This window comes from Microcaecilia unicolor, chromosome 7 (assembly GCF_901765095.1).
Source record: "Microcaecilia unicolor chromosome 7, aMicUni1.1, whole genome shotgun sequence".
In the NCBI taxonomy this organism is placed as follows: Eukaryota; Metazoa; Chordata; class Amphibia; order Gymnophiona; family Siphonopidae; genus Microcaecilia; species Microcaecilia unicolor.
The window spans coordinates 76,862,555-77,150,912 of record NC_044037.1 but is presented as its reverse complement, the minus strand read 5'-3'; positions in this window follow the sequence as shown (position 1 = coordinate 77,150,912).

The window sequence follows — 288,358 nt, the reverse complement described above, 5'->3', positions numbered from 1 at the left end:
AATCGCATGCCCCCTAGTCCTAGTATTTTTGGAAAGCGTGAACAGACGCTTCACATCCACCTGTTCCACTCCACTCATTATTTTATATACCTCTATCATGTCTCCCCTCAGCCGTCTCTTCTCCAAGCTGAATAGCCCTAGCCTCCTTAGTCTTTCTTCATAGGGAAGTCGTCCCATCCCCGCTGTCATTTTAGTCGCCCTTCGCTGCACCTTTTCTAATTCTACTATATCTTTCTTGAGATGTGGTGACCAGAATTGAACACAATACTCAAGGTGCGGTCGCACCATGGAGCGATACAACGGCATTATAACATCCTCACACCTGTTTTCCATACCTTTCCTAATAATACCCAACATTCTATTCGCTTTCCTAGCCGCAGCAGCACACTGAGCAGAAGGTTTCAGCGTGTTATCGATGACGACACCCAGATCCCTTTCTTGGTCCGTAACTCCTAACGTGGAACCTTGCATGACGTAGCTATAATTCGGGTTCTTTTTTCCCACATGCATCACCTTGCACTTGCTCACATTAAACGTCATCTGCCATTTAGCTGCCCAGTCTCCCAGTCTCGTAAGGTCCTCTTGTAATTTTTCACAATCCTGTCGTGAGTTAACGACTTTGAATAACTTTGTATCATCAGCAAATTTAATTACCTCGCTAGTTACTCCCATCTCTAAATCATTTATAAATATATTAAAAAGCAGCGGTCCTAGCACAGACCCCTGAGGAACCCCACTAACTACCCTTCTCCATTGTGAATACTGCCCATTTAACCCCACTCTCTGTTTCCTATCCTTCAACCAGTTTTTAATCCACAATAGGACATTTCCTCCTATCCCATGACCCTCCAATTTCCTCTGTAGCCTTTCATGAGGTACCTTGTCAAACACCTTTTGAAAATCCAGATACACAATATCAACTGGCTCCCCTTTGTCCAAATGTTTGTTTACTCCTTCAAAGAATTGAAGTAAATTGGTCAGGCAAGATTTCCCCACACAAAAGCCATGCTGACTTGGTCTCAGTAATCCATGTACTTGAATGTGCTCTGTAATTTTGTTTTTAATAATAGCCTCTACCATTTTCCCCGGCACCGACGTCAGACTCACCAGTCTATAATTTCCCGGATCTCCCCTGGAGCCTTTTTTAAAAATGGGCGTTACATTGGCCACCCTCCAATCTTCCGGTACCACGCTCGATTTTAAGTATAAGTTGCATATCACTAGCAGTATCTCCGCAAGCTCATTTTTCAATTCTATCAGTACTCTAGGATGAATACCATCCGGTCCAGGAGATTTGCTACTCTTCAGTTTGCCGAACTGCCCCATTATGTCCTCCAGGTTTACCGTGAAGTCAATAAGTTTCTCCGACTCGTCCACTTGAAATACCATTTCCGACACAGGTATCCCACCCAAATCTTCCTCGGTGAAGACCGAAGCAAAGAATTCATTCAGTCTCTCCGCTATGTCTTTGTCTTCCTTGATCGCCCCTTTTACCCCTCGGTCATCCAGCGGCCCAGCCGATTCTTTTGTCGGCTTCCTGCTTTTAATATACAGAAAAAAAATTTACTATGTTTTTTTGCCTCTAATGCTATCTTTTTTTCGTAATCCCTCTTGGCCTTCTTTATCTGCGCCTTGCATTTGCTTTGACACTCCTTATGCTGCTTCTTGTTATTTTCAGACGGTTCCTTCTTCCATTTTCTGAAGGCGTTTCTTTTAGCCCTAATAGCTTCCTTCACCTCACTTTTCAACCATGCCGGCTGTCTTTTGGAGTTCCGTCTTTCTTTTCTAATTCGCGGAATATGTATGGCCTGGGCCTCCAGGATGGTATTTTTGAACAGCGTCCACGCCTGTTGTACAGTTTTTACTCTCTCAGTTGACCCCCTAAGTTTTTTTTTACCGTTCTTCTCATTGTATCATAGTCTCCTTTTTTAAAGTTAAACGCTAATGTATTTGACTTTTTGTGTACAGTTACTTCAAGGTCGATATCAAATCTGATCATATTATGGTCACTGTTATCAAACGGCCCCAGTACCATAATGTCCCTCACCAGATCATGCGCTCCACTAAGGACCAAGTCTAGAATTTTTCCTTCTCTCGTCGGCTCCTGCACCAGTTGCTCCATAAAGCTGTCCTTGATTTCATCAAGGAATTGTATCTCTGTAGCGTGTCCCGATGTTACATTTACCCAGTCTATATTTGGATAATTGAAGTCACCCATTATTATCACAAGTGTGCATCAAGACTAAATTCTAGCATTTACACGTCTAACTGCCTAGAGTTTGGCACAATCATTTATGCCAGCCACTGTAGCATAAGAGCTCTTGCCTAAAGTTAGATGTGCAAAGTTACATTTAGACTAGTATTCTTTAATGGCATTGGGCACACGCAATGCTTAGAGCACATGATCCAAGCACCTAACTTTAGGCAACCTTTTCAGAACTACACACTATGGAATAGATTCTATATATCACTCCTAAAAAAGCAGGACCAAAATAAAATTTGCCTATGAGTATTCTATAAAGTATGTCTTAATTTAGGCATACTTTATAGAATAAGCCTAAATTTCTGTGCAGTATATAGAACACACTGAGCGGTGCTCCATGCGACTAAATTTAGTCATGAGCAGTTATGCCAAGATAAACTTGGTGTAAATCCTGATTCCTAAGTTAAGCATGGAGCGGGTGCATTCTATAATAACACATATAGGTTTTAGAAAAGCCTATAACCTGCCAATTCCATGTCCAAGGCCATGCCCACTTTTCAACTATATGACTTAGGGCCCTGTTTACAAAGGTGCGCTAGCGTTTTTAGCGTGTGCACAAAATTAGCATGCACTAACTGTGTAGGCACCCATAGGAATATTGTGGATACCTACACAGCACGCGTTAATGGTTAGTGCACTAAAAGCACTAACGCGCCTCTAGCGCAGGTTAGTAAACAGGGCCCTAAGAATTTACGCACACCATATTACAGAATACGGTTTGACATTTCTGCATGTAAATTCTAATTAGTGCCAATTAGTGCTGATAATTTATTGCTAGCATCTAATTATCAACACTCTGATTAGCTTATTAACCAGTTTATGCACATCGTTAAGGAATTTGCTTCAAGTTTTGTGAAGAAATCTCAACTCGATATATAGAATCCTGGGGTAAGTGCTGAATGTCCCAGCCCCAATCGGGAGTCAGGGATCTGCAGGGCAGTTTGAAAGGTTATAATAGTGAATTTCACGGTTAAGAATCAAAAGCATTCTGGAATAAGAAAGATTTTAATTTGGTTTGCATTGAATGTTCTGCATGGATGTGCAACAGTAAAGTATCCCAAAGAGAGGGTCTAGTAACATTGAAAATCCTAGATATTACATAAGTGCATAAGTACAGTAGTACTTCTGTTTTTGTTGACTTCGGTTATCGTCGGTTTCGATTTTCGTTGATTTTTTCCGCAAAAACTTTGTCTCAGATTTCGTCGGTTGTCTAAGATTTCGCCGGCTTGCCCACATGACCTCGCTGCTAATTTTGCGAAAACAAAGGGCAGCCCACACGTTCTACTGCTCAGTGTGCCGTTGTTTCTCATTGTGTGAGCATCACCCCGCGCATCTAGCCAAACAAATCCATATGTAAATAATTGCCTCGGTTTTCATCACTTTTGGATTTCACTGATTGTTTTCGGACAGATTATTGACGAAAACCGAGATATCACTGTATTGCCATACTGGGACAGACCAAAGGTCCATCAAGCCCAGCATCCTGTTTCCAACAGTGGCCAATCCAGGTCACAAATACCTGACAAGATCCCAAAAAAGGTACAAACATTTTATGCTGCTTATCACAGAAATAATTTCCCCATGTCCAATTTAATAATGGTCTATGGACTTTTCCTTTAGGAAGCCGTCCAAACCTTTTAAAAACTCCGCTAAGCTAACCGCCTTTTCCACATTTTCTGGCAACACATTCCACAGTTGAATTACACGTTGCGTGAAGAAACAATTTCTCCGATTCATTTTAAATTTACTACTTTGTAGCTTTATTGCATGCCCCCTAGTCCAAGTATTTTTGGAAAGCATAAACAGACGCTTCATGTCTACCCATTCCACTCCACTCATTATTTTATAGACCTCTATCATATCTCCCCTCAGTCGTCTTTTCTCCAAGCTGAAAAGCCCCAGCCGCTTTAGCTTTTCCTCATAGAGAAGTTGACATTTCCGTTGCCCTTCTCTACACCTTTTCTAATTCCACTGTATCTTTTTTGAGATGCGGCAACCAGAATTGAACACAATATTCGAGGTGCAGTCGCACCATGGAGTGATGCAAAGGCATTATAACGTCCTCATTTTTATTTTCCATTCCTTTCCTAATATTAATAATACCTAACATTCTATTTGCTTTCTTAGCCACCGCAGCACACTGAGCAGAAGGTTTCAACGTATCATCAACGACGACACCTAGATCCCTTTCTTGGTCGGTGGATCCTAACGTGGATCCTTGCATGGTGTAACTATAATTCAGGTTCCTCTTTCCCGCATGCATCACTTTGCACTTGATCACATTGAACGTCATCTGCCATTTAGACGCCCAATCTCCCAGTCTCGTAAGGTCCTCCTGCATAGTAACATATTAAATGGCGGTAGATAAAGACCTGAACAGTCCATCCAGTGTGCCCAACAAGATAAACTCATTTTACATACTACTACTACTACTTGACATTTCTAAAGCGCTACTAGGGTTACGCAGCGCTGTACAATTTAACATAGAAGGACAGTCCCTGCTCAAAGGAGCTTACAATCTAAAGGACAAATGTACGGTCAGTCTTTCTCAGGACACAGACCGCAAAAATCTGCCCAGCACTGTTCCTGTACTAAAAGTTCTGAAGCTAACATCGAAGCCCCTTAAAATTTACACTCCAGCCCCTCCATATCTACTCAGTCATGATCAGGGCACAGACCATAGAAGTCTACCTTGCGTCGGTTTTATTCTCCAAATACCGGCATCGCCACCCAATCTCCGCTAAGATTCCATAGATCCATTCCTTCTAAACAGGATTCCTTTGTGTTTATCCCACACATGTTTGAATTCCATTACCATTTTCATCTCCATCTCCTCCTGCGGGAGGGCATTCCACGTATCTACCACCCTCTCCATGAAAAAATACTTACTGACATTACTCTTGAGTCTGCCTCCATTCAACCTCAATTCATGTCCTCTAGTTCTACCACCTTCCCATCTCCAGAAAAGGTTTGTTTGCGGATTAATACCTTTCAAATATTTGAACGTCTGTACCATGTCACCCCTGTTTCTCCTTTCCTCCAAGGTATATATGTTCAGGTCGGCAAGTCTGTCCTTGTATGGTTTTGGAACACAAACCCCATACCATTTTCGTAGGTTTTTTTTTGCACTGCTTCCTGTCTTTTTACATCTTTAGCAAGATACAGCCTCCAAAACTGAACACAATACTCCAAGTGGGGCCTCACCAACGACTTATAGAGCGGCATCAACACCTCCTTTCTTCTGCTGGTTATACCCCTCTCTATGCAGCCTAGCATCCTTCTGGCCACGGCCATCGCCTTGTCACATTGCTTCTTCACCAACAACACCAACACTCCTGTGCTGCTCCTATTCACTGCTGAGTCGAAAATGGCTGGTAATGGCAGTTACCAGCCATTTTCGACTCAGCAGTCTGGACACAAGAGTGGAACCTCTGACGCAGCTTCGGTGAAATTGGAACTCCCTGTTGGGTTATGTGGATCTGATGTGGTGGTGAATAGGAGCAGCACAACGCTGGAGGAATTGGAGACACTCCAGATAAGTGCTTAGGGCCCTGCCCCACCGGAATACTACTATCGAGACATAGTGCACAGTTAGGATTTCTGCCATTTATGGTGCACGGGTCTGTCATTTGCAGTGCACAGTAAGGTTTGTCTGCATTCTGTGTCCTTTCCTGTGCATGGTTTGTCACTTGGACTTTTCAGCGTACGCTCAAGCACAAATAAACTGTGGAGTTTTTTTCAGGCAAGATGATGGTGTACCGGACCCACGCCTTATAGCTGAATATATTGGCTGGCTGGCTGGGTGGTACTACTGAGGCCTTTTTTCTCCATGAGTAGATGGCTGGGTGACGCTTGAGAGTTTGAGTTACATCTGGTGCATAAGTAGAAGTAAAATGTACGAACAGTGGATCCAAAAAAAGGGGTCCTCTCACAAATGGTGTTTCCCAAACAAGGTCTTTATTAGAATCAATAAAATGACCCGACACAAGTCGTTTTCGGCCACAAGAAACATAAACAATCAAAACCACACATATCATAAAAATAAAAATAAATGTAACAAATATGTGGATGCATACTGATTAAATAAATACTAAATAATAATCAGAACATATAAAATAATTAAAATATTAACAAATATATATAAAAATATATATAGTAATTGGCACATACTGAAAGGAACGTACCTATGCATAAGTAGAAGTGTACCTGCAGCCGGTGAGCTGCAGGATTGTATTTTCGTATAAAAATTGGAAGCTTGTGTATACCTTGGTCATTAAATATTAACTGCCAGACCCTTGACTATTCTTCTAACTTTTGGAGATCCCTTCTCATTGTTTCTTCTTCCTCCAGGGTATCCACTCTATTGGCTATCTTCATGTCATCCGCAAAAAGGCAAACCTTTCCTTCCAAACCTTCAGCAATATCTCTCACAAATATATTAAATAAAATGGGCCCCAGCACCAACCCCTGAGGAACCCCACTGCTCACCATCCTTTCTTCCGAGTGGATTCCATTTTCCACCACCCTCTGCCACCTGTCGGTTAACCAGTTTTCTATCCAGTTCACCACTTTTGGTCCTAAGTTCAGCCCCTTCAGCTTATTCACGAGTCTTCTGTGGGGGACCGTATCAAAGGCTTTGCTGAAATCCAAGTAGATTATATCTAGTGTACGGCTTTCATCCATTTCTTTTGTCACCCAGTCAAAGAAATTCATTTGGCAGGATTTTCTTTTGGTAAAGCCATGTTGCCGCAGGTCCTGTAATCCATTGTCTTCTAGAATTTAACTAATTTGAATAACTTTGTGTCGTGAGTAAACTTAATTACCTCACTAGTTACCCCCATCTCTAGGTCATTTATAAATATGTTAAAAAGCAGCGGTCCCAGCACAGACCCCTGGGGAACCCCACTAACTACCCTTCTCCATTAAGAATACTGACCATTTAACCCTACTCTCTGTTTTCTATCTTTTAACCAGTTTTTAATCCACAATAGGACTAATCCACTACCTCCTATCCCATGAATCTCCAATTTCCTTTAGAGTCTTTCATGAGGTACTTTATCAAACGCCTTCTGAAAATCCAGATACACAATCCACCTTATAATTGAAAGAGAAAAACGCCTAGATTTCGACCCAAATCGGGAGATAGACGTTTATCTCACAAAAACAAATAAATCGGTATAATGGAAAGCCGATTTTGGACGTTTTCAACTGCACTCCATCGTGGAAGCATACAAACTTGATGGGGGCGTGTCAGAGGCGTGGCAAAGGTGGAACTGGGGCGTGGTTTATCGGCTGAGGAGAGATGGGCGCCTTTCGCCGATAATGGAAAAAAGTATGCGTTTGTAGGTAGAATTTAGGGCACTTTTCCTGGACCCTGTTTTTTCACGAATAAGGCCCCAAAAAGTGCCCTAAATGACCAGATTACCACCAGAGGGAATCGGGGATGACCTCCCCTGACTCCCCCAGTGGTCACTAACCCCCTCCCACCACAAAAAAATGATGTTTCACAACTTTTTATTTTCACCCTTAAATGTCATACCCACCTCCCTGGCAGCAGTATGTAGGTCCCTGGAGCAGTTGTTAGGGGGTGCAGTGGACTTCAGGCAGGTGGACCCAGGCCCATCCCCCCCCCACCTGTTACAATTGTGCTGCTTAATGCTTAGTCGTCCAACCCCCCCCAAACCCACTGTATCCACATGTAGGTGCCCCCCTTCATCCCTTAGGGCTATAGTAATGGTGTAGACTTGTGGGCAGTGGGTTTTGAGGGGGATTTGGGGGGCTCAACACACAAGGGAAGGGTGCTATGCACCTGGGAGCTCTTTTACCTTTTTTTTTGTTTTTGTAAAAGTGCCCCCTAGGGTGCCCGGTTGGTGTCCTGGCATGTGAGGGGGACCAGTGCACTACGACTCCTGGCCCCTCCCATGAACAAATGCCTTGGATTTATTCGTTTTTGAGCTGGGCGCTTTCATTTTCCATTATCACTGACAAACAAAAACGCCCAGCTCACAAATTGTCGAATAAAACATGGACGTCTATTTTTGTTCGAAAATACGGTTCGGTCCGCCCCTTCACGGACCCGTTCTCGGAGATAAACGCCCATGGAGATAGACGTTTTCGTTCAATTATGCCCCTCAATATCAACCGGCTCACCTTTATCTACATGTTCTGCTGATCTTAAAACTCTGGGTAGAACATAGAGAATGAGTAATCTGGACAAGCAGAGTGGTATACTAGCATGATGTGTCTCTATAAAGTAGACCTTGAATGTTATTCTACTACTACTAAACATTTCTATAGTGCAACTAGATGTACGAAGCGCAGTACACATTATATATGCATGTACTCTATCCCTAGAGCACTAGTTCCCAAACCTGGTCCTGCAGGCACTCCAGCCAGTATGGTTTTCAGGATATCCATAATGAATATTTATGATTGAGATCTACATGCAATGAAGGAAGTGCATGAAAATCTCTCTCATGAATATGCATTGTGGGTATCCTGAAAACCTGATTGGCTGGGGTGCCTTCAGGACTAGGTTTAGGAACCACATGCCCTATAGGATTCACAGTCTAATTTTTTTTTGTACTTGGGGCACTGAAGGGTTAGGTGACTTGCCCAAGGAGCTGCAGTGAGAATCAAACCCAGGGTGCCAGGAACAAAGCCCGCTGCACTAACCATTAAGTCACTCTTCCATGACTAATTGCTAACCAATATTCTTCTCGTAGAAGACAAGTTACATGTTTATATTATTTGGGATTTTAGATTTTATTTGAATTTTGAATTTGATAGCAAGCAGATTTAAGTACTCTGTAAATCAAATATACAAATCACATAGGCACTTCTGCCATCACCTACTCTTAATTTAACTCTCACACCTTCACCAATTACTTTACAAAAATAAGTAGTGGCAAAATTAGATGCAGCTGTATTAATAGCAATTTCAACATCAATATAACATCACAATGTAACTCCCTCGCAATTGTCTTGCAAATAAGACAGGATGGTGTCATCCTAGTCTCAGCAGATCATTAGCAATTAAACCCAGAAAACCTAGTCTGTAATGATACAAGGTGGCACAATATCCAAATTAAATAGTCTTTTTAAAATACCTTCCCAGTCTCTACATGGCAGTATTGCCCATGTTTGCCCTCTTCATTCCAGCCTACCAATCTGTGCATAAATAATCAATTTTATCAATTTTCCTTCTTTCACTGCCATCAAAAGTCAGAGCTGCTACTAGCATGTCACCACTGAGGAAAAGGACATAGGTGTGTCATCATGGACAATACATTGAAATCTTCTGTTCATTGTGCAATGGCTGTCAAAAAAGCAAATAGAATGTTAGGAATTATTAGGAAAGGAATAGAGGATAAAATAAGAGTATTTCATAATGCCTCTGTGTCGATCCATGGTAAGACTGCACATTGAATATTCTGCCAGATTCTATATGTCACATCTAGTGTTCCATGCCTAAATCTCAGCATATTCTGTAACGTGTGTAACTTAATCGGCTTAACAACGCAATCAGTGTTGTTAACATCACTTAACAAACAATAATGAGCACTAATTGGCAATGATTAGAATTCACACACATAACTTGCTAAGCATATGCTGTAATAAACTGTGCCTACATTCCAAAGTGTGCAGTTCAAAAAGGGCATGGCTATGGGCAGGGAAATGGGCATTTCATGGATGTTCCCAAATTTAGACGTGTTGTTATAGAATATGGCCCAGTCCTTGTAAATCCAGATAGGGATTTATACCACATTTTCATTTCGATAAATGGATGAGCTTGGTTTTAGATACTGAGATATCAATGAAGCATATTCTGTATACCACGCCAAAATCTTATAGAATACACTTAGACGAAAATGATTTCCACGCGGATTTCCAGGTGCCATATATGAACTCTCCCCATTGTGTGCAATTCTTATCATTCCATCTCAAAAAAAGATATAATGGAATTAGAAAAGGTTCAAAGACGGGTGATCAACATGATTAAAAGGATATGAGGAAAGGCTTATGAGGTTAGGGCTCTTCAACTTGGAAAAGAGACTTCTGAAGGGGGATATGATAGAGGTCTACAAAATGCTGAGTGAAGTAGAACAGGTAAAAGTGAATCGATTGCTTAATTTTTCAGAAGGTCCAGGGACATTTCATTAAGTTACGTGTAAAACAAATAGGAGAACACCTTTTTCACTCAACATGTAGGACCCTGTTTTCAAAGATGTGCAAGTGTTTTTAGTGCACGCTAAAAATTAACATGCACTAACTGTGTAGATGCCCATAGGAATATTATGGGCATCTTAATGGTTAGCGGATGCTAATTTTTAGCGTGCACTAAACACGCTATTGCGTCTTTGTAAACAGGACCCATAGTTAAGCAAGTGGTAAAAGCAGCTAATATAGCTGGGCTTAAGCAAAGTTTGGAAAAATTCCTGGAGGAAAAGTCAATAAACCATTATTAAGGTAGACCCGGGGAAAGCCATATCGTATCCCTGAGGTTAAGTAGCATGGGATCTTGATACTTTCTGGGATTTTTCCAGGTATTTTTGACCTAGACTGATCTCCTTTGAAAAAGGATTCTAGGCTAGCTGGACCCTTGATCTGACCCAATATGGCAATTTTTATGTTCTAATGTTCTCCACCAACTCACTGTGTCCTTAAAGCTTTTGTACTACCTTCCAAAACATCCTGAATTGTACTTAGAAATATATCTTGCCCAGAAACAGGAAGATGTCTGCCATCAAATCTACATAAGGGTAAGGGTGATGGGATTTAATATACTGCCTTTCTGTGGTACAATCAAATCAGTTTACTTTTATTATATGCAGGTACTTCTCTGCCCCTAGTGGGTTCACAATCTAAGTTACATAGTAGGGTTGTCCACCAAGATAGTCCACAGAATTCAAATCATGCTGTAAACACAAACTTCCCATAAGAATTCCAAATGCTGAAACGTTAACATTAGCTCACTTTCTAAGCTTTTTAAATGCCTTGGGATTGATAGGATCCTTCCACACTTTCCTATGCATAATTTGTGGCCATATAATCAATGTATCTGCCAAAACAAACCACAAAAACAACAAATTATCATTGAATCTCTTTTCATCGGTCATACCAATACTATCCCTTTAATATAACACTAATCATTCTCTTCCAAATTAATCAAAATACATCACTTGGCTTCAAAAATTAATAGTAATAATTCCAACACATGCTTCTCATTCCCAGCTATTGCACTCGATCCCATCAGTTGTAAAATGGTCCTAACCGTGTGCACAGGGCAAGTCTCCAATCCAGAACTCTCTGCAAGAACCTCCAATCCAGAACTCTCCTTCTATTCACTCCATCTAAAAAAAATAACATCACTATGCAATAAACCAGTGGACCCCAAAGACATTCTTGCTGCAGCTACCAATTCACTTATATGTAAAGCTGAAAAAAAGGCAAATGACAAAGCTACTTTAAACAATGCCACTTGATAAGGAGAAAAACCTGCAGCAACACTCTAAATAATTGTAATAAGGTGTCATGTATTATTGGATACTGTGGAGGCTTCATCACTCCTTTACAACCTCCTTAGAAAAACATTTCACCAGGTAATGAATTAAAGAGGATGAAATAGGTTCCTGATATCTTTTCATCTTCACCACAAAAACTATACTGGCCAGATATATTTGCAATCCAGTTGTGAATATTCTCCTCAATTTAGCATAAACTATAAAGTGTAACACATCTCTAAGACTAATAGGCTTCCTTAATCAAGGTTCACCATCCTTAAACACTTGCACAAAACAAGATCTTCGCAACTAATAAGCCTTCCGGGTGTTAGTAGACAATGACTGACTCAGTAATCCTTTAAGTCAGTAATTCTCAACCCCAGCCCTTGGTGCACACCTTGTCAGTCAGATTTTCAGGATATCCTCAATGATTGCACTGCCTTGTTATATACAAGTCTATCTCATGCCTATTCATTGTGGATATCCTGAAAACCAGACTGGCTAGGTGTGCCCAAGGTCTGGATTGAGAGCCCCTGCTTTAAGTTGTCTGGCAACACACTCTGTACATTATTCAGTGCAATCGTTGGTATCTCGTTTGCCTCTGGTACCCATACTCGAAACTGGCTCCACTGAAATCAAGACAAAGAATCTGTAATGGTATTATTCATCAGACATGTTTAAATGTAATATTAAGTAATATTCAGCTTTAACCATTTCAAAACTAGTCTAATATGATTTCAATAATAACAGCTAAGCCACTGACTGTTTATTGATTGCCTGAAAAACTGCATATTATCAGAGTGCAGCATAACTCTCTTGTGAGCTATCCTACCACTCAAAAGGGTTCTGCTGCATTCTGATAACATACAGCTGTGCAGGCAATCAATAAACAGTCGGTGACTTAACTGTTATTATTGAAATTATATTAGTCTGTATTTTTGAAATGTGTAAATCAACATTCCCATAACTTTTTAACTTTAGTTTATGCACTAAGGGCTAGATCCTATAAATGGTGCCTAAAAAATTGGGGCAAAAAAAGCACTTAGCACTATTCTATAAACCACATAGTGAGGGTATCAGGGTTGGACTCCGTAGCTTCCTCCAGGGCTCTGGGCTCTCTCATGATATGGCAGGCCACCTGTACTGCTACCTCCAGTTCACGTGCGCACAGAGAGCCAGAATTTAAAGGGCCAGGGGCGGGAAAATCTTCAGGATGACCAACGATGACACCATAAGCTGGGGCCCTTATAAGGGATCTTGGAACTCCTCTGCACTGCCTTTGCAACGGATCTCCTAGCTTTCACTTGGTGTCAGTTGCTGCTGTGTCTGATCCTGTCTGCTGTTCCTGGTCCTATATGCTGGTCCCGCCCAAGCCTAGGGCTATCCTATTAGTTAGGTAGCATATGAAGGTTCAGGGTGTTTTAATTTGTTAATTTGTTACATGTTCATTCAATATGTGTTTATATTGTATGATGGTTATTCACGCTGTAATTGTTCATGCCAAAGCTGCGGCCTTATTAATAAATTATTTCTTTTTGGAAGAAATAACGGAGTGGTCCTTTAAAGGGAAACAGTGGAAGAGGCAGGTGGCAGAGGGCTCAAGAAAGAAAAGGGGATAGGAAGAGAGCAGTGGGTGGGGGGGAGGAAGGAAGAGCAAAGAAGAGATGACTTGTCATGAGGCTCCCTTTTTGTGTTTGATACTGCACTGAATTCATAATGGCCATGTACAAATTAAGAGCTTGTTTACTAAGCACGCTGTACGCACATTAGCATTTTTAGCGTGCATTAAAAATTTGCACGCTCTGACGTTAGAAGCACCCATATATTCCTATAGGTGTCTCTAGCATTAGCTTGCTATAATGATTAGCTCACACTAAAAATGCTAGAGCACCTTAGTAAACAGAGCCCTAAATTAAGAAAAACTTCATTGTCTTGAAAGCCTATTTAAAATAGGGCATTTATACAATATTATCTGTAAATAATTGCATAAATTTATTTCCTAGAGCTTCTTCTACCCAGAATCAATGTCAGTGTTGTTACCTGGGTATCTTCCAATTAAGGTTTTGTTCTGTGGTCTCAACTTATTTTAACAGTCTGATATGTAATCTAAAAGTTTCTGGACAGTAGAGGAAATATGAGCAGATTGGTGTACTTATGCTGCATATACCATGTATATCTTCATAATTAGTTGTGGGATTTCTTATATACTATAGAATAATACATTCCAAAGAACATATGCAGGATAGGGTATGCACACTTTAAGATTAAAAGTTGTGTTTGCTACCAATGATATGGTCTAAATGCTTTCTTGATGTGAGATATACAGCAATAGTAAATGCAAAATCTATTTCCATCTTTTTTTTAATACTTGGTCTATGCTTCCAAAGTCTCAGATGGCTTATGGAACATTTCATAGTAATATAATCTTCCCAAATGGAGCATAATCAATTCATAACCAATAACTGTACCACCATATAACACGCAGTTTCAGATTCTCTCTGTCCCATAATGGGTTTTACAATCTCTCCCATGGCTGTAAATTAAAAGAAACATGCTTGGAATAAATACATTTCATGAATATGAGGTTTTTCTTTTCACTCCAGCAGTATATGAAATTAAGAACATAAGAATTTTTATACTTTGTCAGACTGAAAGTCCATCTAGACAAGTATTCTGCTTCCAACAGTGGCCAATCCAGGTCACAAGTACCTGGCAGAATCCCATTGTAAAATCAAAAGCAAGGGGGGGAACGAGCTTGGTGCTGATGAGTTTTACAATAAGATCAGTTCTTGTGTGCACACGCCAGGCAAACTGAAAGTGAAGCAAATATTAGCGACTGTTTCTATGCCTTTAAATATAAGCGTTTCCATTTTTTTTTAAACTTGGAAGGCTTATATTTAAGCGCAGAAAACAGGCATCAATGTGCGCTTTCAATTTTGGGTTTGCTCTGACTCCCACACATTCATCTCTCACTACCAGCACTTAGGGGCTGCATGGACTTCCTTCTGCTTCCAAATTAAATGTAAACGGACAGATTTCAAAGAAAGAATTGTGAGAAATCCTCTCTTCAAATGCCTTAATGCCTGGTCCGAGCTGGCATAAGGTTTTCAGTAGTAAGGGTAGCTTTGTTTTGTGCTCTGTTCTCTGACCATTGGGAGGGAATAGGAAATGACCTCATTAACATCTGCTTGACTACATTTGCATGTTTGCGCTAATCTTTGGTGTGCATATTGTCTCCTATGTTAGAGCCCTCTGAGCATTCTGTACTCACTAACTCTGGAGCTAGTCCAGTGCTAATTGCTTCCAGTGCTGGCATTGTTTTTCATTTATCATTTAATAAACGTATTTATTTATTTTTTTATTTTTTTATTAGGATTTATTTACCGCCTTTTTGAAGGAATTCACTCAAGGCGGTGTACAGTGAGAATAGATCAAGCATAAGCAATAGACAATTACACCAGTAAAAATATTCAAAAACAATACAAAATATAGCATGGTATACTATTTACAATGTCAACACAATATGTAATAGAACATTATAGGTGATAGCGAAGGGAAAAGCAAAGATGTAACATATAGAAGGGTAAGAAAGTAGGAAGAGTTAGAAAGTAAGGTGATTGATTTAAAGAAAATTGCACATGAGGTCAGAGAAATGGTTAAATGTTATCTCAGCTAGAGTAGAAGTGAATAAACATGTCCTACTGCAGTATATGCAGTCTGAGTACTCCTTGTGTTTGTGAATGAGACTAGCGAGTTAGTTACTTCTTCCAGTAAAGGCCTGGTTGAAGAGCCAAGCTTTCACCTGCTTCCTCAAGTAGAGATAGTCTTGTGTTAAGCACAGCCTTTCAGGCAGTGCATTCCAGAGTGTGGGGGTTACTCCGGAGAAGGCTCGCTTGCGGGTATCACATTGTGTAATGTCTTTTGGAGAGGGTGTGGTTAGTGAAAGTCCTTGAGAGGACCTTAGTGTCCTTGGTGGTGTGAGGAGGATCATCCTATTTTTCAGGTATTCAAGGCCATTTCCTTTCAGGGCCTTGAAGATCAGACATAGAATTTTCAATTTAGCCCTGTATTGTACTGGTAGCCAATAAAGTTTTTGCAAAAATGGTGTGATATGGTCACGTCGCTTGCAACTTTCTATGAGTCTTGCTGCTACATTCTGAATCAACTGGAGCTGGTGCATGCCCTTTGTAGTCAGACCATTGTATAGTGCATTGCAGTAATCCAGTCTTGATGTTATCATGGCATGTACAATTGGGATAAGATTTAACTTCTCGATGTAAGGAGAGAGACAGCGTAGCTGTCACAAATAGTAGAAGCAGCTCTTGAAGGTTGCTTGGATTTGGGGAATCAGAGTAAGTGTTGAATCTAACTGTATTCCAAGGTTTCTGACTTATGATTTGAGGGGGAGTTCTTACTTCCCAAAAGGGATTTTGATGTCAGGTATGTATTCACTTGTGTTCGGGACCCAGAGAAGCTCGGTTTTACTTGGGTTCAGGCAAAGTTTATTGTGTTTAGCCCATTCTTGAATTGATGTTAGACAGGTAATCAGTTTATTCAAGGCTATAGCTCAGTCAGGTTCAATGGGTATGAGTAGCTGCACATCATCCGCATAGATGTAAAACTGAGTGTCCATTGATCGAATCAGCTCAGCTAGTGGTTTGCGGTATAGCTATTTGCATGCAACTAAGCTATACTGCTTAGTTGCATGCAAATTAAGAACATAAGAACATTAAAGTAACCCCCCCCCACACCCAACCAGGGCCTTGCCTGATGGTCTAGTGCCCCCAGACCCCCTGTACCTTAAAAGAGGAGGAGGGTAGCATGCACTCCCTCCCTCCTCCTGCAAGTGCCACCTCAAAATGGCAGCACCCAGCCATGTCTGCTACATCTTTGGATGCACAGGTTGAGGCTTCACCACCACATACGTAAGAAACTGGTGGGGGGATTTTTTTGGGGGGTAGGGGGGTCTAGAGGTCCACCAGACCTCCAGCTCCTTGTGTTCGGGGGTTAGGGGGGACTGGAGGTCACCGCACCTCCAGGCCCCTTGTGTTTGGGGGGTAGGATGAGGCCTGGAAGCATGCAAATACATGCTGGATAGGGTCTCCCCATTCCTCCCCAATGTTGTAGCAAACCCTAATGCCAGCTCTGAGCTGGCGTAGGGTTTGCAGCGGGAGCAGCACCCTTGTTTGGCACACTGCCTGCTGAGCATTGGGGAGGAATATTAATTCCCCTGTTTAGCATTCATTTGCATACAATTAGCATTCAGAACTGGCGAGCTCACTATTACATGCACTGATGGGCTCTGCTCATCTAGCACTAATGGCCTCTAGCACCTGTGTTTGCCTTTGATCATCGGCCTTATAGTAAACTAGTAAAAAAGGCCAGTTTCTGTTTTAAAGGAAACGGGCGCTAGCAAGGTTTTCCTGGGAGTGTGTATGTTTGAGTGAGTGTGTGTGAGAGTGACTGTGTGAGAGAGAGTGAATGTGCGAGTGTGTGTGTGTGACAGAGAGAGAGTGAGACTGGGTGCAAGTGTGTGTGTAAGAATGAGAGTATGTGCCAGGGTCCACCCTCCCTCCCAGTTCCAGGGTCATCATCCCCCCCCAGGTCTGTCTCCCAGTTGGAGGGTCCCCCTGCCTCCCAGTTGCAGGGGGTCCCCCCTCCCTTTTTCCCAGTTGCAGGGTCCCCCCTCCATCCCTCCCTCCCTCCCTTCCTTCCTTCCTCCCTGTTTCCCCGTTGCAGGGTCCTCCCTGTTTCCCCCTGCCCCCTCCCTCCCCCTCCCTCCCCCTCCACTCCCTCTCTCCTCCTCCCTTCCCCCTCCCCCTCCCTCCCAGTTGCAGGGTCTGTCTGTCTCCCCCCTCCTTTTGTCCTTGACGTTTTAAGGCACTGTCTATCAACAATTTTAAAACGACAATGTGCAGCAGTAGCTCCTAGGTTTGCTTGTTTTTGAGTGTATGCCAATGAGGGCTGCGTAGGGGAGTGGAAACACAGATTAAGCAATGGGCTTCCTTGCTTACCGTAGACTTGCTGTGCTCTCTTCCACTCCTGTCTATTAAACGTCCTGCAGCATCTCATAGGTTTGCTTGCTTTGTTGTGAGTGAACGGGGATGACGGATGCGCTGGAGTCGGACCCGCTGGTCTTTCCCTCCCCCCTCTTCTGAGTGGACCCCAACCCCCGCTCTGATCCCTCACCCGCCTCCTCCACATTGGACAGTCGGCGCAGCCTCTCGCTTGCCGTCTCGCTGCCCTCCCTCTTTGTCCTCTTCGACAGTCCGAATCCGGACTTGGAGAGGAGAGGGAGGGCAGCGGCGGTTTTTTGAGGGCTGTTAGTGTGTGCATGTGGTTCGGGAGGTTGGCAGCCAGTCTGGTGCGATTCCTAGGCAGGGGGAGGAGTAGGGAAACATGCTCCACGTGTTTCCCTACTCCTCCACCTAGCTGCTACTCCTCCCCCTGCCTGGGTCGCTGTTTGCTGCTGACGTCACTTTGATCTACTCCATGAAGCAGACCACCTCCAGCGGAAGCCATGGTCCCAGGCAGCCTCAGAACATTGGAGGTGAGAATTATTACATAGGATAGGGTCCTTAGGGGGTTATTTACTAATGGTTAGCATATGGAACTAAATTCTATAAATGGCAGCTAAAAAATCAGCACTAAGAAAATCTGCAAGAAAATTAGCACTTTGTGCTATTTTGTAAACATAGGTTAAAATTAGGCATCATTTATAGAATAGCGTTTAGTGCCAGGAACTTGTGACTACATTATGGAGAGACCATTTATACCAATAAATCCTTGATGTAAATCCCTATTCCTATATTAGGTGTGAATCCCCTTTATTCTATAACAATGCATGCAAATGAAGGAATGTCCCCAATCTGCCCATGGCCATGCCCCCTTTTTGGACCCACATGTAATTTTTACGGTGGATCTCGGCACCAAAAATTGCATGCATAATTTCTAACTGAAGCCAATTAGCACTGGTAATTGATTGTTAGGGCCCAATTAGTGACGCTAATTGACCCATTCAATTAAATTACATGTGAAAATTGGGCACATGTCCAAATTTGCATGCATAATTTTGGGGATGATATGTGCCACAGGGCCCATAATATTAAAATGGGCCCTTCAATAGACAGAGCTCTCTTGTGCCATTAGTATTCACTAACCATTTATATTCTTATGGACCCTGTAGCAAATAGCACATAATAGCCATTAGTTAATGCTTCCTGAATGTAATACACGCTGAGAGCAGGGACTGGCTTAAAATTTAACTTCTCCAAGATGATCAGTGCCTCTCAGTTGCCTCTTGGTTGCCTTTCTCAAATGTAGCATGTGAATTTGTTATTCATGTCACATGCTAACAGCCTTATGTTGGAAATATTTTTAAGTGGGGGTGAATTGGGCTCTAAGAGGCTTTAACTTGAGTCGAACTGAAGAACATCATATGTTGTAAATCTAGTTAACAAAATTAGATTTGTGTCCATAAGCTATCCTATATGGTGGATCAAATAATAAAATTCAAATATCTCTAGTGTCTGTCATAGAAACATGAAAGTAACCCATGACCTGCTACTGAACTCACAAGACAGCCGTTCTCCAGTCACTTTTATCATCTGGCATTTTATTGCTTTTTTTTTTTTTTACATTTGCTGAACCATTCTGTGAGCTCTATCCATCCCCACTTCTTCTTCTTAGCTCTCCCCCAAGCCAGCTTCCTGCCTCTGCCCAATTATCTATTAATCAATACATTTTTAAATTAAATAAAATGTCCTTAATTGTTAATGCATTATGCACAGTCATTCCTTTTTGCAAGGATGCAAGCAGCACATTGACATCTCAAATATATTTATAATCTGAGTCTTGCATATCTGTAAGTGAACTGGAATCTTTTCTTGAAAGGAAATATTGATTTGGGTCTTTAGAATTGCTGAATTGTCTTTTGTAACTTATTTTTTTTCTACCTAGACTGATATGGATTTGTTTCCTCTCTGTAATTCAGTTCTTCTTTGTTACTGCTAGATGGAAGGTCTCAAGCAACTTCCCTTCTTCCTGCTTTTATTTCATAGCATCTTATCAGTACACATGGTAAACTCTGTGTGTGTGTGTGGGGGGGGGGGGGGTATTCAGACCACAGGAGTTAGCTGGGCTGACTCCCGCAGTTAGCACTGTCCAAATATTCAATACCAGGCTGTTACCGGTGACTGGCATTGAATATCTGGTTTATTTTGGGCTGGTTTCATATGTGGAAAGGCTACAGAGGTTAGGGCTCTTCAGCTTGGAAAAGAAATGGTTAAGGGGGGATCTGATTGAGGTCTACAAAACCCTGAATGGTGAAGAATAGGTAGAAGTGAATTCATTTTTTTTACACATTCCAAAAGTACAAAGACTAGGGGACACTCAAGGAAGTTACATGGGAATAATTTTAAAACAAACAGGAGGAAATATTTTTTCACTCAAGCTATGGAACTCTTTGCCAGAGGATGTAGTAACAGCTGTTAGCGTATTTGGGTTTAAAAAAGGTTTGGACAAGTTCTTGGTAAAAAAAAGTCTATAGTCTGCCATTGAGATAGACAGAGGGGATGCCACTGTTTGCCCTGGGATCAGAAGCATGAAATGTTGCCACTATTTGGGTTTCTGCCAGGTTCTTGTAACCTGGCTTAGTCACTGTTGGAAACAGAATACTGGGCTAGATGGACCATTGGTCTGACCTATTATGGCTATTCTTAAGTTCTTATGTAATATCATGGCTAGTGCCAAACACAAACCTGGCTTTCCTGTGGGGGCATTTTGGGGACAGAGTCAGCACTTGACCACTTAAGTTCTAGTATTCAGTCTTTAAGTGGCCAGTGTTAGTGCATAAATGGGACTGCATAGTATTTCTATTTTTATATGCTACCCTTTGGCTGCTTAAGTGATGAATATCGACTTACATATCTATGTGCTAGCTGGCTTTAAAATAACTGGATATTCAAAACTGAAGTCCACACAGGTCCTGGCTTTGAATACCTGGGAATAATGCCATCGGTGGGAGCAAAATACTCATTGTCAATGGCTGAATATTGACCCCAAAATTGCTTACTGGTGACTGAAAAAAGAGGGAATATTTATTATGGGTCAGTTGTCAAAGAAAGAGTTTACCAGTGGCCAGTAAGCATATAAATTCCTTATCCATAGATTTTAAGCCACTATACAAATAGTAGAAGACTAATCCCTCAACCACTATCAATATAGTGGAGGGGTAGAAAGAGAGTGCAATGAGTGCAAAATCAAGAAATTATCTGTATAGTGGCAATATTAGCCACTAAGGGCTAGATTCTATATATGGTGCCTGAAAATTCCACACAGAAAAAATATGCCTAGATGTATTTGTTAAAACATGCCTATATTTCATTGAATAGTCTTAAATTTCCATGTGGTATATAGAATATATACAGTATAAAGAATACATGCGTATACAGAAATTCCATGTGGTATATAGAAATATATCTTTTGTGAACGCCTCTGACCTGCCCATGCCTCTCCCATGGCCACACCCCTTTTTGAGTAGCACGCAATCCAGTTTAGGCATCCATTGTTACAGAATAGTGTGTAGCCAGATTGGCATTCAAATCATAAGCACTCAATTGTGGAATGCACTCCCAAAAGCCGTGAAAACCACGTATGACCACCTACACTTCCGGAGAACACTAAAAACTTATTTGTTCAAAAAGGCATATCCTACCAACCCAACATAAATGCCTGACCGCTACAACACAACAAAACCAAAATATGGTATAGACACAACACAACTCTTCCATTTATGACACCCCTATGTGGCTATACCACATGAACTTTACCTTATCTCACGTGGCAATAACACATGAACTTGTCTACACCGGAGTCTGCAATCGCATCTCCGGCACTATGTAAGACACATTGAGCCTGCAAATAGGTGGGAAAATGTGGGATACAAATAAATAAATAAATACACCCAGTGCCTCTCCAAGTGACCAAATTTCATCATGGGCATTTACACCATATTTTACTTGGCATAAATCCCAACTCCTAAATTAGGAGTAGAGTACGTGTATTCCATAACAAAGTGCATAGATTTTAGAAACACCCACACCCCACCCATGGCCACACCCCCTTTTCAAATTATGCGACTTAGAATTTAAGCGCTCCACATTACAGAATACACTTAGCAAGTTGTGTGTGCAAATCTTAATCTTAATTAGTGCTGATAATTGTTGCTAGCATCCAACTGATAGCACTGATTAGCTAGTTAACCAATTAAGTTATGTGTACTGTTATAGAATACGCTTCAATTTCTGTGCAGAAATTAAGGCGTGATATGTAGAAACCCAAGGTAATAGGGCAATTCCATAACAGGGAACCGAACCTACCACTTGAGTGCATAAATATATAGAATACTGCTATTTACTCGTAGGCTGTTTCTTCTTACAACAATACTCTATCCTCTGCCTTAGACACTCTTGCACCTTTGATGACCCGCCCTGTAAGGCGTACAAAACCCCAACCTTGGCTGACTTCTAATATCCGCTACCTATGTTCCTTTACCCGCTCCGCCGAACGCCTCTGGCGGAAATCTCGGGCCCTTGCTGATTTCTTACACTTTAAGTTCATGCTGACCTCCTTCCAATCTGCTCTTTTACGTGCCAAACAGGATTATTATATCCAACAGACCAACTCTCTTGGCTCTAATCCTCGACTTCTCTTCACCACATTGAACTCTCTCCTCAAGGTGCCCCTCCCCCAACTCCCCCTTCATTATCTCCTCAGACCCTTGCTGAATTCTTTCACAACAAGGTTCAAAAGATAAACCTTGCTTTCTCTACCTCACCACCTCTCCCTCCACTAGTCCGTTCCCCTCTCTCTCCTTCCCCTCATTCCCTTTCCTCCTTTCCTGAAGTTACTATTGAGGAAACTACACTTCTCCTTTCTTCCTCAAAATGTACCACCTGTTCCTCTGATCCCATTCCCACCCACCTTCTTAATGCCATCTCTCCTACTCTTATTCCTTTTATCTGTCACATTCTCAACCTCTCACTTTCCACTGCGACTGTCCCTGCTGGCTTTAAACATGCTGTGGTCACACCTCTCCTTAAGAAGCCTTCACTTGACCCTACTTGTCCCTCTAATTACCGACCCATCTCCCTCCTTCCTTTTCTCTCCAAATTACTTGAGCATGCTGTTCACTGCCGCTGCCTTGATTTTCTCTCCTCACATGCTATTCTTGACCCATTACAATCTGGTTTTCGCCCTCTCCACTCAACCGAAACTGCGCTTACTAAAGTCTCCAATGACCTATTACTGGCTAAATCCAGAGGTCAATATTCCATCCTCATTCTTCTTGATCTTTCCGCTGCTTTTGACACTGTCGATCACAGCATACTTCTCGATACCCTGTCCTCACTTGGATTCCAGGGCTCTGTCCTTTCCTGGTTCTCTTCCTACCTCTCCCTCCGCACCTTTAGTGTTCACTCTGGTGGATCCTCTTCTACTTCTATCCCTCTGCCTGTCGGCGTACCTCAGGGTTCTGTTCTTGGTCCCCTCCTCTTTTCTATCTACACTTCTTCCCTTGGTTCATTAATCTCATCCCATGGCTTTTCCTACCATCTCTATGCTGATGACTCCCAAATCTACCTTTCTACCCCTGATATCTCACCTTGCATCCAAACCAAAGTTTCAGCGTGCTTGTCTGACATTGCTGCCTGGATGTCTCAATGCCACCTGAAATTAAATATGACCAAAACCGAGCTTCTCATTTCCCCCCCCAAACCCACCTCCCCGCTCCCCCCATTTTCTATTTCTGTTGATGGCTCTCTCATTCTCCCTGTCTCCTCAGCTCGAAACCTTGGGGTCATCTTTGACTCTTATCTCTCCTTCTCTGTCCAGCAGACAGCCAAGACCTTTCTTTCCGAGCACTCTACCAAAACCCTCATCCACACCCTTGTCACCTCTCGTTTAGACTACTGCAATCTGCTTCTTGCTGGCCTCCCACTTAGTCACCTCTCCCCTCTCCAGTCGGTTCAAAACTCTGCTGCCCGTCTCATCTTCCGCCAGGGTCGCTTTACTCATACTACCCCTCTCCTCAAGACCCTTCACTGGCTCCCTATCCGTTTTCGCATCCTGTTCAAACTTCTTCTACTAACCTATAAATGTATTCACTCTGCTGCTCCCCAGTATCTCTCCACACTCGTCCTTCCCTACACCCCTTCCCGTGCACTCCGCTCCATGGATAAATCCTTCTTATCTGTTCCCTTCTCCACTACTGCCAACTCCAGACTTCGCGCCTTCTGTCTCGCTGCACCCTATGCCTGGAATAAACTTCCTGAGCCCCTACGTCTTGCCCCATCCTTGGCCACCTTTAAATCTAGACTGAAAGCCCACCTCTTTAACATTGCTTTTGACTCATAACCACTTGTAACCAATCGCCTCCACCTACCCTCCTCTCTTCCTTCCCGTTCACATTAATTGATTTGATTTGCTTACTTTATTTATTTTTTGTCTATTAGATTGTAAGCTCTTTGAGCAGGGACTGTCTTTCTTCTATGTTTGTGCAGCACTGCGTATGCCTTGTAGCGCTATAGAAATGCTAAATAGTAGTAGTAGTAATAAACATAAACTTACCCATAAAAGTGACAAGTACCTAACTGCTATTGTGTAACAGCATGTGTGCTGTAAGTGGCAAAGCATGTACATTCAAGAGGGCTTATACATGGGCAGAGCATGGGTAGCAACATGCAATGGAGAGAGGCCGTGTTTCACTGTAAACCAACGCCTGACTCAGGGGTCAATGAGGACACCTAGAAATTGTTTCAAAAAACAGTTATTTGGCACGATTTCTAGACATCTTGCTTTGTACTAAGAATTGCTGTTTGAAACAGATTTCCATTGTGCTGAACCACTACATTGTAAGCAACAACTTTAGCATTTAGCGTTGATTGGCTGATTGACCCCTGAGGCAGGCAGTTTATGCCGAAACACAGCCCATGTCAGGTCATTAATAAAGTGTATTGGTTCCATTCTTGTGAGTCCTTTGTGCTTTTTTTCTGGATTATTTTTGCTGTGTACTTTGTATCTGAGCACCCACTTATAGGATTGTAAATAGATAACTTATGCACTTAGTTTAGGCCTGAATATAGGTAATCATATAAACAGCAGTGTTTACATTATTACAGTGGGTACCATGACTGAAAATTCAACTCTAATTACAAGGAGCAAATAGAAAAGGGTTGAAAAGAGCTTTTTTTTTTTTTTTTAATGGAAACAGAAATGGAAGGACTACAGAGCTGGGAATATCCCATTGTCTTTGAGACTCCAGTTTTGAACACAGGGATCACTTTGTATAAGTGAGAAAAGTTTACCATGTTAATTGATAAGATACTATGAAGTAAAAGCAGGAAGAAGGAAGGTGCTTGAGACTTTCCAGCTAGCAATAACAAAGAACCATATCACAGAGAGGAAACAACTCCATATCAGCCTAGGTAGATAAAATGAGTTTCAAAAGACAATTCAGCAATTCTAAAGACCTAAATCAATATCTCCTTTCAAGAAAAGATTCCAGTTCGCTTACAAATATACAAGACTCAGAATATAAATACATTTGAGATGTTAATGTGTTGTTTGCATCCCTGCAAAAAAATAGAATGACTGTATACAGCTCAGCACAATGCTGGAACTCGTTACCTCCTGCACTGAGACTGACCTCTAGTCATCTGCAATTTCATAAGTTGTTAAAAACACATGTGTTTTACTTAAATGTGGAATATAATGATTGAGGCACTTAATTTGGGGTATTAGATATCTGTTTAAAGTGATGTTTTCCCAGAGTTGGCCTAGATTCTTGTATACCTTGTAATCCGCACAGATCCAGAATGTGGAATATAATTTTTTATTGTATTGTATTGTACTAGAAATGATAAATAATAGAGCTGGTAGTGGAGTGTAATAACTGTGAGGCAGCAGTCCTCAAAAACACCATCTACAGACACTGATTTTTTTCTGTCTCTGCTTCTCTCGTTAGATCATACGGTTCCCTTCAATTTCTTTCCCTTCTGTGCTGTTTGCATTGGTTTAATGTTATTTCATTATCTATGCATTTATGCACACAAGTTGTTTACTGTGGGGTCTATTTTCAAAATATTTGCTCAGCTAAAATTAGAGTATATCCATGTAAATCTGCATTTAAAAAAATCTGACTCTTCAAATTTGCTAAATGTACAAATCAGTCACATTTATCTGAATAATAAATGGGTAGAATTGGGGTATATCAGGAGTAAATATAAGAATGTATCCAGTTGGCGCAGTATTAGTGCTAATTGGATAAATTTAATCAGAAAATACTAACCATTTCAAAAATAGACAAATATGTCTGGTTAAACTCCTCCAAGATCTTGTTAAATAATTAAGCATCCCTTCCTCTACCCAACTCATAAATAGCAATCCTCCATTCTTTATTCTCAACACAACTGTCCAGAAATTCAAACAGTCAGACCCCAGCAAGTGGGCAGGAGAACTTAACAATGGCTACCATATATTTGGCTTTCTGTGTTGACCTGAAATTGGTGACATTTTCAGAGCAACACTAAAATTTGAATGGACAAGAGGCAAGAGTAAGAGCTGTTGCCCTCTCACCAGGGCATGACCAGGGGGTATTGAAGGTAAAGATGGGAAGGCATAGGTTTATTATTATTATTATTATTATTATTGGAAGGGGGTCATTAATTGGAAGTGGAGTAGGGATGCATCATCATTTAAACGCATGCAAGAAAGAAGAATACATCAACACTCAGGTGGGAAGCCAGGGGGCATTCCATTTTATAAATTGAATGGATGTAAGAAATGAGGGAGTAAGGGATCTCCTGGTCTTTTGTTATTTTTTTTATGAACCTAACCAGTTAGTCCTGATTAGGGGAACCTAACTGGTTATGAGAATCTAGACATATTAAAGTTTACTGGTCAAAACTTAGGGAAATTTACAGCTGAAAATCTAGCCAGTTAGATTCAACAGAAAAATTTCCTAAGCATAACTGACTGAAACTTACTAGTTATCTTGGCTGTTGAGTGACTGTTTGAAAATTGATCTCTATGCCAACAAAGATCAAAACTGGAACTCCTAATTCCTGTGATAAGGAAAAGGGTCTGCTTCTTTAAATTGGACTATTATAATACCCTGAAATATCACAAGGAAACATGCAGTGTATGCATTATATCTGTGCATTATCCCCCAAATGTTATATTTTGTGCCTTAATTTCCATGTGGAAAGCAAAGTGTATTCTATAACAATGCTTGTAACATAATTGCTTAACTAGATAATCAATGCTGTCAATTAGATGTTAACAATTATTAGCATTAATTGGCATTAATTATGATTTACAGACACAACTTGATAAGTGTATTCTGTAACGTGGTGCACTTAAATTCCAAGTTGAATCGTTGAAAAGAGGGCATGGTTATGGGCATGGGATGGGCAGGTCATGGGTGTTTCTAAAATCTATGTGCATTACTATAGAATACACCAGTTCTTCTCCGGATTCTATATAGTGTGCCTAGATTTACGCACGTTCCACATATAAATCTAGGTTTAGATTAATTGTTTTAACAAGCTAAGTGTTGTTAACAACTCTTAACAAGCAATAATGAGCACTAATTGGTAAAAAATAGAATTTACGCATGTACTTTGCTAAGCGCATTCTGTAATGTGCTGCACATAAATTCTAATGTGCATAGGCAAAAAGGGGCATGGTTAAGGGCATGGAAATGAGCGTTTCAAAATCTACATGTATTGTTATAAAATATGGGCTGGTGCGTATAAATCTACGTGCGGGAATTTACACCAGCTTTTCATTGGCGTAGATGGATGCACACATAAACTATTCCTACATGTATTCTAAATACCACACATAGATGTATGTGCGGTATTTAGAATAAATTTAGGCATAATTGTCTAGTGTGTGTTAATTTTAGGCACCATATATAGAATTGGGACCTCTGCGCCTAATGCAGGCATTGGGATTTACACATCCAAATTTGGTTGCATGGAGAGCCGCACGGTGTATTATATATACCATGCATAAATTTAAGCCTATTCTATAAAATGTAGGCATACCTTGGAGAATACGCCTATGTATATGTTTTTTCCGTATGGAATTTTCAGACACCATATATAGAATCTAGCCCTATAGTGGTAATTCTATAAGGAGAGCACCAACAGGTGCCTGGGGAAAGGTTGGGTATCTGGGACTGTGAGGCAGCTGCAAAGATGGCACCTGCACAGATTGTGCTATCTTATGTTTCTTGATTCTTATGCTATTTTATGAGTTTTGCATTGTGATGAAGGCATTAATTTTAGTATTTACGGGGGTCGATATTCAACATGGTTTGAGTGGGCAGGAGAGGCTCCTTCCCACTTTAACCACACTGAGCTTGCTAGCCATTAATATTCAGCAGTGTTTCACCAGGCAGTGCTGCTGCATATCGGCACTGATTGTCATGACACTGTCCAGTTAGAACAGGGGTGGTCTGGGGGCACAGTCAGAGACAGGCACTGGCCGTATTCACAGCTCTTTGCAGTTTTTCCTCCTGTAAGGCCAACCTTGAAGGAACATAAAGGTCTGCCTTCAACATTTTTGCACCCCTTGTGTGAAATATAAGCTCACCTTTCCTTTTTACCCCCTATATAGTCATTTGCTGCTTGAACTCTTTTGGTAAATGAAAAGCAAAACCAGGCATCAATTAAGACAATAAAAGACTTAATTGTAGATATGCATGGCTGCAGTACAGAAACCCTTATACAAGTTGCCTTATAACCTTGAACAAGAAATAAACATACTAACAAAACTTCTATAAATGAACTAGCTAATTTAGGTACATCTTTCACAAAGGACATAGCTCATGTGCACTCACCCTTTGAAGTTGCTGGGGATTAAACCATAAACATAGCAATTCTATAACCTAGGCACTGAAAAATATATAAACATTTAAAATTCTAGCATTAATTATTTTACAGAGTAGAAGTTGGCATCACTAAAGCTGATCTGGATGAAATCGCAGGTGCTTAGAGTCCAAAAAGGATTTTAATTGCTCAGGATCAAAGAAAATTATATTTGATCAAATTCAATTTTATAACACACTTGCAAGGATAATTTAACCAGAAAAGTGCTCCCAACTGTTGAATCTGCAGCCGCAAAACAGAAATGGACTCAAAAATTAACCAGGCACTACCAATATTCAGTGCCATGCCTGGATAACTATGTAAGCACATTGGTCCAGGCAAACAGCAGTCATAACTTGCCCGAATAGTTATCCAGATATTGATACTGAATATTGGCTGGCACCCAGAAAATTTCTGTCAGCTGGGCTAGTGTATAGCTTCATCTGTTAGCAGTGGAAATAAGTGATGGAAAAATCTGCCTGGTGCCTTTCACTCTGTACGTGCTCTTAGGTCTGATAGCACCATGGTCCCCTCCTTGTGCATGGGCTTCCTGAGAAGCTATAATCTGCTCAAGGAAGACAGGGTAGGAAGAAAGGGGTGAGAGTGGTACTATATGTTAAAGATAATATTAAAGTAACAGAATTGCAGGACTTATGGGGTAAGGAAGAGACAATCTGAAAACCAGGAATGGAAAGTCTACTTCCAGCAGTTGGTATTAGAAACCGCTTTTCAATGCTTCTCTAGAGTTGGGTGTGGTCCCAGAGAACTAGAGAAGGGTGGATGTGATCCCTGTCCACAAAAGCGGAAGTAAGGATGGTGTTGGGAAGTAGAGGCAGATTTCTGTAGTACATCAATTAATGAAAGTGCTTCTAAAAAATAGAATAGTGAGGTTTCTAGGGCTACCATGTGTGTAGCATGCACCAAGTTAACACTACTGCCCAGTTAGTGCGCCCACCTGGTGGTAATTTCAAAGTTGGCACACACTGTTTCCTGCGGTAGAAAATATTTTTCTATATTCTACCATGGGGGGTGTTCCTGGCAGTAATCGGCAATATGGCCACATTGGCATGCCCTGCATGAGCACTGTACATATAGCAAGTGAGCCCTTACTGCTAGGTCAATGGGTGGTGGCAGGAGCTTAGGCAGTAAATAGCCGTGCACTACTTTTCATTCTAGAGCACAACCATTTACTGTCCCCAGATTAGAAAGTCTTTTTTTTCCCATCCACAGTAAAAAAAAAAAAAAATGGACCAGCGCACACCAAAAACACATGCCCACAGGTCACTTTTTACCGTGACTTAGTAAAAGGATCTCTTAGAATATTGTGTACAATTCTGGAGCTCGCACCTATATGAAGAGATAACCAGAATGGAGCCGGCCCAGAGGGTGGCCATTAAAATGGTCTGTGGTCTCTGCAATAAAGCACATGTGGACAGACGTAAAGAGCTCAATATGTACACTTTACAATGTAAAACAGGGCAATATTTTCTTATATTAGTCAAAACCTTCAGTTATGTTATTCACATGACTAATTCCCCCAATACATTTACATTACAAATTTTATTAACTCTCATTTCACAAATATAATACAATAGTCATATTAAATGCTGCTTACTTAAAAGCGTCAACTTTATTTCACACTATAATCCCACATAATGTAACCTCTTAAAAACTGCAAAGACTACCTAAAGCAGTTATATTCGTACAGATTGTCCATATTGCAAAAAACTCTTCATTGGTACTTTTTCAGGAAACCGTATTACAACAATAAAAAAATGAAACAAGGCCTGTGTTGAGACCAAAAATGCTTTTATACAGAGTATGGTGTGAATGATGAGATTTTGTGGTGTTTGATGACCCGGAAGCAGTGGGAAGCTCTTCTAAGCATATTATCTGACTGAAATTTTAAGGCTGGGCAGAATTTGACTGCAATGACTGTTTAGTAAAGACAGATTGGCGAAACTTGTAACTTGGAATGATTTCACAGAATTTTCTACCATGGAAGAGAACATTTTGAATAAGAACATGCTTGTAATATGGACAATCTGTACAAATATAACTGCTTTAGGGAGTCTTTGTCATTTTTTAAGAGGTTACATTATGTGGGATTATAGTGTGAAATAAAGTTGATGCTTTTAAGTAAGTGGCATTTAATATGACTATTGTATTATATTTGTGAAATGAGTGTTAATAAAATTTGCAATGTAAATGTATTGGGGAAATTAGTCATGTGAATAATATAATATGTATACTTTGGGATAAAGGCAGGAGAGGGGACGTATGAATCATGATAGAGATGTTTAAATACATCCATGGCATACATGTGTAGGAGACAATTTTCTTTCAATTGAAAGGAAGTTCTGGAATGCTGGACTTTGGATGAAGGTGAAAGGGAACATATTCAGAAGTAACCTAAGGAAGTCCTTCTTCACAGAAAGGGTTCTGAATGGAATGTCTCTGAATTCATGAAAGCTTGGGATAAGTACCAGGCTGTTCTCTGTTTCTACATCAACCTGGGTTGGAGATAAAGAGGGATAGTGCCTAGAAAATGGCCTAAGAACACAAAAGTTGTTATCCTTTTACGCAAGTGGCCATAAAGAAAAGTGGGGCTTCTGGACTGGTTCCAAGTGAAAGACCCAGCCACCCATTCACTTGCACTCTCTACTCCTAAGAAATGAACCTTTTCAAAATGTTTAGTTATAAGCCTGGAATTTGAACTTATGTCATTGATTTTATATATATATATATATATATATATACATCTCACCTTTGTGTTATGTAAAAATGATGTCTATGTAATAGAGAAGCTAATATTTTAAACCTTGCAATCAGTTATGTGCATTTTAACAAACCTGTTAGGAAATAAGCTTTCAAATTAGCATTCATCTTCACCCTTCATTTTTATCAAGTGTGCTGTACTAAATCAACTGAAGAATAATTGTGCTGAAGACTCTGTCAAATGAGTGAACATGCAGTTTAACTATCCCCTAATGCAATGTGAACTGATGAACTTTCTGCAATGCACATGAGATTAATGATGGTGAAGTGTAATTCCTAATTCCTTTAGATTGCTCAGTATTAGAGACATTTCTGAATCTCAGTTTTGTTCAATGCATTTGCCTATTTGAGAGCTGTGAAAAATGTTGGAAAGAAATTCATTACATTAGCATTACAAGGATTTGAGTTACAAATGAATAGCAAACATTACAAATGGTTACAGTTTTATCACATATTGATTTATGTCTCTGAATTAAAAAATACAACTTAAAACAGCATATATATATATATATATATGCTGTGTCATCCATCAATAAAAGCTGCTGCATGATAGAAATTTCACAAGTGGTTATGCAACAAAGATTTAAGCTATTTTAACACTCTGTGTATGCATGAGGTTAAATCTTTTTTTAAAAATTCTTTATCATTTTTCATTCATTTACAAGCATTACTACTTGAATAGAAAAAAAACAGTCAGAAATTTTTAAGTAGAGAAAAAAATACATCATGGTTATATATATGACTTATATTAGACCACCAAAATGAGGGGCTAAGAGCCATTAACTTAGGAGATAAGATTCTTACATATTATCTAAAGAAAAGCATAGCAGTTTATCCACATTTAATTTTCCTTATTACCCATTCGGGGTCTGTTCAGACTGCGTGACACAAACTAGTATTATAATACTTTTTTCTGTTCTATAAATTGTTTTAAATGCTCAGGAAGAAAAAAAACATATTTTACACCCAGATATTTTATATTACATTTGCATGGATAATTTAAATTAAAGGTTGCTCCCAACGCTATCGTGGCAGTTCTTAATGAGAGAAAATCTTTCCTTCTGGCCTGAGTTTGTTTTGTTACATCTGGGAAAACCCAGATTTTTCCTCCATAAAATGGAGTTTGTAAATGTTTTAAGGCCAGTTTCCTCACCAAATCCAAATCTTGCTGAAATATAAACGAAACCAATAATGTTTGTCTCTCCATTGTAGATGATAATGAAGATTCTAATAAAGCTGATACATTTAAATCTCCTTGTGGTTGTATTTCATTATTCTTTTTTGTAGGTAAGTAATGCATTTTATTCAACGGTGGTATATTCTCTGAAGAAAATTTTAAATGTTCTATCAAATATCTCTTAAATATCTCCAAAGGAGTATAGACTGGAGTACAAGGAAAGTTTAATAAACGAAGATTCAGTCTCCTGTTATAGTTTTCAAAATATTCCAGTTTGTTATATATCATAGAAGTATCCTTTATCAACTTTAATGACATTTCCATGGCTTAACATTTTCTGCATTTAAATAGTTGATCTTTTCAGTTATCTCAGTTTTCATCGATGTAAAAGATACAGTTAATTCTTGAACATTACTCACAAGACCTTCAATTTTACCAGTCGATGCCATTACAGTCTGCAGTGTCTCCCAAATTGCCTCAAGCATGACCGCCGCAGAAGAACCCTTCCCTGGATTCTTTGAAGCTGAACTGAGAGTCCCTGTTGGACAGAGGGCCTCGGCAGATACCTCGACTGCAGGCCCCACTTATGCGGTCCTATCCTTGTTCTCACGATCTCTTGTTCTGCCCACGCTATCGGGTTCTGCTGGCTGCGGCGGAGGGCAATGCGACGGAGGGGACAATGGAACGTCCTGTCCCAAGAGTACGGACTCTCCCTGGTCCGATATCTCAACGGGAACTCCTATCGCTGATAATGTGGATTGCACGAGGTACTTCTCCATGGTTTGCTGGTTCGGTGTTGATGTTAAAGCCGGTTGGGTCATGGCTCTAACTAAACCTTTTATCTTTGTGTGTGGCATTATTAGGTTTAATGCTTTAAGGAAAGAAAATGTTTCAAGAGGAAAAATACTCAAAGAGAGGGTTTTAAACCTAGCAATCACATGGAGTTACTCATGGAGCGATGTCGACGACGCCATCTTGCTCCGCCCCCCCCCCCCCCCCCACGAGATTAAATCTTAATATATGCAGTTTATAAGCATGGAGCTGGATTCAGTAAATGGCACACAATGGTATTCTATGAAGGATGCTTCAGGAAGAGTGCTTTTTACAGAATTGCCCAATTCCACACAGGTGTAAATACTGCTGATCAAGTTGGGCGCACGTCTGCAGTATTCTATCATATTGTGTGCTATTTTCCAGAATGCCCCCTGACCTGCCCATTCCCCTCCCAAGGGAATGCCCCCTTTCAGTTGCATGTGGATACACTTAAATGTTATCCTAAAACTGGTTGCCTAATGGGCTCATTTTCGAAAGAGAAGGATGCCCATCTTTCGACACAAATCGGAATATGGACGTCTTTCTAACTGGTTGTGTTTTTCTTACGACCAAGGCACAAAAAGGTGCCCGAACTGACCAGATGACCACCGGAGAGAATCGAGGATCACCTCCCCTTACTCCCCCAGTGGTCACTAACCCTCTCCCACCCTCAAAAAATGTCTTTAAAAATATTGATTGCCAGCCTCAGATGTCATACTCAAGTCCATCACAGCAGTATGCAGGTCCCTGGCGCAGTTTTAGTGGGTGCAGTGCACTTCAGGCAGGTGGACCGAGCCCCATCCGCCCCCTAACTGTTACGTTTGTGGAGGAAACAGCGAGCCCTCCAAAACCCACCACAAACCCACTGTACCCACATGTAGGTGCCCCCCTTTACCCGTAAGGCTTTGGTAGTGGTGTACAGTTGGGGGTAGTGGTTTTTTTTTGGGGAGGTTGGGGGGGTTGGGGGGCTCAGTGCACACTGTAAGGGAGCTATGTACCTGGGAGCAATTTATGAAGTCCACTGCAGTGCCCTCTAGGGTGCCCAGTTGGTGTCCTGGCATGTCAGGTGGCCCAGTGCACTAGAAATGCTGGCTCCTCCCACGACCAAATGACTTTAATTTGGTCGTTTCTGAGATGGACGTCCTTGGTTTTGATTATCGCTGAAAATCAGAAACGACCAAGTCTAGGGACGACCAAATCTAGGGATGACCAAATTTAAGGATTTGGACATCCCTGACTGCATTATCGAAACAAAAGATCGACGTCCATTTTGTTTCAAAAATAAGGGTTTCCCCGCCCCTGGATCGGGATGTTCTGCGAGGACGTCCAAATTGAAACGGGGATGGCCCTTTCAATTATGCCTCTCCAAGTGTATTTACTACTAATCATTTCTATAGCACTACTAGATGCACACAGTGCTGTACACATTATGGGCCTTATTCTATAAAGGTTACGTTCCTAAATTTAAGCTGCTAATTTATTTATTCATTTATCAAAGTATTTATACCCCACATTACCCCCACAAATTTAGGGCCTATTATGGTCATAGATTTAGCATACATTTAGGAACATAAATTACGCTCCTAAATTTATGAGTGTAAATTTAGGAGCATAAATTAGGCTCATAAATTTAGAGTGTAAATTTAGGAGCATAAACTTTATAGAATAAGACCCTATATGTAGGTACTTTCTCTGTCCCTAGAGAACTGGAGGGCTAAATGAATTGCCCAGGGTCACAAGCAGCTACAGTGGGAGTCAAACATAGCTTGCCAGAACCTCAGTCTGCTGCACTAACCATTAGGCTACTCCTCCAATTATCCAATTATCAGCACTGATTAGCTTGTTAACTAATTCAGTTATGTGTATTGTTATGGAATACTCTTCGAGTTCCGAACAGAAATCTTAGTGTGATATATAAAATCCAAGGGTTAGTGCCTAACTTTAGGCGCCATTTATAGCATTCCCCAGACATTGTCCAGTTATAGATTTTATTAAGTACTGATTAGACCCCTTCCTATATCTAATAAAATGATCATTATTTGGTTCCATCCTTAATAAGAGGTAAATATTTAGTGAGACGAGGAACACATAAATATATGTAGAAAATGTATCCATTTATATATTTGTCAATTTTTGCCCAATTATGGATTTAAGTTTGAATACTGAAAATAGTGGTATGACTTTGTGAGGTCAATATTCAAAGTGATTTAACCTGCCAAAAATGGCTCCTGGCTGGTTAAATCACCTGGTTGGGGTTAACAGCTCATTTTCAGTAGTGCTGCGGAAAATAACCGGTAAGTGCTGAACTGAAATGTATTATTTTTGGAACATTCCAGAGGCACTTGGCCAGTTAAGTGCCGATATTCAGCACTTATCCAGCCAGGTTAACCACATAAGTAGTACTGCAAAAAAAGTTAGTCCTATCTTTAGTGGTAACCTATAGCCAGTTAAGTGCTGAATATCGCACCGAGGGGTCCTTTTACTAAGCTGCGGGAAATAGGGCCCTGAGGTAGTGGTGGAGGCTGTTTTTCCCACTTGCCAGGGCCCTTTTTACTGCAGCAGGTAAAAAGCCACCTCCCAAAAATGACTATGCAGCAATATAACCAGGGGCGTAGCCACGGGTGGGCCTGGGTGGGCCTAGGCCCGCCCAGTTTGGGTTCAGGCCCACCCAGCAGTGGAGGCAGCGGAGCGGAGGGAGCAGGCTGAGCGCCGATCCAGCAGCACTTCCCAGATGCTGCCTTCTGCCGCCACGATCGCAGGATCTACCTCCTCCTCCCTCTGTCTCAGCAGCAGTGGTAGCGATTCATACACGCTGCCTCCTGCGTCTAACCTGGAAGCGTCTCCTCTGCAAAGGCTTGATGGACAAGTTTTGTAGCCAGTCTTTAGTTATTTTGTATGCATGATTTTGTATGCATGATCTGTATAAGTGCATTTCTGTATGACAAAAATTGATTGTCTAATTGTCTGTCCTGAATGCAGCTGAAAGTATGTAGGTAGTTTCATATTTCAAAGAGGCATTCCTGAGGAACCAGAGCATGGAATAACACAACATGCTTACATTGAATTTTCAAAAATATGTGTGTTTTAGTCCCAAAGATGCACCCATTTTAAAAACAGTAGGTTTCCTTTTGAGCCAGCAAATAGGTGGGAAAATGTAGGGTACAAATGCAACAAACAAATAAATAAATAAAATGAGCTTGCAAACTGCCAGTGACTGCTAGTTTTGCAAAGAGTTTGTATTGTCCTCCTAGGCTATAAGGATGAAAGTGGGGCTTAGGAAGAAGACTTGCGCCATAAACTCAAGCATCCATGAGCACAACTGGGAAAATTCCAGCACATGAAATAGCTCTACTTATGCAAAGTACTAGTATACTTCCAGTGGGTTAGAACAATACACTCCTTATCTCAGGGTGAGATTTCAGTTAATGGAAGTTCTCCTCTGCATTTAGATTGTTTAGTTGAGCTCTGTAATCATTTGGAGTTATAGTTCAGCTCCATGCAATGGCAATTAGAAATTATTTAAAGCAGAAAAGTAAAGTGACTAAAAACTATGCAAATATCACGCTGCTCCTTATACGGATCATATACTGCACCTTAAATGCAGCCTTCACAAATTTCTTTTCAACTATATTTTACCTAGTCAACATCTAGCATTCATTTTTGTAAGGTTACCTTACATAGACTATTGTATTACAGATTTTAAGAAAGTACAAATGGCATTCATTTTGTTTAAACAATTAACAATTATGAGGAGAGCAAAACATCCAATATCCAAATCTTTTTAACTGTCTTGCAAAATCTGGTCACTTGGAGAGGACTCTATTTGAGCAAGTGAAAAATTTAATTAACAATTACATCCTCAACTGCCCAGGGTGGATTAAACTTAACCTGAAGTTCCCCCAAATAGGCTACTATCACTGGTTTCATAAATTTCAGGAAAAAAGAAACAGCAGAAAACAACTCTGAATAATGGAATGAACAGTGCAACAGTCCCCCCTAATGCAGCCATCACAAAACAAGGAGGCCATTACCTTGTGCAGGGTTGTATTGAGTGCCAGCAAATGGAAAGTTTGTTCATCGATTGACTATCAGTTGAACACGTGTGAAGAGTGTGCTTGGATCCAGCATGAAGGTTTCTTTCAGTTACAGTAAGTTTTCTTTTTTTGCCATGCATGGTTTCTTGATGAAGCACTCATGTTCTGTTCATTATAATCTTATAAACAGTGGATTCATGGAAGTGGATCTCTATTTTTGCAAATTTGTGAATTATTAGCTATAGTTGTTTTGAGACAGCAGTTCTTTCTTCATTATTAGTTTAAACTGCCTCTGGGCAGTTGAGGTTTTAATTGTTAATTAAATTTTTCTCTTCATTTTTCACTTCCTCAAAGTCCCCTCCAAATGACCAGTTTTTTGTAAGACAATTAGAGAGATTTGAATATTCATTTTATTTATCCATATTTTTTCTTATTTCTAAAATAATAATTGACTCATGACTCATAATCTCTTTTGTGATGAAGATCATTACCCTCTTGTGTCCTGAAGCATCTTGGTAGAGATTTTACTGAAAAAATAACAGTAAAAACAGATTAAAGTCTCCCAAATAAAGGGAAGAAACACTTCTACAATTAATAGGCCCAAATATAATCCTCTAATGCCCTCCATTTAAACTACATTTTTGTGCTCAGGAAACAGATTAACTTCTCTATTCTTTGTGCTGAAAACTATCAATAGAAATCAAACAAAATAGAACATGGAAAAGAAAATAAGATGATACCTTTTTTATTGGACATAACTTAATACATTTCTTGATTAGCTTTCGAAGGTTGCCCTTCTTCCTCAGATCAGAAACAAGCAAATGCGGTAGCAGATAGTATATATAAGAGAAACATCAAAGCATTACTTCAACAGTCTGACAGAGTGGGAGGGTGGGAGTATGCATGGGGACATCAAAGCATTTCATTGATATTCTAACAGGATGGTGTGGGAAGGTGAGAGGAGGGTGATAAACAGAGAAATAAACAGAGACATACAACTTTATGGTTTATAATGGGCTAGAAAACCCAGATCCTTATTAAGTCCTGTCTGTTGGGTGTCAAAATATTCAATCATTCTGACTTCAAAGGTCTTCGTTCTTGTATTGTTTTAAAGTTAACTTTCAGGATTCTTACTGTGAAATCAGTGGTGCAGTGTTCTGGTCTTGTAAAGTGTTGACCCACAGGGGTGGGGGCCTGACTGGCACTGGCTATTTTCATGTGATGTTTGTGCAGATTGAATCTTGTCTTAAGCATCTGGCCTGTTTCTCCAATATAGCATCCTTCGTTACATTTTTTACACTGAATGATATATACCACATTGGAAAATGAGCATGTGAAAGATTCCTTTATGTTGAATATTTTTCCTTTGTGAATGACTGTGGGGTCCTGTGAATTATTTTGGCATAGCTTGCAGCTGGATGTATTGCAGGGAAATGTGCCCTTCTCTTCACTTTCAGTCTATGTTGGGATTTTACTCCTGATCAGCTTGTGTTTTAAGTTTGGTGGCTGTCGGAAGGCCAGTACTGGCGGGGATGGGAATACAGTATCTCTTTCAGTAATTCATCCTCCTGGAGTAGGGGCTGTAGGTCCCTTATGATTTTCCTTAGTTTCTCCAGCTCTGGGTTGTATGTCACTAAAAGGGGAATTCTGTCTGTGGCTTTTTTTTCTTTGTACTGTAGCAGATTTTCTCTGGGTGTTTTGAGGGCAGAGGCAATATTCTTGGAGATTATTTTGGGGTTGTAGCCTTTCTGTTTGAAGGATACAGTCAGGGTTTCAAGGTGTCTGTCTCTATCCCCTGGGTCCGAGCAGATACGGTAGTATCTTGTGGCTTGGCTGTAAATAATGGATCTTTTTGTATGTGAAGGGTGGAAGCTGGAGTTGTGGAGGTAGCTGCATCTGTTTGTGAGTTTCTTGTATATAGATAGTTGTATACAGCCATCACTGATTGAGACTGTGGTGTCCAAAAAATTGACTTTTACTGGGGAGTAGTCAATTTTGAATCTGATTGTAGGATGGTATGTATTGAAGGAATAGTAAAATTGTTTTAGAATTTCTTCCCCCTCCATCCAAATCATAAAAATGTCATTGATGTACCGGTAGTATTTTAGAGGTTTGGTCTGGTATGTATTCAGAAATGTCTCTTCCAGCTCAGCCATAAAAAGGTTGGCATATTGGGGTGCTGTCCTGGTGCCCATCGCAGTGCCCATTATTTGTAGAGAGATATCATTGTTAAAGCGAAAGCAGTTGTGAGTTAAAATAAATTTGATTAATTTTGTAACAGTTTCTGGTGAGTATTGATGGTCCAGTGCGGATCTTTTTAGGAGTCTCCCACATGCAGCTATGACATCCGCATGTGGAATGTTGCTGTATAGTGATTCTACATCCATCGTGACCAGAAGGGTGTTTGGTGGTAATTGCTTGATATTTTTCAATTTATTCAGAAAATCTGTGGTGTCTTGTATGAAGCTGTTAGTTTTGTGTACGAGAGGTTTCAGAATTCCCTCTATGAATCCAGATATTTCCTCCTTGAGTGTGCCAATACCTGATATGATTGGTCTGCCAGGGTTTCCAGGATTATGGATTTTGGGTAGCATGTAGAATGTGCCCACAGAGGGCTGGTTTGGTATGAGTTTCTTCAGATGAGGCAGCACTTGTGTAGGAAATGTTTTGATAAGGTCTTTTAGCTATTTTGTATAATCCTGTGTGGGGTCCTCACTTAGTTTCCTGTAGTATTTATTGTCTGAGAGCTGTCTGTGCCCCTCTTCAATGTATTTTTGTGTGTCCATAATTACCACTGCACCTCCTTTGTCTGCGGGTTTGATGATAATGTGTTCGTTAGTTTGTAGAGTTCTTATGGTCGCTCTTTCTGGTGGGGTAAGATTGTATAGAATTCTCTTTTGTTTGTTGGAAAGTTGTGATTTCACCCTATGTCTGAAACTTTCTATGTAATTATCCAGCTTGTAGTTTTGTCCCTCCTGTGGGGTGAAATAAGTGTTATTTTGTTTAAGACTGTATTCTGGTCTGTTTGGTGTCCCTCTATTGTGGAAATGTGCTTTAAGTCACATTTTTCTAAAGAATTCTTCTAGGTCTGAATATAGTTGGATTTCATCCAGTTTGCTGGATGGGCATAAAGAAAGTCCTTTGGATAGTGCAGAGACTTCATGCTGTGATAATTGAAGGCTCCAGAGGTTTATTATCCCCATCTGATCTGCATCTGTAAAGGTGTGATCAGTATTCCCAGGTTTGTTTGGGCTCTGATTTTCACATGCCACAGATGTATATCCAAGTGTCTCCAAGGTGCCTGGGGACTTTGGTTCTGCAGAGCTGTAGTTATTCAAGGATAAGCTGTTTTTCCCTCTCTGATTCTGCAGGACTGAAGACAGCTTTATTTCGTTTTTGCGGATAGCAATGCATTGTTTTTTTTCTTTGGATGTTATGCAGGTCCTCTTTAAGTTGGTTCATAAGGTGTGGATGTAGTTCCTCCATGTTCCTCATGATTTCATCCCTTTGGGTTTGTATTATTCTCTTTTTCTTAGTTTCTGACTAGTGCGTTTGAGGAGTTTTTCTGCATAGTCAGAATTGTAAGTAGAAGCCAAAGGATTTTTGATCCTCAGTCCTTTGGGAATGGTGTCATTCTTCTTGCAGATTGTCAGAAAGTAAAGATGACTGTTCACTTTTGTTTCTTTTTCCAAAAGTTTGTTCACTTGCTTTTTCATGCGGCTGTATGCGGTATCTTCCATCTTAAGTAGAGAGATGTGGTAGCCGTGTTAGTCCACTCTTAAAGGTTATCAATAGAAATCAAACAAAATAAAACATGGAAAAGAAAATAAGATGATACCTTTTTTATTGGACTGTCAAAGTAATGCTTTGATGTTTCTCTTATATATACTATCTGCTACCACATTTGCTTATTTCCGATCTGACGAAGAAGGGCAACCTTCGAAAGCTAATCAAGAAATGTATTAAGTTATGTCCAATAAAAAAGGTATCATCTTATTTTCTTTTCCATATTTTATTTTGTTTGATTTCTATTGATAACCTTTAAGAGTGGACTAACATGGCTACCACACCTCTCTGTTGAAAACTAAAAATTGAACTCCTGATCAAACTATAAAAATGAATTCAACAGAAATATATGCTTGACATTTGTACAGCAAGGTTCTAAATTCTGATAATCGTTGAAACCCAATCCTGCTTATAATCGAACGAGAAAAACGCCCAAGTTCCGACCTAAATCGGGAGATGGGCGTTTTTCTCACAAAAACAAATAAAGCGGTATAATCGAAAGCCGAACTTTGGACGCTTTCAACTGCACTCCGTCGCGGATGCGGACAAAGTTGACGGGGGCGTGTCGGAGGCGTGGTGAAGGCGGAACTGGGGCGTGGTTATCACCCGAACAGAGATGGGCGCCTTTCGCCGATAATGGATACGTTTGTAGCTAGAATTTAGGGCACTTTTCCTGGACCCTGTTTTTTCACGAATAAGGCCCCAAAAAGTGCCCTAAATGACCAGATGACCCCCAGAGGGAGTCGGGGATGACCTCCCCTGACTCCCCCAGTGGTCACTAACCCCCTCCCACCACAAAAAAATGATGTTTCACAACTTTTTACTTTCACCCTCAAATGTCATGTCCTCCTCCCAAGCAGCAGTATGCAGGTCCCTGGAGCAGTTGTTAGGGGGTGCAGTGGACGTCAGGCAGGTGGACCCAGGCCCATCCCCCCCCTACCTGTTACAATTGTGCTGCTTAATGCTTAGTCGTCCAACCCCCCCAAACTCACTGTACCCACATGTAGGTGCCCCCCTTCACCTCTTAGGGCTATAGTAATGGTGTAGACTTGTGGGCAGTAGGTTTTGAGGGGGATTTGGGGGGCTCAACACCCAAGGGAAGGGTGCTATGCACCTGGGAGCTCTTTTACCTTTTTTTTTGTTTTTGTAAAAGTGCCCCCTAGGGTGCCCGGTTGGTGTCCTGGCATGTGAGGGGGACCAGTGCACTATGAATCCTGGCCCCTCCCACGAACAAATGCCTTGGATTTATTCGTTTTTGAGCTGGGCGATTTCATTTTCCATTATCGCTGAAAAGCAAAAACGCCCAGCTCACACCTTGGCGAATAACACATGGGCGTCTATTTTTTTTGAAAATACGGTTCACTCCGCCCCTTCACGGACCGGTTCTCGGAGATAAACGCCCATGGAGATAGGCGTTTCTGGTCGATTATGCCCCTCAATGGCTGCTAGTAAGTTAAAAGTAGTTCTCATCTACCAAAATTTGGGTGAATCATTGAATTAGGCTACATTATACTTTGGCAGTCATTTTAGAAGGGCTATTTGCATTTGAGATTTATATAAACCAGCATGTCTCAAACACAAATATGTGCAAATGGCAAGGAGGCATGTTTGGGTCATGTTTTAGCTGGGACAAGAAGGGTTTGGCAAGTTAATAGACGTTTATGCCCCCTTTCAGAAGGTCCAAGAAAACAGCAAGGCAGACGATCCGCAAACTCCAAGAAGGAAAATAACAGAGCAGATCAGTAGAGAATCAACATGAATTTTTTAATAAAACATTAAAAAGCCTGACACCGGCCATGTTTTGCCCAATAGGGCTGTGTCAGGGGCTACTCAAAGATCTTTATTGCCAATATTGGAAACTGTGTAACCCAGTTGTCATAAATGTATGGGAGACAACGATTGTATCCTTTGAATTGCAAGGCAAAAAACAGCTGATGGCCCCACATGCAGGAGCCGACATCAGTGATTGAGCAGCACTCTCCTGGAGGAATTAGGAGAGGTTGCCCCCTTAATCCTTGACTGGTTTTTGTCCCCATCCTCCAAAAAAAAAGCCAAATTGGGAAGGAATACTGGTGTCTGTTGCATGTTACCGGCACATATATATTTATAGGGTCCTTTTACTAAGGTGCGCTGAAAAATGGCCTGTGCTGTTGTAGATGCGTGTATTGGACACGCACAGGTCCATTTTTCAGCGTGCCCACAAAAAATAGCCTTTTTTTGGCCGGAAATGGTTGTGCGGCAAAATAAAAATTGGCACGTGTCCATTTTGGGCCTGAGACCTTACCACCACCCATTAACTTAATGGTAAGGTCTTGCACATTAACCGGGCAGTAATCATCAGCACAAGTACAATGCCAATTACTGCCCGGTTAGCACCATGCACCACAAAGTTTCTGGCATACAGACCATACGATACCCAGGCAAAAGTTCTGATTTGGCACACGTTGGGGGCGCATAGGCACCTATGTGGCTTAGTAAAAGGGCCCCTATATTTCCAAAATGTGTGTGTGCTAGCAGCATGGAATGTGGAAATGTTTGACATTATCAGGTGAATTTTCAAAAGAGAAGGGCGTCCATCTTCTGACACAAATCGGGAGATAGGCGTCCTTCTCGCAAGGTCACCCAAATCGGAATAATCAAAAGCCGATTTTGGGCGCCCTCAACTGCTTTCCGTCGTGGGGATGACCAAAGTACATGGGGGCGTGTCAGCAGTGTAGCGAAGGCGGGACTAGGGCGTGCTTAGGAGATGGGCGTCTTTACTTGTGGAGGAGTAGCCTAGTGGTTAGTGCAGTGGACTTTGATCCTGGGGAATTGAGTTCAATTCCCACTGCAGCTCCTTGTGACTCTGGGCAAGTCACTTAACCCTCCATTGCCCCTGGTACAAAATAAGTACCTGGATATATGTAAACCGCTTTGAATGTAGTTGCAAAAACCTCAGAGAGGTGGTATATCAAGTCCCATTTCCCTTTCCCCCCCTTTACTAAACCTACTGACAGAAATATTTTGCTTCATTTCTCCAGTATGCATCTTTATCATTTATGAAGCAGAATTTCTTTTTCACAATTTTTATATTATCATCTGCTCTGAGGCACTTTCAAGTACCTGATGCATGAGTAGCTGTAAATCCAGATGTGTCTGGTCCCTGCAATGCCAGTGCCATGCACCCCACACCTAGTCAAACATATTTCGACCCCAATACCAGCTTCTCCAGTCCTCCTTACATCACACCCAAGACCTCCTAACATTACAACTGTTCTCCATGACATCACACCTGACTCTTCCCACCTAACATCATACGCAACCCTCCCTGATATCATACCCAAGATTGCTGACATCACAACTGCTACCCTCCATCAGCAAAGACACTACTCCAGAGGCCCCACGTGTAGGTCCAACATGTGACAGTTTCCCCCCAGACTCATACCCCCTGGACCCAAGGCTCTTAAAAATGGCCCTTGGGCCACATGTCGCCCCATCCTCTACCCTCTCACTCAGTCTCCAGGGATCCTGGTGTCTAGTGGGGTAGGTGTGATGCCCACTCACTCCCACCTTGTGGCGTCTGGGTCTTAATGATAGCCACAAAGGCATCTAGAAGTAATATTTATTTATTTAATACATTTATACCCCACATTTTCCCGCTAGTTGCAGGCTCAATGTGGCTTACACAAAACTATATGAAGGCTACAGTAAAGAAAAGTATAATCAAACAGTATTAAAGTAAAATAATGAACATATAGATAACATTTAAACAGCACTATGTAGATGATGATAAAGAATAATTAGTGTCTATGAGTCTTGTTAAATCAGGAGATGAACAGATTATGTTGAACCTGGAGAATAAGCCTTCTTGAACAGGATGGACTTCAATAATTTTCTAAAATTCAGGTAGTTCTGAGTGGATTTAACTGATTTGGGTAAAGCATTCCACAGTTGTGTGCCCATGAAGGTAAAGTTGGTGGCATAAGTAGATTTGTACTTAAGACCACTACAGTCTGTGTAGTGTAAATTTAAATAGGATCGTGAGAGACTGAATCTGTTTCTGAGTGGTAAGTCAACCAATTCAAGCATGTAATCTGGAACTTCCCCATAACTGATCCTGTGAATCAAGGTGCATACCTTGAAGGCATCTCGTTCTCTAATGGGAAGCCAATGCAGTTTTTCGCGAAGGGACTTGGCAGATTCAAATTTAGATTTTCCAAAGATCAGTCTTGCCGCAGTGTTCTGAGCAGTCTAAAGTTTCTTGAGTAATTGTTCTTTGCAGCCTGCATAAATGCCGTTACAATAGTCCAATTGGCTTAATACCATTGATTGTATCATATTGCGAAAAACATCACGGGGAAAGTACGGTTTTATTCATTTGAGTCTCCACATAGAGTAAAAAATTTTCTTTGTGGTTTCCAGGGTTAAGTGCCGATCAATTGTGACCCCTAGAAGATTTAAACTGTCCGAGTTTGTCCGAGATCTGTAAAGGGATCGAAATCCAGTTTGTGATATTACAGTACTATCACTAGGAATCAGGCTTCCATGTATGGGCAAGTCAGGATTGGATATGATGTCAAGGGGTCAGGTGCTGTGATGGGGGTCAGGTGCAATTTCAGAGATGGTCTCAGGTTTGATTTTAGGGGGTCTCAGGCATGATGACAGGAGGATTAGGAAAGCCCACATCAGGGGGGGGGGGGATATGATCAGGGAGGGAGGGGCCAATGCTGGGATCAGGGATCAATGGGAATAGAACATAGTTCTTTCCACCACATTTATTAGAGATGGACATTGTGAAAAACAAAGCCCATGGCAACAATTTTGATTATGCATGTATCTTGCTAGGTGCTGTTCTATAAAGATGTGTGTGACTGAAAAGGGGGCATGGCTATGGGAAGAACATGGATAGATCAGAGACGTTCACTAAAGATACAGAATTCAGAGCCTAATTTATGCGTGAGGATTTACACAACGTTTCAGTTGGCATATATCCTTGCCCATGAAGATGGGCGCGGATCCTGGTGTTATCCACTATTCTATAAATGGCACCAAACTCAGAGACAGAAAGACTATAAAGGCACAATGACTTCTCTGGATAACGTGTAGAATACTTCTATCTTCTATTTTGCTAAATGTAAACAACAAGTGGAAATTGACCTGGGAGAATCACTTAGAGATGAGTTGTGGTCAGAAATACATTTCAAGAGGAGATAGGTATCAATACAAGCCACCACAGGATGCTTCAGAGGCAATAATGTGGCTAAAAGTGTTGAATACAGCATATTTGAGAGAGTGTATAGTTAATGTACTCATATCATAGATTATAAAGCATATATAATTTTGAGCACCAAAGAACAATAATTTATATTTGAATCAAGTTCTAATCTTTATAACGAATCTCTCTTTATTTTGAAAGACTGTAAGAGAGACTCGAAGGATAGAATCTATATAATGGAATTTGGTTATACTGCACACCAAAATGTCATAGAACTGTACAAAGTTTACTGTAACACAGTAACATAGTAAATGACAGCAGATAAAGACCTGTATGGTCCATCCAGTCTGCCCAACAAGATAACTCATCACATAAAGTATAATGTGAACTACATATGTAAACTTGATCATGATTTGTCCTTGTCATTTTCAGGGCATAGACCATAGACATCTACCCAGCACTGACCTTATTCTCTAGATACTGAAGCTCAATCTGTCCAGCCACAATCAAGGCACAGACCGTAGGAGTCTGTCCAGCACTGGCTTTGATTCTCACTTACTGCTGTTGCATCTAATCACCAATAGGTTTGTTTGATTCCATGCCTTCTATAAAGGATTCCTTTCTGTTTATCTCATGCATTTTTTGAATTCTGTTACTGATTTTGTCTCCACCACCTCCTATGGGAAGGCATTCCAGGTATCTACCATCCTCTCCATAAAAAAGTACTTCCTGACATTATTTCTGAGTCGGCCCCCCTGCAACCTCAGTTCATGTCCTCTAGTTCTACCACCTTCCTGTCTTTGGAAAAAGGTTTGTTTGTAGATTTATACCATTCAAATATTTGAATGTGTATATCATAGAAAAGAAGACCCTAAACAGAAGGCTTACAACTTATTTTAGAAAGCTATATTAATTTTTATACAGTTACACAGAAATGTTATACTTGTATAGAATATATGGGAATATAGAACATATACAGTACTTCTACCTCTTTACCAATTTTCTATGTGATTTCTATAAAATGTTAATTATTTTACCTATGGAAATTGTTAATTAGCATAAGATTTCATGTGTTCCTGACTAAATGATACTCCAGGACCAACAGGCAGTGTCCCTAACCAATTACTATTCCCGAAAATTCAGTGCAACGAGCAGGACATTTATATTGCATAAGTGAAGAAGCAGAAAAAGAGGAAACTTTTTTAAAATTTTATATATTTATCTATGGAGGTTCATGATGCCACCCAAATCAAGGAGTAGGGTAGACAGGCTCATCCAAAAACCACAAGGAAGAGCTAGTTCTTTGTATGAAATTTTATTGAAAAGTGCCAAATGATTCAATACAGCAGCCATGTTTCAGCACCAGTGCGCCTGCTTCAAGAGTCTAAAAAACATATGAATAACTTGTATAAACATATAAAACATTATTTAGATTGTTTAGATAAAAATTAATCATAAAAAATGAAATGCAAAGAAAAATCACAAATAATATCACTACAGGACACAGCATAAAAAAACATGCAATATAATTCTAAACTAAGCCATTCCAGTTGTAACCATAAACAGTATAAGATTTCATAGATCAAAAGAGATTAGATAATTCAAATCTATATTTTAAAAAAGATAAATTGCAGGATATAGACAAAATAACCCAAAAGACTGTCACAATATAAAACTCCCATATAAATATTTGTTATTAACAAAAGAAACAGTGTTTCAGTTTATAATTTACAGTATAATAAAATGAAATAAAATTTACAGTATTGAAGTGATATTATTTGTGATTTTCCTTTGCATTTTACTTTTCATGATTTTTTGTGATTATTTTTTATCTAAACAATCTAAATAGTATTTTTTATGTTTATACAAGTTATTCATATGTTTTTTAGACTCCTGAAGCAGGCACACTGGTGCTGAAACACGGCTGCTGTGTCGAGTCTTTTGACATTTTTCAATAAAATTTCATACACAGAACTAGCATCTTCCTGTCAACTCTGCTCCTTGATTTGTGTGGTCGACATTCGTAGGGATCAAGCATTCCTCCACTTTTGGTGGTTGTTTTATGGTTCATGATGCCACTCATGTTCTTCATGAGTAAGACAGAAATATGGACTAACCCCAGGGACAAGTCACATGAATAAAGTAGGATTTAAAAGAGACCGGGAATAAAAAGATTAGTGTGCATAAAACAGAGTCAAAAAAGGAAATGACTCAAGCAGCTTGCTTTTGCAGAAGCCAAATCTTCATTAATGGGTCCATCTTCATGGGTTTAAAACACAACAAGAAAAATCACAAAAAACCTAATCATGATATAGTAAAATATTATTATTTAAATAAAGAGATCATTATTTTCGTTCAGAGTACTTATTTCTTAATCTAGCTTCTAATATACTTTTTCATTATATTATTTTTATATCAATTTTTAATCACTGTGATCATTTATTTGTATAGTCCTAGAGTTTGAAAATTAACATATTTGGCACCAGACTGTGCAATAGCAAGAAAAGACAATGGCAAATTTAATCATATCACATTAACTACCTAGAGAGTAGTTTTCAAATACATTTCCACGGGAAAGCTATGCTTTGCTTGCAGAGATGGGATTTTCTATAATTGCCTGCCCCCTCTCCCCCTAATTCTATAAAAGTCAGCAAACATTTTGGCACATGCCCTATTTTTGCAGGTAATTTAATTGAATAATGAGGTAATTAGCACCAATAATTGGCTTTATATTAGATTTAATTCAAATTTATGCATGCAAATTTAGGCTCGATATCCAAGCCTACATTTTACACGTGAGTATAGAAAAGGGGCACAGAAATTGGAGGGTCGTGGGTGGACTGGGGGTGTTCCTGGTATTTATGTGGCCATTTACACCACATTTAGTTGGTGCAAATTGCCATGCCTAAGGTTAGGTGTGATTCCCGAGCATAAGCATTATTCTATAAACCACTCCTAACTTTAAGCATGGCTTGTAGAATAACGTGTTTTTGTGCCATATATAGAATCTAGTACTCTGTATATAACATGTATGCCTGTAACTGCAGGTGGAGGAGGCAGCTCAAGGGGTGGGGTTGGGGCGTGGTTTGCAATTGGACACATACTGTTAGATTTGAAAATTTGTATGTATACTAAATAGCAGATATAAATGTGTATGCATAGTTTTCCTTGAGTATTTTTCCAAGAATAAAAATATGCCTCTTTCTTTTATTTGTCAGATAAATGATGGAAGTGTTCAAAACTAGATATGAAGGTAAAATGATGAAAAATGAGTCAGAGGCAATATTCATAAATAGGTGTTCTTCAAGAAAGGGATTGGGAACTTTTTTTTATACCACTTTTATATGTCATAATTAGTTCTCTACCTGACCAAGGAAATCTGCTCACTGACCAGGGATGCCAACTGTTGGTGAACCTCATTGAGGAGTCTTTATTAGTGGTGAGAACAGCTAGACATATCTTGCCATACAGAGACCACAAGTAAGTATATCTTACACACCTCTGCTCTGTCCCCTATCCCCTTATACTGTGCTCTTACTCCTATCATAGCAGTTCTGCATACATAGCTCAGATGTTATATATTGCTGTCTGATATCACACACAGGGATTTTCCTGTGACAGGTGACATCCCTTTCCACATGTGTGAGCAGCTGTTGAGATGTCTCCTGAGATCTCTGCATATGCAGTCTTTCCCACTGGCACAATGTTGTTTGCTGCTACACAGCAGATGGCTTCTGTGAAGACAAGTGTGTTACCAGCTGCACAGGTTGGCTTGGTGTGCACACCCTCACATTTCCAAAGCCTTCCAAACTGCATTCTATAACCATACAGAGTACAAATCAACAGCTTAGATGAGGGTGCATTTCTAACACTGGCTAGTGTATGTGACTTCAATGTTAGCACGCACCCTTTCTTTGGAACTTCCTTCCTACCTACCTCCATCTGTTTAGAGCACTCCTACCCTAAATTCAAGAAAAGAATAACGTAGTCAAGGTTCTAGCTGTGTAGTTTCTGCAGTATCCTCAATAGGTCAATAACCGTTGAATCACAAAAGACGTCCGATCGGCAATGGTATATCGTGTAAAAGATGCAAACTATCTTTTGTGACTCAATGGTTATTGACCTATTGAGGATACTGCAGAAACTCTACAGCTAGAACCTTGATTACGTTATTCTTTTTGAAAATGCGTACTAAAATTCTGCATTAATGAGTTGCTGCAATTCAATGCATTTGCTTGACATGATATTTCATTTCATTTTTAGTCTTAAATGACAGGAAAAAACTAAATTTTAGGTTGTTTCCCTGTGTCATCAATAGAACACATTCCTCGTGAACTCGATAGAACAAATAACCATTCAATATTCAGCCATTGCAGTCAGTCTTTTTTTTTTTGCAGGCTGCTGCAATCAAAAACATATCTGGATATTTAGTTCCATTATCCAGATAGTGGCTAGTGTTGAATATTTGGATCAAGTAATCTGCACTGAAGCTTATCCAGATAGTACAAGATTCAGTCCATTATCTGGTAAACTTGTCTGGATAACTTAGGGCAGTCTTTTATCGGCCCTACATTGTCCAGATAAGTTAATCAAATAGCAGATTAAATATTGTCTCTATTAAGATAAGTTCCAGGACTTTCTTGGCTCTGCCCCATCACTATCCACGTAGGGAAAAATTCTATATATGACACTGAACATTAGGTGCTACTTCTGCTCAAATTTTAGGCATAAAAAAGCATTCTAACAGATGCAAGGCACCAATATGGGGCAAAAATAGCAGATCAACACAAAAACACACTTACACGCCCATTTATAGAATAACACTAAGTGTTTCTGCGTGGATATGCAAAAAGGTGTGACCACAGGAGGGGCATGGGCAGGCCAGGGATGTTCCTTTAAAATGTGTGCAGTGTTACAGAATTCAGGGGATCCACGCCCAACTTGCATGCTGGGATTTACACCTGGTTTAAGTTGGTGTAACTCCTCACACCCAAAATTGAGCATGAATCCCATCACTACATGCTATAGTATAAAGGGTGCTGATCCTAGAACTTCTGTTATAGAATACTGTTAAACACCACATTTTTTTGGTGCTGAATTCTGAGTGCCATTTACAGAATTTGCTCCATAATACAGAGGCGGTCTTGAAGCATATTTAGAAGCAATATTCAGATAGTAAATCCAGATGGTGCCTCTGAATATCCTTTTCAGCAAACGTTATGCAAATTGCAGGTGCAATTATCCAGATAAATGCTTTTCAGTGTTGACCAGTACGAATTTTGGGGGCCAACTTTCAGTGGAGTATATACAGTTAAAGATATCTCAATGTATTTAATTGGATATTCTGCAAGATAACTGGTTATCCCAGTTCTGCGAAATATCGCAGGTTAAAGATATGTGGATAATGTTATCATGCTATCTTAAACCCACTGTTTCTGTGACTGAAATATCTTCTGACAACAGTTTAGTGATTTGTGAAGCCAAGTTTTCAAAATCAACAGTTTGTCAGGCTAACTCCTGAAGTAACCCAGGCAAACCATTTTGAATATTCGTCTCTTCAAATTTCAAATTAATGTTAACCAAAATGAGTTTTCATTTTTTGGATACTAGAAAAATCCAAAATAAGATAGCTTTTCAAAAGAAACACTTTCTTAAATTTCTAATCGACACCATAGAGTCCCACAAAAGCTTTATGCACGCATCAATTATTACAATTCTGGCATCTCTGTTCAACTACCTATGTAAACAAAGACAGGCACACCTAATATAAAGTTTGTTTCCTAGCAACAGTTTTCCAAAAAAGTTAATCTAGAAAGCAGATCAGAAAGCTTCTGTTTGACCTACATTTTCTGTCCATACATCCAAGGAAAGAAAAAAAAAAAACCCACCCCAATGTACAGTAATATTCTCCTATTTATCAGTTCATGTTAAAAGTACACAAAAAATCAAAACAAAAAGAAACCAATGCTTAACATGTTCTTTTCACAAAGGAGTTGCTCTATTATTAAGCAAAGTGTGGCAGTCACCTCAAATAACAAATTTTTGGAGACAGCAAGTATCTGACCATGATAAGAATATTTTATCTCCTCCTCTGCTGAGCAGGAAGCAAGGGTAGCACAACGGAGGAGGGGGGGGGGGAGGTTGCACAGGACAAACAATCAGACATGTAGCTAACATTGATCAAACCTAGTAAAATATTCAGTCCACCTACTGCTGGGGAGTGCCTGCAGTTGAACCCACCCCCCTACAAGTCCAGCATCTTTCCCTATCTCTGACCCCCCTCCCCCCGTATGGGTTCAGCATCTCTCTAGTTCCCTCCCTCTATAGTCCTCCAAACATGTGGTGGGTCACTGACAGAGGCAGCAATGAAAACAAGCTGAATCCACTAGGGCCTTTCCTATGTGGTGCTCCACCTCTCTGATGCAATTTTGTATGGGACACCACAGAAGAAAGGTCTTGGTAGGGCTGGCTGAATGAAGCCTGTTTTCAGTGCTGCCTCTGCCAGCAACCCGCCACGTGTTTGAAGGAAAGAGAGGTGATATGCTAGATCTGGGGGGTAAGCAGAGAGAGATAGAGAGAGAGAGTCTTGAAGCAAACGGGAGGGGGAAGAGAGGAGGAGATGCTGGACCGGGGAGCAGAGGGAAGAGAGAGAGAGAGAGAGAGAGAGAGAGAGAGAGACTGGATCATGGGAGAATGGGGAGACACACTGCACCAACAGAGGTGAGGAGAGAGATGCTGGACCATGGGGAGGGGGTTATGGTGTAGTATAGGAGGAAGGGAAGGGAGTCAGAAATAAGTGACAATGAGGAAGGACAGGGACAAAAAGATGAAATGCTGGGCATGGAGGGAGCATAGGGACAGGGATGTAGAGGCTTGAGGCTGCATATTGAGGGAGGATAGGGAGACAGAGGGCAGATGCTGGACAGGATAGATAGGGATGCAGAGGAAAGATGGATGGTGGACACAGAGAGAGAGAAGAATGTCAAAAGGACAGGAGACCCTGGAGAGTTAAAAACAAAAGAAATACTGGTACCAAATCAATGCTCAGACAACAAAGGTAGAAAGGGTATTTTTTTCTGAATTTATTAATTCTAATATGTGAGCTTTAGGAAATGTGCATCTCTGATATCTTGCATTTCAGTTTCAACTTCTATTACTATGATAGGTTTTCTATATAGGTCTGTAATATGTTTGCTTTATCCAGGTTTGTTTACTGGAGCCCTGAAAGGATTCCTCCTCCTCCCCTCCCCCCTCCCTACACTCCCCACTACCATGGGAGAGATGGTGTAATAGGAGGCCCATCTTAATTTTTCTGCCTGGACTCCATTCAGCTATACAAGGAATAATGGAGTCAAGGGTGCCAAAAGTGTTCCCCATCCATTGTCTCCTATTCTTGGACATGGTGCAATGGATGGGGTGGAGAAGTCCAGAGGGAGTGTTGCACAGAGAAAATCCCAACAGCCTTAAAAAAATAATAGGGTAAATTGTATATTCTGTGACATCACCTATGCTTGGTAGTCTCAAGTAGGAGGGTCTTCAGTGAGCAGTATTCAAATTAAGGAAGAGGCTTATGCAGGAGAAAACTTTTGAAAGTTATAAATCCAGAAGCAGAATTCAGATCCTGGTCTTTAGTTTCAGCCTCCCAGTCTAGACCCATGTGTGAGGAAGGACCCTCATGCATGATACCCTAACTAGTTAGACTCAGCGTTTACAATTAGCTGTGCCCTGCTAGTCCAGTGAGCACAATAAAAGCTAAAGGAGTATGCAGAACTCAGCCAAGAGCAAGAAGCCACAGAGACCTCTGCCCTGCTCTGGGTGTTTGGGGATCAGAGAGCCCCTTCACTCCTCGCACCATAGATTAAGGTAGGCTTGGTGCGGGGGAGGAGGGCTTCAGGAGGGTAGAGGGAAGGATTACTGCCTTGAGTGGGGGGGGGGGGGGGAGCAGCCAGGGGAAGAGGACATTTTCTGGTGGGAAGGTTGACCATCATGGAAGCTCTTCAGTTTGGGGGGGGGGGGTCTAGATGGAGCTCCACAAAGGGGGATCCATGATTTATGGGGAGCCCAAGAGGGATTTTCAGTGTATGGAGGGTATCCTGGTCACTGCTATTGAGAAAGGGGGCTAGCTGCTTTAATATGAGGCATAGGAGCATCGGGCTGTGGCTTGGTGACCCAATACTCCTGAGTGGTACAAAATTATTCCTTGCAAAATGGCTTGCAAGCAGCACTTTTCTTTTACCATGGGAGTTAGTAGCCTGTGGTAGTCAGATACCACAGATTTTAAGTACAATAAAAATATATACCTGTTTATTGTACTATATTTGTGTTATGATATTGTCAATTAAATGCAAGGTGTATTTTAAAACTGCTGAATAACAATTTATTTTATATTTGCTCACACCTTTTTTTCAGTACTCATTTTAAGTCATTTCAGCCGCTATGCCCTGCTTAATTAGCTATATTCAAACAGTCAAAAAAGTCTTTAGCTAAACATATGCAGATAAGAGGCTATGATATACCTAATTAAGTTCACAGTAGAAGCTAACGTGGTTCAAAATACTATGCAATGAAAGTCTTTATCCTCAGCTCAACAATGTTCTACTATGCAAGATGATAAACAAAAAGATAATAAACAGATTAACAAATTGTATACCCTTTTTAAATAAAGGTAAATAAGACTAATTATTTAGGGAAAGGTATGCTCTATTGTGCTGTGATTTCAAATTGATTCTCTTTGACACTGGCTTTCTCTGGTCTTAGAAAAGCCTTTTTAATGTATTTATAAATGACCTAGAGATGGGAATAACTAGTGAGGTAATTAAATTCGCCGATGACACAAAATTATTCAGGGTCGTCAAGTCGCAGGAGGAATGTGAACGATTACAGGAGGACCTTGCGAGACTGGGAGAATGGGCGTGCAAGTGGCAGATGAAGTTCAATGTTGACAAGTGCAAAGTGATGCATGTGGGTAAGAGGAACCCGAATTATAGCTACGTCTTGCAAGGTTCCGCGTTAGGAGTTACGGATCAAGAAAGGGATCTGGGTGTCGTCGTCGATGATACGCTGAAACCTTCTGCTCAGTGTGCTGCTGCGGCTAGGAAAGTGAATAGAATGTTGGGTGTTATTAGGAAGGGTATGGAGTCCAGGTGTGCGGATGTTATAATGCCGTTGTATCGCTCCATGGTGCGACCGCACCTGGAGTATTGTGTTCAGTACTGGTCTCCGTATCTCAAAAAGATATAGTAGAATTGGAAAAGGTACAGCGAAGGGCGACGAAAATGATAGTGGGGATGGGACGACTTTCCTACGAAGAGAGGCTGAGAAGGCTAGGGCTTTTCAGCTTGGAGAAGAGACGGCTGAGGGGAGATATGATAGAAGTGTATAAAATAATGAGTGGAATGGATCGGGTGGATGTGAAGCGACTGTTCACGCTATCCAAAAATACTAGGACTAGAGGGCATGAGTTGAAGCTACAGTGTGGTAAATTTAAAACGAATCGGAGAAAATTTTTCTTCACCCAACGTGTAATTAGACTCTGGAATTCGTTGCCGGAGAACGTGGTACGGGCGGTTAGCTTGACGGAGTTTAAAAAGGGGTTAGATAGATTCCTAAAGGACAAGTCCATAGACCGCTATTAAATGGACTTGGAAAAATTCCGCATTTTTAGGTATAACTTGTCTGGAATGTTTTTACGTTTGGGGAGCGTGCCAGGTGCCCTTGACCTGGATTGGCCACTGTCGGTGACAGGATGCTGGGCTAGATGGACCTTTGGTCTTTCCCAGTATGGCACTACTTATGTACTTATGTACTTATGTACTTTTGCTTCAGATTACATAGTAACATGGTAACATAGTAGATGACGGCAGAAAAAGACCTGCATGGTCCATCTAGTCTGCCCAAGATAAACTCATATCTTGAATTTGTACCTGTCTTTTTCAGGGCACAGACCGTATAAGTCTGCCCAGCAGTATTTCCCGCCTCCCAACCACCAGTCCCGTCTCCCATCACCGGCTCTGGTACAGACCGTATAAGTCTGCCCTCTCCTATCCTAGCCTCCCAACCACCAACCCCTCTTCCCCCCACCTGCTCCACCACCCAATTTCAGCTAAGCTCAAATACATATTCAAGTTGACCATGGTATATCTAGAATTTTTGAAAGATTTCAAACTGAAATGTTGTGAAAGTCGTTCATTTTGCTATAGATCATATCTAATTTGGACAAAAGAAAAATAATGATCTTACATCAATTCCCAGCTTCTAATGATGGAATTTCATCTTGTAATGAGTCCCCTGGAGGACACCTGTTCAAGGGTGATCTCTGGGACTACAAAGCTCAGTAAGTTGATGGGTCCTGTATGGGAGAAGACGTCCGCCATTCTTTATAGCTTTCCTGACCTTTAGTTACAACTCTGTTTTCCCACCTCGGAGAGGTGTAAATGTAAATGAGTCCAATCCATATATGAGCAAATAACAAATTTCAGTATAACAGTAACCCAACAGAGCAGACTTCAGGAACAGATATCAAACTAGATATACGTTCTTTAATTTTCCTGTACTAGGGGATTTCTCTCAGGATACTCCTTGAAGAATTTGTCTCAATATATATTTTTCAAAAGCTTTGGCAGGTATCTCTATTCACTTCCATGTTGTGCATTAGATTCATAGGTAGGTAAGTATAACTCATGTCAAAGTTTTTTCTTATGTATTTTCTGACCAGATATTCAGTTCCTGCCCATGTGGATCACTTTTTATGACCAAAACGACATGAAGCACACCATGAAAAATTTCAGAAATAATCAGTGTTCAAGAGGTCTTCTCTCTCCCATATAGATTCTCTACAAGTTTCAGGTTTATTAAAGCTTGATAAAATACTCTAGAGGAGAACTTTCAGAGTGGTTTACAGTAGAGATACATGATTAGTAGGAATAGAACAGTAAAAAGGAATTGCATCAAAAAATAGGACAGATTGAGATACAGTTTTACAACCATGTTGTCTACTCTCTCTGCTGTCACTGGATTGTGATCCAGCATACCCACTGATGATGGACTCATAGCAACTATCAGTGGTTAACTGAAGATACTCCTGAATTGCCTTGATTTCATAGATTTCCAGCAGTGATCTTGATATGTGACAGGTGGGGTGGGCCTTGGAGATCAGGGTTCTCTCTGTGGGGGTTCTCCTGACTACATGCTTCTTAGGCCACTATCAGCTCCAACATCAACAGTGAGGTAGAGGAAAACCACCCAACCTTGGTGACAACTATGGCCCTTCCTGCATCCAAGAACTTTTGGTGTCTCCCCATGCATAGCTTAGGTTTAACCCTTCAGCGGTTGCTTATGTTAACTGTCAAATGGGTGTGTTAAGTGTCTGGCTGTATTACTTCTTTAATTTCCGTGCTTTTTCCTGGTTATTTTTTGAGTTTATATATTTAGTCCACCAGTGAGCTATTTGAATTGATTGAATCAATTTGTATCTCAACATGCCACACAAAATGGGGCTTTAAATCTTATTTGCCAAGTTTTTGCTCATTTGTAAATCTAGTCCTGCTTGTAAAACTAGAGAATCCTATAGCATATTAGGACCTGATTTACTGCATTTCATTCTGATAAAGAAAGAAATGTAGAAAGGGAATCAGATCTTTAGTATAAATTAGTCTACAAATGTCACAAAAATTTTAATATTTTCTATTCCTTGTTAAAGATCAGATAAAAATATGAAGTAGCAGTAATCCAAACATAGATTTCTATAGGGCATCATATGCTATTTTACGACATCCGGGATTATAACCAATGTTCCTTCTAAATTGTGTGGGAGTCCTCAAACTGCATTTCTGCCAGTGTGTGTGTGTGGGGGGGGGGGGGGGTGCTGCTTTAATATCATCTTTTCAATTATTAGAGGCAGGCAGGTTCTCTGGAATCCTGCAGAACTCGATTATCCCTTGGTAATGAAAATGTGATAGTGATGCAAACCCCCCCCCCCCCCCCCCCCACTAGCAGGAATGGAGGACTCCCAAACAGCTTAGAGGAAATATTGATTATAACCCCCTTATAATTTATTATCATTTATTTTTTATTAAAATTTCACATACCACCTGGCTTTGCCAAATCTGTAAGCTCCTACCCATTTATAAAGCGACACTCAATGATTTTTTTAAATGATGGCTGAATATCCAGGGTTCTAACAGCCACCAGAAGTTCTTCAGGTACTGCCAATATTCAGGGCAGGTACGGATAGCTATCCAGGCATTTTAGGACAGCTGTTAGCCTGATCTAACTTGCCTGGATATTTATCCAGATACTGTCACTGAATATCAGCAATAGCCAGACAGGGCTAGATTCTATATATCAAGCCTACAAAATCGGCGTGGAAAAAAATATGCCTAGACATATTCTTTAAACTGTGCCTAAATATAAGTGTGCTTTATGGAATATACCCAAATCTAGGCATAGTTTATAGAATACGCCCAACACCCATTTTCTGCGACTAAATTTAGTTGCGGCCATTTATGCCAATGAAAACCTGATGTAAATGCCGAAGCCTAAATTATACACAGAACAGGCATATTTTATAACATTGCGTGTAAATTGACCCACCCATGCCCCTCCCCTGCCCGTGCCCTATTTTCAGATCTGTGTCTTAGAATTTAGGTGCATTACGATATTGAATATGCTTAGACATTTGATCACGTAAGTACTAATTAAGGCCAATTAGTGTCAATAATTGCTTGTTTAGTGTAATTATCAGTGCTGAGTGGTTTGTTAATCTAATAAATTGCACATGCGACTCCAGAATATGACCGGATTTGTACATGCAACTGAATTCACACTATATAAAATCCGGTGAATAAAGTCTAGCTCGACCTTAGCACTACCCTCTTAGCACCCCAGCACTATCCGGATAATGCTGTGGATTATTCAGTGGCATTAGACAACCAATGCCTTAAATATCATTGTCTGGGCCCGTTGATCACTAGTTATCAGTTAGCTTTAAATATTGATCCCAAAGTTTTTTTGTGATTTAGAAAAAACAGTATTTAATGTTTTACCATATCAAACGCTTTGGCAAAATTCATAAAGATGACATCAGTCTTTCCAAAATATCCAAGAAGGCTGTGCAAGATATAGAAAGATGTATTGCTCAGAACACTGAAAGACATGTATTCGTTCTTTTTTTTTTTTAATACATTCACAGAATTTTTGTTGTCCTGTTGTTGTTTTTTTTTCTTTTGAACTGATAATAATACAAACCCCAGAATGCTTTTGTTGGATTTTTTTTTTAATACAATCAGGTGAAAAATGGTAGACATTCAAGATGTCATCTAGTTTTCCTGTCTCAGACCAAATTCCTTGTTCCATATGAATTCATTTACTATATATGGTAACTTGAGCTTATATTACTTACCTATAAATGGAAGAAAAGAAAATTGTATTTTATGTTCTCTCATGTGAACATTTTCCTAAAGACTATGAACTCAACTATTGCCCTTCACTTTTCAAATTTTATCCAGTTTTACACCTACCACTAAACACATCTGAGAAATGCAAAGCAGGGTAGTAAGAATGCACATTCATTAGTGTGCATTAAAAAAATAGTGCACACAAAATTGATTAAACACACATTAACCTATGAAAGAATGTGTTTTGAGGTCATTTGCATCAATTAAAGCTTTCTAACACACATTAAAGTTATCAATAGAAATCAAACAAAATAAAACATGGAAAAGAAAATAAGATGATACCTTTTTTATTGAACATAACTTAATATATTTCTTGATTAGCTTTCGAAGGTCGCCCTTCTTCCTCAGATCGGAAATAAAAGAAATGAAAGAAGGGTGACCTTCGAAAGCTAATCAAGAAATGTATTAAGTTATGTCCAATAAAAAAGGTATCATCTTATTTTCTTTTCCATGTTTTATTTTGTTTGATTTCTATTGATAACCTTAAGAGTGGACTAACACGGCTACCACACTCCTCTACTTAACACACATTAAAAACTTGGGGTCTCTTTTACTAAACCATTGTCACGACTGTGACTTTATTCCATGCCTATACTCACCTTGCCTCCGGGTGACTGGGTCCTGTGGTTGCTGTGGACTGTTTTTTCCTGTTTCCCAGATGTCTTCCAGGTTCCATTCCAGTCCAGATGTTCCAGCTTTCCAGACTTGCCCCGGTGGTTCTGCTGTCAAGCCTCACCGGTGAAATCATCTGTAATTGCCTTATTAAGCACCTGGGAACTTTCAGGCTTTGCCTTTGCAACAGAGGTCTTCAGATGTGCTTTTGTCTGAGAGTGTTTGTTGCTGACCTAGCTCTGCTAGTATCTGCTTTGTGTTTCCTTAGCTTTAGTTTCTTCTGTTTGTTCTTGCCTTGGGTGTCTTTAACTTTAGTTCCTTGCTGCTGTATCTGCTCTGCCTAGCTTCAGTTCCTTACTGTTGGTTGCTGATTTGCTCATTATCAGTTCTAGTTTCCCTCCTGCTGTTTCAGCCCTGTGTGTATTTAACTTTAGTTCCTTGCTGCTGTATCTGCTCTGCCTAGCTTCAGTTCCTTACTGTTTGTTGATGTTTTGCTCATTGTCAGTTCTAGTTTCCCTCCTGCTGTTTCAGTCCTGTGTGTCTTTAACTTTAGTTCCCTGCTGCTGTATCTGCTCTGCCTAGCTCCAGTTCCTTATTGTTTCCCTGATCTGTCTGTCTTCTGCTATAGTTCCCTGCCTGCTTGTTCCATCCTGGTTGTCCTTAGCTTTAGCCCTTCCCCGTTCATGTCTGCCTTGCCTGAGTACTTCAATCTGGTTCCCAGTCCAGCCAAGCCAAGTCCGCTCCAGCTTGTGGTTCCAGTCCAGCCAAGCCAAGTCCACTTCAGCTCGTGGTTCCAGTCCAGTCAAGACAACTCCGCTCCAGCTTTTGGTTCCAGTCCAGCCTGTTGGTGTTTGTCCGTGCTTCCTGTTGGGTGGTCTTCCTGCTGTTGCCGGTCTCTGGCAGCAGCACAAGGGCTCACTACTCCAGATCGCTTGCAGCGATGTGACAACCATGTTAAATGTCAAAGCATGCTTAATGTGGGGAAATGGCTTACTGCAAAACATGCTAAAGTGTTTTGTGGTAATCTGCCTGTTAGTGAATGCTAAGTGCATGCTATTTATTGTTTTAAAATTTTGTTCCAGACAGGGTCTGTCATGGATGGGGAATGGATGTGGAAGTGTTAACCAAGTAGCACATTCACATTAGCATTCATTAACTGGCTAACTCATTAACCAGCTTATTTTCGAAAGAGATCGCTGGCCATTTTCCAACATAAAACGGGGAATGGCCGGTATTCTCCTGAACCCGGCCAAATCGGTATAATCGAAAACTGATTTTGGCCGGCGCCAACTGCTTTCCATCGCGGAGCCAGCAAAACTTCAAGGCAGGGTACAGAAGGCGGGACAGGGCGGGGTGGGGCGGGGCTACGAGATAGCTGGCTTCACCTGATAATGGAAAAAAGATGGCCGACTCGAACGAGCATTTCGCCGGCTGCACTTGGTCCATTTATTTTTAGGACCAAGTGGCAAAAAAGTGCCCCAATTGACCAGATGACCACCGGAGGGAATCGGGGATGACCTCCCCTTACTCCCCCAGTGGTCATCAACCCCTTCCCACCCAAAAAAAATTAAAAATAAATTTGTTGCCAGCCTCTATGCCAGCCTGAAATGTCATACCCAGCTCCCTGACAGCAGTATGCAGGTCCCTTGAGCACTTTTAGTGGGTGCAGTGCACTTCAGGCAGGTGGACCCAGGCCCATCCCCCCTACCTGTTACACTTGTGGTGGTATATGTTGAGCCCTCCAAACCCCCCCCAAAACCCACTGTACCTACATGTAGGTGCCCCCCTTCACTCCTTAGTGGTGTGGGGGGTTGGGGGGATTTGGGGGGGCTCAGCACACAAGGAAAGGGAGGTATGAACCTGGGAGCAATTTTTGAAGTCCACTGCAGTGCCCCCTAGGGTGCCCGGTTGGTGTCCTGGCATGTCAGGTGGGCCAGTGCACTACAAATGCTGGCTCCTCCTACGACCAAAAGGCTTGCATTTCGCCGGGTTTGAGATGGCCGGGCCCGGTTTCCATTATGGCCAAAAACTGAACCCGGCCATCTCTAAACCTGGCGTACTCAACATTCGACCTAAATGTTGAGATTTAGCCGGCGCCAACCGTATTATCGAAGGAAAAGATGGGCGGCCATCTTTTTTCAAAAATACAGTTGGCTCCGCCCATTTACGGAGCAGGCCACAGAGATGGCCGGCACCGTTCGATTATGCCCCTCTAAGGCCCCAATGCTCAAAGGTAAAATGGGTGATAGAGGCTATTTGCACCATACTAGCACCCTCAATTACCTGCACTCCATGTTCAGAGGCCCAAAGCACAGGGACAAATGAACACGCAGATAAACAGCACAAGTGGCATACTAATATAGTCGAGCTCATGTAAATGAGGTCATTTTGTATTCCTCCCCTGTGCTCAGAAAAGAGCACCCAAAACAAGCTGCCTTACCACTGCAAAAAATAACACCAGGTCAGAGCAGGCATTAGTGTGCTGGAAGAGAGGATCTCTCATGATTCCTTTTTCAAAATCTGCTGGTTTTGATTACTTTTGGAGGCAGAAGGAAGCCCATGCAGGCCCTTAAACGCTGGTCATGAGAAATGAATATGCGCGATTTACAGCAGACCCAAAAGTGAAAACGCACATTGGTATCTGTTTTCTGCATTCAAATATAAGCATCCAAGTTAAAAAAAATGTAAAATTCTTATATTTAGGCCACAGAAAACAGATGCCAATATGTGCTTCATGTCTGGATTTTGCCAGGCACATGCACACAAGAGCTGAGCTTCCCACAGATCTTCTCTGCACAAGCACCAAGCATAAACCTCCTGCCGAACTCCCTAATGCTAAATGCTATGAGCGGGGACAACCAAAGTTCACGGGGGCGTGTTGGAAGCATAGCGAAGGTGGGACTGGGCGTGCCTAACACATAGGCATCCTCGAGCAATAATGGAAAAAAACCTCAAAAAGGTGCCCGAACTGACCAGATGACCACCAGAAGGAATCAGGGATGACCTCCCCCTACTCTCCCAGTGGTCACTAACCCCCTCCCACCCTTAAAACAATATATATATTTTTCCAGCCTCTATGCCAGCCTCAAATATCATGCCCAGCTCCATGACAGCAGTATGCAGGTCCCTGGAGCAGTTTTAGTGGGTACTGCAGTGCACTTCAGGCAAGCGGACCCAGGCCCATTCCCCCTACCTGTTACACTTGTGGTGGTAAATGTGAGCCCTCCAAAACCTACCAGAAACCCACTGTACCCACATCTAGGTGCCCCCCTTCATCCCTAAGGGCTATGGTAGTGGTGTACAGTTATGGGGAGTGGGGTTTGGGGGGTTCAACACACAAGTTAAGGGAGCTATGCACCTGGGAGCTTTTTCTGAAGTCCACTGTGGTGCCCCCTAGGGTGCCCGGTTGGTGTCCTGCATGTCAGGGGGACAAGTGCACTACAAATGCTGGCTCCTCCTATGACCAAATGGCTTGGATTTGGTCGTTTCTGAGATGGGCGTCCTTGGTTTCCATTATCGCCGAAAATCGGGGACGACCATCTATAAGGACGACCATCTCTAAGGTTGACCTAAATGTTGAGATTTGGGCGTCCCTGACCATATTATCGAAACGAAAGATGAACGCCCATCTTGTTTCGATAATACGGGTTTCCCCACCCCTTCACGGATGGGGAAACCCAAGCACGTCCTCAGGAAAACTTGGGCGTCCCGTTCGATTATGCTCCTCCTAGTCACCCAGACCAGAACAGTCTATTATTCAGAGTCCAAGAGTGTCTACAGTGATTGTGAGTGAGTCACTAAAAATATTACTGTATCTGGACAGAAAGAGCAGGTACTTCTTGATTCCACTTCCAGAGCTCAGGAATGAGGGGAGAAGTACGCTTATTAAGTAGTTACATCTGGAGAACCTTCGAACTCTGCTCCTGGAGACACCAACCGAAGCTGAAGGAAGATGAGCTAAAGAGATCCTCTGGAAGTTCTCTGTCCCCTGGGAACAAATGTCCCCTGGGCAAAGTAACATCAGCAGCCCTGATAGAGTCTCAGGAAGCCTAGATTACAAGGTGGGAAGTCATCAACATGGGCAACGATTAAGTTGGGTTATTTTATTACAAGTTGTGTTATTTTAGCACAGGGTCTCATTGCATAAATGAGACCCTGTGCTAAGATAGCACAACTTGAGGTAAAATAACTCATCTTAATGATAGCCCACACTGATATCTCCCTCCCCCCAGATGTTAATTCTTTTCATATCTACTGAATACAAAGTGGAACAGTGTTAAAAAATGCCTGCCTACTTTCTCATAATGACTCAAGAGAGATAGAAAGGAGAGACATTGTAAATAAATAGTTTCCTTGCCACTGCTAATGTCTCATTACCTTGCAACAAGATGTTAAGTAAAAACATTTGGTTCAGAGCATATCTATCAGCAGGGCCGGTCTTAGCAAGTGCGGGGCCCTGTGCAGACCAATTTAGTGGGGCCCATCCTAGCCCCACCCTAGCCCCGCCCTAGCCCTGCCCCAGCTCTACCCCATTGATACGATTATTCAATTTTTAGAATTGATTTTATTTATGAAATTTCAAATAAAGACAAATGAATCTAAACTTGTACAGAAAAACTGATTGAAATAAGCACAATGCTATCATGAACCCCCCCCCCCCCTCCCCAGAAATTATTCAGTTCAAGTCCACTACAATTAGTAGTTCCAATTCTCATAACCCCGGGGGGTCAGAGGTGTGGACACACAATCTCTCCGCTGCAAAACACTATAAACAAACTTGTGCAAAAACACACTCATAACCTTACCAAACCATAACAGCACTAATCCCAAGGACAGGACGAGCTCCAACCTTACAGAACTCAGTTATAAATGTGTAAGCAGAAATCATTCAAAAAAAGGAGGAAAAACGCCTCAAGAGAAAGCTCCTCCCATATATATATAGAAATGGGATAAGAGCTACTATTTCATCATCATAGGCGATACAAAAACCCCTCCTAATTATTTTAAAATGTTTTAAATATTTTTCTTTTACTAAACAAAAAATTGCTCTGCCCAATAGGCTAAAAAGTTTTACTTAGCTTAGGCAGGCTCAAAGCTTTCTTCTCTCAGACCGTAATTTAACAGAAAAATATTTAAAACATTTAAAAATAATTAGGAGGGTTTTTGTATCGCCTATGATGATGAAATAGTAGCTCTTATCCCATCTACTATAATAAAACTCACCCTCAACGTTCTGAAGACAACATTCTGAAGTCACTCAGTCAGTCACTGAAGCGTTCATGGATTCATGGTGGTGAAGCCTCAACACTGACCATGTCTCACTGCCCCGCCCTCACATGACGGACCAATCAGAAAAAACACCCTCAACATTCTGAAACACAAAGGACCATCACAACACCGTTCCCAGGCAACACTAGGCAACGTAAGATGGACCAATCAGAGGAAACTACGTGACAATAAGGGAGGAGCATTCCCCAGCAGAATGGCTCATTATCTGTGCAGCACGGAGAGCACAGAACCACCGCTGGAACGAGAGAAGAATATTCCTGCTGTGGGTATGTGCAAAAATTTACATTTACATTTCACCAACAGAAAGACCCCCCTCCACAAACCTCCTTGACAGACAAAACCACACACACACAATACAACAGAAACACACCCTCAAAGCCACACACCAATCCAACCCACTTTGCCAGCACAGCACAGCACAGCACATCCCCCAACCCCCAAGCAAAAAACAAAACAAAACAAAAAAAGAAACACATCAACAACCTGCACACACACCGCACCCTCACACACACACACACACACACACAAAATAACTCTGTGGCACACACACACATACAAAAAAAAAACCACATGCTAGCGCCCGTTTCATTGGTTTTGGAAACGGGCCTTTTTTTACTAGTTTCTATATATATGGGAGGAGCTTTCTCTTGAGGCGTTTTTCTTCCTTTTTTTGAATGATTTCTGCTTACACATTTATAACTGAGTTCTGTAATTATATAAGAGAAAATATCACAGATGCACATTTCCAAAAGCTGACATATTCCAATTAATAAATAAATTCTGAATAAAATACTTTTTTCTACCTTTGTTGTCTGATCATTTAGTTTTTCTATTCGCTTTGGTCCTAGTGTCTTCTGTTTTATGCAGTGTCTTCTTTCCATTTGATATTTTTTCTCTCACCATGTCCACCATCCTCCTGTGTCCTTATGTGTCCTGTCTACCATCTGTAGCCCTGTCCCTATCCTTTCTCCAGTTTCAGCATCTGCCTTCAAAGTGTTCCGATCCAGCCCTTAAATTCAGCTATTTCCCCCCATCCATATCCAGCATTTCTCTTCACTCCCCTCCATCCATGTACATCTACTTTCCTCCCCTCCCCTATATCCATGTCCAGCATTTCTCCTCTCTCCCTTCCCCTCCATCCATGTGCATCTCCTTCCTTTGTCTTTCCTTCCCTCCATTCCTGCCCAACATTTCTCATCTCTCCCCTGCCCTCCCCTCCATGTCCAGCAATTTCTCCTCTCTCCCTGGGCCATGATCTCCCATCCATATCCATCCTTGTCCATCGATGCTCCTCTCTCCCCTTCCCTCCTCTATCCATCCATATCCAGCAATTCTCCTCTCTCCCCTGCCCTCCCCTCCATGTCCAGCAATTTCTCCTTTCTCCCTGGGCCCTGCTCTCCCATCCATGTCTATCGATCAATGCTCCTCTCTCCCCATACCTCCCACTCCCATGTCCACTTGCCTGCCTCTCCTCTTCTCAATCTAGTATTTAAATTTACCTCCATTTCAGCAGCTGCGCAGCGTCAGTGAAAGCGCAGTCTGACGTTTCGCCGCCAGCCTTCCCTTTGCGCGTTCATTCCCTCAGTGCCCCACCTTCTTCTGACATCATTTCCTCGAGGGCGGGACACAGAGGGAACGAATGAGCGAAGGGAATGTTAGAGACGTCGGGCAGCACTTTCACTGATGCTGCACAACTGCTGCGACGTCGGAGCAAGGTAAATTTACTGGAGCACCGGGATGGAGCGAAGGAGGCTGGCTGAGGCGCGCTGCGCGGGGTCCTCTTAAGTGCGAGGCCCTATGCGGCCGCCTCGGCCTAAGACTGGCCCTGTCTATCAGAATGGTCTGCTTTATTGAAGGAGTGAGGAGTGTGTGTGTGTGTGTGTAGTGCTGTCCGATTCAGCCAAAAGGTTTTCAATTTGATTCTATTTGCTCATATGAATTGATTTTGAATTTGATTCAATTTGATTTAATTCTTTATGGCTACTATGGAAATGAGTAGATTAGGTGCATTATTTGTATGTGAAGTCAATAGTTTTATTAACAAATTTCACCTTATAGTTTGTCAACAGCAATTGAACAAGGACTAACTGTACCTGTAATATGAACAACTTTTATTGTGAGCATGTAGTCTTGCATAATGTCAAAAGCAAAGGTAGGTTGGGTCCTGCATTTTCCAGTTTTTATTGAGCATTGGCTTGTCACTTGGGAGGGCTCTGTGGGTTTCAGTCAGTGGTTGGCATGTGCACCATTGAAAAAGAGTGTATGCCCTGCATATGCAAGTGAATGGATGGGGTGTGCATGTGCATTTGAGTGAATCTGTGTGAAACTGAGTGGGTTGAGCGTCTGTGAGTGACTTCTGGGCTGTGTGCTTGAGTGAGTGAATGTGAATGAGTGGCAGGGTGTGCATGGACCATTCTTTCCTCCTTGCAATGCCCACTTTCCGAAAATCTCTATCCATTCATATCCATGATACTTTTTCCTCCTTCATCTCTCCCTTTCTGCTCCTTTGCTTTTCTCCTCCACATCTCCACTTTTTCCTGCAGTACTTCCTCCTCTGTTGTGGTTGACACAGCCCTGCCTCTATTCTAGCTGTGCTGCAATGGTCTCTAGTGTCACTTCAAATTTGGTCATGGTAAGTGCAGGGTGTGGATGCACAGGCCACACCAATAAGGCCTGTGTACAAACCATTGCTTTTATTAATGCTGAGATTACTGTCATGCACGATAGTTGAAATAATAACTTTTTTGTGAGAAATGTGGCTGCATTCTTGAGAGAAATATTACAGGTTAATCAAGTGAAATAATCTGCGCAGAGCAAAAGCGTGGTCATTGGCAAGAAGGTTTTGCTAGGACCTTTTTAAAATGTTGATCTTCTCCAGCAGCAAACAGAAGCAACCAATGAGTACACTGCTCCCACGGACCCCACAGCCTTCCCTATGGAGTATTCTCACCTTTGTAGAAACAGGAAATCGCATCACTGGGAAGCCTATGTGGTCAACACGAGTGGTGTTGCTAGCTGCCTGTGCTTGCGGCCATCAAAGAACAACAGTTTTAAAAGGTACATGGGGAGAATCAAACTATCTGATTGATTGCCGAATCGGCAATTGATTCGAATCACAAATTGTTCTGGCCTCCTGAAGCAATCCAGACCTGAACCTTGGTCCTGAAACATTACATTTATCATGTGCTGGGGAAAAGCTCTCATACTAGGCATCTGCAAGACTAAAAACACTGGCTTACAGAATATAAAAACTGCATAAGCTTTTAACAGAACATTGCTGAAAGTCAGCTCATTGTTATCATGGTTTTTATCATATGCAATAATATTTCATCTTATTTTTTACACTTGAGATGAAAACTTTGCTTTTTAGCTTTTAGATGGATTGCTATCAATAGACCTCTTGGCCCTCAGCCTCACGTTTTGACCCAGGCACACTGAAATATGTTTCTGGATCAACTTAAAGCATTTTCAAAGATATAATCCTTTGCTATTGATTTCTGACTACTCCTTTTACATAAAAGTTAATTGTTTTGACCTCGGTCTATTACAGAATCAACAAAGTTAATAACCCTTCTCTTCATCCTTTTTATTTGTTTATTTGATGTAGTACTTGGCTAATCTCCATAGTTCAAGGCAAGGTACAATAAACATATATAATAATGATTTACAGGGAAACATGAGATACAAAATTACAATATTAACTTTGTGGTCCAGCGTATATAGTTTTAGACAGGACACACAAATCAAGGTAAGTTTAGCATCTTAACATTGTAAAACTATAAATTATATGCCTGTGTAAACAAATGGGTCATTAAGATCTTTTATTCTAAAGAAATTAAAATGATAGAGCCCTTCATTTAGGAAACTAGCTGATTGTCAGTTCAAATTTGACCATCAAAATAGATAATGGTTTTCACAAATTGCCGTAAATTTGGATAAACAGAAAAACTTTAAATTGAAACTTCACTACTGTTAAATTCATTCTCTTTGCTTTTGAACATTAATGTTCTGGGGAGCTGAGGAATTCACTAGGGATCGGCAATTGTTGCAAATGATTGTTGTTCACTATTAATAGTGCACCCTATGCACAGTACCCTCCTCATTCTATAAAAATGTAGACATACGCTTGATTTGTGCATGTAATTTAATAGAACAATGAGCCAAATCATGCCAATAATTGGCTTTTTAACATGCATTTATTGCCAATAATTAGATTCACACCTATATTTTACATATGGCCTGACTAAGGGGGCAAAGAAATGGGAGGGACATAGGCATTTTGGGGTGGAAAGAATATTGGTGCTCCGCATGTAAATTTGGGCACAGACATTTTCACCACATTTTTGTTGGTGCAAATGGCAGCATCTAAATTTATGTGCAACTTCTCCGCTTTAGCATTATTCTATAAACTGCACCAAATTTTAGGCGCGGTGTATAGAATGCAACTTAAGCAGGGGGGTTTGCACCAATTTTTTTAGGCACCATGTATAGAATTCACCCCATTATAAGAACAATTCTATAAATTGGTGCCTAAAAATACACATCAATTGTGTTCATCCATTATCCTATCTAATAAAACGCACCTCCAAAGTTCTGAAGCTGACTCTGTGGCTGAAGCATTCCTGCTCTCTGTAAGGCTCCACCTACTGAACCGACGTCACGTACTTCCGGGTACGTCAGCCGCAGCACTGACCAACAGCACAAAACCAGCATGAGGCCCCGCCCCTGCTGCCCTCGCCGCAACACCACGCCCCCCCAGGTCGCCACCCTCAGGCTTGCACGTTCGGCCCTTCTTTCTCTGTTAGCTCTGGTCCTGCCCTCATTTCCTGTTTCTGCAATGAGGGCGGGACCAGAGCTAACACAGAGAGAAGGGCCAAGGCTGCACGCTTTTTAACGCAGCTTTCATGTGAAGATGATTTTTACAATTTGGAGCGAGTGTGCCTGGAACTGGAAGGGAGGGAGGGAGGGAGGGAGGGAGGAAGGAAGGGACAACGACCCTAGAACTTGAAGGGAGGGGAACCCTGAAACTCGGAGGGAGGGGGACCCTGGAACTCAGAGGGAGGGAGGGGGGCACCCTGGAACTCGGAGGGGTGACCCTGGAACTTGGGGGGAGGGGGCGATCCTGGAAATCGAAGGGAGGGAGACCCTAGAAATTGGAGGAAGGGAGAGGGGGGCGACCCTGGAACTCAGAGGGAGCGAGAGGGGGGACGACCCTGGAACTCGGAGGGAGGGAGGGAGGTGACCTGGGAACTCAGAGGGAGGGAGGGGGATGACCCTGGAACTTGGAGGGAAGGAGGGAGGGGACGCCGACCCTGGAACTCAGAGGGAGGGAGGGAGGGGGGACCACCCTGGAACTCAGAGGGAGGGAGGGGGAACCACCCTGGAACTCGGAGGGAGGGGGCCCATGGCACACACTCTCATTCTCACACACACACACACACACACTCTCTCTCTCACATACACACTCACACCCAGTCTCACTCTCTCTCTGTCACACACACACACACTCGCACATTCTCTCTCTCTCTCTCTCTCTCTCTCTCTCACAGTCAGTCTCACACACACTCTCTCAAACATACACACTCTGAGGACAACCTTGCTAGCGCCCGTTTCATTTGTGTCAGAAATGGGCCTGATTTACTAATAGAATAATAGCAGTTATCACGTGATTGGTGCCATTAATTGTTAATTATGCACATAACTGCTAGGCACTATTCTGTAACATATATATCCATATCGCTTATAGCACAAATGTTGACATGTATGTTACAGGTATGGAACAGGTAGATAAGATATCTAGGGACGAAGAAGGGATAGTTAATGGCATGGATGAGTAGACTGATAGGCCATATGGTCTTTATCTGCCTTTATTAGGGCATAAACATGGGAGACATGTAGGCAGATCATGGGCCTCTCTCTGGAATATACACACAACTTTATACACACTTCAGGGAACAATTATGTGATAACAGTTATAACTGCCATTACCTTGGCATAACTGTTGGTGCCCAACTTTAGGCATGCCAATTCAGAATTATGCTAATATTCTATAACAGTATCTTGGTGCTAATAAGTCAATATAGAATTGGCAGTAAGTACATGGGATTGGGGTGCCTAACTCTTGGTGCCAATTTATAGAGTTGCCACCTGTGCACACACTTTTCTTAAAGGGTATGGGCTATTTGTACATAGTGGAGCTAATTCTATATATGTCACCTAAAAAATCAGCATTGAAGGAAAACATGCTTAGGCATATTCTGTAAACCACACCTAAAGTTAGGTGCAGTTTACAGTATGTGCCTAAATCCATCCACGCAACTAGAATTTAGGCGCAGCCATTTACTCTAATGAAAACCTGGTGTATATGCCTATGCCTAATTTTACAAGTACAATACTTAATAAATGGCCGATTCAGTTAATAGTCAGACTGGTCAAAAAATATATCTCAGCACTTAGTTAGGCCAGTCCCCAGTATATATATATTTTTCTTTATTTTTCTTTAAATGTTGTTCACAGCCTTATTCACAGTCAATGTTATCCTATAATATTACTATATTTGTTTTTAGAATGCCTCAGTGATGTGTGTCGTCCACCACCCTTGCAGGCTTTATGTGGCGACCAATATTAACATCAACCTCTTCATTAGCCCTATTTTAGGCTACTTAAACAATACTTTATATTTTATATTGACTCTTTGAGCACTTATCTTATCTGCCGGACTCGGGGGTATCACTGTCCGACACGCATGTTTCGCTTGCAACGGCAAGCTGTCTCAAGGACCTACCCCTACGAAAGAAAAATATTAAATCAAACTCTATCTCTCCTAGATGAATATCCTCACTTCACACCCAAAAGAGACATATTACCCTATAATTTTCGTAACTGCTTACCCAGTAATCTTAGCGCCAGCTCCACCATAGTATTACTTAGTAAAGATGGCGGCGGCGTGTTTCAGACTTTTATTTCAACTCTTACTCAATGACGTCAATAGCCCCGCCCCCTCAGAGTCTCCTCGGCTTCCCTTTATTAAATCAAAGACCTCCAATCTAACTCTGCATTTAGGCCTTTAGGTGTAACTGTTTGGAGCCAAAATATAAACCACTGTTCTCTAAAATTTAATATTTTTGTTATAGACCCTCCTTCCCTCCTTTTTTCTATATTTTCCACAATCCTCCATCTCAGATCTTCTATTTTATGCTGTTTCTGCAGCCAATGATCCACCAGAGGGGCTTGCATATTTTGTGTTGTTATTCTAGATTTATGTTCGTTCAATCTAATTTTGATAGGTCTTGTGCTCCTACCTATATATATAAGCTCACACGGACACATGATCGCATATACAACCCCACTACTATCACAATCTGTCATTCTATCATTTTTTAAAATCTTATCTTTTGCAGGTGGCATCCATACTTCACCTGTCACTGCCAAATCACACCATTGGCAATGACCACACTTTTTTTGACCTCCTTTAAATGATACCTCTGGGAGAAAGCTCTTAAATTTGTTTATACTTAAACGTTCTCCTATAGATTTTCCTTTTGTATAAGATATCACAGGGAATTCCCCAAAACACGGGTATAGTTGAAGAACATGCCAATGGTTCTTTATGAACTGTACCGTTCTCTGACTCATCTGATTAAAAGGCAAGACACACGTCAAGCCTACTTCATCCTTCTCATTCCCCTCCTGTAGTAGTAATGGGCGTTGAGCAAACCGTGCTCTGGTGTAAGCTTTCTTCACAGAGGATTTTGGATATCCTCTAGCTAAAAATCTAGATTTTAATGCTTTAGCTTGTTGTTTAAACTCAGATAGCGTGGAGCAAACTCTTCTGACTCTTAGAAATTGGCTTACAGGCAAATTGTATTTCAGATGGTAAGGATGGAAACTACCAAATTGTAGAAAAGTGTTCTTACTTACAGGTTTTCTATAGAGAGTGGAATATAATTTATCCCTCTCTCTATAGATCCAGAGATCTAAAAATTCTATCGCCTGTTTACTTGCACCCATAGTGAATGTGATGTTCAAGTCTAAAGTATTCAACCAGCTAAGAAATTCATCAAGAGCCGATTTAGAACCAGTCCAAATGAAAAAAACATCATCTAAAAAGCGTTTCCATAATTGTACAGATGTGAAGAATCTCGAGGAGTATATTTTAGCTTCAAGTCTAGCAACATATAGAGTAGCTACTGAGGGAGCTAAAGTTGCTCCCATAGCTACACCTTGTGTCTGAAGGTAAAACTTGTCATTAAACCAAAAATAATTTTTGCAAATCACTAATTCAGCTAATGATAGAATAAACTGGGAAGAGATCCGTTGAGCTGCTGTCCGGGATTCTAATGTCTCCTTAACCACTTGCAAAGCCCCCTCCTGAGGAATCTTCGTGTAGAGTGACATAATGTCAAGGGTAACCAGCCACACGTCCTCAGTCACTAAGTCCACAGATTCCAAATATCTTAAAAAATGAGAAGAATCTTTTATATATGAGGGCATCTGTAGAACTGATTGTTTCAAAAATGTGTCCACGAAAATGGATAACGGTTCCAATATTGATGATCTCGTGGAGACTATAGGTCGTCCCGGTGGAGCAGTCAAACGCTTGTGTATCAAACGCTAATTTTAGGCATGGAGCAGGTTATTCTGTAATACTATATGTATTTTTTTGGAATGCCCATGCTCCTCCCATAGCCATATCCCCTTTTGGGATCTGCGGAGTAGAATTTACGCAGACTACATTACAGAATATGCTTAGCAAATAGGGCACGTAAATTCTAATTATTTCCAATTAGTGCTGATATTTGCTTGTTAGCATCTAATCATTGGCACTGATTTGGCTCGTTATCAAATTAAGTTGCACTCAAAAATCAGAATACACACAGCCATATATAGAATCCAGGAAGTATGCACGCTTCCATTTCAAGCACGCACATAGAATTGAGAAAGAATATTCACTATGTGCAAATAGCCTGCACTTTTTAAGAAAAGTGTGCACTAGATGCACATGGTGTGTGTTCTTAACAACATTCATTTTTGCCTGAACAAACAAACAAAACATATAAACAAAAATTCTGGGTTCCCATCCCTAGAATTCACAATAAGATGTCTCCAAGTATGGAAGACGAGTTAGAGACGGCAGCAAAGAATGAGCTGGATGTTACGTTTTTCTTTTCTTAAATAATTGGGCAGGTACATCCTCGAGATATAAATGTAGAATTCTTCAAAGTTACTTCTGTCCACTCAACAGCAGGACCGGTGCAAGAGCATTGGTTTCCTTAGGTAACCCTTTATCTTTATTCCCCCTTTCTCCGCTCAATTATCTTTCAGACCCCTATTCTACCAACCCAAGATATTATTGGTGCAATTCTATAAACACAACGGGGTACGCTTAGCACTAATTTGTAATGGTGCCAGGGCATGCCTAAAGCTGTTAAGAATATCACAGTGCTATTAGGTGAGCTGAAATACAGGTGTGTCAACATATGACAGGTCAATGGCTGGTATAAGTTAGCATGCCTAAGTGCTCCATGCAATGTGCCCAAATTATAGGATTCTATAGGTTGCACATGCCATTTGGTGACACTCCATGGTCAGCCCATGTGAACGCCTCCTAGCAGTTATAAACTAGGTGACTTTGACAGATATGTTATTGAATAGTGCCAAGCATTTATGTGTTACAAGAAATTCTACCCACATTCTCCACAAATTAATATGTTACAAGAAATTCTACCCACTTCTCCAGCAATTAATATGTTGGAAGAAATGAGTTATTTTGGGGAAAATAGCTCGAGAGCAACTCGCTGTATTTATAAGTTTTAGGATATTAATTTCTCCACCAATCACCAAAGGTGATAATTGCAATAAATTAAATAGATTAAGTATATATAGCTTCAATATACTCAGAACACAAAGAGACCGTATTTTAGATTCAAAAAAGATTGATTTAATATACAATTTCACACGAGAGGTAGGTTTTTAAGAGGAATCTTTACAGGTAATCTGTGCATAAAATAGAACAAAGTAGCAGCTAGATCAACTTACAAGTCCTTGTTACAAGCATGCTGTGGTCCAGCTGATTGATGAGCACATGTTTCAGGAGCAAGGCATCAGCAGATCCCAAGAGAGCAGCAGGTTCCAAGAGGAGGAGGCAGGTTTCCAAGAGGAGCAGGTTCCAAGAGAGGCAGGTTTCAAGAGGAGCAGGTTCCAAGAGCGGCAGGTCCCAAGAGAGCGAGCTGGGCTGTTTCCAGGCCTTTTATAATGTTAGCAGAGAAGCATGGTGTGTGCATGTCTTGGATATTTTGCAAGGCATTATGGTTAATGTAGTCTCATGTCTGCACACGACCCCTGAGTTGGTCTCATGTGTTATGACATCACGAGACTTACAGTCTGGACTTTGGTGGCAAATGTCTTTTGATGTCCTGTTCAGTCTCTGGGGCAGATACACATTACAAGTCCTTCCTTTCTGCACATGTCTGGAAGCTGATGGGAGGGGCAGGTATACCTTTGACAAGCAAATGTCCTGTTTATGCTTCCTCTGAGTATTCAGGTGTCCACCTTAGTCCATCTTTTGTTAGGTGGGAGGGCAGAGGAAGCTCTTTTGTGTTTGTTAAGTGTTTGTAGTTAACTTATTCCTGCTCTCAGAAGCTCCCAGAAAAAGGAATGGAGAGAGGCTTGAAATAAAACTATTCTCTCTGCTGCTGTGTCAAATATATATTTTTAAAAAATACACAAATATATTGCTGTATATATATCCAGCAAACATGCTACATATTTCAGTAATAAACTGATACCATTACATATGCATGGGGCTGAGACAAAAGTGGCAGCTGTGGGGCTTCCTGGTGATGAGGCCATGGATAGGGGGATGGCATGTTCAATCTGTGGAGGCAGCCATGATGAGGGTGAGGTTTGGTGGAGCAAGGCTATGGTGACACATTAACAAGATCAATATGATAGCTTGAAACCCTTCCAAAGTATTCCCAGATGAGACCAAGGTATACCAATCGGAAGGTGTAAAGGATTTTAAAAATTGCTTTTCAACTCTGTTTGAGTGACCAACAGTGCACTCTCAGTGACAATTCGGTTCATGTAAAAATGATTTGAAATGTGTAAGAAAAGACACAGCTATGTGCAGGGGGACGTGGAACATGTTTCGAGTTCAGGCTGGCCACCTAGACAGTGAAACATGTGACCACATTCCCACATTATGGCTTGTTTACCTAAACAGAGAAATTCTCAAGCATTCTGTAATTTTCCATATCTCTGAAAATGAGTTCTAAGCCTATAAAAAGGGGAATCTTTGCCAGTGAGATTGGGGAGCTCGTCTGTGAGTAAACGTACGTACTGTACAGAGAAATATATTTCCTGGTCAACAGACTCCTGGCTATCGCTGTAAATGGGTCCCCTCCCAGCTGATGACAAGAGCCTGGATGTAGTGATTAATGACCAGTGATGTAGGTATATAATGTTTGTATCTTTACTATTGCTTCTTGCCTGGTCAACAGACTCCTAACCTCACTGATAAGGAAGCCTGGATATAGTGATGCATGACCAGTGATGTAATAATTGTTTCTTTTTTACTATAAGGGGGAAAGGGGGATGGGACTTGATATACCACCTTTCTGAGGTTTTTGCAACTACATTCAAAGCAGTTTACATATATTCAGGTACTTATTTTGCACCGGGGGCAATGGAGGGTTAAGTGACTTGCCCAGAGTCACAAGGAGCTGCAGTGGGAATCGAATTCAGTTCCCCAGGATCAAAGTCCACTGCACTAGCCATAGCTTAATTATTGTGTATCTTAGACAATAATGACTTATACACTCTCCACTTAAAGTGAACTTCTAATAAAAGTCTCATTTACCTAAAATGAATCCAAAAGAATCCACAGTAATTATTGAGTAGTCTGTGTCAGTGAGGCAGACTGTAAAACCAGGTCAATACAGAGGGAACTGGGTTGGATAGAGTGGTCATAAGGTTAGCTTGGAGGAGTTCCTAAGGATCACAAATAAAGCTGTACATGATGGTATCATTACAAAAAGAGACAAACGGTTTTTGACCTGCTCTAGTCCCATAGTACCAGCAATGTATTTTTTTTTACCAAAAATACATAAAAGACTTCCTCCAGGCAGACCGATTTTGTCTGGTAAACAGTCTGTTCTAGAACCTCTGTCTACATTTGTTGATGCTTTCCTGAAACCTGAGGTCCCCAAAAGCCCTTCTTACATTAGAGACAGCACACACTTTTTACTCAAATTAAAAAAATGTACAGTTTCACCACAGCAAATTCCTAACGGTAACTCTTGACATATGCTCGTTATACACATCCATTCCACAGGATGATGCTATGCAAACCATCAGAAATACACTCGAATCTCAGGCCAGACTACATCTTGTACCCACTGATTTTTTACTAACTTTGGCAAGAATGTTCAGCGGCACATTCTAATTGCAAATCAGTGGTGTTTTAAGATGGGAGCGACATTAGCTCCATCCATTGCAAATTTGTATATGACACAATATGAAGCAGAATGGATTGCTCAGTCTCCTTTCAGTGATTTCATAGCCCATTGGTGGAGATTCATTGACGACATCTTCATGCTTTGGAGAGGCACAATAACAGAGCTGTCAGAATTTATGGTTTGGCTCAACAGTTGCAATTCCGATATACAGTTTACTGAACAACATTCATTTACAGTTATTCATTATCTTGATGTTGAGGTGTCTATACACAATAATCTATTTGAAACTAAGGTTTTCAAAAAAGACACCGACAGGAACATTTTTCTGCACAACTCCAGTTGTCACCCGTCGCAGCTTAAGAGCAGCCTTCCATTTTCACAAATGCTCAGATTACGGAGGATATGCACAGATCAATTGACTTTTAGGAAACAATTGACTTTTAAGAGGTTACTCAAAACAAGTTCTCAAAAAAGGCATACAGGAGAGCAAATTTCAATGACCGAGATCTTCTTTTATTCAGCTCCAACACTAGAGAAGATGATGATAATACCCTTACCATGGTGATGCGATATACTGAAGCAAGTCCTAATATAGCACGCATCATCAGAAATCGCTGAGATACCATACAGTCCCTACCAATTTTTCAGAACAAAGGTCTGCATGTTGCGTTCTCAAGAGGAAACAACATTAAGGACATTTTAGGTCCTGCTGATGTGGCCATAAGAGGGAAAAGGAATGACAAAAAGATCATTGGTCATTACAAATGTGGGTTTGTCAAATTTACAAGATCACTAAACAAACAAACAAAAATTTAAATGTAACTACCCACAAGACATGAATTACAGCACTTTACAAATTGCCTCTCTGACCACGTAGTGTACTCCATCAGGTGCCCTTGCCAGAAAACATACATAGGGATGACAACTCGACCCCTGAAAATTAGAATCCAAAAGAATTCACAGTAATTATTGAGTAGTCTGTGTCAGTGAGGCAGACTGTAAAACCAGGTCAGTACAGAAGGAACTGGGTTGGATAGAGTTGTCATAAGGTTAGCTGGGAGGTGTTCCCAAGGTGTGCTGTGATTTTGGTGCCTCTCAACCTTACAGAGTTCATGATTTAGTCTAGGGGCTTAGGTCACGGAGTGGTATCTTCTTGCTGTCATCAGTCTGTGTTGTTGACTTCACAGGATGGGTTAGTGTCATCCTGCATATCTGTCAGGTAATGTGGGTCAATGACTTGGGCTGTTAGAACTTTGCCTCTTGATCAAGGAGGTGCAGCACAGAAAAACATAGAAAAATGAAGGCAGATAAAGACTATACTACTACTACTACTAATAATAATAATAGCATTTATATAGCGCTACCAGACGCACGCAGCGCTGTACATTTGACATAGAGAGACAGTCCCTGCTCAAAGAGCTTACAATCTAGGTAACACAAGATATTACAGGCAAGGAAATTACAGGGTAAAGATGAACTATATGGCCTATCCAGTCTGCCCATCCATGTCATCTACTATTCCCTCTCTTTTAGAGATCATTTGTATTTGTCCCAAGCTTTCTTGAATTCTGATACAGCTTTCATCTCCACCACCTCCACCAGTAGGCCATTCAATGAATTCACTACCCTTTCCATGAAGAAATATTTTCTCTGGTTACTTCGGAGTCTCTCCCCTTTCATCTTCATCCTATGCCCCCTCATTCCATAGCTTCCTTTCAAATGAAAGAGACTCACGTCCTGTGCATTAATGCCATATAGGTATTTAAATGTCTCTATCACATCTCCCCATTCCCGCCTTTATTTCAAAGTATATATGTTGAGATCATTAAGACTGTCCCCATTTGCAGAACAGCAGGTTATGTGATGAAGTATGAAATAGAGGCAGACCATAATCCAGGAGCACTGACAAAGTGAGATTAACATCCCAAGAAAGGCAGGTTGGGCAGGTTCCTATAGGCGAAGAGGACAAGTAGGGCAAGTTCAGAAAGAAGAGGAAGAGGAGTGAGCACAGGGCAGTTCAAGGTCATCATCTCTCAGCTCTAATGATTATTCTTCATGGAGTGATTTTTTGTAATGGTTGTGCAGGGTGGAGGTAGGGGAGTGGGGTGCAATCATCTTAGTTTCCCTGACTAAGCTGTAGAAGATAGTTTCCAGAATATTGAAGAAATAAATTAGAGAGGAGGAAGAGGAAGTAACATTCTAAGAAGAAAAAAAGGAGGAAGCTATGAGTAAGGACATAGTGGCTAGGAATAAAGTGAACTGGACCCATACTCAGCTGTCTAACATTTTGGAAAGGTATTTCTTCAATATGGTTTATAAGCTTGTTTGGATTTGATCTTGGACACATACCAGACCCTTCAAAGTCGGGCCAGATTGAATTATGACAAAGTTCATGGATAAAATGGAGGAAAATGGGTATTTTATTTTATTTCACTTGTATCCCACATTTTCCCACCTATTTGCAGGCTCAATGTGGCTTACAAAGACCTGTTGTGGCATCGCCATACAGGATGAAGTATGCATTTGGTGTTACAAAGAAGTCAAGGAAGACAAAAGGATTTGTTCAAGTAGTTGTAAAGAGATACATTATTGTTTATTATTATTGTTTGTATTTGTATCCCACATTTTCCCACCTCTTTGCGGGCTCAGTGTGGCTTACAATAAGATATGAATAATGAGAATACAGTTGTTACAAATTGGTTATGGGTTACATTGTACAAGTTATGCGAGATAATCGAATTATCATTAGGAATATCACAATGGGACATCAACAGGGAGAGTTTGGGAGGAGACAATGGGAAGCTTAAGGGCAGTGTTAAGACACATAGGCACATGGTGTACATATTCCTGTAAGTATATGTATGAGTAATGTGGAATTAGAGGGATGAGAGATCATAAGTGGATGTGTGATGCATTTATGTAAGTGAGTGTGGGCTCTATGTGTTTTGGTTTTTTCCGTAAATTGTCTCAAGTTGGAAGGGTGTTATGTTATGGTTAGTTATGGGTTCTCGTGGTAGGCTTTGTCAAAGAGGTAAGTCTTCAGAGATTTGCGGAAGTTAGTTAATTCGTTGATCGTTCTCAGGTGGGTTGGAAGTGTGCTCCATAGCTGTGTGCTCATATAAGAAAAGCTAGTCGCGTGAGTTAGTTTGTATTTTAGTCCCTTACAACTGGGGAAGTGTAGGTTGAGAAAGGTGCAGGAAGATTTTTCTGCGTTTCTGAGTGGTAGATCCACTAGGTCTAGCATGTAGGTCAGGGCATCTCCATAAATAATTTTATGAACAATCGTGCAGATCTTGAACGTTCTTTAAGTGGAAGCCAGTGCAATTTCTTTCTTAAGGGTTTTGCACGTTCGTATTTTGTTTTCTCAAATATGAAATACCTGTCATTTATTTTTATTTTATTTATTTAGATTTTGCTCACACCTTTTTCAGTAGCAGCTCAAAGTGAGTTACATTCAGGTACACTGGATATTTCTATGTCCCAGGAGGGCTCACAATCTAAGTTTGTACCTGAGACAATGGAGGGTTAAGTGACTTGCCCAAGATCACAAGGAGGAGCAGTGGGATTTGAACCAGCCACCTCTGGATTTCAAGACCGGTGCTCTAACCACTAGGCCACTCTTCCAAAGGGCAGATGACAGCAATACAGGGGTTAGCATGAATTTAGGTGGTGTGAGGATTGTTAGACTAAGACATTTTGTTCACCAGGACAGACAATGAGCCAAGGGATCAGATATCTGCTGCAGGCTCATTTGTTTGGTCTGCAGTTTTATGGACTGTAAATTTAGACATGCATATTTCACTTGTACAGTGGCCCACTCTACAAGAAGGGCACAGCTATGACAGTGGGCCAGGCAAATTATATTATGACAACCAGGGCTCCCTTGATTGTGCAGGTTCAGGCAATAAAACTTTGATTAGTTCAATATAGCCATAAAGTAGAAACTGCACTGCATTTGGAAGGTTTTGAAGTTAATTTTAATATTCTCTTTCAGGAGGTGATTAGCAGTAATTGGGAAGCCAGGTTAATGGAAATGATGGAGCAGAAGATTCGGGCTGAATTGGTTTTAGTTAGATGCTGACCCTTTTGAGGATCAACCTTTCTCAGTTATGTTTTTGTCTCTTTTAGTGCTAGTGCCTAAAAAATGAACTAGGAAATTGTGACTGATTCATTATTTATCTTAGAAGAGAAAGAGGACAAGAACAAAAACATTCCAGACAGAACAGCAAAGTTAGCCAGGGGGCTAATGATGTCACTGGAGCCACACTCCAGTCAACAATAGAATCAATAACTAGAGTGTGGCTCCAGTGACAACATTTGACCCCAGCCCTCTCCACTGTTTGCTGTTATTTATACTAACCAGAAAGAACAATAATGAATGTTTTTTTATTTTTTTTTATCTTATTTTATTTTGCCACGGGAATGTTGTAGGGTGCAGCACATAACTTTTGACAGTGAAATGGCCTTGGTACAAAGATATGTGCTGCTTCTTGGTTAACGAAGTTGAATATTGAATCAGTCTGCAGGTTGCTGCAGATGGATCCTTTGTCCTTCCTGCTATTGTCTTTTCAATTCCTGAGAGTAAATTAAGATTTATAGGTTGTTCTGTTTCATATCTAAACTTTAAAATATTTAGGGGCCCTTTTATGAAAGGGTTGCCATGTGGCAACCCAGAATACCACCGGCCCAACATGGCCGCTGATAATAGTTCTGGCTCAAGCATGTGCCATTTCCGATGAAGTCTTGCGAGGCCACCGTTGGAAGTCTCGGTAGCCATTTTAAAGAAGATGCAGCAGCAAGAGGGTCAGCAGCAGCGGGCAAGAAAGACTGGGGATCTTTCCTGCCATGAAGAATGCAGTAGACCACCAGGGTGGCTTGAAGTTTGTGCTGGGAGGGCACCACCCTGCAGCTTGGGGGATGAGGTTTGACATATATGTGGGGGGGTGGGAGGAGGTCTGGAATATATGGAAGGGAGGGAGGGTAATATATATATAAACAGGCCCGTTTCTGACACAAATGAAACGGGCGCTAGCAAGGTTGTCCTCAGAGTGTGTATGTGTGAGATTGACTGTGTGTGTGTGAGAGAGAGAGAGAGTGAACGTGCTCGTGTGTGTGTGACAGAGAGAGAGAGTGAAACTGCTGGGTGCGAGTGTGTCTCCTCTGTCCCCTGCTCCCCTGCTCCCCCTCCAGCCACCCAGCGACTGTCCTGTCTCCCCTGCCCCCCCTTCCAGCCACCCAGCGATTCTCCTTCCCTTTACAGCACCACACCGCCCAAATCTCTGCCCCTCCGCCAACCGCCCAACCTCCGCTGCCGCGCACAGCTCAGCGTGCACGCCCACTGAACGATAGAGCCAATCGCCGCTGTGCACCCTCCCTCCCACCTGTGGTTGGTCTGTGCTGAATGTGACGTACCCAGAAGTACGCTGACATCACTTCAGGAGATGGATACAGCTTTAGAAGGAGCACGAATGCTTCAAAGCTTCACTTTCTCAGCTTCAGAACGTTGGACGTGCATTTTATTATATAGGAGATAACCTTTATATATATATATATATATATATATATATATATATATATATATATATATATATATATATAAAGGTTATCTGTTTCCCATTCCTCATGAAGCCAGATCACTGTGCACTCAAAACAAAGCAAGCAAACCTATGAGCTGCTGCATCCACATTGTCTTTCTTTATTGTTGGTAGAATTTTTATTTAATCTCATTTAGATTTTCAAACATGCTGGCTTGTGCATACAGATTGTATAAAGAGAAAGTATAATAACAGAATAACTTTTTATAGCTAGAGTAGTAATTTGTTATAAACCGTATTACTACTATTTCACAGAGAAGGTATTGAATAATGAGGGAAGGGTGTGCCAACATTGTCCAGTTCAGCACACTATTAGCCGCCAAGTTCATACAACATTAATTATGTTCAGTGAAAAATAAATCTGTTGGCTCAGGCTGTTTGCTATGTGAATATTCAATCACTGTTTCATTATTGCTACCAACTATTACGTATTAAGGCAATTTATTTTAATTCATTTTTCCAGTTCATACTTGCACATGGTTTTGCTTTTTAAACCCAAAGGTTTTCTATGATAGCATTGTGCTTATTTGAATTACTTTTTCTGTACAAGTTTTGCTTGATTTGTCTTTATTTGAAATACAAAATTTTAAAACACATCTTGTCAACCAGGGGCAGGGCTAGGTGGGGTGAGTCTAGGTAGGGGAGGCCCCACTGTCTACACAGGGCCCTGCAATTGCTAAGACAGGCCCTGTAGGGACATTTTTGTAGGTAGGATCCCTTTGGCCCAGAAGAAGATAGAAGGGCCCATATTGATACTTGCATTCATGGTTATTGAATTAGATATGGCAGCCATGATGTCTTGACTGACTGCTATCAAAATGCAAAAACTGTAATGACTGGTGCCGGAGGTGCAGAAGATGACACTGATGCAAATGCAGTCTTTGGTAAGCAGTTTGAATTTCACATATTGGGTCATTCCAGTGAGCAAGATGTTAGTAAGGCACTCAAGGGTTTTCACCAGCCCTGCTGTATAAATCATCATTTCATTCCAGTCACCTTTTGTATTATAGCCAATCTGTGGGGATGGGACTCTTACAGCAAATTTTAATATTGTATTGATTTGGCAAGCAGATGCAGTATTAATTAGGGACAGACTCATTTTGGATGCAGCAGGGGGAGTAGGTTTTGGGTTGTTTTCTCATGGTGCTTGATGTGCTATCCATTGGCCTTAGTCCTAGGAATGGGGCAGGGGTAACCAAGTATAACGTATTCTTGAAGCTTCTTCCAATTGAGGTGGCTTTGGTGATTTTGCCTCATAAACCATGAGACAGATATATGATGTTCTGTTGTGACAACAAAGGGGTGGTTGAGGTGATAGGTAGACTGCAAAATGTTTAATGCTCACCTCTCTGAGACAGTTTGTACTGTTTTGCCTATAGTATAGCATCATGTTATATTCTTTTATGTGCCTGAGAAGTTCTGAGAGAAGAGAACATTTCTCTGGTAAGTGAACGCTACTTTGCTTTGTGCTTTGGGAACTTAAAGATTGGGGTTTAAAGGAGGAATTGTAGGTTAGTGTTAGGCAAAATAAAAATATAAAAAGCAAATTTTAACAACTAATCTCCATAGTCTTTTCCACTTAGTTTTAAAAGCTTTGTACCACAGCATTAACAGATAGAATCTAACAGGCACTGCAGGATCTAGTTTAGTCTTCCCACCCACCCCTAGGACAACTCTTCAATTATAGTCAGTTATTGTAATTAGGATAACAAGGAGTGCTCTTACAGAGTTTTAAATACATTTCATTACCATCTAAGGAGGAAACACTAAATAAATCATACAATATACTATCCTGCTTATAATCGAAAGAGAAAAACGCCCAAGAGCCGACCTAAATCGGGAGATGGACGTTAATCTCACAAAAACGAGTAAATCCATATAATCGAAAGCAATGTTTCAGTGCGTCCGTGTCGCTCGTACGTGGACGTAAAAACGCCCAAATAAGAGGCGTGTCGGGGGCGTGTTAGGGGCGGTGATACGACGTGGACGGGTACAACGTATAACGAATAGCGAAATGGCTCTGGTTGAGCGGGAAGATGGGCGTAATATGATGGACCCGAAATAAAAGCGACCAGAGCAAGGGGGAAAGCGTCTTTAGACTCATTAGCGATTGTGTGTAGTTGGAGAGTGGCGATATTGTTGGTGGAAGAGCTGAAGTGGTGGTTGCAGAGAGAAAGCCGAGCGTGTTCAGTACCTGTGACGGTCGTCTGTGTGCCCTGCCTCTTTTTGTGTCTTACCCTTTCACCGTTCCTTACTCCTACTCCTTTGCTCTATCGCCCCTTCCCCTCCCCCTCCCCCTCCCCCTCCCCATTCACTCTTCCCACGTGTATACTGTATTCCCTGACCTCCGTTTGTCTCTGTGTGCCTGTACTGTTTGGCGAGTGAGTGGCCAGAGGGGCGTGGTGGCTGGAAGTGACAGATCTGTGTGTGTTGCTTTTTGACTACTAGTCCTAATACTTGCACTGGTGGTGGGGATATGGATGCACTTAATGCACTTGTGGCATTCATGCTACACGAAGAGGCCACCCACCGCAGGAGGTATTCACGGCCCCGAGTGTTTAGGCCCCGCACCACCTTCCTACAACTCACTGACCAGCAGTGTCTAACAAGGTTCAGGTTTGATAGGGCCACCATTCGTCAGCTGTGTGAGCAGCTGAAACCCCTCCTTCAGCCCCAGACACGTAGGAATAACCCCATCCCTGCCCACCTCAAAATCACTTCCGCTCTCTCTGTCCTGGCCACTGGCAGTTTTCAATCCGTATTAGCTGCTAACACAGGCCTCACCCAGGCTTCTATTTCACACTGTCTCACCCAGTTCCTGGATGCCTTCATAACTCACACCTCACACTACATCACTTTCCCCACCACCCCCCAGGCTCTGCACAACAACATGGCCGCCTTCTATGCTGTTGCTAGATTCCCCTCGGTCATCGGTGTGATAGACTGCACACACATAGCCCTCAGACCCCCCCGGGCACACGAAGCCACCTACAGAAATAGGAAGGCATTTCATTCTATGAACATGCAAGTTGTATGTGATGCCCAGGGGGAGATATTAGACGTGTGTGCCAGGTACCCCGGCTCCAGCCACGATGCCTACATCCTACAGCACTCGGGCATCTTCCGCAGGTTCGAGCAAGGGGAGTTCACTGGTGGATGGCTACTAGGTAAGTGCAACATGCATGTACCACCCATACTAGACCTCCTCCACTGGGCAACCCTCCGCCCTGGCTTCCTCCACCACAACCCACTATCCAAATCCCCCCCCCCCCCCCCTGTACCTGCTCCAAGCGATACACACTCATCTATCTCATTCTGCTTTTCTGCAAAGGTGACCGAGGCTACCCGCAGAGGACATGGCTTATGACCCCCCTGATCCACCCACAACCAGGGCCAGAAGAAACCTACAACAGGAAACATCGCAGCACCCGGGGGATCATTGAGCGCACCTTTGGTTTATTGAAAAAACCGCTTCCGCTGTCTGGACCGGTCTGGAGGAGAGCTGCTCTACAGTCCAGAAAAGGTGGCCAAGATCTTTGTGGCGTGCTGTATGTTACACAATTTGGCCCAGCGCAGAGGACAGCCTCTCCCAGAGGAGCCACAGCCACCACCAGAAGAGGCCCCAGATGAGCTGGAAGAGGAGCCCCCTCCACCCCCAGCCCACAGAGCAGAGCTCAATGCCTACCAGCTTGGTGTAAGAGCAAGACAAAGACTCATTGAAACAAGTTTTAGGTGAATGTAAGTGAGCATTTATTATTACATACAGTGCATATGTGTTTGGTCAACCCCACCACCACCACCACCACCCCCCTCCCTCCCACACCCACCCCCCTCCCACCAACCCTCACCCTACAGCATGTCCCATCATTTTCCCCTTCCCTTCCCCCGTCCCCTCCTACCCCTCCCACGCCCTTCCTTTGCAGCTGGTGCTGCACGGGAAGTCTCTTCCCCCTCTTCGGAGCTGCTGCTCCCAGTGTCCTCCTCCCTATCCCCACGGCAGCCTGCGGCTTCGGCTGCACCGTGGAAATCGGGCCACCTTCTTGGTTGTAGTGGTCTGGCCACAGGACCCAGAATGGGAGCAGCAGGAGTGGGTGCAGAGGCTGAGGAGCGCAATGCCCACCTCTTAGCTGGTGGTGGTTGCTGGTGGTCAGTGGAGGAGGAGGTTGATGGCAGGGGCTGCTCCAGCAGCACGGGGGCTGGAGTAGGCGCGGTGCCCTGAGGGTGCAGGTGTTGGATGCTCTGCTCCAGCCGTCTCAGTTGCTGGAGCACCTCCTGGTGGCCTTCACGTTGCGCCTGGAGGAGTTCTTGGTGTGCTCGCTGCTGTGCCTCCAGTGCTTGGCGCTGCAGCTCCAGTTTCTGCTGGCGGTACTCCTCCAAGCGCACGTTGTGGCGGAGTAGTTCCGTGGCCAGCCGCAGGAGTTGCCTCCTTTGGGCGGATGGCCTCTGGCGGGGAGCTGGGCCCTCCTCCTCCTCACCAAAGTCCTCCGGTGCTGGAGGTGCGGCCTCTGCTGGTGCAGGTGGTGGTGGTGGTGGTGGCAGAGCCTGGACAGCTGGTGCAGGTGGTGGTGGTGGTGGTGGTGGCAGAGGCTGGACAGCCGGTGCAGGTGGTGGTGGTGGTGCTGGCAGAGGCTGGACAGCCGGTGCAGGTGGTGGTGGTGCTGGCAGAGGCTGGACAGCCGGTGCAGGTGGTGGTGGTGGTGCTGGCAGAGGCTGGACAGCTGGTGGTGGTAGAGGCTGGACAGCTGGTGCAGGTGGTGGTGGACGCGGAGGATGCACAGCTGGTGCAGGTGGTGGCGGCTGGACTGCTGGTGCTGCAGGCTGTGGAGGTTGAGGCTGGACAGATGGTGTAGGGCGTTGGCCTTGCAGGCCACTAGGGCCAGCCTCCTCTGAGTCTTCACCTGTATAGCACAAGAGTGAGGAATAGTGTTGGTGCAAATAACCCACTTTTGTCTTTCAGCATTCATATACATTGGTATGTCCCCCAACCTGATGACCCAGCAAAGAGATGGTGAGGAGAAATGGAATTGACACGGGTACGAAAGAGAGAGGCCCGCAGGCAGCTGGGTAGAGGTGGTGGATGAGCAGCCAAGAGAAGGACACCACTCACAACGTTGTGCACAAGCTGTTAGTTGTATAATTGTTAAATTGAACAACATTGCAGCATGTGTTGTGTTACTACTGACTTGCTAAACTGCATAGAACTGCTTTATGACCCCCATTACAGGCTCCTTCAGTTGAATGCATGTGGCCCACACTCAGTAGAGCACAGAGGTCACAGGAGGAACTAGGCACAGTTTGGTAATGGGAAAATAGGAGGGAGTAGTAGGGAAGGACGGCCCCCAGAGTTCTGCCACAGTAGTAACCTACACACACCCATAGGAGCCAACTGGAAAGTAGTATTGGGGGTGCTAAGCCCAGTGACCAACACTCCTCCCTGCACAGCTACATGATCTTTCCTCAATATTGGGGGTGCTCTCACACACACACAGCACCCACCCTGTCTGCTTGCTCCTATAACACACATGACCACTACCACTACTCAAATAGAGCTTACAATTAATTCTATAAATATGGGCACACAGGACAAGTAAGAGGAAACCCAATGACAACGGTAGGGATAGGGAGTAAGGGTAGAGAGCTAGTGAGTAGGGGTTACCAGGTCACAACAGCATCATAAAGGTGGCCTGTTAATATACAGAAAGACAGCCAGAGATACTCCCCCCCCATCCCCACCCACACCCACACCCACCTCCCTCCTCCTGCCCCCCACTCCTCACCTCCCTCCCCCTGACCCCAACTTCTATAACACAAGTGTACTGCAGCACAACAGATACCCCAACTGCATAATGAAACACCTACCTGAGTCCTCAGCCTGGCCCGAGGTGTCCATGGAGCCAATCCCGTGGATGCCCTCCTGGGGTAGGAGGGAGTACACCATCAGCTCCATTGGTGTAAGATTGGCAGTGTCATTGCCTGGGGGATTGGCCCCTGCCTTCCTGCGAACATCCCTCCTCAGCTTCCGCCACTTCCTCTTGCAGTCCTCCACGTCTCTCCCAGCATGGAAGACAGCATTCAGGCTGTCCCGTACTGCCTCCCATTCCCGCTGCTTTACTGTTGCTGCCAGCCTCTGCCCTGTGGGAGCAAACAGACTCCGGTGCCGCTGTACAATTTCTTGTACCAGGAGCTCCACCTCTGCCTCGAGAAAATTACCCTTCCGGGTCGGCGGCATGCGTGGTGGCATTGTACCAATGGTGTTTTCGAAAATACGGAGTGGGCGTTTATATAGGCGCCAAGAACGCCCATTGAGACGGGGGAATAGGCGTTTCTGATTTGGGCGCTACTTTTTCAATTATACACATAATTCCTAAGCGTGCCCAGCTCAGATAGCGATTAGGAACACATGCTTTCGATTATGAGTAGATAAGTATGGGCGTCTCCACCTGCCTTCCCTTTCTTCATTGCCATTTTACCTGCCATTTCCTGCACTGAGACCTTGCCGGTTGTTCGTAATAATCATTTACAGGGTTTTACCCTCACTTAGCATGCTTGGGTACACCTGTGTATTTAGGGGGGGGGGGGGGGAATAATTGTTGGCCCTCAGCCACCACGCCTTCCGTTTCCTGTCTTCCACATCGCCTGATGCTCCCTTCCTTTCTCCCATTCTCTCTGCCTGGTTGTAGCAGGCAGTGTGTGGGGGCCACGAATTTGCTACACTCACCCCAAATCAAGCACCCCTCGGTAAGGGTCATTTCAATCAGGGAGATGTGCAGCTAATGTTCCAGAAGATAAAAGGCGCACTACACAGTCTTGAAACAGACGTTCATGGTAAGCTCTCGTTTGTCTGCCACCTCTTCTCTTTGTGCTCATAGTCAAGGAGTGTGCATTCACTGTATGTATGTAGTCTGGAGTCAGATGTTAGGTAGCTCTGTTTTCACCAGGTTCCTGTGCACTGTACTGTGGGGTTGGCAGGTCCTCAGTGGTGTGGGCCAGCTGTTGGAGGTGCTGTATTGGTTCCCGGTAGCTTCCATCTTCCTTGTTTATGTGGTGTACCCCAGTCCCCATTTATGAAGTGGCCACCCATTCTCAAGGTCCATAGGCGGGGGAGGGGAGAATGATTAATGCAATGGATGTGTATAGCACTTTATGCAACACCTTCCTAAATTGCTCCATAGGTAGTAGGGTAGGGAACATGCACATTACATTGTTTTTAATCGGTAGCCTGGACAAAATGATCGAGGTGGCTACAGGTAGTGCCACTGAGGCCTATGACGTGGTGGTGAGGGAAAGGGGTGTGTGTACAGGTACCAACCCAAAGTAACTGGTGGTGGATAAAGCCTGGTGGCTGCTGTGGCCTAGTGGTTAGAGCACCAGCCTTATAATCATAAGGTTGCTGGTTCAAATCCCACCTAAGGCAAGTCACTTCAGAGACAAAGTTGGACACAAACCCAGAATACTTGAATGTAACACACCTTGGTTCACTACTGGAGAAAGTGTGATCACACCTGCAAATAATGAGCACCATTGTTATTTGTGCCCTTCCCTAACACAAGTATTACATTGCAACTGTGATGAAGTAACCATCCATCTATTGGGTTTCCCATTGTTTCCCTTTTGCTCCTCAGCATTATATACCATAGCTGATGTATTCAATGTGAAAATATGAGCCAGCTGTTTGTAGGTCCTTCTTGGGCCCCCCCCCCCCCCCACCCCACCAATGTGGCTTGTGGGTAAAGATATGTGTCCATCAGACAGCAAACACTGTGTATGTGGTACCTGGAGTTATGTGGAAGTGTGTACCTGGCAGATCACACGTGGTACACTATTAATCTCTTATTGATGGCACTCTGTAATGTGGGTCAGTATGGTGGAGGGGAGGGAGGGAGGAAGGGAGAGAGAGATGCTGGCTGGCCATTTTTATTAATGAACACAAATATCCATCCAGCCTCCCCGGCCCAACCCCCCTGCACATATGGGCCATGCAGGTTGGAATGAACAGGTGGCGTTCTGTCTGGCCAACATTCTCAGACATACATCACCTTCTCATTCACACAGCACATTTAATGCTATGCATATTGCTGCCTCCTTCCTCTCAACTCAACAGCACCATTTGGTGATATGTAATGCACAAGGGAGACAAACACACACACACACACACCCTGATAGTTATATTATAACAAAAATTTATTTGCCCCCCCATCCCCACCCCCACCCCTACAAAATAACCCCAACAATGCCCTCCTCCCCCCCACAACTCCCCACACACCCCAACAATTCCCTCCCCCACCCCCCACAGAACCCCCAACATTTCCCTCCCCCCACACACACAACCCCAACAATTCCCTCCCTCCCTCCCCCCACACACACAACACCAACAGGCCCCCCTATTTAAATTAAGGGCGGCCACGCCCTCTTAGTAAGGCCCTCTGTAGCAGGGCAATGAGCAGCCCCAGCAGTACCCTTAGTGGGCCCTGGAGCTGCTCATTGCCCTGCCGTAGGGCTGTCACCTCCTGCAGCAGCTGGTGCTGGCCAACTATAATCTGCTGCTGGCCATCTACCAGCTGCTGCAGGAGGCGCACTACAGTCGCTGGCCCAAAGGCTGGAGGTGGGCCAGGGGACATGGATGATGGCCCAGGGGATGGAGGTGGGCCAGGGGACACAGAAGCTGGCCCAGGGGATGGAGGTGGGCCAGGGGACACAGAAGCTGGCCCAGGGGATGGAGGTGGGCCAGGGGACACAGAAGCTGGCCCAGGGGATGGAGGTGGGCCAGGCGATGGTACTGCAGGTGGGGAGGGGTCCTCATGCAGGTCTATAATGAGGACTCCCTCCTCCGAGTCCTCCTCCTCCTCTTCTTGCTGGTGGCCCGCCTCCTGGCCTGGCTCCTGCTCCTCCTCTTCCTCCATGTGCCCCTCCTCCTGCTCTTCCTGCTCCTCCTCCTCCTCCTGCTCCTCCTCCTCCTCCTCCTCCTCCTGGAGGTGGTGGCCCTCCTCATCTTCCCGCTCGGCTTCCTGCTGGTGGAGCCCTGTGTATGTAAAAGGAGTGTGATTGAGATCAGTGCATACAACATGGCTTGCATAGTGCAGTAGCTGGGTGGCGTGAGGCAGGGGATGGGGCAGGGTGTGGTAAGGCGTAGCCTATGCCCATGGGGAATGAGCTGCATCAGATGACATGACACAGAACCCTGGACCCTCCTCTGATACACACCACGCAGGACATGTTGCCATACCAAATTCATTGCTGACCAGCATGTTTGCATTGTGAGATGCAACGAGGGGTTGATGGGCAGTTGTTGTAGGAGTTATTGGGGGGGGGGGGGGCAGTGGGAAGGGTGTTGAGCACAATTCTTTTATGTGAGTTAGGCCATAACATGCAGTAAAAGTAGGGCCTCAGGCAACTGTACCAGGACACACTAATCAGCCACCACAGTAAGGGGAATAGTAAAGTGTGGCATATCATCTCATTCATCTCGGGGGGGATGGTCGGACGTTGCAAGCACGCTCATGGGAGAACCCCTGCAACCTGCATCCTTGATCTGGGACAGATATGGTATTACTAGGTGGCTATTAGGCACATGGGAAGTGATATTGTACAACACATTTGCTTTATTCATGAAATGTATGTAGTAATCTGTACAGGTGTCCTGTTTTTGAATACTTACGGCGAGCCCTGAGGTGCCTTCGCACCGCCCGAATGACGTCGGGCCTCTCCCGCCTCACCCTGCGGAACCGCCTCCGCAGGGACTCGAGGTCCCGGTGGACTCCAAAGCGTCTGTAAGATATAAGTTTGGAGAGCAGGGGTCAGGGGTGTTGGTCCTTTTTGTCCCCTGCACACATTCATTTGCTATTCACATACCAGAGAGAGAGGGTCTACAGTGTTGGGGGGGGGGGGGGCACCTCCATTGGTAGTGAATCATAGGAGCCACCTTTTTTCCATTTTGGGGGGTGGAACCCCCAGTGGAGATGACCCCTCCCTCCATACATATTTGATATTGGGGGGTGGGGTGGTGAAGCACCCACAGCAGCCACCGAGTTGGTTCCTATGCAGATGATGCCAGAGAGGTGGCCATGAGGCCAGACAGTACCGTTTGTATACATTATAATGTATGCTTGTTAAACTACTTTATATGTGTTATCATGACCATGTTATAAAGTATGGTATAGGTTTCATTGGTCTCATGCTTCCACTATTCAGAGGCTCCAAAGAGGGGTTGGAAAATGTGGCCTTCACATAACTAACGAAATTGTCACATAACACTAATAGAATAGTCACATACCTAACCTAACGAAATACATTCTTGTAGGGATGTGGGAATGGTGGTCGTTTCAATAACATACAAATTATTGGTGATTGTGCATGTTCCTATATTACTCATGATCCTTGCATGGACACTCCAGTTACTGCTGGTAACATTGATGACGGAGCTGTTATATGTGTAGGTACAGGAGGGGAGGGGGGTTGGGCCATAACCTTACCTCTCTAATCTTTCCCGGATGCGGGACCAGGCTCGCATGGCCTGCAGCCTGGGGGGCAGGTGATGGTGCTGAATGAAGAGCCTGTGCCGGTGCCTTACACACAGCCGCACCAGCATCAGGCTCTCCTCCTGCCCGAAGTTGGGTTCCCTTCGTTGTGCCATTTTTCCACGTGTTGGAAAAGAAGTGCCTTATATAGACGACCTTGCGTGAGGGACGTCGTTTCACGCACAGCTCCATATATGGATGACCATTCCATATATGGCCCCTATCAGCACGTGGACGCCCTCGTAAGCATAGACGTCTTTGACGTGCACATGCCTGCAGGAGTGTGAAACGTGCCTTCTATAGATGAGTATGACGCACCCCACCCGACCCTTTTCACATATACACAATATACATTTACTGCATGTTCAGTAGGTGTACAGTGCATGCAGATCCGCACATTTAGATGGGCACATATGATGAATGTATGGGTGGAGCAGCATGATATGTCTGTAGTTGACACATATATGCGTTCGTCATATATTTCCGTACCTGGATGGCCTGAACAACATGTACTGTACTTGCGATACACCTATGTACATTATTTTACACACCACGTGATTTGGTCGTTTGCACCTGCAATAGTCGACCGTGTTAGGGCGCCCAATTTAGTCACGCTTATGCGCTCGTCATTTGATTGTTTTCTTACAGGGATAATCGATTGTCGAAAAACGCCCACACTATTTTTCCATTATACAGGTCTATTTTTGGACGTTATCGTAAGAACGCCCTAATTCGTACTTGGACGATCTTTCCATTTTGCCCCTCTATATAAACTAAAAAAACATTTTTTATTAGGCTAATATCCTTAATACTGTAGCAAATTTTAAATTATTGAAAAACTCAAAAACACTAAGATGGAGTCAGCAGTCCATCAGCGAGAGGGGTGCTATCCAGTCTTTTGCATTGAGTGTCACATGTATGATTATCTCCCACTTAGTGAGATGTCATATGTGTGTGCCCGATGCAAAGAGCTCCTAGCTCTTAGAGAACGTGTCTGTTCTCTTGAGGCTAGAGTAGCAGACTTGATGGAGCTGAGGGAGACAGAGAGGTACATAGAGGAGATCTACAGGGATGTTGTAGAGAAGTCCCACCTCCAGTCTGGTAGCCCTTGTGCTACCTTGGAGGAGGGAGGTCTCCTAGAAGGAGAGCATCACCCTGGTGAAGTAGGAAGTACTCCTATAGCCAGGACCTGCCCACCAGGGGATGTACTATCCTCTCGCACCAAGGATATGTCTCCAATTGCTGCCCTGGAGGGAAAGGTTAGGACAGCTGTTGTAGTTGGTGATTCGATCATTAGGCATATAGATAGCTGGGTGGCTGGTGGACGTGAGGATCGCCTGGTGACTTGCCTGCCTGGTGCGAAGGTGGTGGACCTCACGCGTCACTTAGATAGGATTTTAGATAGTGCTGGGGAAGAGTCGGCTGTCTTGGTAAATGTGGGTACCAATGACATAGGAAAATATGGGAGAGAGGTTCTGGAAGCCAAATTTAGGCTCTTAGGTAGAAAGCTCAAATCCAGATCCTCTAGGGTAGCATTTTCTGAAATGCTACCTGTTCCACGCGCAGGGCCAAAGAGACAGGCAGAGCTCCGGAGTCTCAATGCGTGGATGAGACGATGGTGCAGGGAGGATGGTTTTAGATTTGTTAGGAACTGGGCAACATTCTGTGGAAGGGGGAGCCTATTCCGAAAGGATGGGCTCCACCTTAACCAGGGTGGGACCAGGCTGCTGGCATTGGCATTTAAAAAGGAGATAGAGCAGCTTTTAAACTAGAAATGGGGGGAAGGCCGACATTCGCTCAAAAGCGCATGGTTCGGGATAAGGTATCTTGCAAGGATACCTCACAAACAGGGAAGATAGGGTTTCTGGATAGTGAGGTTGCACAACAGGCCATGGTAGGCCAGGTGCCCTTAAATACAACTAAAGATCAGACAAAAGATAGCAAATCAATAGTGTCAAGTACTAAGCATCATGCAAACAAGAACAACAAACACACTCTGAAATGTCTATATGCAAATCCTAGGAGTCTAAGAAATAAGATGGGAGAGTTGGAATATATTGCACTAAATGAAAAATTGGATATAATAGGCATTACTGAGATCTGGTGGAAGGAGGATAACCAGTGGTGGGACACTGTCATACCGGGATACAAAGTATATCGTAGTGATAGGGTGGACTGTACTGGTGGAGGGGTAGCATTGTATATTAACGAGAGCCTTGACTCAGATAGATTACAAATTCAGCAGGACAAAAATCACACCTTTGAATCATTGTGGGTTGAAATTCCATATATAAAAGGGCAAAGGACGGTGATAGGAGTGTACTACCGTCCACCTCGCCAGGATGAGCAGGTAGACGCAGAAATGATAAAAGAAATCAGAGACGCAAACAAAATGGGCAATGTGATAATAATGGGTGACTTCAATTATCCAAATATAGACTGGGTAAATGTAACATCGGGACACGCTAGAGAGGTACAATTCCTTGATGAAATCAAGGACAGCTTTATGGAGCAGCGGGTGCAGGAGCTGACGAGAGAAGGAAAAATTCTAGACTTGGTCCTTAGTGGAGTGCATGTTCTGGTGAGGGACATTATGGTACTGGAGCCTCTTGATAACAGTGATCATAATATGATCAGTTTTGATATCAACCTTGAAGTAACTAAACACAGGAAGTCAAATATATTAGCGTTTAACTTTAAAAAAGGAGACTATGATAAAATGAGAAGACTGGTTAAAATAAAACTTAGGGGGGCAACTGAGAGGGTAAAAACTGTACAACAGGCATGGACGCTGTTCAAAAATGCCATCCTGGAGGCCCAGGCCAAACATATTCTGCAAATTAGAAAAGAAAGACGGAAGTCCAAAAGACAGCCGGCATGGTTGAAAAGTGAGGTGAAGGAAGCTATTAGGGCTAAAAGAAACGCCTTCAGAAAACAGAAGAAGGAACCGTCTGAAAATAACAAGAAGCAGCATAAGGAATGTCAAAGCAAATGCAAGGCGCAGATAAAGAAGGCCAAGAGGGATTACGAAAAAAAGATAGCATTAGAAGCAAAAAAAACATAGCAAAAAAATGTTTTGGTATATTAAAAGTAAGAAGCTGGCAAAAGAATTGGTTGGGCCGCTGGATGACCGAGGGGTAAAAGGGGTGATCGAGGAAGATAAAGATATAGAGGAGAGATTGAATTAATTCTTTGCTTCGGTCTTCACCGAGGAAGATTTGGGTGGGATACCGGTGTCGGAAATGGTATTTCAAGTGGACAAGTCGGAGAAACTTACTGACTTCACGGTAAACCTGGACGACGTAATGGGGCAGTTCAGCAAACTGAAGAGTAGCAAATCTCCTGGACCGGATGGTATTCATCCTAGAGTACTGATAGAACTGAAAAATGAGCTTTCGGAGCTAATCTTAGTGATATGCAATTTATCCTTAAAATCGAGCGTGGTACCAGAAGATTGGAAGGTGGCCAATGTAACGCCGATTTTTAAAAAAGGTTCCAGGGGAGATCTGGGAAATTATAGATCGGTGAGTCTGACGTCGGTGCCGGGGAAAATGGTAGAGGCTATTATAAAAAACCAAATTACAGAGCACATCCAAGTACATGGATTACTGAGACCAAGTCAGCATGGTTTTTGTGTGGGGAAATCTTGCCTGACCAATTTACTTCAATTCTTTGAAGGAGTAAACAAACGTGTGGACAAAGGGGAGCTGGTTGATATTGTATATCTGGATTTTCAAAAGGCGTTTGACAAGGTACCTCATGAAAGGCTACAGAGGAAATTGAAGGGTCATGGGATAGGAGGAAAAGTCCTATTGTGGATTAAAAACTGGTTGAAGGATAGGAAACAGAGAGTGGGGTTAAATGGGCAGTATTCACAATGGAGAAGGGTAGTTAGTGGGGTTCCTCAGGGGTCTGTGCTAGGACCGCTGCTTTTTAATATATTTATAAATGATTTAGAGATGGGAGTAACTAGCGAGGTAATTAAATTTGCTGATGACACAAAGTTATTCAAAGTCGTTAACTTGCGACAGGATTGTGAAAAATTACAGAAGGACCTTACGAGACTGGGCAGCTAGATGGCAGATGACGTTTAATGTGAGCAAGTGCAAGGTGATGCATGTGGGAAAAAAGAACCCGAATTATAGCTACGTCATGCAAGGTTCTACGTTAGGAGTTACGGACCAAGAAAGGGATCTGGGTGTCGTCATCGATAATACACTGAAACCTTCTGCTCAGTGTGCTGCTGCAGCTCAGAAAGCGAATAGAATGTTGGATATTATTAGGAAAGGTATGGAAAACAGGTGTGAGGATGTTATAATGCCATTATATCGCTCCATGGTGCGACCGCACCTTGAGTACTGTGTTCAATTCTGGTCGCCGCATCTCAATAAAGATATAGTGGAATTGGAAAAGGTGCAGCGAAGGGCGACTAAAATGATAGCGGGGATGGGACAACTTCCCTATGAAGAAAGACTAAGGAGGCTAGGGCTTTTCAGCTTTGAGAAGAGATGGCTGAGGGAAGACAAGATAGAGGTATATAAAATAACGAGTGGAGTGGAACAGATGGATGTGAAGCGTCTGCTCACGCTTTCCAAAAATACTAGGACTAGGGTGCATGCGATGAAACTACAGTGTAGTAAATTTAAAACAAATTGGAAAATATCTTTCTTCACCCAACACGTAACTAAACTCTGGAATTCGTTGCCAGAGAACGTGGTGAAGGCAGTTAGCTTAGCAGAGTTTAAAAAGGGGTTAGACGGTTTCCTAAAGGACAAGTCCATAAACCACTACTAAATGGACTTGGGAAAAATTCACAATTCCAGGAATAACATGTATAGAATGTTTGTACATTTGGGAAGCTTGCCAGGTGCCCTTGGCCTGGATTGGCCGCTGTCGTGGACAGGATGCTGGGCTCGATGGACCCTTGGTCTTTTTCCAGTGTGGCATTACTTATGTGCTTATGTAGCTTGTGATAGCTGGTTTTCTCTCATTTTTAAGTAGTTGGTCTTCAGGACTCTGGACCCTTTGGTGGATGAGAAGGAAACAGAGATTCCTTGTTTTCTATGGAGCTTGGGCATCCATCACAAGGTTTCAGGGATGGCAGTGGGGAGCAGTAGTTCACAGATTGATGGCAGGGTATATAGCTTTTGCAAAAGGCTCAAGTTTATTCTTAGGCTGCTGGGTTTGCACTTTTATGGTAAGGTATTTGGCTAAGACAATCCAGTAGAGAGTTTCCTAGTTAAAAGGTTGTTAAAGGGTTGGGACGGGAATGGATTGGTGAATTACTGAGATCCATACACATGGTGAGCATTAATTACCAGAGATTTGTAGTTTTAGGTTCTAGGTAGACCTCCTTAGAACATTTGTCCACTTGTTTTTTTTTAGTTTCTGGCATTATGGGAAAGAGAGTTTTAAAAGGGGCAGAGAATTGCTGATGCAGCATGTTCATTTAATCCAGGATTATATGGGAAGGTTTTATCTCACTGCCACCTGTAGAGGATTAACTGAAGCAACTGTCATGGGTCAAGATAAATTGGGAGATTAAGGAATAGCACTAGCCCAGCTAGTGGCCCAGCTAGCAATGCAGGGTGACAGATGATGGAATCACCACTTGGGTATGATGAGGCAGCCAGAAATGGGAAGGGCTCTTGCTAGTAGATTGGCAGAATTAGCTTGGTGGCAGGGTTTTTCTGCCAACTGTGAGCTAGAGGCTGTCATTTTATGTTTTATGATATTGATGTATCAGGTACTTTGTGAGATGCTTCCCACTGGTTTGTAATAAAGCTATGTCCTAGTTTGATCCAAGTTATTGTGTCTGCGGGATGGAACACAGGAAGCATTAAAACCTGCTGTCCAGTTATTAACCCATGATCTCCCTTTTATGAATTGGTCTGATCATGATTAACAAGGACTAGTATTCTCTAACTGTATTTACAATATTTTTGCTATTATCTTAATAATAGCAAAATTAATTAATTAATAGCAGCATTAATTAAAGATATAGATGAGTAGAAGTTCATGGCTTCTTCACCATGTCTATGTATCACAAATATTACTGCACCATCTGTTAATGTGCCCTTGGAGCAGATGAGCAATCTCAGTTAAATAATTATCATCAAATGGGGCCAGTTATAGTGAGATGGGGCTCATTTTCAAAGCACTTAGACTTATAAAGTTCCACAGGTTAATAAAGAACTTTGTAAATCCAAGTGCTTTGAAAATATGCCTCGCTGTTTAAAAAAGTCCAAGTGTAGGCCATCAGGCTCTGGTCTCTTTTAGGTGGGTTGATAATTTAGATATTACCTTAAGGACCATAGAAATCTCACATTTTAGCAGATACTAAAGGAGGATCCAATCACTGTTAAAAAAAAAAAGACAAAGAAAAAAAAAAGGAGCAGGGTTACCCTTGATTGATTCTGAAGAAAGAACTTCCAATGCTGAAAAATGATTGAAAAATAGGGAATGTTTCTCTGCAAGTAGATATTTCATATTACTACAATTATCTCTAATACCACAGGTCAAGGAATTTGATTTTTTTTTTTCTTTAATGGGTTCTGCCTAAAGCAAGCCTGGCATTCCTGTCCTCATAGCACTTCTGCTTAGTAAATCAAAGAGATTTTTCAATTTGAGTTGTCTGAACAGTTCTAAGCTCATCTCATACTAATGTCATTACTCTAAGAGTTTTATTAGAGCAATATCTTTCTCATGTTTAATTTCTAGCTCTTTAGTCTAATTTAATAGATATTGTTGTTTATCAGTTCTTAATTTATTAATATGATTTGAATAGGCTAATCTGGTGGTAGCTGTTGTGACCCACAAGGTAGGTCAATGTGTAAGAACAGAAAAGGGGTTATCTTCCAGAGAGCCCCTACAGATCCCCATTATTATGAGATTTAAAAAAGATAAAAGTATTCTTACCCAGAATTTTCACACTTGTACTCCTGGAAGAGAAAGGGTAATGTGAGGAAGCAGGGTCTATGAGGGAGGAGACAGAGGATGGGAGTATGTGTAAGCAAGCAGCACAGGAAAGGGGAAATGGACACTGGGAACAGTAGTGCAAAGCCCTTGTTTCCTGCAGGTGAGCCAGAGAACTAGATAGCTCCTCTAGTAATTGCAGATTAGGGCTGCAAAACTACTGAATAATGCTGATGTATATTAGCCTAAGTCAGAGAAGAGAGGGTGAAAGAAAGGAAGCAAATGCCCTGTGTCTTAAACCTGCCCTGCCTCAGAGCTAGAGGGAGGAACCTCAGCTCTTAAGAACATAAGAATCCATGTGCAACTTTCTTTAAATTAATCACCTTATTTTCTAACTCTTTTACTCTCTAACCTATCCATATGTTCCATTTTTGCTTATACCTTACACTGTCAATTACAATGTTCTATTACATAGGACATTTTAAATAGTATGCTATTATATCTGTTACTTGAATATTTGTACTGCTGAAATTGTCTATTGCTTATGTTTGATTAATTCTTCCTGTACACTGCCTTGAGTGAACTCTTTCAAAAAGGTGGTAAATAAATCCTAATAAATAAATAAATAAATAAATACTGGGTCAGACTAATGGTCAATCTAGCCCAATTTCCTTTTTCCAACAGTGGCAAAGCCATGTCACAAGTACCTGGCAGAAACCCAAATCATGGCAACATTCAGTGTTTACCCATGTCTGTCTCAATAGCAGTCTATGGACTTTTCCTCAGGAACTTGTCCAAACCTTTTTTAAACCCAGATACACTAGCCGCTGTTACCACATCCTCTGGCAAAAAGTTTCAGAGCTTAATTATTCATTGAGTGAAAAAATATGTCCTCCTGTTTGTTTTAAAAGTATTTCCATGTAACTTCCTTGACTGTCCCCTAGTCTTTGGTGTAGATTGAGTAGAAGTAAATCAATTTTGTATTTGTTCCAAAAGTACACTCAGGATTTTGTAGACTTCAATCATATCTCCCCTCATTCGTCTCTTGTATGGAAATTTCTCTGAGAGGAGAGGTAAGGGGAAGAGTTTTAGTAGTCATGAAGGATCTATAGGAAAGTAGGTGTTTTGTTTTTGTGCCTATTGAAATAGCAAAGAGGAGGAAGTTCATGTAGAATAGAACTAACCTTAAGGAAAGGCTGTTTTGTAGATTATTGCTCTATCTGAAAGAGTATTATCTTGAGGACAGCTGTCTAAGGAACACAACCATTTGCCATTAAGGACTCCCTAATGATTACTATAGTAGGGGGAAGGAAGCCCCCCCCCTAAGACAGGGGGAATGGAAACCCCAGCCATTAACCTGGTGTCTGAAGTAAGATAGGACAAAGGAGGCATACATTGAGGCTCCCCTCTGCTCTTGATATGATAGACTAATGAATTCTAAAATTAGGAATGTCATGCCTAAATGTAGATAGAATGTATTTGGATACAGGCAGCAGATGATGTTTTGTATATTCCTGAGAATCTAGCATGTGATGTTTTTGTTCTTTCCTGAGAAAGTAGCAGAATAGCAGGTGATGTTTGTACATTCCTGAGCAGGTTCACGAGCTGTTCATGTAGAGTTGTTCTTGTAAGCAATGCATGATCATGGTTGTGTAAGCAAAATGTAACCAATAGTAATGATAATACATGTAATATCCATGAATATTCATAGAGTATATAAGAAGGGGATTGACTCCCAAATAAAGAGTTTTTTGCCCAGACACACGAGAGGAGAGTTATTTTGCAACATCTGGTGATCCCCGACGTGATCGGTGAAAACGTGACGTACTTACTACGACTGGAACAGTCAGCGCGCCATTCCTTCTACGGAACACTGTAAGTATGGGGGGAAATTTAACATCATCACATAAACAACATGCACAGGAGCTATATACTATAACGCAAAGATATGGTTCCTCCCGAAATCCAATAACTCTTAAAGATATAGAGCGTTTAATTGAGGAAATAGTTTGTCAATGTCCCTGGTATCCAGAGAAGGGATCATTCGATCCTCAAACATGGGAAAAGATAGGGCAGCAGTTTCGTTTAGAGCCTAGAGTTTCGACTCCTATATTATTGACTTGGAGAGAGATATATTCTACTATAGTAATTCTCTCTTCTGGATTGACAGGCATTACTAACGAAAATATATCCAACAAATTGCCAGGCAAGACCTGGTCTCTTTTACCTCCCGCGACTCTTGGACCTACACCTTCTCCTCCTTCTTGTCGGCTGGCCACCGATATGGGAAGGGAAGAGCAAAACAAAACTCCTGACTTTACTACTACTACCCCTAATAAACCAATTGAAAATATCCAAAACAACAACGCTAATGATAGCGTTATTATTACCAAAACACCAAAGAGCGTAGAACGACCTAGTTTAATTCAATTAGGTATACAGCAAGCACGAAAAAATGGTGAATTCATTTGGAACGATGATCTATGGGATAATTCGGAACCTAATCCTAATTTATACCCAGTTACTAGAACTACAACAATAGAGGCAGGGAACGAAACACATCATGCAGAATGGACTGCTCTACCTTATCAAGTTTTGAGAGAATTACGTAGAGCTATCGTAGAATCAGGTTTAAAAAGTTCATTTGTTCAAGGCATGATAGAAGGGATTAGTAACGGTTACTTAATGACTCCAAAAGATTGGAAAGACCTTTTCCGTATGCTGTTAACTCCTGCGCAATATGTAGTGTGGGATAATGAATATAAGCAAGCAGCACAACTTATCACTGGGACTAATTTGGTGCCTGATCAAATTTATGGATCGGGACCATTTTCAACCCTTGATATGCAAATTCAACAAAACGATACCTGTTTTCAAGCCATAGGCACTTGTATCTTGCGAGCATTTAAAAGAACACCAGAAGGGAATAAACCAACAAAATCTTTTGCATCAATTAAACAGGGTGCAACCGAATCTTACCTTCAATTTGTTAATCGATTGCAGGAAGCTGTAACTAGGCAAATTGATAATCTTGATGCGCAAACAGAGTTATTGATTAAATTAGCCCAAGAAAATGCAAATTCAGATTGCAAAAAGGCATTGCAGACTGTAGCTCATCGCCCAGGAATTACTTTAGCAGATTTATTGAGCGCATGTGCAGATGTGGGGACTCATGGTTATTCTATGAATTTGTTAGCAGGAGCTATACAAAAAGGTAATAAGCCACAGGGGACGTGTTTTAATTGTAAGAAACCAGGACATTTTCGAGCTCAGTGTAGAGCCCCAGGAGGGGGTGCCAACTTTGCAAAAGGACCTTCTCGACCTTCTCGAAAATGTCCTCGATGTCAAAAAGGATATCATTGGGCCAATCAATGTCGCTCTAATCCAATTAATTCCACACCGCCACCCCCAAAAAACTTTGCTCCGGTTAACTCCTAACCTCGGTCCAAAGGGAGTGCAAGGGTCTTTTGCTCATAGTACTACTGCTACACAAGGTAGTGCAGGAATTGACCTTATTGCAGCGGAATGTAAAACTGCCATCTTACCTCATGAAGTTTTGGTATATAATACTACCTTTAAAGGACCCATTCCAGCGGCTACTGTAGGTTTAGTATTACCTCGCTCCTCTGCATCGAAGGCAGGTATTCATGTTATCCCTGGAGTTATTGATGCTGATTACACAGGCATTGTTAAAATTCAAGTATGGTCCTCATCACCTTTAACAATTTCTCCCGGGGACTCGTGGGCACAATTAATTATTTTACCATATTTTACAGCACCTATTCCTTCTACTGTCTCTCGTACAGGGGGCTTTGGATCTACGCGACAGGTAAGTGCAGTTTTAAAACCGGTTTCTAATGCACGACCCACTGCTCAATTTTTATTGCAACAAAAGCCCTTTGTTGGTATATTAGATACCGGGGCGGATGTTTCTGTCATAGCTTATAAACAATGGCCTGTGGAATGGCCCATTGAAGATACTTCACATGTGACAGGAATAGGGGGAACTCAGTCAGCCTCCCAAAGTTCTCAATGGTTATCTATTACATATCCTAACGATACCAAGGTTCTAGGACATATTAAGCCCTGTATTTTACAAGTACCCTTTAATTTATGGGGTCGTGACCTTTTGGAACAATTAGATGCATCATTGATCCTACCTGATTAACAGTTCATAAATATGTCTTTTTCTCTTCCTTTGGAATGGAAAACTGACAAACCTGTTTGGGTAGAGCAGTGGCCGATTACCAGAGAAAAACTGTTGATTTTACATCAATTGGTGGAAGAACAATTACAATTAAATCACATTGAGCCTACCAATTCTCCATATAATACTCCGGTATTTGTGATCAAGAAAAAATCCGGAAAATGGAGATTTTTACATGACCTACGAGCTATTAATGCGATTTTAGAACCAAGGGGCCCGTTACAATGTGGTATTCCAAATCCTAATTTGATTCCTTATGATTATCAATTAGCTATTATAGATCTGAAGGATTGTTTTTTTTTCAATTCCTCTCCAGGAAAAAGATTATAAATACTTTGCTTTTACTGTACCTGTTTACAATAATGCACACCCTACTACTAGGTATTGTTGGAAAGTTTTGCCCCAGGGAATGTTAAATTCACCCACTATTTGTCAATACTATGTTCATCAAGCCTTGCAACCATTTCGTGCCTATTTCCCTCAACTTTTGGTATATCATTATATGGATGATATACTAATTGCAGGGATAACTCTTCCCCCTTCTTGGAAATCTACTTTAATTTCTATCTTGGCCTCCTCAGGATTAACAATTGCCTCAGAGAAGGTTCAAGAAAAGGAACCCTATTTATATCTAGGTTTCCGTATGACTAAAGCTGCAGCCCAACCTGTCGCTCCTCATCTCAATTTACAGTCTCCCACGACATTACATCAATTACAAGAGATTTTAGGAAATCTCAATTGGTTACGTCCCTACTTGAAACTTCCTACAGAATTTTTACAACCCCTGTTTCTCGCATTAAAAGGTCATAAAACACCTGCTGAATTAATTACACTCACTGCATCGCAACAAACAATTCTGTCACAATTGGATCAAATCTTACAAACAAAATGGACAGATAGACGAGATGCATTTGCCCTTTTTTGTTTTTGCGTTCTCAAAGACCCCACCCACCGACAACCGTTTGGTGTCTTATATCAAGATACAACTCCTCCGAAATTGATAGAATGGGTCTATTTACAGAATACTCTCCATTCTACTATTACACAATGGCCCCAGCAACTAGCCTTGCTGATTACTAAAGCTCGAGAGCGAGCAACATTCATGACTGGTTTCGACATTCTTAAACTCATCATTCCTCATTCTTTGTGGCAGTGGGAAAAAATGATTCAGTTCTCCGACGACTTGCAATTTATTTTAGCCACTTATGTTGGTATTATAGATTGCCACTATCCTAAAGACCCTCGCATACAGGGCACATCCATTTTGCCAATCACTCTTCATGATCCCATTTCTTTACGTCCACTCCCTACTGCTCTCACCGTCTTTACAGATGGTAGTCCCACTCGTGGGGTGGTTACTTGGTACAATCTGAACAAATGGCACGTCAAATTTACCTCTCCACAAACCTCTGCTCAACGTTCAGAGCTTGCTGCCATCATCCTGGCTCTTTCTTTATTTTCAGATCAACCACTGAATCTTATTGTTGACAGTCAATATTGTGCTAATCTTGTCCGTCGCATGCCCGACAGTTATGTATCATTCAAAATGGATGCCTCTTTTTATGCTTTACTGTTAACCCTCCAAGGTTACTTGGAGAATCGCCTTTCTTCTCTCTTTATAGGTCATATCCGCAGTCATCAACCTTTTCCTGGTGGTCTGTCTGAAGGGAATGCTCGAGCGGATCGCCATCTTCATTTTTTCTCCACAGCACACTGCAGTCATGAACTTCATCATCAAAATGCACCTAGCCTAGCTCGCCAGTTTCAAATTTCTTTAGAAGAAGCTAGAGCTATTATCAAAAATTGTCCACAATGTTCCTTTTCAGCTCCTACTACCTTTTTTCCTGGAGTTAATCCTCGTGGTCTGGAAGTTAATAGCCTCTGGCAAATGGACGTTACTCACTTTCCCCCTTTTGGTCAATGGTCTAAGCTTCATGTGGTTGTTGATACTCATTCTGGATTTTTGTGGGTCACTGCACAAAAAGGGGAAACTACATCTCATGTCCGCTCTCATCTTCTCCAAGCTTTTGCGGTCATGGGTGTTCCTAAAACTCTCAAGACAGACAATGCCCCTGCTTATACTTCCACCTCCTTACAGGAGTTCCTGACCCTCTGGCATATTGAGCACCTTTTTGGTATCCCCTATAACTCCACTGGTCAAGCTATTGTTGAACGTGCTAATCGCACACTGAAAACTGCTTTAAGTAATCTGACTACAAAAAAAGACGGTATTCTCCGTCATAGAGTAAGCATTGATGAATGCTTAGCACAAATCCTTTACACACTGAATCATCTCAATCTCATCAATAATCCTGCTACAAAAACTTTTTCTTCCAGATTTGAACAACATTTTCGTACTCCTGCCCCACCTTTATCTCGTCCTTTGGTCATATACCGACAACTACCTTCTGATCAGTGGAGTTCCCCTGTGCCTCTCCTTACCTGGGGTCGTGGTTACGCTGCTGTTCAAACAGATTCTGGCCCGGTGTGGATTCCAGCAAAGTGGGTGAAACCTCATGTCGTGGCATCAAGGTCTTCACAACCCAATTCCCAATTTCACACTCACCCTTCAAGGACCGCAGATGCAAACACGCAAACGGTCAGTGACTCGTCAACCTAATGCTCCTGTTACTTGGGGACAAATTAAAGCCTTGAGTCAACAAGCTACAGAGACTTTAGAAAAAGCTCATATTGAAAAGACTGATGATAACTTCGTAGTGGCTATTATTGCAGCGCTTAATGCTAATTCCATTACATTGCTTCTACTGTGTTGTTGTTTGTACATACCTTGTGGACAGTCACAATTACTTCCCACAAAAAATATTTGGGAAGCGTTTGCAATTTCACTGAACCAAACTGATTTCTGTCTTTCTCATCAAAAGGCAGTTGGAGAAGTTTTGGCAACTTGCCTGATTCCAGTATGTCATGATCCTAAAGATATGCAAAATGATACTTGGTTTTATTCACAGCTTCCTGTTAATTCATCCTATCGAAATGCTTCTTATGAATACCATAATTGGGGAACACAAACCCTGTTGCCGCCTACTTTGGCAATGCATGTGAGAACCAATCAAATAGCTAGTATCAATATGACATGTGCTCGTATGGTTAATTGTACCCGATCAAATTGTGTTAATTTTGGACCAACTTTGTTAAATTGTAGCTCCTACGAAAATGTTTCATATATTTATAAATTTACTCATTTACCCCCTGGCTGGTTTTGGTCATGTGGAATGTATACCTTTAATTATATTCCAGCTAATATATCTGATGGTACTACATGCTGTCTAAGTCGACTCACTATGGTACTTCCCAGTAAACATATTTTATTTTCTAACTCCTCACATATGCGATCCAAGCGTATGACCCTTGCTGCCAATTGCAATGATAATGTTAAATTTCTGAGTCAAACTGAATATCTGGCACTTGCATTTTCATTAATAGGTGTCCCTGCATTGGCAGCGGCAAATGCAAAAAATATTCGTGAATTAGCCTGTTGGGCAATTAAATCAATCAATGCAACCTCCACTGCTATTAGTTTACTTAATGCTGAGCAACAGCAATTACGTCATGGAGTTTTACAAAATCGAGCAGCCATTGATTATCTTTTATTACTTAACCATCATGGTTGCGAAGAGTTTCAGGACATGTGCTGTTTTAATTTATCTGACAATTCAAAGGCCATTGACAAACAATTAGCTTTCCTACGGAATTTAACTACTCATATTACTATTCATAATAACCTACTCTCTGATGTATGGGATCAATTGTGGCAATGGATCCCTTGGACCTGGCTCCGCCCTATTATCCAGTATTTAGTCATTGGTATTTTTGTTTTCACTATTTTTTGCTGTTGTATACAATGCATTCCTAACCTTTTTTCTTTATGTTTTCCTCGTCCATTCGCTCCAACACGTCACTCTGCTCAATATGTTTATAAGCTATTACAAACATCTCCACCTCCATCTCCAGCTGGCACACCACGGAGATTTCATTAAAAAAAAAAAAAAAAAAAAAGGTGGAGATGTAGATAGAATGTATTTGGATACAGGCAGCAGATGATGTTTTGTATATTCCTGAGAATCTAGCATGTGATGTTTTTGTTCTTTCCTGAGAAAGTAGCAGAATAGCAGGTGATGTTTGTACATTCCTGAGCAGGTTCACGAGCTGTTCATGTAGAGTTGTTCTTGTAAGCAATGCATGATCATGGTTGTGTAAGCAAAATGTAACCAATAGTAATGATAATACATGTAATATCCATGAATATTCATAGAGTATATAAGAAGGGGATTGACTCCCAAATAAAGAGTTTTTTGCCCAGACACACGAGAGGAGAGTTATTTTGCAACACCTAAAGAAGGGGACTAGAAACTGTAATACCTTTTCAAATTCTTAGGAGCTTGAGTAAGGCTGCCAACTGGATCCAGATTCTTAGGATAGGGTTAAATGGCAATTTTTCTCAAAGGAGGAGGGTGAATAGTGCAGTGCTGCAGGGATCTGTCCTAGGACAGGTGCTATTTAACATATTTATAAATGATCTGGAAATTGATATGCTGAGTGAGGTTATTAAATTTGCATATGACATAAAACTATTCAAAGTTGTCAAAACACATGCAGATTGTGAAAAATTGCAGGAAGGCCTTAGGACACTGGAAGACTGGGCATCCAAATGGCAGATGAAATATAATGTGGACAAATGTAAAGTGATACACATTGGGAAGAATAATCCAAATCATATTTATCTGATGCTAGGATCCACCTTAAGAGTCAGCACTCAAGAAAAAGGTCTAGGTGTCATTGTAGACAATACACTGAAATCTTTTGCCCAGTATTCAGTGGTGGCCAAAAAAGCAAACAGGATGCTAGGAATTATTAGCAAAGGGATGCAAAATAAGACCAAGAATGTTATAATGGCTCTGCATCACTCCATGGTGTGACCTCACCTTGAGTATTGCGTTCAATTCTGGTCACCATATCTCAAAAAGGATATAGTGGAATTATAAAAAGCTCAAAGAAAAGCAACCAAAATAATAAAAGGGATGGAAGTCCTCGCATATGAAAAAAGGCTAAAGAGGTTAGGGCTCTTCAGCTTGGAAAAAAAGACAGCTGAGTGGAGATGTTACTGAGGTCTACAAAATCCTAAGTGGTATAGAACAGGTAAAAGTGAGTCAATTTTTCACTCTTTCAAAATGTACAAAGACCAAGGGAAACTCAATGAAATTACTTGGAAATACTTTAAAAACAAATAGTAGAACATTTTTTTCACTCAAAGAATAGTTAAGCTCTGGAACTCGCTGCCGGAGGATGTAGTAATACCAGTAAGTGTATCTAAGTTTAAAACAAAAGATTTGGACAAGTTCTTGGAGGAAAAATCCATGGTCTGTTATTGAGTTGGACATGGAGGAAGCCATTGCTTGCCCTTGGGTTTCTGCGAGGTACTTGTGACTGAATTGGTCACTGTTGGAAGCAGAATACTGGACTATATGGACCATTGGTCTAACCTAGTATTGTTATTCTTATGTTCTTATGTAAATCAGAACCACAAGTCCCTGCATGCAAGAAGACAAACCCAGGACTGGATCAATCCTGTCCTGCAAATTTGATCCAGTTAGCAGCCTTAAGCTTGAGACTTTTTCTTGTTCATTTCCATATTGTGAAACTGTAACCCCGGGAGAGAAGTTGGATAACTTTTTGTGCAGTCTGGATATAAACTTTAAATGTTGGGAAATGTATTGTTTGGGAATGAAAACCTTGAAGGTTGGAGTGATTCTTTTGTTTTTTTCAATAAATATATTATATGTTAGATCCTCTAGCTGGTGTAGAGCACTACTTTTTGGGACAGTAGATTTGTCTGTCCTCCTCAGTATTTTGAGAGGAGGAGGAGGATGAGAAGTACCAAAGAAATTTTGGGGGGGTCCTTTTACTAAGGTGTGTTGAAAATGGCCTGCGATAGTGTAGATGTGTGTTTTGGGTGCGCGCAGAGTTATTTTTAGCTCACCTACAAACAATGCCTTTTTTTTAATTTTTGCCGAAAATGGACGTGTGGTAAAATGAAAATTGCTGCATGTCCATTTTGGGTCTGAGACCATACTGCAAGCCATTGACCTAGCGGTAAGGTCTCACGTGTTAACTGGGTGGTAATGGTCTACACACGTCAAATTCCACTTGACGCATGTAGCTGCCGCATGTCAGAAAATAAAAAATATTTTTCAGACGCATGTAGCAGATGCGCCAAAATTGAAATCACCACAAGGGCCATGCGGTAACTGGGCGGTAACTACAACTTGGCGCGCATAGACGCCTATGCAGCTTAGTAAAAGGGCCCCTTTCTTTGTAAGGGTAGAGATATATTTGAAGGAGGGAGCAACAACGGGCTAGCTAATTTCTGAGGATAGCAAAAGACTCCCTCCCAGAGGTCAGCTGATCTAGTGAAAACTGTTTAAAGGTAGGGCATTTTTTCAGTTGAGAGATGTCACTTATCAGACGATTGCCCTGTTACAACGTAGGATATATCACATTCTTGAATTATTATTAGAGGAGGACAAAGAAATTTATTGTATGAGTGATGTATAGTCTTGACTATTACGATATATTCTCCACTCTTTCCATATCTGAGATTCTAAGTCCTGTCTGGTGGGTATCAAAATATTTAATCATTTTGACTTCAAAGGTCTTACGTTCCTGTATTGTTTTAAAGTTACCTTTCAGGATTCTTACTATGAAATCACTGGTACAGTGTTCTGGTTTTGTAAAGTGCTGCCCCACAGGAGTGGAGTCCTGGCTGGCACTAGCATTTTTCATGTGATGTCTATGTAAATTAAATCTTGTCTTTAGCATCTGACTTGATTCTCCAATATAGCATCCTTTGTTACATTTTTTACACTGAATGATGTATACCACATTAGAAGATGAGCATGTAAAGGATTCCTTTGTGTTGAATATTTTTCCTTTGTGAATGACTGTGGGGTCCTGTGAAATGTTTTGGCATAGCTTGCAGCTGGATATATTGCAAGGATGTGTGCCATTCTCTTCTTTTTGAGTCTGTGTTGTGAGCTTACTTCTGATTAGCTTGTGTTTTAAGTTTGGTGGCTGTCGGAAAACCAGCACTGGTGAGGATGGGAATATCTCTTTCAGTAATTCATCCTTCTAGAGTAGAGGCTGAAGATCTTTTATGATTTTTCTTAATTTTTCCAGCTCTGGGTTGTATGTCACTATAAGGGGGATTCTGTCTGTGGCTTTTTTTTCTTTGTACTGTAGCAGATTTTTCTTGGGTATTTTGAGGGAGGAGGCAATATTCTTGGAGATTATTTTGGGGTTGTAGCCTTTCTGTTCGAAGGATGCAGTCAGGATTTCAAGGTGTCTGTCTCTGTCCCTTGGGTCAGAGCAAATACGGTTGTATCTTGTGGCTTGGCTGTAAATAATGGATCTCTTTGTATGTGAAGGGTGGAAGCTGGAGTTGTGGAGGTAGCTGCATCTGTCTGTGGGTTTCTTGTATATAGATGTTTGTATATAGCCATCGCTGATTGATGCCATGGTGTCCAGAAAAAATTGACTTTTTCTGGGGAGTAGTCAATTTTGAATCTGATTGTAGGATGGTATGTATTCAAGGAATTTTAAAATTGTTTCAGAGTTTCTTCCCCCTCAGTCCAAATCATAAAAATGTCATCGATGTACCGGTAGTATTTTAGGGGTTTGGTCTGGTATGTATTCAGAAATGTCTCTTCCAGCTCAGGTTGGCTTATTGGGGTGCTGTCCTGGTGCCCATCACAGTGCTCATTATTTGTAGATAGATGTCATTGTTAAAGCAGAAGTAGTTGTGAGTTAAAAGAAATTTGATTAATTTTGTAATAGTTTCTGGTGAGTATTGATGGTCCAGTGTGAATGTGGACCATCAATACTCACCAGAAGCTATTACAAAATTAATCAAATGTATTTTAACTCACAACTGCTTCCACTCTAACAATGACATCTATCTACAAATAATGGGCACTGCGATGGGCACCAGGACAGCACCCCAATATGCCAATCTTTTATGGCTGAGCTGGAAGAGACATACACAAATCTAGAACCAAGAAGATAAACACAAGCACAAAGGACTAAGGTTTGTGGCCTAGGCCTACCTAAGTATAAAATGATGTACAGTGGTCCTTGGGCAGCATTACTATCGTATCACATGCTGGCGATGTAGGGACTTTATAAATTTATAAACCCAATTTAATGCTAAACTAATAGCTCAAACAAATTCTGCCTTTCAGAGGATAACTTATGATGTTACATATCAAAATGACTGTGCTCCATGTTCTAATTTATTTTTGATTGAAAAGGCAGTATATAAATCTTGAAATTAAATTAAACTATCATAGCCAATAATTATAGACTTTTTATTACTGCTTTTAACAGTTAATTCACAAACTAATGTTCCTCTTTGGCTAGTCCTCCTTGATTAATAAGACTTTTTAGTGATGTAATGATGAGCTGGTTATGACTAGCCATGAGATCTGTTTGGATCATAATGTCTTTTAATGTAATGGGCCTTTCAAAACTAGAATGGTGAACTGGCTCTCAATGGCCCCTAGATTTGCTTTGTTTAATACATTTAATAATTATTTTTTTTAGGTTTTTGTTTACATTAGGTGATAACACCTATTATCGAGGGTCATTCCTTCTGGTTACCACTTCATCTGTTCATCCATACACATAGCTCAATGTGGAATGAGGAGATAACGAGCCACATGAAACGAAGCAAAAAGGAGTGATGAAGAGTCAAGGTCTTGTTGCTCAGACATGGTTGAGAAGAGCAACCTTAGACTGTTCCTGGGTATGAAACAAACTCTCTCCCTGAGTGGATCAGAAGAAACCTGCAGCATTTTATCTTTATGTATTGGTGGAGGTTCCCATGACATTTTAATCTCCTGTACTGGTAGAAGTCAGAAGGAACCTATGCAGCTTCAGCTTCCTGTGCCAGCTGAGGTTCCCACCATTCTGCCAGTGAAGATCAGAAGGGACATGCATGTCTGGGTCTTCATCTGGTTCGTATGCTGCAACATGTAGCAAGTGAGGGGTAGGGGAGGAGGAGAGAAGATGTGAGAAGGGAAAAGGACGGAGAAAGGTGTGATGAGAAGATGGTAGAGAAGAAGGAAAGGAAAGGAGAAGGGGAAAGGGAGGGGCTGACTTAAAAACTCCAAACACAGAACTATCGCTACAGCAATTTCAAATCACTTTCTCTAGAGCCTCTTTTATTTTATTTTCTTTTTTATTTGCATTTAAAATTTAGATACATCTATTACATAAATGTAAGATATGGAAACAAAATTAGATCACAATTCTAACATAGGAAAAATAACCCATTATTTAGACCACTATATATGAGCAAGATACAAGGAATAATATACTACAAAAAGGAAAAAAAGAACAAATATTAAGCAGGGACATGCGGATATCAGCAGCCGGAGTACATCAGCGTATTTTCACTCTATTGGGAGTTCTGGGAAAGTCCTTGACTACTTTCTTTGGCAATTAAGAAATCTTTCATTTTTGGGGGTTCCGTAAACATATAATTCACAGTATTCAAGGACAAAATACAACGACAAGGAAAAATTAACTTAAAGACTCCCCCTATTGCAAGAACTCTTGGCTTTAAACTCAAGAATTCTCGCCGACGGGCCTGAGTGTCCTTGTTCAAATCAGGATAAATTCTAACTGTACCCCCAAGAAATTTATCATTCAAATGCTTAAAATATAGTTTGAAAATATTCATCTTATCCATTTCAAGTGCAAAGGAAACTATAAGGGTAGTCCTTTCCGACACTAAGTCCATAGAATTTTCCAGAAATTCTGTCAAATTCATCTCAGGTTGTTGTTGAGGGCTCAGAGGGTTTAATTTTCTCCCAGTTATATACAGGGTTCGTACAATAGTGGGGAACCCCTCTATTGGAACTCCTAAAATTTCTTTGAAATATTTACGAAGCATATCCAGAGCTGGGATCAATGGTGATTTAGGAAAGTTAGTAAATCGTAGATTATTCTTTCTCCCCTGATTATCGAGGAACTCTAGCCTTCTTACCAGAATTTCTCTATCCTTAACGACAACCCCAGCAAAATTCTGAAGATTAGAAAGTTCAGTCCTTAAAGACTCCATTTGAACTTCTTGACTCTGAGTTTTCTCAGTCAGTTATTTTTGAGACTGTTTCAATTTAAACAAATCTTCAGTAAAGGAATTAGTTACCTTTGAGAGTAGAGAATTCATTCCCTGAATAACATCCCATAGATTCTCTAAAGTTACCACAGTCGGTCTTCTCACATCCAACATCACCAGGATAGAGCCCATTGGGGTGGGGGTGGATTACTCATACCCCTCTATTGTTCCGTTTCACTCACCGCTGGGGAGAACGCTGTGGCATGGCCTCCTTGGGGTTGGGGGATTCTTTCCACTTCAGGCGTTCCCTCAACACCCCTCGCCAACTGCATACTATTTCCGGGTTGTGGAGGCGCTGTGGTTGCCGGCGGGCTCAAAGAGATCGCCTCTACGCTGTGTCCCGCCGATGAAATAGCGGAACAATCCAAAGCTGGTAACCGCATGGCCAGTGGCTGAAGCCCGAAATGCTCCAGAACCGTCTGCCGAGTAGCAGGAACATTCCCAGGGGCCAAGGAGGCCGGCACACTGGTTTTTCCTTTCCGTTTCCCCATAATCACTCAGGGGTGGGAATCTGCAACACCGCCAAACGATCTGGTAAGTGCGGAGCACTTTCAGACACGTCTGCTCTCGTCGGCCATCTTGCTCTCTCCTCTCTAGAGCCTCTTTTAGATTCTCCTGCACTCCTTCTGCCCCTTTCCATTCATAATTTTATTATCCACTCATTTACTTGACTACCCTGCCACTTAACTTTTATCCACTCACACACAACTCCCATTTGTTATCAGTCATTCGGTCCTGCCACCCCCCCCTCCCCCTGTTATCACCATACACTCACTCATATAGCTCCCCAGCCACTCATAACTCCATCTATTCATTCTCCCACCACCATTTATACCTCAAGAACTCATTGAGTCACCCTGTCATGCTTCCCCGGCGATAGCCGACTGTGACCCCTGAAGACGCTCTGAGGAGCGAAACATGTACGTGTGGGTCTTGGTGAAAAAGAAAAAGAAAATGCAGTGTCAAATTTAAACCAGTGATGTCTTCATATTTTCAACCACGAGGGAGAGTGCAAGCAGTTACGTGCCAGTAGCTGATTGAATTAAGATGGTGAAAATTACGAAGAATTTTAGAAGATATATGGTTTTGGAGTAAATTATTTTATGGACAATTTTGCTTATTAAGTGGAGTAACAGTGGATTCTTCTTTTTTCACAATGAAAAGTTGTTGATATCAGAATGATACAAGGTTTTGGATAACTTTGAAGTTTTTGGAAGAACTTGAAAAACTTTTAAGCACTGGATTTGTGAACTATTATATCGAGTGCATTATCAGTTGGTAAGGTTTACCACTGTTGGACTTAATTGGCAAATTTGCGAAAATATATGTGTGTATTATAGTATTTGAATAGTTTAAAAAAATGTGATGATATATGTATAAGTTATGTATGTATGAATGAAGAATGAATGGTTAGTTGTGGGTTTTAATAAATAATGAACAATAATAAGAATTTGTAATAATATGTAATAATGAAATAAAGATTTATAAATAGTAATAGTTGTATTCGAATCTGCTTGTATGCTTTGTTACAACTATTTTAAGTTATGATACCTTAGATAGATTTTTGTTTATATATATATATATATATATATATATATATATATATATATTTCATCAATGCAAAAATAAACCTCTGTGTAATGCTCAGAGCATGCATTCTGTCAACTTATTTTTTGTATTTGTCTCTGTCAATTTAATTTTATTTTCTTACTAGTAAAAAAGGCCCGTTTCTGTCAGAAATGAGACGGGCGCTAGCAAGGTTTTCCTCGGAGTGTATGTTTGAGATAGAGTGTGTGTGAGAGGTGGAGTGTGTGTGTCAGAGAGAGAATGAGAGTGAGAGAGACAGAGTGTGTGTGTGTTTGTGTGAGAGAGAGAGTATGTGAGAGACAGAGTGTCTGTGTGTGTGAGACTGTGTGTGTGTGACAGATAGAGTGTGATAGACAGAGAGTGTGTCAGAGAGAGTGTATGTGAGAGACAGAGAGAGAGAGAGTGAGTGTGTGCCCACCACCCCCTCTCTCAGGACCCTCCTCTCCCCTCCTTATGGTCTGAGACCCCCTTCCACCCCCACCTCTCTGGTCTCAGGACCCCCCCACCTACTCCCTCTCCCCCTCCCTCTCCCCTGCCCCCCTGCAGCCACCCATGTCACAGTGACCCTCCTCTCCCCCTGCCCCCCTGCAGCCACCCATGTCCAGCGACCCTCCTCTCCCCCTTTTCTCCTACAAACCCATCTCCTCCTCCGCCGCTCCCTGCAACTTTCTCCGCGAGCTTCCCTACTCCTCCCCCTGCCTGCCCATTACCTGTGCTGTGCTTCTGCCGGTCGCCGAGTTGTGTATGGAGGGAGAGCAGGGCGGGCGGTCTCCGACAGTCCGCTGAAGCCTTTCTTCTAGCTCAGCGGGGAAGGGCTGCCAAAATGCTTGTCCTGCTCTCTGGGTCTCTGTTTTGTAGCGCACAAAGCTCTTTCAGTTTGGGTGTGGGACAGCTGAGGGGTGCACGCTGTATGTCTGTTCACTGACAGCTTTTTTCCTTCACACCCACCTCCTCCTTCTCCTCCGCCGCTCCTGCCACTTGCTCCGCGAGTTTCCCTACTCCTCCCCCTCCCTGCCCGTTACTTGTGCTGTGCTTCAGCCGGTTGCCGAGTTGTGAACGGAGGGAGAGCAGGCGGGCGGTCTCCGACAGTGCACTGAATACGGTTCTCCGTTTTGTAGCGCGTGCAGCTCTGACAGGGAGCACGACAGCTGATGGGTGCAAGGCTGGTTTTTTTTTTTTTTGTTTTGTTTTGTTTTTCCTGTGTTGTTTGATGCCAGATTTGCAAGTGGCAGTGTGTGTATGTGTGTGTGTGTGGGGGGGGGGGGGGGGGGGGGGATCAGCTATGACGCAGGGGTGTGCTGGTAAATTGTTAACAGGGGGCTCTCTCTCGCCAGCAAAGTAAAAGAGAATTCAGGAGGGGGCCCAAGCCCACATTTTGGGATCCATTTTTTAAAGTAGCCATGGAGAACCGGCTCCCAAAATTCTTAAAAACTTAACAAACGGCTCTCGAGAGCCTGTGAGAGCCTGCTCCAGCACACCACTGGCTATGAGTGACGTCAGTCTGACTACAGAGCCTAGCTCAGCAACGCCGAAGGAGCCACGGACACAGGCAAGACATTAGAACGTTGGTGGTGAGAATTATTATATAGGATAATAATTTACATCACTCTGAGTTCTCAGAAAGCTTGAGCAAAGTGTAAAATTAAGTAAGTACTTCTTGCTACTGTAGACTATTGAGATTATAGTTGTCCCTATTTAGAGTTGTTGGCAGCTGTGGTACATTTTCATTCATACAGTATGAATATAGTAAATCAGTGGTTTGCATGTTATGTAATATAAGTCAAAAGCGCAGACATATCAACAGTTTAACAGAAAGGGCAGGTTTTATATCTGTTACCTTTTCTTTCCTTAGAGCACATTAATTAGAAAAAGTATATTTAATGAAGTGGCTTTAAAAGGGGAAGATGAATACACAACTGAAAGAAGAGAATAAAAAAGTAGTCTGCTAAGTGAGTGGTAGTAGATTGGCTTGGGTAAAAAAAAGCATCTTTTTTGAGTCAGATTGTTAAGGGAAAATTAGATTTTGTTGACATATAATAGCTGCTCTGAGAGCAGAAAACTTAATTTCAGAAATTTGATAAGGCTTGGTGTTAAAAAATGAAAGGGAAAGGTTGGCAGAACTGGTATAATGTAATATAAGTTGATAATTTTGGAAATTAAGTATTTATTTATTAATTTAAAGAAAGAATGTTGGCATTGAGCCTCAGTGCATCCTGTCTTGTGTTGTGAGTTCAGTGGTTTCTATCTTCTGTCATAAATCCACTGTGACAATGCTCTTTTTTTTGTCCACTAATTTTCCTATCTTAGGGGCCCTTTTATGAAAGTGCGGTAGCCTACTGCAGGCTTGCAATGCGGCAATTTGGCTCTACCGCCGGGCTCCCAGGGAGCCCAACAGTAGTTCTGACCCCAACATGCACCACTCCTGGTGCTACAAAATACTTTTGTATTTTCTAGTTGGGGGGGGGGGTGCCCGTCAGGAATTGGGCAGTGCCACATGCTGTCCAGTTACCGCCAGGCTACCGAAAGATGTGCTCCTACAAAGATGTGTAAATTCTAGTGTATGTTTCCAAAAAAGCCATAGGAGGGGCATGAGCGGGTCGGGGGATTCTTATAATTTATGCATGTAGTTACAGAATTAGCAGAATCCATGCCTAATTTACACATGGGGATTTACACCAGGTTTCATTGGTGTAAATAGTCATGCCTAAATGTACTTGTGGTTTCTGGAGCTATGCAATATTCTATAAACTGTGACTAACTTTAAGCTTGGTTTATAGAATAGTGCTAAATGATACTTTTTGGCACCAATATTTTAGGCATCATTTATAGAATCTAGTCCAAATTATCTTTTAGATAAATGCAGTTAGTCAGAATAATAAATTGTTGCAATGTGGTGCCATGTTGCAATCTTATTGGTACTAGTTTCTGCATGAAATTTCATTTGTCAGATGTTGCTAGTTATGGAATGGATACAGTCTCACATTGCCTCCTTCAGAGTATTTTATAGGAAATGAGCAGTACTAAATTATTTTATGTAATAGCCATGTAGTGGTTTATACTCTTTTATGTATGTTTTCTATAATTTGACTTAAGTTTTACGTTTCTTTTCTTGTATCCTGGAATAAACTGTCATATACTGTGGAGATGAAACGTGGGGGCATAATCGAATGGGGGAGGACCATCTCTAAGGGCGCCCATCTCTAAGGACGGCACCATGAAGGGGCGGGGAAACCCGTATTATCGAAACAAGATGGGCAAACATCTTTCATTTCGATAATACGGTCGGGGACGGCCAAATCTCAACATTTGGATCGACCTTAGAGATGGCCACCCTAAGAGATGGCCGCCATTGGTTTTTCCCGATAATGGAATCCAAAGATGCCCATCTCAAAAACGACCAAATCCAAGCCATTTGGTCCATGGGAGGTGCCAGCATTTGTAGTGCACTGGTCCCCCTCACATGCCAGGACACCAACCGGGCACCCTAGGGGGCACTGCAGTGTTCCGAGGTGCATAGCTCCCTTACCTTGGGTGCTGAGCCCCACCACCCCCCCCCCCCCAGGTCCACCCTGCCTTAAGTACACTGCACCCACTACAACTGCTCCAGGGACCTGTATACTGCTGCGATGGACCTGAGTATGGCATATGAGGCTGGTTAAAAGTATTTTAACCTGTGTTTTTATGGTGGGAGGGGGTTAGTGACCACTGGGGGGAGTAAGGGGAGGTCATCCTCGAGATTCTCTTCGGTGGTCATCTGCTCAGTTCAGGCCCTTTCATGGCTTGGTCATGAAAAAAATGGACCAAGTAAAGTCGACCAAGTGCTCGTCAGGGCTGCCCTTCTTTTTTCCAATATCAGCCGAGGACGCCCATCTACTAATCACGCCCCAGTCCTGCCCCAAGTCCCACCTTCGCTACCCTGCCGACATGCCCCCGTGAACTTTGGTTATCCTCGCGACGGAAAGCCGTCGAGGGTGTCAAAAAATCAGCTTTCAATTATGCCGATTTGGACGGCCTTGCGAGAAGGGTGCCCATCTCCCGATTTGTGTCAAAAATTGGGTGCCCTTCTCTTTCGAAAATGAGCTAGCTAATTAGCTAATGCTCAGACTGGACCAGACCTTCCACTGTAGCCATATATCAGCATTGAGTACACTGTTCTTTCTTTTCTTTCCCATTGGGGTTATCACCGTGATCCATACAAATTCCACTAGATCTGATGAGCCAACAGCTGAACCTTCATTTATTTTAAATTTAATTTAATGTAAGCATGTTTATTCTGGAATTCATTGCCAGAGAATGTGGTAAAGGTGGTTAGCTTAGCAGAGTTTAAAAAAAGGTCTAATGGAGAAGTCCATAGACCATTATTAAAATTGGACTTGGGGAAAATCCACTGCTTATTTCTGGGATAAGCAGGCATAAAATTGTTTTGTACTTTTTTTTGGATCTTGCCAAGTATTTGTGACCCGGCTTGGCCACTGTTGGAAACAGGATGCTGGCTTGATGGACCTTTGATCTGTCCCAGTTTGGCAATACTTATGTAATATTAAAAAGAGGCAGCTATGTCATAGAATGGAAAAGGGTATATCAGAAGCTCTATCCCAGAAACCTGCCCGATAATATCAGCAAGACATATATAATGTAAAACCTGTTTTCCATGTATCCGTATAAGCCAAAGCATAGCTACAAGGTGGGGTACTCAAGCACAACAGGTGGGTGGACTTGTGAGCAAGGAGCTCCACAACACTAACAAGAATAAACATATTTATTTGACTCCTGGTATGATGTTGATCAATGGTTGGCCATTAAATATGACAACACCAAAAGCCTGGTAAAATCAAGGTAGAATTTGCTTTGAGCTCCAGAGTAAAACATGGGAAACAAGATCCACCCTCACCCGGGGAACAACCAGCAGACAAGCATAGTGAATGCCAATGCAGTGATTACAAAGCAGTAACCAGAATATTATGAAGATACTTATGGAGAATACTGCAGTAACTAAAGATATAAATGTGGCATGTTCATGGAGTGAAAGGATTTCTATTTCTATAGGTCTATTTGGTTTGCCCAAGGGGGTCTGAGTGTGAAGTTATGCAGTCAATGATGCCTACAACTGAGAGGAATTAGTCTATGGAGTGGAACTGAGTCATTTTGTTTGTAGAGGGGAAGGCAATACATTGTGAGGTGTGATCAGGAAGACATGGAGGAACTGGGGGAAGGACAATTGGAGATGGCAGCTGGGTGAGGCCTGCATTGACTGGCTAGCACTGGACTGAAATGTGCCAGTGGCAAGAAAGGCCAAGAAGACTGTGACCTTAAGGTGGACTGGAACTGGATTATTCCTGCATGTCCTGGCTTGGAGGAGGGTTGTAGCTGCTGACACTGGTGCTATACGGCACCTTATCAAAGTGGTACCTGGTAAGGCACTCCTGGTCAGTGAGATCTAGGACCTGATTCCTAGGCCTAAAGTCTCTCTGATAGGAGTATCTCCTTCTATCACTCCCCTCCAGACGCCCTTTCAGCCCACCCTCCACATTCAGCAAAGCATCATCCACAATAGCATTCAGCACTTCTATGGTTAATGTGCAGATATCTAAACACCACAAGTGCAACCCATTAACCCCACTGATATCACTAGTGCACACCTCCACCTATTCCACCTAGTGAGGACACTGAACCACCATCAGCACCAGCATACAGTATCACTCACTCTCGACCCACCAGCACTAGCACCAGCACACAGCACTCACTCTGTCACCCACCAAAATATAGCACTCACAAACTGCAGCAGCACACTGAGAGGACTGACTGAAAATAACTTGATAAAACTAGCACATGCATTTGTCAACAAGTAGGCTTGATTACTGTAATCCCTTTTGACTGGATTGAGTAAACCCTGTCTCAGCATTTGTAAGTAGTGCAAAATACAGATTGCACACTTAATAACAGGGTCTAAGAGATCTGACCATATTACTCCTTCCTGGAGAACTCTGGTGACTCACTCCCTCCCTCCTGATTGTTGGAAGAGCCTGTCTTGTCTATAGAAGAGAAGCTTGGTATAAAAAGCTCCTTGCTATTATTAGAGTAGGGATTCTTTGTGTAATTTACCACAACAACGGAATTCTTTCTTCTCTGTGTTCCATGAACTTGCTTTTAGTTGTAGTTGACTGCATTGTTCCCTCAAGATAGCTGGAGTCCTCCACCTACAATCCTAACGCAGTGGGGAGTACTGTTTCACTATCAGATTTTCAATAGTGAGGGACAGGCATGCTCTGCAGGATTCCCAGGGAACCTGCCTGCCCCTAGCAATTGAAAACACAATATTGAAGCATTACCCTCCATTGGCAGCAATGCAGTTGGAGGACTCTTGCTCACCTCCCCATTCCCCCGTTTTCTATTTCTGTTGATGGCCTCTCTCTCATTCTCCCTGTCTCCTCAGCTCGAAACCTTGGGGTCATCTTTGACTTTTCTCTCTCCTTCTCTGCTCATATCCAGCAGATCGCCAAGACCTGTCGTTTCTTTCTTTACAACATCCGTAAAATCACGCCCCCCTTCTTTCTGAGCACTCTATCAAACACCCTCATCCACACCCTTGTCACCTCTCGTTTGGACTACTGCAATCGCTTCTTGCTGGCCTCCCACTTAGTCACCTCTCCCCTCTCCAGTCGGTTCAAACTCTGCTGCCGTCTCATCTTCCGCCAGGGTCGCTTTACTCATACTACCACTCTCCTCAAGTCGCTTCACTGGCTCCCTATCCGTTTTAGCATCCTGTTCAAACTTCTTCTACTAACCTATAATGTTCTCACTTCTAGCTGCCCCCAGTATCTCTCCACACATCGTCCTTCCCTACATCCCTTCCCGTGCACTCCGCTCCATGGATAAATCCTTCTTATCTGTTCCCTTCTCCACTACTGCCAACTCCAGACTTCGCGCACTTCTGTCTCGCTGCACCCTACGCCTGGAATAAACTTCCTGAGCCCCTACGTCTTGCCCCATTCTTGACCACCTTTAAATCTAGACTGAAAGCCCACCTCTTTAACATTGCTTTTGACTCGTAACCACTTGTAACCACTCGCCTCCACCTACCCTCCTCTCCTCCTTCCTGTACACATTAATTGATTTGATTTGCTTACTTTATTTTTTGTCTATTAGATTGTAAGCTCTTTGAGCAGGGACTGTCTTTCTTCTATATTGTGCAGCACTGCGTATGCCTTGTAGCGCTATAGAAATGCTAAATAGTAGTTGTAGTAGTAGTAGAGGGAACAGTGGTTGTTCGTTAGACTTACTGTAAGTCATTGGATGAAAGTAGCATCAAGTATCCTGTCTCTATCCATCTGAACATATTCACACTTCTGTGGTCACAGGCTTTAAGGTACAAAAGCCCCAAATATCTGTCAAGCTATATAGTCTGGAACTAGATTTGACTGAAGACAATTTATTCAGTGCCATTGCTAATAAGAGTAAGGATTTTCACTATTAATGTACAACTCAGTAGGGAAGGAAGCAGTAACAAGGGAGGATTACAAGGGATGAAATAGTTCTAAATACATGTGACTTAAAATTAGTCAAGTCTTTATCTGTAAATTAAGCTTTGAAAGTGCATCTCAGTTGTCAGCAATTTTGTCTTAGGGTAATTTGGTCAGCTGTATGGATCTCCTGAAATGTGTGTCAGTAGTCTCCTTTAATAGGTCAATGCAAGCTGTTTTCAACTGAAATTATGTGGTTTGTAGGTTATGGTTTTTTGACACTTGATATAACATCAATTCTAAAAACAGGCCCAGGCAGTTTACATACATATTATATACTAAATGGAAAAGAACTACATAATATAATCGGAAAATCTAACCACAGTCAACCCAAGACAATGAAAATAACACAGTTTCAACCAGTCTACCAGACATACAGGTGGCCAACCCAGTCAGTGAATCTCCATGAATTAATCTCCAAATTATTTTGTGAAAAAAAATGTGTTTTCAGTATGGGCTTAAAACCTCAGCTTGAAAGAATATAGGCAAAACATTTCCAACTCACTTGAGCCAGCCCCAAAAAATGCACTGCCCAGCGTGGACTCCAAATGACCCATGACTGTAGGAGAAACACTAGACTATAGCCATAAAATGAATACCAACACACTATCTAACAGAGATTTCTGTAAAAGCAAAGACCTCTTATTGCTCGTTGGCAGTATTTCTCATGCTACAGTGTCCTTGGGGCTCCCCTCAGTTTGTTTTGGCCACCAACATCATTCAGTTTGAATTCATTTTACTTCAGCCCTGCATAGATTAACATAACAGATCTTTGTAAGCACATTGAGCCTGCAAATAGGCGGGGAAAATGTGGGATACAAGTGCAATAAATAATAAATAAATAATCTAAGGCATCAGCCTGAGACATAAGGAGTAATAGAGACAAATACTGTTAGGTCTTCCTATACAAAGACATGAGGAATTTAGGGTGCAGTATCTTATACTCCACCCTAAATTCCACCGGTAGCCAATGGTAGCAAATAAATGGCAGAGTCACATGTAATAATGCCTAAACCCTACCGAATAACCATATTGCTGAATTCTGAATCATCTGCAAATGCTTCAACAGAGACTTGCCCACATCAGTTTACTCTTATGTACCACACACAGAGTATACAATGCCAGACAAGATAAACGGTTTGGTGACATTCATCACGCAAACCTCATTACATGAAAGTTCATCACCGAGCCATATAAACATCCAATAATTTGTTACTTGATCATTCATCACTTGACAGTTTATTATCGAGCCAGATAAACACCTGAAAAATCAAAATTGAGCACAGATATGTACATTTAAAATAGAACATGACAGACAATCACATATCAAGTAGCACATGCTGCACAATGAAAATTGAATTATTTTGAACTAATTATTCTCTATTTTCATTCTGTTTAGGTCACATAAAACAAAATCCAGCAGAGATTTACACTTAAATAGGATAAGTCTAATCTGACAATGAAATAAATTTGAAAATAATAATGTCAAACATGGAACATATAAGCCGAATTGTTCTATGGTTCATTTCAAAAAGTTTGTAAGTAGTGGAATAGTTTCAGTAATAATTCATTTTGAATGGCTCAACAATGGTATCTTTCTCACAAATGTCTACGGGGTAAAACCATTGTCAAACCCAAATCAGAATAAACTGCCTTCAAAAAAAAAAAAAAAAAAAGCAAAAGAACAGTGACAAAAAAACAGACTAGCCTAAAGGCACAGTTTTAAACATAAAGGAGGAAAATACCTCACCAGTCTATGACATTCTGAACTGTTGCCACCACTTTATTATATGTTGTTGACCATAATTCGTACCACTGACATTTAATTTCATTTGTTGGTCAAAAACCTCCTTTAAATGAATTTAAAACAAGCAATGTTCTGTGTTCAAACCAAATTCTGGTCAAAGTTAAAAGATTGATTCTTAGATACCAATCCAGACCAAATTCTGCTAGATTTTGAATGTGCTACAATGAATGCCTTATCCGCAGTGCTTTCCCCTAACTCAAAAGTAATAGACTGCACAAATTTGGAATGAAAAGTAATTACGAAAACAAATGATGAAATTTGTTCAGCAGTCCATTGTTTACCAGAACTAACAATGGTACCTGAAAATGATATACGAGAAGCATTTGAAATTTTGGCTGATAGTGTGCCCCATCCTGAGAACATGCATGATGCTGATGGATTGAATGCACAGCAAATGTTGAAGAGGGGTGGTATTTCAGGTAATACTATCATCCGAAGGGGGTAGAGAAAGACCTACACATAGAGAAAACTCACTTCCTACAAGGTTAGTGGTGGTGTTGATCCTGTTGCTCCCTAAGAAATCCAGAGATCTAAAACAAAGTGTTCTGAATGTTGCATGTCTGTATAATATGGTACGGTTTAATTTATTTTCACAGTATTGCATATCTCTCACATGCTAAGCCTTTTTACTTGAAACACATTAAAAGTTGGATTATCTTCTAAATAAAATTGTTGTTAACTACAGTATTTTGTTTTGATGACATTTCATTATGCAAGACTTCTTCACACAACAGTTCGTTATCAGCAGTTCATCACATAGCCACGTAAACTATACCTCTCACACTGCTAAGTCTTTTTACTTGAAAAAAAATTAAAAGGTTGATTACCTTCTAAGTGGGTCCCTTTACTAAGGGGCAGATGCAACTAAAGCTAAATGAGCCTTTAATGACTCTCCAACGAGGAAAATTTGATCCGTTGCATGCATCAAAGGGCTTTTACCGAGGAAGCCAGCAGCTAACGAAAACGGAATGGAGATGAGCAATTAGTGTGAAAATCCCATTGAAACGACATGCACTAACCTTTTCCGATTGCCTTTACGCAGGAAAAAGGCAGGAAAACTAACGACAGGTCTGGACCACTCGTTAGGACAGCTCTGTGCCAGGAAAAATCATTAAGAGAAAAATAAACAAACTTTGAGCCAATCCCAGCGCATTAGCAGAGCTAAAAGCGCTGTGATTGGTCCAAAGGACGTCAGAAAAACATAAATAACTAAAAATTTTAAAAAAGGGTCGGGAGGGGGCAAGGGCGCTCATCAGGAGCGTCCTGTACGGACGGCCTTGCCCCCCCCCCCCCCGCTGCTCCCCACTTTCCGCCGCTCCCCCACCCCGAAAAGCAAATTCAAGCAGCCCTGCTCCCCACTTTCCGCCGCTCCCCCCACCCCGAAAAAGCAAAATTCAGCAGCCCTGCTCCCCACTTTCCGCCGCTCCCCCACCCCGAAAAAGCAAAATTCGAGCAGCCCCTGCCCCCTCCCTTTCCTCACTACTCTCTCACCTCAGCTCCGCCTCCCGACATCCTCCGTCCTGTGCCCCGCCCCCTTTTGGGGTCGTCGCCGCCATTCCCTCCTCCATCGGGCCCCCCTCCCTCTTACCGGGCCCGTGCAGCGCCTCTCTCCTCTGTCCGAAGGCGCTGCACGGGCAAGAAGACAGCTGATGCCTGCCTTCGCCCAGCTTCGATGGCGCGTCTTTCTCCTGCGGGCCCAGCAGGAGAAAGACGCGCCATCGAAGCTGGGCGAAGGCAGGCATCAGCTGTCTTCTTGCCCGTGCAGCGCCTTCGGACAGAGGAGAGAGAGGCGCTGCAAGGGCCCGGTAAGACGGAGGGGGGCCCGATGGAGGAGGGGAATGGCGGCGACGACCGCAAAAGGGGGCGGGGCACAGGACGGAGGATGTCGGGAGGCGGAGCTGAGGTGAGAGAGTAGTGAGGAAGGGAGGGGGGCAGGGGCTGCTCGAATTTTGCTTTTTCGGGGTGGGGGAGCAGCGGAAAGTGGGGAGCAGGGCTGCTTGAATTTTGCTTTTTTCGGGGTGGGGGAGCGGCGGGAAAGTGGGGAGCAGGGCTGCTTGAATTTTGCTTTTTCGGGGTGGGGGAGCGGCGGAAAGTGGGGAGCAGCGGGGGGGGGGGGGCAAGGCCGTCCGTACAGGACGCTCCTGATGAGCGCCCCTTGCCCCCTCCCGACCCTTTTTTTTTCTTTTTGTTTTGATTTGGGAGCCATGTGCTTGTGATTTGACTGTGTTTGACTGTTTGTGGCATGCGCAGAGCAGCTAACATAACGCTTGGCTGCTCTGCGCATGATTTGGGGGCCGATTAACGATGTGTATTGTGATTCTTTGATACATTGTACGTTTCTATACCGATCTGAGCATGTGTGACTTTTTTTTTTGGTGCATTCTTCGTTTTTAAAAATCGTTAGGGCCTTTAACGATTTTGATTTTTTTACGTTTGCTTGATGCATCTACCCCTAAGTGAAGGAAAAGGGGCCTGCGGTAGCTGTTTTTCCCACATGCCAGGGCCCTTTTTATACCTCAGTGGGTAAAATCTCCCCCCCCAAATGGCCACATTATAGATAACCCTTACCGCATGACCATGCAGCAAGGAGCACTTAGGGATCCCGCGGTAACCCAGCGATTACTGGACAGCACGCGGCGATGCCTAATTACCGCCAGGTTAGGCACCATGCTACAGAAAAAAAACATTTCTGGAGCATTGGAAATGGCATACTCCAACTGTAACTTCCGCTGGTGGCTGCATTTGGCCGGTAGTAGTTCACATTGGGCCTTACTGCCGCTTTGTAAAAGACCCCCTTCTGTCTTACTTGTTGTTGCTGAATTCTTGGTCAGTTTAGCTGTGAATGCTTGTTTTAGCACTATTAGTCTTGCATAATATATAAGGCTCATAACTTCATAGCATTGTTAAATGTCAGTGATGAACTGTTGCATAATGAAGTGCAGTGTGATGAAATATCCACGGTGGTGAACTTTTGTGTGCTGAACTGTTGGGTGTTTAATTGGCTCAGGAGTCCATTTACCAAGCTTCGAGAAAAAGGGCCCTGTGGTGGTGGCTTGGCTATTCTCCTGCTCGCCAGAGCCCTTTTTACCGCAGCAGGTAAAAAATCCTTTAAAAATGGTCATGCAGTAAGATTACTCTTATTGCATAGCCAGGCGGAAGGAGCACTTACCTCCACCCACTGAGGTAGGGGTAAGGGCTCCCACAGTAACCCGGCGATAACCAGGCAGCACAAAGTGATGCCCAATTACAGCCGGGTTAGCGCCATGCTATAAAATAAAAAAAAATTCCAGTGCACTAGAAAAGTCATGTGCTCATGGCAGAACTACCACCGGCTGCCGCGTTGGGTCAGTGGTAGTTCCAGGTTAGCGTGTGGTAAGCCCACATTGGGCCTACCGCCACTTTGTAAAAGGGCCCCTCAGTGATGAACTGTTGTGGTAATGAATGGTCAAGTGAAAAAATTTTCAAATATTGATGTGGCTTAGGGCCTCTTTTACTAAACTGTGCTAGCAATTCCCGCACAGCAAATGCAACCCAACCCACTGGGCTGCAGCATATATGCCACACTGGGAATCACTAGTGTGATTTAATAAAACAGACAGATCAAAAGAAATTCCAAGAATTATAAGGTGAACAAGCAAGTTGTGCGTGATACCGTTTTGGGCTAACTTAATATATCTGTGATTAGCTTTTGAGAGTTATCCTTTTAGGTCATTGAGGCCCTCATGATCAAAAGCAAATTCCAGCGCTAGAGGCTGTTAACGCCATACTAGCGCCGGGGTTTGCTGCTGACCCATGATCAGAGCCTTCGAGCGCCTGAAACAACGCACTTGAGGGCTCTTAGCGCAAGTAGCATGCAAATGCATGCTAAACAGGGCTTCTAGCGCAATTAGCGATTCCCTTACATGGTCTGTAGCCCCGCCCATTGCATCCCAAGATGCATTGGGCAGTGCTGGGCGTTGCCATTTTGCATCGGCGTGGACTGGAAGAGGAGGGAGGCAGGCATGATGCGTCCCTCCTCCAACGAAAGGTAGGGGGGCCTGGAGGGGGCCAAGAGGGGGTGTGGTCACCATGGACCACCAGGTATTCAAAGTAGAACGCTGGGGGGAGGAGTTGGGGTGGGCTGGAGGTCCACCAGACCTCCAGCCCCCAACCCCCCAGTCGATGGATGGGAGGGTGGGAGAACCTTTGGCCGGAGGCGGCCACTTCTCGATTTCTGGGGGTTTGGGGGGGGCTGGAGACCCACCGGATCTCCAGCCTTCCCTGAACATGGAGGGGGTGGGATCATCGGGGGAACCGGAGGTCCACCGGACCTCCAGCCCCCCCCCCCCCATCGCTGGGTGGGAGGGTGGGAGAGGGTTTGACCACGACATTTTCTGGGGTTTTGGGGGGGGGGGGGCTGGAGACACACCGGAGCTCCAGCCCTCGTTGTTCGGGCCTCGGCAGGCTGTTTGACAGGTTTGGGCTTTTGACAGCCCAGACCTGTCAAACAAGTGCAGGAGGATTGTGCTGAGCGCATGCTCAGGCGCAATTCTCCCGCACTCAAACATGATAATCAAAGATAATAGCGCTGCTTAGATTTGTATGCATTATCTTTGATCATCGATGCAGAAAAGCCCTGCGCTGTCCCAGCTTTATTTTTAGGGCGCTGTTTGGAACAGCGTGGGGCTTTTGATCATGAGGGCCTGAGGAAACAGCTCACTTACACTATTTTTTTTTTTACACTGGTTTTAAATAGCGCTGAATCATTTCTGTCTTAGGCTGTTGAGTGATAACACAGAAAACTTTGCAGCTGAAAGGACCTGAATCCGATACTAATTGAGAAAGCTATTGCCTCTATTAAGTCCTTTTATATTAGTTATCCTTATTTTCAAATGTTTTTCTTTCTTGTGCACTCCTGCAGTTTCCTTTAGGGTATCCTAAGGCTGCTAAGGGAGTGATCTTTTTGAACAAATGCTCATCCACTGAGATGTCATTAAACTATAAGAGTACTTTCTACAGGTACTGAAAGAAACAAAGGCTTTTTTTATCCATGGTAGGAGAGGGTGTTCCGACGAGCAAAGTACACTTGGATATTTGAGTTACAAATATCTTCACATCCTGTTGCCTGCAGGCCCAAACCACATAAATACTATGTGTAAGGTCCACAGATACTTTTATACTTATGGGCTTTGCAGGTCTGCTTTTCAAAGGGAAACTTCCCAGCGAGAGTTTTTCTTTGAGCTCACAGGTCTATGGGTACAAAGTACCAGCAGGTTCTGTGTGGATTTTGAAACTTGTTCCCTCTTTATGTCTTTTTTTCACTCTCTCTCTCTCTGTCTCTGGTGCCATGCTGATTCTGTTCCAGAACAGTTTTTGTTTCTCGTTTGCACTGTGGATGACTGTTTCTGAACTCCATTTTCAGCATTATACCCTTAGGAAGCTTAACACAGTAAACTGTCGAGAATTACATTTTCTATATCACCAGGTTTCTACACATCCATCATTCAAGTGAACTTGTGTTTCTATACAAGTGAGATTATATTAAACCTGCAGGTTGTGTCCTTCTTTGCTTCCTCTGAACTGAGTGTTCAGTAATCTGATGTTGAATGTCCAGTAGCTGGAACCTTGCATCAGATGGGACCAGAATTGATGGGCTGCAAGCATTTCTACTGCAAGCAGATGCTTCCACAAGCGTTCTCTATTTTTTTTATTAGTAATTTATATCAGGGCATAGCCAGACACCCAATTTTGGGTGGGCCTGGGCCAAGATGGGTGGGCAGAAGTACTCCGCAAGTGATTTGGTCTCTCCCTCTCTCACCTGCATGCCATATGGTCTCTCAAACATCATCCCCTCCACCGCATACCTTTTAAATAGCAGATTTTCACCAACAGCGAGCAGCAACTAATACTGCTGGCCCCACACCCTTCCCTCTGATGTAACTTCCAGTTCCGCATAGGCGGGAATACATCAGAGGGAAGGCTGTGGGGCTGGTGCGAGCAGTATGTATCAGTCACTGCTCACTGCAGTCATCTGGTATTCACAAGGTATGAGGGATAGTTGTTTGGGAGTTTTCGGCTGGTGGGGCTTGGGGAATCCCTGCCAGCCACATCATAGATGTGCTGCTACTCGGGTGGTCCTGAGCCCAAAATGGGTGGGCCTGTCCACCCCGAGCCCACCCTTGGCTACGCCACTGATTTATATATTGTACAAATCAGAACAATATTCAAGAACATGCAGGAAAGAAATTCCAGGCCAAAAAAAAAAAAAAATACAAATTCCTTATCAATAGCAACATGCCCACATAACAGAAATGCCCATTATACAATCCAACAAGCAAAAAAAAAAAAAGACTTTAATTAACTAAGCTAATCGAGAAGAAAAGAATCCAATTTAACTATCCTCACCTGAGTATCAGACAAAAAAAAAAATTACTCACACTTTATTTTTAGGAAAAATTTTCAAAAATGAAGGGTTCAAAAAAGTAAATTGATTTTCTTTATATGTGACAAGGCATTTAAAAGGAAATTGAAGACAAAAAGTGGCACCCACAGTCAAAACTTTAGGCTTCAGCTGTAGGAATGCCTTCCTATGTAATTGCGTAGCTCTTGCCACATCAGGAAACAGCTGTATTCTTTGTCCACTAAACAATATATATTTTTTAGGGAAATTAAGCCTTTAAAACAGCCTTTTTCTATTCCTTTGTCTGAAATGATACTAACAAAGCAGTCCTTTTAGTTATCAAATCCTGTGAAGATTCGAAAATTTAGATAAATCTGCGCTATCAGAAGTAATAGTGTCATGACCTCCTTCGTGAATTACTTTGCTATTCCTGAACAGGTAAGTATCATTCACTACACCTATAGAATCTGGATGATGAATGAGAGTCCTCTTTCAAATACATCTTTAACAATTCCCAGGGGAGCAAAGTAAGTGGGTTACAGGAATATTCAACATTCTTAAATTTCTAGCCCGTGACTATCTCCATTATTTCCAATCTGGTGTGCACAGACAAACTATCCTTCACAGTCGAGATAATAACTGACTGCATCTGTGCTAATTAAGAGTGAGTCTTAATAGCTCTTTGCTCCAACAAGTTACTTTTCTGGTCATGCTCAGGAAACTTTGCAGAGGATCCTCTGTGTATTTGCAGAATTGATTCAAAGTACTTGCAACGAAGTTTCAGTTCTATTCGAAGCAGTCAATACATCTTCCAGAGTTGTGGGCATACCAGATTGAAACAAAATGGTCCAGTTACAGGCTATACAACTAGGGCTGGAAGCGCAACTAATAAAACAGGACTCGAAGAAGAAATAGAGGAGGTCCACCAGAGAGAGCTTACCACTCCAGCAGATAAAGCTCTTACCTGACTGGCAGAACTAACTTCTCAGTCATAGCTCTAGGCTGAGGGGGGCGGAGTTCATTCGCCCAACACAGGGACTCTATAGCCGGAGAGCCACTGTATCCTGGCCCACAGCAACAGTAGAACACATATGCTCGTCCATTGGTCTTTCCTTGTAATGGGGCCATCCTTTTCACAGGTCCCTTGATCTTCTGTTTAAACATGAAGAAAAAATACCAAGATCTCTGGCTCTTGGCTCCTCAATAGGCTATGAAGGGGTTCGAAAGGGGTAGAACCTGCCCCTTTTGTCATGCTCCTTTGGACACAAGCCCACGGCCACTTGCCTGTGGCAGCATGCAATAGTAGGGTGTCCTCTAATTAGCAGCTGGTCCTGAGAACAGCATGATGGAAAGGTTCATTCAAGTGCCTGCACTCTCCCACAGCACTTGCTCAGATGACAGTGAGCTTCCCCTTCCACTTGCGTTCTTGATGCCCAAGAACAAATCAAGGTGCTATTTTTTGTAAAACCTCTGCTGCCTCAGGCCTGTATTGATGGCTGTACCATTTACTATTGATTGTAGCTTCTTCATCTGCTTACCTCAAGCTATCAAACAATCCCAAGTAACAGAGTACATTAAACTAACCACATTCTCTTAGTTTAAAAGAAGGAGATGGAAGAAAACTAAAGGATAGTGAGCCAAGAACCAGGCAGATGTTACAGTGTTAAATGTGAGTTTATTACTAAGAAGTCTGGGATTTTTATATTAAATTGATAATTTCTTTGAACAATTTCACTTTCAATTCTTCACAATAAATACTTGTTCTTTTACAGATGCAACTAATTGTTCCTGACAGCAATTAAACAGTGAACCAGGATATCAGATAAGTGTTACTATTCATATAATTTCTCTTACACTGTTAACTTTCTCTAAAGGAAAAGATTTTCTAGAAAATGACTCTTTGTGTCCAATTTTTGTCTTTCAGACCTTCTAGGGACTTGAACCTTCTCCATCAAGTAAGTATAGCTTTAATGACTTTCCCATCCAGAACTCCCATACCCTATAGTACTCAATAAAGATGTAGTCCCATTATATCCATGTGATGAAGTTTCACTTAGCTGAGATCTATCTTGAGAGAGGTTTTGGTTTTTCTTGCAAGGTGGGACCCTTCTCCGACATCCAGCGCAGGTCTCTGCCAGTCTATAGCTACTATCCTGTGCTTTAACAACCCAATGAAGGGAAACCTTAGCTTCCTATTCCTTTCATTAGCATGCTCACTTACTGTGACATGATATACTGTACAGGGGCTTTACTAATATAAATAAAATAAATAAATAAATTAGGTCTCACTGTCTTCCAGGCTTATTCTCATTACTTTTCCCTGTTCTCTGGAAGAGCATTTCTTTGCTGAGCTTCTTCACTCAAACAGAACCACATCCAACCTTCACATTCACTATAGTCAGATTTCACCTTGTTTTTACCAGGATCTGAATAAAATAAGCGGAACTTAGATCTTATTCACTCCCTGTCACTACCAGAGTTACTCACATATGTACTTAAATAGCAGACAATTTCATAGCAACCTCTCAGCATACCCAAAACTGGTGCACACATGTTCTCACACTTTTTCTTTAGAACTGCCACTCACAATTGACTCTGACCCCTGAGCAGACACTACTTATTCATTCAGAATTAAATTAAAACCAGTCTGCAGTATTACAATACTGTCACACTTCTGTCCTCTCTGGAATCTTCAGCCCTTCTGACCATAGCCAGAGCAGTTGTTGCTAAGGTTAACTGTGACTCTGAGTCACCTCCAATAGCCAATCAAACCACAGCACACAAAACTTTCAAAGGCATGGAACCTAACAGAAAAATCCATGGTCTCCATTTTGAGCCCATAGAACATAATAAGAAAAGCACATTTTTTGCCAAAATTATCACAAAAATTTGTAAAATATTTATCCAAAATATCCTGTAATTCTTGATCCTATCAAACTACACATACCATATTTTTCTCCAATGTTTTGCTCCGCATTTACAAACATCTACACATTTTTGCCAAAACAAATACCCCCATAACGCTAAAGAACCTGGGACATCCACTCTAGAAATATTCAGCATCGCTCCCACCCACCCCCACCCCTGAGAGATGCCTATTTGAAAAAACAAATTTAAAACTCAGAACTGGCCCAAACTAAAACCTTCACATTTTACTAGAAAAATATTTTTACAACAATTTGAAAGCACAAATCCACCTAAAGAGGTTCTCAGTAACCCATAACTACCACTAGTTTGCACCAAAAATTAACCCCTTAAACTCTGGCCAATGGGACCAAAAAACACATTTAAAAATAAACTGTTTCATGGGACACCAGACTCCTTACCTGGTCCCCCACAGGGAAAAGATATGACGTTCTTCTCCAATCCATACCTGGAGGACCCTTTGTGGTATCATGAAAACACTGCGATTTAGTGCGGTGCCTCGCTGGGGTACCTTGCAAATCTAGACCCCTGTTTCAATAAGGCCTACTACTGGCTTGGGAGAGCTACCACGCACGTGTGAAAAATCACGCATGCTCAGAGCTTCCCTTCACAGGCAAAAGCTGGCCATTTTCTTGTGCCTGGCTGGGAAACAGCACAACTCAACCAGACAGTATTGCCTGGAGACCCCTGAAATGCCTCCAGACTTCAAATGGCCCTTCCTGCTGGCCATCAATGAAGCAGATGGGCCACCAGAATAGTCCAAAGACCCCAACCCAGGTTAAAAAAAAACAGCAATCATCTAACCCATTGGTTACATTTTATAAAACTTTAAGATATTTAATTGACTCTGACATTAGGGAAGAATTATACAAAAGGAGCTGAACTTCTGTCCGTTGTGGGGGAAATAAATTTGGGATAGGAAAAAACAGTGAATAAATAGAATTTAAAATGAGCTGTGGAGGGGCATAATCAAATGGGCGCCCAAGTTTTCCTGAGGGCATCCTCGCAGAACGTCCTACGAAGGGGCGGGGAAACTCGTATTATTGAAACAAGATGGGCGGCCATCATTTGTTTCGATAATACAGTCGGGGATGCCCAAATCTCAACATTTAGGTCGACCTTAGAGATGGTCGTCCTCGATTTTCGGCGATAATGGAAACCGAGGACGCCCATCTCAGAAATGATCAAATCCAAGCCATTTGGTCGAGGGAGGAGCCAGCATTCGTAGTGCACTGGTCCCCCTAACATGCCAGGACACCAACCGGGCACCCTAGGGGGCACTGCAGTGGACTTCAGAAAAAGCTCCCAGGTGTATAGCTCCCTTACCTTGTGTGCTGAGCCCCCCAACCCCCCCCAAACCCACCCCCCACAACTGTACACCATTACCATAGCCCTTAGGGATGAAGGGGGCACCTAGATGTGGGTACAGTGGGTTTGTGGTGGGTTTTGGAGGGCTCACATTTACCACCACAAGTTTAACAGGTGGGGGGGATGGGCCTGGGTCTGCCTACCTGAAGTGCACTGCAGTACCCATTAAATTGCTCCACGGACCTGCATACTGCTGTCATGGAGCTGGGCATGATATTTGAGGCTGCATAGAGGCTGGAAAAATATATATTGTTTTAAGGGTGGGAGGGGGTTAGTGACCACTGGGAGAGTAGGGGGAGGTCATCCCTGATTCCTTCTGGTGGTCATCTGGTTATTTAGGGCACCTTTTTGTGGCTTGGTCGTAAAAAAAAAAAGGACCAAGTAAAGTCGGCCAAGTGTTCGTCAGGGATGCCCTTCTTTTTTCCATTATCAGCCAAGGAAGCCCATGTGTTAAGCACGCCCAGTCCCGCCTTCGCTATGCTTCCGACACGCCCCCGTGAACTTTGGTCATCCTCGCGACAGAAAGCAGTTGATGGCACGCAAAATCGGCTTTCAATTATGCCGATTTGGGCGACCCTGGGAGAAGGACGCTCATCTCCCGATTTATGTCAAAAGATGGGCGCCCTTCTCTTTTGAAAATAAGCCTGATAGTGAACCAGGGGTTCTGGGGAAATAGCCCCCCCCCCCACACACACACACACACACATACACAAAAAATGAATCACTCTATGGGAGACACAGTTCCAGCATCTGCAGCATATAAATTTGCATATAGTGAAATAGCAGTTATGGAATACCTCCCCTATTGTTTACCCTTCCCACACCCTGAACTGCCCCACCCTCCAACACTACATCCCAAAAAATGCCCCTACCTCTAAAACTAACTCCACAACTGTCCTCTTACTCCAAAACTACTGCACCACTGTTTACCACCACCTCAACTGTCATTCATGTAAATGTCCATCTACCCCTAAACTGTCTCCACCCATCGCAACTACTACCTATGCAACTGTCCACTATCTCAAAACTTCCCCACCCCAAAACTACCCCTAGGCTTCTACCCTCCCTAAATTGTCCCATCCCTTAATCTACTCCCTTTAACTGCCCTAGAACCAAAACTACCCTAACAAGTATCCCACCACCCCCAAACTTTCTTGCTGCTACTTCTCCATTCCCCAACATTATCACCATAACTAATCAACCACCCCTCCAAAACGTCCCCCTTCAACAGCCCTGCATCCCCTAAATTACACCTTATAACTGGCCCTAAACTACACCACCACAAAAAGTACCCTTGAAACGTCCCGTCAACTCCCCAAATTGCCCTCACCCCCAACTACCCAGTACAACTGCCCAAACCCCCAGTACCCCAGCTCTCTATCATAACTCTTCCCCACACAAACAGCTGTTCCACCACCTCCTAAGCTGCCCCAGCCCTATGAACTATCCTATCTCTATCAACATCCAAACTGCCCCATACCCCAAATTACCCTTGCAACTATCCCACCATTCCCCAAACTACTCGTATCCTCCAAAACTTAATTTGCAACTACTCTACTAAGTCTCAGACTGACTCGCATCTATAGCTACCAATCCAAAGACACAATACATGTGCAGCACAAACACAACACACTCTGATTTATATTTAATTTTCTCTCTTTTTTTTTTTAATTCTACTGAAAAAACTACTGACCAAGTCATATGATTTTCTTATTGGTTGCTATGTGTGCTGCCAACAAATATCTGCTGCCATGGACAAGGTCTGATTAAAGTATTGACAAACTACACACATTTTGGGTCAAATGTTTAGGGCCCTTCTGAGATGTGCTCAGGATTCAGGAATCTAGGATTGACAACTGTTTGCCTTTTCTCAGTATTCAGCAGATTTTTGCTTTAATGTCCAGAAGTTGGAAGGATGGCAAATGTGTCTAGTCATTTGTCAGAGTTTAAAACCTCTATTTGCAGTTCTCCAATACTTTCCCCTCTGTGAGAGAGCATACACTGCACAGACTGTGGCTAAGATCCAGTCAATGGCAAGGGACATGAGACAGAGCACAGGAAGGCTGCTCTAGTCACAAAAAGAGAGGAAATGAGCTACAAGAAGTTCTTGTGCTATACAGGTGAATTTTCTGCATGTGGTGGTGGTGGTGGTGGGGTTAAAGAGAAATGGAACCCCCTAAAAAAAAAATTTCCCAATGCGTTTCTATGGGAGAAACAGTTCCAAACAGCTGTAAAGTGCCCTTCCTTCTCATTCCTTCTCCCAATCACGGATACACTGAGAATCAACACAGATACATATGTGCATACACACATGCCCCTGTACATACAGATACATATACACACATATCAATGCACAGACATATAGAAAAGCACATCAGCACACCTGCCAGGTCACATACACACAAGAGAGCTAAACCTGCAACACACACACACACACATAATCAAAACTGACATATATAGGGGCAGAGCAGATACAGACACAGATGTATATGTATATGCGTGCACAAACACACAGACATAGAGGGAATTCCATGAGTCATGCTCTGCATGCTTTCTCTATTTGTTGTCATCTTCAAGTACTTCTACTGAACAGAATATGCTTTCATTGTCACAGGAGCTAGTAGTGTCAGCAGAGCAGGGCTGCCTTAAGGGAAGAGCCAATGAGGCATTGGCTCAGGGCACCCAGGTTAAAGGCACCAAAAGCCTGCCTGTCTCCCCCCCTTTCCAGAAACAGAGGCTTGTGCTTCTTGATCCTGCTGTTCCGCATATTTTCATTCAGATCTGCTGGCACTACATGAGAACAGGCACTTCCTGTTTCTCATGAGGAAAAAGAATAGCCCATTCTAGTGTTTTGAATCCTCCTAAAATGCAGGCAGAGCTGGACGAAGACATTCAGAGTGGCAGGAGAAAAAGCACAAGCTTCTGCTGCCAGAAAAGGAATGGAATTTCTCTAACAGGTTTACTAGTCCTAGCAATGAATGAGGGCTGAAGATTGATGGAGGGAGGATGATGTTGATGGAGGGATTAAGTTAATGATGAGGGGGTCTGAGGCTGATGCTGGGGGTCTAAGGCTAAAGGGGAGAGGCTGAAACTAATGCTAGAGGACTGATGTGGAGGTTGACACATACTGAAAAGTTGATGTGGGGGGGGGGCTCACACTGATTCTGAGGGCCTCATAATGAGAGAGGAGGCTGAAACTATGCTAGAAGGCTGATTCGGATGCTTGGGGGCTGATGCTGATGCTAGTGTTGGGGGCTGAGAAAAGAGGAGATTAAACTGGGGCTGACAGAAGGAGGGATAAAGCTGGAGCTGAAAGAATGGGATGATACTGGCAGATGCTGGGGGGAGGCTAAAAGGAGTTTATGTTGAAGAATTGGTATCTAGCCAGGTAAAATGGCTTGATTTAAAACTTCCCATTTTAAATATAACTAAAAGTATGTGTGGGTTATATAATGCATATAGGGGTATATTTGCTAAAGTACAGTAAATATATGAAGTTACTATACATTAGTTGTAAAAATTAATGTACAGAAACTGCAAAGCCTGTGTAGCAACTGTAGGGGGAATGACACAGGGCAGACATTTATCACACATTAAGGTCTGGATTCACTATATGGCGCTGAAAAATAGGCACCAGGAAAAATCAACACTCACTGTTATTCTATAAAGGACACTACAGGATGAGCGCACTTTATAGAATACCATCTAGTGAGGATTCCTACACCCAACTTTAGGGGCGAGGATTTATGCCGGCTGAAACCTGGTGTAAATCCTGGTGTGCAAGTTAGGTATGGATCCCTGGAATTCTATTACACTATGCACATCTATTAAGACCTTGACCCATCCATGCCCCTTCCATGGCCATGCCCCCTTTTAGGTTGTACTATGGTATTTGGGTTACGATGGCATCAGTATTCTCCTTCTGTTTCATTTGCTAATTTTAAAAATACTGCCCGTTCCTATAAAAATGTGATTCTTCAGGCTAAAAGGGCCTACTTCTCAGCAAAGATTACTAAAGTCCCAAATACCACAGTCCTTCACCACTTTCCATTCACTTTCTACAACCATTGTCTTCTCTTCCAGCTCAGACTATAGCCAACCAATTCTACCACAAGACCATGACATTATTATTTATTTATTTATTTGTATCCCACATTTTGCCACTGGGTTGCAAGAATCTGGAGTTGATTGGTTACAGTTTGTATAGAACAAGGTTACAATTATATAGAACAGTATGATTTAACAGATGCCTTGACTATGACAGGCTTTATGTGTTTATATTTGTCTCAGGCAAGCACGTTAAGTGTTTGGGATAATTGGGTCAGATAAGCATGTTAGGTCAAGACTAGGCCCAGTAATTCATTCTCCTAAAGTCATAACTGACATTGACACCTTATTCCCTTCAATTCCTCCACTTAGTAGTCAATTTGTTAGATTCAACATTCCAACACAGACAGAGTTAGGCACTATTGTTAAACATGAACATCACTACAGCTCCTCTTGATCCTCTTCCAACCACATTTATCAAGAGGTTTCTGGGGTTTTTTCTTCCATACATTCATGTAATGATTCATCACACTCTAACTTAAGGGAATTTTCCACAAACATGGAAAACAGCATCTATTTACCCTAAATGCAAAGATCAATCCATTCCTCCAACTGACCCCCTCTAAATACCATCCCATTCCTTTCAAAATTGCTAAAGCCACTGTCTATTTGCAACTCATTGATTTCATTACTAAGATAAATTTTCTCCACCCAAAACAGACAGTTTTCACCATTTTCATAGCACAGAAACAGCTCTAATAGGCATTACTACTTTCATATACACTCATCTTGATCATTCTCAAAATGTTCTACTCCTATCTCTAGACCTTACTGATGCTTTTGACCTTATCGTTTACACATTCTTACACAACATCGGTATTTCAGACACGACCCTTAAATGGTTTCAGTCATACCTAGAGGACCGAAGTTGCATTGTACATTTTGTCAACACAATCTCTGGTCTGTATTCCCCAGACTCTTATACCCAACACTACTTAATATCTTCCTAGCACCATTACTTGCACTTGCACAAATCCCTCAGTCTTACAATGTTAATCTGTGCAGATGACATACAAATATTCTATCCACTCAATAAATTAGCCTCACAGGAAATTTCTATTATTAATGATAAATTACAGCAAATAACTGATTGGCTTGGTAATAGTTGTCTTGTGCTAAATTCTACAAAATCAAAGGCACTACTTTTCACTTATCAGCCATATATGTATATTAGCTCCCAGATCTGCCTAAGTAATAATCCAGTCCCATAAGTTTCTACAACCCGTATTCTAAGGGTTATACTAGATACCAATCTTGCATTTCAGCCACAAATAAGGCAGGTGATATGCCGCTCCTTTTACAGACTTTGCCTCATTCATTCTGTTTGCTCCCTATTATAACTTTCTGCTGTAAATATTCTTGTTCATTCATTAGTAATCTCAATTGGACTACTGCAACTCGTCATATACAGGTATCCAGGTTAGAGATTTGTGATGGCTTCAGATAGTACAAAACACTGCAATCCATATTATTCATAAAACCATTAAATATGACCATGTCACACCCCTGCTTAAATTGCCCATTGGCTTCCCATTTCTCACAGAACAACTATAAATTGTTACTTCTGATATTTAAAATATTATCCTCCAGCAAATCACCCTATCTATCTCAACACCTAATCCATTATTCTCTATTTTGTCTTCTTCAGTCCCTTGACCAAAATCAGCTCATTTTACCTTCTCATAAAGAAATGATTCATGAACATATCAGGGCATTTATTTTTACTGTCCAAGGCCCACAGTTATGGAATTCCTTACCAACATATCTACAACTACAGTCATCTCTGACCCAAGTTAATACTGACCTAAAAAACATCCCTATATAATGATGCATTTGGCTAATTCCCCTCTCATGAGTCAGAGGTTACCCGGAGTTTCCTCTGGAAGACAGATTTTACATACTGTATGTACCTCCCCTTTTTCTTTCCCATCTATAATGGAGTTCTTCCCCCATTCCCTCACTAGTCTCCCAGTCTTGTTGTTTTTGTTGTTATGATCACATTTTAATTAGATTGTAAGCCACCTAGATGGCTACCCTGTAGGCAGGATAGTAAATATTAATAAAACTTAGAAAAACTTGGGTGCCCAGACTTGCTCTACCAGATGTGCACGCAACCCCTAATTGGTGCCAAATAACATCAATAATTGATTGTTAGCATGGGCAGTTTCTCTTGTTACAACTGTCCACATGATTTGAAATTGGAGAGGTTTCATTTAGAATTGCCCCAAAAATTAATGATTCAGTTGCACTGCCAAACCCCAATCCTAAACAAATGAACAGACTGTTGCATGATTATAGGATTAATGGATTTTTTAAAGTCAAAATAAGCAAACTATGGTTTTCTCAGCTATGGGAAAGCATATTCCATTTAGAAGGTGATTCTCAATGGCATTTACCTGCTTCAAGCAGATTGACTGGAAACTGTTCTGAGTATATTTTGATCACTATTCCCCCACCACCACCACTACCACCACCTCCCTCACAAAAAGAAGATGCAAATTATCTGGACACTTTTAATGGATATACCTCATCCTAGCTGATTTCCAAATAATAACATCCCTTCAAAATTAGTTGCAAAGTAAGCACACGGTAGCTGGGCGGTAATGCTGATTTGGTGTGCACTGGACACTTATAGGACCTTATGTGCCTTTGTAAAAGGGCCCCAATAATTGGTGTTAACAAGCACTTAATGAGTAGTAATTAGGAATTACATGCATTAAGCTAGTATTCTGTAAAGGTTGTTCTGTGCAGGGTGCCCTTTGCAGAATACTATCTTTGCATGCATCATTTCGACACCTATCTTTGGGCACCATGTATAGAATCTAGCCCTTAGTGTGTACTACGAAAGAGGTGTACTCATAAGTAGGGCATAGGTGGATCAGGAACATGTCACCAAGCACTGTGCCCAACTTATATGATACAATCAGTTGCACACATTGCATGGCATATTCAGGAGCATCAATCTTCACCAGTCGTTGGCCCGGCATGTGGCCACACCTACATTTTGATGCACCAAAGCAGATTTGTGCTAATATTCTGTCATGACTTTGACATGCCAAGAAGTTGTTATAGCCCCATTGTAGTGCCCTATATTTTGGCTCCAATGTATAGAATTGCTGTCTTGATCTTCTCCTCCCTATTTTCTGCTGCTGTTAACTGCCATTCTGCTTCTTGTTCTCTTTGCTTTATTCTGCATTCACCCCAGTATCCTCCTCTTCCTTTTAACACCTTTTCTATTCACAGACTTGCACAAATGACTAGAATATTGGCATTTACATATGTGAATAGGATATATGTAAATTTAAAGTGACTCTGCAGCAGATATGCATTTATATAATTGCTTTTACCCACTATTCTTATTAATTTTGGGACGCTATTTTATGAAGACATATAGGCATCTATGATGTCTTTCTAAAATATACCAAAAAATTGACATCTACTTGACCTTCAGAGAGTAGTGGGTAGAGCAAGAAGCACTCCTGGGTACTGAAAGACACAGATTGAAATCCCACAGCAGCTTTTTGGGCAAGTCATTTAACCCTCTATTGACTTGGGTTTTATGTTCTGGCAGCAATACCAGTCTGGATCATGCCTCCCCTAAGTTGGGCAGCAGTGACATAGTGATGCCTCACACTGTGTAGGAGAAAATAGTGGTAAACAACTCCCTCATCATATGGTTGCCAGGAGTTGGTTCAACTTGAGGGCACATCTGGACTTGGATCTAGACTTGGCCGTCACATATAAGTAAGTAATTATAAAATCACCTCCACACTTTATAACAAAAGTAAGAGAGAAACCAAGACTCAAATTTAGTCAAAGATTAGTCTACTACCTGGAGGAAGCCTAAGGAAATTTGAAGCAAAAAAAAGTAACAAACAAATTTTAATAGATTTATAAAGGAATATCATTGATGATTTATACATCAACCATTCTTAACCAGCACATGTCATGACTTAACAATTGAGCTGACATTCTACTAATCATTTGGCATTTAAGTAAAATCTGAATATCAGTTTCTCGCCCAGTCAGTACTACTTAACTGGTAGAAGCCTTTCTTACCCAGTTATTAGTGCTGATTGTCAACTGCTTCATGGACCCTTTAGCTTAGGCCAAGTCAAAGCCCTGATCTAAACCTTGTTGAAATATTGTGCAAGACCTGACAGAAGCTGTTCTTATGAAGAAACTCTCAAATGTCACAGAGCTGATATAGAAGCCTAAGCTGAAAGCTAAGCAACAGAGCCACATGCCCATGTCTGAGCACACAGTGGCTTCAACTACGAAATTAACAAAAAAATATACCATGGTGATGAGGTAATTAATAAGCATACATATTACTCCTGTGTTAAAATCATGGCAGTCATCTTTAGCACATTGCTAAAATGTCCACCTTCCTGACAAAGCATGAGTAGTGAATTGCATGCTCTGACAGGAAGGGGCATTTTAAAAAGTCATTGGGTCTGCATCCTCCCCCCAACAGCCTGCATCTCTAGTAGTCTAGCAGTTCCCGTCCCTCCTCCCAAACTGACCTAACCTCCTTGCCCTCAATTTAAAAATAAATTCACTTGTAGTTTAGCAGCCCCCCTTCTTCCTTCCTGACCCCTGCCCCTATCATTCAAAAAAAATTCCTGTTAATCTAGTGGCCCCTTTCCTCCTCTGACCCCCCTCCCCCCCCCCAATTACTCCTGCCACCAACATTAACACAACAGCTCTGGTATTCTAGTGAGCTTCCTTCTCTTCCTTCCCTGAACTCTCCAGACCTCCCCCTTGGTTTATTGTCAACAGACAGGAGTGATGCTCACTCACTCCTTCCTCCATCCCACCATTTTGGAAAATAATGGTGCCTGGCCCAACGCGGTGCATCCTGAAACACTCTATGCGAGGTCAGACTGCCAAATATGGGAATTTTTCCTTTATTTGGCAGACTAACCCCACACAATGCATCCGATGATAACCCTCATGAGATCAGGTAGTTTCATTTTCCAAGTTGGCAGCACAGATGCATGAGTGAGTGACCATTGCTCCTGCTTTTTGAATTTACACTAGCTGGAGGGTTGGGGGGGGGGGGGTTGTGAAAGGGAGGAGAGGGAGTATTAGGACTGTTTTTCCTGTCATAGGCAAGAGTGTTGAGAGATGGGGACCACTAGATTACCAGGGAACTGTTTTTTAATGTTGGGGGCAGAAGGGTCAGGTCTGGTGGAAGGAGGGTGCCATTAGACTACCAGAAGTATTAGTTTGAGGTTTAGGGTGGGAGTGCCATTAGGCACCAGGGCTATTTGGGAGGGTATTATGAGGTCAGAGTATATGTGGAGGACCAGGGATTATTTGGAGAGGGGGATTGGAAGTCTGAGGGTCTTTTAGCTTTCCTGTCCTGATGCTAACCATTCTATTCTGCCTCAGACCTGGAGGTAAATTTCTCACGATGTACTCCCTTAAAAATGTCAATGCATTGGGGCAGAATAGCTAATTGCATTCTTACCATTTATTTTAATATGCTGTGCTCCAATGTCTACTGACTGAGCTAACTCCCATACTGAACCTGCATCATTTTTGCATTGTTCAGCCACTAATGTATGTGCATTCCTCTCATTAATGTCATGCCTCTGCCTGTGGTAGCTTTTCTGTTTCAGTTCTGTATGGAAAAAAAGGGCAATACAACAGGAGTAATTGATCAACAGTTACAGGAGACATTTAGTTGAAATTATTGTTGCTCACTGTGTTTCTAAATAAAGAGGTGTTCTGTCCTCTGACAGACTTTCCCTGATTGTAATGTGGCTCTGGTGTGGGCATGACACTTTTTCTGTCATTCTCACTGCAGAGTCACATGAGCATTGCATTGTGGGGGTGTAGTTATCAGACAAGGTGACTTCACTAGCCTGTCTGCATAGAACTGTTATATGATTGGTTATGCTGTTACAAGTTTTCAGGGTCTATTCCCATTGGTGGTTTTCCCCTGCTTTCTAGGTCAGAGTGTGCCCTTTTTCTGTTCCCTTTAGTCTGAGGTAGGCTCCATTTGTTAGGCAATACAGAACCCTTTACTGTGTTACCCTCTGTTAGAGTACTTAGTTTTAACTTGAATATATCTTACTAAAAAAGATATTGTACTCCATTCAACCAGCTCTGAGCTAATGGTGTTTTCAGAATCACGGAGACTCTTTGCCATTGGGGCAGAACCTCTGATCTACAGTTGACTGTGAGTAAACATTGTGTTATTCAAATAAAGGACTTTCAGAGAGATAGAGTCTTCAGGTGTGAACTGGTGTACCGAGGTTATACATCAGGATATAAGACTTAGAAGCTACAAGTCTTGGAGGCCTGAACAAGAGGTCACATACTTTTTCACACAAGAGACTCACATGTTCTAATCTGCAAAAATATTTGTTGGTTAGCATTCATTTTTGCAAAATGAAGCTGAGGAAGGCAAATGAGGTCCTGGATTATTTGAATCCACAACTGAATTTTGGAAGGAATTTTTTGCACGTTGCCATGATCATGAACTTCACTTCCCTGCCATGGCAACTTGTGAAAAACTAAAATTTAAATTAAAACCCTTGGTATAATCTGTTGGCTTAAAATTGAAGGGCCTGCAGGTCCAATCAGAGCCCCCCCCCCCCCCTCCCTCAGTCTTTCCATGGAGGGCCTCTGATCGCTTACATCTCCAAGTCAGGGCATAAATGTTAAGATTAACACCTCCATTGAAGCATGCTGAAAATGAGCTTGCGGAGCTACTGCTAGTGATATGCAATTTATCCTTAAAATCAAGTGTGGTACCGGAAGATTGGAGGGTGGCCAATTTAATGCCCATTTTTTTAAAAGGTTCCAGGGGAGATCTGGGAAATTATAGACCAGTGAGTCTGACGTCGGTGCCAGGGAAAATGGTAGAGGCTATTATTAAAAACAAAATTACAGAGCACATCCGAGGACATGGATTACTTAGACCGAGTCAGCACGGCTTTTGTGGGGGGAAATCTTGCCTGACCAATTTACTTCAATTCTTTGAAGGAGTAAACAAACATGTGGACAAAGGGGAGCCGGTTGATATTGTATATCTGGATTTTCAAAAGGCGTTTGACAAGGTACCTCATGAAAGGCTACAGAGGAAATTGGAGGGTCATGGGATAGGAGAAAAAGTCCTATTGTGGATTAAAAACTGGTTGAAGGATAGGAAACAAAGAGTGGCGTTAAATGTGCAGTATTCACAATGGAGAAGGGTAGTTAGTGGGGTTCCTCAGGGGTCTGTGCTATGACAGCTGCTATTTAATATATTTATAAATGATTTAGAGATTCGAGTAACTAGCGAGGTATTTAAATTTGCTGATGACACAAAGTTATTCAAAGTCGTTAACTTGCGACAGGATTGTGAAAAATTACAGAAGGACCTTACGAGACTGGGAGACTGGGCAGCTAGATGACAGATGACATTTAATGTGAGCAAGTGCAAGGTGATGCATTTGGGAAAAAAGAGCCCAAATTATAGCTACGTCATGCAAGGTTCCACGTTAGGAGTTACGGACCAACAAAGGGATCTGGGTGTCGTCATCGATAATACACTGAAACCTTCTGCTCAGTGTGCTGCTGCGGCTCAGAAAACGAATAGAATGTTGGGTATTATTAGGAAAGGTATGGAAAACAGGTGTGAGGATGTTATAATGCCGTTATATCGCTCCATGGTGCGACCGCACTTTGAGTATTGTGTTCAATTCTGGTCGCCGCATCTCAAGAAAGATATAGTGGAATTGGAAAAGGTGCAGCGAAGGGCGACTAAAATGATAGTGGGGATAGGACGACTTCCCTATGAAGAAAGACTAAGGAGGCTAGCCAGCTTATAATTGAAAAAGAAAAACGCCTATATTGCGACCCAAATCGGGAGATAGACGTTTATCTCACAAAAACGAATAAAGCGGTATAATCGAAAGCCAAATTTGGACATTTTCAACTGCACTCCGTCGCGGATGCGGACAAAGTTGATGGGGGAGTGTCAAAGGCATGGTGAAGGCGGAACTGGGGCGTGGTTATCGGCCGATCAGAGATAGGCGCCTTTCGCCGATAATGGAAAAAAATATGCATTTTTAGCGAGAATTTAGGGCACTTTTCCTGGACCCTGTTTTTCCACGCATAGGGCCCCAAAAAGTGCCCTAAATGACCAGATGACCACTGGAGGGAGTCGGGGATGACCTCCCCTGACTCCCCCAGTGGTCACAAACCCCCTCCCACCACAAAAATATGCCGTTTCACAACTTTTTATGTTCACCCTCAAATGTCATACCCACCTCCCTGGCAGCAGTATGCAGGTCACTGGAGCAGTTATTAGGGGGTGCAGTGGACGTCAGGCAGGTAGACCCAGGCCCATTCCCCCCCCCCCCACACCTGTTACACTTGTGCTGGTAAATGGGAGCCCTCCACACCGCCCCCCAAACCCACTGTACCCACATGTAGGTGCCCCCCTTCACCCCTTAGGGCTATAGTAATGGTGTAGACTTGTGGGTGGTGGGTTTTGAGGGGGATTTGGGGGGCTCAACACCCAAGGGAAGGGTGCTATGCACCTGGGAGCTCTTTTACCTTTTTTTTTTTTTGTAAAAGTGCCCCCTAGGGTGCCCGGTTGGTGTCCTGGCATGTGAGGGGGATCAGTGCACTATGACTCCTGGCCCCTCCCACGAACAAATGCCTTGGATTTATTCGTTTTTGAGCTGGGCGCTTTCATTTTCCATTATCGCTGAAAAACAAAAACGCCCAGCTCACAAATTGTCGAATAAAACATGAACGTCTATTTTTTCCCAAAATACGGTTCGGTCCGCCCCTTCACGGACCTGTTCTCGGAGATAAACGCCCATGGAGATAGACGTTTTCTTTCGATTATGCCCCTCTAGGGCTTTTCAGCTTGGAGAAGAGACGGCTGACGGGAGACATGATAGAGATATATAAAATAATGAGTGGAGTGGAACAGGTGGATGTGAAGCGTCTGGTCACGCTTTCCAAAAATACTAGGACTAGGGGGCATGCAATGAAACTACAGAGTAGTAAATTTAAAACAAATTGGAGAAAATCTTTCTTCACCCAACGCGTAATTAAACTCTGGAATTCGTTGCCAGAGAACGTGGTGAAGGCAGTTAGCTTAGCAGAGTTTTAAAAGGGTTTAGACGGTTTCCTAAAGGACAAGTCCATAAACCACTACTAAATGGACTTGGGGAAAAATCCACAATTCCAGGAATAATATGTATAGAATGTTTGTACGTTTGGGAAGCTTGCCAGGTGCCCTTGGCCTGGATTGGCTGCTGTCGTGGACAGGATGCTGGGCTCGATGGACCCTTGGTCTTTTCCCAGTGTGGCATTACTTATGTACTTATGCTCCATCTTCCTCCCGGGACTCACCTGAGGGGTCCAGGGGACAATAAGGAAAGAATAGTGCCCACTCACTCCTGCTTCAGTGGCTACTGCTGTTAAAATGACACCTTCTGACACACTAGTAATAATTTCATGGTATAAGGAGTAGATGGGGATTTGCTCCTGCCATCATCTCCCCCTGATCACTAAAATGAGTGAGGGTGGAAAGGATGGAGGCAGGCCAGCTGTCACTATTTCTGATTTCCTAGTCTTAAGAGGGTGCCAATGGTGGTGTCAAGCTTAACAGATATATACTGTAGTATGAAGAAACAATGTGTTTTAAGCCTGTAAAATGTATTATATATTTTCCTGTCTTAAATATGTCTGAAGTGTATTTCTCCTGTTTGATCAGCAGATGGTTCATGCGTATGCTTAAAGCTGTTACAGAGGACTGACGTCTCTTTCTTTTATTTGGCACATAGATAATAGCAAACACCTGTAGTGATGTAACCAGTTTTTATTTAAAACTTGACTGTTCTGGGTTCGGATTGGCCTGGAGTTTAAAATTACCCAGCAGATGCTAGCTGTTGCTTCAGTTCAGCCCGGGAGAAGAGCAGAGCTCTTTGCTGAAGCTCTGTGAATAGATATATGCCCTGATCTCTCCAGGTACTTTCTAGGAAGTATGCGTATGTTTAGTTAGTTTTCTAATTGATCCATTTTTCAGTTACTTGTTACTGTTTGCTATTTGCACATTTTTTTGTCCACTGTTCCAAGTTCTGAGAATAAACATATTTGTTTGTTTGTTCTGCCGGTCTGGTGGTTTGTGTGTTGGCTCTATGAGTGTTTTCTGTGAACTGTGGGAACTCTTGGAGTGTGGCTCCAGTAACCTAGAAATCACTGGGGATAATTGGAGAGTGGGAGAATCGCCCAGAGGAGGTTGTGACCCAGTCGGTGGGAGGAGGGTGCTAGTGTAGAGCACAAGCAGTAGGTGTAAGTGGATCTGAGCTGTTCTGGGGATAGACCCTCTAAGTGGGCATGGGATAACCCCAGGTGGGTGGCTAGGCGTTTTGTGACAGATAGATAAATAGAAACATGGAGCTACAGAACTGAAAGCTTTTTTTCCTTTGTTTGTTTGTTGTTGATGTTGTTATTGTTTTGTTTTGTGAAAGTGGGTCCACAAAACCATATTTTCATGTACAACTTGGGTGAATCTCTTCATAAAGATGGGTAATAAATCCCAATAAATAAATAAATATATGTTTTTGCACAGCCCCTCATTAATATGCAGCTTTGCATGCATTTGCATTACAGGAGTTCATTAATAATACATTTAAATAAACTTTTGCAAAATTTACTTTGCATGAAAATTTACTACAGGACTGGTCGCTGTTGCACAATGTTTACACCAAAAAGGTTTCCCATATTAAATACTACAAAAACAGCAGCATTAATAGTGTTTTTTCTGACAATTATTTTGCAATATTTACTGCATGATACCCCTTTAAAAAAAAGTCACAATTTAGTACATGACCCCTAAGGATACTTACTGCTGAATCATTTTGTTGAATAAAGTTGAAAAGGGTAAGGGGTCATGGATTTGATATGCCATATTTGTCGAGTTTATTTAGTAAGTGGGATTATGTTTTTCTTTTATTAGGGTTGATGTTAAGATCTAGATATATTTTAAATATAAATTGTGCTAAAGAATAGGGGGTTCTCAAACTTCTTTTCTTAGCATTGTCAATATGGGTTAATAATATCTTTGAGGCTACTCTTTGTTCAAAATAGGGATGGGCAGCCCAAATATTTTTGTTTTGTTTGTTTCCCATGTAATTTGCAGCATTATTTGATTTTATTTGTTTAGGTTAGTCTTTATTATTGTTAGGGGCTGCGTTGTTAAAAGTGCACCCTCTTTCCAAATAGTACACATATGCATGATGATTAAAACATGCACAATAGTTCGTATATGCATGCCCTAGTGGGGAAAAGTGTTTAAAATTTCTAACATGTTGAAAACATTCTTTTGAAACAGACAGAATAATATCCAAAAATCTGGTGAAAATGTCAAAATATTCAAAAATGAACAGAAAATATTTGCACTGTACACATCCCTACTGGGTACTGTGGCAAATTTATGCAAATGTTTATCTTATGAGAAGGAGAAGAAGAAACTTCCTATCAGTGACTTTTTGCTTGGATTGTAAGACAATGATTTCTTTTTTCTAGTGGCTATTCTGGTAAAGTTGATGCTGTTTTCTACTCAGAACCTAATAAATTCACATCACATTCATTCCATTAGGTTTAAGTTGTTTTGTAACGATGTCACATGGTATAACTTGTAAAAGAGCTTTTGCCACCAATGTAAGTTTCAATTTTTTATTTAATGCTGAAATACCGAGTTCTATAAAATATGCATAAACTTGTTAGCATATAAGTTACTGCTTAGCCTAGGGCGGAAGAAACTTCACACATTCTGTTTTAGCAAAATGCTTAAATATTTAATTGATCATGCACATTTTAAGCCCTGAAAATAAGAGTTGCCTCTCTTGTTCAACTGGAATCATGCTGTTTTGAGCAGTGTGACCTTCTAGTTGGTATCTTAGGGTCTCTCTCTACCTAAGGAAAAAACAAATCACAATAAAACATTGTGAAGAAAACACAATGTATCCTGGGTGTTTTCATTTAAGAAATGCTACAGTGAATACAGTATAGCTAATATTGAATTGGATGCATGCAGCTGAAAACTACAATCTTGCATTAGATCACTGTTCATAAAGTATTTCACTTCCCAGTGAGGTGTCAAAGATAATAGGAGCTGGGCAAGCTGACAGTGGAAGATAACATTAAAAATATAAGGCTTTATTTTGCTTATTTTTAGTCTGATTTAGTGTCATTCTTGGGGCAATTTTCAAAACCTCCCACATTGATGCATAGTCTACTGCTACTTTTAACAGCAGGCTATGCACCAGTTTTAAAAGGCGGGGTGGGGGGGTTCTATGATCAGGACTGGAGTCTGAGTAAAGGGGTCTGTATGGTGTGATCAGGGATCAGGGTCTGAGTGGAGAGGGTGCTGGATGGAGTGATTGGAGGGGGTCAGAGTCTGAGTGGAGGGGTCCAGGGTAGCACTGCCTTGTGTAGCTGTCATAAGAGCATAAGAATAACCATACTGGGTCAGACCAATGGCACATCTAGCCTAGTATCCTGCTTCCAGCAGTGGCCAATCCAGCACCATTCCATGCTATTGATCCCAGGGCAAGTAGTGGCTTCTCCCATGTCCATCTCAATAACAGACTATGTACTTTTCCTCCAGGAACTTGTCCAAACCTGTTCTAAAGATATGCTAACCGTTAATACCACATCCTCCGGCAATGAGTTCCAGAGCTTAACTATTCTTTGAGTGAAAAAATATTTTCTCCTATTTGTTTAAAAAGTATTTCCATGTAATTTCATTGAATATCTTCTGGTCTTTGTACTTTTTGAATGAGCGAAAAATTGATTCACCTCTACCCGTTCTACAACACTCAGGATTTTATAGACCTCAATCATATCCACCCTCAGTCATCTCTTTTCCAATCTGAAGAGCCCTAACCTCTTTAGCCATTCTTCATATGAGAGCAGTTCCATCCCCTCTATCATTTTGGTCACTCTTCTTTGAACAATTTCTAATTCCGTTATATCTTGTTTGAGATACAGCGACCAGAATTAAACGCAACAATCAGGATGAGGTCACACCATGGAGTGATACAGAGGCATTATAATATTTTTGGTCTTATTTTGCATTCATCTCCTAATAATTCCTAGCATCCTGTTTCCTTTTTTTGCTGCCACCTCACATTGAACAGAAGATTTCAGCGTATTGTCTAGGTCCTCTTCTTGAGTGCTGACTCCTAAAGTGGAACCCTAGCATCAGATAACTATGATTCGGGGGTCTTTCCAACTGCATTGCTGCCAGTGAGGGAAGGTGCTTCAATATTTTGCTTTCAGTTACTAGGGACAAGGGGCGTAGCCAGATCTCAGTGGGAGGAGGTCCAGAGCCCAAGGTGGGGGGCAGAGTTTAGCTCGCTGACCCCCCCTGCCACTTTGGACCCCCCTCCTGCCACCGAACCCCCCCCCCCCCCGCCAGCAAAGGAACCTGTCGGCGGGGGGGGGGACGGCAACAGGAGGGGGTCCAAAGTGGTGGGGGGGGGGGTCGGCAGCTGGGGGGTCAAAAGTAGAGGGGGTCAGGACTTAGTATGTGGGGGACCATGGCCCCATGGCCCCACCTAGCTACGCCCCTGCTAGGGACAGGCAGATCCCCTGGAGTGCTGCAGAGCTTGGCTGTTCCTCACGATTGAAAATGTTATAGGGGCCCTTTTACTGAGACACATGGGCGCGTACACATGCCCAATGTGTGTCAATTTGGAGTTACCGCCTGGCTACTCCGAGGCCCAGGCAGTAATTTTGTTTTTTTACATGTGTCTGCTAAGTCAATGGCTGGCGGTAAGGTCTCAGACCCAAAATGGACACACGCCAATTTTTTTTTTTGCACATCCATTTTCAGCAAAAATTTTAAAAGGCCTTTTTTTTACAGGTGCTCTGAAAATGGATCTGCGCACCCAAAGCACACACCTACACTAGCGCAGTCCATTTTTCAGTGCACCTTAGTAAAAGGACCCCATAATGAAATAGCATTCCCACTGGCAGGGCTGTAGGTGGAGAACGCCCACTCAGCATAGAGGGAACAGTGATTGATAATGGTTTTATTTATCCCCAACACTCCACCCACCAAAATTCCTGACTGAGTAATTTTTTCTGCCATATTGTTGCCTGCACAAAAATAAAAGAGGTCCCTAGTAATTGAATGCAAAATATTGAAGCACCTTCCCCCACATAGTTTAGAGGGAACAATGCTGACAATATCCATCTAATTTCAGTAGTTATCCAGACAAATCTGTTGACTATCTGCTTCTATATTTATAACAATACAAGTCCCTGGAAGCCCCATCCCTGTTTCAAACTCTACACTCCTCCTGAAGACTCTTCCATGCTTAAAAATCCCTGGAGCATATTTGGGAGCAGGAGCAATCGCCATTCACTTCTGCCAAATCAGTGCTATTTTCCAAAATGGAGTCTGCTGGCACCAGTAATTTTGTAAAGAGAACACCAATAATTAAGCACCAGGAACATACATAAATGACCAGATTACAGGCATATACACACATTTGCGTGCACATATACATGTAAATGCCAATATTTTGGTTATACACTATTCTATAAAATAGCTCCTAAATGTAATAGGAACAGGAAAAGTAGGGTCATAGACAGTCTTCCAACCCAGGGAACAGATGCAAAAATAGTTGCTCAATTGTTTATTGAACTAACAGCTGAGACCAAACAGCTAGGACCCAACAAAGGACCATGTTTCAGTGTAATTGCCTGCCTCTGTGGTGTGCTAATAAACCACTCATAGGCTGATATAATTCTGCTAGAAAAATGGCAGTGCAACCGTGCATAGACTTCAATGCGAGGTGAATGACTCTATATGTTGAGAACCAAAATGTCTCCTTACTAGTGCATGGGACAAACTGCCCCTGGTGTTTGCGTGAGAGAATTGTCCCATGCACTAGCAAGAAGACACTTTGGCACATAGTGGACGCACGTAAAAATGAAATTACTGCCCTGGCCACATGGTAGCCGGGTGGTAGTTCCAAATTGGTGCACGTTGGGCACGCATAGGCGCCTACACAGCTTAGTAAAAGGGCCCCTTAGTTCAAGTATGGCCGGTTCTTGTAGTTTATTATTTATTCCTGTAAACAATAGGCTGTTTTAGTAATATGATGCCTTGTGCTGGCAGATGTGCTTAAGTATTAGTATCACTCTTGTTTTTGAATTTGTGTCTTATTTTACTGCTAAATGAAATTGCCAGAAGCATTCCTTGATGATCAGTAAAATTATTCAGTTTTCAGGCATCTAATTCAAATTTTCTACAGACAATTAGTAAATTGAGTACATGCAAATGAAGCTAACATTTTTCCGTTATCTTCCATAGATATTTTCCTAGCTCAAAAATTTCATTATCTGAATAGTTCTAGTATAACCTATAATGATGTTCTCTCTGATTTTGTAGACATCTATCCACCTGTCAAAGTGAATTGAATATAAATGTGTTCATTTGTCTGCTCCTGTTTAGTTGAGAGTGTCTTTTAATTAGGAACAATAAAACACTTTTGAGTACCATAGACTCTAAGGGGGTGATTCTACAATGAGGTACCACTATTTAGACACCCCAAGGATGCGTTATAGGAGCCCTGTTCTATAATGGCACTTGGGGTTTCAAATTCTATTATAGAATAATAGCGTAACCTGATATCCATGGGCCTAATATGTATCCACCTGCAGTTACATCAGCCACAGACCTGGCATAACTGTGGGCATATAAATATGGTTTATGATTTATTATTTTTAATATATGATTTTTTTGTGGGCAATGGCAAAGCGGTCTACAATAAAACAACATTGCATAAGGGACCTGATATCCATTGCCATTTATCCAGGCAGGAACGGCTCCTGGCTGGTTAAATGGCGCTTAGCTGGCTAAGCGCTAATATTCAGTGTGAGGTATCCAGTTATCTCCACTGAATATTTAGCAGCTAGCCTCTTACTGGCTAAGCACAAATATTCCGCACTAAATTGGTTGAGTGGTTAAGATAGGCTGTTTAAATAGCAGGCCTATCTTTAACTGCTATTAACTATGGGGCCCTTTTAATAAGGCATGTAGGTGCCTACATGCGTGCAATGTGCATCAAATTGGAACTACTGCCCGGCTACCGCGTGCCCCGGTTGGTAATTCCATTTTTTACATGCGTCCAAAACACACGGTAGAAGACATTTTCTATTCTCTACCACATGGGGCTTACCCAGTGGTAATCGGCAGTTTACATGCGCTGGTGCTTACCACCTGATTAGCGTGTGAGACCTTACCTCTAAGTCAATGGGTGGCGATAAGGTCTTTGCCTGAAAATGGACATGCGCTGGTTTTAATTTTGCCGCACGTCCATTTTCAGGCACAAAATAGATGCCCTTTTTCAAGGTGTGCTAGAAAATGGACCTCTGCATGTCCAAAACATGAGACTACACCAGCGCAGGTCACTTTTAGGCATGCCTTAGTAAAAGGGCCCCTTAATCAGCTAGCACTGAATATTCGCTTAGCCAGTTAAGTTGCCACAGCCAAAACTGAAACCGGATATTTGATGCCGATCACCAGATATGGCCAAGTATTAAATATCCAGGGTCAGTGCCGCTGGTGGCAGATTACTGCACTGCCTGCCGCCAGCTGAATATCAGGATGAAAAAGATCAAAACAACTACAATATTACTAGGAAAGGAGTGGAGGAGTGGTCTAGTGGTTAGCGTGGTGAACTTTGATCCTGGGGAACTGGGTTTGATTCCCACTGCAGGCACAGGCAGCTCCTTGTGACTCTGGGCAAGTCACTTAACCCTCCATTGCCCCAGGTACAAATAAGTACATGTATATAATATATAAGCTGCATTGAACCTGCTGAGTGGGAAAAGCGCAGGGTACAAATGTAACAAAAAAAAAAAGGTCAAGAAAAGACAAGTAGTGTGTTATAAGGAGATAAAGATGGAGCAAAGGAGAAAGAGACTCTACAAAGCCAAAATGGGCACTAACTGAGGGATGGACTGGTCAGTGGGTTATGTATTAAAAGTGGCTGAAAACAGGTGTGTCTTCAGTCCCACTTTAAAATTTTGAGTAGGACATTTCCAGTCATAAATGCTTGGGAAGAAGTTCCAGAGGTACGGTGCTAAGTAGAAGAAAGCTGAGGACTGAGTGAATTTGGAACAGGCAGAAGATAAGACACATAATTAGACGCCCTGTCCACGTCCCACACATGCTTTGCCACTTTGTATTTATACGCTGTGTAAGTTAGGCATGATTACTCGACCAGGCAGGTTGTTGATTGATCTTATATTGATCTAGTAAGCTTCTAGACCTATATTCCCTGTATGCCAGTCACAAACTCCTGACGCAGGCCCTGTTGCCGAAACATGGTCCGTGTCATATTGCAGAATTATTTATTAAAGATCTCCAGCCTTTTTCGTCCACTCTGCTTTTTTTTTTTCTTTCTGTGTGCTTTGTGCAGAGTATGTACACTCTTGTTGGTTTTTATTGATCTTCAGGTATCTCTTGAGTTTGTTACATGTCCTAGCGTTTGGGACTGTTCAATCCAAAGAGCCTGTAGTTGATAGAACCAAGAACTGAACTTACTTCAGATCTTTCAGCCAAATACTATGAGTTCTGCTAGGATGAGCATTCTGAATGTGATAGTCAAGTCCACCGAGTCCTGCCACAATTTCTCTTTGAAGTCCTTCTTCAAACTGTTTAGAAGACATTTATGGCCATCGACTGCTGGGTTAACACATGGGGAGTGCAATTTTGAAACTGGCTATTGACCTTACAATTTTGTGCATAATTTTATTTATTTATTCCAAACTTTCTATATTGCTTTAACTGACTAACAGGGCAAAGCAGTTCACAAACTAAAATAACAAAAAAGGAACTACAATAAAGAATAGGAAAGAAACATACCAGTGAAACAAGGACACCAAATAATCAATACATATCCTCAAGGCAATCAGTGCCAAAAAACCATGCTAGCGAATATTCACTGGTTCATAATATATGCCTATTCAAACAGGCCTTGAACAAAGATTTAAATTTTCCAAGAGAGTTCACGACATAATGACACAGGCATTGAGTTCCATAATGATGGTGCTGTGAAAAAGAAAGCACTCAGTGCTCTCCATCTGGCCCAAGCAAAACTAAACAATTGTTATTTAGTGATCTCAAAACTCACACTGGGGAGTAGGGAAGAGTTAAAGTAGAAAGAGGATGGAGTACCCTGACGGAAAGCTTGGAATGTCAGTAAAAGAATCTTGAATTGATCATGGAAATGAACTGGAAGCCAATGATGATCTTTAAATACAATGTAACATGATTAGTTTTTGAAGATGGTACAAAAGGTGAATAGCCGTATTCTGAAGCAACCTAGTTTGCAAAAGAAAACTTTCCAATGCATTTCATTAAGTTAATTCCATATAAAGGATGTTAACATTTAGGTATTATGTAAATGACCCGAATCCAGCATATGCATGTATATATGTGCACATATGTAAATAAATGCCAAAATTCCATCTAACCGCCATTCTATAAAATGGCACATTGCAATAGTGAGTAGTTTGAAGGTGAGTATACATGTGGACGAGTCTGGGCAACGCATTGTGAGGCCCACTGTTACATATTGTAAGGAGGAGGTAGAAGGAAGGCAGAGAAGAGCTGATAGTGACAGTAAGCGAGGAAAGGAGAAGCACCCTCAGAGGGGAAAAGGGAGTAGGAGACTGATGAGAAGGGAAGAGAACTACAGAGCCCAGCAACACTTGCAAGGGAGGAGGGAACAAGAGAAACAGTACCACAACTCCCAGCAGGTAGTTGAGTCAGGGGGTGATTGGGAGATGGAGGATAATCAGGGGGAGGAGCAGCACCTGGGAGAGAGGGTGGGGGAAGACTCCATGGAGTGGGAGGAGATTGAACTAGGGGAGGAAAGCAAAAATGTCATGAAGGAGAGTGGGGAGGAGCAGATGGAGTTCTTTTGCTCTGGACAAAGGAAGGTGGAAATGGGTGAGACTGCAGAGAGAGAAGCCAGAGGTTTGAGGCCGCTAAGTGACAATGCCTAGTGGAGATCTGACTTCATGGAACTAGCGGGATTAAGTACCTGAAGAAGGTCAGTCTGAACATTTTGTGGGAGGTTGTCAGAGTGCTGGTGGCTGACAAGCGAGGGTGGTGAAAATGCCTCCTATTCCTACACAGTAGACTAAAGGAGAGGAGGAATAGACTGAACCACAGGTTTATCCCAAGTTGTTAGTGAATTCTAAGACTGAACTGTTCTGAACTGTTGTTGGTTGTGGTGTGTTTGAGAAGTGCAGCCAGGTGCACAGAGACCTGCAGCTGTAGTACAGTGGACATACTGTTTTCCCGCTGGTACTGCTGTAGAATAAAGTAGTCTGCAGAATAAATATAGTACTGTGAATAATTACTTTTTGCAAGTGAGCAGAAGCAGTTCCTCTTAGAAGGTGGATTAGCCCCAATTGTGTGGGTGAAGGCGGACAGCACGGAGAGGTGTTAAGTCGAGACCAGACAGCACGGAGAGGTGTTGAGTGGAGAGCAGACAGCACGGAGAGGTGTTGGATCGAGAGCAGACAGCACGGAGAGGTGCAGGCTGACAATATATATATTATAGGGGCCCAATATTCAACCAGAAGTGCTCAGCGTTATGCCCAGAAATTCAGTGCTGGGCCATGTCCAGGCTCCGTTATTGAATTGACGTATTTATGGAGCCGGCTGAACCATAGCTAGATCAGTGCGACGTTCAGCACTTAACTGGCTATGGTGAACAGATAAGACTGACTTTTATATGGTCCTATTTATGCAGTTACCTTGGCCAGTTAAGTGCTCAATTTTGGCACTTAAACAGCCAAATTCCAACTTTACACCAGAAGACCCCCAAATTAGCTAGTTTTGCCTTGGGCGTTAACTGGTCAAATTCAGTGGCACTAACCAGTTAATTGCTCCTGAAAATGACTGGTTAGAAATTTAACCAGCCAGGAGCAGTTTCTGACCGGTTACATCATTTTGAATATCAAACCCTAGAATACTATAATTTATGCACATTGTTTTAGCATTTATACCTATTTTACGGCTGGTGTAAAGGATCCTAAGTCGCACACATGTATTTCTGCTGCTATTCTAGTATTCATATGCATTACCCTGCATGCACACACCATGAAATGTTTGCAGACATTTGAAAATACAATCTCCACGTATAATTTGACTTCCATGATTTACCCTCACTACTGTTTTATACACGTAAATGAAACCATGTGGTAACAGAACATTAAATTTTATCTCTGCTTTGTCGGAGAAGAGGGATATTAAACAAAACATATTTTTGTATGGGTAAACTTGCATTTATCCAGATAAATTCATTTATTCCCTCATCATTTCTATGGCATATTTCACTTACACCTTCAAAATCTTTTCTATGGATAAAACAGCATTTCATCTTCACATTTGGTAGCTGAAGGGGGTTCTTGAAACCACCCAGTCTGAAGGGAACTCACATACTACATGCATGAAGGAGGTAAAAGTATTTCATGTAAGTTACCCCCATCTCTCTCCATTTTCTGGAGTCTCAAATGAAGGTTCCTGAGCTCATAAGGTTTGCCAGTTGGGCTTGGGTTTTGTATTTATGTTTTCTACAGTGAGACACTAACTGACTAGTTATTAGCATGCACTGCAGAACAGCAACAACAGCTGCAGAAGATCCAGTAAATGTTTCCACATCTACTAGCCTAACATCAGTAACACATTCAGCAACAGCAGTGCTCTTTTAAAACAAACCGGAGAAAATATTTCTTCATTCAACATATTATTAAACTTTGAAATTCATTGCCAGAGGATTTGGTAAAAGCAGTTAGCTTAGCAGGATTTTAAAAAAGGTTTGGATAATTTCCTAAAAGTCCATAAACGATTATTAAGATGGACTTGGGAAAATCCACTGCTTATTTCTAGGATAATTCAAACAAAGAAAAAATGGCTAAGCTCTACCTTAATGTTATTGTAAAATACGCAAATCTAGATAAGGAGAGCACGTTGCCACAACAGAAATATATTGTGTATAAAGGGGACGTCTCATACAGTCACACAGACACTTAAAAGTGTCAGGCTTATGTTGAGCCAGTATATTTGTGACGACATATAATCATTGACTGCCCCCAACCTCCAATGGTGCACAATATTTGCTTTTCGTGTCTGTGTGACTGTATGAGACGTCCCCTTTATACATAATATATTTCTGTTGTGACAACGTGCTCTCCTTATCTAGATTTGCGTATTTCTAGGATAAGCAGCATAAAATCTGTTTTACTGTTCTGGGATCTTGCCAGGTACTTGTGACCTGGATTGATCACTGTTGGGCAGACTGGATGGACCGTGCAGGTCTTTTTCTGCCGTCACCTACTATGTTACTATGTTAGGATACTGGACTTGATGGACCTTCACTCTGTCCTAGTATGGCAATGCTTATGTTCTTATGTTCCCATAGAGCTCTCCCCTCTCTATGGGGGAAATTCTATAACATAAGTGCTAACATTTAGGCACATGTCAAACATGTAAATATTTAGAATACTAGCATATGTGTGCATACGTCAGCATGCTGCCTAAGCATTATTCTGCAAATACTTGCTTAAATTACATACCCCCTCAATCTATAACAGGGGACTTAAATTTAAGTACCATTTACACACTTATCCCCAGATTCTATAAAGTTGTGCACCTAAATTCCTGAGTAGCGCACACATTTGGGTCTGCAAGTTGACAAATAGTACCAATTGCACACCTAACTGAGGGGTCCTTTTTCCAAGCTGCGGTGAAAAGGGTCATGCACTAGCGGCGGGGGCCATTTTTGCCATGCACTAAGGCTCTTTTTACCACAATAGGTAAAAAAGGCTGAAAATATCCATGGCCATGTGGTAAGATTGCTCTTACCATATGGCCATGTGAAGGGGAGCGCTTACCTTCACCCATTGAGGTGGTAGTAAGGGCTCCCACAATATCCCAGCTGTAACCGGGTAGCATGTGGCACTGCCAAATTACAGCTTTTGTATGTAACTTACATGCTAAAGTGTCGTGTTTAGGTGCATGCAATTATGAGTTGGTGTAGACAAGTTGATACCATTTTAGGCTAGTATTTTATAATGGATCTGGGTGCACAGATGCTGTTGTACAATTTGGCACCTTAATTTTGGCTTACTTTATTGAATTGACACCATAGCTTGTATTTGCAAGTGGGGGGGGGGGGGGGCATACACAAAGGAGGAGCATGGATGAGACATAGGTAGGGCTCCCACTTATATGTATAACTTACAAAGGAGCCCTTTTACTAAAATGCAATAAATAGTGGCCTTGGTGTGTGCTTACACAGGTCATCTATGTGTATATATGACAGCATACGGTCTAAGCATTATTCTGCAGTGTGTGGCGGCTGTCAAAAAAGCAAACAGGATGCTAGGAATTAATAGGAAAAGGATGGCAAATAAGACCAAGAATACCATAATGCCTCTATATCACTCCTTGGTGCGACCTCACCTTGAGTATTGCTTTCAGTTCTGGTCCCTGTATCTGAAAAAAGATACAGCGGAATTAGAAAAAGTTCAAAGAAGAGCAAGCAAAATGACAAAGGGGATGGAGCTCCTCTCATATGAGGAAAGGCTAAAGAAGTTAGGACTCTTCAGCTTGGAAAAGAGATGGCTGAGGCAGTGGTGTAGGTGCGTGGGGCCAGGGGGACTGGGCCCCCGTAGATTTGGCCCTGAACCCCCCTGCCGATGACCCGCTCGAACCCGCCGTCGCCTACCTTTGCTGGCGGGGGACCCCAACCCCCGCCAGCCAAGGTCCTCTTCTTCTAGCAAAAGGCTTCCTTTTGTTTCTGACGTTGTTTGTGCAGGACGTCAGAAAGAGAAGGAAGCCTTTTGCGAGAAGAAGAAGACCTCGGCTGGCGGGAGTTGGGGTCTACCACCAGCAAAGGTAGGCGACGGCGGGTTGGTGGCGGGAGAGGGGGTCGAGAGGGTCGGCGGCAGGGGGGGGCAAAGTCGGCAATGGCGGGCAAAGTCAGCAATGGCGTGGGGGGGCTAAAATGTGCCCCCTCACCTCGGGCTCTGGACCCCCTCCCGCCGAAGTCTGGCTACGCCCCTGGGCTGAGGGGAGATATGATTGAGATATACAAAATCCTAGGGGATACTCAATGAAGTTACATGGAAATACTTTTTAAACAAATAAGAGGAAATATTTTTCACTCAACAAATATTTAAGCTCTGGAACTCTTTGCCGGAGGATGTAGTAATATTGGTTAGCATAATTGGGTTTTAAAAAGGTTTGGACAAGTTCCTGGAAGAAAAGTCCATAGTCTGCTATTGAGACAGACATGGAGATGCCACTGCTTGCCCTGGGATTGGTAGCATGGAATGTTGCTACTGATTGGGTTTCTGCTAGGTACTTGTGACCTGGATTGTCCATTGTTGGATACTGGGCTAGATGGACTATTGGATTGGTCTGACTCAGTATGGCTGTTCTTATGTTTTTATGTTCTTATTTCCATGTGGCCGATTTTCCTATTTCCAGCATTAATGGCCATGCACTAATTTTCCCATTAGCGCGTGAGACCTTAACTACATCTATTTTGTAAGTAGTGGGGGCTCACACACTAACCGCATGCTAATCGGTTAGCATGCAGTAATGTAGCTGCACTAACCATTTAGTGCAGAACATGCTTACTTTCTGCCCCCCACCCACCCCAGCACTAAAAAATAAAACTGTTTTTCAGCATGTGGTTTGCATATGCACATGGAATAATAACTGTGGGATGTCTCAGTGTGTTCTTCAGTACACCATTTAACGTTAAGGCAAGCACATGCTAGTGCTTACCACAGCTTGGTAAAAGGGTCCCAAAATACTGTAACTTCCATATGCCCCTGCTGCACTGAGCCACTTGCTTTTATAGCAGCTCTATGACTGGTATAAGTGCAACCACCAAACTGTTAGGTGTATCTATACTGTGTTATGCTAATATTCTATCAGGGAAAATAAGTGTTTATTTTCCTTTATAAAATTGGCTCCTGCTGCATGCCCTCTGGGTGCTTAAATGGAGATGAGCACTGAAAGAACTGCCTCCAATATAATAATGCAAACTTCCTGTTTATTTTGATATCAGATCCAGCAGTCTGTGGCATAGCTTTAAAGAAAGTGATTTCCTTTTCTATATTAACCTAATTTTTTAAAATTGTTGCATTATCCTAGATTGCTTTATCTCCTAATTGGTACTGCAAGGCAACATCACATTGTTATGTTGATTATTCAAGAGCAGATTGTTAATGACTTCAATCACTTGATAATCCAATAAAGCAATCAATTTAATCATGTACTTTGATGTTGCATACCGTCAAACACGTGGAGGGGAAAGGTTCTTTCAAAGTGTAAATCACTTATCAAACATCACCGTGTACGGTATTTATCAAAGAAATAATTTGAGCAAGGGCAAAAATAATATTTACACACCATCCAGTATTTTTTTCTATACTTGCCTTCCTCTTGTTATTATCTTATATGAAAGATTTGTAGGAAATCAGAAGATGCTTGGTTTTTTTTTCTCAGACAGATTTATTGTATATCATAGTACAATACAATAGGTTTATAATCCATAATAGTCCCTCAGGAGTTCTATGCTTCTTACAAATTTAAGAGGGCTGGACAGTCTCCAGGAATGTACAAATTAGAAAAAAAAATCATACACTCTAAAAAAGCTGAATAATCACCAAAAACTGTAAAAACATTAGCAGGAATCAGTCAACCATTATTAAACAATTTAAAAAGATGGGCTTTCAAAGCTTTTCTAAAAGTTCATAATTATCTAATTTTCTCAGCTTAAAGGCAGAACATTCTACCATTTGGTGGCTTGATATGAAAATAGTCCATTAAACACTGTTTTATAATGCATACTTTTTTTTAACAAGGATATGACAATAAAATGGAAGTCTATTAGAGCAATCTTTGTTTCTGTGAGTTGTTGACCAATTTAGACAAGTATTCAGGAAGCATACCATGTAGAATAAGAAAACCCATGGCACAGAACTTGTCGATAGTCTGACCCCTGACTGGGAGCCAATGCAAATTCCTCAAAAGAGAAGAAGCTGATCTTGAAGAACCATAAATTATATGAGCAGCTGTATTCTGTGGGATCTATAATTTCTTTAATAAACCCTCAGACAACCTCACCAGAGTAGTATTACAATAATCTATGTGAGCTAGGATTAAAAATTGTAAAATGATCCTGAATGCATTATGATTGAAATTAGCCCAAATAAAGTGAAGTAAAAATGAACATAGAATTTTTACAGACCACCAACCTGTTTAGGAAACCATGGCAGTGTTCCAAGCCACCAAAACTAACACCCCAGCCATGTTCAGTTCTCTAGCATAAATTGAGCATGTGTGAGACTTGAGCGTGCCCACAGTTTTAAAATTGGTAGCTCAGAGCACCACTACCAATTGTCCTTGTGAAGGACAATTCTGTAAAAAGGCAGACACTTATCTGGAGCCTATTCTATAAGGGAAAGTAGATAGCTACTTTCCCCTATAGAATACTAGCATTGCAATGCAAATACATATGTATAACTTAAGAGTGACCATATACACCATCCATATAACTGGTAGAAAAAGTTCATGCCTAGATTGCCAGAACACACACATAAATTATAGTATTATATAGCCAGCAGTGTGCTGGAGCCGGCTCGCACCGGCTCGCAAGAGCCAGTTGTTAAATTTTTTAGCATCTTGCGATCCGGTTGTTTTTCAGGGCGAGCCAGCTCTCCTCCCCCTGAGCTACAGGGTCCCAGGCTCCGAGTCCAGTGTACATTCCTGAAGAAGACAACCCCCCTGGTGGTCCAGTGGATTCTTCAGGGCAGGCAGGAAAGATTGCCAGTCTTTCCTGACCGCTGCCGGCGCTGACCCTCCCCAGCTGCCAGATTGCTCTTTAAAAATGGCCACTGAGACTTCCAGGACAGCCTCACGAGACTTCTGCTGAAGTCTTGGAGGCTGCCCTTGTAAGTCTCTGCGGCCATTTTTGAAGAGCGATGCAGCAGCAGGAGAGTCAGCGCCGGCAGCGGGCAGGAAATACTGATGATCTTTCCTGCCTGCCCCGAAGAATCCACTGGACCACCAGGGTGGTTGACTTCTTCAGGTATGTACACTGGACTCGGAGCCTGGGACCCTGTAGCTCGGGGGAGGGAGGAGAGCCGGCTCGCCCTGAAGAACAAAAACAAGACTTGTTTTCATTTATGGTTGCAGAAGTACAGTGGATATTTGGCCAGGCTCAGACTGTTGCAGTCTACACAGGAACGTATTGAATTACATAGATATTGGAACTTAACTGTTTGATCAAAAGGTTTTTAAAAATATCTGGTGAATGATTGTACATTCAGCCCAGTTACTACTTTTTTGGGGGGAGGGGGGCTGCTTAAGTACATTTATCTGATCCCAGCATTAATTTTTCTATGTGATATCATCTACCATATAGTAACGTGGAGGGGCATAATCGAACGTCACCGGCGATCTATTTTGGCGGCAGCGCAACGGCTGGCAGGAACCGTATTATCGAAAAAAATGGCTGGCCATCTTTTTTTGTCGATAATACGGTTTAGCCCGGCCAAATGCCAGAGTTCGCCAGGTTTGAGATGGCCAGTTTTGTTTTTTAGCAATAATGGAAAAAAATGCCGGCGATCTCAAACCCGGCAAAATCCAAGGCATTTGGTCATGGGAGGAGCCAGCATTTGTAGTGCACTGGTCCCCCTGACATGTCAGCACACCAACCGGGCACCCTAGGGGGCACTTCTAAAAATGTTTAAAAAATACACAAATAGCTCCCAGGTGTATAGCTCCCTTACCTTGGGTGCTGAGCCCCCCCAAATCCCCCCCCCAAACCCACTCCCCACAACTCTACACCATTACCATAGCCCTTATGGGTGAAGGGGGGCACCTACATGTGGGTACAGTGGGTTTTGGGGGGGTTTGGAGGGCTCAACACTTAGCACCACAAGTGTAACAGGTAGGGGGGGATGGACCTGGGTCTGCCTGCCTGAAGTGCATTGCACCCATTAAAAACTGCTCCAGGGACTTGCATACTGCTGTCAGGGAGCTGGGTATGACATTTGAGGCTGGCATACAGACTGGTAAAAAAAGTTTTTTATTTTTATTTTTTTAGTGTGGGAGGGGGTTGGTGACTACTGGGGGACTATGGGGAGGTCATCCCCCATTCCCTCCGGTGGTTATCTGGTCAGTTGGGGCACCTTTTTGAGACTTGGTCGTGAAAATAAAAGGACCAATTAAACCCGTCAAAAAACTGAATAACGCCGCTTTTGTTTTCCATTATCCGCGAAAGCTGGACATCTGGTAGCCACGCCCATGCCCACCCATGTCCCGCCTTCGCTACGCCACTGACACGCCCCCTTGAACTTTCGCCGGTGCGGCGACGGGAAAGCGGTGATGGTGTCCAAAAAGCCGCTTTTGATTATACCGATTTTGCTGCTTTTGAGAGATTGCCGGCTATATCGGAAGATGGCTGGCAATCACTTTCAAAAATAAGCCTGATAGTAACATAGTAAATGATGGCAGATAAAGACCTGTATGGTCCATCCAGTCTGACCAACAAGATAAACTCATTTACATGGTATGTGATACTTTATATGTATACCCAAGTTTGATTTGTCCTTGCCTTTCTCAGGGCACAGATCGTAGACGTCTACCCAGCACTGTTCTCGTACTAAATTCTGGAGCTAATGTCGAAGCCCCTTAAAATTTACACTCCAGTCCATCCCTATCTATTCAGTCACAACCAGAGAATAGACCGTAGAAGTCTGCCCAGTTTCCATTTTGTTTCTCAATTACCGGCGTCGCCACCCAATATCCGCTAAGATTCCACGGAATCATTCCTTCTAAACAGGATTCCTTTGTGTTTATCCCATGCATGTTTGAATTCCATTACCGTTTTCATCTCCACCACCTCCCGCGGGAGGGCATTCCACATACCCACCACCCTCTCCGTGAAAAAATACTTCCTGACATTAGTCATGAGTTTGCCCCCCTTCAACCTCAATTCATCTCCTCTAGTTCTACCGCTTTCCCGTCTCCAAAAAAGGTTCATTTGCCGATTAATATCTTTCAACCATGTTCAAGTCTTGGTTTATGTATGACATGATTTTTTATTTTTGAGTTTTGATATTTAGACATGGAATTGATTTTTTATTAAGTTACTCATGTATGATTACTTACTTTACCCTTTTTCTGGTGTTATAATATACCTAAAACCTATCTATCAAATTGCAAAAGCAATACATGAGAGCGCATGAACCGAATAGGATTTATTTGATTAGAAAACCATCAAAATATCTTCACATGTTATGAGAATCTGGTGCTCAATGGAAGTTTTTATTTATTTACTTATTTATGGCATTTTATCCCACATTAAACATGAATTAGATTGGAACTTGGGAACATTTATTTTTTTTTTCCTGGAGAGAGTAATGCATTCCCCTCCCCCACCAGGCTCTCTCCCCGGTTATAGCCAGCTCTGCAATTTGGGGGGGGGGGGGGGGGCGCAGAGATGGACAGGGGGCACAGAGGTGGACCGGGGCGAGAGCCTGTTGTTAAAAATTTACCAGAACACCACTTTATATAGTTTACATGTTTAACTGTGTGCCATGCTCATGCTTCACCCAGACTCCACCTACATATATGTCTATCTGCAAACTATGTGCAATAGCTAGAATACTGGTCAGTATTCTGGTCATTTATGTGCATTCTTTGTGCATTCATGTTGGCAATGTCCTTAAAGAATTACCACCATAGTGACTTACACAACCTAATGTTTAGCATTCTGAGATGAGAAAACTCAATCAAAAGGACTTATGTGGTCAGCCCCACTGCTGGTTGCATAATTCTTCTTTATTGATCTGAATATGTGTAGATTTGAAAATGCAATCTACATGTAATATTTCCCATCCCTGACCTAAACAAGCTCTTGGGAATTCTTAAATTTTACTCAGATAAAGTTATCCAAGTTGTTGATCCTTCTGCTTACTTTTAGATGGGTAAGGGCTAAACTCTTTCCAGACAGCCATTTTACTTAGGTTAATTGCGTTTACCCAGATAAATGAGATCTGAATGTAGTTATCTCTGTGTTGTAATGTGCTTCTGGCCTATCTCTGAAAGAAGCCAAAAATCTCTTCACTGAAATGAATAAGCCCGTGTAAAACTGGATGACAGAATACGGTTTTGTTGCATTTTAATAATTTGGTAAATAATTATGTAAACTAAATGCCATAGATCATCTGACAAAGGCTTACTTTCTTGGTTTTGACTCTTTTAGCAGCCTCCTGAATTCAACTGGGATACTCAAGTTTGGTCCTCAACAGCTGTGATGAGGCGGGTCAATATTTCAACTGTGTTTGGTGTCTCCTCTAAAATCATTCTGAGGCATTTAAACATATACCCGAATATTCCATGCTAGCCAGTATTTGAAAATCTGCCAGCACTGAATTACCAGATAAGTGTGATATCTAAATTTATATCTGGATAATGGCATTTAGACTATCACATAACTGCAATACTCTCACTAGCTATACTAATAGTAGGAAAAATAGTTTTGGGGACCATCAGAAATAATAATTTCTCAAAGAACACCGTAATTCCTCAAAGGTCCATTTTTCTTAAACTGTAGTTTATATTTATATATAAAGTTGTCTCTCAGCACTTACGATTTTTACTTCAAAAATTTGTAGAGTACTTAGCTTAGACAGCAGTCATTTAATCCCCAAGCATCCTCTCATTATAACATAGTATAACCACATGGATAGTTACAAAAATTGAATAATTTAGGACAGTGTTTTCCTGACCTTAGTTATCTCGATAGTTATTAGAATATTGATGCTGAATATTGGCTGTTTCTGCATAAATCCCATCTCTGCCCCTGCACTGCCCCAGTGCTATCTGAATAGCATCAAGGTGGTCTGTGGTGATTTTCAGCAGCATTTTCTGGACAATGGTGCTGAAAATCTGTGTATTGCCCATCAGTAGGACTCATCAGGGTAGCTATAGGCGGAGAATAGGTTAAACAATATGGATGAAAGAACAGATCCCTGAAGAATGCCACAATTTGGGGGTTTAAAACCAAAGCAGACAGATGTAAATTGGATAGTAACATGACTTAGAAGCACGGAAAGAGTTGAGCACCTTAGGGATTGTGCTTTATATTCCCAAATCTGAAATGCATACGAGAAGCAAGGGTGATATGATATAGACATTCAATTATTTGAAAGGTATTAATTTAAAAACAAATCTTTTCCAGAGATGGAAGGTGGTAAAACTAGAGAACATGAATTGAGGTTGCAGATGGATCAACTCCGGATTAATGTCAGGAAGCATGTTTTCACTGAGAGGGTGGCAAATACCTGGCATTCCTTCCCACGGAATGTGGTGAAGATAAAAACAATAATGGAATTCAAAAATGTGTCAGATAAACACAAAGGAATCCTGTATAGAAGGCATGGAATCAAACAAGTTTACTGGGAATTAGATGACAACACCAGTAATTGGGAAGTAAAGCCAGTGCTGGTCAGACTTCTATAGTCTGTGCCCTGAAAATGGCAAGGACAAATCAAGATTGAGTATAACTATATAGTATCATCGTACCTTATTCTATGAGTTTATCTTCACGGGCATATTGGATGGACCATACAGGTCTTTATCTGCCATCATCTACTATGTTACTATGATATAGGGTAGTAATTAGACATAAGGAAAGTATCTGCTTTCACATCTTTGAGCTATGGACAAACAATCACCCTTTTCTGAACTGACAGTGATCATAGAGTACAAGTAGGATAATAGAGTCCCTCAATCCTTTAACAAGATTGAATGGTAATGGATCTGTGGGACAGTAGAGGGCAACAGGAAGCCAATATCTGGCCTATGGCAAGAGATGAAGGTATATTAAATGCCTAAAATGTGCAGGAGTGATGATGCAGATAGTCTAAATGCAAGGCATGGTAGGCATGGACAGGAGACTAACCTTGGGTCTGCCTGAATTAATGACTGTCAAGTTGCCACCTCTTTTGAAATCCCTAATGTGATAAATAAATTGGAAACCTAGGGACAGGACTGAGATAAATAACAACAGGTATCTGCTAGGTACAAAATATCTATTGGATGATATCCTATTAAAGTCTTGGACAAGTTGGAGTTTATTTTTCAAAGAACAGTATAATAAGCCATTATTAGCCTATCATAGGGCAGCGGAAGGGAAGGGCCTAGATAAAACATTAGACCCAGTTGATTTTATGCAGGTAAGAGCATGAGAGGGGCTGCTTTCCTAGTAGATTCATGATGCGCAACTCTAGGAGGCAGTAGGATTAGATGACTGAAATCTCAAAATTGGAGTGTTCGGGTTGAGATGTAGGGGATGATTATAGAATATAAATATGAAGGTTTACCTGTATGTAAAACTTTATGAGTACAGAAGAGGACCTTGAATTGTATTCAATATTTTACCGGAAGCCAATGAAGTTTTTTCAAAAGGGAGTTTATGTGGTTGGATTTCTTTACTTTACAGACACGCCTAGCAGCAGTATGGCTTTAGGTTTGTAGTTAGTGTAATTAGAAATGAGGAAGACCATTATTGATCACATTGCAGTAATCTAGTCATGATAGAATGTATGTATGAACCAAAGTTTGAAGGGAGGTGGAGTCAATATAAAGGGAAATAAAACAGAGGTGAGTTGGAGGGGCATAATCAAACAGGGTGCCCATGTTTTCATGAGGGCATCCTCGCAGGATGACCCCGCGAAGGGGCGGGAAAACCCGTATTATCGAAACAAGATGGGCGTCCATCTTTCATTTCGATAATACAGTCAGGGACGTCCAAATCTCAACATTTAGGTCGACCTTAGAGATGGTCGACCTAAATGTTGAGATGGTCAACCTTAGAGATGGTCGTCCCCGGTTTTCAGCCATAATGGAAACCGAGAACACCCATCTCAGAAATGACCAAATGCAAGCCCTTTAGTCATGGGAGGAGCCAGCATTCATAGTGCACTGGTCCCCCTGACATGCTAGGACACCAACCGGGCACCCTAGGGGGCACTGCAGTGGACTTCAGAAATTGCTCCCAGGTGCATAGCTCCCTTACCTTGGGTGCTGAGCCCCCCCCAACCCCCCAAAAAAACCCACTCCCCACAACTGTACACCACTACCATAGCCCTAAGGGGTGAAGGGGGGCACCTACATATGGGTATACTGAGCTTCGGGTGGGTTTTGGAGGGCTCACATTTACCACCACAAGTGTAACAGGTAGGGGGGATGGGCCTGGGTCCGCATGGCTAAAGTGCACTGCACCCACTAAAACTGCTCCAGGGACCTGCATACTGCTGTCATGGAGCTGGGTATGGCATTTGAGGCTGGCATAGAGGCTGGCAAAAAAAAAAAATAAGTTTTTTTGAGGGTGGGAGGGGGTTGGTGACCACTGGGGGAGTAAGGGGAGGTGATCCCCAATTCCGTCCGGTGGTCATCTGGTGAGTTTGGGCACCTTTTCATGGCTTGGCCGCAAGAAAAAATGGACCAAGTAAAGTCGGCCAAGTATTCGTCAGGGATGCCCTTCTTTTTTTCCATTATCATCTGAGGACGCCCATATCTTAATCACGCCCCAGTCCCGCCTTCACTACGGTGCCAACACGCCCCCATGAACTTTGGTCGTCCCTGCGATGGGAAGCAGTTGAGGACACCCAAAATCGGCTTTCGATTATGCCGATTTAGGTGACCCTGAGAGAAGGACGCCCGTCTCCCGATTTGTGTCAGAAGATGGGCGCCCTTCTCTTTCGAAAATAAGCCTGATAGCCAAAAAAATCCTGTTTTAATGACGTGCGAAATCTGTTTATCAAAAGAGAGATTAGGGTCAATGGTGATACCAAAGTATCTAAAAGAATCAACTGATAGGTTTGAGAGACCAAATAGGAAAGGAACAAGTGAAGGCTTGGATTGAGTGCCAGTGATCCAATCAGTCTTTGCAGGACTGAGAAAGCCAATCAGAAACTGAGAAGTGCGCAGTCTGAAATGGAATTAGATCTGGAGCTAAACCTGAAGTGGGGAAAATAATAAGGATATCATCAGCATAGATGCATTGAACACCACAAACACATCAAAAATTAAAATGGAGATGGGTAAAAATGATTTATTCTGCCTCATATACCCTCCTGTTTACTAAGCCACACTAATGCCAACACAGTCCATGCACTTTGAATGGGCTGTGCCAGCATTGTCATGCAGCTTAGTAAACAAGAGGATAATTAAAAAAAGAGAGAGAGAAGCTGTATGCATGGCAAAAATCATTGAAAATGTGAATGTCTTTCTCAAGTTATAAAGAAGGTAGATATCTTATGTTAAATTATCTTTTGGAAAGGATTATTGCTACTTTGGGTTAATTTATATCCACTAACTGAGGAAGAAAGTGTTTTACTAGCTATTTTTTCAGATCTTGAAAGAGAAATGAGAGGGTTTTTTATGTTTAGAAGGTGACTTTAATGGTACATTATTAAGTTCTGAACTCAAGAAAACTGTTTACATAAAGGAATCATGGATAGGGTTAGATGAATTTAGCACAACAGATGTGTGGGTAAGCTTACATAAAAGAGTAGGACATTTTTCTTCTTATTCCTCAACATATAATATCAGGTCTGGGGTAGATTTTAGATTTATACCTAATTGTATTTTATTTAAGGTCTATAAATATAACGGAGATTTTAATTTCAGATCATACACTAGTCTAGTTGCTAATAAAAATATCCTTAGAAAGAACAAATGTTCAGAACCTGGTTTACAGATTGTAAAAGTCTGAATAAAGCAAAGTTTAAATGGGAACTCAACTTACTTTGGAATTATTTTTAACCTATTTATCTTTAAGGGAAAATTAAGGTCACAACAACATAAAAAAAAGACATGCTGAGTCAGTCCGAGGTCCATTGAGCCCAGCATCCTGTCTCCAAAAATGGCCAGGCCTATAGAAACCAGCTCTGTGGATGCTGAGCACTCCCAATATTGAAACAGCTCCTTCATTGTGTCCCCAGGGAAGGGTAATTTATATTCTGTTTGGCATCCTCAATCATTTTGAAATGCTGGCACATATGGTCAATCTAAGTCGCAAGTACCTGGCAGATCTCAAACAATAGGTCTATTTCTGACAGCTTATTTCCAGCAATATCTCTCCCCATTCTAACTGGCTAACAGTTTTTATTGACTTTTACTCCAGGAACATGTCCAAACTTCTTTTGAATCCTGCTATTTCGATTGCTTTGACCACATTCTCCTGCGATAGATTCCCCAGCTTAATTATTCTCAGTTTTATTCTGCATCCTTTTCAGATATTCCCTAACATTCTATTTGCTTTTCTTGCAGTTGTATCACATTGGGGGTGAAAGTTTCAATCCATATCGATTCCAAAATCTTTTTCTTGGGTGGTTACTCCTAACTCAGAACCCAGCAATCTGTACCTGCAGTTGGGATTATTTTTCCCTATGTGCATCACCTTGCACCTCTCCACATGTGTAAATTAGATGTTCAGTCTCCTATCTTCATAAGATCCTTCTGCAAATTCTCAGCTGTTTAAACAACCTTTAATAATTTTGTGAAAATAAAAGTTAATGAGACAGTTCAAGAGAAATAGCATTAATGTTAGCAGATCTAAAAAAAAACCCAGAACATATTATTATTACTGGAGTTATGTACGAAGTTCAGATGAAACACATAACTAGAGTTTCAACAACACAACAAACAAGTTTTGAAACTATAGGAAGAGAACAGATTAATGTGATGAAAATGAAGGGAAAAGCCTAACAACTCCGCTTAAATAAAATATTCTCTTATGAAAGTTCTAATAAAGTAAATAAGCAAGCAGCACGGCAAACATAAAAGAAAACTACCAAGAATAGAATTAATTATATCAGGGGTGCATTTAAATAAAAATAAACAATTTGCAGATGCATTTGCTGATTGTTATACTTCATTATACAATGCAGAACTAACTTGTTCTGAACAAGACATAAATGAGTGGGTGAAAAGAGGTAAGTTGATTCAAATAGATCAAAGAGAGAGAGAGAGAGAAGTTAAAATGGGTATATTATATGCAGAAGTTAAAAAGGTTATTCTTTCATTTAAAAAAAACAAACAGAAAAATAAATCTGGAGTTTCTGTGAGCAGAATTATGCAAACCAGTAACTAACCAGTTCTTGTTCAATTTTATTAGAGCTTTCTAATAATGTTCAGCAGGAGAAACCTCTTCTGCCATCTCCTGATGAATCCACTCTGAGGGTATTTTATATGGTGCATCTAATGAATGATATTAAAAAAACAAAACTTAAAGGGTTGCATATGTGTTTGCATGTCAAGTGGTGCTTAGAAGGCAACTCTAGCTGCATGAACTAAGGCCGGTGCCGGGCTGGCTTGTATGGTCAGAGTTCTGCATATGGCAATTCGGTTTAGGATAGGCTAGAGAGAGCTTTGATGGAAACTCCAGTGATTTGGAACTTGAGGACAGTGCTGGGCAGACATTTATGGTCTTTGTCTTGCAAACAACAAGAAGAATTTATATAGGCTGGAGTGGGCTTTGACAGCAACTCCAGTAGTTGGAACATAAAGACAGTACCGGACAAACTTCTATGGTCTATGTCCCAGAAACACCAAAGAAAGACCATGATCAAGTATATAACATCACGTTCGTTGTTGATTTAAATCTTGAACTGATAATGAATGTAACTGTTGGGCAGACTGGATGGACCATTCAGGTCTTTATCTGCTGTCACTTACTATGTTACCATGTAACTTGGGTTGCACAAGTTCTTCACACAAAAATGTCCCCACTGTTTATAAACTATGTAGCAAAAGCTTTTGAAAGTACATGTGAAATGGGAAACATTGCCTATAGAGTATTGTTTTTCTGTTTTCTCAGCAACCGCTTGGAATTTCAGTGTGCAATTTTACAACTTTATTTGTTGTTACTATCTACATTTATGTGGCAAGTGGAATGAAATTATCTTTAAATACGGCAAAATTACAGACCACATGACCACCCAGCAATTTTTGTGTGTTCAAAAATGTTTGCACTGTAAAATTACAATTATTTGGAAAAGAAAATGGGGTACCAGCTTAATGTTAATGATGTCACAGTGATGTAGACTTTTGTAAAACATAATATGAATTTGAATAATTTGTATTTGATATGATAATTTTACAGATAATTTCTTTAAAAGTCAGAACAGCAATAATGAGCAAAATGTCAGTAGCAGGTAAAATGAGTATCCAGACACTGTGTGAACAAGTTTCGGAGCAAAGTCAATAGTGGCTACGTATCATCTCAAGAACTGGAACCTCAGCACTGTGAAGAAAATGTGATGGCATGATTGCAAACTTCTGGCACTATGGGCCCATTTTACAAAGCTGTGGCAAAAGGGTGCCTGTGCTGGTGTCAACGCATGTTTTTGACGCACACCGAGGCCCCCTTTTACCACAGTGGGTAAAAGGTAAGTCTTTCTTTTCTTCAGGAAATGGTCATTCAGCAAGTGAAGAACTTGCCACATGGCCATTTCAAGGGGGCGCCCTTACTGACACCCACTGAGCTGGCGGTAAGGGCGCCCAGGCAGCGTGCGGCACTGCCTGATTACCACCAGGTACACACCAGAACTACAAATATAAAAATATTTTTGTAGCACTGGATATGATGGCGTGCTGGGGGTTGGAACTACTGCCAGGCTGCTGCGATAGCCTGATGGTACTTCTTTTTTAGTGAGCGGTAAGCCTGGGTTGGCCTTACTGCCACTTTGTAAAAGAGCCCCATTGTTAATTATATCGTTTGAATGACATTATTTTACTATGTTTTAGCTTGAACATTTTTAACATGCAAAAATCACTAGGTAGTAATGCTAAAATGTCAATAATTTCATCAGAGTTTATAATTAAATGTTGTTTAATATGTAGTATGATGACTAAATAAATGCATATAATTTCTCTGAGGAAACTGCAAAAAACTATAGGGAGTTACCTTTTTTGCCTCACCCTGTATATTACTAAATCTATATACGTATGTTTCTGGTATGTGGCATCCATAAAATATCCTCAGAAGTTCTCAATCCAGCCAGATGAGCACTCTCCTTCAGATTGGACTGATGAGGAGCAACAGGACCAAACATTCACCATTTCATGAGTCTACAGGAGTCATGTAAGCCTGACATTGGTGCTGGGCAAAATAGTAGAAACTATTATAAAGAATAAAATTACAGAACACATAGACAAACATGGTTTGAATGGGACAGAGTCAGCATGGGTTCAGCCGAGGGAAGTCTTGCCTCACCAATTTGCTTAATTTCTTTGAAGGCATGAATAAACATGTTGATAAAGGTGAGCCGGTTGATGTAATATATCTTGATTAAGGTCTGCAATAAGGAAGAGAAAAAAGCGGTCAGGTAAGAGATGAGGAGCATCAATGTGAACATTGAAATCTCCAAGTATTAGTAAGTTAGGTAAACTAGAGCCTCAGAAAGGTTTTGGATTAATAAATCTCATAGCCAAAGGTCAAAGTGGGCAGGGAATAGAGAAGAAGGAGATGTAAATTAGGGTAGTAAATGTGCTTGATTACCAGGACCTCAGGATAAAGGAAGGAATCTGGTGAGAGTTGTATAATAGGAAAAAGGTTAGCTGCGATGAGGGCAATGCCATCCACTTGACGATATCCTCTAGGAGTGAAAATATGGAGTAGCCAGGGAGGAAACATGGAACTAATATGATATCCTCTCCATCCCTTAACTATGTTTTGGTGATACAGAAAATAGTGGAACCTGATGAGTACATGAGGTCTGGGATAGGGGAGGACTTACTTCAAATAGAGTAGTGAAATTGAGAGAATAGTTGAGTGATGTACTAAAGGGAGAGGCTGTATCAGGGTTGGGTGAGAAGAAAAATATGAGATAGAACAGGTAATAAGATACCTTACTTATAGTCGTGACAGCCGGGGAGGGTATGGTAGACAAGGACCCCAGAGCACTTACCTGGGAGCAATTTATGAAGTTCACTGCAGTGCCCCCTAGGGTGCCTGGTTGGTGTCCTGGCATGTGAGGGGGACCAGTGCACTATGAATGCTGGCTCCTCCCACGACCAAAGGGCTTGCATTTGGTCGTTTCTGAGATGGGCGTCCTTAGTTTCCATTATTGCCGAAAATCAGAAACGATCAAGTCTAAGGACGACCATCTCTAAGGACAACCTAAATTTCAAGATTTGGGTGTCCCTGACTGTATTATCAAAATGAAAGATGGACATCCATCTTGTTTTGATAATACGGGTTTTCCTGCCCCTCCATTGGGATGTTTTGCGACAACGTCCTCAGCAAAACTTGGGTGTTCCTTTCGATTATGCCCCTCAATATGAACACTGGCACTGCAAAGAATTTAAAACATTGAAACATCATGTCCGGTAGGTCCTCTAATGCTCTGTATCACTGCCCATCTTAAATACTTATCTAAAACAAAGCAGGTTTTCTTATCTTTACTTAAATTCCAGACTCCGTACAGAAGTCCAGAATTGTTTGCATGATGTAAGGGTATTAGACGCAAAGCCATCAGCTTTGTTTCCTTAAATTAATTTCCAGGATCTTGTACCACACTTCAAAATGTGAACATTAAACAGAACAATAATAATCACCCCAATATCATCCCTCCCACATCAAAATACCCCAGTGAAAACAAGAGGGTGGCAAGACAGCTGATTAGGCTGTGTAGGAGCAGCTGGAGTGGCATGAACAGGCCAAAATACTAAAAGTAGGGCAGAACACAACAACCAGTTGCAAGATGCTAACACTAGAAGAGGAAAATATGTTTCTGTTTTGTGATGATGTTTCTTTACTTTTTACAGTAGGTCTGTTTCTCAAAAATGAGAAAGCATCTATTGTTGAAGGTCTACCTATCCATCTGTATTGCATCTGTTTGTATAACCATTGATTTTCTTTCAAATGTGGCCCTGACATTCCCTTTCAAGGAACTTCTACTGCTTTCCTTTAGGATCTGAAAAAATGCAAACCTACAGTGTGACTTATATATAACTTGTTCCTTGCAGCATACAATTTGGCTGATCAGCTACTGCTGTTCTCACAACTTATCTCTGATGTGACATGACAGTTGGTTTTTTTCTTGTGCCTTAGAAGCCAAATGGTTTGTTGGGAGTCTTTGGTGCTTAAGATCTTAAGAAAAGTTGCTTGGTCCTCTCTTCTTTTAGTTTTAGCATATTTCTTATAGTTCATTGATCTGGACCTACCGCAGAACAAGACTCTTCACCCTGCCTGATATTCAACCCAATGCTTTGAAGCTCTACTTTTTGTTCAGATGTAGAAGACACGACTTTTTATTGCTTTATTTTGCCTTCCTGTGGCTGGGACTTTTTTCCTTCTTGTATCTGTTTTACTTTACTTTCATTTACTTGAATTGCATTTTGTTAACAACCTGAAAATTGGCATTGGAAGTCTTATCTCTTCCTCTAATTGCTTCTTTCTTTGGATTCCTGAGGAGAGGCAGCCGGGTTCAAGACTAGTTGCTGACAGTTATGATGCATCCCTAGAACAAAGTGTTGGCTGCCCTTTTTGGCTTTTCATAGTGTCCCTGTAGTGTTTTTGATTTGCTGTCCCTTTTGTTACCTTTACAAAACTGACTTGTTATTTTTAATAAATGCTAACAGTCTTTTTCTTTTCTTTGGTTAAATATTTCCTATTAGATACTTCACCTCTCTTAGCATTCCCCTGTAGCTTTGGTCTACAAAGCTCTACCCTTTTCAGCTGCCGTATTTCTTAAATGTTACTCACCCTCCTTCTTTTTATTCTAGCACAGTGCATGGTATGATAAATCATAATTATAAATTAAACTATAAGAAAAAAGCTGCAATTCAAGGGCTTGCAAAAGCCTATCACATATGGTTTTGGCAAAGTTCTATATAATACTATGGGCCATGCTTACTAAGAGGGGCATAATCGAACGGGGGGGCGGCCATCTCTAATGATGGCCCCCTCAAGCGGCATACCCAACTGTATCATCGAAACAAGCTGGCCGGCCATCTTTGGTTTCGATAATACGGTCGGGGCCAGCCAAATCTCAACATTTGGCCCGCCCTTAGAGATCGCCGATGTTAGAGATGGCCGCCATTGGTTTTCCCCGATAATGGAAACTAATGGCGGCCATCACAAACCTGGCCAAATCCAAGCCATTTGGTCATGGGAGGAACCAGCATTTGTAGTGCACTGGTGGTCCCTCTCACATGCCAGGACACCAACCGGGCACCCTAGGGGGCACTGCAGTGGACTTCAGAAATTGATCCCTGGTGCATAGCTCCCTTACCTTGGTCTGCTGAGCCCCCCAACCCCCCTCCCAAAACCCACTACCCACAACTTAAAGGGTAACGGGGGGCACCTAGATGTGGGTACAGTGGGTTTTGGGTGGGTTTTGGAGGGCTCCCATTTACCACCACAAGTGTAACAGGAAGGGGGGTGGGCCTGGGTCTGCCTGCCTGAAGTGCACTGCAGTACCCACTAAAAACTGCTCCAGAGACCTGCATAGTGCAGTGATGGAGCTGGGTATGACATTTGAGGCTGGCATAGAGGCTGGCAAAAAATTGTTTTTTAATTTTTTTTGGGTGGGAGGGGGTTGGTGACCACTGGGGGAGAAAGGGGAGGTGATCCCCGATTCCCTCCGGAAGTCATCTGGTTAGTTCGGGCACCTTTTCGAGGCTTGGTCGTGAACAAAAAGGGACCAAGTAAAGTTGGCCAAATGCTTGTCAGGGCCGGCCTTCTTTTTTCTATTATTGGCCGAGGCCAGCCCCCATCCCGCCTTTGGTACACTGCTGACATGCCCCCTTGAACTTTGGCCGGCCCTGTGACGGAAAGCAGTTGAAGCCGGCCAAAATCGGCTTCAATTATACCGATTTGGCCGGTCTTAGGAGAAGGCCGGCCATCTCCCGATTTGTGTCAGAAGATGGCCGCCCTTCTCCTTCGAAAATAAGCAGGTAAGCCGCATTATAGGTGTGTTAATGTTTTTAACATGCGTTAACCATGTAAAAACCTACACTATCTATCTCTATAGGTGCCTACATGGTTAGCGCACACACTAATTGCAGGCGCGTTAAAATCACTATCGTAGTTTAGTAAACAGGGCCCTATAACTTTTCCAGCAGCCAATCAGCAACAATGTCTAGCATACATTTTCCAGTACTAGATATGTTGATGTAAATAAGAATTATAACTTTATTCTTGCAATTATAATTCTTTTTAAAGCAAATATACCTATTAGTTCTTCCCCTTTCCTTTTCATTTGATGCCATATTAGTTTAGAGCAACCAACTTAAGGTGCAGGTTATTATCTCATAGAAGCTACTGATTAATTTATATAGAGTAGTATTTTCAATAAATGGTGCTCAAACTTGGGAGCCTAAAAAATGCAAGCTGAATGCTATTTTATAAATGCCACTCCAAGTTGGGCGTGATTTATGGAATAGCACATAGCGCCAAGATCTATGCCGATCTTTTAGAACTGAACCCAGGTGTAAATCTTCATGCCTAATTTAGATGTGGATCCCCCAAGTTCTATAATAGTGCATGCATCTTTAATGAATGCCCCTGACCCTACCGTGGGCCTTCCATGGCCATGTTCCTTTTGGGGTGCGTGCTAAAGGATTTGCATGTACATCTTTATAGAATAGCACTTAGCAAGATGTGCACATAAATCCAAATTGTTGTCAATTAATGCCAATAATTGATTGTTAGCGCCCAATTTTAAGTGCCATTTATAGAATTCCCCTGCACATCTTCACAAGGGATGATGGTATACAACATTAATCTTATTAGATAATATTTTATAAAAATATATAAATACATAAGTAAATTGGTAAGTGGGGGTGAGAGACAGAGAGAGATTGAGTAGAAAACAATAGAGAATACTATTGATAAGGAAATTGAAGTAATATGGAACATAGTAAAATAAATATACCATCATCCAATCTCTGTTTAATATATGCACTAGGACATGAGAAGGCTTGGATATATTGCCACCATGCATGCATCTAAAAGTTATGTTATGTTATGTTATGTCACATCATGTCTTGTATTCCACCACTACCTACTCAGTTTAGGGCAGATCACAACTATTAAAAGAAAATGTCTGAGAACTATAATACAGATAAATGATGTGAATGTACTAAACAGTGAATTCACTCAATAAAGGAGTTGCATGCAATTCAATTAATCAGAATCTGAGGACATGAGACCAGTTCTTTAAAAAGTGGAGTCTTCAGGTTTTTCCTAAAATTCAGATAGTTAGCAGGATCTCAAAAATAGAGGACCTCTTTTACCAAGCTGTGACAAAGGGGGCCAGCACTGGCATTGACACGTGTTTTAAGCATGCCGAGGCTTACCGCAGCTGGTAAAAGGGAAGGTCTCACTTTCCTGCAGGAAATGGCCAGGCAGCAAATAAAGCACTTGCCACGTGGCCATTTCGGGGGGAGCCCTTACCACCACCCACTGAGATGTAGCGCCAGAAATTACAGCATGGTAAGGGTGGGAAGTACTGCCAGGCTGCTGCGGTAGCCTGGCGATACTTCCGTTATGGCGAGCGGTAAGCCCGTATTTGGCTTACTGCTGCTTAGTAAAAGGGCCCCAGAGGTAGAGATTTCAAAACTTTTAGCTATTTTTGATTTTATAGAATAGGGTGTAATTATAATATTGGCTTTTACACCCATATGTGTAGACATGCCTATATATTTGACAGTATTCTGGTAATTTCCATACATTCTTGGTGCCTAAATGTTGGTGCCTTCTGCATAGCGTTACCTCAATTATGCCTGCCCACAAACTGAGTATTATTTTTTTATGATGTATGCATGTACTTCACGACTCTGCCCACACTGCCCAGACTGCAACCTGAGCAATGCCAGTACACAAATACACACATGTATGTCATGCTACACAGTGGTAAACCTGGAGCAATTGCATAAGCCTTTTTAAGAGTACATATTGCTACATCCATGTGAAAATGACTTCATAAAATTATCCCCTGAAGAGCTAATGTAGCAAAGTGCGCTTATCGACCTACCACCCAGAAACGCAGTTGCCACCTCAAGGTCGTATCTAAACCTGCACTTCCCAAATTGCAGAGGCGTCAAATACAAGAAGATCTTCACTTCGTCTTTCCAATACTCCTGTGCAAAGAATTGGAATGTTTTGCCGAAACACTTAAAAATGCAAAACGATCATCCACACTTGAACAGGCTGCTGAAAACCCACCTATTTGGACTGGTTTACTCCCCCCACACCCTTACCGATCAATAGTCCCACTTACTTACCCCTGCAACTGTTATGCCCCCTTTCCCCTTCCTTGACTAATCCTTGTCTCTTCCCATTTTCTCATATTGTACTGTCATTTTTACTTATCCTATGTTAGCCACATTGTGCCTGCGTGTGTGGGAAAATGTGGGGTAGAAATGTACTATAAATAGTACCAGCACTAAAATGACTGAATATGATTTTGCTCAAATGTACATAGCTCATGTTAATTGTATAAAAAAACAGACCCGATATCAAAATAATTTAAACAGCAAGGAGAGGCACCTGGCCATTTAAATCACCTGTTCAGGACTAAATGGTCATTTTCAGGAGCTTTTACCTATAAGGTACTGCAGAAAATGACCGGTTAGCACCCAGGCTAAAACTGGCTATTTTGCGGGTACTCTGGAGGCAGAGTCATCACTTATATAGAAACATAGAAAAATGTAGACAGATTAATACCATATGGCCTATTCAGTCTGTCCATCCATGCCATCTACTCTTCCTATCACTTCCTTAGAGATCCTATATACTTGTACCAAGCTCTCTTGAATTCAGGTACTGTTTTCATCTCCACCACTTCCACTAAGAGGCAGTTCCACAAATTCACCTTCATTTCTGTGAAGAAGTACTTTCTCAGGTTGTTTCTGAGACTATTCCTCTTCACCTTCATCCTATGCCCCTTCATTCCAGATCTTTCTTTTTTTTATTATTTCTTTTTATTAATGTCAATGGATTACACCACATTACCAAAGTAGATACTGTACAATATTCCATACGTTACAACATTGGAAAAACCAGTCCTTTGCAGATTACCATTATCTAGAGTTTCCCCCTCCGTATATTAACCTGCTTTATAATGGGAGAGCTATTAGTAATGGTTAAGTTAAAAATAATATCTATAAACGTGGACGGTTTACACTCCCTGGTCAAAAGAAACAGATCTTTCTTTCAATTGACAGAGACTCATCTCCTGTGCATTTATGTCTCTATCATATCTCCTCTCTCCCGCCTTTCTCCCAAAGTATACATATTGAGATTAAGTCTGCCCCTATATGCTTTTTGATGAAGATCACTGACCATTTTAGTAGCTGCCCTCTGGACCAATTGCATCCTGTTTATACTGTATCTTTTTGAAGGTGTGGTTTCCAGAATCATACACAATATTCTAAATGAGGTCTCATCAGTGTCTAATACAGTGGCATCATCACCTCATTATTCCTACTGACCATTCCTCTCCCTGTACACACAAGCATCCTTCTAACTTTCACCGTCACCTTTTCTACCTGTTTGGCCAAACCCTTAAGAGAAAAACTACACTGGCTCCCACTAAAAGAACGTATTGCATTCAAAGTTTGCACCCTGGTCCACAAAATCGTTCACGGAGAAGCTCCGACCTACATGTCAGACCTTATAGACTTGCCTATTAGGAATGCAAAAAGATCATAAGTACATTCCTCAATCTCCATTATCCTAACTGCAAAGGGCTAAAATATAAATCCATATACGAGACCAGTTTCTCATACATCTGCACGCAGCTATGGAACGAACTACGAAGGCCATAAAAACAATGCAAGACCTAACCATCTTCCGAAAGCTACTGAAAACAGATATTTTCAAGAAGGCATACCATAACCATTCATCTTAAATACTAAAAAAACAACACTATACAAAACCGAGCTCTTATCACATGATTGATTAAACTCTCTGATATTAATGATCAAGCAATACCACCTTAAACCTTATGTTGAATAGGGACTCTCTATAGTCGATGACCTAATGTACGTTACAATCCAATCTGTTACTCAGGAACCTTCACGCAATACCATAATGTATTCTTCTTTACCATTTATGTATGCACATGATGTATATATACACCATGATCTGTTCCATTTATGTTATGCTACATGTCTGTTACCATGTATGTATACACCTTAACACAATACTATTTGTAATGCTGTTACCCAGAAATGGCAACCGCCATTACGGCAAATGTAAGCCATATTGAGCCTGTAAATTGGTGGGAAAATGTGGGATACAAAGGCTACAAATAAATAAAACATATATTATCACAACCAAGTCCCACTCCTGTGTTGTGCACAAAAGTTTTCACCCCATAAACTATACCATTCCCTCAAACTGAGTGCTTCAAGGTCATGCATGTGGGCTGCAAAATCTTATCAGTTGTCTATGCAGAACTGTGTCAAAGGCTTTGCTAAAATCTAAATACACCACATCTAGCACACTCCCTTGATCCAACTCTCTGGTCACCAGTTAAAGAAATTAATCAGATTTGTCTGACAAGATCTGCCTCTAGTGAAACCATGTTGCCTTGGTTCCTGTAATCTATTAGATTCCAAAAACTACTATTCTCTGTTTTAAAAGTGTTTCCATTAACTTACCACAGAAGTCAGACATACCAGCCTGTAGTTCCCACCCTCTTCCCTACTTCTGCTTTTGTGAAGAGGGACCACTCCCAACTCTAGAGAAGCATTGTAAAAGTCAGCCAGTGGATCCACTAGAATTTTCCTAAGTTCTATCAGTACTCTTGGATGTATACCATCTGGCCCCCATTGTTTTGTCCATATTTAGTTTAGCCATCTTCTCATAAACACAGTCCTCTGAAAATCGTTCAGAGACTACCACCCCTCCATTCCTATTTGTGTTTGTCTTCTGTCATCCTGCTCCCGGCCCTTCAGCTGTGATCACAGAACACAAATATTTGTTAAGCAATTCTGCCTTATCTTTATTAGCATCTACATATTCCTCCCCTTCACCTTTGAGTCTCACAATGCCATTTTTGCACTTCCTCTTATCGCTGACAGATCTTAAAAAATGTCTTGTCCCCCTATTTTTCCATACTGGCTATTTTTCTTCCATTTGCATCTTTGCTTTCCTGACTACTCTACCAGTTTATCTTAGCTTTTCTAGATATTGTTGCCTGTCTTGCTTTTTCTGCGATCTCTTATAGTTTATAAAGGCTAACCTCTTTTCCCTTACCTTTTCAGCTACTACTTTTGAGAATCAAGTGGCCTCCTTTGCCTCATACTTTTGTTTACTTTCCTTACAGGTTTCTTGCCCTTACAATAGCTCCTTCCAATTTTGCCCACTGCTTTCCAACTTCTTCCAGATGTTTCCATCCAGATAACAATTCCTTGAAGTAATCCCCCATTTGAACAAAGTTAGATTTTTGAAGACTAGAATCTTCACTTTTGAATGAACCCTCTCCATATTAAACCACACCATCCGGTGATCACTGGATGTCAAATGATCACCTACTATAAATTCGGAACCAGTCTTCCCATTAGTAAGAACTAAGTCCAGTATGGACCCCGTACCGCATGGGTTCCATTACCAACTTCTGGAATAGGCCCTCCCCTGTAGAAAATCCAGGATCTCCATGCTTCTAAAAGTTCCTGCAATAGGGATACCTCAATCAACATCTGGCATATTATAATCGCCTATAAGTAGTACATCCCTTTTCACAGCCTATATTTTGAATGTCTTCAATTAAATCTCTGTCCATTTCTTCTGTCTGTGAAGGAAGCCTGTATATCACACCAATGTAAATACATTTGCCATTCCCTCACAGCAGTGGCATTCCTAGGGGGCCTGACACCCGGGGCGGATCGCCGATGCGCCCCGCCCCTCCCCCCCCCCGGGTGCAGCACCCCCCCCGGATGCAGCGTGACCCCCCCCCGGCAAAAGGACATCCCCCGTGACAGAACCTCCCCCCCCCAGGTGCACGCCGCTGGGGGGGTGCCGCGTGCGCCTGTCCTTCGTTTGTTCCATGCTCCCGCTCTGCCCTGGAACAAGAAGTAACGTGTTCCGGGGCAGAGGGAACATGGAACGAACGACAGACAGGTGCGCATGGCACCTCCCAGCGGCGTGCACCCGGGGTGGACCGCACCCGCCCCCCCCCCCCCAGGAATGCCATTGCCTCACAGTGCCTCTTCCTTAGTTGGTTAATTACCAAGTTTCAGTACTTAACTGGCCAAAATAACCTCATTAACTGGCCAAAATAACCTCATAAACAGGACTGTATAAAACACAATCTTATCTTTATGTGTTTCTTCATAGCCAGCTAAGTGCCAAATATCGCACTTTCCTATGTCTTCATCAGTTACATATTCCCGTAAATTGCCGGAGAGGACATAATTAAAATTCCAGGTATAATGCCGTTGACGGTCAGCAAAATGCTGATCATTGACAGATGAATAACGGACCCAAGGTTAAGAAAATGATTATTTATTAATAATGTATGTATTAATTTGCACTATTTGGTATTAAATTTGTTTCACTCTTGTAATCACAGCAAATTTAATACTACTGGGATGCCTGCAATTATGTATCTCTGGTGTACAAGAAACCCTCTTGTGTTTTGTATGTATATGTTTGCGAGTTGCATGTGTGTGAAGGGAGGTCCTTGCATATATGAGGTATCTCTTATTTACCCCTGAAAGACAATTATCTTCTTCTGGCTCAGCTTGTAACTTACATGAGAATATATTAACATACTTTAAGCACTACCATACTGGGACATCAAGCCCAGTGGCTCCAAGTCATAATTACCTGGCATTATCTCAAAAGAGTAAAATGTATTTTATGCTGCTGATCCCAGAAATAAGCAGTGGATCTTTCCAAGTCCATCTTAATAATGGCTTATGGACTTTTCTTTCAGGAACATGTGCAGACCTTTTTTAAACCGAGTTTACCACATTCTCTGCATGTCCAGACTTTTTATAAACTGATTTTACCACACTCTCTGTCAACAAATTCCAGAGTTTAATTACATGTTGAGTGAGGAAATATTTTCTCAGATTTGTTTTAAATTTACTACTTCATTGCATGCCTCCTAGTCTTTGTATTTTTGGAAAGAGTAAACAAGCGAATTACATCTCCCGTTCCACTCCACTCACTATTTTATAGACCATTATCATATCTCCCTTCAGCCCTCTCTTCTTCAACTGGACTACTGCAACTCACTATACGCGGGCTGCAAAGAGCAAATACTGAGGAAACTTCAAACAGCCCAAAACACAGCAGCCAGACTCATCTTCGGAAAACCAAGATATGAAAGGGTAAAACCACTACGAGAGAAATTACATTGGCTTCCACTTAAGGAACGCGTTACTTTTAAAGTTTGTACACTAGTCCATAAGATCATCTACGGCGAAGCCCCAGCGTACATGTCTGATCTAATAGACCTACCACCCAGAAACGCTAAAAGATCATCCCGAACACACCTAAACCTCCACTTCCCCACTTGCAAAGGCATGAAATACAAGACGCTGCACGCGTCAACCTTTTCCCACAAGAGCACGCAGGCTTGGAATACACTACCGCGCAACCTGAGAATGATTGACGATCAAGCTTCCTTCCGTAAACTACTAAAGACTCACCTGTTTGATCAAACTTACGGAAAGAGCCAACTCACATAGAGTCCATACTCACTATTCATCAATGCAATTTACATCCACTTTGATCCCTCATCCCACACCCCAGTCTATCATACACTTATCCACGGAACTATGGACACCATATGTCTTTGTCTAACACTACCCTTTAGCTTCCCGTTGTCCCCTTCCAATTGTTTCTATGTTGATGTCCCATTGTCATATTCCTAATTTGATATTTGAATGTCTCGTATATCTTTGCACAATGTAATCCATAACCAAATTGTAACAAATGTATTTCTATTATTCATATCCTATTGTAAGCCACACTGAGCCCGCAAAAAGGTGGGAAAATGTGGGATACAAATGCAATAAATAAATAAATAAATAAATAAATAAATAAATAAATAAATAAATAAAGCAGAAAAGCCCTAGCCACTTTAGTTTATCCTCATAGGGAAGTCATCCCATCCCTTTTATCATTTTTGTCACCCTTCTCTGTATCTTTTCTAATTCCGGTATATCTTTTTTGAGATGCAGTGATCAAAATTGTGCACAAAATAATACAAAGTCAGCCTAGTATTCTCAGACATCAAAAAAATAAATAACTTCACAGCATTGAGAGTTGCTTTACTTTACAAATGTTATTGTGTTCCACAATCACTTTATAAGTTCTATGAAAATTACACTCAAAACAGACCAGACAATCAGTGGTAATAACAATCCAATTTAACCATCAATACACAAATGCTTTTAGGTAATCAAACAGTCAAATATTTCCTAAACAAGTAGGTTCTCAGTGCCTTCCTAAATGTTAAATAATTCTTTATAACTCTAATTTGTCTAGGAAGAGAATTCAAATTGACCAGAGTAAAAATTCAAATATAGATGTTATTCTCTGCAATCCTTCCAGGCCAGAGAAGAGAAGGTTGCATTCTGGAGATGAATGCATTGCTGAACAGATGGTGTCAACAAAAACCCTTTCTGCTTTTTGTACCATAAGTTGATGTTCTAAGGACAACTGAGGAGGTTGACATACTCAAGAAGGTTGGAACATCCTTTAAAACAAACTGGCAAACCAACCTAGAAGAGTTTTAAACTAGGATTATCAGGGATGGGTTGACAAAGTTCTCAGGTAAATATATTAACGCCCCCAGGTAAGAAGAGCATTAAAACACTTGTGGAGAACATCTACAAAGTTCTGCATATTAATAGAGGTCACCAAAATTTAGGCACCAAGAAGCAGTGTGCTAAGAGCTAATTCTGTAAGAGCCTCTGGGTGCCCATTGTGTTATAGAATAAAAACATAAATTGGCATCTACATGTCAACATACCATGTCAAATATTAGGCATTAATGTGTGAACCTAAATGTGGCTCTTCAGTGCATAACTTAAAGTAATAATTTACAGTATTCTGAAAGTTATACACATAAATGTGACCCTTTCTTCTACCTTCCCTTGTGCATACCCTCTTATATTTAGACTAGTAAAACAGGCCCGTTTCTGACACAAATTAAACGGGTGCTAGCAAGGTTTTCCTCAGAGTGTGTATGTTTGAGAGAGTATGTGTGAGAGTGACTGTGTGAGAGAGAGAGAGTGAATGTGTGAGTGTGTGTGTGTGACAAAGAGAGATTGAGACTGGGTGCGAGTGTGCCTGTGAGAGAGAGAGTGTGTGTGTGAGTGTGTGTGTGTGTGGGCCCCCTCCCCCTCCCAGTTCCAGTGCCACCCCTTCCTCCATGTTCCAGGGTCGTCATCGTTGTCACCCCCCTCCCTCTGAGTTCCAGGGTCGTCCCCCCCCCCCGTTTTTTTCTAGTTTTTGTACAGGTGGTGCATCCCCTCCCTCCTCCCCTCTCGTCTCCTCCCCCGAGTTCCAAACCCCTCTCCTCCACCAAGTTCCAGACACCCCCCTCCCTACCCCATGTTCCAGGCCCCCTCCTTCCCCCCACGAGTTCCAGATCCCCCTAACTCCCTCATTCCAAGTTCCAGACCCCCCTCCCTCCCCCCTGAGTTCTAGGCCCCCCTCCCCCACCGAGTTCCAGGCCCCCTCCCCCTCAAGTTCCAGACCCCCCTCACTCCCTCTCCCACATTCCAGACCCCACCTCCCTGCCTCCCTCCCTCCGATTTCCAGACCCCCCTCTGAGTTCCTGACCCCTGGACCCCCTGCCGCAACCCTCTCGAGCCCCCCTTCCCACCGCCAACCCTCCCCCGCCGCCATCGCGTACCTGTGCTGGCGGGGGACCCCAACCCCCGCCAGCCGAAGTGCTCTTCTCGTCCGCGCAACGTGGACGAATGATCTGATCAAGTTGCAATCTGTTTGTGTGCGTGCGTCTGGCGTCCTGCACCTCATGATGCCTGATCACTTCTCTCTCATTTGACCACAACACAATCTTGTATTTGTTAGCAACCGAAATGGCAAATGCCTTTATGGTACTTTGTAAGCCACATTGAGCCTGCAAATAGATGGGAAAATGTGGGGTATAAATGCAACAAATAAATAAATAATCCAAATACTAAACATGGCATACTGTGAACCATTGACAACAGGTAAGAAAAAGAAAAATATAATTAATAATATTTGGCTACTATTGGTGAACAATATCTGCCTTCATTTGTTTGAGTTTTGAGGGACAAAACTTTGCAAAAATAATTAATATCTGTCATTGTTTTCTAAGGCAGTCTTAAAATCCTCAAACATGGCAGGATATAATTTGCATTGCAATTAATACTGAAAAAATGACTAAGATATAATGAATTGGCACATCATGCAGCAAGAAAAAACCATTATTAAGCACATCTGATACTAATGTATGATTAGCATCAGCTTTGCAAACTTGAATACACAAAAGAAAATGACAAGGGACCGTGCACTCAAAGGCTTACCTTATTCAATAGAATAGTTTTTCATAAATCATAATCATGCAAATTCAGCTGCCCTGCATTTGCTTTTGAAAAGACAGTGAGTGAGAGCTCTATGAAGTACAGTAGTATACTAGTGATTAGAGCAGCAAGTCAAGAACCAGGGTAAGCCAATGTTCAAATCCCACTGATGCTCCTATCGACTTTTAATGTGTCAACCCTACATTGCCTCAGGTGCAGGCTTAAGCTGTATGTGCTCCAGCAACACAGAAATTCTTCTATGCCAGAATATAACTTACCATGAACTATTACTGAAAAGTAGGGTTGTGAATGCACTGGAAACAACATTTCTCTTGTTGTTTTAATAGGAATGTTATTGAGTTTCAGCAGTTTTGCATAGTGTTAAGAGTTATCACTTGAACCTGTGACCTTCATGTTGGAAGGCAGCTGCCTTTCAGGAGGTTATATTCTGCCTCTTGATTGCTGAGCAAAAGCCAGCTTAGGGCAGGTTTGAGCATTTCTGCCCAAATTGTTTCTTGTTGCTTCAGTGTTGTTCTCCTGAGGCTTGAATACTGAATACTAAATTAGAACAATACAAGAACTAGTCTAGTATTCAAGCCTCAGGAGTCCTTGTTTGGGAGTCTGTGACAGAATGAACCAGACAAAGTATTGAAAGACTGACTCAGTTGCCTAGTGTAAAAAAAAAAACCAAAAACTGGGGGATCCACACCTAACTTTTAGGCATGAGGATTTACACCAACTGAAACCTAGTATATATCCCCACATCAAAATTAGTCATGGATCTGCCATATTGTGTAACACTGCACTTAAATTCTTGGAATGCCCATGACACGCCCATGCCCTTCCTATGGCCATGCCCCCTTTTTGGATCTGCGCACAAGAATTTACATGTGCATCTTTATAGAGTAGCTCATAGCAAGATATGTACATAATTTCATTATTGTCAATTAGCAATGATAATTGATTATTAGCGCCCAATTATTGTGCAAATTGGTTCATTACTCAATTAAATTGTGCATTCACATAGGATACACACCCAAATTTGCATGCACAGTTTTGTGTGCCATATTATTATTATTTGTTACATTTGTATCCCACATTTTCCCACCTTTTTGCAGGCTCATTGTGACTTACATATTAACGTTAACGGCGTTAGCTGGTTCCGGTCTGAACAAATACAAGGTATGAGTGAATACAAGGTACATGTATGGTAGATAACTGGAGGAACTTAGAGAGGGAGAGGGGGAGGAAGAGTCAGGTAATGTCCATTACGGTCTTTGGTTATATTGTGTCGCAGGTGTCCAGGTATTTTTTATGTTGGGTCGGTGGGGTATGCTCTTCTGAACAGGACTGTCTTTAGTGCTTTCCGGAAATTTAGGTGGTCTAGCGTAATTTTTACTGTTTTTGGCAATGCATTCCATAGTTGTGCGCTTAAGTAGGAAAAGCTGGATGCATAGGTGGATTTGTATTTGAGTCCTTTGTTGGTTGGGTAGTGGAGGTTTAGGTAAGATCTTGCAGATCTTGTGGTATTTCTGTTTGGCAGGTCGATAAGGTCTGTCATGTATCCAGGTGCCTCGGGGATTTTGGCTTGGTATGCTACTTACAATGGACCCTTTATTTTTTTTAACTAAACAAGAAGTACTTCTGGGCTACCACAGCAGCCGGGCAGTACTTTCCACTCCTAGCGTGCCTTCATATCCAGTGCTACAAAAATATATTTATTTTTGTAGTACCGGAGTGTACCTGGCGGTAATCGGGCAATGCCACTCGCTGCCTGGTTACCACCCTCAATGGGTGGTGGTAAGGGCTCCCCCACACAATGATTTATGTGACTTAGGGGTCCTTTTACTAAGCCATGTAAGGCTCTACACGCACCCAATGTGCACCAAAATGGAGTTACCACCTGGCTACCGCGTGGCTCTTGCAGTAATTTCATTTTTAGCGTGCGTCCAATACGCGCGGCTGCAATATAATTTTTTTTTTCAGACAGGCGTATCGGACACGTGCCAAGTGGTATTTGGCGCATGTAGGTCATTACCGCCCAGTTACCGTGTGAGACTTTACCACTAGGTCAATGGCTTGCGGTATGGTCACAGACCCAAAATGGATGCACAGCAATTTTGATGTTGCCACACGTCCATTTTCGGCAAAAAAAATTTTAAAGGCCCTTTTTTACAGGCGCACTGAAAAATGGATTGGTGCACGCCCAAAATCTGCACCTACACTACCACAAGCCATTTTTCAGTGCACCATAGTAAAAGGACCCCTTAGAATTTACACTCATCATGTTATGGAATACACTTAGTTGTGTGCCTAGATTCTATTTAATGCCAATTAATGTCAATAGTTTTTTAAGTGGTAATTATTGGTGCTGATTGGCTTGTTAACTAAGTTGAGTGCACAAATCCAGAATACTACTTGTTTGCTATATAGAATCTAGGGGGTAGTAGCCCAGCCCAAAATAATTACATCTACTATAACACAGTGGCATAGCCAGAAGGCAATTTTTGGGTGGGCCAACAAGTTGGATGGGTGGGCACTAGAGTTGCCAACTTTTTGAAAGAGAAAAAAAAAAAACAGCCACCTAATACACCCATGCTTTACCCCTACCCCACCCCACCCCATGCTGCACCTCTACCTCACTCCCCATTACTTCAATGAGGGTAGCAGTGCAGGCTTCAGTGGCCAATTAATTGAGAGCTAAAGGAAGTACAAGGAACTGCACTCTTCTTCAGCCCCCATTCAGCCAAGGTCCTCCAACACACATATGGTATTGAAAGCCAAACACTGAACGCCAAACACATTCTGCATCCAGAGCACCTCCTGGCCTTCCATCAGTAATGGAAGCAGAGCACAGCAAGGACATTTCCCCATAAAACTCACCATACAAAGAAATTCTGGTAATCTCAATAATAGACATGTTGTAAAGTAATTTAAAAAAAAAATCTACAAACAAAAAGTCACTCAGAATCTAGAGCAAATCTACCATGCCAGCACTAACTTCCAAAACAAGGATCCTCTACCTATGAAAAGCGGCTCTAAAATATTGATACATCTATCAAGAAAACTGAACAAGCCAAATTACTACAGAATGCTACATAGAAACTTCATAGTGACAGAATACCTCGGGGCCACGCACACAGAACACAAGAGCCAAATACAGAATAAGTGACCACAAACTCTATAAATATAAATTAAACTGAAACCCCAAGAAACCAGACCTTACATGTAGTACAACACTAGAGAAACAAAAAAGAAAGGCATTTCCTCCTGTGCAAAATTTAAAGGTATCACATGCCAGGGATGATGTTTTTTTTGGGGGGGGGGTGTGCAAATAGGGCAATTGTGCTTGGCTTTCTGGCCAGAGAGAGCCCCAAGCCTGCCAGAAGCTGAAGAAGGTGCAGCCTGGTAATGGGCTTTGGGGTCCTCTCCTAGATTTCTTCCTTGGGCCCCAGACATGTCTGACATACAGTGGTGGAAATAAGTATTTGATCCCTTGCTGATTTTGTAAGTTTGCCCACTGACAAAGACATGAGCAGCCCATAATTGAAGGGTAGGTTATTGGTAACAGTGAGAGATAGCACATCACAAATTAAATCCGGAAAATCACATTGTGGAAAGTATATGAATTTATTTGCATTCTGCAGAGGGAAATAAGTATTTAATCCCTTTGGCAAACAAGACCTAATACTTGGTGGCAAAACCCTTGTTGGCAAGCACAGCGGTCAGACGTCTTCTGTAGTTGATGATGAGGTTTGCACACATGTCAGGAGGAATTTTGGTCCACTCCTCTTTGCAGATCATCTCTAAATCATTAAGAGTTCTGGGCTGTCGCTTGGCAACTCGCAGCTTCAGCTCCCTCCATAAGTTTTCAATGGGATTAAGGTCTGGTGACTGGCTAGGCCACTCCATGACCCTAATGTGCTTCTTCCTGAGCCACTCCTTTGTTGCCTTGGCTGTATGTTTTGGGTCATTGTCGTGCTGGAAGACCCAGCCACGACCCATTTTTAAGGCCCTGGCGGAGGGAAGGAGGTTGTCACTCAGAATTGTACGGTACATGGCCCCATCCATTCTCCCATTGATGCGGTGAAGTAGTCCTGTGCCCTTAGCAGAGAAACACCCCCAAAACATATCATTTCCACCTCCATGCTTGACAGTGGGGACGGTGTTCTTTGGGTCATAGGCAGCATTTCTCTTCCTCCAAACACGGCGAGTTGAGTTCATGCCAAAGAGCTCAATTTTTGTCTCATCTGACCACAGCACCTTCTCCCAATCACTCTCGGCATCATCCAGGTGTTCACTGGCAAACTTCAGACGGGCCGTCACATGTGCCTTCCGGAGCAGGGGGACCTTGCGGGCACTGCAGGATTGCAATCCGTTATGTCGTAATGTGTTACCAATGGTTTTCGTGGTGACAGTGGTCCCAGCTGCCTTGAGATCATTGACAAGTTCCCCCCTTGTAGTTGTAGGCTGATTTCTAACCTTCCTCATGATCAAGGATACCCCACGAGGTGAGATTTTGCGTGGAGCCCCAGATCTTTGTCGATTGACAGTCATTTTGTACTTCTTCCATTTTCTTACTATGGCACCAACAGTTGTCTCCTTCTCGCCCAGCGTCTTACTGATGATTTTGTAGCCCATTCCAGCCTTGTGCAGGTGTATGATCTTGTCCCTGACATCCTTAGACAGCTCCTTGCTCTTGGCCATTTTGTAGAGGTTAGAGTCTGACTGATTCACTGAGTCTGTGGACAGGTGTCTTTCATACAGGTGACCATTGCCGACAGCTGTCTGTCATGCAGGTAACGAGTTGATTTGGAGCATCTACCTGGTCTGTAGGGGCCAGATCTCTTACTGGTTGGTGGGGGATCAAATACTTATTTCCCTCTGCAGAATGCAAATAAATTCATATACTTTCCACAATGTGATTTTCCGGATTTAATTTGTGATGTGCTATCTCTCACTGTTACCAATAACCTACCCTTCAATTATGGGCTGCTCATGTCTTTGTCAGTGGGCAAACTTACAAAATCAGCAAGGGATCAAATACTTATTTCCACCACTGTATGCCAACTCTGACATAATCTAATCACAAAATAGAAATAAAAATAATTTTTGTACCTTTTTGTTGTCTGGTCATTTTATTTTTCATATCATATTGGTCCCTGTCTCTGGTTTCTGCTTCTCTGTGTTTTTCCTGTCCATTTAACATTTCTTCTGTCTCCATGTCCACCATCCATCTCCCATCTCTGTGTCCATATATTTCCTTATCCAGAATCTCCCGTGTTCATATCCCCGCATCCATCATCATTCCTTTGTGCACCCATGTACCCCATGCCCAGCATCTCCCATCTGTGTTCCTATTCTCCCTCTTGTCTGGTATCTCCCCTCTGTGTCCATTATATCTCTATTCCCTTACCCCCCATGTCCATTGTATCTCTATTCCCATATCTCCCTCCCCACCCCCATGTCAGGCATTGCCCCTATGTGCCCATATGTCATCCCAATACAGCATTTCATCTGTGTCCCTGTCCCCATGCTCCCATCCAATGCTCATCCCTTCTGTTTCTTTGTACCTCTCTATGTCCCCTTTCTCCCTCCCACACATCTTTCCTCTCTAACCAGCAACTTTCCTTCTCTCTTCCCTCCCCCTCCACTGTGGGTTCAGATTTTGACACCCCCCCCCCCCCATTCCTTTATCTCCTTGATCCAACATCCTTCTCCCTTTCCTCTAACACTAACCCTTCCCCCTCTCATAGGTCCAGTACTTCTCTCCCTTCGTTCTCGCCCCCCTTGCAGGTCCACATCTCTCCCTCTTCCCTCCAGTCCTCCCCTGCATATCCAGCACCTCTCTCCCTTTGCTGCAGCCTCACTTGCATGCCCAGCACCCCTCCCCCTTCCCGCCTGCCCTCCCCCACAAATCCAGCAGCTCTCTCCCTTCCCTCCCACACCCTCACCCAGCATATCTCTCCCTTCTCTCCCTCCTACATACCCAGCACCTCTCTCCCTTCCCTCCCACCCACATATCCAGCAACTCTATCCCTTCCCTCCAGCACCTCCTTACATGCCCAGCACCTCTCTCCCTTCTCTCCAACCTCCCACCACAAGCATACATGTCCAGGGCCCCTTCCCTCCCCTCCAACCCCCATGTCCAGCACCTCTCTCCCCTCCCACAGTTCAGGCACCGCCACCTCCATGTCTTCCTTACCCACCCCCCCCCCCACCCTTGCCGCACGGTGCTTGCTCACTCAAAAGTTCCCATATCAAACATTTTCTCCCCACTCCCCCTTCCCACCCTCCCCCTTGCAACATTACAACAATATCCAATCCATCCCTTCCCTTCCCTCCCCTCCAACCCCCATGTCCAGCGCCTCTCTCCCCTCCCACAGTTCCGGCACCGCCAAGGCGCTACCTCCGTGTCTTCCTTACCCACCCGCCATCCTTGCTGCGGAACTTCTCTCTCTATGATCGCCGCCCAGCAGGAACTTCAAACAGCGTGTCAGCGCTATGTCAGAGCCTTCCTCTCTGCCGCGTCCCACCCAGCCTGCGTAAACAGGAAGTTGCGTGAGATGCGTCAGAGAGGAAGGCTCTGACACAGCGCTGACGCGCTGTTTGAAGTTCCTGCTGGGCGGCGATCATAGAGAGAGAGCAAGTTCCGCGGCAAGGATGGCGGGTGGGTAAGGAAGACATGTAGGTAGCGGTGCCGGAACTGTGGGAGGGGAGAGCGAGGCGCCAGACATGCGAGGGTGGAGGGAAGGGAGGGAATTGGTTTGTAGCGCTTCTGGGTGGGCCTGAACCAAGACTGGACGGGCCTAGGCCCACCCAGGCCCACCCGTAGCTACGCCCCTGCTATAACATGTCTTAGCCCCAACCTCTCTAGCCTTAACCCTCCCAAAGAAAAAAGACAAGGAAAAGAGAAAAAAATAGAACTTCAAGTTAGGATTTAGTTTATCTTTAGCATTCTGGACTGCATTTTATCTACATTTCTTCCCTTGCCAAAGATATTTAAGTAAGAAGGCTAAGATAAGGCAAATTTAATGCCTTTTCCTCTTCATTTTTTCCTAACTTTTGTGATTTATTTTCCTTCGTTTATCTAGTTCATCACTAAAGATTATCACTTTATTCTCCTGAAAGGTCAAGCTCTTCAGTTCCCCGATTGCTTGCTTTATTAAAGCTTTATGTTGATAATTCAAAATTTTCACAGTAATCCCTTTTGATTTAATTTCATGTCCCAGAGGTTCCATCAAAACTCTGTGAACTCTATCTGTAGTTCTGTTGGACAGCTCTGTTGATCTAATATTTCAAACACTTCTCTTTTTTTTTTTCTATTTTCATTCCTAGCTTTCAGGAACATCCCTAATTTTGTAATTTGATCTTTTTTGTCTATTATCCCTGACATCCAGCTATTTCTCCTTTCCTAATGAGTTTACTTGATTCTTTGCTTCTGAAATTCTCCTTGATATTAGCTCCAAGTTTTTTTTAGTAGCTGGGATATTTGATAAAACTGTAAAATAGCTCCTCTTTCTTTCTTTCTTTCTTATATAAATTTCAGGCAGTATATCAGAGGCAATCAGAAAATCTTATAAATATTTTTGAAAGTCTGTTCTTTGGTGTCTCCTGAATAATCTCCAAAATAGTAAGAGCTTGAAACATGAAGGTCTGAATGGAGGACTGGCCTAGTGGTTAGGGTGGTGGACTTTGGTCCTGAGGAACTGAGTTCAATTCCCACTTCAGGCACAGGCAGCTCCTTGTGACTCTGGGCAAGTCACTTAACCCTCCATTGCCCCAGGTACAAATAAGTACCTGTATATGATATGTAAGCCGCATTGAGCCTGCCATGAGTGGGAAAGCGCGGGGTACTAATGATTTCCTGACTTTAATAACTTGATTGGTTATATATCAGCATTGGTTCCTTTGGAATCCCAATTGGGCTTACTAACAAACACATACCTACATCTAGACACCTATATTTCCAGTGTTGGAACCCTATACATCCCCTCACATGCAGAGAGAAGTATATACATGCCATACATTCCTACTCTTCTGCCACATGTACACCTCCATACAGATGACACACACATTCTTCACTCAGAAACCCGTAATCAAACATTCCTATACCCATATTCCTACCACACACACAATCACCATATACATTTAACCCCCCCACACACACACACATAAAACTAAATTCAGTAACTAGGCACCAAAAAATATGTGTGCTGAGCACTATTTATTAATTTATTTAGAACATTCATAACCCTCACAATCCGTAGGGCTCTTGGTGGTTTACAATAAGTACATTCATAGAGTCCATCATTACAAAAAACAGAGATCACCACATAAAATACCACATCAAAGAATCCTCACACAGTCAGCAAACTAACATTAACTACATATTACACACACATTTACCTGAGCCGATAGAACTCATATCTATTCAGAGGTACGCAGGTCATAAAATGCGCCTAAGAATAACATTTTTTTAGCTCCTGTCTAAATTGATCCAAGGCCTTCAAAGACCTTATATATAGAGATAATTCTTTCCATAATTTAGGCCCTTAAATTTTAGAAGAAGACTTGCAATATTCATCAAGCTTCACAACCTGAAAAGATGGCACCTCTAAAAGGTTAGCGCTAGAAGATCTTAAAGCTCTTGCAGATTGGTACATATGCAAAGTGGAGGAACTAGGAGAAACTAGGTTATTACTCATTTTGAACACTAATAATAAAGTTTTAAAAGTGATCCTTTGTTTAATCAAGAGCCAAAGCAATGCTTCTTAGCACGTCACATACTTTTATGGACATATAACCTCTGGATTCTATATAGCATGCCTAGCATTCTGCATGGAAATCCAAGAGTATTCTATAACAACACACATAACTTAATTGGCTTAACAAACCAATCAGCAATGTTAACAGCACTTAACAAGTAATAATGAGCTTTAATTGGCAATAATTAGAATTTATGCACACAACTCCCTAAGCATATTCTGTAATACACTGCACCTAAATTTTAATGTCCACAGGCAAAAAGTGGCATGGTTATAGATGGGGAAACGAGCATTTCATGGGTGTTCCAAAATTTACATGCATTGTTATAGAATATGGCCCTCTGTGCCTAAATCTATGTGCCAGGATTTATGCCATGTTTTCATTGGTATAAATGGATGCACTTAGTTTTAGGCACTAGGATATCGACTAAGTGTATTCTAAATCTAGGCACCACTTATAGAATACGCTTAAGTAGACATGTTTTCCATGCAAATTTTTTAAGCGCCATATATAGAATCTGGCCCTATAAGTGCATTGAACAGGGATTTATATGTGAAAACATTTAGAAAATTACCTTCGCAGTGTCTAACTTAGAAGGTTAAAGTTATACCTATATTCAGCAAGTCAAACTTTCCAAAGTACTTGACTGAATATATGGGTATAACTTTAAATGCATGTTTTATAGGACATAATTATATAAAGAATTTTTCATGAATACATACTAGTATATATGCATAGAAGATATCTTAGAAAATGACCTCATGTGCAAAAGTAGATGCAAACATGTGATTCTAGAGTAAGTACATTCAGGAAAGGAGCGTGGATGGATTCACAATATATATATATACACATGTATTATATATATATATATATATATATATATATATATATATATATACAGTGGTGTGCTGGTAAAATTTTAACAACAGGCTCTCTCCCCGGTCCACCTCGGTGCCCCCCCGTCCACCACTGCACCCCCCCAATCCACCTCTGCGCCCCCCCAAATTTACAGAGCTGGCTATAACCGGGGGGGGGGGGGGGGGCAATGCATTACTCTCTCCAGGAAAAAAAAAATTAAATGATCCCAGGTTCCAATCTAATTCATGTTTAATATAGGATAAAATGCCATAAATAAGTAAATAAATATGAACTTTTAATGTTCAGCACCTGATTCTCAAAGTGGACTTATTCCAAACACTATAATGAAAATAAAATTATTTTTTTCTACCTTTGTTGTCTGGTGACTTTGTTTCTCTGATCATGCTGGCCCAGTATCTGATTCTGCTGCTCTCTATCTGTTCCCTTGACTCCGTTTCCAGGGCTTCCTTTCCATTTATTTCTTTTCTTTCCTCCTTTCTTCTTCATTTCTGGTCCTCTGCAGACTTGACTGTACAGTGGATCCAGCTTCTGCCTATTTTCTCCATCCATGTGCAGTTTCTCTCCTCACTTTCTTTTCCCTCATCTAATCTCCTTCCTCTATCTTCCCTCCATGTCCAGCATTTCTTCTCTCTCCCTTCCCTCCCCTCCATCCATGTCCTGAAACTCTCCTCTCTCCCCTGTCCTCCTCTATCCATCCATACCCAGCAATTCTCTTCTCTCCCCTGCCCCCCTACCCATCCATGCCCAGCAATTGTCTTCTCTCCTCTGCCCCCCTCTATCCATCCATGCCCAGCGATTCTCCTCCCTCCCCTGCCCTCCCCTCCCGCTCCCATCCATGTCCAGCAATTCTCCTCCCTCCTCTGCCCTTCCCTCCTGCTCCCATCCATGTCCAGTGATTCTCCTCCCTCCCCTGCCCTTCCCTCCTGCTCCCATCCATGTCCAGTGATTCTCCTCCCTCCCCTCCCCTGCCCGCCCCTCCCGCTCCCATCCATGTCCAGCGATTCTCCTCCCTCCCCTGCCCTTCCCTCCCACTCCCATCTCATGTCCAGCAATTTTCCTCCCTCCCCTGCCCTTCCCTCCTGCTCCCATCCATGTCCAGCGATTCTCCTCCCTCCCCTGCCCTTCCCTCCTGCTCCCATTCATGTCCAGCAATTCTCCTCCCTCCCCTGCCCTCCCCTCCTGCTCCCATCCATGTCCAGCAATTCTCCTCCCTCCCCTGCCCTTCCCTCCCGCTCCCATCTCATGTCCAGCGATTTTCCTCCCTCCCCTGCCCTCCCCTCCCATCTATGTCCAATGATTTTCCGCCCTCCCCTCCCGCTCCCATCCATGTCCAATGATTTCCTCCCTCCCCTGCCCTCCCCTCCCGCTCCCATCTCATGTCCAGCGATTTTCCTCCCTCCCCTGCCCTCCCCTCCCGCTCCGATCTCATGTCCAGTGATTCTCCTCCCTCCCCTGCCCTCCCCTCCTGCTCCCAAACATGCCCAGTGATTGCCCTTCACCCCCACCATCCCCTCCCACTCCCATCCATCTTTTTTAAATACCTCCTCGCCGTTGAAGCGCCGCGTTAAAGTCCTGCTGCTCGTCTCTAGCTTTCCCTCCCTGTTTGCTGCAGTTCACGTGAACTTCGTGCCCTTAGTCCCGCCTTCTGATGTATGACATCATACATCAGAAGGCGGGACTAAGGGCACGAAGTTCACGCGAACTACAGCAAATGGAGGAAAAGCTTGGGCAGCAGCAGCAGGGCTTTAATGCGGCACTTCAACGGCGAGGAGGTATTTAAAAAAGATGGATGGGAGCGGGAGGGGACGGTGGGGGCGAAGGGCAATCGCTGGGCATGTTTGGGAGCGGGAGGGGAGGTAAGCATGGCGCCCTCCTGCCATGCTTACCTCCTGCAATGGATCCGGCTCGCCCCAAACAACAACCGGCTCGCAAGAGCTGTCAAAATTTTACAAGCGGCTCTTGCGAGCCGGAGCGAGCTGGCTCCAGCACACCACTGTATATATATATATATATATATATATATATATATATATATATATATATATATATATAATACATGTGTATGCATATAATTTACATACTAATATCTATGCCTCCTCCTGAGCAAGTACAAATGTCCAGTGTTTTCATATAAGCATGATTACTGCTAGATTCGTGCTAGAATATAGAATATTTCTGCCTCGCCTCACCCCATGCGTGGAATAATCTCCCTGAGCCCATACACCAGGTCCCTTCCCTGCCCATCTTCAAATCCCTGCTAAAAGCCCATCTCTTCAATGTCGCCTTTGGCACCTAACCACTACTCAAGAAATCTAGACTACCCCAACTTGTCATTTCGTCCTTTAGATTGTAAGCTCTTTTGAGCAGGGACTGCCCCTTTTTTGTTAAATTGTACAGCGCTGTGTGACCCTAGTAGCGCTATAGAAATGTCAAGTAGTAGTAGTAGTAGTAGTAGTAGTAATATAGAATATAAATGCGAGTGTATTTTTGAATGCTGGCTCCTGATGCAGAATTGCAAAACAAGGTGCTTTGTTGGACTAGATAGCATTACCATTCAGATAAGCACAGTTTTACATAAGTATTGAACAGTACCGTATTATCATGGACTGCTGCACACAGATTTGAATATTTTGTTGACATAATTTAAATAACAATCCAGCTCATTTTCGAAAGTGATCGCCTGCCATTTTCGACATAAATTGGGAGATGGCCGGCGATCTCGGAAAAGCGGCCAAATCGGTATAATCGAAAGCCGCTTTTTTTGCCAACATCGCCGCTTTCCCGTTGCGTCGCCGGCCAAAGTTCAAAGGGGCGTGTCGGCAGTGAAGCAAAGGCGGGGCATGGGCGGGCATGGGCCTGGCTCCCAGATGGCCGGCTTTCGGTGATAATGGAAAAAAAACCGGCGATAAGCAGCTCTTGGGTGACTGTGACACCCTTTCTGTTAGGTGCCCTGCAGAGTCACATCAGCAATGCATTGTGGTGGGTGTAGTGTACTGGGCTCTACTCCCATGGTGCTTTTCCCTCCTGCTAACTGGGTTCAGAGTGTGTCCTGTTTTGTTTCCGGTAGTCCATGAGGTAGTGGCCATTTTTGTAAGCCAGTTTTAGATCCCTTTCATGTGTCACCCACATTAGAGAACGTTATTACCTTGAATGTGGCTGAAAGAGGGCATTGTACACCATTCTGCCAGCTCTGACCTACTGCTAATCTCAGTAGCAGGGAGACTCTTTGCCAGTGGGGCACAACCTCTGATCTGCAGTTAACTGTGAGTAAACGTGCTTATTCAAATAAAGGACTTTTTCAAAGAGATTAGTCTTCAGGTGTCAACTGGTGTGCCAAGGTTATACAGCAGCAACAAGTCCTAGAGGCCTGCGTGTATGCAGGTCCCTGGAGCACTTTTAGTGGGTACCGCAGTGCACTTAAGGCAGGCAGACCCAGGCCCATCCCCCCCCCACCTGTAACACTTGTGCTGGTAATGGAAGCCCTCCAAAACCCACTGTACCCACATGTAGTTGCCCCCCTCACCCCTAAGAGCTTTGGTAGTGTTGTACATTTGTGGGTAGTGGGTTTGGGGGGGGTTGGGGGGGCTCAGCACCCAAAGTAAGGGATCTATGCATGTGGGAGGTTTTTCTGAAGTCCACCGCACTGAACCCTAGGGTGCCCAGCTGGTGTACTGGCATGTCAGGGGGGACCAGTGTGCTACAAATGCTGGCTCCTCCCATGACCAAATGCCTTGGATTTCGCCGGGTTGGAGATGGCTGGCATTTTTTTCCATTATCGCTGAAAAACAAACCCGGCCATCTCAAACCCGGTGAACTCCAAGGCATTTGGCCGGGCTAAACCATATTATCGAAAAAAAAAGATAGCCGGCAATCTTTTTCGATAATACGGTTCCTGCCAGCTGTAGCGCCGCCGCCAACATAGATCACCGGCGATCTATTTGGCCGGCGACATTCGATTATGCCCCTCAATGTTGCCATGTTTAGATTGGAATGAGGGTATGAACAATAAACTATGATATATGTTTTACTTTGAATGGACAAATTGCATATTTTTGTTGTCACATTTGGGATGTAATTGAACAGGAGAAAAAAAGTGATTGATGCTGGTAATTGGGAAACCACTCGTGTTCAACCATTTTTTTAATGAATGGTTATAACTAAATACTGATTGAAAATCGACTGCAGTTTTCTAATGCTCTGAGGGTCCTTCACTTTATCTATGCTTTACTTTGGTGTGCTGATTGTATAATGTTGAAAAATCACTTCCATGTTTAACGCTGCCACCAACCGAAAAACTACTTTTGAGTATCAACCTGCTAATGATTAGCACACACAGGGGCCCTATTACTAAGCTGCGCTAAAAGGGACCATATGCTATTATTAGCGTGTGATGCTAATACAAAATAAGTACTTGAATATATGTAAACCGCTTTGAATGTAGTTGCAAAAAGCTCAGAAAGGCAGTATATCAAGTCCCATTTCCCTTTCCCTATTTCAGATTCTACATGGAATGTTGCTACTGTTAGAGATTCTGTTGCTACTATTTGAGATTCTACACAGAATGTTGCTACTATTGGAGATTCTATTGCTACTATTTGAGATTCTACATGGAATGCTAATGTTGCTATTCCACTAGCAACATTCCATGTAGAAGCCTGCCCTTGCAGATCAGCAACACGGCCGCACAGGCTTCTGTTTCTGTGAGTCTGACGTCTCTTGGTATAGATAAGGTCATACAAGACTGCATGGGAGAAATGTAACAAGTAAAGGTAGAAATTGAAGACCTTAAAAAGACTGTGAAAGTTATGGCTAATGAGAGAACTGTGATTCAGCATAAATTTGAACAGCTGGAGATCCAAAATGAATATTAATAAGACAGGTCTATATAGAGTTGGACAGAGACTGAGTCCAATATATACATAAAGTGCATATATTGATTAACTTGCATGCCAGACCTGTTAGAAATGTGCTTTGAAAAGGTTTGGGTTTGTTGTGAGCTCATTTTCAATTTTTCCCATTTTTTTGGATATTTGTTTTTCATTTTTTTCACACATTTCTGTTAGTAAAAAAATTTAATGCACAGTCAAATTTTAAACGCACAGTAAGTGGGTGTTTTACTAAAGCTTAGCTTGAGTTATCTGCAGCAGGGCCCATAGGAATAAAATTGGTGCTGCTGCAGATAACCCAAGCTAAGATTTAGTAAAAGACCCCCTAACTCACAGGCTTATTTTCGAAAGAGAAGGGCGTCCATTTTTCGACACAAATCGGGAGATGGGCATCTTTTTCTTAGGGTTGCCCAAATAGGCATAATCGAAAGCCGATTATGGGTGTCCTCGACTGCTTTCCATCGCGGGGATGACCAAAGTTCATGGGGGTGTGTCGGAAACATAGCGAAGGCAGGACTGGGGCGTGCCTAACACACGGGCATCCTCGACTGATAATGGAAAAAAGAAGGGCGTACATGACTAGCACTTGGCCAACTTTACTTGGTCCATTTTTTTTACAACCAAGCCTCAAAAAGGTGTCTGAACTGACCAGATGACCACCAGAAGGAATCGGGGATGACCTCCCCTTACTCCCCTAGTGGTCACCAACCCCTTCCAACCCTAAAAAAACTTTTTAAATATTTTTTGCCAGCCTCAAATGTCATACCCAGCTCCATCACAGCAGTATGCAGGTCCCTGGAGCAGTTTTAGTGGGTACTGCAGTGCACATCAGGCAGGCGGACCCAGGCCCATCCCTCTCCCTACCAGTTACATTTGTAGTAGTAAATGTGAGCCCTTCAAAACCCACCAGAAACCCACTGTACCCACATGTAAGTGCACCCCTTCACCTCTTAGGGCTATGGTAGTGGTGTACAGTTGTGGGGAGTGGGTTTGGGGGGCTCAGCACCAAAGGTAAGGGAGCTTTGCACCTGGGAGCAATTTATGAAGTCCACTGCAGTGCCCCCTAGGGTGCCCGGTTGGTGTCAGGGGGGCCAGTGCACTATGAATGCTGGCTCCTCCCATGACCAAATGGCTTGGATTTGATCATTTCTGAGATGCGCGTCCTTGGTTTCCATTATGGACGAAAATCGGGGACGACCATCTCTAAGGACAACCATCTCTAAGGTCGACCTAATTTTCATGATTTGGGCGTCCCCGACCGTATTATCGAAATGAAAGATGGACGCCCATCTTGTTTCGATAATACAGGTTTCCCCACCCCTTCACCGGGACGTTCTGCGAGGACGTCCTCAGCAAAACTTGGGTGCCTCTTTCGATTATGCCCTTCCATGGGTTCCTTTTACTAAGGTATGATAAGTGCTAACACACGCTTCCCACAGCTTAAAAGGGCTTATGCAGGACACACTCAGGCGTCCTGCCGTAAGTTTCCAATCGGCATGCATTACCTATGCGCTAAAAATTATTTATCATTTTAACACAGAGGAAGTGTGCCTGGGGCAGAGAGTGGGTATTTTCAGTGCTAATCAGGTAGTACATCCACATTGCTGCACTAACTGATTAGCACAGGATTAGTATATGAGCCCTTATCACCTACAAAATAAGTGTTGGTAAGTGCTCATGATCTCATTTTTTTTAAAGGAGCATGGCAATATTAGCACATGGTAAAAATCAATAAATGATGAAAAATCCACTGATAATGAACAGAACCCAAACAACCGATAATGGAAAACTGCTTCTTGCTTCTCACCACTGAAGCTCGGAAGACTTCTTAATGTGCACTGTAGGAAAACACTTAGCTTAGGCAGCAGAAGCGATCCCATTTCACACGAAAGGGTGCTTGGTGCAGAAATTTAGGCGTATTCTTTAAAGTATGCCTAAATGAAGGTGTACTTTATAGAATATGCCAAGGGGTATTTTTTTCAGTGCCATATATAGAATCTAGTCCCAAATGTGCAGCACTGAGAGTGAATTCTGTAATGGAATCTGGGCACCAAGATTCTGTTATAAAATACTAGCACAAGACATCATTTATGCGTGAACATTTAGGCATGCCCATTTAGGCCATGTCAACAGCAGGAATAAATGAGCTTCTAAATGTAGCACTGTAGTGCATAAATGCAAGTATTCTTAAACATATGGGTTTAAATGTTTTACACATCCATGCATCTTTCCTCGTTCACACCCCATTGCATTTACATACTATACAAGTTGCACACTCATAGTCTACCACTGGGCATGCCTAACACTTAAGCACATGAATGTTACATCCATGCCCGTCAGTGCTGGTATTCTATAACCATGGCACACAAATGCACTTACATTTAGGCATTAAGGTTTATAGAATTAGAAGGTTAATGAAAAAAAATGGATCTCATCCAATTAACGGATCTGAGTGTCTGAAAATCTTATGGTACTTTATAATTCTGACAAATGCCTGTGATGTATAGGCATCATTTGGTTGCTTGAGAATGCCCTACAATGGTCATGAACCTCTGGGTCAGGATGCCTCATTGGTTGTAAATATCTTGCTACAGGATCAAACAATCAAAGTGCATTAGCGAAATGAGTAAATCATAGAACAAGTATGTTGTAATTTATAGACATTTTTCAAATCTATTTCTAGCTGGCATCTCATCTGAAAATGTGCTGAACTTTAGTTTTATAATAATCCCAGCGCAAACTTACAAAAAAAATAATTTACTGTAGTTTGATTTTGTGATTACCTTAAAATGGGTGCCATAATTTTCTCACAATTCTTAAGTGTATTGCAAGTAGCAAAAGGTTGAGAATATATGCCTAGGAAAACAGTAAATTTGTTTTATTTTTGGATAACACGTTCCGTCAACAAAGTATATATTACCTTGGAAAGAAAACCAAGATAATAGCCAACCAACTGTGCTGGAAAGCATTAACCATTTAGGCAGTAATTGCCAGGTTACTGTGATATGAGGTTTATTTGGATGTTGATTTAAGGCTTTACGTACTTGTAAAAAATGCTGGAAGACTTTAACGTCCCAATCCAAGAGAAAATTATATGATAGGAGCATACCTTCCTCCACAGTAGCCAGACCAACATTGTAATGATATGAACTGTTCTTTTTGTGTGTATTAATTCAAACTGTTCACATTGGAGTAAATTCCATGGGTATTTTGTACCATGGACTTTCCACCAGATTTCAAAGGAATGTACTATAAGTCTCATCATGATTACAAAATGCCCACAAATATGTGTACCTACCAAGCAAATAACCTGTATAGCATTGAATATGAAATGTATATGCTATTTTTCTCCTCTTCTACATGTCTCTGAAAGTGCACATGTTGTACGATAACAAGCCTATTCTTAGCCTCATAAAGGGAAGGTAGTTTTCAAATGGCAACTCAGCTTTCTGTGAGTAAATTGCTATTTACTTATGCAAATAGCTTTGAAAATGTGTGTGAAAGTTATGTGGTAAATAACTGCTATGAAGTTCTATATAGGCCTAGGGCTGTGCAAGTAAAAAAAATTCATTTTGTTTAACTTCCTATGTGGTTTGCAAAATCTATCATTTTATTTGGGTGTTTTTGTTTGTTTCAAGAGCAATGTCATAAACAGTATTCACTATTGTACTAGGTATGCCCTATGGTTCAAATAATCCACCCTATTGCACAATTGTTAAAATAATATTCATTATTGCTCATAACAACAGCATACAGTTGTCTTTAGTAACAGTCCACTACTGGTTGCTACAGATTTTTATAGTTTTCAGTTTAAAAAACGTGCCCCCCCCCCCCCCCCTATATTCAGCCAGCGGTGGTCAATGATTTTTAAATACTGATTGTCACCGGCTAAAGTATCTCCAATATTCAATGCCGGGCCATGTCTGGGCACCAACACTGAATATTGGGGGATAATGTTAGGCGGGCTGGGTACCTGGCACTTATGCAGCCCCAGCAGATATTCAGCAGGGGCCACATAAAAGTTATATGGCCCTCAACTGAATATCAGGCTGGCCCGGCCCATATAACTTTTTTCTTTTTTTTTTTAAGTCTCTGATCCTCTTCAAGTTTTCCTCTCCACCAATATCCCATCTTTTCCTTCCCCTTCCAGCCCATATCAAGACACCCCCACCAGTGGCGATCCTAGCCGGCATGACACACGGGGCGGATCGCCGATGTGTGCCCCCCACCCCCACCCCGGCGAAATTACACCCCCCTGGGTGCACGCCGCTGGGGGGGGGGATGCCGCGGCACGCACCTGTCAGCTGAGTTTGCTAACTTCGCTAACTTCGCTGCAGCTCCCTCTGCCCCGGCCGGAACAGGAAGCAACCTGTTCCGTGACAGAGGGAGCTGCAGCGAAGTTAGCGAACTCAGCTGACAGGCGCACGCCGCGGCACCCCCCACCCCCCAGCGGCATGCACCTGGGGCGTACTGCCCCGACTGCCCCCCCTTGGTACGCCACTGACCCCCACCCCCTGATGACTTCCTCTGGATCTACCTGTATCCCTGGTGGTCCAGAGGAGTTGATCTAAAATGACTGCAGCAACCTCTTGCCATAGCTCACGGTACTTTATGTAGTACTACAACCTGCCACAAGAGGTCATGGCAGCCATTTTAGAGAAGAGCTGTAAGGGGCAGGAGTGAAGGGACTGCACTCCTGCCCCCAACGACCCTGCTGGGGTCCAGGGATACAGGTAGGACTGAGTGGAGGGCCTACCTGCACGGCTGGGGGGGGGGGCTTATCGGGTGTGGTGTCTTGATGTGGGCTGGGAGAAGAGAAGGATAAAGAGAACATTGGTGGGCTGGGCTTCAGGGGGCTCAGGGTTTAAAAAAAAAAAGGAAAAAAATATAATGCGGGTCGGCTGGCCCAATATTCAAAGCCAGAACCCGCATAGCTAAGCAGCCTTATTTAGAACAGCTCTTGAACTGTCCTAAATGAAGCCGCTTAGCTATGAGGGTGCTGGCACTGAATATTGCTGGCACCAGTATAACCTGAGGCTGCTCCCCAGTTCCACCTCCTGCGCCACCCATGACCTGCCCACTTTTTGTTTGGGCAGTCTGAGGGAATATTTAGCAGCACTCTCAGCAGCAACTGAATATCCCCAGTTAGGCGGTATGAAGATAGTTAAACAGGCAGGAGCCTCTCCTGCCCCCTTAAATTTCTTTGAATAACAGCCTGATGTACTTTATGTCAGGCCTTGATAAATCCTAGGAAACATTATTGTAGAAGTCTTATAAAGTCATCTAGAAGCTGTTTGGTAAACTCAAGTGTGGTGTTTTTTTTTTCCTAGTAGTACTTCCATGAACACCATTGCCACCGAGTTCTTCCTGATTGTTGATATGTATATTCCACCCCAGTACTTGGGTAGCAAATGGAGCTCAATATCCAGGAACAGCTGTGACCACCACTGACTCCGTGGACAGTGATGATATTCTGCTGCTATCCACACAGATGTGCAGTTTAAGTTAGGGCAGCCTTTTTGTTGGCCTAACTTTCTTTGCATGGCTACGTTGTTAACACCTGAACATCAACGAGTATCCATAAAGCTAACTGGAACTTCCTGATGCTATTTAGATGTTTAATATACTTTCTTTCTGTGGTATATCCACAGACGTTTATATATTATATACAGGTACTTTCTTTGTCCCTAGCAGGCTCACAGTTAGGTTTTGCACCTGGGGCAATGGAGGGTTTAGTGACTTGCCCAGGGTTACAAGGAGCTACAGTGGGAATCAAACCCCCCTCCCCCAAGTTCTCAGACCACTATGCTAACCATTAGGCTATTCCTCTACTCCAGTTCCAAGTCAGTCTGCAAGAATACTCTGTGGCATTTTTGGGGTAGTGCATTTGCATATTGGCAGATAGGGCACCTATCCACATAGCAGCTTCCACAATATTGATTTCTTTTAAATATCCAGCCTATCATTTTTGGATAGTCCAAACCATACCCAGAACATGTCCCTTTAAAATGTATGCATACTGCAGCTTCTAAGCATGTACTGTAAATGGGACATTGTGAAAACAGTATTTACATGTCTATGCCATTTACACATGTAAATGCCACACAACTATTCTCATCAAAAGAAAGTGCATGTTGTGATAGCTGTACTTCAGGAAGCAAGTGAAAGCCTGGCTCTTCTCCCAAGCCTTTAATACATGTGGTGACTAACTATCCACTCAAACTGCAGCAGGACTGATTTGCCACACACCCTATAACTAAGACCAATTCATCATATCTTATTCAACTGTACATATAATTGTCCTTCAGTTTAGCCATCAATCTATGTATCCTAGTGGTAGTCCCTGAACAATTTTTAGAGGACTGTGTTTGTGAGGAGCTGGCTAAACTAAAGGTGGACAAAATATTGGGGCTGGATAGCATACATCTGAGGGTACTGAAGGAACTTAGGGGAGTTCCAGCAGCTCCACTGGCTGACCTTTTCAATGCTTCTCTAGATCTGGAGTGGTCCCAGAGGACTGGAGAAGAGCAGATGTGATCCCTCTCTACAAAAACAGAAGTGAGGAAGAGGTTGGGATCTACAGGCTGGTAAGTCTGCCTTCTGCGGAAAATACATTAATGGAAATGCTTTTAAAACAGAGAATAGTAATTTTTGGAATCCAATGGATTACAGGACCTGCAGCAACATGATTGCACTAGAGACAGGTCTTTTTTTTTTTTTATTTGTACCCTGTGCTTTCCCACTCATGGCAGGCTCAATGCAGCGTAGGTACTTATTCGTACCTGGGGCAATGGAGGGTTAAGTGACTTGCCCAGAGTCACAAGGAGCTGTCTCTGTGCCTGCAGTGGGAATTGAACCCAGTTCCCCAGGACCAAAGCCCACCACTCTAACCACTAGGCCACTCCTCCATGCTGGTTAATTTTTTTGACTGGGTGACCAGAGAGTTGGAACAAGAAAGAGCACTAGATGTGGTGTATTTAGATTTCAGCAAAGCCTTTGACACAGTTCTGCATAGACAACTAATAAATAAACTAAGGGATCCTTTTACTAAGCCACAGAAAATTCTACATGCGCCCAACGTAAGCCAAAATGGAGTTACTGCCCAACTACCATGTGGCTCTTGCTGTAATTTCATTTTTGGCGTGTGTCCGATACGTGCGCTGAACAATATTTTTTATTTTTGGGTGCGCGTAATGGACACACACCAAGTGGCATTTGGCATGCATAGGTCATTACCACCCGGTTACCGTGTGAGTCTTTACTGCTAGGTCAATGGCTGGTGGTAAGGTCTCAGACCCAAAATGGATGTGTGGCAATTTTCATTTTGCTGCACATCCATTTTCAGCAAAAATAAAAAAAAAGGTCTTTTTGGAGGTGCGCTAAAAAATGAATCAGTGTGCGCCCAAAATCCGCGCCTACACTACCGCAAGCCATTTTTTTACACACCTTTGTAAAAGGACACCTAGGTGCCCTCAATATGAGCCTTAAAGTGACTGACTGAGTTGGGCACTGATTGAGTGAAAGGCAACAGAGGGTAATGGCAAATTGAGCTCATTTTGAGGAAAACTATTTCACCAGTTGTGTGCCACAAGGTTTGGTTCTTTTGCCAGTTCTTATGCAGGGTCATTCATTTGGGTTGGCAGCTAACATTTAATGTTAAAAAATGCAGGGTCATGCATTTAGACTGCAAAAATCCTAGAGGATGGTACAGTTAAGGGAGTGAAGAACTTTTGTGTACAAAAGGGGAGCAGGACTTGGGTGTGATTGTATGTGATGATCTTAAGGTGGCCAAAGAGGTAGAAAAAGTGACAGTGAAACTAGAAGGATGCTTGGATGCACAGGAAGAGGAATGTCCAATAGAAGAAAGGAGGTGATGATGTCCCTGTATTAGGCTCTGGTGAGACCCCATTTAGGGGGTATTTTACTAAAGATTAGCTCAAGCTATCTGCAGCAGGGCCCATAGGAATAAAATGGGCCCTGCAACAGTTAACCCACACAATTCTGGAGACCGCACCTTCAAAAAGATATAAACAGGATGGAGTCAGTCTAGAGGGCAGCTACTAGAATGGTCAGTAGTCTTCGTCATAAAGTGTATTGGGACAAACTTAAGTGAGATAACAGTGGGATACAAGAATGCATAAATAAATATGACAGAGACATTTAAATACCTGCATGGCATAAATTCACTGGAGGCAAGTCTCTTTCAATTGAAAGTAAGCTCTGGAATGAGGGGGCATAGGATGAAGGTGAAAGGGGACAGATTGAAGAAATACTTTTTGACTGAAAGGGTGATAAGTTTCTGAAATAGCCCCCCGGTAGAATTTGTTGAGACTAAAACAGTATCTGAATTCAAGAGAGCTTGGAGTGGAGGAGTGGCCTAGTGGTTAGGGTGGTGGACTTTGGTCCTAGGAAACTGAGGAACTGAGTTTGATTCCCATTTCAGGCAGCTCCTTGTGACTCTGGGCAAGTCACTTAACCCTCCATTGCCCCATGTAAGTCGCATTGAGCCTGCCATGAGTGGGAAAGCGCGGGGTACAAATGTAACAACAAAAAAAAGTACATAGAATCTCTAATGGGGTGATAAAGAGAATAGATGTCATGGATGGACAGTCTGTATAGGCCATATGGAGGGGCCATATGGAGGGGCATAATTGAACGTGGACAACCATCTCTATGGGCGCCCATCTCTAAGGACGTCCTGGCAAAGGGGTGGGGAAACCTGTATTATCAAAACAAGATGGGTGTCCATCTTTCGTTTCAATAATACGGTCGGGGATGCCCAAATCTCAACATTCAGGTCGACCTTAGAAATGGTCGTCCCCGGTTTTCGGCCATAATGGAAACCAAGGACGCCCATCTCAAAAACGACCAAATCCAACTCATTTGGTCATGGGAGGAGCGAGCATTTGTAGTGCACTGATCCCCCTGACATGCCAAGACAGCAACCGTGCACCCTAGGGGGCACTGCAGTGGACTAACTGATGCACTAACTAAACGGAAAAAGCCCTTCCCTTACCGATCCCTTAGTGATTTGGAAAGGAATGGGCATGCATGAAGGAAATTGCATGCAAATGAGCTGCTCACTGTTAGCTCATTTGCACATGATTTCCTTCCTAAGAAGGGGAAGCCAGTGCAGAGCAGTCAAGCGTTATGCGTGGCTGCTCTGTGCATGCCAAAGACGGCTTCATACATGCAGGCAAGCTGTGTGTATAATAGCTATCTACAACCTTAAATAAATTGCTATCTATAACCTTAGAAAAATACAAGTCCAGGTGAAAACGTCCAAGTGCTTGTCAAGGACGTCTTTTTTTTTTTTTTTAGAGTACGGGTGAAGGACGTCCTTTGCTATGCCTCTGTCCCTGCAATGGCAGTTCAGGACGTCCAAAATGTGATGTTTCTGTGAGAAGGATGTCTATGCCTGCTATGCCTCTCACACCCCCTTTATTTATTTGGATTTTGGCTCACAAGTAGCAGCAGTGGGATTTGAACCTGACACCTCTGGATTGCAAGACCAGTGCTCTAACCACTAAGCCACTCCCCATCCTTGAAATTTGGCAGTTCCTGTTGGGGGGGCAATTGAGGACATCCAAAATGTTTGAAAGAAGGACGTCCATGCCTTCATTATGCCTCCGCTGACACACATATACCTCCCTCCCAGGGACCTGAATACTGCCACCCCCCACCCCCACAGGAACATCCAGGCATGGACATCCTCAACTGCCATTGCAGGGATGGAGACATAGTGAAGGATATCCTCAGCTGCCATTGTAGGGATGGAGGCATAGTGAAAGACATCCTCAACTTCCACTGCAGGGATGGAGGCATAGCAAAGGACATCCTTCACCCATACTCTAAAAAAAAAAAAAGACAAAAGTTTTTAAAGTTGTTTTTTTTTCGAGGTGGAGGTGGTTAGTGACCACTGGGGGAGGCAGGAGAGGTCATCCCTGATTCCCTCCGGTGGTCATCTGGTCAGTTTGCGCACCTTTTTGAGGCTTGGTGGTGAAAAAAAATGGACAAAGTAAAGTCGGCCAAATGCTCATCAGGGACGCCCTTCTTTTTTCCGTTATCGGCCAAGAATGCCCATCTCTTAAGCACGCCCTCGTCCCGCCTTCGGTATGCTGCTGACACGCCCCGTGAACTTTGGTCATCCTCGCGACGGAAAGCAGTTGAGGACACCCAAAATCAGCTTTCTATTATGCCAATTTGGGCGACCCTGAGAAAAGGACGCCCATCTCCCAATTTGTGTCGGAAGATGGGCGCCCTTCTCATTCAAAAATGCCCCTGATGGTCTTCATCTGCCTACATTTTTCTCTGTTTCTATGTTATTTTGTACTATTCATCATGTGTCATCTATATATGTCAACTACACTTGTCCTCTTGCTACCTGTTAAGATGTTTCATTGTATTGTAAGAACAACGGTAGCATCATATCTATGTTTTTTGAATGTTCTAAAGGGTAGTCATTAAGCTGTTTCATTTGTATTGTGATGACATTATAAATATCATATCTATATTATATGAATGTTCTTCCATGCTGCCTATTATGGTAACATTCATATTCTGATGACATTTCTTATATTTCTGCTATATGATTGTTCTGTTATATGTTATTAAATGTTTGTATTTTTGATACTAGGATATAATGTGCTATCTATATATTACCTCTTTAATTGTATTTATGCTTATATTTGTCCATTTTATTGTTATATTGTTAACAACATTCTATATTAAGATGTACCTGCTATACACCACCTTCGGTGAATCTCTTCTGGGATCTTGTTTTACTGTTCTCAGATCTTGCCAGGTACTTGTGACCTGGATTGGCCACTGTTGTAAACAGAATACTGGGCTTCATGGACCTTCGGTCTGTCCCAGTATGGCAACATTTATATTCTGTAATAAACCCCAATAAATATATAACTAAATTAATGAAATTACCTGTATATTGTATTATAGTGAAAGAATGGAGCCTGAAATGTTTTTTTTTTTTATTCTGCCTGGATAGATGAGCATCAAATCATATTTTCAGGTCCTCTGAAATTCCTTTTCATAAGGACTGTGAGTTCACATTAATCTCGGTAAAAATCAGCTGGTGGTAAACACTGAGATGCTCATTAAATTCCTATGGGCGTTTCAGTGTTTACCGCCAGCTGATTTTTACTGTGAGTTAAAAATGCTAGTGCAGCTTTGAAAAAAGCCATCTCAGTAATATTTAGAAGAAGCATCATAGTTTTTTTGATAAAATACTAACCAAACTCATTATATATTCAGGAGCTTGACCATAAAATCAAAAACACAGCAGTACACATTTTAAATATCACCCTAGCCTCTATTGGTAGCCAATATAACTTTACTAAGAGTGGTATGTTTATGTGCTCATTTTGACCCATTGATATTTGAAACACTTGTGTTTCTAAAATGGATGCTTCTGCCATATGTAACTGGCACACAAACATCCATTTCTCCATGTATTTTAGAACAGGCTCTACGTTGGCAGATCCTGATCTCAAATACTAGCCAAGCTTGGGATGTCCCTACATGCACACCCCAATTCTAATGTGTATGTCCTTTCTAAAATGCTACTCATTTAGCCCAAAAGTCTCCAGTAATGTCTATGTGAGACAGGTATATAAGTCTATGTGATTTTTGTGGCATGCACACTTACATGTCCATATTTGGCTGCAAAATTTGATGAGCCCTTTTCCAAAATGCTCTATAACATTACCCTCATTATAGAGCCCTTTTACTACGCTCCGGTAAAAAGTGGCCTGTGCTAGTGTGGACTCTTGAAATTGGCACACACTGGGCCATTTTTTACACGGTGGATAAAAAGGCCTTTTTAAAATGGGGCAGTAAATGGCTGTGCACTAATATGAAAAGTATCCAGTGGCTATTTACTGCCTGAGCCCTTACTGCCACCCATCTACTTGGTGATAGGTGCTCATGTGATACTCATGTGGTAATCATGCATCATGCGGCAATGTGCTTTTTCTACTGCCAGAAACAGTGCATGCCAACTTCAGAACCTACTGCCGGGCGCCTGCACTACCCTGGTGGTAGGGTTAAATTGGCGCATACTACCATGCATTAGCCCTATCACAGCTTAGTAAAAGGGCCTCTATATTAATTTCTCAAAATGATAGTCGAGAAAAGAGTGGAAAAACTAAATACAATAACAAACATGATGATATAAAGAAATGTATGTAAAAAATATATTTATTAATGCATATTGGACCAAATTCTGTAAGTAGCACCTAAAAAATTGGCACCAAAAAAACATGCATTGGGATCAGAGCCTAACTTTAGACAAAAGGGTTTGCACCAACTAAACCCTTGTGTAAATCCTCACACCTAAATTAGGCACAGATCCCCCTTATGCTATAACAGCGTGCATAAATTGTATGGACGCACCTGATCTACCCATGACCCTCCCATGGCTGCACCCACATTTTGGATTCCTGCATAAATTCCTGGCACCTAAAACTATGTCCATAAATTTTAATTAATGTCAGTTAGCACCGCTAATTGGCTTGTTATTCAATTAAATTGCAAATGCAAATTGGCATGTGCCCAAATTTGTGCACACAATTCTGAGTACCTTATATAGAATTTGGGGGATAATGTACAAATGATAGAAATCATGAAATCAAATAACAAGCACATTGATGGAGATGCTGAATTTCCTGTGGAACAGTCTTTCATCTGATCCTAATTTGTAGGTGCTGGCAGTTGGATTAGATTCAAGCTGTTCAGAATTCTTATCCCACAGATTTATGATAAGCAGTGTGGATGTTTGGCATATTCGCCAATCTCAGATCTTGTCTGTAGAGGTAAAAGTGATGATGAGTCTCCTTTTTTTAGCTACTACTGCCTTCCTGAGGATAGCAAGAGATATGATTGGCATCAGTCAATCATCAGCCTTTCTAAAGGCCATGCTTGCCAACAAGAAAGAATATTTCCAGTATCCAGGGCAGGAGAGATGTTCAAATAAGATTCTATGAGATAGCTTTCTTCCCCAAAATTATAGGAGCTCTCAATTGCACTCAAGTGGATTTGGCTCCTCCAAGAAGCCAAGCAACCATCTATTGCATATGTAAGCATTTTTACAGTGTAAACAATGCCCATATATTAGGGCAGAGTATCCTCTATCCAGGATCTAGGAGATAACAGTTTAGCTTGATAAGTGTAGAAAGCAATGAGGGATCTGATATTTAAAATGAGTTAACTGGACAAGAGAGGCTCCTGCCTGGCTAAATTGTACAAGCTGGCCCAATTACTAACATTCAGCAGCAGTTAACAGGATAGTGCAGTTAAATATTAGCACTGACTGCTACAGCACTATTTGGGTCAGACCTGGAAGTTATCTGACCACCACACATATTTAATGCAGTCGCTGTCCAGATATAGCACTGAAGATCAACCATTCTCAGATCATTCTTATGCACTTATTTAACAACACCACACATCCAGATATTCAATGCTGGTATCTGGATAGATGCTGGCATTGAATATCCAGGCCTATTTCAGTCTGTGCTGGAAAGTGCTGTCAAAAATGTTAATTACCATGGGCTATCAGCTGGGAAAATTTTAGTGGAACCACAGATGTCCTTATAGTCAGCAGTATTTCATAGAATACTACTTTATCTATCCCTGTTGACCTGATTGTGAACTCCATTCTACCACCCACCCTTTACCTTAGAAAACAACTGAGTCTACTGGTCTGCCAAGAACTTAATTGAGTTCCTCTTGGGGCTACTGAAAAAATAAGTTTCACTTTACCGCAACAATAAGTTCTAACCCCTGCATCTGTCAAAGTCAGCAAAGTATTTCTTGGGTGCTGCAAGCATCAAGCACCCTCTTTTTTGGCTTGAGGAAGTAGCTTTAGATGTAGAAGAAAGGATAGGATGAGGTCGATGATGGGTTTGGTCCCAGGGTTCCTTTCCTAGAAAGCTTGAATTGTATCACAATACTTCAGTTAAGATCTCAGTTTTGAGATTATATGCCATTCAACTAGTAACTCGACAATCTCTTCATTTTAGAATATATAGAGAAAACACAAGGCTTCAATAAATGCATGATTTCAATAAAGTACCTCCAGCAGCACTTGAAACTGAGCTAAAAACACATCATCAGTGTAGCAGCTCACCAGCAGGATATAGGAATCTTGCCAGAACTTGAAGCAGCAGGTTCACAGTAATCTTCACTGGTGGAATGGGAACACTCTGTGATCTCTCCTCTTCTTTAGCAGGTGGAGTCTATGAGGCTTATTTTCAAAGCACTTAGCCTCCCAAAGTTCCATAGAAACATATGGAACTTAGCCTCCCAAAGTGCTTTGAAAATGTGCCTCTATGTAACCCAATTCTAGTGATCACTGTCCAATGTTTGTGACATGGATGTCTTTCCAACACTGTCCAGGAATACCAGATGTCAGAGAAAATCAAAATGATGCACTCCCACAATCCAATTATTCCATCAGTTCTTCATCAATTTTTATCAATTATTTACCAAGTTTCACTTTTTTACTTTGGGAGAAGCATTTATCAAATTTTCTGCTTTCCACCAATGGGTCAAATTCTCAATCATCAGTCTTAAAAACTCCCTCAATTTTTATTAATTTTTCAAAATCTTTTGTAAACATTTTTCAATCTCCAAAAATCACTTCTATGCAGTTAAAAGTAGAGACAATGAACAATTGAAATTTGATATATTCAGTACTTACCTTTGTACCCGAAAGAGCCTTCATTTTACACAACCAATCTGGCTTCCTCAGGAGTTGGTGCTGTTAACGTTGAGTTTAATGTTCCACATTTCTGAAGTTTTGTTTCCATCAAGTCCACTATTCCTTAATACTTCTCTGTAACTTGACTTATTACTGATTTAGTTTTGTACACTGGATCCAGTCAGGGTTTGAAATATCTTCTTGTCGTGGGAAACTACAAGTGAAAGTACATAGAAGTGAGTTTTGGAGATTGAAAAATGTTTACAAAAGACTAAAGAACTAATAAGCTTACAGCTGAACGGATGTTTTTTTTCAGTGCTGGCAGTACTAATATTTATGCCCTTTTTTGTGCCAATGAAGATTTTTGTGCTTGACCCCTGACGAAGTGCCGAAACTTGGCCAAATCAGGTCATTTTCCAATAAACTTCATTTGTGGACAGTCTCTGCTTTGTTTTGGCTTGCTTGTGGTGTTTGTGTAGAGAATGTTTATCTCCGAGAATGGGTCCGTGAAGGGGCGGACCGAACCGAACCGAACCGTATTTTCAAAAAAAAAAATAGACGTCCATGTTTTATTCGACAATTTGTGAGCTGGGCGTTTTTGTTTTTCAGCAATAATGGAAAATGAAAGCGCCCAGCTCAAAAATGAATAAATCCAAGGCATTTGTTCATGGGAGGGGCCAGGATTCGTAGTGCACTGGTCCCCCCTCACATGCCAGGACACCAACCGGGCACCCTAGGGGGCACTTTTACAAAAACAAAAAAAAGGTAAAAGAGCTCCCAGGTGCCTAGCACCCTTCCCTTGTGTGTTGAGCCCCCAAATCCCCCTCAAAACCCACTGCCCTCAAGTCTACACCATTACTATAGCCCTAAGGGGTGAAGGGGGGGCACCTACATGTGGGTACAGTGGGTTTGGGGGGTTGGACGACTAAGCATTAAGCAGCACAATTGTAACAGGTAGGGGGGGATGGGCCTGGGTCCACCTGCCTGAAGTCCACTGCACCCCTAACAACTGCTCCAGGGACCTGCATACTACTGCCAGGGAGGTGGGTATGACATTTGAGGGTGAAAATAAAAAGTTGTGAAACATCATTTTTTGTGGTGGGAGGGGGTTAGTGACCACTGGGGGAGTCAGGGGAGGTCATCCCCGATTCCCTCTGGGGGTAATCTGGTCATTTAGGGCACTTTTGGGGGCCTTATTCGTGAAAAAACAGGGTCCAAGAAAAGTGCCCTAAATTCTAGCTACAAACGCATACTTTTTTCCCATTATCGGCGAAAGGCGCCCATCTCTGTTCGGGTGATAACCATGCCCCAGTACCACCTTCACCAAGCCTCCAACACGCCCCCGTCAACTTTGTACGCTTCCGCGATGGAGTACAGTTGAAAACGTCCAAGTTCGTTATTCGTTTTTGTGAGATAAACGTCCATCTCCCGATTTAGGTCGGAACTTGGGTGTTTTTCTCGTTCAATTATAAGCAGGATAGTTTGTTAGCAGGGTACCACAAAAGTGATATCAGACTGAACTTACAACCACATGATAACCAGAGACAGAAAGAAAGAGATATCATCCCTTTTACTGACAAAGAAAAGAAGGTCTTTCATTGCTAGTGTGAATAACTTCCAGCAGTCTACTATTCTACAAAGCAGCTACATCATGCATGAAAAGTAAAAACTTGCAAACTCGAGGAACTAGAAATTGGTTGTCATTTGCAATGACATAAAAAATGTCAATGATGTATCCTATTTCATTGCATGTCATTGCCAAATGAAAATGAGCAGAAAAAAAAAGCCATGACATTCTTTGTTGGGGGGGGGGGGGGGGGTTACCGCTCACCAATGGTGTGTACTCTTTGAAAAGAGTGCACATGCTATAAAAAGAAGGTGCACTATTTCAGAAAGAGGGTGTACTCTTTCCTACTAGTGGAACCATCATGCATACACGCAAACCAATGCACTTAAGCAAAGTTGTGCATTTTTGCACACTCTATTGGGAAAAGAATGTGCCCTCTTTCTCCACTATTTCCAAAGAATGCACACCATTATCAGCAACTGAGCAAATATGACAAAGTGGGCAAATAAAAATGAATAAAATGAAATTTCCTGTAGACAACATAGGAAACAACAAATAATAAACTTTTTTTATGGCTGCCCATTCTTATTAGGAATCTGAACTTGTGTGTTTAGTTTTTCATCCCACCAACAAGGTTTTATAACTGTAAAATGAAGTTGTTTAGTACAGCAGGAGGAGAATAAGTTTTTGACAAAGAATGGGGATATATTTTCAATGGTGTTTTGACTGCTCTGTCTCTATAGTGAAATTCTATTGAAATAATAGACAAGATCTGGAAACCTTAGCCAGGTCTGGTTTGTTCTTATGTTGTTAATACTTCCAAAGATGGCCAAATCTTTGAGAATTTTCACCCTGTATAACCCTTTCTCCCCACTTACAACAACCAATATAATATGTATAGGAATCAAACATGGCAGGGTCTTGTGGTCATTCTGCTTACTAATAAAACATATTATCAATCCTTCCCAACTCAACCTTCAAACTTTCTTATGCTCCACCATCCTCTTTATCTCTAACTCTTTGAGCCCCATCAGCCTAAAATCCAAAATCCCACCTCACCCCCAAACATCTGCTCCTGAATCCCCAACACCCTTTCCCTATGGAAATCTGGAGCAATCATTTTACCAAAGAATTATCCCTTAGATCCTCATCCTTCATACTCCAAGGATCTGACTAATTTGTTTGCATTATGAAATTATGTTGTCAAATGTGATTGGTGTTTTACCAATAAAGAAAATAAACATAATAAGTAAACTAAGGGGTCCTTTTACTGAGGTACGCTGAAAATGGGCTGCACTATTGTAGTGCATGTTTTGGGCATGCACAGATCCATTTTTCAACGCGCCTGTAAAAAAGGCCCTTTTTAAATTTTTTGCCAAAAATGGATGTGTAGCAAAATTAAAATTGGCACGTGTCCATTTTGGGTCTGAGACCTTACCACCACCCATTAACATAGTGATAAGATCTCATGCGGCAACCATGTGGTAATCATCTACACGCACAGAATGATGATTACCACCCATTTCCACCTGCGTTGAGCCAGCATGAAAAATTATTTTCCGGCGCACATAGAAGATGCATGTAAAAAATGAAATTATCTTCCAGGCCATGCGGTAGCCAGGTGGTAACACCAAATTGACGCGCATTGAGCATGCATAGGAGTCTACATGGCTTAGAGTTTCTTTTACTGAGCCATGCTAGTGATTCCCACACAGCAACAGCAATTGAGAGGAAGTCCATAGGAACTGAATGGACTTCCTCTCATTTGTATCACCAGGAATCGCTTGCGCGGCTTAGTAAAAGAGACCCTAAATACCTTACATACCGTACTCTGTTCTTTTGTGAGTTGCAAAACTGCCAATTCCACCATATAATCATGAGATTTGGCCCTAGAACTAACATGATGACTCCCTTTTCAATGCACCTTTGTCTATCTGATCTTGATTTTCCAAAGATGAAACATGAGGGGTTGAATTTAAGGATCAGGCATAAGTAGGTCAAGAAAGGACAAAACACCTGTAAGCCGATTTGCATGAACCGTTTGTAAATAGCACATCTTTGAAAATTGATTCCAGTAACACTGTTTGGTTATGCCTGCCGTTTCATGCATGCTTAAATATTAGCACAGTATCGGTTTCCACCAAATCTGCTAGTAAGTTGTTTCATGCATTCGCCACTCTCTGGATAAAGAAATATTTATTCATGAACCCTTCCTTCTACTTCATTTTATGATTCCTTGTCCTTGAATTTCTTTTTCTAGGGGAAATTGTACTTCTTAGTGTAATAAACATTTGACTATTTCTATTATATATCCCCTATCCTTTATATTCAATATCTATCTGATCCTACAATCTAGTCTCAAGACCAAACCAAAATTTCACAAGATTGGATTACATTGGCCACACTGCTAATCTAAAATTTTCAATAATAGTCTTCAGCACTGGGGAAGATGATTTTATGGACGGCAAAGTTGAAAAAAAACAGAAATGCTTACTACCCAAGCCATCAATGTCCCTCCAGACTATCAGTACTGCTGAAGGAAGAAAGAAACTAAGAAAAACATTGTCTTTCATGCACAAGGATTACATGTCATAACTGCCTTGAAGTGTCAAGAACAGAAGACAGCTTTAACGAGACAGCAGAAGATGATGTGATCATACAGCATGAAGTCTAGCTTTTCCTTTTTTTTCCCCTTTCATTTTGAATTTTTAAAGTACCCATCCTACCAACCTAAAGCAAGCAATTAGGAAGCAATTAGAAAGAAAACTATCTAGGACCAATGTTATAGAACAAGAAACAGAAAAGAACAATGAACATTTAAAAGCTTTCCAAATCAATGGAAGAAATTCTCTTTTGCAAAGGGCATTGTCAAATATTGCTATCCTATACTATTTCTTTAAAATTTCATTGAAGCAGAAATGATAACAATCAACCTGTGAAATGCAATATGATCCTCCTGCCCAAGTCCTAGGTCATACCCAGCCTTGGCTCTTCCACAGTACAGCGAATATTTAAATGGTACTGGTCTTAGACCAACTAGTATCATTTTTTTTTAAGTTTTGCCCCAGCAGGGTAATTCTATTGCAAGTTCTTGGGCTATTCTCTCTAGGGGTATGCAGCCCACAAAAAAAAATCATTTTGTTTAGTTTCCAGTGTAATCCACAGGAAATTTTTATTTTGTTTTCTTTTTTTTTTTCATTTTGGGGCAACGTTATATACAGCGTGCTGTCTTTCTGAAGAGTATATACAAATTGTGAAAGAGTGCACAATTTTTGTGGAGTATGCACTGTTTTGAAAGGGTTTGCAATCTTTCCAAAGAGTTTGCACTGTATATGACACAGGCAAAAAAAATCCAACATTTCAGTTTTTTTCTGTCATTTCAGGCTGAAAATTACATGAAACAACATGTGCATTCATTTATAATGATATTCCCATCTCTAATGCTCCCTAGATTTGCCATTTCAAACCTGAATAGATATGAAACATTACAATTTTGTCAAATAGCACTTTCACTAATGGAAACATCCACCAGATATTATTCATAAAATTGTAATTTTCTTGGCCTGAAACAGAAACATGGGGCTCCTTTTACTAAGCGGTTGTAAGTCCAATGTGGGCTTACTGCTTGCTATACAGGAAGTAGCAGCAGCCTGGTGGTACTTCCCACCCCTAGTGAGCTGTCATTTCTGGCTCTACGGAGTGTACCCGGCAGTAGCCGGGCTCCCCACGAAATGGCTGCATGGCAAGTACTTTACTTGACGCACGGCCATTTCCTGCAGGAAGGTGAGACTTTCCCTTTTACCAGCTGTGGTAAAAGGGGGCCTTGGCGCACATGTAAAACATGCACCAGTGTCAGCGACGGCCCCCTTTTGCCGCAGCTTGGTAAAAGGGGCCCTCAGAGATTACAGAAAGAGAAGTCGCCTTTAGGTGATCCATTAACTTTCTTTCTTTCTTTCTTTCTTTCTTTCTATAAGGCATTTTAATCATTCATAACAATGCATAAAAAATATTAGTAACATCTTACAGAAGCTTTATTCATAAGTAATAAGACCCACTCCCAAATGAATAAGACATTAATATTTCATAATATAACCCAGTTGTGGATAGTACAAGATACTATGGGACTGCTTTAATAAACAGAGTCAAATCCCCCAAAAATAAAATTGAATTTCTTATACCCACCTTCAAATGAATAACAAATATTCAGGCATTCTTTTTTTTCAGAAAATTATTCGAATACATTATATCCCAACATTTTGAAAGGCTATTAAACTCTCACAGGGAAATCAAGAAAAGGGTGGCTTCTGCAAGGTAAAACCTGAGGCTTTAGCTGCAGGAAAGCCTTCCACTGAATCTGAGTATCCTTATATCTGGAAGGAAATAGATCTTCTAATGATAAAATGGTGATTCTTTCCTATGAATTTAAGTCTTAAGCAAATTCAACTTATCAGTGCAGTACACAGTGGGGGACTTTCTTTCCTATTCGGATTTTGGACATTTTGTGCGAAACATCCAAAATCAGACTTTGACGTCATATCAAAAATGCCCCTCCACATTTACTTACACTGTCCAACTGTCCTAGGCAGTGTACATCTGAAACATATACAGTAAAAGACACACAAAAAAAAAAAAAGCAGAATACGCACAACTATAACAAAGAATCACTGAGGGGTCCTCTTGCCAAGCTTCGGTAAAAAGGGCCCTGCAGTAGCGGTGGGGGCCATTTTTCCCATGCATCAGGGCCCTTTTTCCACCAATGGGTAAAAAAACCCTAAAAGAAATGGCCATGTAGTAAGATTACTCTTACTGTGTGGCCAAGTGGCAGGGAGCACTTACCACCACCCATTGAGGGTGGTGGAAAGGGCTCCCACGGTAACCCAACTGTAACTGGGCAGCGCACGGTGCTGCCCAATTACTGCCAGGTTAGTGCCACAGTAACAATTACAAAAATATTTTTTGTTGTGCCATAAATGGCATGTATTCGAGATGAAACTACCACCGGAGCCTGCATTGGGCCAGCAGTTGTTCTGGGTTACCATGTAGCAAGTTCGTTGCCATGCAGCAACCCTTTCGTAAAAGGGCCCCTAAATGAAAACATCTTCACAAAAATAATATTTTGCGTCAGTAAGTAAACTATTCAGTTAGACTGAAAAGGCATGAGCAAAATCAAATGACTTCCTAAACTGAAGGATCAAAGTTATCACATGTGGAGAGGCATTTTCGATACGATGTCTTTGGACGTTTTGTGATTTATGTAATTTTTTTTTGTTTATCTTAGTATACACACTCTATTGCACTTCGCATATACTCCATGTGCATTATCTCATTAGATTTTCATGGTGCACACAACTTCTGCCTTACCATTTAGGGGTCCTTTTACTAAGGTGCGCTGAAAAATAGCCTGTGGTAGTGTAGGCATGGGTTTTGGGCACGCGCAGAATCATTTATCAGCACATCTGTAAAAAAGGGCTTTTTAAACTTTTTGCCGAAAATGGACGTGTGGCAAAATGAAAATTGCCACGTGTCCATTTTGGGGCTGAGACCTTACCACCAGCCATTGACCTAGTGGTAAAGTCTCACGTGGTAACTGGGTGGTAATGACCTACGCACACCAAATGCTACTTGGCGCGTGTCCAATATGCGCAGCAGAAAATAAAAATTATTTTTCGACTGCGCATATCGGACGCATGGCAAAAATGAAATTACTGCAAGAGCCACATGGTAGCCATGTGGCAACTCAATTTTGGCACGCGTTGGGCACGTGTAGATGCTTATGCAGCTTAGTAAAAGGGCCCCTTAATTTGGCGTAATTTTTCAGTCTTTGCCACACAGGTCAGTTCATCTTTCCTTTGTTTTTATTGCATCTTTGGGATGTCTTTAGTATATTTAATATAATATGTTCCTCGTACTAGATGGGTACTTTTACTGATTTATTGCATTACGCCAAGCAGGAATGTTTTTTCATTAATTCATTTTTCATTTAATTCAACCACGTTTGCCGGCATGCCCATAGCACACCTAAAAAGCAATTGTATCACTTTGACAATTTTCATGTATTGTAGGTTACTTTAATACCATCTTGTCCTTTTGCCCACATTTTTATGTATATTCTTTGGGTAGGCACTCTATTGCACTTTGCAGATAAGGTTGTTATTAGTTGGCAGTGCTGCATCAAGTATGTTATTGACCTTTTCTGATATTTGCATATAAGAAAGCACGACGATCATACTTTTTCAAAATGACAAACTTGTTAAGACCATGGTACAGTTTGTTTTTCATCTTTATTTTTGTGCTTTGTAGCTAGGCTGTAGGCATCCCCTTTCTCCTGTGTCTCTCACTGTATGTTCTCAGTAATTTACAGTGAGATATTACACCCTTGTTTTTCTACATAGGGATGACGTTAGCATATGGTTACGTCACTTGGCACAGTTTTTCAGTTCCTTGATTGAGATATTGATCATGATAACACTTCTTTCAGTTTTATATGTTTTTCTTTTTGCACTCATGTGACCATCATAATTTTGCACTTCTTTTCCAGTACATTTTAATGGGTTTTTCCATTTATACAATCTGTAACGCTGATTAGTGTGAACCGCCACAGTATGTGAAAATATTCATATTTTACAGTTCATATGCTTCATCACTTTTGACTCTTCATCATTTTTTTCACAGATTATTATTGTCCATTTCTGTCATCTCTCACAATTTCACTATTTTTCATCATCATTAACTCATAAATGCAGAACCATATTTTGGGTATGCCACTATTTCTTTTTTCTTTATTACTTTCCACACTATTACACCATATTTTATTAATTTATAGTTTTCATAATTTCATATAGTTATATTTATATATATTCTTATAAATCATGTGGTTCTATCTGTACTTATTTATTATCATCATGAATATCATTTCATTATATATCACTATTTATTTATGTATGCATGTATTTATTTATGCTGTGTTTTTATAATTTCTATGTTTTTAGACCCCTGAGGAAGGCATTGTGCTGAAACATGACCCGTGTAGGGTCTTTTGGGTCAGCTTACTTTGGCAAATAAGTACAGATAGAACCATATGATTTATAAGAATATATATAAATATAACTATATGAAATTATGAAAACTATAAATTAATAAAATATGGTGTAATAGTGTGGAAAGTAATAAAGAAAAAAGAAATAGTGGGCATACCCAAAATATGGTTCTGCATTTATGAGTTAATGATGATGAAAAATAGTGAAATTGTGAGAGATGACAGAAATGGACAATAATAATCTGTGAAAAAAATGATGAAGAGTCAAAAGTGATGAAGCATATGAACTGTAAAATATGAATATTTTCACATACTGTGGCGGTTCACACTAATCAGCGTTGCAGATTGTATAAATGGAAAAACCCATGGTTGTACCATATTACCTCCATATTACCTCCATCTCTCTTTTCCTCTAGGATATACATATTCAGGTCCTCAAGTCTTCTTGTAGGTCTTTTGGCACAAAAGCCCATTTTATTTTTGTCACTTTTCTCTGAATTGCTTAAGTATTTTCCTGTCAGGCCATGAAAAACTAGACGCTCCATGTAAAGCATGTGGTCGTCACTCACCATAATCTCTGAATGCTGTATTTTGACTCATTTTCAACATTATTGCTTTAAGTTTTGCTTACGGCTACTTGACATTTAGAATTAAAAATTGATCAAAGGTTTGGCCTGATTGAAAAATTGACTTCAAATACCATTCTTATAAATAATGTTGAAGAGGAAATGAAAACTATAATAAAGATGTACTTGTCACAGCTCAGACATGTGTAGTCAATATTTGTTGCATCAGCCTTGATCAATGACAAGATAGGATCGGTGGATCATCAGCTTACTTACAGGAAATGTTAGGTCTGGAAATTTAGAGTTGAGAATGACAACTTTATTGGTTCAAATTCTGGGCACAGTTTGACCACCTACTAAACATTTATAAACAAATGTATTGATTTGATTATAATAAAGGGAAAGGATTGTTAAAAAGGAATAATAAATCAGAGTCTCTGGATAATGGAGTCCAAAAAGTTCTTGAGAGTTTTGATATACCACTTTCCGTGGTACAACCAAAGTGGTTCACATCAGGGCTATACCAAATATTCATATTTGATTCAATTTGACTCCAAATAATACCCGGAATACATTATTCATATTTGGCTGAAGAGTGATTTCAATTCGTATACAAATAATCTGGGGCTCTACTGTGCTAAATCCTACTGAAATAAACACTTTGGGCCAATACCCATGTCACAGAAGGCAGCCCAGCTAACTGCTACAGTCATTGGTGAATCCAGAAATTTAATGCAGGACCAACTATTAGGCTACTCGTCCTGATGGATAGGGGGAATATTTGGACTTAGTAATGGTTTCATATATTTCATAAGGTGGTAAAAGTGTTGTTGTGCTACTTTTCAAATTAATAAAAAAAATTTCTACTGTATGCTGACCTTAAGCATATGTATGCCATGATACGTCTAGACTAGGGTTCTCAACTCAGACCTTGGGACACACTCAGCCAGTCAGGTTTTCAGGATACCCACAATAAATATGCATGAGATAGGTTTGCATGCACTGCTTCTCTCATGGATATTCAATATGGATATCTTGAAAACCAGACTGCCTAGTTGGTGTCCCAACAACTGGGTTAAGGACCCCTGGTCTAGACCTATACACACACAAAAAAAAAACAGGAGTCCCCAAATTTGTGTCCAAAGTTAGGTGTGCAATTGGGCATGAGGCACTAAATTGGCAATAAACATCAATAATTTGCATTATTTATAAATTTATTTATTTATTGCATTTGTATCCCACATTTTCCCACCATATGGCAGGTTCAATATGACTTACATATTGCTAAAAAGTCGGTTACAAAATTTAGATTTGTAGAAGTCTAGTACATAATACAGAAGTACAATAAACACTTAAGTTGATATATTCACATATTGTGAGAGAGGTTAATATTATTGTTTTCCATTTCTGAACTTTTCGTGATGTATGGTGGTGTGAGATTATGCAGATCCAGGGGGTAAAGACTTCTTGAAAAGACGTGTTTTCAGTTTTTTTTCTAAACTGTAGGTAGTTTTCTGTGAGTTTCATGTCTTTGGGTAGTGAGTTCCAAAGTTGTGTGCCTATAAACGAGAGATTGGCAGCATGTGAAGATTCGTATTTTATACCTTTACAATTGGGACAGTGAAGGTTTAGGTAGGTTCTTGCTGTTCTAGTCACGTTTCTTTTTGGTAGATCAATAAGTTCTGTCATGTAATCTGGTGCGAGTCTGTAGATGATTCTGTGGACTATTCTGCATATTTTGAAAGTTATGCGAGCGTTAATAGGAAGTCAATGTAAGCTTCTTAGGAGGGGTTTTGCGCTGTCGAAATTGGTGCTAATTTGCCATTACATGCGTAACAGATTTATGTCTTTATTCTATAAACAGTTCACCTAACTTTTCTCATGTCCAAATGTAAAGGAGGTGTTAACATGGGAGGGGTATGGGCATGTGAGGAAAATTCCGACTATTCTTGCATGTACTTTATAGAATGGTTGCATTTGCACACCTAACTGCCACATTTAGGCACCACCGTTTATGCCAGCCATAGGCATGGCATAAGTGACCAAACTTATAGTTTTGTGCCTAACTGTGGACTTATGCTAGTATTCTATAACAGATTTGGTAAGCAACTCTGTCAGTTTTTTGGTACTAAACTTAGGGGTCCTTTTACTAAGGCATGCTGAAAAATGGTCTGTACTGGTGTAGATGCATGTATTGGATGCGCACAGGTCCATTTTTCAGTGTGCCTGGAAAAAAGGCATTTTTTGTGGCTGAAAATGGACGTGCACTGGTTTTAATTTTGCCACACAGGATTATTTGAGGGTCAGTGGCATATTCATATTTTTAAAGTACAAAGAAAACCAGAAGGAGAAAAATCCCCTACTCAATAAATCTTTAAAGGAAATAAGTAGGAGAGGACAATGTTCTTCCATTTGTTGTAAAGGCACCACACCGCAGCCAGGTTCGAAAGTGCCAAACCCTTACGAGAAAAACTGTACTGGCTCCCAATCAAAGAATGAATTGCATTCAGAATCTGCACCCTGGTTCATAAAATTATTCACGGCGAGGCCCCAATATACATGGCAGACCTCATAGACTTACCAACCAGAAACACAAAAAGATCAACACGCACATACCTAAATCTCCACTACCCAAGCTGCAAAAAACTAAAATATAAATCAACATATGCATCCAGCTTCTCCTACATAATCACGCAACTATGGAATGCACTACCAAACGTCATGAAAAAAATGCACGACCTAACAAACTTCCAGAAATCATTAAAAAACCAACTTGTTCAAAAAGGCATACCCTAACGATCCAACACGCCTGAACCCTGCAAGACAATGAAACTTATACCAGAGCTGGACAAAACTTAACTCTTCCTCCTTGATTACCTAATGTATTCTGTCACTCATTAATTCTAACACAATATTATTATTATTTTTTTTTTGCGTTTGTATCCCACATTCCGCCACCTATTTGCAGGCTCAATGTGGCTTACATAGATTTGATAGCATTGTCATAGTTGGATATTAGATACAGTTAGTACTGTGTATCGCTTAAGGAAGGGAGAGGGAAGAAGGAAGATAGGTGATAAGGTAGTTTTAGAGGGTGTGCGTTCATAATTGGGTGGACTTAGTGAGGTTATAGGTTTTCATTGTAGGCTTTGTTGAAGAAGAATGTTTTCAGAGATTTTCGAAACATAGTTGTTTCTTTGATTGCAATACCACTCTGTATTTGTCATACCGGAATTGGCGATCGCCAACACGGTACTATGTAAGCCACATTGAGCCTGCAAATAGGTGTGAAAATGTGGGATATAAATGCAACAAACAAATAATTAAATAATATGGAATAGTGCTCCATTGTAGTGCTTCATAGTGCCTGTTTGGCTCCTATTCCGACACGTCATACAGACAAAGCCCTCCACCCCCTACCCACTGTAGGCCCCTTCCTCAGCCTGCCTTACAGCCCTGATGATCCAGTGGTGAAGCTGGGGCAGGAGTGATCTTCACACACTCTTGCCCATTCATTCTCTGTAAATGAAAGTGGCTTCCGCAAGTTCCCAGCAGCAGTCCTGCGAGACTGCCACTGGAGGTCACAGCAGCCATTTTGAGATTGGAGCCAGCACGGGCAGGAGGGGTCTATGTCTGCACAGGGGGAGGGGGAGGGAGGTGAAGGAGTAGGACACCTTTGGGGAAGGGAGGGAATGGGAGGAATGCTGGATGCTCCGAGGAGGCATAAGTACATAAGTATTGCCACACTGGGACAGACCAAAGGTCCATCAAGCCCAGTATTTTGTTTCCAACAGTGCCCAATCCAGGTCGCAAATACCTGGCAAGATCCCAGAAAAGCTCAATACATTTTATGATGCTTATCCCAGGAATAAGCAGTGGATTTTCCCAAGTCAATTTAATAATGATCTATAGATTTTTCCTTTAGGAAGCCATCCAGACCCTTTTTAAACCCTGCTAAGCTAACCGCCTTTCCCACATTCTCTGGCAACGAATTCCAGAGTTTAATTATATGTTGAGTGAAGAAACATTTTCTCCGATTCGTATTAAATTTACTACTTGGGCAGACTAGATGGACCATGCAGGTCTTTTTCTGCCATCATTTACTATGTTACCACGTTACATATGTATAGACCCAACATGGGACCGTGTTTCAACGGTAAGGAACTACCTGCTTCAGGGGTCACACAATCTGTATGATGGTTAACAAAATTGAAGCTGTGGTGTTCAGGAGGAACAAATATCAGCTTACACATTAATGCCATGCTCAGACGCGCCAAGTGATAATCTTAAATGCGGGAACATCATGGTGTCTTTACAAGACCAACAATTGGTCTTACGATAAATTTTCCTTGTGATCCCTTAATGACCATAGACTTGTACTCCCTTCACCTTCTCGGGCGTGCTGTGAGATCACACATTCTTCAGCTTTTTATTTCCTTGCACCCTATTGTTGGAATATCTTACCCTTGAATCTGTGCTCAGAGTCCTCCCTAAAGCAGTTCAAAGTTAATTTGAAAATGTATATTTTTACTCTGGCTTTTGATGTGAGTTAACACTGCCTTTTATAGCAGTAGCAGCAGCAGCAGCAGTGATCAGGCTCAGATTCAGTGTTTTATTTCGGTATGTTTGTAGGTATCTTTTTTTTATTTCACTCTTCCCTGTACTATCTGAAATGACATTCCTTTCCGATTTGTACTTTTAAACTTTGTAAATCGCTGAGATTTGCCATGAATCAGTGATTACTCAAAAACTGAAGAAGCATAAACATAAACAACACTGTTGTTGAATGTCTGGCTCAAAGACGACTGCCAGAAATTATCTGGATCAGCTCACAGCACGTCATTTGTTACTCGGCATTTTAACAAGGGAGGAGACAAACGAAGCCTTTGATTTACAAGACTTGTGTGTTCATTTTCTCCAGTGTAGTATATTACACTGCAACACCAGAGATTGATGAAGACCACTGAGGCAGGCCTTAGGGCTGAACATGGCCGTGTCGGGTCATTTTTTAGTATTTTCAATAAAAAGACTTTTTTGTTATCCTCCTTGGATTGTCCTCACTTCCTTTTTTGCGTCTCATGGTTCTGTGAGGTCCTTTTTTTCCTCCTTTTTTTGTTGTTTGATATTCTGACTGGTGCCAAGATAACTGGTTGGATAAAGTTACCACAATCCTTTTGCTGTCCTAACTTTATGCAGACACTTATCTCCAAATTCTATATATGGCACCTTAAGGTGTGCATGCTAATTTGTCCACATGACCAAATTGCATGCAAAACTTAATTAACAAGCCAATCAGCACTGATAATTGGTATTTAACCAATTAGTGGCTCTAATTGGCTTTAATTAGAATTAACATGCAGAACTTTCTAGGCGTATTCTATAACACGGTGCACATAAATTCTAATGCGTGCAGTTGAAAAGGGCGAATGGCAAAGAGTGCGAAAAGGGCGGGGTATGGGCATCTCAAAAAAACTATGCACACTATTAAAGAATACACCCAATCTGCACCTAACTTAGGTGCAGGTATTTAGGCCTAGTTTAGGTTGCCTAAATGGACAAGAATGGCACATGAGCATATTCTATACATTACATGTGACTTTAGACATAGTTTATAGAATCACACTAACCGCGTTGTTTTTTGGTGCCGATTTTTAAGGTACTATATATAGAATTCCCCCCTTATCTGGTTAGTAGACTGAAAATCATCCCTGTCATGGTAAGTGCCAGCTCTGCCTTAACTCTGCCCCACAGATTGCCCTGACAGTGTTGCGGCGGTCAGAGCTTATAGATCTAGTGGTACTAGCTGGTTAAGTGCTACTGAATAAGTACTCTGGGACCAGCAGTGGGATTTAACAAGGTAGGAGCCTAACCAGCTTATTTTCGAAAGAGAAAAACGCCTATAGTGCGACCTAAATTGGGAGATAGACGTTTGTCTCACAAAGGCGCCCAAATCGGTATAATCGAAAGACGATTTTGGGCGTTTCCAACTGCACTCCATCGCGGAAACAAATAAAGTTGACGGGGGCGTGTCGGAGGCATGGTGGAGGCAGAACTGGGGCGTGGTTATCAGCCAAGGAGAGATGGGCGTCTTTAGCTGATAATCGAAAAAAAGGCGTTTTACCGCGATTTGGGGTCACTTTTTTTTAACCCTTTTTTTCACGAACAAGTCCCAAAAAAGTGCTCCAACTGCCCAGATGACCACTGGAGGGAATCGGGGATGACCTCCCCGGACTCCCCCAGTGGTCACTAACCCCCTCCCACCAAAAAAAAACCCCACTTTACAAACTTTTTTCCAGCCTCTATGCCAGCCTCAAATGCCGTACCCACCTCCATGACAGCAGAATGTGTTTGATCCTGTCACAGCCTTTCCCTGGGTCAGATGTGGCTCTCGGGTGCAGTACAGGGTTACATCAGCATTGCATTGTGGTGGTTGTAGGGTGTTGGGCTCCGTGATTTCATTAGCTTGTGTTACAGTCTCACGATGTTGGTAGTTGGTAGGCTCTTCTCCCATGGTGCTTTTCCCCCTGCCTGCTGGGTCAGAGTGTGCCCTGTTGTGTTTCCTGTTGTAGTCCATGCGGTAGTGGCCATTTTTGTAAGCCAGTTTTAGTTCCCTTTCCTGTGTTAGCCACGCTAGACAACTTAGTTCTTCCCTTGAATGTTGCTGAAAGAGGGCATTGTACAGCATTCTGCCAGCTCTGACCTACTGCTAATCTCAGTACCAGGGAGACTCGTTGCCAGTGGGGCACAACCTATGATCTGCAGTTAACTGTGAGTAAAGGCGGTTATTCCAATAAAGGACGTTTTCGGAGAGATTAGTCTTCAGGTGTCAACTGGTGTGCCAATGTTATATAACAGCAACCAGTCCTAGAGGCCTGCGTGTATGCAGGTCCCTGGAGCACTTTTAGTGGGTACCGCAGTGCACTTCAGCCAGGTGGACCCAGGCCCATCCCCCCCCCCACCTGTAACACTTGTGCTGGTAAATGGGAGGCCTCCAAAACCCACTGTACCCACATGTAGGTGCCCCCTTCACCCCTAAGAGCTATGGTAGTGTTGTACATTTGTGGGTAGTGGGTTTTGGGGGAGGGGGGTTGGGAGCTCAGCACCCGTGGTAAGGGAGCTATGCATGTGGGAGCTTTTTTTGAAGTCCACCGCACTGACCTAGGGTGCCCAGTTGGTGTCCTGGCATATCAGGGGGGCCAGTGTACTACGAATCCTGGCCCCTCCCACGACCAAATGGCTTGGATTAGGACATTTTTGAGCTGGGCGTTTTTAGTTTCCATTATCGCTAAAAAAAACAAACGCCCAGCTCAAAAACATCCATTTTTTCAAAAATTCGGTTCGGCCCGCCCCTTCACGGACCTGTTCTCGGAGATAAACGCCCATGGAGATAGGTGTTTCCATTCGATTATGCCCCTCTAAGGCTTTCTACTCTGGAATATATTTCAACAGAGTATCTACAAATTCATGTTTCTTATATATCTTAGAGGTCTATGAAAATGAAGTCAATTCCCCCTCCCTTTTTTCATGGTCAGAGAGTTAATTAGAAAAATACACCATGCAAATTCCCCACAACTCTTCTTCCTGTTTGTTTGCAGCCCAACACAGTATTCACCCATTCACCCTCCATTTCTTCCAGCAGGCACAGAGATAATGAGAAAAGTAGATGTAGAATTACACACACTTGACTGAGGGTCAGACTAGAGATTAGTAGAGTATTAAAAATTCCATTTTGGCAGTTCTGAATGTGTTTAAGTTCATGAAGGAATCTGTACTGTGAAATAGCAGCCATACTGAATTGACATTACACACAGAAAGTACGATAGTTTCCCTATGTTGCTATGACAACTCCCTTATTCCCTCCTTTTGCCAATCACCCATAGACCCCCCCCCCCCCCTTTTCTTGTTTTCTTCTCCAGCACAGGCAGAAGACACCTTTCTCCTGCCTAGATAGACACAAAATGGCATATCCCTGTATTCTCCCTCCCTTTGTTGATGGTGGTATATAAATAAGAGAGATCCTTGATTACCTCCCACCTTACCTCATCCACAGCCCACAGACTTTCCTTCTTCAAAGAGCTGATAGGACCCTCATTCCCCCATTTTCCCTTATCACCTGTAGTTCCTAGGACACGTATGATGGATCCTGAATAGCCCCTTCTAATCTCAGTCACAACCTTCATTCCCTTACTTTCTCTTATCACACATAGTCCCCAGATCTACCCATCTTATCTCACTCACAGCCCATAGCCATTCCTTCTGATCCTCCTTCTCTCACTCCCCTGCCTAGTGAAAGTAATTTCCTTTTCTGTTTTAAGGATACTTTTCTCAAGCTCTGTACACAATATGTGATATTACTGATGTCCTTTCACTGTTCAAAATATTTTACAAGAAACAGTATGTTAGAAGTTGTATATATTTTAATACTTGAATTCAATAAAGTAGCCTCAGATATACTATGGGAGTAATTCTACAACATAAGCATTAACATGTGCCTACCAATTGTGCAAGCAAATGTTTAAAATAATGGCATTTATGCAAAATGTGCACAAATGCATTTGTGACTAACAAAAATTCCACCTAGTCTGCAAATGCCCGCTTAACTTAAATAAAGCATATTTTCAAGGGGGGGGGGGGGGGGGGGTTACACATGGGCAGGACTCAATGAGGCTAGATTTTATAAATTGTGTCTAAAAAATTGGCACCTAAAAAACCCGCTTAAATGCCATTCTATAAGCCATGCCCAAACTTAGGTGTGATTTATAGAATGTTATGTCACGTTATGTTATGTTATGTTATGTCACATCACGTTATGTTATGTTATGCTATAACAGACAACCAAATAGCAGCAGCAAGTCAAGGAAGGACAAACAGATCAAGAGTACATCCAAATGTCAACTTTAATGGAAACAGGACCCAACCTTGCCAAGTTTCGGAAAAACCTTTGTCAGGGCAGGGGTCACGTGGAGGGGCATAATCAAACGCGAACGCCTATCTCCATGGGCGTCTATGTCCGAAAACGGGTACGTGAAGAGGTGGGACAGACCGTATTTTCAAAAAAATGGACGTTTTTCAGCTGGGCATTTGTTTTTTTTAACGATAATGGAAACTAAAAACGCCCAGCTCAAAAACGTCCTAATCCAAGTCATTTGGTCGTGGGAGGGGCCATGGTTCATAGTACACTCGCCCCCCTGACATGCCAGTACACCAACTGGGCACCCTAGAGGTCAGTGCGGTGGACTTCAGACAATGCTCCCACATGCATAGCTCCCTTACCACGGGTGCTGAGCACCCAACCCCCCTCCCCCAAAACCCACTACCCACAAATGTACAACACTACCATAGCTCTTAGGGGTGAAGGGGGCACCTACATGTGGGTACAGTGGGTTTTGGAGGCCTCCCATTTACCAGCACAAGTGTTACAGGTAGGGGGGGGATGGGCCTGGGTCCACCTGGCTGAAGTGCACTGCGGTACCCACTAAAAGTGCCCCAGGAACCTGCATACACACAGGCCTCTAGGACTTGTTGCTGCTATATAACATTGGCACACCAGTTGACTCCTGAAGACTAATCTCTCCGAAAACGTCCTTTATTGGAATAAGCACGCTTACTCACAGTTAACTGCAGATCATAGGTTGTGCCCCACTGGCAACGAGTCTCCCTGGTACTGAGATTAGCAGTAGGTCAGAGCTGGCAGAATGGTGTACAATGCCCTCTTTCAGCCACATTCAAGGGAAGAACTAAGTTCTGTAACGTGGCTAACACGTGAAAGGGATCTAAAACTGGCTTACAAAAATGGCCACTACCTCATGGACTACCGGAAACAAAACAGGGCACACTCTGACCCAGTAAGCAGGGGGAAAAGCACCATGGGAGTAGAGCCTACCACCTACCAACATCGTGAGCATTTACCACAAGCTAGTGGAATCACGGAGCCCAATACCCTACACCCACCACAATGCATTGCTGATGTGACTCTGCAGTGCGCATAACAGAAAGGGTGTCACACTCACCCAAGAGCCACATCAGAACCAGGGAAAGGCTGTCACAGGATAGAACACATTCTGCTGTCATGGAGGTGGGTACGGCATTTGAGGCTGGCATAGAGGCTGGAAAAAAGTTTTTAAAGTGGGTTTTTGTTTTGGTGGGAGGGGGTTAGTGACCACTGGGGGAGTCCAGGGAGGTCATCCCCGATTCCCTCCAGTGGTCATCTGGTCAGTTGGGGCACTTTTTTGGGACCTGTTCATGAAAAAAAAGGGTCCAAAAAAAGTGACCCAAAATTGCGGTAAAAACGCCTTTTTTTCAATTATCAGCTAAAGACTCCCATCTCTCCTCGGCTGATAACCACACCCCAGTTCCGCCTTCACCACGCCTCCAACATGCCCCCATCAACTTTATCCATTTCCGCAACGGATTGCAGTTGGAAACGCCCAAATCGGCGTTCGATTATACCGATTTGGGCGCCCATGGGAGAAAAACGCCCATCTCCCGATTTGGGTCACAATATAGGCGTTTTTCTCTTTCGATTATAAGCAGGATAGGTTTCCATAATAAATTCACAGATTCAAAGCATGTACTGCAATACCTCCATAGAAAAATCTCTGCTGTACACCCTGTAACGTAGACCAGTTCCTCATACATTCTTCAACTGTACTATGATTTGCCTTCAGTTTAGCTATCAATTTATTTATTCTAACTATGGGCATGAGAATTTATGTCTGCTGAAACCTGGTGTAAGTCCTGGCGCACAAGTTGGGCATGTGACCTCAGTGCTCTATAACACTATGCCTAAATATTGGGAAATCCTTGACCTTCCCTTGCCCCTCCTATGGCCATACCCCTTTTAAAGTTGTACCTGAGTCATTTTGAGCATGCAGTATTATAGAATAGTGAGGCAGATGCGTGTATAAACCCAAATTAGGGCCAATTAACTCCAATTACAAGTTTACACACATGTAAGGGCTCTACACCCAAAGTTGGGTGACCTATATAGAATCAGGGGTTAACGTATATAACTTATAGAATACTATGTTACATTTGTATCTGTGCAATTAGGTGCTAACCAGTTGTATGGTTGGCCTAACTTTTAAGTGCACAAATATCCAGTTAGCTTAGAATTTTATGAAGGAAAGAAGACGCCTATGCTCCTTTATAGAATATGTTCCTACAAGGTGGCATGTAATAGATTTGCCTTCTTTCTGTTTAATAGCTGTGCTACCAAAGAATTGTATATTACAATTTGAACTTTTAACTACGGTCATGTGATGTAAAAAGGTCAATTTTGCACATAAATATACAGCAAATACCAAAGATAATATATGGTTAAAAAAAAAACAGACAAAATGAGGGAAATTTTATAAATGGCACTCAAAATTTGGTGCTGAAAACAATCAGTGCTGAACGGTATTCTATAGCTGGCATTCCAGGATCGGCGCCCTTTACAGAATAGCACATAGCATAGGGATTCGCAATTAACTTCGGGCATGAGGAGTTACACCAACTGAAACCAGATGTAAATCCCGGCTTGCAAGTTGGGCATGGCTTCCCCAAATTCTTTAACACTGTGCACATTTTAAAGGAACACCCCAGCTATTTTAGAAATGGATGCATAAATGTTTTTTTCTGCAGATCTGCCATTTCTGCCCTGTTTCAGCACCTTGCAACCAATAGAGTATGTGGAAAAGATACCACATGATAACTTATCTATATACAGACCACCCCACCAAATCTGAAAATCTGTAATTTACATTCTAACTAAATCCTGTTTGTATAAAATATGTGGGAAAATAGGCATACTTAAGATTGTATGTCCTAATCCTTAAATATAATATTTCATTTTTGTATTGCAGAAAACCCACAGGTGAAGGAAAGTTTTTCTTTTTGTTATTTTATTGATTGATTTTCTATATCATCTTTCCCAGAGAGGTTGAAAAATGGTTTGCAAAGTAAAAACAGCCATCACATAATAACATTTAAAACTCAGTCTTTGATTTTCAAGGTCCCCAGATAAAATGGGCCAAAGTACCAAAAGAAAAAGCTCACCTTCTACACACTTCTGAGACCTCTAAAGTCCTCTCAAGGAGCATTATTATCTGTATCATCACCAAAAAAATTCCTCAATGTGATACTTGCCAGCAAGCCTTCACAGGAGTAACCCCTATATTCTGGAACTTGCTTCCAGAGGGGCTACACCAAGCTCAAGCAGAAGAAAGCCTGCCTTTAATACATGAGATGACTAATTATGAACCCGCTCTGCATCTGAAATAGCTTGCTGCACACCCTATAACGTAGACCAGTTTCTCAAATCTTCTTCAACTGTACTATAGTTTGCCTTCAGTTTAGCCATCAATCTGTTTATCCCAATGACCTTTGTACTACCAGTCTTGTCCCATCCATATGCTCAACTACACTTAACCATCTATTAAGATGCTTCAATGTATTGTACAAACTAAGCATCATATTTATGGCATTTGAATGTTCAAATGACACAAATGTGTACCTATTAAGGTGTTTCATTTGTATTTTGTTCACGCTGTGTAGTATTATATCTATATAATATAATACATTATCTATACATTATACATTATCTATAATATATAATACATTATATCTATATAATGACACAGACTACTCAATAATTACCATGGATTCTTTTGGATTCTAATTAGATAAATGAAACCTTTATTAGAGATGCTAAATTCTACACTGGTTACGGTATATACAATGATTAGCTATATAAACAACCATTACATCACTGGTCTCTACATCTAAGCAATGCTAAGAGTTCTTAGACCAGGAAAAGAAGCAATAATACACTATACATACAATCATCACTGGTCCTTACATCATCCAGGCTCTTATCATCAGATGGGGGGGGCCGTTACAGTGAAAGCCAGGAGCTTTTTAGACCAGGAACAAGTCCTCTGCGCAATACGTACATTACTCACAGATGAGCCCCCAATTTCACTGAAAGAAACTCCCCTTTTTATTAGACTCAGAACTCATGTTTAGAGCTAAGGAAAATTACAGATTGCTTCTCTGTTTAGATAAACAAGCCATACTGTGGGAACATGGTCACATGCTTTCCAAGTCCAAGTGGCCAGGCTGAACTTCTGAAAACAAGAACCATCCTCCCCTTTGCATACCAAATTTATTCTTATCTTCCAACTTGTTTTTGTATTTACAAGGAAATTACTTTCGGTCAAAGACAGAAGATTTCAGAGTTCATTATCGATCAAAGCAGGGTTGAAAAGCAATCCTTTACATTTTCCATTACAATATTATATAAATGTTCTTCCATGCTGCTTATTATAGTATCATTCATAATCTGTTTCTGTTATATGATTGTTCTACAGTACTGTTAAATGTGTATATTTCTGATATTATTACTAGGATTCAATTTCCCATCTACAAGTTTAACTCACTGATTGTGTTTGTTCTTATATTGGTCATTTTACTATTGTTAGGCTGTTAACAAAATGATGTCTTATGTCAAGCTGAATCTGCTATATACCCCTCTTGGTGACTCTCTTCATAAAAGTGGTTTATAAATCCAATAAATAAATTAAAATTAAAAACATAGCAATCCTAATAGATTAATTAAACGTAGCACACCATTGTCCATAAACAATAAAAATTAATTATATCTTATATTTTGTATGAAACAATAAAAAATCATCAATTAACCACCTCCTCAGAGAACATATTCCAACATGCCAGGCCCACACATGAGAAACAGAGCCTTTTGGTTGTACACAACCTTACATCTGAGGGCATCTGGAGTAAGTTTTTTGGGGGTCAAATGAAGAGATCTTACCAACTGATACTATCAGATTTTGAGCTTCCCAATCAAGTAAAATGTTAAACAGAATTTTAAATTCCATTCTTTGCTTAACTGTAGGTTTATAAAGCCTAGTACTGGCCATTACCCTTGCTACTGTATTTAAACTTTAATTTTTGATGAGTTGTCATGTTGACTGTTTCATTGTTCACATGAGTATACAAGCCAGTATTTAAATGTAGTAATGGAGTGATGACTGAATTCAATCTTTGTGGATGGCCTTGCTATTCAACAGCAGCAATGATAGCAGACCACCAAGCATTGTGATTTTATTGGTACATTAAAGCTTTTATACTTCTGCTGCTTTGCAAGTGTTTAGTGGTCTGCTGTCCTTGCTGGTGATCAAAGCATTGCAGATCCTTGCATCTCATTTGTCTCCCCTGTTACCAATGGTCCCTCCTCAAGTGCTTCTACACAGGACAGGGTCACTGCAAAGCCTGCCTGAAGAGATGGGAAATGGTGAATAGTGACTTGTACAGTTGGGGAGAAACATCGACAATATTTCAAATTGTTGACTGCTGTCTGCTTGCCCAGCTGGATGGTGGTTTGGCAGCTTTTCATAGAGCTGATGAGGCTGCTGTTGGCAGGCTGACTGCATATGATACTGTTTGCACAAGATAATACTAGCAATAATAATGTAATAGGATGGGCATTCATTTGCAACAATATAGGAGATATCAATGACATATCCCTTGTCACTACATGTCATTTTCAAGTGCAGAAAAAAATACAAAAAAATAAGGTTTTATTTGCCGATAATAATGTGCACACTTTCAAGAGAGTGGGCACTATTTGCAAACAGGGCACCTACTGAACATGTGCATATAAAGGGTCTTTTACTTAGCCACGGTAGCGTTTTTAGCTCATGGTAGAAATCAGCTGGTGGTAAACACCAAGATGCCCATTATATTTCAGAAAGAATGCACTCTCTTTGCACATAGAGGGTGTGATTATATATATTGCACTAAAATATCAGTGCCGAAAAAAATGAGTGCTAAGCACGATTCTATAAATGCCATTCCAAGTTGGGCACTATTTATAGAATGGTGCATAGGAGGAGATTCTATACATATAGTGCCGAAAAAACTAACGCTGAAATCAGTGCTGACTAAGTGCATTCTATAATCGGCACCTAGACTTAGGTGCCGATTATAGAATATGCTTTGTTGATATTTCAGTGCCGAAATCCACATGCATCCATTTACATCAATGAAAATGTGGCGTAAATCCCAGCGTGTAAATTTAGGCACACTGGACATATTCTATAACTAGGCACCTAAATTTCAGAATGCCCATGAAATGCCCATTTCCCCGCCCATAACCATGCCCCTTTTTACCTGCAAACATTAGAAGTTGGCGCACATCATTACAGAATATACTTAGCAAGTTGTGCAACTAAATTCTAATTAGTGCCAATTAGTGCTCGTTATTGCTTGTTAAGTGCTGATATCAGCGCTCATTAGCTTGTTCAGCCAATTAATTTACACGCAGTGTTATAGAATATAAGTGCACTACATAGAATCCAGGGGATAGTGCCGGTATCTGCACCCAATTTTAGGTGTGAGAAATTACACCAACTGTAACCTGGTGTAAATCTTCACACCTAAATTAGGTACGGATCTGACTTATTCTATAACACTGCTTGCAAATTCTAGGATGGCCCCGTGAAGGGGTGGGGAAACCCGTATTATCGAAACAAGATGGGCGTCCATCTTTTGTTTTGATAATACGGTCGGAGACGCCCAAATCTCAACATTTAGGTCAACCTTAGAGATGGTCGTCCCCAGTTTTCGGCGATAAAGGAAACCTGAAGATGCCCATCTCAGAAACGACCAAATCCAAGCCATTTGGTCATGGGAGGAGCCAGCATTCATAGTGCACTGATCCCCCTGACATGCCAGGACACCAACCGGGCAACCTAGGGGGCACTGCAGTGGACTTCAGAAATTGCTCCCAGGTAAATAGCTCCCTTATCTTGTGTGCTGAGCCCCCCCAAACCCCCTAAAAAACCCACTCCCCACAACTGTACACCACTACCATAGCCCTAAGGGGTGAAGGGGGGCACCTACATGTGGGTACAGTGGGTTTCTTGTGGGTTTTGAAGGGCTCAGATTTACCACCACAAGTGTAACAGGTAGGGGGGTAGGCCTGGGTCTGCCTGCCTGAAGTGCACTGCACCCACTAAAACTACTCCAGGGACCTGCATACTGTTGTGATGGAGCTGGGTATGACATTTGAGGCTGGCAAAAAAAATTTAAAGTTTTTTTTTAGGGTGAGAAGGGGTTGGTGACCACAGGGGGAGTAAGGGAAGGTCATCCCCGATTCCCTCCGGTGGTCATCTGTTCACCTTTTGAGGCTTGGTCACAAGGGAAAATGGACCAAGTAAAGTTGACCAAGTGCTCGTCAGGGACGCCCTTCTTTTTTCTATTGTCGGCTGAGGACGCCCATCTCTTAAGCAAGCTCCAGTCCCGCCTCACTACGCTGCCAACACACCCCCATGAAATTTGGTCGTCCCTGTGACGGAAAGCAGTTGAGGGTGCCCAAAATTGGCTTTTGATTATGCCGATTTGTGCGAACCTGAGAGAAAGACGCCCATCTCCCGATTTGTGTCGGAAAATGGGCGCCCTTCTCTTTCGAAAATGAGCCTGATAGACACCTATGTGTTTTTATAAAATACCTGTCCAAACATTGCTAGTACACATCAACAAGCCACTGTGTTCTTGTACAGTAGGAGGGAAAGTCTATAAAAGTCTATATAAATCAGTGCTTTCTGCTGATTTCAAGTATATTGGAGCCAAATGTTGGAACTCTCTCCCAAAATCTATTAGAATTCATTCTAACTACTTACAATTCTACAAATTGCTAAAAACTAATTTTTCCACCAATTCATTATTTATGTATTGCTTACACCTTTTTCAGTAGTAGCTCAAGGTGAGTTACATTTGATATTTCTCTGTCCCAGGAAGGCTCACAATGTAAGTTTGTATCTAAGGCAATGGAGGGTTAAGTGGTTTGCCCAAGACCACATGGAGCAACAGTGGGATTTGAACCAGCCACCTCTGGATTACAAGACTAGTGCTCTAACCACTAGGCCACTCCTCGTGTCCTTTTACTAAGGTGCAGTGAAAAATGGCCTGCATTAGTGTGGACCCGTGTTTTGGGCATGCACGGAATTATTTTTTAGCGCACCTACAAAAAATGCCTTTTTTTTGCCAAAAATGGGCGTGTGGCAAAATGAAAATTGCCGCACATCCATTTTGGATCTGAGACCTTACCACAAGCTATTGACCTAGCGGTAAGGTCTTATGCGTTAACTGGGTGGTAATGGTCTAAGCGCATCAAATTCCAATTGACGCGCGTAGCTGCCGCATGTCAGAAAATAAAAAATATTTTTCAGACACGCATAGCGGACGCATGCCAAAATTGAAATTACCACAAAGTCCATGTGATAACCGGTGGTAACTCCAATTTGGCGCATGTTGAGCATTCATAGGCACCTTCGCGGCTTAGTAAAAGGGCCCCTATATTAGTTAATATAACAATAACCAGTTGATAATCCTGCCTCTTTTCTGTATTGCGAATCTATCAATATGCACACTAGTTACAGTTTACTTGTTAATCTGTTACTCTAAGCCTCTTAATCATACTACGTCACTATTGTTGAAATTCAAACTCTATATTTTTAATCTAAGTCACATTGAACTCGAGCTTGTATTCATTCTGAACTATCTGCTCTTAAATCTTCTGCTTCTGAGACCCCCAGCCTGGTACTACACTTAGAACACAATCTCCTTCTTTTGCAGAAGCTCCGAGATTCAGAACTAAAGGAATCCGCACCACCTTTGCCATGGGTTGCTGTTTGGTGATAGTGGATGCTCTATCCCACCTCAGCCCACCCCTGGCCCCTCCCCAGCTGCACAGTCACCTTGATCCCCCAAGAAAGCCTGATTCTATAAGCAGTGAAAATACTGGTAAAAGTAGCAGAAATGCATTTTCTTCTGTAGTCTAAATACAAATTAGAAAAGATGTACATTTCTAAAAAAGCAAACATCCGTGAGCAGCATGTCCCCCTTTCCTTTCCCTCCCATCCATGAGCAGCATGTCCCCCTCTCCTGTCCATCCCCTTCTATCCATGTGCTGCATTTCCACCCTTTTCCTTTCCTTCCCTCTCCTCAATGTACAGCATGCCCCCCTCTCCTCTCCTCTTCCTTCCCTCCCATCCACGAGCAGCTTGCCCCCTTCTCTCCCTCTCCTGCCAAACCTACTTTGCAGCCCTGGTGGTCTAATGGCCTCTTCTGGGCAGGAAAGAACCTCACTCTTTTCTGCCCTCTGCCACTGACCTCCCCACTGCCACTGCAAGGCAGCTTTGCCCCCTAAACACTTCACCCCAACACCCTCCTGGTAAGAAATTCCCTCAAATTATTGCTGGGTTCAGATCCTGGATGAGGAATTCTCTCTGCCTGTGAGCTTCTTGCTCAGGGACTGTCTCCCATGCAATCTGTATGCTTGATTTCTATGCAAAATAATTCCTCTTTGCAAGATTTTCTGAGATAATTTGTGATACAGGATACATTTCCATTATGTGACACCTTGCAATGAGCATACAGTAACCAGAGAGGGAAGAACAGTATACACAAATAGCAAACAAAAGAAAAAAGCACAGCTGGGACTTCAAGACTGAGACAACAGGAGTCCTTTATTAAGATCAGACCTGTTACGGGCCGTGTTTCGGCATCAACAACGCCTGCCTCAGGGGTCCAAATTTCCAATATAAAAATACACAAGCAGGGAGTTCATTAAAAAACAAGTCCTTTTGACAAGTATGTAACTCCCCAAAATTCCGATAGTGAAAGCTTCTGTCTAATGTCATCGGTGCTTTTTTCTTTTCTTTTCTTTTTTTTTGTACACCTTGTAATGATCCACATCATCGCTACTCTCCTTGGCAGGAATTTCATGCAGCCCCTCCTTCTGGACAGCTGAAGTCTATACTTACTTTAGAAATACTAAGCTTGACTCCCTGTGCTTTCGATTAATAATACCCCCCCCCCCCCCCCCCCAATCAACTGACAAGACCCAAGAACTGCTAAGAGTTGCCACAAGGTACACTTACTCCCAACAGTGTCAGACAGGCTTGCCTTGGGGCGCCACTCCACCACTTACTTTCTTGCTGCCTTCAAACTTCCCTTGCCTGGCTCTCTGACAGGCTCAGCCAGCCCAGTGCCAGCCTCCGTCGTCTGTCAGATTCCTGTGTTGTGTCGCTAGAGAAGGGGAGGCCACAGTACAGCAGTGAGGCACAGCACAGCAGCAGAACTGAGTGTGTGCAGCCACTGAGATTCAGTCCCCTAGCTATTCCGGACCAGTCCAAAACATAGCATGCTGTGTAATGGTCCTTCCTTGTGAATGTGTCAGGGCTGCATGCAGCATTGCCCCAGGTACAAAAACTTAGATTGAGAACCCTTTAGGGACAGAGAAAGTACCTGCATATAATGTGCACAGTTCTGCGTACATCTAGGAACGCTATAGAAATGATTAGTAGTAGTAGCAGCAGTAGACAGTGCATGAGCACAAGACAGGTCAAGCGAGACACGAGGGACTTCAATTGAATCATCATGATACCATGCATGCACCAACAGATCAGGTGACCACGATGGTGCGAGTGTGACCTCACTGGCAGGTACGTGTTGACATAAGTACATAAGTACATAAGTAGTGCCATACTGGGAAAGACCAAAGGTCCATCTAGCCCAGCATCCTGTCACCGACAGTGGCCAATCCAGGTCAAGGGCACCTGGCACGCTCCCCAAACGTAAAAACATTCCAGACAAGTTATACCTAAAAATGCGGAATTTTTCCAAGTCCATTTAATAGCGGTCTATGGACTTGTCCTTTAGGAATCTATCTAACCCCTTTTTAAACTCCGTCAAGCTAACCGCCCGTACCATGTTCTCCGGCAACGAATTCCAGAGTCGAATTACACGTTGGGTGAAGAAAAATTTTCTCCGATTCGTTTTAAATTTACCACACTGTAGCTTCAACTCATGCCCTCTAGTCCTAGTATTTTTGGATAGCGTGAACAGTCGCTTCACATCCACCCGATCCATTCCACTCATTATTTTATACACTTCTATCATATCTCCCCTCAGCCGTCTCTTCTCCAAGCTGAAAAGCCCTAGCCTTCTCAGCCTCTCTTCATAGGAAAGTCGTCCCATCCCCACTATCATTTTCGTCGCCCTTCGCTGTACCTTTTCCAATTCTACTATATCTTTTTTGAGATACGGAGACCAGTACTGAACACAATACTCCAGGTGCGGTCGCACCATGGAGCGATACAACGGCATTATAACATCCGCACACCTGGACTCCATACCCTTCCTAATAACACCCAACATTCTATTCGCTTTCCTAGCCGCAGCAGCACACTGAGCAGAAGGTTTCAGCGTATCATCGACGACGACACCCAGATCCCTTTCTTGATCCGTAACTCCTAACGTGGAACCTTGCAAGACGTAGCTATAATTCGGGTTCCTCTTACCCACATGCATCACTTTGCACTTGTCAACATTGAACTTCATCTGCCACTTGCACGCCCATTCTCCCAGTCTCGCAAGGTCCTCCTGTAATCGTTCACATTCCTCCTGCGACTTGACGACCCTGAATAATTTTGTGACGACCCTGAATAAAAATGGACGAACTTTAAAAAAAAAATGGCTGGACGCCTGTCAGTGCCCTCGAAAAAAGGACATATCTGGGGGAACCCGGTCATACGGTAACCCTTCATGGCTTTGAAGCTTTTCACTGCAGCATTGAAGACATTTTTGCATGCTTTGCTATTGTTGAGGGAACCACCTGTGAAGCACAGTCTGCAAATTAAATAGGATAAATGTCTCTACTGTTTGTTTATTTTTATAGTCACTCTAAATATTTCTTCATTCTCTTGTTCATTTGACAGTCTAGAAAGATAAAGTATTCAATAAATAGTCAGGAAAAGAGAAAATGACAAAGATTGAGGTAAGCATTATGTAAACATTATTGTAAGCATTTTGAGGGGCATTTTCGATATGATGTCTAAGTCTGACTTTGGCTGTTTTGCGCTAAACATCCCAAATCCAACCAAGAAATATGGCCATTTTCAAAACAACAAAAGTCTATCTTTGTTCTTGTTTTTTGAAAATACCATTTGTACCGAGATTTTATTTTTTCAGGCCATTTTCAGAAGAAAAACTTATAAGTGAAAAATGTATAAAATCAAGCCATTGGGATCTAGGAGGTGCTAGCATTTTTAGCTGACTGGTCCCCCAGACATCCCAGGAGAACAGTAGGGTACCCTAGGGGGCACTGCTGTGGACTTTATATAAATGCTCCCAGGAACACATCTCACCATTGCTCCCTTATTGTGTCTACTGAGCCCTCCAAAACCCACTACCCCCAATTGTATACCACTATGATAGCCTTCATGGGTGAAGGGGCACCTATATGTGGGTACAGTGGGTTTCTGTCAAGTTTTGGAGGGCTCACAGTTTTTACCACAAGTGTAACAGGTAGAGGGAGGTATGGACCTGGGTCCACCTTTCTACAGTGCACTGCACCCACGACTACACTACTCCAGGGACCTGCATGCTGCTCTAATGGACCTGGCTACTATAACATCTGAGGCTGTCATAGAGGATGAAACTATTTTTATTCACATTTTGGGGGTGGGGTGAGAGGTGGTTAGTGACCACTGGATGAGTAAGGGAGTTTATTCCTGATTCCCCCAGTGGTCATCTGGTCATTTAGGGCACCTTTTTGTGCCTTATCTATTATAAAAACAGGTCTAGACCAAAATGTTGACGTTTTCACCCTACACGTTTTCTTTTTGCTCCATTATGGCTGTAAATTGTCTAAGTGTTAGGCTCTCTACGTCCGCCCTAATCCCACCTTCAAAATGCCTCTGACATGCTCCCTTGTGATTTGGATGTATTACAAATGAAACGCATAGATAAACATTTGCAAAATAGGGGCCCTGTTTACTAAGGTGCGTTAGTGTTTTTAGCGCGCCTACACTTAGCGCACGCGCTAAACATGTAGGTGCCTATAGGGATATTGTAGGCATGTATATGGTTAACACACATACATTGTTTACGCGCATTATTAAACAGGGCCCTTGGTTTTGAAAATACAGATTTGGACGTTTTGAGAAAAAATATGTCCAAATGGTGCTTTATGACACTTTTTGGATGTTTTTCTCTTTCAAAAATGAGGCCCTTTTGCTTTATAGTAACAAAATCTGGACATATTTTTGAACTGTTTCTTAGCTCTAGAAACTAAGGGGTATGTAATGCTCGTGTAAATTTAAAGCATGTTAAATGCTAACACGCCTATATATTTCTATGGATGCTTTAGCGTTTAATGCACGTAAACCATTTATGTGCCTTAAAAATGCTAACGTACCCATAGTGCCATTTACTAAACATAGGCGTTACTGATCTGAAATAATAAAAAATTGTTCTTGGGGCAACAAGAATTATTATTTCTATTTTCCAAAGGCAAATTAGTTTCTTTGTTAAACCAGATTTTATCAATTATGATCATTTTGTATGGGGGGGGATCAGAAGTTGGCAATAGTTGAGATATTGATTTGTAGGCAAAATGATAGTATGTACATCATAAGGGGCAAAACGAAGCATTAATTAGTTCTTTTATACAAGAACTACGTTTTCTGATGGCTCCCAGCAATAGCAAGGCATGCAGAAATTTCTTTGGTCTTATCGTTAAAAGTAGAATTTCAAAGAATTTTCCCTCAAAAGGTGTATAATTAAGCTGATGAATGAGGTGGTTCCTTTATATGAGCAATGACTTATTTTCCTCTGTTACAAAACTTATTTTAGAACAATATGACTCAGCACTGGGAAGCTTTATAATAGATCCAAAAACCACATGCTATTCAGAGTTGCTAGTCTCAAATAAAAGGAAGCATGTTGATAATGCAAATGTATCATTCCTTTCTACTGTATACTAAAAACAGAAAGAAGACAAGACATGCTGTGGATGTAGACTAGATTAGGAACCAATCTGCAATTATTTGTGGTAACACTGCACTCAGGAACAGCCCTGTCACTAGGCAGCCTGGGCATCTGCCTATGGTGGCAGCATTTGGGGGAGGGGAGGCAGAGGAGCAGAAGTGTAGCATTTCATTTCCTCCCTTTTCCTTTTCCCTGCTGCTGCCACCTTCCTCTTTTTGGGCTGAATAGAAAAGCGGATTCAGTACCACCAAAGGGTCTTTAAGCACAGGCCCGCATTCAAGCATACTGTGTCCGGCCTCCCTTCTCCTAACATGAATGTCTGCATTAGAGGGAGAGCAGGATGCAGCAATGCTTAAGAACCCCATGCCAGTGCTAAATCTGCTTGTTCTTCTGACCCAGTATAGGTATAGCAGAAGGAAGAAAGAAGAGAGAGATGGAGGGTAGGGGCTAGGAAAGAGGAGATGCTGGCCCCATGGGGAGCATTAGGAAGGGTCATTAAGATGCTGGACTATGGAAGGATATGGAAGGGAAGGCAATGCAATATACTGAATTATGGAGGGAGTAGAGATAAGAAGAAGAGGTTCTGGATTATGGAGGGAAGGGAAGGAGAGGAAGATGCTGAACTATTAGGGAGTGTTAGAGGGCAAAGGGAGATGCTGGACTATGAAGTGAAGGGAAAGGGAAATGCTGGACTGTGGGAGGTAGGGAAGGGAAGGAAATGTGAGATGATGGACTACAAGAGGGAGGGGTAAGGTTAAGCCTCTCCTGGCATAGAGTGGGGTGGTGGGGCACTTAGATAGAGATTTGCTTGGGCATCAGATACTATTGGGCTGGCCCTGACTGTACTATCTTACATACTGTAGAAACCTTGAAGAAAGTTATATAGTTAGAATTACAACAAAAACAAAAAATGAAATACAAATTAGAATCATAGTCAGCCCAGCATGGATGGAAATGTGGCAGCAGGGGAATTTGAGTGTGTGTGTTTGTGTGTCTTCACAAACGTGTCAGTGTGTCTGTGTATATTTTTATATGTGTATTTGTGTCACTTCAGTGTCTTTCCTTCTCACAGCCTTCAAAAATCAAACATACTTTCTTATTTCCACGAGAAGTGGAAGGACAGTGGTCCAGGCTGAAAGAAGCTATAAATAAGGCCACGAACCTTTATGTAAGGAAAGTAAATAAAAGCAAGAGAAAAAGGAAACCGATATGGTTCTCCAAGCAAGTGGCTGAGAAAATAAAGGCTAAAGAGTTGGCATTCCAGAAATACACAAAAACTAAAGAAAACGAACACGAGGAGGAATACAGGATGAAACTGAAAGAAGCCAAGAGAGAGATACGTCTGGCGAAAGCGCAAGCGGAAGAACAAATGGCTAGAAATGTAAGGAGTGGTGACAAAAATTTCTTCAGGTATATAAGTGAAAGGAGAATGACTAAAAATGGAATTGTGAGACTAAAAGATACTGCGAACCACTATGTTGATAATGATGAAGAAAAAGCCAATTTGCTATATAGATACTTTTGTTCTGTTTTGACAGAAGAAAATCCTGGAGAAGGACCGCGATGGACTACAAAAAGTATAAATGAGATTGAAGTGGATAGAGCACCGTTCACGGAAGAGAGTGTGTATGAACAGCTTGAAAAGCTAAAGGTGGATAAAGCCATGGGACCGGATGGGATCCACCCCAGGATATTGAGGGAGCTCAGAGAGGCTCTGGCTGGTGCTCTTAAAGATTTGTTTAACATATCCTTGCAAACGGGAGAGGTTCCGAAGGATTGGAGAACGGCGGAGGTGGTCCCTCTTCAAAAGAGTGGTGATAGGGAAGAAGCTGGAAACTACAGGCCGGTAGGCCTCACTTCGATTATTGGAAAAATAATGGAAGCGATGCTGAAGGAAAGGATAGTGAATTTCCTGGAAGCCAATAAGTTGCAAGATCCAAGACAACATGGTTTTACCAAAGGAAAATCGTGCCAAACGAATCTCATTGAGTTCTTTGATTGGGTGACAGGAGAATTGAATCAGGGATGCAGGGCCAGTCTTAGCAAGTGCGGGGCCCTATGCAGACCAATTTGACGGGGCCCCACCCTTGCCCCACCCCACCCTAACTCCGCCCCACCCTAACTCTGCCCCACCCTAGCTCCGCCCCCACCCTAGCTCCAGAGCCGGCCACCCCTCCCTCCGAGCTCCAAGGCCCCCAGCTCCAGGGCTTGTCGATCCTGCACAGTTAATGCCAACTGAAAACCATGTCTTTTTCACAAACACAGATATACCCTAATCCACTATAGAATAAGTAGTAATATTTAAACTTTCTATTTAGACAAAAATTTAACTGAACCCCCAAGATGCCAGACTCTGCATACAATACAACACCACAGAAAATGTCCCCTAGTACTGTGCAAAATATAAAGACAACCAATCACCACTTTACAAATTAACAAATAGAAATAAAACAAATATAGAAAATAAAATAATACCATTTTATTGGACTAATACATTTTGCTTTCAGAGGCCAAAACCTCCGTCCTCAGGTCAATACAGTATAGAGCTGTTACAGTATCCTGTCCTGACCTGAGGAAGGGGGCTTTGTTCTCTGAAAGTTTGTCAAAATGTATTAAAATTAGTCCAATAAAAAGATTACCTTATTTACATGTTCTATTATAAACATTTATTAGCACAGCTACAATACTATATCCTAAAGCAAAAAAATAAAAATATATATTTTATTTACAGTTTGTCGTCTCTGGTTTCTGCTTTCCTCATCTTCTTTTCACTGTCTTCCTTCCATCCAGCATCTGTCTTTGCTCTCTCTCTGCCATCCAGTGTCTGCCCTCTCGGCTGTCCCCTCCATCCAATGTCTGCCCTCTCTCCCTGCCCCTTTCGTGCACATCTGCCCTCTATCTCTGCCTCTTCCATTCACTGTCTGCCCTTTCTATCCCTTCCATCCACTGTCTGCCCTTTCTCTCTGCCCCTTCAATCCACCATTTGCCCTCCCTCTCCCATCCATCCGGGTCTGCCCTCCCTCTCGCTCCCCCTTCCATCCAGGATCTGCCCCTCTCTCTGCCCCTTTTTTTCAGCCCCCAGTTCTAGCCCCACTATCCCACCAGTCCCCCGTTTCAGCCCCAGCCCTTTTCTCCCACCAGTCCCGAGCTTCAGCCCCCTGCCACTCCTCCCTGTCCCCTTTTCAGCCCCCAGTTTCAACCCCAGTCCCCAGCCCTTTTTTCTCACCAGCCCCAAGCTTCAGCCCCAGCCACTTCTCCCTATCTCCTTTTCAGCCCCCAGTACCCATAGTGTCAGCCCCTGCCCCTTTTCAGCCTCCATTCTCAGTACTAGCCCCCTTATCCCACCTACCCTCCTTTTCAGCCCCCAGTTCCAGCCCCCTTCATCCACATGCCTTGTATTAGAGCCCCCCTTTCAGCCCCAGAACCATTCTCCCACCTGACCCACGCATGCCCTATTTTCCCACCAGCCCCATGCATGGCCCCCATTTCCCATATGGCCCCTTCTCAAACCCCAGTTCCATCCCCCTTCTCCCATCTGAGAACCCCCATCCCACACCCTTCTCCCATCTGAGTCCCCTTACCCCTCCCCCCATCTGAGAACCCCCACCCTGCAACCTTCTCCCATCTGAGTCCCCCTTACCCCCTTCCCCCAACTGAGAACCCCCATCCCACACCCTTCTCCCATCTGAGTCCCCTTACCCCCTCCCCCAACTGAGAACCCCCATCCCACACCCTTCTCCCATCTGAGTCCCACCCCCCCCGACCCGACCCGACCCGACCCACCTACCAACTCCTGCTGCACCCACTAACTTTAAAAAAAAAAAAAAGAGAATCGCTGAGTAGCAGGCAGCGCCTCGCGTCTGCCCTGCTAGTAAAAATCTCCTGCACGTCGTCGGGCCGGCCTTCCCGCATTAAGTCCCGCCCTCCTCTGAGGTAATAGGCTCTTCCCGCATTAAGTCCCACCCTCCTCTGAGGTAATAGCCTATTACCTCAGAGGAGGGCGGGACTTAATGCGGGAAGAGCCTATTACCTCAGAGGAGGGCGGGACTTAATGCGGGAAGGCCAGCCCGACGACGTGCAGGAGATTTTTACTAGCAAGGCAGACGCGAGGCGCTGCCTGCTACTCGGCGCTTCTCAAATTTTTTTCAGAACAGCGATCCCAGGCGCGCCGCGCGGGGCCCCCTTGAGCGCGGGGCCCTATGCGGCCGCCTCGGTCGCCTCGCCCTAAGACCGGCCCTGCAGGGATGAGCTATGGACGTAATCTACTTAGATTTCAGCAAAGCTTTTGACACGGTTCCCCACAGGAGGCTCTTAAATAAACTGGAAGGGCTGAAGATAGGACCCGAAGTGGTGAACTGGATTAGGAACTGGTTGACGGACAGAAGCCAGAGGGTGGTGGTGAATGGAATTCGCTCGGAGGAGGGAAAGGTGAGTAGTGGTGTGCCTCAGGGATCGGTGCTGGGACCGATTCTGTTCAATATATTTGTGAGTGACATTGCCGAAGGGTTAGAAGGTAAAGTTTGCCTATTTGCAGATGATACTAAGATCTGCAACAGAGTGGACACCCGGGAGGGAGTGGAAAACATGAAAAAGGATCTGAGGAAGCTAGAAGAATGGTTTAAGGTTTGGCAATTAAAATTCAATGCGAAGAAATGCAAAGTGATGCACTTAGGGAATAGAAACCCTCGGGAGATGTATGTGTTAGGCGGGGAAAATCTGATAGGTACGGACGGGGAGAGGGATCTTGGGGTGATAGTATCTGAGGATCTGAAGGCGACGAAACAGTGTGACAAGGCGGTGGCTGTAGCTAGAAGGTTGTTAGGCTGTATAGAGAGAGGTGTGACCAGCAGAAGAAAGGAGGTGTTGATGCCCCTGTATAAGTCGTTGGTGAGGCCCCACCTAGAGTATTGTGTTCAGTTTTGGAGGCCGTACCTTGCGAAGGATGTAAAAAGAATTGAAGCGGTGCAAAGAAAAGCTACGAGATTGGTAAGGGATTTGCGTTACAAGACGTATGAGGAGAGACTTGATGACCTGAACATGTACAGTGGTGGAAATAAGTATTTGATCCCTTGCTGATTTTGTAAGTTTGCCCACTGACAAAGACATGAGCAGCCCATAATTGAAGGGTAGGTTATTGGTAACAGTGAGAGATAGCACATCACAAATTAAATCCGGAAAATCACATTGTGGAAAGTATATGAATTTATTTGCATTCTGCAGAGGGAAATAAGTATTTAATCCCTCTGGCAAACAAGACCAAATACTTGGTGGCAAAACCCTTGTTGGCAAGCACAGCGGTCAGACGTCTTCTGTAGTTGATGATGAGGTTTGCACACATGTCAGGAGGAATTTTGGTCCACTCCTCTTTGCAGATCATCTCTAAATCATTAAGAGTTCTGGGCTGTCGCTTGGCAACTCACAGCTTCAGCTCCCTCCATAAGTTTTCAATGGGATTAAGGTCTGGTGACTGGCTAGGCCACTCCATGACCCTAATGTGCTTCTTCCTGAGCCACTCCTTTGTTGCCTTGGCTGTATGTTTTGGGTCATTGTCGTGCTGGAAGACCCAGCCACGACCCATTTTTAAGGCCCTGGCGGAGGGAAGGAGGTTGTCACTCAGAATTGTACGGTACATGGCCCCATCCATTCTCCCATTGATGCGGTGAAGTAGTCCTGTGCCCTTAGCAGAGAAACACCCTCAAAACATAACATTTCCACCTCCATGCTTGACAGTGGGGACGGTGTTCTTTGGGTCATAGGCAGCATTTCTCTTCCTCCAAACACGGCGAGTTGAGTTCATGCCAAAGAGCTCAATTTTTGTCTCATCTGACCACAGCACCTTCTCCCAATCACTCTCGGCATCATCCAGGTGTTCACTGGCAAACTTCAGACGGGCCGTCACATGTGCCTTCCGGAGCAGGGGGACCTTGCGGGCACTGCAGGATTGCAATCCGTTATGTCGTAATGTGTTACCAATGGTTTTCGTGGTGACAGTGGTCCCAGCTGCCTTGAGATCATTGACAAGTCCCCCCCTTGTAGTTGTAGGCTGATTTCTAACCTTCCTCATGATCAAGGATACCCCACGAGGTGAGATTTTGCGTGGAGCCCCAGATCTTTGTCGATTGACAGTCATTTTGTACTTCTTCCATTTTCTTACTATGGCACCAACAGTTGTCTCCTTCTCGCCCAGCGTCTTACTGATGGTTTTGTAGCCCATTCCAGCCTTGTGCAGGTGTATGATCTTGTCCCTGACATCCTTAGACAGCTCCTTGCTCTTGGCCATTTTGTAGAGGTTAGAGTCTGACTGATTCACTGAGTCTGTGGACAGGTGTCTTTCATACAGGTGACCATTGCCGACAGCTGTCTGTCATGCAGGTAACGAGTTGATTTGGAGCATCTACCTGGTCTGTAGGGGTCAGATCTCTTACTGGTTGGTGGGGGATCAAATACTTATTTCCCTCTGCAGAATGCAAATAAATTCATATACTTTCCACAATGTGATTTTCCGGATTTAATTTGTGATGTGCTATCTCTCACTGTTACCAATAACCTACCCTTCAATTATGGGCTGCTCATGTCTTTGTCAGTGGGCAAACTTACAAAATCAGCAAGGGATCAAATACTTATTTCCACCACTGTATACTCTGGAAGAAAGGAGAAACAGGGGTGATATGATACAGACGTTCAAATATTTGAAAAGTATTAATCCGCAAACGAACCTTTTCCGGAGGTGCGAAGGTGGTAGAACGAGAGGACATGAAATGAGATTGAAGGGGGGCAGACTGAAGAAAAATGTCAGGAAGTATTTTTTTCACGGAGAGAGTAGTGGATGCTTGGAATGCCCTCCCGCGGGAGGTGGTGGAAATGAAAACAGTAACAGAATTCAAACACGCGTGGGATTAACATAAAGGAATCCTATTCAGAAGGAATAGATCCTAAGGAGCTTAGCCGAGATTGGGTGGCAGAGCCAGCCGGTGGTGGGAGGCGAGGATAGTGCTGGACAGATTTATACGGTCTGTGCCCTGAAGAGGACAGGTACAAATCAAAGTAGGGTATACACAAAAAGTAGCACATATGAGTTTGTCTTGTTGGGCAGACTGGATGGACCATGCAGGTCTTTTTCTGCCGTCATTTACTATTTGGGTTTGCCAAGTACTTCCAAGTGACTTAGATTGATCCCTACAGGAGACAGGATGCTGGCTCAGTGTGGTTTGAATATAAAAACATAGTAAAACAACCCCAATACAATTTCTGTCCCAAACCTATTCTCTTGGAGAAGTGAGCAAAATAAATAAATAAACATACACATACACATACACAGATACATTAACAAATATTTGGAGGTAATTGTACAAGAAGCCACTCAGATTTAGGCAACAAAACATGCAGAAATGCTGTATCTTAGTCCTTTACTTGGTAACTGGCCACTTAAGTGTGTTAATGACAATATTCCTGTTATGGTTCAATGAACAAAGAGAAAACCAGTATTCCCACTCAGATGTGCAAGCAAACCTTAGAAGGTAGCAGGGATAAAGTACCAAGATGATCCAAAGTGGTGAAAACAATGTTTTTATTGATTGCTGTATATTCACTCTTGAACAAAAACAAGTAGAGACACAGTCACAGAAGCACTTATTCACTCAAAACAGGCTGTGTTTCGGCTTTTCCAGCCTTCGTCAAGAGTAGACTACAGCTATGGACTGTTATCAAAAATATCGGGGAACTTAAATGACAAAGAAAACGATTAGAAGCAGCTACAGAGTTTTAAATTCTGAGTTCCCATCTCTACATATACTCTCTATCTCCAAATGCAAGTACAAACTTTGGATCATCTTGGTACTTTATCCCTGCTACCCTCTAATATTCCTATTACATACTATTCTGTAAATATGTGCCAATCTTTGATGGCACATACTATACAGGTGGGCATATACATGGGCAGAGCATGAGCTGGGTACACATTTATGCACATAGGGGTAAATTCTATATTTGGTGCCAAATATAATCGGTACCAAAAAAAACCCTCGTTTTTGCTGCTATCCTATAAACCTCATCAAAAGTTAGGCATGGTTTATAGAATATGCCTAGCGCCTGTTCCCATGACTAAATTTTAGGCATGACCATTTACACCAATTAAAACCTGGTGCAAATGCACATACCTAACTTAGGTGTGGATCGAGCATATGCTATAACTGTGCACATAATTTTTAGGAACACCCATAACCCACCCATGCCCTTCCTATGGCCACGCCCCCTTTTGAGATCCACATATTAGAATTTACACACACCACTTTACAGAATATGTTTAGCAAGTTGCATGCATACATTTTAATTAATGTTAATTAGCACCGATAATTGATTATTAGTAGCCAATTATCAGCGCTGATTGGCTTGTTAACCAATTCAGTTGCACTTGCAATTTGGACACACTGCCAAATTTGCACATGAAACTTTACACACTATATATAGAATCTGGGAGATAATTTATAGAATAAAGGAGTCCTATTTCCTTTTACTAAGCTGCGGAAAGTAGCGTACCTTTATTTATTTATTTATTTAGTGCATTTCTACCCCACATTTACCCACATGAGCAGGTGCAATGTGGCTTACAATAAATCAAGTGGATACAATACAAGACAATGATGGCCCAGAATCAGAAAGTGACAGGAGGGGGAGGAACAGGGGATAACACAGGGTAAATGACAGAGGTGAAGCGACGGCAAGAGGGAGAGGTTAAACATTGGAGTTGCCAGTGGAGTAGGCCTTGTCGAATAAGAACGTCTTTAAGGACTTCTTGAACAGTTGGTGGTCGGCGAGCTCCTTAAGTTGTTTTGGTAGGACATTCTAATATTTTGGACTGATGTAAGGGAAGGATGATGCAAAAAGAGTCTTGTATTTAACATTCCTACAGGTTGTAAAATGGAGAATGAGGTAGGTCCTTGCAGTTATTAAGGCATTTCTAGATGGTAGATCAATGAGATTGAGCATGTATTCTGGAGCTTCACCATATATGATCTTGTGTGTAAGTGAACAGATTTTGAATGTGATACGGTCTGCTATGGGGAGCCAGTGTAGTTGAAACCGAAGAAACGCCGTTTTTATCACAACTGTGAAAAAGGTCTATTTTCTATTTTTTAGATATATGGCCATATGCTAATGCTATCCTTAGCACACAGCCATTTCAAATAATTATCACAGGATCACTTACTGCCACTTATTTAAGAGGTGGTAATGGCTCCTACATTAGCCTTGTGCTAACCAGTGTGTGTTAATGTAGTTGCGCTAACTGGTTAGCGTAGGAAAACTGACCCTCCACTCCTGATATGCTCCCTCAAAAAAGTAGAACATGTGATTCATACTGAGTCAGACTGTTGGTCCATTTAGCCTAGTATCCTGCTTCCAACAGTAACCAATCCAGGTCACAAGTATCTGGCAGAAACCCAGATAGCAGCAACACTCCATGCTACCAATTCCAGGGCTTCCCCATGTCTATCTCAATAGCAGACTATGGACTTTTTCTCCAGGAACTTGTCCAAACCTTTTTAAAAGCCAGATATGCTAACTGATGTGACCACATCTTCTGGCAACGAGTTCCAGAGCTTAAATGTTAATTGAAAGATAAAATATTTTCTCCTATTTGTTTTAAAAGTATTTACATGTAGCTTCATCGAGTGTCCCTTAGCCTTAGTAATTTTACCCATTTAACGCCACTCAGGATTTTATAGACCTATGTCATATACCCCCTCAGCTGTCTCTTTTTCAAGCTGAAGAGCCCTAACCTCTTTAGCCTTTCCTCATATGAGGAACACATTTAGTACAAGGACCCAAAAATGATTTATGTGGCATCTTTCACAATCTAAGTGTAAGCATTTGCACCAGATGAATATACACACATATAGGGCCCCTTTTACTAAGCGGCGGTAAGCCCAACGCAAGCTTACCGCTTGCTTGACAGCAGCCCGGCAGTACTTCCCATCCCTAGTGTGCCATTATATCCGGCGCTACAAAAATATATTTATTTTTGTAGCGCCGGAGTGTACCCGGCGGTAATCGGGCAGTGTCACGCGCTGCCCAGTTACCGCCGGGTTAACATGGCCATGTGGCAAGTGCTTTACTTGTTGCATGGCCATTTGCTACAGGAAAGAGAGACTTCCCTTTTACCCACTGAGGTAAAAGGGAGCCTCAGCATTTGTGAAAAACACACGCCGACACCAGCGCAGGCGCCCTTTAACCATAGCTTGGTAAAGGGGCCCATAGTTTATCATTTATTTAAGATTTGCTATACCGCTAATGCTAACTAGCAGGTCTCAGCAGTTTTCATTAATTAAAACCAATATAAGAAAGGAAAAGAACTACAAATTCTTTTTTTTTTATATCTTTATTGAGCCAGGGTAAGGTTCACAGCAAATGCCAAGAAGATATCCCATAACACAACAGAGCAATTGTCACAGAGAATAACAGCAGCCAACCCCCAATCAAATAGGTATAGGGGTGTCTGATGTCTCAGATCACTCGCCAGTATGAATTGACTTGCAGTAGAGGGAGATACCTGGCACTCCTCGCTAGTGCATGAACCCAGCTTATCAGGACCACGATTTTCATGCATTTCTACAAATTTTGATAGGAAAGATAAAAACATCCAACAGACAAGCAGCCCAAGCAATGGAACAAATGAAGAAAGCGAGGAGATAAGTAGGGAGAGGAGGGATTACTAAAAAATTACTGTTATGCTAGTTTTCTATAAAGGAAAGTGGCACCCTCATTTACAGAATAGACTCTGAACAAGCTTGCTTTGGGCACCTAAAAATAGGTGCTCCTTTATAGAAATACTTTCTCTACTCTTAACAGATTAAGCCCAATTTTATACAGGTCATCTAGGTTGGAAAGGGGGCAACCAAGTTGGGATGTTGCACAATTTGCAGCCTATTTTACAGAAGACTCCCTGAATATAGAGCCTTTTGTAAAATATGTATAAAAGTGTGTTAAAAATGTATGTATAATCGTGGTATGTACCACAGAAATAGCCAGCTTATTTTTTTAAACATGTTAAAAAAGTAGTATCACTCAGAGCACTAAATGTTTACGTGCCAACACATACATATGTAAGTGGTAGATTTTTATACCAGCACTTATACGTGTAAACACCAGATTTTGCAAAACTACATGTCCAAGGGGAGCCAATTAAGGGGACCAGTTATAAAACTCTTTTTTTTTTAAATTTATGAGTTGGTTTTAAATACCAAAAAAGTAATTACAATTTCCTCCAAAGCCCATTTACATATGTAAACTAGCTTGTAATACATGTAAATAGTGCTTAACTGTTCTAATATGACCTTTGTTGTGTATTTTAACATCCTCCTTAATCTTTCTGATCTCTCCGAAAGGAGCTCCAAATAGTAACCCACTTTGTTTTGCTCCTTTTGGAGTGACAGGCCAATGACAATCCACCATTTGCAGCAGCTAGCAGAAAAAATGCCTGGAGGATGGCATGGCAGCCGGACCTAATGGAAGGATGTTGAAGCACATCTGGAGGGCCAATGAAAACAGCAGTGGGAGCTATGGTTGGCAAGTAGCTGAGCATTCTTCCCATTGCTGCAGGTAAAAACTTGGTTCCATAGCAAGCTGGAAGGAGAATTACCAGAATATGACATTTTAGTAATGGGAAAAAACACGGAGTAATAGGGTTGGACCAAATGAGCCTCCAACAGTCAATAAATGGTTGCAAATTATTTATTGGTAAAGCAAGGTCTTTTTTATGTGAAGTGCTTTCCTAATAAACAATTTACAACTATTTGTTGGCTGTTGGATGTTCATTTGGTCCACCCCTTCTACTTTGTATTTGTCAGATTGGTTGTAGGGTTTCTTTCCCTTCTCTCTTCGTTGGATTATAGCAATGGGGCCCATGATCTGCAGCTGGAACAAGGCTCCAGGAACAATGATGGTAGTAGTGGGAGTTTGAGAACAGCTAAGCAGTCTTTCTTCTGCGACTGCTAAGCTTTTCCTTTGAAAAATGTAAGAGGTCAATACCTTAAGTTCAGGGTTTGATTGGGAGGAGAGGAGGGCTCTTTAGGGACATTTTACTAAGCCATGTTAGGCGCTAACTCACACCTAACAGAGCTTAAAATGATGTACTATGGGAAATACTTAGTTATCCTGTGATACCATTTTAGTGTGTGCTAATTGATACCAAAAATATATTTTTTTTTAATTTTTGGAGGGGACATGTCAGGGACTGTGTGCTAACTGGTTAAGAACTTAAGAACAGCCATACAGGTTCAGACCAATGGTCCATCTAGCCCAATATCCTGCTTTCAACAGTGGCCAATCTATGTCACAAGTACCTGGTAGAAACCCAATTAGTAGCAACATTTTATGCTACCAATCTCAGAACAACCAGTGGTGTCCCCCCTGCCCACATGAGCCCTTACTGCCTACAAAATGGGTGGAGGTTAGTGCCCATGTGTTTTTTTTTTTTAATGGCTGTGCACTAAAGGAAACAGCACACCACCATTAATACAAAAAAAGTGGAAAATCAGCCATTTTACAGCTGCAGCAAAACTGGCCTGAGCTTGTAGAGAAACCCCGCACAAGGGCGCTAAGGCTACTTTTTACATCAGCTTAGTAAAAGGACCACTTATGTGTTGATTGATTTGCAATGCTCATTTTGTAAAGAAATAGAATAGTGTATTTAGCCGTGTGTGTCAATTTGAAGAAAAGACTATGAAGAAAGACTAAGGAGGCTAGGGCTATTCAGCTTGGAGAAGAGACGGCTGAGGGGAGACATGATAGAGGTATATAAAATAATGAGTGGAGTGGAACAGGTGGATGTGAAGCATCTGTTCACGCTTTCCAAAAATACTAGGACTAGGGGGCATGCGATTAAACTACAGTGTAGTAAATTTAAAACAAATTGGAGAAAATTTTTCTTCACCCAACGTGTAATTAAACTCTGGAATTCATTGCCGGAAAATGTGGTGAAGGCGGTTAGCTTAGCAGAGTTTTAAAAAGGGTTGGACGGTTTCCTAAAGGACAAGTCCATAAACCGCTACTAAACGGACTTGGAAAAATCCAAAATCCCAGGAATAACATGTATAGAATGTTTGTACGTTTGGGAAACTTGCCAGGTGCCCTTGGCCTGGATTGGCCGCTCTTGTGGACAAGATGCTGGGCTTGATGGACCCTTGGTCTTTTCCCAGTATGGCATTACTTATGTACTTATGTACTTATGAGTAGCTGTGATAAATTTATTTCAGGTCAATGTTTTTCCAGCCCATTAGATATTGGCAGTCTAATCCTCTGACCTGAACATGCTGATTTCCCAAAACATCATCAGATGACAGAGAGTAGGTTACGTAGTAGATGAGGTCTGCCATGCTTGAAAAAGAAGCTAATCAAAAAATCCCAAACTCCACCAGCATAAAATAATACATAAAACAAAATTGGGGAATCAAAGCCAAAGAATAACTTTAACTAATCAGAATACACAGTGTGTAGAGAACAGAAGCATGTGATAATATAATAAAGAACAAAGAAGACCTTCGGAAAAATAAAACTCACCCATGCATCTGACCAAAGAACTTGACTGCTAAAGAGAGGGTGGATAAGTTTTCCCATTCACTGGGTTTTCACATTTCCTCACCTGAACCCTTCAGGCTAACCATCTCTCAATGTTATGTAAATAAGTAACATGCAAATCACAATTTTCTACACAATGTGAACTCTGCAATAACATACAAACTACAATATATTATTCTTCCACAATTATTAAACGCAGAAATAGTCCCATAAGACCTCCCCACTCTTCATCAAAATGTACATAGTATCAAACATAAATCAAATAATACAACACTTATCTTCTTGCTGCAGAGTAAACCTTCATACCCTGTGGCACTGTAGCTCAATCGTCTCAGCACAACTTCCAACTAAACTTCACTCCTCTCAGTGTTTTAGGGAGACTGCAGAGAGGACTCATGTTTATTTTGGAAGTTAACTGCCACTGAAAATTAACTGTTAGCGATTTAAGCGGGCAACTGCCAGCTAATCACATTGAATATCCACTGGTAAGCATCTGCCCTGTGTAGTAAATGTAGGGCAGATGCTGGACACACCCCCTGCATTTATGACAAAGGCTTTTCACTTACCCCAGATTAATTTTTGTTCTTAATATATAGTAAATGCAAAACTTACTGCATGTCATAGGATTATACAGGCCAAGGCCCGCAAGGTGAGACACACAGGGAAATACTCCTACAGCCCCCAGTGTTCAAGGCTTTTATCTTCTAGAACTTAGCTATAATACATATATATAAATCATCCCAGTTGTGTCCATACTAATTACGATCATGAATCCAGTTTTCCCTTATGTCTCCTGAGTTCATAGAGTCCTCAGAACAGGTTTCATATAGTGTTGTAATACAAGTATTTTGTAGAAAGCTCTCAATCTTTTCCGGAGATGGGAAGGCGGTAGAACGAGAGGACATGAAATGAGATTGAAGGGGGGCAGACTCAGGAAAGATGTCAGGAAGTATTTTTTCACGGAGAGGGTGGTGAACGCTTGGAATGCCCTCCCGCAGGAGGTGGTGGACATGAAAACGGTAACGGAATTCAAACATGCGTGGGATAGGCATAAAGGAATCCTGTGCAGAAGGAATGGATCCACAGAAGCTTAGCTGAAATTGGGTGGCGGGGGGAAGAGGGGTTGGTGGTTGAGAGGCTAGGATAGGGGAGGGCAGACTTATACGGGGACTGTGCCAGAGCCGGTGATGGGAGGCGGGACTGGTGGTTGGGAGGCGGGAAATACTGCTGGACAGACTTATACGGTCTTTGCCCTGAAAAAGACAGGTACAAATCAAGGTAAGGTATACACATAGGAGTTTATCGTGGGCAGACTAGATGGACCGTGCAGGTCTTTTTCTGCCGTCATCTACTATGTTACTATGTAATTTCCACGGTGAGATACTTACATAGTTGTGTATGGAGATGCTCACAGATTTCCAAAAGAACCAGATCTTTTCTTTATCAGTCTGCACCTTGTGAGACCCCATCCTCCTGTCAGGTACTGCACTGTCAGCATTGTCTCTGAATGCAAGTCTGCCCTCATATTGAATTCCAGTGTCAGCACTGAAGATTTTATCTGCATGGCAGACCACAGAAATAATAAATGTGGGAGAGGGGAAACTCAGAAATGGTGATTATACTTTACTCAGCAAAACCTAATTTGTCTTCTAGGATTGATTTGCTTTCTGAGCCACAATTATTTTTCTTTTCCCTTGTTGAGCATTGTGAGATTGATGCTATCCTCCCTTTCTGACTCTTTTCCAGTGTCAATCTCTCCTGAACCGCTGAAGGGAAAAGGGAATCAATTGACACACAAAGAATCAATAATTCTATATTACAGGATCTTCAAGTTATAAAGATGCTCAAGGAAGTCTGGCGCAATTACATTCAGCTTAATAATAATAGAAAGTTGCTCTGGAAACTGTGTGGAGGGCGGGGAGTGAGATGGTTTATTAGTGGTAATTCTGTTGACACAAAGTTTAGAATGGGAAAGTAAAGCACTTGCAGAGAAAATGTGGCCATCCAGAATACAGGGATATTAAAAAGAAAGTAATATGGGTCAGAAATGAAGAATAATCATTGCGGAAGGAGCTGAAATCTTGCTTAAGCTTTGTGGGAAAAGATATTTTGTGAAAGACAACTCAACAAAAAGTCTTTACTACAGTGAGATGCTAACAGCTAGACTTCCTCCTTCAGACATAAGTGAAGACTTTATTAGTGATTATTAGTACCTATGTGCTTCAAGCTCAAGGTAGAATACGACTGGTTTCTCATGTCGCTAGGCATTTGGGTTTAATATATTAGATGTGTGTTGTTCAGATGGGTGGAAAAGGTCAGGATAGATTTTTAGGTGTGTGCATTATGAGTCATTATGTTGTTTCACTTTGGATTTTTGTTGCATACATTTGCCCATTTTTTTCATCTGTATCATTTATTTCATGCAGTTTGGGGGTCAATATTTAGCTGGTACAGTCACTGTGGGGCCCCCTTTACTTAGGTGTGCTAAAAAATGGCCTACAATAATGTAGCCGTGTGTTTTGGTCACGCATGGAATCATTTTTCAGCGCACCTGTAAAAAAATGCCTTTTTTTATTTTTACCAAAAATGGACATGCGGTAAAATGAAAATTGCCACACGTCCATTTTGGGTCTGAGACTTTACCACCAGCCATTAACCTATCAGTAAGGTAACCGTGCGGTAATAGTAATGGTCTACATGCATAAAATGCCGATTACTGCCTGATTAACACACGCATGCCAGAAAATAAAAAGATTTTCCAGTGTGTGTAGTGGACATGTGTCAAAAATGAAATTATCGCAAAGGCCACATGGTAGCCAGACAGTAACTCAAAATTGGCATGCGTTGGGCATGCATAGGCACCTACGCAGCTTAGTAAAAGGGTCCCTGTGTTAATTTAAGCACCAGCACCAGTACTTAAATATGTATATTCAGTACTGCTGTCCATATAGATAGTGACACTAAATATACATATAGGTCAGTGATTGTACCAGCACTCCTATTTGCCAGGCCTAAGCTAAAAGAATAAATTATCCACATAGGGCTAGATTCTATATAGTAGCATAGTAGATGATGGCAGATAAAGACCTGTACGGTCCATCCAGTCTGTCCAACAAGATAAACTCATATGTGCTACTTTCTTGATTTATCCTTGCCATTTTCAGGGCATAGACTGTAGAAGTCTGCCCAGTACTTGCCCCGCCTCCCAACCACAGGTGCTGCCACCCAATCTCCGCTAAGCTTCTGAGGATCCATTCCTTCTGAACAGGATGTCCTCTAGTTCTACCGCCTTCCCATCTCCAGAAAAGATTTGTTTGCAGATTAATACCTTTCAAATATTTGAACGTCTGTATCATATCACCCCTGTTTCTCCTTTCTTCCAGGGTATACATGTTAAGGTCAGCAAGTCTCTCCTTATATGTCTTGTAACGCAAATCCCATACCATTTTTGTAGCTTTTCTTTGCACCGCCTCAATTCTTTTTACATCCTTAGCAAGATACGGCCTCCAAAACTGAACACAATACTCCAAGTGGGACCTCACCAATCACTTGTACAGGGGCATCAACACCTCCTTTCTTCTGCTGGTCAGACCTCTCTCTATACAGCCTAGCATCCTTCTTGTCACACTGTTTCATCGCCTTCATATCCTCAGATACTATCACCCCAAGATCCCTCTCACCGCCTAAGACATATGGCTCCCATGGATTTTTACTCCCTAAGTGCATCACTTTGCAATTATTTGCACTGAATTTTAATTGCCAGACTATTCTTCTAGCTTCTGCAGATCCTTTTTCATGTTTTTCACTCCCTCCAGGGTGTCCACTTTGTTACAAATCTTGGTATCATCCGCAAAAAGGCAAACTTTACCTTCTAACCCTTCGGCAATGTTGCTCACAAATATATTGAACAAAATTGGCCCCAGCACCGATCCCTGAGGCACTCCGCTACTCACCTTTCCCTCTTCCGAGTGAATTCCATTAACCACCACCCTCTGGCATCTGTCCGTCAACCAGTTCCTAATCCAGATCACCACGTTGGGTCCTGTCTTCAGCCTGTCAAGTTTATTCAAGAGCCTCTTGTGAGGAACCATGTCAAAGGCTTTGCTGAAATCTAAGTAGATTACATCCATCGCATGTCCTTGATTCAATTCTCTGGTCACCCTGTCAAAGAATATGCACCGCCAACTCTAGGCTCTGCCCTTTCTGCCTCGCCTCACCCCATGCTTGGAACAAACTCCCTGAGCCCATAAGCCAGGCCCCCTCCCTACCCATCTTCAAATCATTGCTCAAAGCCCACCTCTTCAATGTCGCTTTCGGCACCTAATCACAACACATCTACTCAGGAAATCTAGACTACCCCAACTTGACATTTCGTCCTTTAGATTGTAAGCTATTCTGAGCAGGGACCATCCTTAGTTATTAATTTGTACAGCGCTGCGTAACCCTAGTAGCGCTCTAGAAATGTTAAGTAGTAGTAGTAGTAAAAAATTGGCACCGAAAAATACCCACTTATACAGTATTCTATAAGTTGCACCTAAAGTTTGACACATGTAAATTTAGGCGCCCACCATTTGCACCAATGAAAATGTGGTGCAAATGCTCACACCTAAATTTATGCACGGAGCATCCATATTCTTCAATTATGCATGTAGCTCAAAGCCATGCCCCACTCTGTCCAGAAACGACCACCACCTTCCCATGTCTGCATCCCCTTTTTGGGACTATGTGTGAATTTTAGGCACAGATCCTGCACCTAAATCTAATCCATGCAAATAAATCTCATTAGTGCCAATAATTGCTTGTTAAAAAGCCAATTATTGGCACCAGTTGGCTTATTATTCTATTCAATTGCACAAGGAAATCAGGAATGCACCTAAATTTACACAATTTTTGGCAACTTTTACAGAATCAGGGGGATAGTAGCTGAATACTGCTGCTATCTGGATAAATTTGTAGCCCATCCTTGTTCTGCCACAAACATAAATGTGATTTATTTGTTTAACTACTTATACAGAAATCAGAATAAAATATTCATGTTATAAAAGATACTCAGTGCTGTCTTGAGGGGTGGGCAGAAATTGCAACTGCTATGAATGTCAAGCTGGGCGGAGAAGCAGCATTGCACATTTCCCAGTCAGTTTGAGAGGACAGAGGTTCACTGAAAGCAGAATTTGCCCAGAATATCATTTGGCCAGCAACTATCCTGAAGGTATCCATTAGTCCCTTAATTCTGGGGCCCTTTTACTAAGCCACATAGACACCTATATGCTCCCAATGTGCACCAGTTTGGAAATACCGCCCAGCTACCGCATAGACCGGGCAGATATTTCATTATTTTATGCGCGTCCAGTATGCGCACTGGAAAATATATTTTATTTTCCTGCGTGTGGCGCTAACCGGGCGGTAATTGACATTGTACACGCGCTGATGATTACCACCCAGTTAACACATGAGACCTAACACAAAGTGAATGAGTGGCAGTAAGGTCTCAGGCCCATAATGGACAAGTGACAATTTTCATTTAGCCGCATGTCTATTTTTGCCCCCCCCCCCCCAAAAAAAAGCCTTTTTTAACAGGTGCACTGAAGAATGGACCTGTGCACATCCAAAACGTGTGCCTACACTAGTGCAGGTCATTTTTCAGTGCACCTTAGTAAAAGGACCCCCTTATAAAAGTCAACAAAAATTGTGCATGCAAATTTGAGCATGCACCCAATTTGCATGTGTCATTTAATAGAATAACGAGCCAATTAGTATCAATAATTGGCTTTTTAACAATTATTGGTGCCAATTGAAATCAATTAACATGTATGCATGTAAATTTAGATGCGTGATCCGTACCTAAATTTTATACATGTCCCAGAAAATTGGGCACAGAAATAGGAGATTCATGGGTGTTCTGGGGTGGGACGTGGGTGTGATTCTAGTTACATGTGAAATTAGGGGGTTCTCTGTGTAAATTTATGCACGAGCATCTGCACCACGTTTTCGTTTGGTGCAAACGGATGTGCCTAAATGTTTGCACAACCTCTGCGTTTAAGCACTTTTCCATAAACCGTGCTTAACTTTAGGCGTGGCTTATAGAATAGCACTTAAGCAAGTTTTTTTCAGTGTTGATTTTTTAGATGCAATTTATAGAATTCACCCCTAAAGGCAAAGGGTATAAGAGTTATGGGTTATAGGACAGATTACAAGGTTATTTATTTATTTATTTATTTATTTATTTATGCATTTTTGTATTCTACTGTTATCGAAAAACAAGTTTCGGTTCAAAGCAGCTTACAATTTACATTTTGGTGAGATTACAATAGTTTTTTGATGTGTGGAGGGCATTGATAGTTAATGTAATATGCTAAAGTATACTTAAAATGCAAACATGAGTACACATAACAAAAAGCATTTGGTGTACACTAGCAGAGTAATTCTATAGCTTGATGCCTTCACTTATGTGTCCCTTACATCAGTTGTGCCAAAATTTTGCAATTACATATTTAGGCACACTATGCACTATTATATAAGGTTACTCCTAAGTGTTATAGGACTGGATTCAGTAAATGATGCTCATAATTCAGCATTGGAAAAAATCAACATCAAGCATGATAACATAGAGAGTGTGCACCCTTTACAAAATCACGTTTAGCACTAATTCCCACAACTATCTTTAGGTGCCAAACTTACACCTTATTCTATAATTACATATGCAACTTTTTGGAATGTCCCCTGACATGCCCACGACCATGCCCATTTTTGAGTTACAGGCTTGTGCAGTTAGGTGCCATGCCTTATAGAATAACACACAGCCAGATGTATGCACAGATTTTAATGGGTGCCAATTAACATCACTAATTGGCTATTAGTACCTAATTATTGATCATTAAGGCTCATTATTCAATTAATTTGGGCATGTATCATGGGTATAAATGGTGCTCAAATTTGTGTGTGCAAATTTGGAAATACACCCAATTTGTATACACAATTTAATTGAACCCTGAGCCAATTAGCACCTATAGCTGGGCCCTAACAATCAATTATCACATCTAATTGGAATCAATTTAGATTTACACGCATGCATAAACTTTAAACGTGGCTCCAAAAGGGGGCGTAGCCACGAGAGCGTTATGGGTGAATCAGGTGCTTTCTTACAATTTATGAGCACTGTTTTCGAATAAGGTTGGATCCATATCTAATTTAGCCACAAGGATTTACACCAGGGTTCAGTTGGTATCTTCATGCCTAAAGCTAGTCACCGATCCCAGCCCAAGTGCTATTCTGTAAATAGCGCCTAACTCTGACCGCCATTTATAGAATAGCACTTAGTGCATTTTTTGGCTCCAATTTTTTGGTGCTATTTACAGAATCTGGTCCCATATGTAGAATCCAGGGGATAATGTTTAACTCCATGGGAGCATATGTGTTGGCAGAGCATGGATGAGCTATGGGTGTGCCTCCAACTTACACGCGTAACTTATAGAATACTATAAGTTACGTGCTTTGCATGGTGCACTTAGATGTGTCCATTTACATCTGCCATTGTTCTGATATAAATGCTCATGCCTAAATTTACATAAGTATTCTATAATGGAATCCTAATAGATACCTTTATAGAATTGGTATGGGCACGCCTAAATGAAGGCACCAAGTTATAGAATTGCCCCATGTATTTCTTTGCTATTTGTACTTTTATTGAACACATTTTAGCTTTTTGTGAAAATAACACTTGTATCACAAGTACACTCATTTTTGTATTTTTAAGTGCCCCAAAAACATGCTAGTGAACCAATATTAGCTATGAATATGGAGATTAAGTATTTCTGATAACTGCTTTGTAGACAGTGTCCCACCTCGGGGAAGTGTAATTAAGTTTTTGCAATAAAGTTGGTACATAAAGTACTTGCATGCTTTACCTACAGGACTCATTTGCATGCTATTAACAATGCCCATTAGTCTGCATAATAAATGTTGGTTTGCGCATTAACATGAGTGAGAGAAGTGATTGAAACAACGGAATAATTCCTTGTTGTATTACAATAATATCTTTGGTGGCCTCATACTTGTGCAAAATAATCAATCTCCTATTGGTCAGCAGCTTGTGAGCAAGAAAGTTAGACATGTCTTAGTTTTTTCTGGATATACTGATGCATCCAAACTTTTATGCACCACTGATCAAATTGTATATTTCAGTGAATCTCTAATTGAATAAAAACTGAACAAAAATTAAACATAACCCGCTTGATATTCAAAAAGGTTTAACTGGGCAGGAAAGGCTCCTGCCTGGTTAAACATTGCATAATGACTTACTACTACTACTACTTATCATTTCTATAGCACTACTAGATGTACGCAGTGGCACTTTAACCAGTTAGTGCCACTATTTTATTTGTATTTATTTATTAGGATTTATTTAATGCCTTTTTGAAGGAATTCACTCAAGGCAGTGTACAATAAGAATAGATCAAACATGAGCAATAGGCAATTACAGCAGTAAAAATATTCAAAGAACAATACAAAGTATGGCATGGTATACTACTTGCAATGACAACACAATATGTACTAGAACATTAAGTTAGGGGTGGGCTAGGAGAAAAGCGTCTACTTAGCTGGTAAGTAGAGATTTTCCATCCACTAACCAGCTAAGTAACTGCATAAGGTTAGGACAGCAAAAAGGCTGTCCAAACTTTGAGGCCCTTTCACTAAAGCTTGGCATGCACTAACATTAGCATTTGCTTAATCCTGGGTATCCTATTTTATACCTATGGGCCATGTGGTGCATGCTAAGCTTTAGTAAAAGGGCCCCTTTATGCACTAAGGTTAACCAGGCCAGTGCCTGGTTAACTTTTGGGTGACCCTTGATATCCGGGTATTAAATGCCAGGAGCTATACATTCCTGATATGGAATATCCAGGGTCAGTACAGCCTGAAGCTTTCAGAGTCTCAGACACCACTTTCTACTGAGGGCTGAATATTGAACAGAACATTTTTCTACAAATTTTATTGCACAATTAATATCTGCTTGTCCATTTTAACTGATTCAAAATTAGAAAATGGTTAAATAAGGAAGGTATAAATATTTGAAATACTTTCAGTGAAGTCCTTATTACTCATTAAAAAGTTGTCAATGGGGTTTATTGAATCAGATTAAAGCAATTCTATGGTTAAAAATAATAATAACAATAATAATAATAATCCTAGACAAGGATCTGATAGAAGATATTCCAAAGATTGGTATGAAAGGGGAGGTGCTACTGTTGGGAGATTTCAACTTGTCTGATGTGGATTGGAACGTCCCGTCTGCAGAATCGGAAAGAAGTAGGGAGATTGTGGATGCTTGTCAAAGTGCCTTGCTCAGACAAATGGTGACGGAACCCACGAGGGGAGGGTCAATGCTGGATCTAGTGCTCATGAATGGAGGAAGTGTTTTCAATATCTGGGTGGGTGCCCACCTATGTAATAGTGAGCATCACACGATATGATTTAATATAAGGGCAAAGGCGGAGTGCGGACGCACAAAACTCAAAGTACTGGATTTCAGACATACTGATTTTGATACAATGGGGGAATACCTGAAGAAGGAGCTGTTGGAGTGGGAAGGCATAGGAGTAATGGAAAATCAGTGGTCAAAGCTAAAGGCTGCTATAAATATGGCAACTGATCTTTCCGCAAGGAAAGTAAACAAAAACAAGAGAAACAGGAAGCCTGTATGGTTCTCAAAACAAGTAGCTGAAAAAATAAGAGCAAAAGAGACTTTGTTCAAGAAATACAGAAGAACGCAATGAGAAGATCATGGAAACAATTATTGGATTAAACTCAAAGAAGCGAAGAAGGAAATATGGCTAGCGAAAGCGCAAGCGGAAGAAACAATGGCTAAAGATTTAAAAGAGAGGTGACAAGACCTTTTTCAGATATATTGCAAAAAGGAGAAAAGATAGGAATGGAATTGTGAGACTGAAAAATAATGAGAATGGCTATGTGGAGAGTGAGGAGGATAAAGCAAACATGCTAAACAATTACTTCTCTTCGGTGTTCATGGAGGAAAATCCTGCTGAAGGACCACAGTTGTCTGTTGAGGGAATATCTGGGAATGGAGTGGATACTGTGCTGTTTATGGAAGAAAAAGTTTATAAACAACTGGAAAATCTGAAGGTGGACAAAACTATGGGGCTGGATGGGATACATCCCAGGATACTGAGGGAGCTCAGAGAGGTCCTTGCAGGACCTCGTAAAGATTTATTTAATAAATCTTTAGAGACGGGAGAGGTTCTGCGAGATTGGAGATGAGCGGATGTGGTCCCTTTTCACAAAAGTGGAGACAGGGAAGAAGTGGGAAACTACAGACTGGTAAGTCTCACGACAGTGGTAGGAAAAATAATGGAGTCGCTGCTGAAAGAAAGAATAGTCAACATTCTAGAAGTCAACGAGTTACAGGACCCAAGGCAACATGGCTTTGCCAAAGGAAAATTCTGCCAAACGGATCTTATTGACTTCTTTGACTGGATGACCAAAGAACTGGATGAAGGACGTGCGCTAGATGTAATCTACTTAGATTTCAACAAAGCCTTTGATATGGTCCCCCACAGAAGACTCGTGAATAAGCTTAAAGGGCTGAACTTAGGATCAAAAGTGGTGAACTGGATAGGAAACTGATAGACCGACAGGAGGCAGAGGGTGGTGTTAAATGGAATCCGCTTGGTGGAAAGGAAGGTGAGCAATGGAGTTCCTCAGGGGTTGGTGCTGGGGCCTATTCTGTTTAGTATATTTGTGAGAAATATTGCTGAAGGGTTGGAAGGAAAGGTTTGCCTTTTTGCGGATGACATGAAGATAGCCAATAGAGTGCATACCCTGGAGGGAGTAGAAATGATGATGAGGGATCTCCAAAAGTTAGAAGAATGGTCAAGGGTCTGGCAGTTAAAATGTAATTGTTCATTAAAAAAGGGGATATTCTTATATAAACCAGAGCACTCATATATAAATACTCTTTCCAAATGTGCTCCAGAACAACAATTTATATCAAAATTCACTTTATTGCATAAATACATATAAAGACAATAAGCACTTGAACATACAGCACTCTATAGCTGGGCGAAGATTGCTTCCGCTCACTCAATGTTTATGAAAAAGAGTCCACTGCAGCACCTGCAGCACCTGAATCAGCAGGTGTTATTGCTTTAGTTCAAGTGTCCATTAACCTCAAGTGGCCACCTTTAGCCACTGTTAACATAGTCAATTTCAATTGGACATCAACCACATATTCTTCATTTGTTGTATTTTTCACAAAATTATGCAGTAAAAAGGTGTTTTATGAAAAAACCACTTAATCGTATGATCCTGCTTTCTCCACTTATATCGATACGTAATCACTGCAGGAATCTTCGCTCCATCCATCTAAAGCTAAACTTAACCACAAACATTCCTCAGCTCCTCAATGCGTGACCTCATTTCGTGGCGCTTCTTCAGGAGGAAGTACATCGCAGATACAGCAGAACTGCTGTCCAAACCGGTTCCACTGTATCTCCCATTTCCATACCCCCTTTTTTTTTTTTACTCATGTGTAAAAAAATTAGGCACGGATCCCGTACCGAAATTCACATGCATGAGTTCCAATTAAATCTAATTAGTGACAATAGTTGCTTGTTAAAATTGCAATTATTGGCATTAATTGGCTCATTATTCAATTAAGTTGCATGCGCAAATTGGGCACATGCCCAAATTTGAGCATTTAATTTTGGTGATTTTTATATAATTAGGGAGATATGTGCTAATATTCAGCAGGGGATGACCAGCCGGATAAGTAGTGCTGAATATGAGCAGGTATAAGTTTTGCGCTATAGTGCTACATTTACATGGTAAAACTTAGAATGCCTAAAAATCGACACATTTATAGAATCTTACACTCTATTCTATAATGGAATCTGGGCTTCCAGGTGCCAATATAGAATTTGTGCTCAGTGTCCTGCATTTTAGCTCCCAATTTTGGGCAACTTTTATAGAATTACCCACTATGCAGCTTGCACACTCACATTATAGATTACCACTGAGCCTGCAAATATCAATTTATATGCAAGAATGTTATATTCACATACATAAATGCTAATATTCTATAATAGCACACAAAAGGCATGTACGTCTAGGTGCCAATGTTATAGATTAAGGGGAATAGTATGTATAAAGAGACCAAAGAATAGTTCTTAGCTAGAAGAGTTCTGCATCAAAGATTGGGGAAAAAGTATTCCAAAAGCAAGAATCGAAAGACACTCATCTGGCTACAGGAAATGTTTGTAAGCTGTTATTTCTGCCAAAGAAGGTGTTACAAAGTACTGACTGAAAGGAAGTGCAAACTTTTGCACTTGACATTCCAACTAAAACTCAATACAGACAAAACACTCTGTCTCATCATCTCATCCCAATACAATACATACAAACCCACAAACATTAACACCCCAGGATGCACCCTCCCTCTCTCAGACAGCCTGAAAATTCTCGGAGTAACAATTGACTGTAACCTATCACTAGAGACCCAAGCGAAATCCACCATAAAGAAAATGTTTTTCTCTATGTGGAAACTCAAATGCGTAAAACCATTCTTTCCGAGGGAAATATTTTGTAACCTGGTTCAGTCCATGGTATTAAGCCATGCAGATTACTGTAATGGAATCTATGCGGGTTGTAAGGATCAAATCATAAAGAAACTTCAGACCGCCCAAAATACAGCAGCCAGGCTTATATTTGGAAAAATACATTTTGACAGCGCCAAACCACTCAGAGAAAAACAGCACTGGCTATCAATCAAATAACTCATCACTTTCAAAATCTGCACGACTGTTCACAAAATTATTTACGTCGAGGCACAGGGATACATGACAGACTTCATTGACCTGCCAATCAGAAACACCACAAAATCTGCACGATCATATCTAAACCTCCACTACCCAAGCAGCAAAGGACTCAAATATAAATCCACGTATGCAACCAGCTTTTCCTACCTAAGCACACAACTATGGAACTCATTGCCAAAAGCTGTAAAAACTACGCTCGACTATCTAAATTTTCAGAAAGCACTAATCAAAGAAAAAAGCACCAAGGGCCTTTAAAAAAAGGGGACACAGTTTTTTTATTGTCAACTTTAGATAACAATTGTTGAAGAAAGACCCGACAGGGGCCATGTTTCGATGTGCAGCACCTGCGTCAGGGGTCTACATAAAACAGAAACAGTTATAAAGAAAAATATATATATAAAAAAAATTAAAAATTAAATAGAAACCTATAGTGAGTAAAGATATATTGTTTTGAACAGAATGACCATTATATCTGCAACTGACATAGATCCTGGTTTTTCTTTCTGGTTTCATGTTTAGGGAAGAGGGAAAAAAATAGCAAATACAGGGGGATTAAGGAGGGGTCTTGCTTTAATCCCTTCAATGGTCAGTTTCTCAGCCAGAGCACCTTTTTGTAACTTGGATGCGACTGAAACAGGTCTAGAGAAAAATCATCCCTCTTTTCAGAAATGGACATTTCTTCCCATTCCAAAACACACCCACAACATGTCCCCTTGCTATTTGGATGAACTGCAGTGTGAAATGTCCAAATTCTTGACTTTCCAAAACTTGAGATTTGGATATTTTCAGTTGATGGACTTTTTAAAGTTATTATGAGGCATCCTTCTGCTTTGAAAGTGAGCACCTTAGAGTCCCAGGGAGGAATTCAGTGGCTTCATTCGTAGTTTGGTATCCTACCTCTTTATTGTCACTATCTTCTTAAGGAATAGGCCTTCTTACCTAATGTGTCCCCACCGTCTTAAAATATGAACATGTCTCTTGATTAATAACTGGGCTAAAAACAACAATGCAGGAAAATAAGTTGCTAACATTTAGGGGATGATTCTATAACTGTGTGGCTCCATTTAGGAGCCTGAGGTCATGCAGTAGGAGAACATAAAGACATACGTGTTTCAACTTATCATTAACGATGACACCTAGATCCTTTTCCAGGGCTGTGACTCCTAATGTGGATTCTTGCATCACGTAGCGAGTTCCTCTTTCCCACATGCATCACTTTGCACTTGCTCACATGAAATTCCATCTGCCATTTGGATGCCCTGTCTCCCAGTCTCTTAAGGTCCTCTAGAAATTTTTCACAATCCTCTTGCGATTTAACAACTTTGAATAATTTTGTGTCATCAGCAAATGTAATTATCTCACTAGTTATTCCCATCTCTATATCACTTATAAATATGTTAAAAAGCAGTGGTCCCAGTACAGACTATTCTATAATGGTTACATAGGCCTAGGTTCCATTATAGAAAACTAATGTAACCAAGTATCATTGTGTCTAATATTTAGGTGCCTGCACTTATGTCAACCATAGTGCTAGCATAAGTATGAGTAACTAAATGCTGCAGGGACATGTGCAATTTATAGTGCTCTGTTAGTTACACACACATAAGTGGGAGTCCTGCCTATGTCCCGACCATTCTCCCCCACCCCCCCAGCAGTTAAGCAGGTATTTGCACACAAACGATCGTAGATGTCATTATTCTTAACCATTTACTCCTGCAATGCCCTCTATGTGCTTATATATAAAAAGAGGTTGAAGGGTTGTGGTGTAAGATCATGGTTGAAGACTATCCATATTCATGAGTGTTAGTGGTCAAGCAGAGGATTTCTGCATCGCAATCCAAGATTATATAGACATATTTCAGGGCAACAGCTATGGGTAAGCCTGGGTGGTCCATGGCTCCTCCACTTCGTAGTCCACTCAATTAGCAGCACAGGCCAAAGAGAGGAGAACAGGAGGCAGTGCCAACGTTCACATTGCTTAATACCCACCCCTGTTCAAACCCCACCAAAATATCAGTCTTGGCTACACCACTGGGGTACTGTGGCAGTAAGAATAAAGTCCTTAATCACACCTCTACTTAAGAAATAGCAAGCAACTTGACTGGTTCTGTGGTATAGAAGAAGTGGCTCTGAGTACTTCAGTGCATCTCTAAACTTGGACTGTACATTTAAGACATGAATCTTTGAAAAAGCTGTTTATGTATGGTGATAAACTCTTGTTGTATGTCTATGCAGTATCTCTAGACCTAACATCTGGGGCTAATAAATAGAAGTGTGCTGACTCTAAGAAATTCAGAATAGTTTGCAAACTGCAGGGAAATCTTTGCTTTCGCAAATTGCCCCACGGAAATAAGATGAAATTGCAAACCTGTCCTCAGTTAAATTAAAGGATTTTGTGCTGAATAGAAGCTTTCAGCAATCTACCCAAAGACAAAGTACCATAACAATTTGCTCAATAAAGTTAAAATGAAACCATCTTCCATTGTTTCTGATGGCATGCAGAGCTTCATAAAATGTAGGTTTCTGTGTTCCCCAACACTTTCTGTTGTTTACTATTGCAGGCATCTCCACAGCTAGTGGTATTCACTGCTTCTACCAGTCTAGAATCTCCATTAAGCCAGGGACATTTTGATTGGTTTACAATAAATGAAGAAACTCATAACAAAGCACTGCCCTTTCTCTTTCCTCCATGCACTGAACATTGGATCAGTCCAAGTGCTAACCAGTGCAGAATTCTGAGAAACCATCCAGTACATGTTACAAGACCACATACCAAGCAAGAGGCATTGCAGTATTGGATGTTTCAGGTAAGCTTTAATCTGTTTATTTGGGGGAGGCTCTCTGATTTCTAATATTTTCAATACAGTTAAACCCTAGGAGCAGCACGTTCTACAGCTGGGAGTCAGAGACAGAAATGGATTTAGTCTACAGAAGTAGCTATCACTGCACATGAAAGAATTAGTCACAATTCAGGATGCCAACGTGAAGAGAGAACTTTGGGAATTCTATATTATTCTGGCTGATCCTTTGACCTACAAAGATGCTCACTCTCAGGTAAACAATCAAAAATCAATATAATTTTGTAATCAGTTGTCTAGTATACTGGTGGCCTGCAATAACAGGTCCAAAAATCTCTTGTGAGTGGCAGAATATGATTTATCTTTTTTAATGTGGGTTTTATGGTGTCCTACAGAACGGTTAAGATCTTAGAGCTTTAAGACTTCAGTGACTAGGCAACCTGATGAATGAATTAGAAAGTGGTGATGTAATTTACCCATCTTTGCTTATACTCTAGGCTGTCTGTGTTTTATTGCATCTTGTATTGGCATTGCAATGTAGCATACTATGCTATTCTTTGTATTGTTGTTTGGATGTTTTTATTGCTATAATTGTCTATTGCTTATGTCTGACATTCTTGCTGTACACTGCCTTCAGTGAATTCCTTCAAAAAGGTGGTAAATAAATCCTAACAAATAAATATGTGTTTCAATAAGTGCTAGTAGTTTTTACCATTATCAGAGCACTTTTCAAAATGGCTGCTTAGGTGCAAAGCCCACAAGTACTTTGTACCTAAATTTCAAATTGAAAGTATATGCATATAGTACCCTGTGAAAAGTTTTCACATTCTTGAGCATTTTCACATTCTGTTCTCTAAAATATATACTTTAAAATGCATTACAGTTAGTGATTGTTAGTGATGGCAGACAAAGACCTGTATGGTCCATCCAGTCTGCCCAACAAGATAAATTCATTTTACATGGAATGCAATACTTTATATGTATACCCAAATTTGATTTGTCCTTGCCATTCTCAGGGCACAGACTGTAGAAGTCTGCCCAGCACTGTTCTTGTACTAAAAGTTCTGAAGCTAATGTTGAATCCCCTTAAAATTTACACTCTAGCCCATCCATATCTATCAGGGCATAGACCATAGAAGTCTGCCCAGTACTGGTTTTGCTTTCAAATTACCAGCATTGCCATCCAATTTCTGCTAAGATTCCTTAGATCCATTCCTTCTAAACAGGATTTCTTTGTGTTTATCCCACACATGTTTGAATTCCGTTACAGTTTTCTTCTCCACCACGTCCCACAGGAGGGCATTCCATGTATCCACCACCCTTTCCATGAGAAAATACTTCCTTACATTACTGCTGAGTCTGCTCCCCTTCAACCTCAATTCATGTCCTCTAGTTCTACCACCTTCCTATCTGTGGAAAAGGTTTGTTTGTGGATTAATACCTTTCAAATATTTGAACTTCTGTATCATGTCACCCCTGTTTCTCCTTTCCTCCAAGGTATACATGTTCAGGTTGGCAAATCTCTCCTCGTACGGTTTGCAAATCAAGTCCCATACCATTTTTGTTCCTTCCAATCTATAAAGCAGACTTTTCACTTTTACCCCTGGATTCTATATAAGGTATAGCAAGTAGCGGTGTTAAGTTGTGCATGTGGCCAATTTACATGCACTACTCAATTAACAAGACAATTAGTCATGATAATTTGCTGCTAACAACCAGTTGTCATCACTAATTGGCGATAACTGGAAGTTACACAGGCTTCTTTTTAGACGTATTCTAAAAAGGTGCGCACACAAATTCCAACACGTGTAGCTGAAAAGGGAGAACGGCCATGAGAGGAGTGTAGGCATGTCGAGGATGTCAATCACATTTACGCGTTATTATTGAATTTGGGGGAACACGCATATATTTAGGTGCAGGAATTTACACCAGTACGTAAATGGCTGCCAACTCCTACAGTCTAAATATTGGTAGCTATGTTTGTAAAAGTGGGTAAAAAAATTATGGACCGCTGAAGAATTGAGCAGATTACAAGATGAAGGTCCTTGTGTGAAACGAGTCATCACTGAGGTCCTGAGGGAATGAATTGAAAATAGATCTGTGTGAGTATGTTACATTATAGCATTGGGTTTATATTAGTTGATGTTATTGTCAGTGTCCCCACTTGGCTGGAAAGAGGACCCATAAGAAATTGAGGACCCCTATTACCAAGCTGCGGCAAAAGGGAGCCTGCGCTGGTGTCGGCGTGTGTTTTTTGACACACACCAAGGCCTCCTTTTACCGCAGTGGGTAAAAGAGAAATCTTTCTTTTTTAAAAGAAATGGTCATAAGGGAAGTGAAGCACGTATCGCATGACCATTTCGGGAGAGAGCCCTTACCACCACCCATTTAGGTGGCAGTAAGGGCTCCTGCGCTAACCTGGTGCAACACTGCCGATTACCACTGGATACACACTGGCACTGTAAAAATAAATATATTTTTGTAGAGTCATATATAACTGCACACTGGGAGTGGCAACGACCGACTGGGCTTACTGCCACTTTGTAAAAGAGGCCCTGGGATAATTTAGGGGATACATGGCTGATGGTTCACCTAAGGCAACTCTCCCTATATCACAACAGAAAGTGCACATCAGAGGGGGCAGGGCATGGCAAAGTGGGGGCATAAAGGCTCTGTGGTGATCATTACCAATTTAAATTTTGCCATCACTGCCCACTGAGAAGGAACCCTGGCAAGAAGAGAGGTTTGAGAGGGAAAGATACTGAGCCGTGGGGATGAGTGAGAGAGTAGGAAACAAATGGATTTAGCAGCAGTAAGGGGCTTTAACATTTGACAAGCTGGAACCCATGTAGCATTCTCCTTTCAAGTGTTAGCCTGCAGTGTTTGGGCGAGGACACCCCCACCCCCACCCCCACTACCATCCCCCAAACTATGCCTACAGTCAAACAACCTGCTCTGAATAATAGAAGAAATGCTTAAGGCGGCGATGTGATGGAAGTAGGGCAAATAATCAGTATAGAGGGGTATGGGTTAGACAATTAGGCTCCCCGTGTGACATCCTCTGCACTGCTGCTGACTGATTACTACTCAAAAAGGACTGTGGAGATGGAAAACTGAGAGGAGAACAATAATGAGTCTGATTCAAAGGCCATCACAGAAATCAGAAAGTGGCAAAACAAATTGCTCATGTATGAAGGAATAGATTAATTTTACAATTCTTGTAATGTAAAGGTGTGTACCATTTAATGCAGACATATTTAGAGTGCTCTGATGCCTTATTATTTTTATTTCAAATCATCTGCCAGAATTGCAGTAAATATTCAGACATATGGAATAATTTCCAAAGATGTTCCTTCAGGAAGATGTGAATTTATCTGGGTAAACAGATTGCATGAAAAGTACCCACCTATGCACAGGAAAAGCATGTTCAGGGGTCTACAATGCCTTTACTTTAACCCATAGAAGAAGTAAAGGGGCTCAAAGGAAGAACTAGACCAGAGAAGACTACATGCATAGGTTTCATACATTTGTATTCTAAACCTAGATATGTTGCTTTACAGGTAAAATGTATCAGGGAAAAAAAAAAAAGCAGACACACATCTCTGGGTAATTTTACTACAATCTTCAAAAAGAAAGTTTATGTGTACTTGAAGTTTGAAAACGAGTGTAAAGCCAATAGGTAAAAGTATCTGTGAACTCTGGAACTACCTGCATTTTTATAATTGACTCCATAACGGTATACTCTCCTCCCTGATCTACCCAGTCCTTTCTGAGGGCCCACTGTCTCCTGAGTATTGACCTTTGATGCTGCCAGTTCATCAGCTGGCTAAGAGGACAATGCTCAAAGGTTCATGGTAGAGGGAAAAGCAACCACAAATACAGTGCATAAAAATTGCCGGGGCATGCACAAAATAATGAACACACAAATTCATGCCACATTAAAATCGCTGCAAATCTGCAGCTCAGTGCAAAATATGTCAGCTTTCCTGTCAATGCCTGAGCAGTGATTGGCTCAGGCACTGGCAGAAAAGTTGACATTAAAAAAGCATGCCATGGAAACCTAACCCATTATCTCCAACACATTGGCCCCTGAATCAAACACCTCTTCCCAACCCGCCAAACATATTCTTGGTGGTCTAATGGACCCACTCTCTCAAACATCAGCATTGGTCCTGGCCCCAGCCCTCCCCCAAATCTTAAAGAGTGCCCCAGTGGTCCAGTGGCCCCCTCTTTCTCCCCGTTACAATATAGTTTGGTGGTCCAATGTCGTTGTCCCCCGGCTGGGCCTGGGTCAGGTTAGACCCCTTTCGCCAAGTCACAAGTCACTCACTGGTACGCTAGCAGAGTCCCATCCCTTGTACATTTCAATCAAAAGCAGGAATGATGTCCACGTGCTCCTGCTTCTCCTGACTACCATCTTTAAAATGACTGTTCTCGCCCTATCCAGTGCATCCTGGTACACTAGTACACAAATTTGTGCATGTAAGTCATAGAGTAAGAGCAGTTATACACCTACCTTAATTCAATAATTGGCTGTTAAATTGTTAATTGGTGCTAATTTACAGTTTTGTGCATAACAGCCCTTTGTCACTATTCTAGAAGTTGTGAACTCAATTTCCAGAGTGTAGTGCTTCAAGAAAGTGTGAACCAGAGAGGGGCATGGGCAAGTCAGAATAAGCAACTTAGTACTTCTGGGAGCATTGACTGATTGAATGTATGATGAATTTATGATGATTGATATGAGTGCATTTATTGATAGACAGTGTTGGCTATTATAATAGGTTACATTGTACTGTATATGTTTTCTTTTGTATTAGATGGACGTCCTCAAAACAACATAGGAAATT